At 38.1% G+C, this 240,641-nt stretch overlaps 4 protein-coding genes across 5 annotated transcripts; 2 read left to right on the forward strand and 2 right to left on the reverse strand.

Annotated features, from left to right (window-relative positions):
* Positions 1 to 1,518: 1,518 nt before the first annotated feature.
* Positions 1,519 to 25,564, reverse strand: nampt2 (nicotinamide phosphoribosyltransferase 2). Its single transcript, XM_079844201.1, has 11 exons — positions 25,294 to 25,564; positions 20,071 to 20,206; positions 18,449 to 18,552; positions 18,217 to 18,345; positions 14,740 to 14,898; positions 10,366 to 10,496; positions 7,388 to 7,613; positions 6,937 to 7,056; positions 5,334 to 5,474; positions 5,097 to 5,222; positions 1,519 to 3,385 (listed from the first exon to the last, which is right to left on the reverse strand). The coding sequence occupies exons 1-11, from the start codon at positions 25,342 to 25,344 to the stop codon at positions 3,212 to 3,214; spliced, it is 1,497 nt and encodes a 498-aa protein (XP_079700327.1). The 5' UTR covers positions 25,345 to 25,564; the 3' UTR covers positions 1,519 to 3,211.
* Positions 25,565 to 29,105: 3,541 nt separating this feature from the next.
* On the forward strand, positions 29,106 to 211,363 carry cadpsa (Ca2+-dependent activator protein for secretion a). Its single transcript, XM_079844227.1, has 31 exons — positions 29,106 to 29,366; positions 29,511 to 29,868; positions 57,099 to 57,212; positions 62,029 to 62,361; positions 102,302 to 102,382; positions 102,539 to 102,772; positions 107,199 to 107,320; positions 117,692 to 117,803; positions 119,735 to 119,871; positions 126,063 to 126,129; positions 132,238 to 132,346; positions 133,798 to 134,010; positions 142,550 to 142,686; positions 142,776 to 142,963; positions 145,243 to 145,410; positions 150,114 to 150,215; positions 151,223 to 151,286; positions 151,450 to 151,573; positions 158,001 to 158,033; positions 162,071 to 162,177; positions 164,683 to 164,839; positions 168,519 to 168,660; positions 172,072 to 172,224; positions 177,172 to 177,327; positions 179,249 to 179,396; positions 180,215 to 180,289; positions 181,358 to 181,441; positions 181,670 to 181,702; positions 185,460 to 185,567; positions 205,596 to 205,700; positions 210,204 to 211,363. Exons 2-31 carry the CDS (start codon positions 29,533 to 29,535, stop codon positions 210,369 to 210,371), a joined length of 4,110 nt encoding a protein of 1,369 aa, XP_079700353.1. The 5' UTR covers positions 29,106 to 29,366; positions 29,511 to 29,532; the 3' UTR covers positions 210,372 to 211,363.
* A 15,742-nt stretch (positions 211,364 to 227,105) lies between these two features.
* Positions 227,106 to 229,799, forward strand: fezf2 (FEZ family zinc finger 2). Of its 2 annotated transcripts, none has more exons than XM_079844485.1 (5): positions 227,106 to 227,308; positions 227,584 to 228,415; positions 228,515 to 228,649; positions 228,748 to 228,880; positions 229,237 to 229,799. In XM_079844485.1, the coding sequence occupies exons 2-5, from the start codon at positions 227,606 to 227,608 to the stop codon at positions 229,491 to 229,493; spliced, it is 1,335 nt and encodes a 444-aa protein (XP_079700611.1). In that variant the 5' UTR covers positions 227,106 to 227,308; positions 227,584 to 227,605; the 3' UTR covers positions 229,494 to 229,799. The 2 variants fall into 2 exon arrangements, with proteins under 2 accessions (XP_079700611.1, XP_079700612.1); XM_079844486.1 differs by having other exon boundaries at positions 227,137 to 227,334.
* A 6,636-nt stretch (positions 229,800 to 236,435) lies between these two features.
* On the reverse strand, positions 236,436 to 239,208 carry cep15 (centrosomal protein 15; the record flags this gene model as incomplete). Its single annotated transcript, XM_079845351.1, has 4 exons — positions 239,024 to 239,208; positions 238,788 to 238,911; positions 237,589 to 237,657; positions 236,436 to 236,627 (listed from the first exon to the last, which is right to left on the reverse strand). Exons 1-4 carry the CDS (start codon positions 239,074 to 239,076, stop codon positions 236,436 to 236,438), a joined length of 438 nt encoding a protein of 145 aa, XP_079701477.1. The 5' UTR covers positions 239,077 to 239,208.
* Positions 239,209 to 240,641: the final 1,433 nt, after the last annotated feature.

Below are 240,641 nucleotides of genomic sequence, written 5' to 3' on the forward strand. Positions count from 1 at the left end.
ATAATATTTCGCAATATTTTTTGATCAAATTAAAGGTGCAGTGTGTAGTATTTGTGAGGATCTATTGACAGAAATGCAATATAATATAGCCCATATATAAGAAGAAACTATGTTTTCAGTGGTTTTTTTTACCTTAGAATGAGCCATTTCTATCTACATACACCGCGGGTCCCCTTACAGTGCCGTCATGTTTCTACAGCCCTAAACGGACAAACTGCTCTACAAAGCGCTAGTCACTCTCTGCTCTCTCCGACGACAACATTTTTGTCCTGTGCCTGCCTCATAGACTGTAAAAAAATATGGATGTAGTGTCCGTGACGTCACCCGTAGGTTTCTGAGGAGAGTTTTTGAAGCCTCAAAGTTGGCCGTTGCCATCTTGACAGAGCGTCACTTTGCGCCACTTCCAGATAACACAAAATGGGCAAAGAGGCGGGACTTGGCTGGAGCTGAGGTGACGTGATGACTAACAGACAGCAGACAAACGTTTATCCACCTGTCACTCAAAGTGGCCACGCCCTTAATTATGCAGAACTTTAAGGCTTTATATAATTTAAACGAATAAGTGATTAAAAAATTCGCCCCCCTCACAGTTGTCATGAAGGTCAAAATTAGCTATATTGACCAAGACCACTATTTGCAGGCTGTCAACATGTTTTTTTACATGGGGCTCAATGAGATTCTTCTCCCTTCTGGAGCCTGTCTCTGGCGGCCAGTCGATGAATTGCAGGTTAAGTCACTTCCGAATTAACTTCAAGAGAACCTGGGGGAGGTTGCCGCTTGGTCGGCGCCGTAGCTTCGAGAGGGATGGGGTGAGCAGTGGGTGATTGCAATTCATAACCTCGCCGCTAGATGCCGCTAAAATTCACACACTGCACCTTTAAATGCAGCCTTGGTGAGCACTTCTTTTAAAAACATAAAATAAATAAAAATCCTACTGACCAAAATGTTTTTTTCTTCTTCTCGGTAATGTGAAATTCTAGAACAGTTATTGTTTGAAATAATGTCTCATACACACATATGCTTATTCACTTAGACAATTGAAACCTTGTCTAAATAGAAAGAGTGTGACTATTTTGGTCTGTGGACAAAATTGCATTATACAAATATGCTGCACGAAGTCAAATGAACAAACTCACCTAAACTCTGCTGTGCTAGAACTATGACTCTGACGTGCTGCTTAACAGACAAACTAAAAATCAATGCAATGACAGGAGCTTCAGGATGCCAGCTAGGATGTGTTTGAAAAGCAAATTTCACATATAATTGTGGATGACGAGGCAAAACAAATCCCTCTTCTGATGAATATAAACATGTCAAGATTCACTGGAATTTGTAAATATCTAGTTTTTCACAACTCAAAACAACATGCTGAGCAAATTAACGCATAACTGTTATCATTCTGGAAGTCACATTCCTTCCTTTGGCATTCCATTCCTTTTCTGCTATGACAGCTATGAAGGAAGATGGCTGTCCTAACGGGCACACTGTTTTTATCCAATTAAAAACTGGGACAGAATCCAGACATACTGGCACCATCATGGCCATCAGTGCTTTATGTAAATGTTTCCTTTTTTCCATTTACAAAACCTTTACTTTTTTATCTTCTCTTTCAAAGTTGCCAAAAACACACCCTAAAAAGAAAGGAAGAGGCATATTAAATGTTAAGATAAAGAAGTTCAATCTATATTTATTATATCTTTTTGTCATTCAAAATATCACTTTTGTAAAATAAAAAAAAAATGCAACAGGAACGCTAAAACTTCCAAGACAAGATGTATCATTCCAACTACCATTAAAGAGTATTTACACAACAGAATAGATGCTATTTAAGTGTAATGATCATCACTTCATATACAGTCTTATTGGTTAAAAAAAGAGGTAGGGTCAACAGCTTCATTTCAGATGATGACACAATAATCTTGTACACACTTTGATTAAACCCACTGCACATCTCATTCAGCATCAGCATACGTCAAACGTGATGGAAACTTGATGGCACAAAACATAAGGCAACAAAAAAAACAATCACTGAACATTCTTTTGCGAGTCACATAGAAGAGTTTTAGTTAGAGGTTTAATTCACCCAAAAATGTTATATTGTTCCAAACCTGTATGAATACAAAATAAGATATTTTGAAGAATGTGGGTAACCACAGGTTTGGATCAGCTTGAGAGTGAATAAATGATGACAGCATTTTCATTTTTGGGTGAACCATCCCTTTAAGTGTGAAAAATGATGGAAGGAAAAGCCAAAGCAATTGACCAGCATTGAGGTCCGAGTGGTTTTTAAGGCACCATCAGCAGCTTTACGAAGACAGAACACTGGGAAGTGTTCGTATGATGTATCCCGTGCATCTCAGATGGAAGTCTAAAACCAACTCCACATAAATCCCACTATAAGTATTATCAGGAAAACCTTTGATTGTTAGTTTTCTATGCAGCATTTACTCCATTAAGAGAGTATTCATAACATCAGGATCAATTTACCATCCTCTAAAACTCCAGAGAAGAAACTTGTCCATCTCTACAAACAAAAATACATTTTAGGAAGCAACTTTAAGGGAGTTATGCAACAGCCTAAGACGTAAAGCGGGTGGCTAATCTTCAAGTGTGTATTTATATGTCGAACACAACATGGAAATTGCTTAAAAACTTTTTTAAAGTAAAAAAATGCTTCATTGCTATCTTTGCATCATGGGCATCTTCAAAAATGAATTAAAACACCCCCGAATCCTTCAAAAGTTAAACAGATAGTGATTTTTAAATCTAATTTATGCATTTTCAGCATGCATCACATCAGAAAACAGGATCATGTGCTGGTACAGAAGCCCAGATACAATCATTAGATCACCTCAAATGAAGTTTCCTTCATTTATCAATATACTGCCAGGCGATGCTTTAACAACATTACAATCAACCGAATTCAAACCCTGCCGTCAGTATACCGCTAAAACATATTCATGCTAAAAGCACCAACAATGATATTTGGCATCTCTAAGTGTGGTCAATATAAAGGCGGAACTAATAAAAAAAATGTGGTAACCAGATCCAAAATTTAAGGGTTGCTTCAAAAGACTAAAAGTCAGATGTGAAATGTAGTTGTATAGTGTAGTGGCAGCACTGTGTTCTGCTATACTCGAGTACTGATGGAATAGGTCAGTAATTGGTCTGTGAGCGGGCAGTGTTGACAACAGTGTGCATATTGTGTTTATTAATGCACGCCATTCATTATGTGCTTCTGGTGGATGTCCAGAGTAGTGTTGTCCTCTTTGTTGTGCTGGGAAGGGCTCATGTCGTCCTCCCAAAGCTGAGCAGCTTTACGGATCTCGTCCAGAGTGTACTCCTTCAGGATGGTCCCGTTTTCAAACACAGTCACCAACATGTCCTACAAAAAGGAGACCATATTAATAAGGACCAGCAAATTAGGTGAATTTCACTATATAAGATATTGCTCCGAATTAAATTTTTTTAATAAATGCTTGCATTTATAATTTCACATACGCAACCATTCAAAAGTAGGTGGTCAGTGTTTATTTATTTATTAAGGGGGGGGGGGGGGGGGGGTGAAATGCTGTTTCATGCATACTGAGCTTTTTACACAGTTAACGACCTGGATTCTATCCATCCTAAACATGGACAAAGTTTTTTTTTTAAAAGTTGGACGTTTGATGGAGTATTTCTGTGCCAAAAATACTCCTTCCGGTTTCTCATAAGTTTCGGAAAGTTTTTTTCGAGTATGGGTATACCTGACGTCAGATAGGGCGGAATGTCATTGTACGGGCTCTTCTCCCGGAAGGGCGCGCGCGCGACTAGAGCGAGAGAGCGGCTGTGCTGTAGTCGCAAGACTTCACAAAATCAACAATGTCACCAAAGAAGTGTGTTTTTGGTTGTCAAGGCAAGACAACCCTGCACAGCTTCCCAAAGGACCCAGTGTTAATGGGACAGTGGATGGAGTTTGTTTTCCCAGTGTTTTTGTTTGTTCCCTGCATTTCGGCGACGATAGTTTTATAAACAAGCCCCAGTTCAACTCTGGATTTGTAGCTTGCCTAATGCTGAAAGATGGAGCGTTCCCAGCGATTAAGGTTCATGGTCGTGTGTTGGTAGCAGGCGGTGAGTAAAACTGCTTCAAATGTCTGTGTTGTAAGCTATTGATTCCATTGTTTTTCTATGTAAACATGCATAGCTCAACGCAATAGCTGCGTGCGCTCGTCATTCTTTAGCTCCGCCCACACGATATGCCCCCAGCCGCTCTGCTTTTTCCGGAAAGACTTGGTACAGCGTATCTTTCTTTTATAAATATAATAAAACTAAAGACTTTTCGGAGATATGAAAGATGCAATACTACTCTATAGGTACTCGAGATTGACTGAAAATTAGTGTTTCACCCCCCCCCCCCCCCATTTAAACGAATAAAGACATGTACCAGGTTACAAATAAAAATTCTAATTTCAAATTTTTAAAATAAAAGCATGGTTTCCACAAAAATATTAACTGTTTTGATCGTGTTAAATGTTTTATGGGCAGCAAATCAGCATATTAGAATGATTTCTGAAGGATCATGTGACACTGAAGAATGGAATAATGATGCTGAAAATTCAGCTTTGCCCTTACAGGAATAAATTACATTTTAAAATATATTTAAATGGGGAAAAAATATTTTGAATTTAATATTTGACAGTGTTTTTACTGTATTTTTCATCAAATAAAGCCATAAATTAAGCCTTTTCATAGAAGTAAATGCAATTTTCTTTATAAACTGTGTCCACCGTTTACCAAAGAAACCATATTTAAACCATTATATGTTTAGGAATGCAAAAACATGGCACAGTATGTTCATATGAAAAATATTTTTTTGAAACATCAGGGAATTAATGGGTTAAGATGTTGCAAAGAGCAGGTACACTGAAAACAATACTAACATTTAAATTAACTAGTTGTATTCAAGTCAAAATTTTTTTTTAACATCACTGCATCAACCTAAATGCATTATTCATTTTGTTTTTAAGTATTTTATATGGGTTAAATCAGGTAGAAATATATCTTTAAGCTAACAATTGGAGGTTGCCAGTTTTTACAGTGTATACAGCTGATCTAACCTCATCTGGTTTGCCTGCTCCTTTCTCCACCGTCTCAATGAAGCCATCGGAGTTTCTCCTCAGAGAGAGACGACCGCGCTTGGATCCTTTAGATGGGTCCGTCACTGGCTGCTTATAGACGTCCATCTATGCGAACACAAATGACATGATAGTAAAAGTTAATAATAATAATAAAACTCCAATTTATTGTGACATGATGTTTTGAAAGTGAAACCGATAAAAAAAAAAAAAACTCACGCCTTTGCCATTGTTCTCCACATAGCTGCACTTGAAAGCGCAGTTAAGCGTGTCTCTGTTGATTTTCTGCAGAAGTGCGCTTCCGCAACCGAAAAAGACATTTTCAGCACTCCAACCCTCATCGCTCAGTTTCTCCAGAATCTGCGCCAGTCAAAATAAACCGTAATGCTGATCAGAGAATCATCACTGAGTGTGTAATCAGTAATAATGTTTAGAATCTAACAGTTATAAATGGTTGATAAACAATCAAGACCAGTATCCTATTGTCCCTAGACACACTATTCCACACACTTAAAGGGATAGTTCACCCAAAAACGCCTTCCGTATTCAACTTACGGAAAAAGTGTAACTGGCACGACGATGGCAGTTTTGAACTGCGAGAGGCGTTACACTTTCTTTGTAAGTTGAATACGGAAGGCAGCCTGTCGGATGCTAGATATTTTACTTTATAAAGTTTTAAATATGGATATTTTTCTTACACAAACCCATCGATTCACTTCAGAAGGCCTTTATTAACCTCCCGGAGCCGTGTGGATTACTTTTATAATGATGGATGCACTTTTTTTTGGGCTTCAAATTTTGGACTGCCATTATAAAGCTTGGAAGAGTCAGGACATTTTTTAATATAACTCCGATTGTATTCGTCTAAAAAGAAGAATGTCATATACACCTAGGATGGCTCGAGGGTGAGTAAATCATGGGATAATTTTCATGTTTGGGTGAGCTATTCCTTTAATATACAACAGCACATGTGATAGTTAATATGCTACAGCTTGCTAATATGAGCACATCTAGCATGAGGTCAGAAATTGCATTTCTCTATAATACATTTATTTTAATTACTCATCAATTTGATTTGCTTTTAATTTGCACATGAAAACTGATTTGCTAATTGAAAACTGAACATTAATTTCAAAACAACTTAAGTGACTACTGTATGCGATTTGTCCTTTTGCTTTAATGGCAGCGGTGCTCAAGTTTGTTTTTGTATGAAACCTGAATGTTCTCCAGTATGATTCAATAAAAGCAAGAACATCTGACCATCTGTATGAGGGAGCTCACATGGATCAATTTCACAAATTTGATCATTTCATTAGGCACTTAAAAATACTCCAGAATCATCAAAATCATAAAACTCTGTTTACATCCAGTTTTAAATTCTGGATTTCAGACTTTTGGACACCACTGTAAATCACACTGGACACTACTGTTCAAAAGTTTGTTTAATAAAAAATACTGTAAAATACTGTAATAACATAAAATATTTTTACATTTTACAATAACTGTATTCTATTTTAATATATTTTAAATATAAATGTATTCCTTTGATGGCAAAGCTGAAATTTCAGCATCATTACTCCAGTCTTCAGTGTCACATGATCCTTCAGAAATCATTCTAATATGCTGATTTGGTTCAAAGTTGAAACAGTTGTGCTGCTTAATATTTTTTCAGGATCTTCCATAAATAGAAATTTCAAAAGAATATCATTTATTTCAAATAGAAATCTTTTTCTAAAAAAAAAAAAAAAAAGTCTAACTGACTCCAAACTTTTGAATGGCAGCATATGTTTTTTTTTTGCTCTTGGTCTGAGGTTTAGTTTACCTCATTAATCGAGTTCAGATCAATTCCATCCCCCTGGATAATGCGCAGGTATGGTGGGAGCACCTTGTAACCAACTGAGTTCAAAGAACATCCAAAACATTCCTCCAAAATCTTTATCACCTAAAAGCGAGATAGAAGAGAAAAATTAGAATGGACGAAAGCAAGAATTGAAGGATACAGCTAATCAATTTGAACTCAAGCAACAAACTAATCTCAAAGCAATGCTATGCCACAGTATATAAAAATATAATTGATATCTTAGGGCATTGCTTTCATAAAGGCATCAAATTTAAAGCTCCATCAGTCACAATGCAGCACAGTGCTAGAAAAGCTTCAAGCAAAGCTATTTGTTTGAGTCTTTACTTCACTAAAATAAAGTTCAATCACTGAAACAGCTGCCTTAAGGTGTGTAGCGAACACTTTTAACACACTTGGTACATGATACACACACCTCGATGAGGGTCTCAGAGGGGTCCCCGGAGTCTGGGCGAATAATGAGGGCTGAATCCTCACTCCTCTCCATCACTCTCTCTTTCAGCTTGTCCCCCCAGATATGCTTACAAGCCTTAAAAATGTCATAACTGTCGCTAACTACAGCTACAGGCCCAGAGGGAAACTGGTCCAGCAGACACTCATATGCGTCCTTCTCTCGGCTCTTGCCCCAGGAGATGATAGTACTACAGAGACAGGAATAAAAAGTGTGACAAACCTGTCAAATGATTTAAACACTAATAAATCAAGTGCTTTGTTCAGTTTGAAGGTGCACAAGGCTAAGACTAAAATAAACTTTATTAGACAAGGATTAGAAAGAATCACTTGCAGCCAATGAGTCATTTGTGTCTAATGATCCTTAGCCAGAGAGCTATAAAAATCCACGGAAGTGATTCACGGAATCTTCCGCTTGACTGATAAACGGAATGTTGTGATGGTTGAGAAACTTAAATTTGAACTTGGAACGACGTCACAGAAGAAGTCGTGTGATTTGAAAACAAAAAAACAGTGAGAGCTATACTGGGAAATGCAATCAACAACCCAGACAAAAGGCGCTACAGCTGTGAGATGGATGAATGCGTAGCTACTAATAGAACAAATTAGAATCAACGGAACAAATGCAAATTAACACGCAGGTGTTGAACGTCAGCGTTGAATTTCAAGACATTGGCTGTTTAAAACCAAAGGCAGCTGTCTAACTGACTTGCTGCCCAGTCGGTCTTAAAGGGATAGATCAGGCTAAAATGAAAATTCTGTTGTAATCATTTCATTTTCTTTCTTCGGTGGAACACAATTCTAAAAACCGGTCAAAATTTCCCATGCAGTCACAATGAATAGGGATCAAAGCTTTCAAGCTTCCAAAACGTATCATAAAAGTGATATAATAGTTTTGTGTTATAAACAGATCAAAACTTAAGCTGTTCTTAAGCTGTTAACATCTAGGTCGCACTTTAGTTTAGGGTCCAATTCTAACTATTAACTATGACTTTTTCCTCAAACTCTGAATTAATTAGTAAGATATTTGTTAAGTTTATGTATTGGGTAGGATTAAGGGTTGTAGAATATAGTCATGCAGAATAAGGCATTAATATGTGCTTTATAAGTACTAATAAACAGTCAATATCCTAGTAATATGCATGCTAATAATATGCAACTAGTTAATAGTGATAATTAAAGCCTAAACTAACATGTAACCAACATTTAAAATGAGAAAGAGCTGTGCAATTTACTTTACAAATACACTCAATCAGAAATCAGAGCTATCTTTTTACAGACTGCCGAAAGCTACAGAAAAGAGAAGCAAAGGGATTGTTGCAATTCACAGAAACAATTGGACTCCACGCAGCAAAACGTGGATATGCAGTTACCATTTTGTGTCAGATATGTTGAATTTGATGGTTAAATTATACCCTAGGTTATAGTGTATATATTGTAATGGTACCAGTTTTCCTTACAAAGCAAAAAATGAAATGATATGAATAATGTATTAGATATTGGACTAATATAAGGGTAAGTAAATGTTTTTAATACATTTTAAAATAGTTTAATTATAATATTTTAATTTTAAATTATTTAAATTGTAAATTATTTAAAAGGACAATTTTATGATAACATTTAATTTTAATTAAATTACAATTGGTTTCAGACAGGCTTTCAAGGCATCATTAAATGATGTTGTATTATTTTAGTATTATTAATACTATTATAGATTTATGAATATTTTGATTTAGCTTTTATATTTTCATTCATAGTTTTTGTAATTTTGTTATGTGCCTTTGTCATTTTATATTTTTCAGTTCTAGTGATTTTAGTACTTTTTTTGTCCTTTTTTTGGTCTGAGGCGCCTCAGGGCTCAGTGCTTGGACCACTTCTATTCTCCATCTACATGTCACCACTAGGATCTGTCATTCAGAAACATGGATTTTCCGATCACTGCTATGCTGATGACACACAACTCTACTTCTCATTCCAACCAGATGATCGCATTTATATATACAATTTCGAACTACAGGCAAAACAAGTGAAAAATTTAGTTCATTAAGCCCTCATCTAGTGATCCCAATGCTCCAAATAGCAATTAAACATCTAAAAGTATCTTTATTTGTACATTTTCTGAGAGGAGTAACTTTCCCTCGTCCATGAAAAACGATCTTACTCGCACAGATGACAGATCCAAAACGAGCACACAAAGATGCCTCAAATGCACAATCCTGATATACACAGAATTACAGTATTTCGAAATATCTGTCTTGGCGATTATTAAACGCAAACATTATTAGTTATGTCTTAAGTGAACGTTTGGTTAACTTTTGGAGAAAAACACCTGATGTGTAACATTATAGATCGGTGCGGTACAGTAGGTCTTAATATATAGACTGTCTGTTTCATTAATGTTAATCAAACAATTGTGGCATCATGGAAAAAAAGTTATTTTTTTAATTAAAAAATATATATATTTTTTCCCAATAGATTTTGGGTTTTGACTTGATGTGTGCCAAATTGGTGTTATTACCAGGGATTTTAAGGTATGGTTGCTAGGTGATTTTGTTTTGGAAGCTTCAGAAAACTCGATTAACTGGATTTTTCTCAGAATTGACTTTGCTGACTCCATCGACCTCAAACATGTGTAGCTCAAGTCATTTTTGTCCGATTCAAACAAATCATACATCCTTTTCATTTTTTTTTTTTAACAAAATAACTAAAATGTGCTAATTGCGACTCATTTTTCCAGCACAGGCCACATATTTATATACTATTTTATTTCAGCTTAACAATCATTTCAATGCTTATGTCTTAGTGGAAACTGAATCTTGTTATAACTCATCATAAAGTTTACTTCTTTCAGCTGTTCAGGTTTTAGGCAGCATTTTAATTTTTAAACAAATTTGAACAAGCTTTGACAAAATAACTGTCCAGTAAGTTCATAATGTGCATTACCTGTGCTCCGCAGCAGGGATGGAGAATCCGGCCATAGGACATCCATAGTATCGTTGTACCATCAGCAGACCTGCTACTGTGTCTGTGCTGCAGAAATTCACCAGATGAGCAGCTCCACCAAGCGCTGCCGACTAGTTCAGTAAAGAGTAACAGAACACAGCAGAAATAAGTCATTGTACCTGTTTAATGCCAAACCCATAGTCCCTGAAGTCTTTATTGTACATCGTACGATGTGTCTCCAGTGTAATTCAAAATATCAATGTTGTGACAGCATCAGCCAATTCACATGATTTCGATCCTGTTTTTGTAACGGAGTTATAGACAGTGGCTTTTAAGAAGCAAATCAGAGAGACATTGACCTTTGAAGTCAATTGTGTGAAGACATTTTCTATATTCCCCTGATTTAACGTTCAGGTTATTGACTGTGTCTCAGTTCATTCATCTCAGGGTCACAGTGATCAGGGGGGAGTTGCCTTTTAGTGATAGTCAAGAGAAGGTTGTTACTCTGAAAAGTGAACACATTTGATTCAAAGCAAAATGTTTTAGCCCCCTGAGGTGAGCATCAATATTTCTTGCTCTACTACAAGGTGTATTTATAGGGGAATATGAGCCTATTTCACTTTTTTCAATTTAAGAACTGATGAGATCTGGACTTTATTTGAACCCAGGGAAATTAGATCAGCAACAAGGCTTTAGTCTGCAGCATTTGATTGAAGAAAGGATTTAGGGAATTGTCATATATTTGTCAATGCATTAGAGGGGCAGAGCGCCGTACACTGTGATAGATCAATGACGAATTGCAGTATTTGCCATCATTATTTATATACTATTGTAGCTTTAATTTTTATATTTTTAGTTTCTGAGAATCTCATGTTAATCTTGAGTACCTATAGAGTAGCACTACATCCTTCATATCTCGGAAGAGTCTTTAGTTTTATTGGATTTATAAAAGACACATACGCTGTATTGATACACACACACACACACACACACACACACACACACACACACACACACACACACACACACACACACACACACACACACACACACACACACACACACACACACACACACACACACACACACACACACACACACACACACACACACACACACACACACACACTTCACTATACGTTCTTGTTGTTTACATTATATGCACTTACGCGCCGATTGCCAACAAAACACAGACATTTGATTCAGTTTCACTCAAAACAAAATGACAGCGCTGCCGATGGCTTCCGTAACCCGAACGAAGCACATTGATGGCCGTGCTCTTGCTCTGGTTGATGTGCACACGTCCTCATCTGGGAGAAGTGCCCATAAAAGGAATTCCTGCCTTTATGACGTCATAGAGGGACATACTCGACAAAAAAACATTCCAAAACTTGTTTAAATCCTGGAGGAGTGTATTTGCCACAGATATTTTATGAAATTATGGCCATGTTTAAGTCAGAATGCATGAAATAGCATTAGACCCCCCCCCTCTCTTTAATATCACTTTAAGTTTTAGCAAGTTTGTTTTCGTCATTTTTATTAGTTTTTTATATTATATTTAGCTTCTGTTTATTTTTATTTCAGTTTTAGCTCTAGTCATTTTAGTACCTACAAACAACTTAGGGCAACATTTCTCATTGAAGTTTTTTTAAATGCAAGTTTTTCATGTAATATTTATATTTTATTATATTTCAGCTTTATTTCAATTGCTGAAAATAGTTTTTAATAGTTTTAGTTAACAATAACAACACTGATCGCTACACTTGAAAGTTGTACTTTTATGGTACTTTTTTAGTACATTCTGCTAAACCTCCCTTTGGTTTTCCCCTGAAGAGTTACAGTCGGTTTAGAAAGATTTGAGGGCGAGTAAATTAAGACAGATCATTCACTGTGGGTGAACTACTACTTTAAAAGCATTAAAAATCTATCACTGCTTGTCCCCTGATCAGAAACGAGCGATGGAGAGTGAGCAGGAACCCTGAGTATCAGAGGCATTAAACTCTGTTTGGCATCATTAATCTCCTCTTGAAGCCATCATTAATCCAGTCAGCCGCAACCTAGAAAATACACTATCAATACCCCACTGTCCCTAATGAAGACTTGATAGTTTTACACAGCATGGTTTTGTCTGTTTTCAGCAGCTGAGGGAGAAACGCTTCAGGCTTTCTTAGATTTCACACTGATGTACTTTCCCCTCCCAATTCATCCTGTTCCTTAATTCTTTCTTAAAATCGCTTTTACACGTACTTTCCCTACAAAGCCTTGCAATGCATGAACGTGACATGGAAACGTCATAGTTCATATAATCGCCAGTAATCAAATAGACTTAAACACACACAATAGCATTAGTACACTGACAGTTGGCCGAGAAATATGCCATAAACCCAGATATAACATGACCCACGAATAAGATGACCAGATGTTTGTTTTTTCATGGGATAGTCATGAAATAGCCCAACACATGAAGACACTACTGATCATTAATAGTGTGGCTCAACATAAATGACAAGGTTTGGTAGGGAGATAATCAAATAAAATTAAACCATCAAATAATAATAATAATAATAATATTAATAATAATAATAAAAAAATAAATTAAATTAAAATAAAAGTTCAAATCTCTAACTCTGAGAAACCTTGATTATTTTTTTTTAACAATGTTAGAACATTTTATAAACCATAAATTCAAAATAAATCATATAAGGTTATAATGTTATAATTGCTATGGGGTTACAAAGGTTGCAAGTTCAAATCTCTGAGGAGCCTTGATTATTTTTGAAAAATTATTCAAAACGCAAGTTCAAAACGCACATTTTCTAATCGGTCACCATCTCCAGTTTTAGATCATGACGTACTGGTCTCAAAAGGGCACCACAGAGGGGTTATGTCACACCTCATTAGAATCTAGTGGTCTCCCTTTCATAAACAGACACACACAAAGGTCTCCTACACTCAGCACGCCCAGCCAGTCAGTAACAGACTCGCTGCTTATCACTAGTCACCCAACACCTGAACCTGCCACTGTGTGATATAGATGAAACCTGGCAGAGTTGACCTTTACACAGCAGACGGACCGATTCAAGAGCCAACCCGTCATCTTTACTCACAAAACTCTTCAAACAGCACCACCCAATGACCCAAAGCCCATCAGCGTGACAACCTCACTCAAACTCAGCCAAACAATCAGGGCTCCTACCTTTAAATTCCACAGAAATCGAGAGTGGTCTGCATCGTGTGTGTGTATCGAAAGGTCAGGCCTGATCTCTTTTTGATTAAATGGAATGGTCTTGTCTCATAATATAATTGATTTTCTATTTTCACCGAGTAATGTCTGATTTCATTTGCCCCAGAAAACCGGGCTCCTTAAAAAGCACAGAAGAGAGAGAGAGAGAGAGAGAGAGAGAGAGACCACATTCGGCTTAAGCTTTGATTTCAGGGCTAAAAAAAGAATAAAGGTAGAGATTTCAACACCAGAGGCACTTCCTGTTTGACTTTAAAGATATTTCAGTGCTTTGGAGCAGTATTCTTTAGAGTGTGTGAATGAGACCTTGAGGGCAAAATAATGTCATGTAATCGGTAATGGTCATTTTCTTGTTAACTACGTTAAAAAAATTACAATGAAAAATACTTCTAAAAAAAAACTAAGACCATTTGAAATATTAGCTTAGCAAGTAACTGAAACTAATGTTTCCTACGTAGGAATATAAAAAAATAAAAATGACAAAAGCACACATACATTACATTTTATATATGTATGTATGTATGTATGTATGTATGTATGTATGTATGTATGTATGTATGTATGTATGTATGTATGTATGTATGTATGTATGTATATATGTATATGTATATATATTACATTTATAAAATGTAAACAAAATTCAAATGAAAATATAGAATATAGAGAATATAGAAATAATAAGCTATAATAAAAAAAATAATAAAAAAAAAAATTATATATATATATGTATATGTATATGTATATGTATATATATTATAATAGTATATAAATAGTACTAACATAACAGTGAAAATAATCATTATCAATGTTGTGTGAGATATTTAAAACATTGCCCTATGTTTTGTTTTAATATGATGTCATGAAAGTAATTATGGATGTGCAAAACTTTGTGTTTTCATAATCAACCAGTGTTAATGTTGTGTGATTGATACTTCCAAAAACAAAATCTTTTATGTTTTATGACTACATAGAAAACTAATGTTAACAAACATAACCTTATTGTAAAGTGTTTCACAGTTTTGCATTTAATAGTCCAATTTTATTTGAATGATTTTAAATTGTTTTAGTTTTAGTTAACGATAACAACACTGTCCTAAAAAGGTAGTGGTATCCAGGTATCCACGCCCACGTACCTCTTGTGAGGACACCCCTCTGTAGCCAAAATCATGCAGCTTGAGGTCCAGACCCTCCAGGCTCCCTGACGTGGCCTTCAGGTGCTTAGCCAGAATCTTTTTGAACTCCCTGGAGATTGTTGCCACGGTGATGGGGTACCACATTTGAACCAGCATCGTCTGTAGACACAGAGTGTACACATGTGCGTCAGAGAACACCAAAGATGGCTCGTAATTGCACTCGCAATTTTTATGGCCCTGATACCATCATGACCATTACTCATGACTCATTGATCTTTGGCCCCTTAAGGACATGTCCATGCATGTCATGCAGATCATGTTTGGATTCACAGGTTTTCTCCTGCCTTGACATCAATACATAAACTGTCTTCATTGAAAAGCTGACAGAATGCCAATAGGCCTTTTTCATGTAAAGAAAAATCATCTTAACAGATCTAGGTGTATCAATCAGGTTTGACTTAAACCATTCATGACATCTTGAATAAAAGTAAAACATTTTATCAGGCTCTTTTTAAGCAGCTTACAGTTAATTACAGGGACAATCCAGCTGGAGCAACATAGGATGAAGTGCCTTGCTCAAGGACATATACTGTACATTACATTCCCTTAACAGACAGTTTAATATAAAGCGACTTACAAATGAGGGACATCACTGAAGATGTTGAATCAAGATTCAAGAGCACATTAAGTAAAAGTGCAGAAATGGATGACACTTTATTTCCATAGTCCACTTTAGACATTCTACTAGTACTAACTGTAAGTAACTTTGCTACTACATATCAACTAGACAGTAGTAGACTGTCTGCTTAATATCTGTTAACATATTATTTTGATTGACCCCGTCAGACATTATACTGACTATAAGTAATTTTTCAACTATGTCAACTTACTCTACTAACCCTAGAACCTGGACGATCTACTACTTCGGATTCTCAAGTGTGTATTTGATGGACACTTTATTATTCCATGAAGGTACGGGAGAGGACTTTGGCAGTGAAGCAATGCAACTGATATTGGTAGGTCACGTGACGGATGTAGTAGGTCCGAATTTCATTCATACTACCCATATTATTCATACAATATAGAACATACTTTTTTAACGATGGCTAAGTTCTTGGTAAAAAATAAATAACCCCACGCACTTTCAACCGCAGTTCATCTCAAATCTAACGATGCATACGCAACGCATCCATAAGATGGTTTGTTGAAAATAACAACTTGTAAAACCGACAGACAGAGGTTAGGGTTAGTACGTTTCTGTCAATGGATACATATTCTTCCTTTCCCTAAACTTTGTTCAATAGGAGTCTAATATGACCAGCCATTTATGCCCTGATCACCTGGGTGTTGCAAGCACAGATGAGACCTGAACAGTACATGGTGCTATCTGTGTTTAAACTAAACTCATTTAAGCCTTTTTTTATTATTCAATTTTAATTTAATTTAAACATTCAAGTAGCCTGGTCCTACCAGACTCTCATACATTTCATTTGTACAGAGAGTCTGGCCACTCTCCATTGACAAGCGTTAACTTCCTTGAAGGCGGGTACTCTGTTGAAGTTTAAAACTAGTGGATCTGCCCAGAGCCACTCTGGATCTGCCATAACCAATCGCTAACATTTGGTTGTGACGTATGTCATCTCAAACTAGCGCACAACATCAATGTCAGCGTTTTCAGCCACTCCCTCTGTTTGCTGATTGAACCGGTTAAAATTTGACCGGAGAATATACTGCAATCCCAGACGGAGTACTGAAGGAAAATGAAAATTGAGCGGAAGTATGTAGGAGGGCGGAGCCAGGAAAGAGAACTTGCGCATGTGATGTAAGATTTGTGTTTACAGTCACCCCAAAGCGCGCACACAGAAAGCCGCATCTCAGACAGCGCGCAAATATTGAGTTCTTATTGAGTCTTGCGCTTGAACGAACAAATTCACACGAAAATTGTCAACATGCCCGTCTTGGCGAGTATCCTAGCATACATAGTAGGTTATGTTTTAAGTGAACGTAAACAGTCGAGAAAGACAACGCACGTGTAACAGTATTAGTGTACACAGACAGCACGAATACTAGGCTGCTGTCACTTTAAGACATAACGCACTGTTTATTTTTATTTGTGCTGTTGCTTGTAGTTTGATTATTGGTTGTTATTTTCTTTATTTTTATTTCTCTTTTTCTCCTGAACATATTACATACTGAACCGTACAGAAACTGTGACCCTAAAGCCGAATTCAGACGCACCGATAGTGTTCCTGTAGCTCAAACAGTAGAGTATGGCATTTTCAACACCAAAGTGATGAGTTTAATTCCCAGGGAAAGCACAAACCAATAAAATGTATGGATAAACTGTTTGGATTAAAGCGTATGTCAAATGCAAGAATAAATATAAATTCCCAACCTTCATAGATTTAATTCTATATTAGGGAAATTAACTGATTAAAATAAGGTTCATCATGGATTATAGGCATGCATCTTCAGACCTGGTAGCTAGAAATATATGTGTCTACATAATGACAATAGAAACAGCTGTTGCGCAAGTTTAGGGCTGTAGGCCAGGTCAGTACCTAACAACCTCATGTCCTCACTGACCCCACCAGCCTGTCCAAACCTCCCTAGGTTATTCTGTCCAGGACTAGACTAGGAGCATGCTGGAAATCAAAGCCTGCTGTCATCCTGAACAACAGTACGGCAGAATCATCCAATATGAAGTAAAGTGCCACACCATCAGGTTTATGGACTATGCTGACAGTTTCACGGGGGCTTTGTGCTGCAGTTAAGATTGTTGTAGCAAAACAACCTTTTGCGTCAAATATGGCCTCTTTAAGCTGGTTTTAACTTGTGTGGTGTCTCAAACATGCAAACATGAACATTTGTAAGGATCATGTGACCATAAAGTTACTTCCTTGAGAGGATCCTTTACTAACAGCCTAAAGAAAGTGCCCTTTGTTAAGGGAATCAGTCACTCCCTTAAGTTTGGAACAACTACAATTAAAAGGTTTTTAAGAGCGAGAAAGATTTATTTTGTTATAAATAAAGGAATTTATTCCTTTGATGGTAAACTAGCTGAATTTTCAATAGCTATTTGGTGTCAAATGATCCTTCAAAAAACATTTCTCATCATTGAAATATATACATTTAACATATATAAACAAAACAACAAAAAAAAAATTTTTTTTTAAATAGCCAATTCAGGACAGTACTAAATAAAAAAATAACATGCATTTTTATTTGCTCTCTCTTATTTTTAATAAAATGATTCACTGATATTTTCACAGATTCTGCAAGGGGTGTGTAAACTTTTGAGACTGTATATTATGTAAAAGTCTTTACTGTCACTCTCTTTAATATGTACTTGCTGAATAAAAGTATTGATTTCTTTTTAAAAAAATGTATACACTTTGCATTTTCTGCATTGGCTACCTTATAAATAATATCAAAACGGTTTTATAAGAAATAAAGATGAAAGAAGACAAGTAATACCTCAATAAAATTGGTGAGCCAGAAGAAATCTGGATCCGTATTCTCCACGGTGAAAAGAACGTTCCCTCTGGGAATGATCTTCCCCTCGGGAACTGCTTTGATACGGATTGGAAGGCGGCCATCATATTTCTGACAACACAATAAGGAACCGGAAGAAGGCAGACTTCAAAGTCATGTAATGGTGAAATATCTAAAAAGAAACGTCGACTCTGATATGAATTTCTGTTCGTACCTCTAAAACTTTTCTCCATCCCTCTTCATCGAACACTGACTGCTTGAAGTGCATCTGATAAAATAGTTTTGCCTCCTGAATCTTCTCCTCTGTGACAACTTGACCTGCAAAGCATTTAGACAAATATATGAGTTCAGAGATGCTAGGAAGAAAAACAGAATTGTTTTAACAATATATTAACACTATAGCAATCAAGTGGCACTTTCTATGTAACAGGCCTATAGTTGTTAATGTAATAGTGAAGCACACTACTGTACTAAGGTTTGGGGTCATTTTTTGTTTGAAAGAAATTTACTTTTATTCAGCAAGCGGTCAAAAAGTGTCAGTTTATAGCGTTATAAAAGATTATTGCAAAGTTTATAACAACCTCTACTTCTTCCAAGGAGAATGCAATAAAGCACCAGAATAACAAATGAAATATTCATTATAAAAAAGCGAATACAAATAGCGTGCCCTGAAAGAAAAGAAAAATCAGTGGAAACTAAATAAAAAGCTGCCGTTCACACTGTCCATGGCTGTAGTCTGAAACACACACCACAAAAAAAAACAACAACAACAACAACAACAACAACAACAACAACAACAACAACACACTTTCTGGCTTGAAATACTGAAATGGGAAGCTTAAGGGGAATTACTAGCCTTATGTAACTGCAATGTTTGTTTGATGATATGGTAATATGCTAATTTTTACTTGCTCAAACAGGGCTGGTTAGTGTCAAAATGGCCAAAAATACACTTCTATTGAATGTACAAAGATGTGTTAAAGTGCCCCTATTATGCTTTTTCGAATATTACCTTTTATGCAGTGTGTAATAGATCTGTTTGTGAATGTAAAAGGTCTGCAAAGTTTTAAAGATCAAAGCACACTACAAAAAAAGTTCCAGTCTCCTAAAAGGAAGAATCGAATCTGAACTGCCAAAATGACTCAGCAATTCCAGTTTCACTTTCTCTTACATACCAATGCGACATTGCATAATTCTAGCCTATGGTTTTCATAGGCTGCCTGCAAACAACATCCAGTTTGACCCGCCCTCAAACACTGTAATTGTTAGCGGAGGCCTGGAAGACTTTGGTTCATGTTGTCAACATGTAGAGAAGGAACCTTTAAAATAGCATAATAGGGGCACTTTAAACCACAATGGGATGGTGACAGAATTTTCTCACCCTCATGTTATTCCAAAACCGGTACTTTCTTCTCTGGAACATCAAAGAAGATATTTTGAAAAAAAAAAACAATTATAATTTATGTGCTACATTGTACAGCAAAAACATTGTTCAAAATATCTTCTTTTGTGTTACACAAAAGAAAGAAAGTCGTACAGTTTTGGAATGACATGAGGGTAAAAGCATGGTTCACAATTGTCATTTTGGGGTAAATAACCCCTTAACCTTACATGTATAAACTTTTGCAGCTTGTTTTGACTGCATGACTGTCCTTTATAACTGTCCTTGAATGTGAGCTATTAGCGGTTCAGTTTTCCATTACCCAATCAGGTGAGTGACATTATGTGAAAAAACACTTTGTCCGTGCCAGTACATGAACACAAACAAACAGTGTGTCTAAGAGAGCCAACAAACGTTGTGTGATCACAGCAGGAGTTACGCAATGATGAAATTACCTGATAGGTATTTCTTCAGGAGATACTGGAGGCCAAAAAACACCACCTCACTGAACTGCCCTCCCTTTTTGTGCCGACACTCGAAATAGGAGTACACCTTACTGACATTGGGTGGGTATTGCTTGTAGTGGGTAATCTGAAAAAAGGAGAGAGAAGCCTTGAGTATCAGAATTGTTCACACCAGGGGTGTCCAAACTCGGTCCTGGAGGGCCACTCTCCTGCAGAGTTTAGCTCCAGCTCGCCTCAACACACCTGCTGGAAGTTTGTAGTATGCCTAGTAAGACCTTGATTAGCTTGTTCAGCTGTGTTTCATTTGGGTTGGAGCTAAACTCTGCAGGACGGTGGCACTCCAGGAGCAGGATTGGACACCCCTGGACTTTACCATAGACAGTAAAAGAAATGGACACAGTGACCCCATAGACTTCACGGAGAAAAAGTCAAGTAGAAGCACTCACTTTCTGATGGCTGAGCGTACCGCGCAGCCTCAGACTGAGCTTGACGACGTAGATGTGACGTGAGCAACCTGTCTGACAGTGGCAAGTCTTCTAGTAGTTGTGCAAAGTGAAATCTGAATCACGTTGTTGAAATATTTTGTCCCGTTGCTTTTGGCTCTCTATGGGCTTCTTCCCATGCTTCTCCCTTAACTTTCATCGGACTTTATGCCTCCACGTCCCCCCGATTGCCTCATAGACAGTAAAAGATTGCCTGCGAGCTTCTCCTTGGGTCTATACGGTAATTTCTCGCCTGCGCGCCGAGAGTCGCGCAATCGTTAGCCTATTTTTCACAAAAACGGCTTCTACAGGTCGATAGTGTAAGCTACAAGGTAATGGAGCCTTTTATACATTGTCGTGTTTCTTTAGAAATAAACAATGGACAAATGGAGTCTTTAAACGCCTCAGATGCAAAGTCATTCGCTGTCAAAGTGACACCAAAATGAATGGGAGTCAATGCCAAGTGCTAACAGCAGGTGATGGCTTGGTTAGCAATGGGCGCCCCTATGGAAGGTACACTTTCCGGGTGCTGGATTACCCCCTTGGACTTTACACACTCACAAATTTACCAGTACTCATTAAATATTCACTAATGTTCAGTAAGATTTTTTTTTTTTTTTTGAAAGACATTAAACATTTTTTATTTGATTAAAAATACAGTAAAACAGCTGAATTATTATTATTAATAACAGTTTTCTATTTGAATATATATTTTAAAATATAATTTATTCCGATGATGGAAAAACTGGATTTAGCGTCATTACTCCAGTCTTAAGTGTCACATGATCCTTCAGACAGAAATCATTCTAATATGCTGATTTGATGCTCTAGAAACATTATTACGAGTGTTGAAAACAGTTTAATATTTTTGTGGAACCGGTGATATATTTATTTCAGGATTCTTTGATGAATAGAAAGCTCAAAGTTTATTTAAAAATCATAATATTTTATAACGCTATAAACTGACACTTTTGAATAATTTAAAGGACAACTCCGGTGAAAAATGAACCTAGGGGTAATTAACACATGGTTACTGAGTAGATCGTTCTCTGGGATGCGTTTTCATGAAAATCGAATGTAAAGAGTTTTATCTCTAAAAACAGATTAGCTTATAACGCTTGTATATGGGGCATAGAATAAGTAAAATTAAATCGCTAGTTAATACCACTAAGAAGGCTCAAAATAGCCTCACACTAACACGGTAGCATAGTGAGGGTCCCTACATGCAAACCGAAGCATTGAGAACTTTGTACAAACAGTTTAATAAGAAGATACTTTATAAAGACAGTACATTACGCGTATACAGACAGGAGCCATCTTGGAAAACAGTCTCGACAAGTCGAGCCACGGTTGAATAATCCTCCATCTCTTTAGTGTGTATCCTTTGGAAGCACTAGTCTCTGTTGCGTTCAGTTTTTTTTTAAAATTATTTTTATTTATTTATTTTCTCTGTTGCGTTCAGTGCTTTCTTCCGGAAACAACGGACCATATGAGATTCCAAGTCACAGTTCATCACTTAGCACAGCGTTCGTGGCTCGACTTGTCGAGACTGTTTTCCAAGATGGCTCCTGTCTGTATATGCGTAATGTACTGTCTTTATAAAGTATCTTCTTATTAAACTGTTTGTACACTTACAAAGTTCTCAATGCTTCGGTTTGCATGTAGGGACCCTCAATATGCTACCGTGTTAGTGTAAGGCTATTTTGAGCCTTGTTAGTGGTATTAACTAGCGATTTAATTTTACTTATTCTATGCCCCATATACAAGCGTTATAAGCTAATCTGTTTTTAGAGATAAAACTCTTTACATTCGATTTTCATGAAAACACATCCCAGAGAATGATCTAATCGGTAACCATGTGTTAATTACCCCTAGGTTCCTTTTTCACCGGAGGTGTCCTTTAATGACTGCTTGCTGAATAAAAGCAAATTTCTTTCAAACAAAAAAATGACCCCAAACCTTTGAACAGTAGTGTGCTTCACTATCACATTAACAACTATAGGCCTGTTACATCTGAAATGCACACCTGCATCACTTTCACAGTCTTGTGATACTATCTTGTGATATCTCTGCATTCCATCAAAGTTTTGTTTACTGTACACTGATACTGTCAAGCTACAGCTGGGGTGAGTTGAAACAGTGTTTTGATTTATAGCAAAAACCTACCATTATATCCTGGACGCAAATGTAATACTTAAAAAGTGTCTGGCCTTCAGTGCCCTGTGGCATAATATGCACAAAAACATGTGGCTAGTACTTTCTTGATCCCCATAATGGAAGGTCTAGTTGTGTGTCCTGTCTCCTTCAAAGCAAAACATTTCTATCCGCTACTGAAGAAACAAATAAAGGTCCATGTTCTATTAGTTTAGTTGGCCAAATGTACCAATTCATCAGATCATCCCCTTAAAATCTAATCATTTCCATGTTATATGCAAGGAATGGAAAGACAATCTTTCAAAACAAAGCACATCAGCAGGCCCACACAATTAGTAAGATGTGTATAATTAAGCTGAATTGTACAGTATGTTAATCGAAAACATTTTATGAATGCTGGATGTTCCACTTCAGAGGAAATCTGTTGAGCTTTCAGTGGGAATCTGAGTGGACCTGAACATCAGCCCAAACCTGACTAATCAAGTTTAGATGTAGTCAGAATGGATTATGCCACTTGAGGAATGTTGAGTATGTGACGTAACAATGGGCGGGTATGACTCATTCAACAATTAATCACACTGTAAAATCAAATACAAATTTTGTTTATACATAATATTGTTTGGTGGGATGTCAACATGGATTCCAGATGGGATTTGTGGCTGGCTGTTATGCGAAAGGTCAAAGACTAATGTGAAGCACAAAGATTATTACACAGCCTTAGCCATTCAGCATTGGTCACAATGGAGAATTACAGAGGTGACATTTCTAAATCTACAACTGCTGCAAAACCATTAAAATCCGGCTTAAGGACATTTAATAATTAGCGTCACGCCTCCCAAGACGCTTTCAGCATTATATAATATATAACATGTATAGATTTTCTTTTTTCTAAACAGTATTTTTCATATAACCGTAAATAAAATAGGCAACACTTTACAACTTTACAGTCTTGTTTACATAAGTTAATGCATTAACTAAAATGAACTAATAATTAGCAATCTATTCTTACAGCATTTATTAACCTTTGATAATGTAAGTTAATGAAAAAATGTCATGTTAGTTCATAGTGCATTAACTAATGTTAACAGATACAACTTTTGATCTTAAAAATGTATTAGTAAATGTTGAGATTAGCATCATCAATGCTGTAGAAGTATTGTTCGTTGTTAGTTCATGTCAAACAATGAAACCTTATTGTAAAGGGCTACCATATAATCTAAACAGCTAAACCTCATCGACTAATCCAATCACATGGCAACAATGTGCATTAACCCATTTAATCCCACCAGAAATAAGATGGAAAGTTCCTTTCGAGTTTGAAGGATCTACTGAAAGTTGTTGATGAATTATAGTAATCAACTATAAATAAAAGTGCTGAGTGTATTGTTTTTACGTCAACTTTTTGCATGGCTGTTGTAAATAGCCCCATGACCAGAGCTGTTTAATTTAATTTTGTCCCTCTGTCAATTTGCATGGAATGTCCAGATAAGGAACCATGCAAATGATGGTTGTATATATGTATACAAAAAATACAACTACATATTTTATATATCAAATAGCTTGATTTGGCACGCTTCTTTCACTATAACAAAACATTTTGATAATCTTTTGGTAAACTACCAGTACTGTCACATAATAAGACATACATATAGCAAAGACTAAATAGCATGTTTACATGTTTAACTATGTTGTTTTCTAAAAAATATATATTTCTTATTTAATTTTTTTTTATTAATCCAGTGCTTTCAAAGAATTACATGTTTTCATTGCTTTTTTGTTTTTAGTTTGTTCCAAAAGATTTACATACAATTTAAAGTAATTTACAAAATGCGACCCTGGACCACAAAACCAGTCATAAGTGCAACCTCAGATTCCAGATTTTCAAATAGTTGTATCTCGGCCAAATATTGTCCTATCCTAACCATACATCAATGGAAAGCTTTATTCAGCTTTCAGATGATGTATAAATATCTCAATTTAAATAACTGCACCCTTATGACTGGTTTTGTGTATTCCAGGGTCACAAATGTGGAATAAATTGGTTTGCATTGAGCCCACTTCTTTTCATGTTGTCCTTTACATTCTAAATTATCGTTCTGAGTATAAAAATGCACACCAAATGTACAACTTTCTGTCATACATTTCAGTTTTCTATTAATAATAAAGGTTTCTAAATCTTTCAAAAAAAAAAAGAGTTTCGATTCTTATATTGCTACGTGACGTGACGTCACCCGCTGTGGCCTTTGGCGAAGCTAAGCTGCACGAGGTCATTCCGCAGAAGCCCCGCCCCCTACGCTCAGCGTTCATTGAGTGGGGCATTTAAAACGAACCTGAGCTAACACCAATACCCTTCAACAAAACAAGAAGAAAACGCAATAAACGCGATTTTGCCACATCTGTAGGTTATTCTGAACCATGTTTTCATTTAAACTTCATCGATTCACAAGGTCAAAGTTGGTGTTTACCGCACATATATGTGACGGCTACAGCACAAAAGGGCCACTGTCAGAATCGGGAAAGTACTGTCATGCGCTTTTGTGTTTCTGTTGTCGAACGACTGAAGCCAAGTGATTCTTACCTTATAAGAGTCCGTCGCAAGTAAAAAATTGAAATCCTGAGCTGCCATCATCGAGGACAAAGTAAAAGCGAAACGATGTCGCTTCGCTCCGGTATGTATGTGACTGTTAGTCCGAGTCGTGTGACACTGGTCTCAAAAACCTTCTATTCAATACCTTTCGGGTTGGCTCAGAGAAAATGTATTGAAATACGATCACCTCAGTATCTTGTATATGTGAGGGTGCGCACGGATAGGTCGCATAGTCCAGTATCAAACACAACGGGGCGGGAAGGGGGCGGGGTCAGGCTAGACGTATGGAAGCTACGCTGGAACACGTTCGGTGATGTAAAAGTGGGCGGCGACATAAAAGCGGAAAGCGCCAGTTCTCTGAAAGTCGACAAAGCTGTTGTGCTGCCTGTTGCATTCAAAGGCCAAAGTTTCGTTTTCTTGGAAAGGGTAATTAAACTATGGACTGAGCGTGGCACTTTCAGACACTTTCAGTTTTGCTATCGCTGCTGGAAGAAAAAAAACACAAAACAAAACTTAAACCAACATGGTCTCGGTTTCATTTTAGAGATGTTGTGGGCACTTTATAGTTGGGCACATGGGCAGGGATCAAACTCTAATAAAACAGTTAATTAATCTATTAAGACACGTTCACATTTTATGTAGTATACATAATATTGTTATAATATTGATTTGTGGCTGGCTGTTATGTGAAAAGTCAAAGACTAATGTGACCAAGAGAGTCAGCTTTTATGATTTCTGTATATATCATGATCATTTTAAGTGTAATTTGTAATGTAATCAACATGAATTGTTGGTAGTGTTAAGATGTGAATGCTTAACTTGTTAATCTGCATGAGATATACAATTTAATTCTGAAAAACCGCTTCAGGCTGTGAATCGAATACCATATCTCATCTCTTTTTATATCACAAAAGCTTTTAAAAACAACCCCACCTTTTAAAGCCAATAGTGATTAACATTCTAAAAGATGCAATTAAGATGAGAGTCACTCAGAGAATTTATTGACATTCAGAACAGAACCATATCAAATAAAATATAAAGATTTTAATATTTTAATCATATAAAGCCCTGAAATGACGTCAATTTTTAAGCCAACACAAGGCTCTGAAATGATTTTTAATATAAAGTGTGCAGTTAACATTACTACAATATAAATTACAGTCGTAGCCCCAGCATGCCTCTTTTTAAGCTGCTGTGGACTACACTAGGGCTACAATGGGTGCATGAATAATCAAGCAGGTAAACACACATCGTTGTGTTTGTTGTATTCTTTATTTAGCAAACATTTACTAACTTTAATTTAAGCTGTTCCAACACAGTTGTTCTTCCTACTTTAAGGTAAACACTGAAAAACTTAAAAATCAAAAAGTTGTGATGTGCAGTAATAAATGCACTGTTTTTAATTGAATGGGCCTATCTTTATACCCACATATGTGGTCATGAGAAGGCTAATATGTATTTTGTAAAAAGTTTTCATTTACAATTACTTTTTAGCTCCACAAGTATTAAATTGTCATCTTTTACATAGGGACTACTGAACAGATGTTTAGAAGTTTAGGTTATTTTAAAGTATAGAGTAGGGGAGAGCGGGGCACAACCTAATCCAGGGGTTTTCAAACTGGGGTCCGGGGACCCCCAGGGGTCCTCCAGAAGGTTCAAAGGGGTCCCCAGCAAATTTCAGAGAATAAAAAGACAAAGCAAAAATGAATAAATTCTACTGAATATTCTAACTGTTTCATTTCTAAATGTTTCTCTCCTTTCTTGTTCGTAAACAATATGTTGTATTTATAATGTCACCCTTACTATTTATCTAACAGTTTAAATGTTTTTTTGTACATAAAAATAGATGGATTTTAGGAAGGGGGTTCATCATATTTGGGGGTCCTTGGCATAATAAAGTTTGAAAACCCCTGACCTAATCAATCAATCAATCAATCAATCAATCAATCAATCAATCAATCAATCAATCAATCAATCAATCAATCAATCAATCAATCAATCAATCAATCAATCAATCAATCAATCAATCAATCAATCAATCAATCAATCAATCAATCATTTATTTATAGAGCACATTTAAACACAACCAAGGTTGACCAAAGTGCTTTACAAGGTATAAAAGAAAACAGCAGTGAAAAAAAGAGAGATAAAACATAAAAAATAAAATAGAACAGCAAAAACAAACATTCAAACAAGCAATCATCAGTAAACGAGAAAACCCAAGACCACGTACTAAGGAAAATAAATGTCTTGAGATAAGATTTAAAAGTAGTGAGTGATGGGGCATGCCTAATATAGGGAGGAAGGCTATTCCAGAGCTACAACCTAACGCTTTTTGACTTTCTCAGTTTGTGTAAATCCACTTGGGGTTCAGAGTACTTATTTTTTCCCACATTAATTTCCCACATGTCTAGTACAATTGTGGTTTTGTTTGATTAATACAGTGTATACGTTTTTTTTTCTTGAATTACCCCAAAAGAATGGAAGTGAACTGTGACAACATGCCCCATAGGTGGGGTACATTAACATGTGAGGGGCACATTGTAACATGACCAAATGACAGCTTAAAATGTTACCTGATATAATAATTAAAAAAAATCCAAACTAAAATATTGTGTCAATAAAATACAAATATTAACTTTTTAAAATAAAATTAATGGCATTTTTTTAAATCATTAAAAATATAAAAAATGTTGAGTTTGACAACAAACACATTGCTAAATACAGCTATAGATAGTTAAAAACCTTAGTTTATAATTTCTGAAATTGACTCTCAAGTCTTTATTCACCTTTTTCTCATGGTTTCTCAATAGAATTCATAAATGTATAGATTATAATAGCGTAGTTCTAATAGGGGCTCATTGTAACGCAGTGTTACAACACACCACCTGTGCAATTTAAACCCGGCTCATGTCTTCTGGTTAGATCAGCATTAAAGAACGAGCACAACTGTTAAATAACAGATATAAGATTCATATAATATCAGATTTGTTTTATTTTAAATAAACACAAAAATAAACTTAAGTAAGAAATGTACTTTTGCTATGATTAAATAAATGTTCAGTAATATCTTCCAAAGATTTAAAAATTTTGGTGCAATTTTTTTCTCTAAATAATATTGATATGGCAACTAGTAAATACACTAACTAAGTTTTGTCATCCTGGCATGTGTGGAAAGTCCTTAACCATGTGTGTTACAACTAACCAGCGTTAGGTTGTCCCCTGCTCTCCCCTATTGAAGATCAAAATCTGTAAAAACGTAACTTTTATTTTTCCACACACTTGTAGCCTTGAACACGGGCTAAATACCATAAACGTCATGTTAGTAGACAAGTGTTCAAGTTCAAAGACTGCAAGTGTGGGTATTGGGACAGGCAGTGACTCCCAAAACATACAGAACATAATAGCATAGGCTACATCTATAAGACAATATAGAAATGAGTGTTTAAGTTAATATGGAAATAATATGTTACTATACTGACATTTACAGCTCTTTTCATTACAAAAAAACAACAACAAAAAAACCGAATGAATAATTTAACCATTGGTTTCAAAGCCAAAACACACGCACACGCAACAACAACGCAGCTGGATTAAGTAAAATCAGTAAAAAGAAAGTCGTGGATTTTTTTTTTTTTTTTTTACTTCTATACCCTAATACTAGAAACATAAACACAAAGTTGATAGCGTCTAATTTTAGGAACTGCTGTAGTTGTTAACGGTCAATTAAATGCGAGAGAAACAGCGATAGTGGCTGTCGCGGAAATCACGTCAATGACCCCCTCCCCCTCCAGCTTCAGTTCAGAACCACGGTCAGCTCTCAGCGCGTGCCGCTCTCATTGTCAGTATATTGTCAGTTCCACTCGGTACTGAACTGAAAGACTGCCTGCAGAGGAAACCAGAAAACGGCTGCCGCGAATCGTTTTACGACCCTCCCCGTGTTATCTTCCATGAAACCCGTTATGGTAAACGGAGAGTTAAACGAAGAAAACACGCAAGCAGCAACAATTTAATTCGGTGGAAGACTACTGGCTGTTGGAGCAGCTTTTTCACTCGCGCTGAGGGTAAGTGACACTTTTCATGTCGCGTTCGGATTGTAGACTGTGGAAAATGAAGCGTCTTCCGTACTTTTTCGTCCTCTGAAGCGAGTTACAGATGGGGTTTGTTACTAAAAAAGACGCCGCTTGATCTCTCTCTGTTGATTTCAGGGAAGCGAGAACTTACATTGAAATGTTGGACCCATCATCCAGCGAGGAGGAGGCGGAGGAGGTTGTGGAAGAGGAGCGCAAAGTGGTGGCGGCGCCCAAGGCTGGTGGTCCTCGGGTGTCTCCAAGCAGGACCAGCGAAAGCTCCGGTGGGTTGCAGCCAAGCCGAAGCACCAATGCCCGCCCAACGAGCCCGTGCCCCTCAGTTGCGATCGATAAGGAAAAGGAGGATTTGGAAAAGATGCAAAGGGAGGAAGAGGAGAGAAAGAAGAGGCTCCAGCTGTACGTCTTTGTGATGCGCTGTGTTGCCTATCCGTTTAACGCGAAGCAGCCGACCGACATGGCGAGACGACAGCAAAAGGTAAGAGGGCAAAGGCGCATGCAACAGATTGCAGTTGTTGATATGAAGAATTGGTGAGCTGCACTGTTCTGTCTGTACAAAAAACATATAGCCATGGGAAGATGATCGATTCAGCCTTACGTTAAATCAACATAAAAATGCATCAGGAAATTAATTTATTCCTGTTCTTCAATGTATTAAGACTCAACATTATGCTTTATTTTGATTTATTTCTGTTTTATCGCTTTAAAAAAATCATGTAAAATATATCCACATTTACCTCAAGATCCTCCTCGCATCCTTCTCGATACTTCTGATAAAATTGTACAAAAATTGCAGGGGTTTTCAAGTGGGCTCCGGGGACCACCAGAGGGCTGCAAGAGAGTTCTAGGGGTCTGTGAAAAAAAAAAAAAAACCTGTCAAATAATTAAATAAATAGGCTAGTAATAATGCAACAATAGAAACTAAACATTTTCTAAATAATATTTTTACATTTATTAATAAGATTTTCTTTCACAGTGGGGGTCCCTCGAATTAGGATGATAATATTTGGGGGTCCTTGGCATCTAAAAGAAAGAAAATATACATTAGGTTGGATAACAATATAAAGACAGTAAAGCTGTACCCTGTGCGAAAGTGTTGTACAAGGGGCAATTTTTCACTTGAGCACTTGCAGAATCCCCATTTTCATTGTTTTTTTTTAAAATTTATTTAAGAAATTGAGTTTATTCACTATCTCCCCCAAGCATCTCAAATCAGGATATCAGAACCAAAAATAATGACTGTATATGTACAACACTGCAGGCTGTAAAATGAAACCGATTGAGAGCGACGTTCACAAAATGCTCTGAACTTTTCCCACAGAAACAAAATAGCTGGTCAGTAACTGCTAGTGCACTACCATGTTTTTCATGGTTGACACATTTTCCAATACTGCATATTGGCACAAGTTTCCAATCACTCACTGTCATGTTCTTCTGTCTAGTTTGCTTTAGCACATCTGTCGACGGAGTTTGCAGCATGTTAAAGAGAAAAGTGGATACAGCTAAAGTATGTGTTTTTGAGGTGGAACTGGTGTAGATTAAATGGTAGCGGCGATACTCGGATAACCTTTTAGTGGGACATAATCACATTATGCATACTTGTTTACTATTGCGCTTTGGGAAAAATGCTTTGTTCCTTGCTGACTAAGGATATAAAGATGCATAAATCTAGGTGGTTTTTGGAAGTTTAGGGCACTGACAAGTTGGTTTTGTGAACATAATGAATATCACAAACATGTCAGCAGTCTGTTGGCAACATACAAATCTTAAAACCACATATAAGCATTTAGTATGATAGAAAACACAATATATTTGATGCGATTTTGCATTCAGGGGTTTCTATCAACAAGGGTGAATGTATCCCTTGTGAAAATAGCAATACCGTTAGGCATTTCCTCAGGTCCTTTGAGAAAAAAAACCCTTGATTGTGATTCAGGAATGATGCAATCTGTTTTACTAGTTGTCATTATCTCTTCACGGCAGTGTAGAGTTGCATGCAAAACATGCTTTAGTTTATTGAAGGCATGTTGCTTATCAAATGTAAGTCAAAACCACATTTTTGAAAGCCACAAAGCTCTTTAATCCTGAAAACGAACAAAGAGGCAGCCGTGCCACATTAGCACAATGTTTGAGATCAAGACTTGGCGTTTGGGACATTTCTCCTGGCTTCGAATCAAAGGCAGAGCTCTGACAGAATGAAGTTGTCTTTTATGTCAGGATCTTGAATAATTTATGAGTGTTCATCATATCCATGAGTGCCTTATTAAGAAACGTTTATCATATATAGTAGCTTGGAGAGGTTATAATTGTGATGTGTATATTTGAGCGCCAATGCATTATGTATTGTTTGAATTTCAGACCTCATTTTAAGACTCACTGTGAGTTTGATTTCATACAATCTAAGGTCAAAAACAAGTCTATCTTATTTGGTTGTGTCGCCAGGGGCTTGTTTGCTTTCTGCTATTGTCTTCAGAGCCAGTGCCTTGGGACAATAAAAAGTGTCTCTGTGGGAAGTTATTCTCCAGCCGGTGATGTGTCCTCACAGATAACACTCTTGAGACAAAACACCAGGAACCATCAGGTTGCCTTGGATATACAATTGTGTTTTTGTTACACTGCTTTGTCGTTCTACATAGTTGTTCTTAGTCAAGAAGAATCTGATGGATGTTGATGGATTTGAATCTGCAGAATTAATGGATTTTTATTAATCAATAATCATCTCAAGATTTGGTTTTCTCAATAGAAGGTGCTCTGATCAGTCCTATCGTACATGTTGTGCTGATTTTCCTTTAGGAGTAGACGGAAATTCAATACAACTCAGTGCTCAGAGATAATAGTCCACACTATTAGTCAGACATCTTCATCCGTGGTCACACTGAGAAACCTAAAGGAGCAATCACATTTACCGTTATTTTTGCCTGAAGTGACCGCTCCTTAACATTTGACCAGACCTGTTTATATCAACCCTGGCTCACTGGAAAAACATACCTGTTGTGACATTTCTGCAAAATGATATTGCGTTGTTTCTGGCATGTTTCGCCACACTTTCTACATGAAATGTCCAGTGAGTGGCTAAAAAGCTTGCTAAATTTGATCCGAAACAGATGAACGTGACTCTGGCAACACTTTATTATGTTGGTTGTTGTACTTTGGCAGTTTGGAAATAAAATGTCCGGGGAGTGGCACTAAAAGGTAATGCTCTATCTTTGAAAATAAAGCACCTTTACCTATAAACCTATCCAATAGAGTTAAAGGGGTCAACGGATGCCCATTATCCACAAGTTGAGATGATTCTTTAGGGTCTTCATGTAAAGTCTGTAACATACTTGGGTTAAAATTCCTCAATGTTTGTGTAAAACTACACCCTTTTTACCTCCTCAAAAACAGCTCTGTTCACAGCGACCCGTTTCAGTGAATGTCTCTTTAAATGATAATGAGCTACTGCTCACCCCACGCTAGCCTGGTCCTACCAGACTGTACACATTTCATTTGTACAGAGAGTCTGACCACTCTCCATTGACAAGCCTTTACTTCCTTGAAGACGGGTACTCTGTTGAAGTTTAAAACTATTGGATCTGCCAAGAGCCACTCTAGATCTGCCATAACCAATCGCTAACGTTTGGTCGTGACGTATGTCATGCGCCGTTCGCCTTTATTTCTCACATGGAAATCCGAAATAATAAATGTGCACCAAAAATCACCTCAGTGATAAAACCTTGTGCATTCGGATTGGGATTTATTCACGGTGGAGGGGAGAGTTTTGTGATCGGAAACGCGCTTCTCACGTGGTCCATAACATGATTGTATGCTGTAAATAAAATATCATATGCTTGGTATGATAAGAATAAATGCAAAAAATTCAAATGTTTACATGCTTTTCTTCCTTTGATTTTTTGAGCGGTGATGAAATATATTGCTCTTGAAAATACTTGCCAATACTTGAGTCTAGAAATGCATACAAATTACAGCGAAGCGCAGCCGTACGTGCTCTGCAGTGGTCAAAAAGGATATAAACAGTGAATTTTGAAGTGATATATTCTTGAAAACTCAGAGATGCGGATTCGGACAGCAATTAAATTACCACACGACCTTGGTGTTTGTCTAAAACAGTAGGTAATTCGGCCGAGGATTTTTACGCGGGTGGTGGGAGACGGACGCGAATAAAATCACTGACTTGCCCCTGTAAATGATGACAATACCTTCCGACTGCACGAGAAACAATTACCGGGGCTTCAGCCAACTCCTTCACCACTAACGGAGCGAGCTGGAAAATCAAACTTTTCCCGGGACACAACATCATGGCCACCAACAAAACTCAGCAAAGATTGTTCTTGCTCCGGCTTTAACTTCTGGATATTCAGCAAGCGGTGCCACAACGGAATGAATGGCTTTGCTCGCATCTTTTCTCCGCCGCCATTACTGAACTACAACTCAAACTAGCGCACAACATCAACGTCATCGTTCTCAACCACTCCCTCTGCTCGCTGATTGGACCGGTAAAAATTTGTTCGGTGAAAACCTAAGACTATACCGCAGTCACAGACGGAGTACTGAAGGAAAGAGAAAAGGCGGAGCCAGGCTAACCCCCCACCTCTCTTCCATGGGGTGTGTAGACACCATAGACTGTAAAAAGAGACATCACCCATAGGATTCTGATGAGCAGTTTTTAAGTGTTAAGTAGGGACGAGATGGCTGTTGCCATCTTGGCAGCGCGTTATCGCGCGTCACTCCCGGATAACATAAAATGGGCAAAAAGGCGGGACGTGGGCGGAGCTGAAGTGACGCGATGACTAACAGACAGCAGATAAATGGCTATCCACCTGTCACTTGAAGTAGCCACGCCCTTAATTATGCAGAACTTTAAAGCTTTATATAATGTATATACAAATGAGTTATAAAAAAATTCACCCCCCTCACAGTCGTCATGAAGGGCAAAATTAGTCATATAGACCAAAACTACAATTTGTACCAGGCTGTAAACATGTGTTTTTCTGCTGTAAAGTTGGGCATTTTAACATGGGGCTCAATGAGATTCTGCTCCCTTCTGGAGCCGGTCCCTAGTGGCCAGTCAATGAATTGCCGTTTATGTCTCTTCCGTATTGGCTTCAAGAGAAACTGTGGGAGGTTGCCGCTTGGTAGACACGTAAAGTGCTGCCTTGATGGACAACTGGCTGAGGGTGGAAATATGCTAATATGCAGTCCGTCAGCTGCCGTGGGTGGAGCAAAATATAACGGCTTGATTATTGAGAGTGTTTAGGCTTTCTTGAGGATTAAAAAAAAGAGTGAATGGGTACGGAGTACGAATTTTTATCATTGTAGGATGGTTGTGTCCACACACTGCAAAGACACATTTATATGCAAACTCCATATAAAAGTGAATTTAGCATCTGATGACCCCTTCAAAGGTGTAGTTCACTTTTAAAATGAAAATAAGCCTGTGATTTAAGCCATCCTAGGTAATATTATATATTAATAAATATCCAGATGCTTCCAAGATTTAGTTTGAAGCTCAAAAAAGTGCATCCATCCATCATAAACATGCTCCACACGGCTTTGGGGGGTTAATAAAGGCCTTCTGAAGCAAATCAACGGGGTTCTGTAAGAAAAATCCATATTTAACACGTTATAAAGTGAAATATCTTGCTTCTGGTAGACAGCCTTCCGTATTCAACTTACGAAAAAGAGTAACTGGCACGACGTATCACTAGAACGTAGCGGAAGCGTTTTGAACCGCGAGAGGCGTTACACTTCCTGCGTAGTTGAATACGTATGGCGGTTATTTTCACCTTCGATATTTATTCAAAGGAATATTTATTACTATACCAGGATATTTATTAATATAACTCTGATTATGTTCATCAGAAAGAAGAAAGTCACATACACCTACGATGGCTTGAGGGTGAGTAAATCATGCGGTAATTTTCATTTTAAAGTGAATTACTCCTTTAACTGAAGCAAATAAATAAAAGATAAAACGCTTTGCTGAAGCAACCATGCCATTTTAGCTTCCGTTATTTTATCATGACGTTTCACAATGCTGCTAATGTTCATTTTAGCTGGAAACTTTTATAAATCCACATATTTTTACTTGGATTAGTACTGTGCATTGTTGTTGTTGTTGTTAAGTTCTGTGGAAATATCAAATTAACATTAGTGTTTGTTTACCCCCATCCCCCCATCTTTAATTATGATGCCGTGACATGCTAATTCACCCGTCTTACGATTCTAAGCAGCTCTGCTGTTTTTATTCACGCAGGACTTGCTCATGCTGGCAACTAAATGTCTTCATGGTGCTTTTTTGCTGTCTGCTTAAAAATGGTAGTTCAGTCAGTTTATTAGTCATGATGACAAGGTGCACGCTGTCACATACTTAATGATCAGTAGGACCATGTCAGATGTCTTACATTGCTGCTGCTCGCTGTCTCCGGCACACACCCACCCACACACTGAATGGAAAGCCTAATTAAGAAGGCTATTAACAATATCTCCTACAATGTCTCTCTCTCTCTCTCTCTCTCTCTCTCTCTCTCTCTCTCACTTTATTTCTCATACACACACACACACACACACACTCACACACTTAGATACAATCAAGCAGGCACAACAGAAATACTGTTCTGGAAAGGTAGTTACAATGAGCACACATGCACATCTAAAACCCAGTCAATTACACCACTAATGAGTTTTGCATAAAATAAAACAACAAAAAAGCCACAAATAGAGACATGTATTAGGGCAGAGCGCAACTACATGAGCTAGTGCAATATGGAGGGATTTTAAACTCCATTAACCTCAGTGCCAAATATGATGACCAACAACATACTGTATATGGTCGTATCTGTGTCTAGCTGTGTTGGATTACCTACCAGAGATATTATAAGGAGAAGAGATGGACCACTTGCGTATACACTATATTGCCAAAAGTATTGGGACACCTCTCCAAATCATTTAATTCTGGTGTTCCAATCACTTTCATGGCCACAGATGTGAAAAATCAAGCCCCTCATGTAGTCTACTTCTACAAACATTTGTGAAAGAATGGGTCGCTCTCAGGAGCTCAGTGAATTCAAGTGTGGTACCGGGACTACTAAATATTCCACGGTCAACTGTTATTATAACAAAGTGGAAGCAATTGGGAACAACAGCAGCTCAGCCACGAAGTGGTAGGCCAGGTAAAATCACAGAGCAGGGTCAGCGCATGCTGAGGCGCACAGTGCGTGCGCTGAAGTCGCCAGCTTTCCGCAGTCAATAGCTACAGACCTCCAAACTTTGTGTGGCCTTCAGATTAGCCAACTGTGTGTAGAGAGCTTCATGGAATGGGTTTCCATGATCGAGCAGCTACATCCAAGCCTTACATCACCAAGTGCAATGCAAAGCGTAGAATGCAGTGGTGTAAAGCACGCCACCACTGGACTCTAGAGCAGTGGCGACGTGTTCTCTGGAGTGACGAATCACACTTCTCTGTCTGGCAATCCGATGGACGAGTCTGGGTTTGGCGGTTGCCAGAGGAATGGGACTTGTCTGACTGCATTGTGCCGAGTGTAAAGTTTGGTGGAGGGGGGATTATGGTGTGAGGTTGTTTTTCATGGGTTGGGCTTAGCCCCTTAGTTCCAGTGAAAGGAACTCTTAATGCTTCAGCATACCAAAACATTTTGGACAATTTCAACAGTTTGTGGATGGCCCCTTCCTGATCCAACATGATTGCGCACCAGTGCACAAAGCAAGGTCCATAAAGACATGGATGAGCGAGTTTGGTGTGAAGGAACTTGACTGGCCTGTACAGAGGCCTCAACACCATAGAACACCTTTTTTTTAAATGGAGCGGCGACTGTGAGCCAGGCCTTCTCGTCCAACATCAGTGCCTGACCTCACAAATGCGCTTCTAGAAGAATGGTAAAAAATTCCCATAAACACACTCCTAAACCTTGTGGAAAGCCTTCCCAAAATAGTTGAAGCTGTTATATCAGGGTGGGCCAACTCCATATTAAACCCTACGGATTAAGAATGGGATATCATTAAAGTTCATGTGCATGTAAAGACAGGCGTCCCAAAACTTTTGGCAATATAGTGTATGTCTATGCATATGAACGGGAGACATTGTAATGATGGTGCCTTTACCTTAGTTGAAAGACTCAATAAGCTTTTTGATAGTGGTATCACAACGCTTAATGGAGTGCAACAGCAGCCACAAATACTTTATTTATTTATTTAGTTTTTACATGGGGATTATAAATAAATTGTTATAATACATGAACCAAAGCAACCAGCTACGAGGTGAATCACAACATTAAGAACTTTGATTTGAAGCAAACAAAATGTGAAAATAAGACAAAAAAACAAGTTTACAAGACTGTGTGCTAAAAAAGTATAATGAGGAAAAGAACTACAATCCCATGAAGCATTGTGAATGACATAATGAAATTAAAAGCGATGGAGAATTATAAAATGATTGATCTAAATATATTTATTATGTATTTACGACCTTATATACCTAATATATATATAGAATTTTTTTTTATGCAGTACTGTTCAAAAGTTTGGAAACATGACTATTTTTAATGTTTTTGAAAGAAGTCTCTTATGCTAATCATGCCAGGATTTATTTGATCAAAAATACAAAAAAGCAACTGTAATATTATTACAATTTAAAATAATGGTTTTCTATTTTAATATACTTTAAAATATAATGTATTTCTGTGTTGCAAATCTGAATTTATCAGCCATTACAACAACATTGTAGCTCACAGTAGGTCTGGTTTAACGGTTTATCAGTTAGAGTTGAAAATCAATATCCCTGTGGAGAAAAGGAATGGAATTTTTCTATATGTCAGACTGGAAGTCCCTAAATGGTATTTATGATACCATTAGTATACGTTTTGTTCTTGATTTGAGATCATTCAAACATTTGGGGTTATTTTGAACATAATCTTGACTAGCAGTTTTGGAAATTTCAGCCTTTCCCCATTTCCCATCCCATATGTGTGTGACTGCATAGCTGCCCGAGGGCGTTACCAAGATTACAGAGTGCAATGAATTGCCTTAAAGGGATTTTTGTATTACGTAGCTTGATCTGTTTATTCTCCATAGAATATTGTAACATTGGACAAGAAATGAGAATAATGGTACGCATGTAGTGAAGGGTGTCTCTCTCTGATGATCCTTCGGACATAAGCTGCTAACTGTGTAATCTGATGCCCTTACAAGAGTGTTGATTGAGTTATTGCATGACATCATTTACCACAGTCTACTTTACAGAGAGCATAATTTACAGAGAGCATAATAGCACTACAATATCACACAGCAGCATTTTCAGAGGTGATATGATGAAGCTGTTGCGTTTGTCTTGTCGATATGTTCAGATACAATTATTTGCTCAATTTAAATTACAGGGCTTATTCTTGAGATGCCGTAGATATGGAGCTAATTACAGCCCTCGTTTAAAACAATGACAGTATCGTTTCCACTCTTTGAGTCTTGTATTGTTATAACAAATACCTATTACTGCATTTAGCCTTTTTTTTTTTTTTTGAGGCAGAGAGAAGGGAAGAATATTCGAGAGGGCATATTGATATATCTCTCCAGAAATCCATTTTCTTTTCCACTCCCTCGCTGAGCAGAGAGGCGATGTTCAACGCCCGTCTTGTGCTTGGGAGGGCAAGAATCTGAAAGGCCATTGTGTTGGAGACAAACCATAACCCAGATAAGAGCTCTCTTTCTGTGAACGGTCTGCCGAGGTGCCTCTCACAGCTAATGTGTAGTGTAGACGGATGCACCAAAATGGCCTTAAGAGCCCTACTAGCTGAATAGGCCTGATCTGAGGTCAGTGGGCTTTCATTGTGCGCTGACGGCCTATTGTGATTGCCATGATGGATTCAGAATCAAGCGCTGACTGTTCTTGGGTCAGCTGCAAGTAAGAGAGGCACATAAACAGGCTGTTATTGAAAATCCATGCAAAAAGAATTCTGGAATTAGCTCCGATTGAAAAGGAAATCTTTGAAGTGAATGCGTATAGATGTTTTAAAGGGTTAGTTCACCCAAAAATGAAAATTCTGTCATTAATTACTTACCCTCATGTCGTTCGACACCCGTAAGACCTCTGTTCGTCTTCGGAACACAAATGAAGATATTTTAGTTGAAATCTGATGGCTCTGAAAGGCCTCCATTGGCACAATGCACGGTTCACTCTCAAGACCCTTAAAAGGAACTAAAGACGTCGTTACAAAGTCCATCTCACTACAGTGGTTCTAAAATAACTTTATGAATCGGCGAGAATAGTTTTTGTGCGCAAAAAAACCCTAAATAACGACTTATATAGTGATGACGATTTCAAAACACGGCCTCATGAAGCTTCGAAGCGTGATGAATCAATGAGTCGAATCATGATTCGGATCGCGTGTCAAACCGCCAAACTGCTGAAATTTGGCGATCCAAACTGCTCATTCGACTCACTGATTCAGAACGCTCCGAAGCTTCATGAGGCCGTGTTTTGAAATCGTCATCACTATATAAGTCGTTATTTAGGGTTTTTTTGCGCACAAAAACTATTCTCGCCGATTCATAAAGTTATTTTAGAACCACTGTAGTGAGATGGACTTTGTAACGACGTCTTTAGTACCTTTTAAGGGTCTTGAGAGTGAACCGTGCATTGTGGCAATGGAGGCCTTTCAGAGCCATCAGATTTCAACTAAAATATCTTTATTTGTGTTCCGAAGACGAACGGAGGTCTTACGGGTGTCGAACGACATGAGGGTGAGTAATTAATGACAGAATTTTCATTTTTGGGTGAACTAACCCTTTAAGTATGGAGTTGTTCTTGGTGTAAAAGATTAATGCCATTCATACTTTTATTAATTCGGGTTGTGCAAAATATTTTTAGCTTTGCTAATATGAAAGTACACAGTACACAGGCTCATAGCAAATGTAACACCCTTTTTATTTATTTTTTAATTTGTAAATGGTTTACTTTTTATAATTAAAATATATCGTATTTTTCATTAGATTCTTTTAATATCTAGATCAGTCATGAAAAGCGCAGGCAATTCAGTCACTAGAAAGTGCAGGCTGATGGGCCTTTACATGCAATCTTCAATAAATCATATAATTTCCACATATAACGCATTCTGATTGGCCTCTGATCCTGCAGCCACTGAGAATGCTTGCTCAACATTCAAATAGTCTGGTTCAGTGTTTGAAACCCTCCACATCCCCCCGCTCAACATGCCTAGCTGCTACTGGATTTATGTATGCATATTTATGCAGCAGCATATCTTACATGCTCACAGCAGCGTGTGTCTGTATCTATCAACAGCAGCAACGTATCAGATCTAGTCCGCAAGACCAAATACATTAACATTGTCATTCATTCACATGCTAAAAGTGACATGGACATTGGTTTTTAAATGATTTTAATGTGTTCCTTGAGGAATTCACTTATAAATGTTAGTAACGTTTTTGCACAAGAAAACAAAAAACAGCTCTGTAAAAAATTAAGAGACCACTTAACATTGATTTCACAATGTTTAGTGGTCTCTTAATTTTTTCCTGGGCTGGATTTCTCAAAACCTTTTTAACACTACGTCGTTCTTAAAATATATAACTTAAGGTGTATCTTAACGTTAATACGTGTTTCCCAAAACGATCTTAGTTAAGAATGCCTTCTGTAAGTCATTCTTTCGTAAGGTTGGTCTGGACCACTCTTAGCTATACCTTATCATTATTGACAGTTCATTCCAATAGTGGCCACCACTGTTTCTTTTCATCTCAGTCTATACGAATATAATTCTGCTAATTGATCTATTTAAAGGGAATGATTGTGGAGGGGAGATGGTCAAACTATGGCAGTGATACAGCAAATAGTTGTAAATCAAAGACCGCGCCGTCTGCAGAGCCATTTCTATGTGCACTATTTCATCCGTGAAAACTTTAGTCCCCTGTCTTCCATGTCAAAAGCTGCAATTCAAAATTAATTTAGCAAATTCAGCAGCTTTTAGATCTTGTTGGTCCGACTTTGTCAAGACAAACTTGACGGAGCTCAGCCCTGAAATTCAGCTGCTGACGCTCTCCTCTTTCTTTCTTTTTTCTCCGCTATAGGCCTAGCTGTTGATAATATTTTGCGTGTTGCGCCTTTTTCGAGTAGGTCATCCGATAACAGAAATGAGTGATTTACACCAATAATGTGATTTGGCCAATTATCCCTGCTTGTGGAGTAAATTATGACTTTGGCAAAATATATTATGATAATATAAATGGCATACTGCCAGTGTAGTGGGTTGATACGTTTGGGCATGAGAGGTTGCGGGTTCGCACAATCATTTCAAAATTATTTAAAATATCCACGGTTGGATTTAGTTTGCAATTTGGATTATATTTATACGATCTCACAAGTCCTGATAAATGCAATTTCAACTATTTATGAAGTGCTTCTATTAGGCTATAAAGAACACCGCTTTCTCACATAACGCAGTTAAACAGCCCTTTTCTTTCTAGAGCCATTGATAAACCACTTCAGCACCGCCGCCACGGACAGCACCTGCTAACGTTGCACTTAAGAAGGTATACCTTAAGCAACCTTCGTAATATATAGTATGGGGAACACACCTAGAAATGGCATACCTTTAGTTAAGTTATACCTTTAGAGTCTTCGTAGCACGCTAAGAGACAACGTTATCGGGAAATGCAGCCCTGATCTTTTGACCATATCCATTTAATTTTTTTGTCCTGCCTCTTTACATTCACTTTAGACACGACTGGTATCCGATATCTGTGTTTACATTAATCCCCGCTCAAAATTATTCTGTTGGGGTTCGCTTTACTGTGCGACATGGTTGACCCTTGGGTTTTGAATGGCCATACTAATATCGTACTAACCTGTGTTTAGACGTGTGCAACAAATTCCGATCGGTGTTAGATGTGAATAAAATAAAAAAATCATATTTTTTGTACCAGTTTAAATGCAGCCTAAAACCTCTTATACAGTATGTCAAAAGATCAAGGCAAATTGGATCTCTCATGTCATGACCCGTTTCAAGAGTTGTCATGATTGATAAAAAAAAAAAAAAATATATATATATATATATATATATATATATATATATATATATATATATATATATATATATATATATATTTTATATATATATATATATATATATATATATATATATATATATATATATATATATATATATATATATATATATATATATATATATATATATATATATATATTACATTACTTTTTTTGCTGATTTTTTTTGCTGATTGCAGAAATCAAACCTTTATCTCCCACATGAGAACCACTGCACATGCACCAAACGCTATCACTGCTCCTCAGACTTGAGTGTGTATTCATTCTGTTTTGCTTTTTTTTTTTTTTCTATTTATACGTTTTTGGAGTAGAAAAAAAGAAATGGCTATTTTCATGCACACTTGCCTGTGTGGATTTAGCAAACGCTTGTCTAACACTAGCTCTAATGAGCAAAGCACACATAGATGTACGTGAATCCATGATGAGTTTGTTTATTTGTAAGAACGGGTGTTTGTGAGCATGTGCTTGAATAAAGCAGCGTAAAGGCAGTGGGAGGATGACCCCTTTATTTGCTCTTTGTTGGTTGGTTGTAATCTGGGATTATGCATCCATTTGCCTTCTGTGATGTGTTACATAACAGTCTTTTATATTCACAAGAGTTTCTGTGTGAATTAAGATTGTTCAAGATACATTTACACATTAATGTGATGGACAGCAGTGTTCGTTCAGCGAACAAGATTTCAAATGATTAAGAAATATTGGATAAGGAACTATATCCTTTACAGATGGATTCAAATTAAAGGTGTCAAAGGAGTACTTTTATATTCAGAACAACTTGTTGATTATAAAGCTGTGGAAGCCCGTTTTTTTCTTCAGTAAAAAATTAATTGGTTAATTGTTCAAAATACGTATTTAAGTAGTGAGATATAAATAGTGAGATATATCTCAATGAGATACTGGGAAGCATGAAGTGACAGTTATGATACAGTGGGGAGAACAAGTTTTTGATACACTGCCGATTTTGCAGGTTTTCCTACTTACAAAGCATGTAGAGGTCTGTAAATTGTATCATAGGTACACTTCAACTGTGAGAGGCGGGATCTAAAACAAAAATCCAGAATAATTTAATAATTCATTTGCATTTTATTGCATGACATAAGTATTTGATCACCTACCAACCAGTAAGAATTCAGGCTCTCACAGACCTGTTCGTTTTTCTTTAAGAAGCCCTCCTGCTCTCCACTCATTACCTGTATAAAAGACACCTGTCCACACACTCAATCAAACCAACTCCAACCTCTCCACAATGGCCAAGACCAGAGATCTGCGTAAGGACATGAGGGATAAAATTGTAGACCTGCACAAGGGTGGGATGGGCTACAGGACAATAGGCAAGCAGCTTGGTGAGAAGGCAACAATTGTTGGCTCAATTATTACAAAATGGAAGAAGTTCAAGATGGCGGTCAATCTCCCTCGGTCTGGGGCACCATGCAAGATCTCACCTCGTGGGGCATCAATGATCATGAGGAAGGTGAGGGATCAGCCCAGAACTACACGGCAGGACCTGGTGAAGAGAGCTGGGACCACAGTCTCAAAGAAAACCATTAGTAACACACTACGCCGTCATGGATTAAAATCTTGCAGCGCATGCAAGGTCCCCCTGCTCAAGCCCGCGCATGTCCAGGCCAATGACCATCTGGATGATCCAGAAGAGGAATGGGAGAAAGTCATGTGGTCTGATGAGACAAAAATAGAGCTTTTTGGTCTAAACTCCACATGCCGTGTTTGGAGGAAGAAGACGGATGAGTACAATCCCAAGAATCCCAATCCCATCCCGACAGTGATGCATGGAGGTGGAAAGATCATTATTTGGGGATGCTTTTCTGCAAAGGGGATAGGACGACTGCACTGTAATTGCAAACAAAGGTTTCTGTACCAAACATTAAGTTCTGCTTTTCTGATGCAATTTAATTACTTAAAAATCATACAATGTGATTTTCTGGATTTTTGTTTTCGATTCCGTCACTCACAGTTGAAGAGTATAAAAATGACAGACTTCTACATGCTTTGTAAGTGGGCAAACCTGCAAAATCGGCAGTGTGTCAAATGCTCGTTCTCCCCACTGTTGCACTTCTGAGCAATAAAGTCTGTTATTTTGTTAGAGATAGTCATAATTGAGAGAAATAAAGTTGCAATTAGGAGAAAGATGCAAATGTGAAATATATGAAGTCGCAATTGTGAGACATTAAAGGGCAAATTAGCGTGAGAGCGCAGATGAGAGTGGAAGGTTCTGCACGTGATCTTCTGACAACGTGCAAATTAAAGAACACATACGCAGACGGATCATTTCCATAATGACCAACACAATCTACCAAGAGCAGTGAAAATCAGCATCTGGTTTAAGACATGTATTTTTGGGCTTTAAATAATGCCACAAATACCAGTAAATTGACTTAATACAAGCAAACCTTAATACACCACCTTGTATGATTCATTTAAATTCTCTCCTCCCATAAATATTGCATCTGAAAGGGAAACTCCTACAAATGCATATGCAATAAGGTCAGCCGCAAAAATAACTGTCCATGCCTTTTCACTGCCTGTCTTTAGTAAATCATGGTGGTAGTTTTTTAAATGGCAGAAGAGAGTGTTCGCTGACACAAGCTGTTAGTAAATATGGCCCTAAGTCATAATTGTGAGAAATAAAGTTGCAATTATGAGAAACAAAGATACAAATGTGAAATATGAAGATGCAATTATCTTATTTTTTACTCTAAAGGTGTAAACAGGCTCCCATATAAAACTGTCAAGTCATAAATGAAGAAGCAAAATGACAAATAGTTCAGTGTCTGTTTTGCATGCAGGGAATACAGTGTTTTAATGACTATACAATATTATACAGTTACCTTTCAGTGAACAGAGTTTGAAGTCTGGAGCTCTTGCTTTACTGTCAACCATCAATGCTGGAAGGAGGAAGCATCACTCATAAACCAAACATAACATCCAGAAGACATGAAAAGACCGCAAGAGAGAAAGACAGACAGGCTGAGACTCAAGGGACATGAAAGCAGTGGGTCTCTGTACCCCAGGCTCACTGATTACTAATGGGAATCTGTTCTCAGAGAGAAACTCCAGCCGCCATTCCCACGCAATCAGTTGCACCTGGGGAACACACACACACACGCGCGCACACACACAAATAGTCAAAAGGATGCGCTAACAATGACAGGCAACCTTATAAATGCCCAGAGCGTATAAATGACACTCAAAGTCAAACATTGCAGTACATTTAGACTAGAACACTGTTTTGGTATTATTAATAGCTACATGTAAGAAGATTTCCAGAGTTGTCTTATTGTACCTGACAGCTAAGATCTATGGAAGACTGCTGCTGAATTAAAAAAAGAAAAGAAAAAATGTACATGCACTAAAGTCTGGAGTTGGCAAGATGGTTAAAACAACTGGAGTTTACAAGATGGTTTGCTTTTATGCTCACCTGGGGTCCGTTCTTCGTACGTCGCTAAATCCGTTAGCTTGATTTGATTGTTGACAATTTGGCATTATCTTGGATTGTTTGGTTCTTCGAAGCTCATCCTGGACTTGCTGTCATAGCAACAGGTCCGTAAGATCAAACCTGCTCGGGAGCAGGCTTATTTCATTTGAACAGGATTAGATTGCATCTTGAGGTGAAACTTAAAATCTGTCCCAGCTACTGCTACTTTATTACAAGAGTTCATTACTGAACCAGGAGCAATACTAATTTTAAATTATAATAATATAAAAATGTATTTGAAAATAATATTATAATGTTGTGTATAATACTATAGACACAGCCACTTGTGATGGAATAATTACTTTATAATTTTATTGGAGGTTTACACACAGGCTGTACACTTAATCTGAGCCGTGCATTAATTTGAGTGATGACGGATATTATGGGAGTGGCTTGATGCAGAGCAGGAGATGCAGATAACTTGATCTTGACCCTTAAGAAACTTTAACTAATGCTGTCACATAACAAATCCTGCTTCAAATTTAATACATTTTTAAAAATGAATTGCTAATTACAACATTGAAATAAAAATGTAAAAAGTGTACAAATACTATAAAATCGTGACTATAAATAATAAAAAAAAAAGCCAGGTGGCTTTTTTAATTATATGATGTCATTACGTTGCTGTCTTGCTGCCAGCCAATCACTGCATTACTGATCGTGGTTTTGAGTATCGATGCATCTGCCCTCTTCAGTGAGCACAGGAACGCACAGTAATCTTAGACAACTTAAAGGGATAGTTCACCCAAAAATGAAAATTAGCCCATGATTTACTCACCCTCAAGTCATCCTAGGTGTATATGACATTCTTCTTTCAGACAAATAAGATTAAAAAGTCCTGGCTCTTCCAAGCTTTATAATGGCAGTGAATTGTTGTTTCGCTTTTGAAAATCCATAAAATTGCATCTATCCATCATATAACTGCTCCACACGGCTCTGGGGGGTTAATAAAGGCCTTCTGAAGCGAGGTGGCGCATTTGTGTAAGAAAAATATCCATATTTAAAGGTCCCATGGCATGAAATTTTCATTTTATGAGGTTTTTCAACATTAATATGAGTTCCCCTAGCCTGAATATTGTCCCCAAGTGGATAGAAATGTTGATCGGTGTAAACCCGAGTTCTGGCTGTCTTTCTCTGCCCTTGAGAAAATGACAGGCCAGACTAGCCAATCCTGAAGTCTCCTGTTTTGACGTCCAAGCAGGAACGGTTACCTCCCTTTCCTCCACCCAGAGAATCTGGCACGCCCATGCAAGCGCTCGAGAGATCATTGCATCATTGCTTGTGAACGAGTGAATGCTGGCAGTTTCTCAGTGTTTGGATGTACAAATGAAAACCGAAGTCTTTTTTCAGTTCCTTCTGATCTGTGATCAGTGATTTCTGATGTGTAGCTAATTATTTATTATTCGTGCACACGCAGCGCGGCTTCTCTCTCTCCAGACAGAACGGTGTTTTCTATCTTGTGAGTCAGTGTTTTTGTACGTCCTCGTCGCGTCTATCTGTTCTAAAATGTGCATACAGTCGTTTCTGCTCAACATCAGCAGAGCCACATCTTTAGAGATAAACCTCACACACGCCGAAGCTCGGGCTGCACTGGCCGGTCGGCCTTCAACATCCCCGACCCCCAGTACTGCATCTGGCCCACAGCGGAGGCGCCTTACGCGGCGCGAGATTAAGCAGAAGGAGGGTAAGCGTGAGCATATCCGGGCTAGGCAGCTTTCCCCACAATAAACTGGATTACATTCGATTACTGCTGTTGTGTCTTTGTTTGCGCTGTGTACTCAATGCGCGGCACTGACTCTTTTCATATGATAGAACATATCTAAAAATAATGCTATTATCAACACTTACTCGTAACTCGTTCATCTCGACAGCTGTAATCGTACTTTGCATGTGTTACAAAGTTGGTAATAATGATGAAGACGGACTCGGTGTGACTGAGACTCTTGTTTATTCAGAACTCTCAGATTAAAAACACAATAAACTCGCGCTGACTGACAGCGCTCTCATAACTCAGTAGTTACTATAAATAACTTTGTTAGCAATCGCTGAGCTCCGTCTCCGTGATGTCCGGTTCGCGAACAAATCATTCTTTTGAACCGGTTCTTTTTAGTGAACCGAATCAGTTCACCAAATCGGACTGAATCATTCTAAACGGTTCGCGTCTCCTGTCAGCGCTGATCCATAATTTACTAAAGTTACTAACTTTCTGACATGAGTGACAGTCCCTCCGACTAGAAATAGACTAATAACCTGAAGTATATGCTGTAATTACAACAGTTCACTGAAATGAGACTGACAGAACTGATGTGAAGTGAACTCCGGTCCATCTGTCTCTCTGGCAGCAGCTCGTGCCTGCTCGTGCCTCGTAGACCTCGTTAAACCACGCCCCCTCCGCTCATTTCAAATGCAAAGATGTCAGCCAATCACAACAGTGGGCGTTTTTACTGAAGTCTCACAGCAGACACGCCTCTTGAAACAGGGCATTCAGCCACAGGGCAAACATCAGTATTGAAAAAAATGCCTTTTATTTCTAAATTATGACATTTTATGATGTAAAAATCATACAAAAAATATAAGTACACCTCAGGAAACATTATAAAATAATAGAAAAATGCCATGCCATGGGACCTTTAAAACTTTATAGACTAAAATAACTAACTTCCGGCGGAAAGCCATATGCGATTCGACTTACGGCAAAAGAGTAAACCCTAATGAGTATAAGTATAGTAGCGTCACAAGCTTTGACGCCTCTTGTGGATAGGGCTGGGCAACAAACTCAAGCACCTCTTCTCTTAAATCGAAATCCTCCGCCATTTCTCTTTAAAAATTCTTGTTTTAGACTCTAATTCATGAACAGTGTTTTGTTTTGATCTATCCTTATAGTTTCTGCGTTCATCAATACGCATGCGTCAAGGGTCAGGGGTTACTTTTTTGTTGACTTTAAACAATTACAGACAGCATTTTAAGAAAATAATGAGTTTATTTGTTAAAGGAGGGGGGTCTAGTGCTATTTCATGCATTCTGACTTATTTACACTGTTAAGGAGTTGGATTCTCATGTTAAACATGGCCAACATTTCAAAAAATTAGTTGGACGTAAGACAGAGTATTTCTGTGCCAAATACACTCCTTCCAACAAATTTCGTAAACTTTTTTTTTTCCGAGTATGGCCCTGTATGACGTCATAAAGTGCGGAATTGCTTGTATGGGCACTTCTCCCGAAGCAAGAGCACGGCCATCAACAAGCTTTGTTCGGGTTACAGAAGCCGTCTGCATCGCTTTTTGGTTTTTAGACCACGAAATCAACAATGTCACTAAAGAAGTGTGTTTTTGGTTGTGAGGGAAAGATAACGCTGTTCAGCTTCCCAAATAACCTAACGTTAAGGGAACAGTGGATGCAGTTTGTTTTTCCGGAGCAGCAACGGAGTTCTGTGTGTTTGTTTGTTCCCGGTCATGAGTCTAAACTTCAAAAACTGACGGCACGTAAGTGCATATGATGTAGGGATAATGCCATGATGTATTTTGTGTGTGTGTGTGTGTGTGGGTGCTCATGACTCTAGCTCCGCCCACTGCACCCCTCCACGAGCTTGGCTGCTTTTGGAAAGAATCGGTACAGCGTATCTGTCTTTTATAAATATGTTAAAACTAAAGACTCTTCAGAGATATGAAGGATGCAATACTACTCTATAGGTACTCAAGATTAACATGAGATTGGCAGAAACTGTGTGTTATGTACCCTTTAAAGCATTATGAATGCACTAAAGTTGTGGTATATAAAGCACTAAGTGGTTTGCTTTCAAACCAGTAGCTGTTTCACACTTGCAGCTTGATCTTTATCCAATAGATTTTTAGATCATCATATTTGTTCTTTGAAACATATGCTAGAAATTGCATCATTATGAAGCCCCTAATTTTACAGTAAAGCTTATGAGTCAAACAATACAGTCTTGCTTTCTGACTGAGTGACATTTGAAAAGCTTTTCTTGTGTCCCACGAGCTCTCTCTCTCCCACTCATTATTGTCTCCGTCTCTCACACTGGTAAACAGAGGCAAAAAAAAAAGCCATGGACATGGTATGTTGACTCTCCTGTCGAACAAAACCAAATGTGACGCTCTGTTAAGCGTGAAGGGAAGCAGAGACTCTGCTCTGTGAAAAACAGCTCTCTGTGGAAGAGCTATTGGTGGAATTATGCGCTTTCAGCATCTGCACTAGGAAGGTCACACCGAGGACTGGCACTTTAATGGGAGGATGCACTATAAGGATCAACAATTTTTATAGACCGTGTTGAAAAACTCTCAAGTGCCCTCGCAGACGAGGAGTCAATTTAAATGTGTAAACCTCACTCTGATCTGAGCGCAGGGCTTAGGTTGGCTCTAATGAAGTTCACGGAGTCAATTTTAACCTCTAGCTTAGTGGTTTTTTACATCCTCAGAATATGGACTTTTTCTAGTCGTCTGTTCAATAAGCTTCCCTTCCCCCCATGCGTCCCCACCCCCACTCCGGTGGCGAAACACACTGTGGATGCCAGTAAGGTTTCAGCAGATTGATACCACCCAGGCTTTGCCATCATTATCTAGTATTCTAGTTAGCATGTGTGTCTGTGTTAGTAAATTACTACCCATGGATTCAATGACAAGGGTCTGCGTTTTGTCAGTTGCTATAGTAACCAGCAACAGGCAGGTGTGAGGTGGATATAAGGTTGAATGTGTGTAGCCTGTAGCCGTTTTACAGTTAGAACATAAAGAGACTGACATAACAAAACTGGACTCGACTGTACTTTATTTAGCTTCTGTGAATCAGAGTTTGGAACATAACAGTTTACGAACAGAGAAAGGGAGGGTCTGAATGGAGAGCGTGAGAGTCATTAGCTGTATTTATTGCAGCCTCTGCGCTCCAGCTGCACCAGCGTGTGCCAACAGCAATAAAATAGCCATAACCCCACGTTTAAAATGATAGTTTAATCTTTACAGGGAGGAAATTAGTAATTTCCTAAGAATTAAAGGAGAGGAAAGGACTGACGGGAGAGAATGAAGGATGGAGGGGCAGAAGAGGTGAACGATTCGTTAAAGATTTCCAATTATTTTCTGCTCCGTCATTAATTCCATGACCATTCATTTTGGAAAGTCACTGGTGACAGGTAGTTCATTCATTACACTGCACACCTTTGATATTACACAGAGATATGATTTTATTCAATACATCATGCTTGGGCTGCCAGCTTTGGTGTTGAAATCAAATTGCATTAGACCAACAGCTTAGGCTATTGTGTACGGTATATTTTATTTTATTTTATTATGTATGTTTTAGAAACATTTGGAAGATGCTGTTGACCATTGCACCAGATTCAAGGTATAGATTTGTATAGTGGTTGGTGTTGTGAAACTGCACTACACTGCACATTTAAAGCCTGAAATTTACTTTTTTTTGGTATTGTTTTAGTGTTCGAAATGTAAGAAATATAGCATAAGTGCATGATGCCATTCAGCGGTTTTTAAGGTTTCAGGATTTCTTATACTTCCATGGCTGAAAATAGCTGTGCATTACAAAGATGGCCGCCAAGCAGGGGTAGAAAAAGTACTGAAAAAATGTATTCAAGTAAAAGTACCATTACTTTCCAATAAAAATGTAGTGTGAGAAGAGTAAAAAGTACTTGTCCCACATAGACTGCAACATAATCACCACTTTCAAGGCCCAGAAAAATAGTAAAACCATCGTTAAAATAGTCCATGTGACTACAGGGCTGGACTGGGGCTAAATTTCGGCCCTGGCAAACCCAGCCCATCTGGCCCATGAGTTCCTCGTGAATGTTTTTGATGGGATTAGGGCCTTAAATTGGAGTAAATAAATAAATGATGGATATTATCGAATTTACTGCAAATGCAGATAACAAACTTAATATTGCACTTTTGTCACACAGAAATGCACTTGACAGTAAAGCACTGATTTTGAGCTAGGATGCAGTAAAGTAAATTTACTGCTTTTAAATTCTGTCTTCATTTACTCTCTCTCATGTCATTCCAAACCTGTATGACTCTCTCTTCCATGAAACACAAAAGAAGATATTTTGAAGAATGTTGGCAACCAAACCATAGGCTACCATTGAATATTGTATGGACAAAAAAACAGACTCAAATGATTTTCTTTTGCTACACAGAAAGAAATTCATTCAGGTTTGGGTTGAACAACCCTTTTAACCTTTAATTACCCTAATGACATTTTAACTGAGTTTAATTGTAGGCCAGTTTAATTTAACTGTAAGATCATGGTAGTCACAGGTAAAACCATGCTCCTCATTACCAGGGGTATATGGTTTCTAAAATAAACTATTGAATTTGTAATAACTTTTTTTTTGTTGAAAATACGAACAGCCTCGATAAAAGTGATTTATATTGCGCAATATTTAATGTAAGTAATATAGCAACATTTTTAATTAATACATTTCTGCCAAAGCACCATATTCCTTCAGTGTTAGTAGCTGCAAGGTAAATTGTGGTTGTGCTAGAGTGACAAGTTTGTAGTTGTGTGTATTGCCGTTTTCCAATTTACCTCTTCATATTTACATGATCGCGGCTGTTTTCAGCTGATTCACCACAGAACCTGTAATGTTCCCATATTACAGGATTGTATAAAACTAAATTCGGAGTCATAGTGACGGTTCATCACTTTATAGAGCAGCAGAAACGCAACGTACGTTCGTCAGCGGCAGCACTGTGCGGATATTCACCTTTTGAAGTTTCATGCGCCCAAATAAAAAAAACAGCGCCTAATATGGACACAGTCTATGAATATGGAGGAGGGAAGGTCTCTCTCGCTTTTGCCTGTCAATTCAGAAGACAAACCAATGGGCCGCTGTCCCTGCATGATGGGCCAGTCCCTGTAAATAAATAACCTTGTATTGGCCCCAAAGTGCGTCGGCCCACCGGGAAAATGCCCGGTATGCCTGATTACCAGTCCATCCCTGGTTTCAACCTTAATTTTATAAAGCGACGGGAATAACTTTTAACTCTTGAGCACCACGATGCATGCATGTGATGCTGACTAGAGGATGAATACCCGACCCGAGCCCGATGGGACCCATCTGTAACTGACAAGCCGGGCCGGGTTCGGACAGATATTTAGAAATGATGTTCGGGTCGGCCTCGGTCACGTCAGCGCGATAAGGCATTGAACATTTTACATTTAAAACAGCTTATTATGTAGGTAGCCAATGGGCCTGTTTAACTTGATGCAAAAGTTTGTTTTTGTGATTCAAATACATTTAAAATATTACCCTAACATCCGTCTTCCTGTGTGCGGAAATGTGTTTATGTAGCTGCGACAACCCGCAACACGTGCGTGCATATTGCATATTAGGCTACATGTGGCTGGCAGAGCAGAGGAGGACAGCCTTGAAGCCATCCACAGTTGATGCAATCCTTTTTCTGCATAAAAACCTGGATTAGCCTAAACTTTGATCGATGGATTGTGTAAACAGATCCCATGTTGCAGTTTAGTAGCCATACAGTTTTCGTGAAAAATGGTAAGAGTGATTTTCATTTCAATAAGCTGAATTTTGTTACGTTAATGTTTTGTTATGTTAGATGGGGTCATTTTTGGTAGACCTTTGTTCATTTAATTTCAATTGGCTATTTGATTGGGCCCTGTGTTAACGTGTGCTTTGTTGCCCCGTGTGCGCGCTGATGCGCTCATCTGTAAACATTTCAGAATGCCTTCCTACAGTTGCTTAATAAAAGCGGGCTTTCCACACAAACAAACGTACATGTGTCATTCGTATGAGGGAAAAAAAAAATATTTTAACTGTGTCAGGCTTGGTTACTGCTCTGTCGGACGCGGGCCAGGCTCGGACAGAAAAATTTGGCCCGATCCGTACTCTAATGCTGACGCACAAAGCGGCCAATAATGAACCGGCGTCCTGACATAGAACCCGGAAGCGCTGCACTGTGTTTACAACATGAACAGCGCTAGAGACTGACACGGAAGAGAAGAAATTGTGGAATAAAGACGTTATTTTATTTCTTTTGTGCACGAAAAATATTCTCACCGCTTCATAAGATTAAGGTTGATCCACTGTAGTCGCATGGACTATTTTAACAATGTCTTACTATCTTTCTGGGCCTTGAAAGTGGTGGTTACATTGCAGTCTATGTGGGGTCAGAAAGCTCTTGGATTTCATCAAAAATATATTAATTTGTGTTCCAAAGATGAATGACGGAATGACATTAGGGTAATTAATGGCAGAATTTTCCTTTTTGGGTGAACTAACCCTTTAAACTCATAAACAAACATTCTACTCTTGCTATTTCTGGCACATATGGAAGAAACGATAAGAGTAGTATGCCAGTATGCAATGACCCTTTTCACATTTCCAGGTTTCTCAGAAGCGGAAGACATCATAGTTGGTTAAACTTCTATAGCGGAAAATGAGAGACTACATTAAATTATTTTTTTTGTTTTCCCATTTTTCCAATAGCAAAAGAAAAACTCTGCAATAGTGTTTTCACAACTTTCAAAAAGAGGAGAAAAAAAATTGAGAGAAAATTGTGAAAATTTACCGTCACTCCCACAGCCGCTGTAGAAACACCGTGTAGCAGCGTTAAATAGGTTTTCATAATTTGATGCAAAGATAATATAATACAAAGTATAGTGGTATAAATGTACTTATATTTAAAAAAAATGCATCATCACAGTCTGTGAAAAGGGTCCATGTAGGATCCTCAACACTTGTGTGCATTGTCATGGTGACGTAGAGAGAACATTACGAAGATTGTTTAGAGGATACACTTTAATTGCTCTACATCAACAGGCTATCCACTATAATCACTCCTGCAGTTACCATGGGAGTAATAGAGCTAATGCAGCTGCCTCTCATAGTTATGAGGTCATACTGATAACCTGAGAGGGGATAATGGGGTAAAGGGTGTGTTCATGTGTACTCAGTGGCCATGGCAACATACTCGATGAGGAGGAACACCTGGGATTCTAAAAATATGTCCAACATTCAAATAAAGACACACACACACACACACACACACACACACACACACACACACACACACACACACACACACACACACACACACACACACACACACACACACACACACACACACACACACACACACACACACACACACACACACACACACACACACACACACACACACACACATACACATGCTGAAAACAGAGACCATATGGTTTGAGACCCTGGAGCTGGGCACACTAACATATCAAAGGCCTGCTGCTGTTTTCTGGTCAGGTGTGACAAACAAAAGAAAATTATCTAAATGCAGGATCTCTTTGAGATAAATCAATGGTGAAATGAAAAGGAAATCATGTTTACATTGATCCTCTGATTAACAATTCATAGTGTGTGCATGTTTGTATTGAATAGAGACAGACCAAGTGAACAAGAAACTGTAACCAGACCATTGCATAGCATCTTTTTAAAGTCGACATGAAATAAAAATGAACACCATTTACTTATTTTAATGCAATCCGGTCTTCCTATCTTGTAAATGATTTGTTGATGTATGTTATTACATTTTTTTTATATATATTCGTAGTTATCAAAATAACACATTTTCAGACTTAACCACACGTTTTTCTCACCCAATAACATGTTGCACTTTGGAAATACGTCCCATTTCAGTAGTAAAATGGGTTATGAGTGGATTAATTGTATTAAAATTACCCATAATACTTTAGAACAATGGTGTGAAGTACATACCCTTTCATTACACGTTCTTTTGAACATTTCAAGTTGTATGTCGTATCATACTACGACTACTGTGCTATCATTTCTATCTTTTTGTTTTGTACCACTTATATCAAGGTAACCTGGCCAACTGTGCAACTAACCTTTTGTGCATCACAAAGGACTAAGCAATGAGTCATATGGCTATTGTCAATGTTATTTTTTCTTTTGTTATGAATCATTTCATCCACAAGGTGGGTTCAAAAAGCCAGAACTTTCTCTTATACACTTACTGATCAAATCCATTTCTATTTCACTTAACTCCCAGTAAAACCCAAATTTGATATGGAATGGCTTATTTTACTTTTAAATTCTTATGGAAGGGAGAAAAAACACACAAGGGAGGAAAGGAACGCAGGATAAGCTCTATAATTATCAATTCCCTGACTCTGACCCTGAAGAGATTCAGTCTGCTTTCAGCCTCTTAATAATTTGTGTGTTGCGAATATGAGCGAAGTGGAGAACACCTTAGTGTCACAAATGGAACATGAATACCGGCTAAGCAGAACATGAAAAGAGCTCTGAAAATATTAAGGAAATAAGACAAGACTTAACTGTTAAAAGACACAAAGAGCATGGTTTGATATCCATATAATGAGCAAAACTCATTAGGAGTTGTAGTAGCACTGTGGGCAATCACTGTAATGTAGATGCATGTTTCATATTTCTTCCAAATGGAGTCTCTATCCAGATGGATAGAGATGTTTCGAGATGGGCAGTGTCTCTCATCTTCAGTCGTCTAGAGGTTTTACAGTATGTGGCCTCTTGGCTGAAATATGATCTGTTTTTGCAAAGTGAAATTGGCAAGAGGTCTAATACTTACTAGGGGAAAAAATCTGTTGCTGTTAAGTGAGGCTTTTTTTCTTTTTTCTTTGCAGATCGAGGGCCACATTCATCTCTTCATCAAACGCTAATTTTAACATTAAGTTAAAGTCAAACTGATCTCAGGTCAAATTAGAATGAAAACTTATTCCAACTTCCTCTGATGGATTCAAACGGAACATTTGCTGAGTAATTCTCTAAGGGCTGGATTCACAGAACATTCAGAATAAAATTCTTCTTAACTGCTATTTGAAATGAGATGTTCTTAAGACATTATTTGAGAAAATTTTTCGAAGAATTGCACTTTGGAACATTACAACCTTCTTAGGAATTTATCTTAAGACATTTCTTGACTTCGTTTTTAAGAAAATTTGTTTGTGAATTTGGGCCCTGGGCCATGAATAAAGATGTTCCAATTTATAACATATGCTATTAACATTTGGGTTCTTTTTACAGTTTTTTTTTATTTATTTTAAACAAAAATAATTTGATGTCACATATATGTTCATATATTTCAATTTGTGTCTTTCTGATGTGTTCTCATCTCAGATCAGCAAGCAGCACCTTCAGACAGTGAAAGAACGTTTCCAGGCCTTCCTGAATGGAGAGACTCAGATTGTAGCCGATGAAGCCTTCATCAACGCTGTCCAAAGCTACTATGAGGTTAGGCTCATTTTATTCATCAATGCAACAAGTCTGGAGTTACACTTCCAGTGGATCTCAACCTAGCTCATCTATCATTTGTTTTTCCCAGTTCATATACAGGTGCTGGTCATATAATTAGAATATCATCAAAAAGTTGATTTATTTCACTAATTCCATTCAAAAAGTGAAACTTGTATATTATATTAATTCATTACACACAGACTGATATATTTCAAATGTTTATTTATTTTAATTTTGATGATTATAACTGACAACTAAGGAAAATCCCAAATTCAGTATCTCAGAAAATTAGAATATTGTGAAAAGGTTCAATATTGAAGACACCTTGTGCCACACTCTAATCAGCGAATTAACTCAAAACACCTGCAAAGGCCTTTAAATGGTCTCTCAGTCTAGTTCTGTAGGCTACACAATCATGGGGAAGACTGCTGACTTGACAGTTGTCCAAAAGACGACCATTGACACCTTGCACAAGGAGGGCAAGACTCAAAGGGTCATTGCAAAAGAGGCTGGCTGTTCACAGAGCTCTGTGGTCAAGCACATTAATAGAGGTGAAGGGAAGGAAAATATGTGGTAGAAAAAAGTGTACAAGGGAGCAATAGGGATAACCTCACCCTGGAGAGGATTGTGAAACAAAACCCATTTAAAAATGTGGGGGAGATTCACAAAGAGTGGACTGCAGCTGGAATCAGTGCTTCAAGAACCACTACGCACAGACGTATGCAACACATGGGTTTCAGCTGTCGCATTCTTTATGTCAAGCCACTTTTGAACAACAGACAGCGTCAGAAGACAAAAAGGACTGGACTGCTGCTGAGTGGTCCAAAGTTATGTTTTCTGTTGAAAGTAAATTTTGCATTTCCTTTGGAAATCAGGGTCCCAGAGTCTGGAGGAAGAGAGGAGAGGCACACAATCCACATTGCTTGAGGTCCAGTGTAGAGTTTCCACAGTCAGTGATGGTTTGGGGTGCCATGTCATCTGCTGGTGTTGGTCCACTGTGTTTTCTGAGGTCCAAGGTCAACACAGCCGTATACCAGGAAGTTTTAGAGCACTTCATGCTTCCTGCTGCTGACCAACTTTATGGAGATGCAGATTTCATTTTCCAACAGGACTTGGCACCTACACACAGTGCCAAAGCAACCAGTACCTGGTTTAAGGACCATGGTATCCCTGTTCTTAATTGGCCAGCAAACTCGCCTGACCTTAACCCCATAGAAAATCTATGGGGTATTGTGGAGAGGAAGATGCGATATGCCAGACCCAACAATGCAGAAGAGCTGAAGGCCACTATCAGAGCAACCTGGGCTCTCATAACACCTGAGCAGTGCCACAGACTGATCGACTCCATGCCACGGCGCATTGCTGCAGTAATTCAGGCAAAAGGAGCCCCAACTAAGTATTGAGTGCCGTACATGCTCATACTTTTCATGTTCATACTTTTCAGGTGGCCAAGATTTCTAAAAATCCTTTCTTTGTATTGGTCTTAAGTAATATTCTAATTTTCTGAGATACTGAATTTGGGATTTTCCTTAGTTGTCAGTTAAGTTTTTAAATATTGGATAATTTAAAAACGTATGATGGCAAAGTGTCATTTTCTTTGCCATTTCATGTCTTTACTCCAGTCTTCAGTGTCACATGATCTTTCATAAATCATTCTATATTATGCTGATTCAATTTTAATTATTATCGTAGTTGAAAAATAATGCTGCCTAATATTTTTGTGGAAACCAGGATTCTTTGGTGAATAGAAAGTTCAAAAGAACAGAAAAAAAGAAATATTTTGTAACACTGTAAAATAATTTTTCTCACTTTTGATCAATTGAATGCATCCCTGTTGAATATAAGTATTAATTAATAAGTAATTAATAAATCTTATTTTTGAATGGTATAGTGTTCGTATCAGATCTCTCTTAAGAGTGCAGATTGAAAAACATACAATATATTTTGATGAATAATGTTGACACTGGATCAACTTTTTTATTTTTCTTAAAATGTCCTTTTTCTGTTTGATTTAAAAGGACAAGAACCTAATTTAATTTGATAAAACAGTGCTGGTGCAGACAAACAAGATTTCTACTTTTCACTCAATCTTGTAATTTTTAAAATTTTTGTGTAAAGTCACTTTAAAATATGTAACATTTATTTTAGATCTGTGCGTTACAGTAGGTCTTAATATATAGTCTCATTATTGTTTATCAAACAATTGTGGTGTCATGGAATATTTTTTGAATATATATATATTTTTTCCTATAAATATTTGGTGTTGACTTTGGTGTTAACTTGGTTTTGCTCAAAATTTACTTTGCTAACTCTATCGACATCAAACAGGTGTAGCTCAGTCCTTTTTGTCCGATTCAAATAAATCATACATCATTTTGAAGGTTTTTTTTAATAGAGAATGAATTGAGAAAATTGAGAAAATTGCTCTTTGCGACTCATTTTGCCAGCATGGGTCACAAATATTGTTCCAAAATGTTTCTCACGTGAGAACAAATTATACCAGGGACATAAAAGTGGTCTGTCATGTTTGTATTATGACATCATTACCAGCTGACTACTGCTTACTTTTATCTTTGTACCCCCCCCCCCCCCCATTAACTTTTAGTAGCATAATAAATGCATCCTAGATTAAAAAACAAATATGCCTGAAACACATTTTTACAATGGCATTAGCAACTAAAAATGCTTTTTCACGATGTTGCATACCAATAAGTCCAGGGTGATGATTGTGTCGGTTGTTTAAAGGCGAATGAAAGTTAGCAAAACACAAACCGCAAAGAAATGCCTGTTTAAGCCACATTATATTGTATGCAGGTAAAAGTGCTTTCAAATAATGGTGGTGTTGAAAGTCTTGGTTAGGTACCACTGGTTAACTTTTGAGGACATCTAAATGAATCCTTTGTATCTCCCATTACTATAATGCAGTTTAAAGGGGATTGTTTAGAAATGCTAAGCTGTTTGCTTTATGCTGATTTGATGAGCAGAGTAATCCATATATGTGCATATATTAAATTCTTAAGCAAACTGTTGCAATCATCCTGTTAAATGTTAGAAGTTACAAAATGAGAGGATAGAGGAAATAAATCTTGCAGAGTTTTATAAAACTTTGCCTTGCTGATAAATAAGTAATCTCCAAAGTGATATATACTTTCCTGGTATTTAAGGTGATATGTAATCTTTTATGACCTAGATAAGGTGAATTGGGAATAAATTGCAGCACAGGCTAGAGTACTGGGTGAAAAGGAGATTGCTCTCAGTATGGGTGGTAATTTAATGAGGTGAAACTAATGAGCGAAATGCCTTTTGTATTCTTTCACAGCCAAAGCCAGCGTTTTCAATTCAATTAAACCCTGATACTCTTATTGAATTTGTGCTGGATGTTCCCTCTCTGTCAACTCATCTCCCCTGCTTATCCAGGCACGTTAAGGGAATTGTGTCCACTGGAGAGAGGTAGACTGAGGTTAAAAATATGAGAGGTGAATGGTGAGAGAATACAAAAAAATGAAAATGGTGAAAGAATAGATGATGATTAAATAAATATAAGCTTAAACCCTTCTACACACTGTCAGCCGGGTTCTGTGCTGCCAGATTCACACCAATTTTGTCTTGTTATGAATCAGGACTCGACTCTGCACTGTATGACACAGGGAAAATCTTGTCTAATTTAAGACGAAGTACTTTTCAAGTGTCTTGATCACCATTTAACAAGGTTGCGCTGACCTGCAGACAATGATTTTACACTCTGTAAAATTGCTTTGGTTGGAATGGAGAGAAACTATCTTGGTCTCTGATTTTCTGAGCCCATCCACACTTTGGGGGTTGCTTGTTTTAATAAGCCTTATTCCAGACATATCTGAAATATACTTTTGTGCAGACAGTTATGTAATATACAATATCGATGTTGTTCTATAAGGGAATACAGAAGTTTTACATTCATTTTGATCAACAAAATCTAAAATAAAAATATATAAATATAAGTTTTCCATAGCTTAGAATGTTGCATTGTGCATAAAAATAAAAAAAAATTCTATTATTGTGGCACAATTTTGAGGTTAATTTTAGTACAACCCAAATTGAGAATATGTGAATCTAAATATGATGTGAATTATTTATAGTATATAAATCTATTAAACATGACAATGACAGTATATATCCAATAATGAGCCTCAAGCAGACTGCTGTTGCTATGGAAACTTCATCTGGCGAATATGTTATCTGTTTGCGACTATCTATTTTATATTTGCGAATGTCTCTTTAGCTTTTGTGTTTGCTGAAACCTTTAAAATCCTAGTTGGAATGTGTTCGTATACTTATAAACAATTAGAAGCGTATACTGTATATACACTACACGGTACTATTTTTGGTCAGTAAGATTTTTTTTTTAAAAGAAATTAATACTTTTATTCAGCAAGAATAAATTGATCAAAAGACAGTAAAGATTTCTATTTCAAATAAATGCTGTTATTTTGAACATTCTATTCATCAAATAATCCTCAAAAATGTATATAACATGTATTATGGTTTCCGCAAAAAAAAATATTAAGCAGGGCAACTGATTTCAGCATTGATAATAATAAGAAATGTTTTTGAGCACCAGTCAGCATATTATAATGATTTCTGAAGACATAACAAGACTGGAGCTTCTGAAAATACAGCTTTGCCATCAAAGGAATAAGTTACATTTTAAAATACACAAAAATATAAATCAGTTGTTTTACATTGTAATTTTATTTCACAATATTACTGTTTTTACTGCATTTTATATAAAATAAATGCCTGGTTTATTACTGTAACAAAATTTGTTTGATAACAGATTTTCCTTAAAAGCGACCGTGTTTCACGCATGGTCCAAAGCGGCGGTTGCTCGGCCAGTGACTCCCGTGAGGTCTTCAAGAAGCATATTGAGAAGCGTGTCCGCAGCCTGCCCGAGATCGATGGTTTGAGCAAGGAGACGGTCCTCAGCTCGTGGATGGCCAAGTTTGATACCATCTACAGGGGAGAGGAGGACCCACGCAAGCACCAGCAGCGCATGACAGCCAGCGCTGCCTCTGAGCTCATCCTCAGCAAGGACCAGCTGTATGAGATGTTCCAACAGATTCTTGGAATTAAGAAGTTTGAGCACCAGCTGCTGTATAATGCTTGTCAGGTAAGCAAGAGACATGTATGCAAGGCTGTTCAGTGTTAAGAAACTGCACCCTTGTATCTGCTACAGGATATGGGGAAAAAATAGAGATATATGTAATTATGGTAGTCTGTGTTTGGCTCTGTAATTAGATTTTTGCCATGCTTTTCTCTGTGTTTTTTTTTTTTGGTGAAGATGACTAAACCCGCGAGTTGGCTTGAAAGAAAGAGTAATTATGTGTCATTTCAAATTGCTTGAAACCAGTCTAGAAAGCATCTGCAGTAACCAGAAAAGCACCTGTCAAGCTTCCTGCAGCAGACTGAGGGAAAGTGATAGTGCCTTTGCTGAGAGGGTGTGAATTTGCAAATCATCCTTCAGTTAGAAGGGCTTTTTTTATTTTATTAGAATCGCCTCAGAGATGTGTACATTTTAAACACAAGTCAGATGGGTGCCCACATTGACATGAAATCTATGGAATCAAGTCCCCCGCAGTCCACACTGTAGATTAGGGGTGGGCAAGGGTGTAGTTTTGGTTTGAACATAAGGGGGGTTGAAGTGTGAACTGTTTAGCAGAGTCCCGGGGCATGCTTCCTCATGAGATTAATTTATTTGTTTGTTTAATTTAGCAAAATGGTATTTTGTGGTATCATCCACACATGCGTTGATAACATAACTGCAAAAAAGTAATAGCCTAGTTAACAGTTACTTGTTTACATATGAATGGTGTATTTATTTTATTTAAAGGGATAGTTCACCCAAAAATGAAAATTCTGTCATCATTTACTCACCCTCAAGTTGTTCCAAACCTGTATGAGTTTCTTTGTTCTACTGAACACAAAATAAGGTATTTTGAATTTTTTTTGCAACAAAGCAGATAGAGCAAACATTGACTACCATAGTATTTTTTCCCCTACTATGGTAGTCAATGGTTGCTCTATCTGCTTGGTCACAAACATTCTTCAGAATATCTTCTTTTGTGTTCAGCAGAACAAAGAAATTCATACAGTTTTGGAACAACTTGAGGGTGAGTAAATGATGACCCATTTTTGGGTGAACTAAGTACCTAAAAACTTATCAGTTTAACAGAATTTTCTAAATTAAAGTGCTATGATGGGTCAAACTAACTGTACTTGAAATGTTCTTATATTGAAAATGTTAATTTCCTGTCATCTTTTGGAATATCTGAAAGCCAGGTTTACCTAATATCTGTCATTATTAGCAGAACACATTTTTGCACATGGAGAAGACCAATTGTTTAGTCAATAATTCAAGAAGATCCTCTTGATTATAATGTACTTGGCCTTATGAAAAAGCAACATAGTTCTTGTAATTGTTTAACTATAGCATTTGTTACAGCAAGGAGGTTAGAACATTTGGTGACTCCTCAGTACAATGCTAAGGACAATTTTAACCTTTTTCTTTCTTTTTTTATCTATAGCATTTGTAATGAAAAATGGCAACATACACATTTAGAAAGTATAGCTACAACATGCCAAAGTTGGAATATAAGTCTTTAGTGAGAAATCTATTCCGTTAACAGATTATCTATTTTAAATTTAGTCAAGTTAGTCAAAACTTACCACAATAAATACAACAGAATGCAATTCAATTTTAGTATGGGTGGTCATGAGTAGTTTAAAAAGCTTTCTACTTTGTTCGTGCAGGATGATGTTTTCTCCTCTTTTCATCAGTCTTTATACAACCCCAAATCAGAAAAAAATGGGACAGTATGGAAAACGAAAAAAAAGAAGTGATTTTCTAAATTTACTTTGACTTGTATTTCATTGCAGACAATATGAACAAAAAATATTTCATGTTTTGTCTGGTCAACTTCATGTCATTTGTAAATATGCATCCTTTCCAGTCATTCAGACCTGAAACACATTTCAAAAAAAGTTGGGACAGCAAAGCATTTACCACTTTGTAATGTTGCCATTCCTTTTCACAACACTTAAAAGACGTTTAGGGACTGAAGACACCAAGTGATGAAGTGTTTCAGGTGTAATTTTGTCCCATTCTTCCTGCAAACAAGTCTTAAGGTGGGCAACAGTACGGGGTCTTCGTTGTCGCATTTTGCGCTTCAAAATGCGCCACACATTCTCTATTGGAGACAGGTCGGGACTGCAGGCAGGCCAGTCAAGTACCCGTACCCTCTTCCTCCGCAGCCAGGACTTTGTAATGTGTGCAGAATGTGGTTTTGCATTGTCTTGTTGAAATATGCATGGACGTCCCTGGAAAAGATGTCTTCTTGAAGGCAGCATATTATGCTCCAAAATCTCTATGTACTTTTCAGCATTAATGGTGCCTTCACAGAAGTGCCAGTTACACTGACACAACCCCATACCATGACAGACCCTGGCTTTTGGACTTGTTGCTGGTAACAGTCTGGATGATCCTTTTCTTCTTTGGTCCGGAGCACACGGCGTCCATTCCTCCCAAAAAATACCTCAAATACTGATTCATCTGACCACAGTACACATTTCCACTGTGTGATGGTCCATCCCAGATGCCTCCGAGCCCAGAGAAGTCGACGGCGCTTCTGGACACTGTTAACATAGGGCTTCCTTTTGGCACAGTACAGTTTTAACTGGCATTTGTGGATGTAACTACGTATTGTGGTACTTGACAAAGGTTTGCCAAAGTAGTCCTGAGCCCATGTGGGGATATCGCTTCTACATGAATGACGATTCTTGATGCAGTGCCGCCTGAGGGATCGGAGATCACGGTTGTTCAGCTTAGGCTTTCGCCCTTGTCCTTTACGCACTGAAATTCCTCCAGATTCCTTGAATCTTTTAATTATGTTTTGCACTGTTGAATGTGAAATATCCAAATATCTTCCTATCTTTCTTTGAGGAACATTGTTTTTAAACATTTCAATAATTTTCTCACGTATTTGTTGGCAAACTGGCGATCCTCGGCCCATCTTTGCTCCTAAAGGATTAGACCTTTCTTGGATGCTGCTTTTGTACCAAATCATAATTACAATCACCTGTTGACATCACCTGTTTCAAATCACATCATTATTTAACCATTTTACCTCATTACTAGCCCTAAATTGCTCCTGTCCCAACTTTTTTTGAAATGTGTTGCAGGTCTGAATGACAGGAAAGGATGCATATTTACAAATGACATGAAGTTGACCAGACAAAACATGAAATATTTTGTGTTCATATTGTCTGCAATGAAATACAAGTCAAAGTAAATTTAGAAATCACTTTTTTTTTTTTTTTGCGTTTTCCATACTGTCCCAACTTTTTCTGATTTGGGGTTGTAGTTTATGTGGCTGTTTTTAGTCACGTTTGACTTTGTCCATAGCGTTTTAAAGTGGTAAATTCATAAAGCGTCGAACATGCGAAATATACAATTAATTAACAGCCCGATTTCTATGTTTCCATTAACCATGGTAGGCTATAAATATTGGGGGGTTGTACTTGCTTGCTTTGGTTATTGTGGGGGTCACTACTGATATGACCAAAATCTTATATCATGATATGAGTAATTTTATTTCACGATAACGATATACACCAATCAGGCATAACATTACTATCCTAATATTGTGTTGGTTCCCCTTTTGCTGCCAAAACAGCCCTGACCCTTCGAGGCATGGACTCCACAAGACCCCTGAAGGTTTAATGTGGTATCTGGCACCAAGATGTTTGCAGCAGATCCTTTAAGGCCTATAATTTGCGAGATAGGGCCTCCATGGATCAGACTTGTTTGTTCAGCACATCCCATAGATGCTTGATTGGAATTGACATCTGGGGAATTTGGAGGTCAAGTCAACACCTCAAACTCGTGCTCAAACCATTCCTGAACCATTTTTGCTTTGTGGCAGGGCGCATTATCCTGCTGAAAGAGACCACAGCTACCAGGGATTACTGTTTCCATGAAAGGGTGTACATGGTCTGCAACAATGCTTAGGTAGCTGGTACATGTCAAAGTAACATCCACATGGATTGCAGGACCCAAGGTTCCCCAGCAGAACATTGTCCAAAGCGTCACACTGCCTCCGCTGACTTGCCTTCTTCCCATAGTGCATCCTGGTGCCATGTGTTCCCCACTGTTCCTTCCTTGGACCACTTTTGATAGATACTGACCACTGCAGACCGGGAACACCCCACAAGAGCTGCAATTTTAGAGATGCTCTGACCATGTCATCAAGCCATCACAATTTGGCCCTTGTCAAACTCACTCAAATCTTTATGCTTGCCCATTTTTCCTGCTTCTAACCTAACTGGTCATAATGTTATGCCTGATTGGTGTACATTTAGGTCTTTATGATATGATATGTGAAATCACAGTAAAAAAAAAAAAATCAAGCTCACTGAAGACTAGTAAACAGTCAGTGATAAAATAAGAACAAAGAAACGAATTACAAGCAATAGGACAACAAACTATACAATTCATGTTTTTATGTTTGTTCTATTGCAAAGTAATCAAATGTATAAATTGTGTGAATTAAATATACATTTATTATATTTAAGTTACAAAAGTGATTCCGTCAAGAGCAGTGACTGATTTTCTCTCTTTTGTTGTTTGATTAACATTAATGACAGACAGCAGCAGGAATATTAGGATGGACCGAACCCATGGATGCACATGTCCGCTACTCATGTGTTTTCTTTCTCAACTGTTTACGTTCACTTAAGACACGAATGACTGTGTTTACAAGGATACTTGCCAATACTTGCCATTTTGGCACATAAGTATGTGTATTTAACCGTTCCATAAAGCGACAAAAAGGACTCAGTTCTTAGAAACCATGTCTCAGACAGCACGCACGTAGCCTATGAAGGCAATATTGTAAGACCATTTCAAAAGGTTTGCAGCCAAATTTAGTAAAACATTTAATCCAAAATTACGGAAAAGATGAGAATTCTGTTCATTATCGGACTGTAAAGAACGATAGTTGAATATTATATTCCCCACCCCTACAATACACAACAGAATGAAACTAATTTATATGGTGCTGTCAGATTCATCCCATATTCCATGCATGGTCATTTCCTGTTCGACTTCAGATAAATGAAATGATTGGAAACCAGTAACGCGCGAGGTTTATGGAAAAGCTCTTTACGATGAGAATAGCATAGATAGTGAATCATTGACTTTTTTTCAGGCAGCAAGAAATGGTGTAGAATGAATGAAGAGAATAGTGGAGCACAGTAGTGGCTGTAGACGGAAGAAAGGCAATGAGTGGGTTCCAGAACAATACAGACAGAAAGAGAAAAACAAATAAAGGAAAGCAGAGGAGTGTTCAACTGTCACATTTCTAGAGGGTAATCAGAAGCTCTATTCCAAAAGTCAAGTGAAGTCAAGTCACCTTTATTTAGTATATAGTGCTTTATACAATATAGATTGATTGTTTCAAAGCAGCTTTACAGTGATAACAGGAAAACGATTGACTAAATGATGCAAACAAACAAGTTCAGTCGTACAGCAGCTGTAAAAGAAAGTCTCATTGTTCAGTGTGGATTCAGTTCCATTGTAAAGATCATCAATTATTATATTAGTTAATTTCATCTATAAAGCAGTTCTGCAGAAAACAGTGATAGACTGCCTATGAAGGCAGTATTTTAAGACTATTCCAAAATGTATGCAACCAAATGAGTAAAATAACTAAAATAAATCCAAAATACCGGAAAGGGTCAGAATTCTCTGTTCATTATCAGACTATAAAGAATGATACTCTAATATTTTTTCTTTTAGCTATTTCAACTTCGTTAAAAAACTGAAAGGGTCAATGAATATGCTGTTCTACTGAAATTCTGATAAGAAACAATGGGAATTCTGCAGATTTTGGGCAATTGTGGGATTTGTGACCAGTGGGAAAACAAAAGCACCGGATCCGGAGGAGGTGTCAATGTAGGAGTCTGCTATTCATCATCATGCCACTGTCTGCGTTCACACTGGAGCCAAGCAAGCCGATTTGAGCATGTGCCATTTTGATTATCTTTCTATTAGCCTCATGAATCCTACTTACTGTGTGCGGATGGTAATATCCCTGTAACCGTAGCAACGGCGGACACGCCGGCCGGATCTTACCTCAAATCATACCCTCAAATCAAACCCAAAGACATCACAGTCTTGTGGTTACAAACGCTGGCATATTTGTCTCTTTATTTAGCTTCGCTTCTCTGTCATTGTCACTGCTAGTTTATGCAGGATGCTTAAGTTTTTTTTTATTTCTCACAGCAGGTCGTTATTTCTTCCAAGCCCCTTCCTGCTTTTTAAATTAAATCTTGTTGATAGACAGAGTCTGTGTTAAACAGCTGTGTCGACTGTGTGTGCGTGTGTCTATGTGTTTAACAGCATTCAGTATCAGTGCATTGGCTGTCTCCTGGGTAGTAGGAGTTTAATCCAATCTATCGACTATTTCCTGAGGGCATTTCAAGATACCGGTTGCGGATGGCAAGTGACTGACAGGCAATTAAAATCGATAGAAAACGCTGGAACACAGATGAGTCAATCAGTGAAAATCAAGAACCTATTAATTTTGGGTCCTTAACTCACTCTAATGCCACTAAAGCAACTGTTGCATAGGTCAGTTATACATCATTTTTAGGGGTGTTTATTTAAATGTTAATTTATAATCAATTCTAAAAAAATCATAGAATTTATTTATTGGCTATTTTCTCGCATTTTTTTTCAGCATCTCACCTCCATGAGCTGTGCGTCTTAAAGGGTTAGTTCACCAAAAAATGAAAATGTTGTCATTAATTACTCACCCTCATGTTGTTCCAAACCTGTAAGACTTTAGAACTTCATCTTCGGAACACAAATTAAGATATTTTTTATGAAATCGGAGAGCTCTCTGACCCCTCGATAGGCAGCAACGTCCAGAAAGATAGTAAAGACATTGTTAAAGTTGTCCATGTGATAGTCAGTGGTTCAACCTCAATGTTATGAAGCGACGAGAATACTTTTTGTGCACAAAAAAACAAACTATTCAAACATTTCTTCTCGTCTGTGTCATTCTCCTACGCTGTTGACGTAGTTAGTAAACAGTTTCTACCATTGGCCGATGCTGTTCACGTGAGCACTACGAAGCATGTGTGTGATGATAGTAGTTGACCCAAAAATGTAAAATTCTGTCATCATTTTTAATTCACTTTTTTTCATTCAACTGGCGCTGGTTTTCACTGTTTTTCTATGTAAATACGCTCTAGACAGACGTGTTTCACCGTTGCGCTCGTGTATCTTGTGTCTTTTGCATTACACAGCATTCTAAAAATGTGGCTCTCAAGATAAAATAAGTTCAAAAATGCGTTTCTACACCTTGTTTTTTAATTTTTTTCATTCCACTGACCTGCATCTCGCATAAAACACGTGTTCTGTGTGAATGGCCGTCAAACAAAATGACAACGTAAGTTGACTTGTACCTCATGATTTTGGAATAAACTGTATTTGAATTAATTTATCATAGTTTATTATTGTGCAAAAAAAAAATCAGAAAGCAGAAGCTTATGTATCAGGTTATGTTGAAACACTAAAAACTGTTGAAGACAAGAAAATTGTAAAATTGCAAGAGGAAATCCACCCAACTGTCAAGAAGTTAGACAGCCAACATGTCCTAAACACTGACATTAACACACAGGAAAAAGATGTGAATGGGTAAATAACGTGTTGGCTGTGTGTCACATTATTACTTATCAGAGCACAGAGATGTTGAAACCGGAAATTCATGCCGGAATCCAATCAGCATGCTTGTTTTTTTGTTTGTTTTTTTATAATAAAACCAAATAATCCATGCATAAAATGAACACATGTATCATGGATGAAGCCCATTTTGCATTTAGTAAACAGAAGGCTGTAACTGTATATAGAGATTTACAGAGGAAATAAACCAAATATCCTCCTCATTATCTGACGATAAAACATTCTCCATCTTTTTATTCAATGGAGAACATCACAAAATCACAGAAGTCTAAACTGAATGAAGGTCAGTGTAATTTAAAAAAATTAATAAAAAAAAGTCTGATCCAATGCTGCATATTTCAAGATTACTGGCTTATTTCAGGAATGGAGTAACAACATTCCATTATAGCTGTACCTATCTGAATTAAAGCCCTGATATACTTCTCGCCAGTTTGTTGTCATTGCGAGAAAAAAAAAAGTCCGGCCAAAACAAAGTTTGTTTGGAGTCTGTTTCGGAACAGCTTGCCGAAAAGTTTTTTAAAAAGTTTGCTCCGGCTGGTAAACACCTTCTGTCAGGTCCCTGGGCTGATCTGTCAGTTTTTCCTTTTTATCGTGTGTGTTTGTGTTAGTGTTTGTTTGGAGCACGTGAGTTCGGTTTGACAGTTTGCCATGTGCTTCGCTGTCATTGTCTGATCCCACTCCCCTTGTTTTTCCATTCCTTACCTCGTTATTGTTTCACTCCCTTCACCTGTTCAGTATCAATTAAATCCTTACTCCCCTATTTAGTCCCCTCTTGTGTGCTGTCTTGTGCCAGATTGTTGTTTTGTGCTCCGTGTTGTGTTGGATTCTATGTCAGTTTTGTTTTCATCATAGTTTTTGTTGTGGTTGTTCACATGTGGTTCCCCATTGCATTCAGCCCTGGTCTCGCGCTCGATCTTCGGCCTCGCAGTGTTGCCATTCCCACTTATAATAAGCGTTATTGGGATTGTTGATACTTTAAAGTAATGTTAATGAAATTATATTTAATTAACATTACTATATGTATAATGTGTTAAATATAGATATTTCTTGTTTTACAAAAACCCATCGGTTCACTTCAGAAGGCCTTTATTAACCCCCCGGAACCATGTGGATTACTTTTATAATGGATGGATACACTTTTTTGGGCTTCAAATAAGCGGCCATTCACTGCCATTATAATGCTTGAATTAGCCAGGACATATTTAATATAACTCCGATTGTATTCGTCTGAAAGAAGAATGTCATATACAGCTAGGATGGCTTGAGGGTGAGTAAATCATGGGATCATTTTCATGGGGTAATTTTCACTTTCTAGGGCTTGAAAGTGGTAGTTGCGTAGGCCGTCAATGGATGGACTGAAAGCTCTCAATTTTCATTAAAAAGATCTTTAATTGTGTTGAATACGAAGATGAATGAAAGTCTTACTAGTTTGGAACGAGAAGATGTTGCGTAATTAATAGCCACGTTTCCACTGTCGGACCAGTGCGAGCCAGGGCTTTCAACGGGCCGGGCTGGGCTAATAGCCTCGGACCTGTAGCACTGAGCCCAAAACCATGCTGCGTTTCCACGGTCGGGCTAGAAGCTCCGCAGTTCTTCATTGAAACCCACCCTTAACACGCCTCTCTGGAACAACGTCACACAAACCCAATATCTGACCAACAAATGGAAGTTTCATCAGAAAACTAATCAGAAAGAAATCAATGGAAACTAGCGAGATCGCAAAACCAACATGATAAAAGCGGCTGTTTGTTGGCATTTTTGATGTGTACTTAAAGATTTGTAATGCGACACACACACTAGCACGCCCATTTTTGGTCTGACAGTGGAAACGCAGCTAATGACAGACTTTTCTTTTTCGGGTGAACTAACCCTTTAAAGCTTTTTTTTTAATTTTTTTTTTTTAATTTTATTTTTTTTTTTATTTTTTTTTATTGTAAACAAGAATGAAGTTACAAACAAACTACAACAATACAATAGACACGAGTACTAGACATAATATTAGAATATTATCTTGACATGAAATAACATTAACAACAGGTATAGAGGCTGAGTGTTATTGCATACAGGTTGACTATAGATATGAAATGACAGAAATTAAATGACGAGAATAAAATAAGTGACAGGAGTGAAGAAACAGAAGGGGGGGCGGGATTGTGGGGGGTTGGGAGTTGAGTACGGATGGTGGATCTGGGAATGTAGAAGTCGTGGCCTTGCGGGGTTGGGGGGGGGGGGGGGGGGGGGTTTAATGAGTATTTGGGAATGTCTGTGTGTTAGTGTGTGTGTGTGTGTGTGTGTGTGTGTGAGTGTGTATATAAGGAGTAATGCTGGCTTATTGTTGGGCCGGGGTGATGGAAGCTGGATCACATAGGATGGTTACAGAGGAGGAGAAAAAAAAAAAAAAAAAAAAAAAAAAAAAACCTAGTTATTTTCATTACATAGGATAAAAATAAGTGGAATAAAAAAATAAAAAAATAAATAAAAAAAATAATTGATTGACTGACTGATTAAGCAGACTGCCTGGGCACCCATACATAGCCACAGTGCCCCCGGCCCCCGCACAAGGTATACCATGGTGAGGCGGCAGAGGGAAGGCCCTGCGTGCCATCCGGCCCTTTAAAGCTTGACGAACAAAATGACAGATAGCTTCTCAGTGCTGCAGTTTGATCTGTTGTAAGATCAATTCAAATTAGACTAGACAGATATGTCATAATTTCTTTACAGTGAACACAAAGCAGTAGCTTGACAATAGTCTCCTCAAGCATATGTCATACAGGATCAGATCCATTAACGATGTCCACTGGTGAGGGTGCATTCATAGGATGATGCATCCACCTCACAGAAGGAACCTTTTTCAACTTCATGTCAGTCGTGACCCAAGTGTCACACTGTGCAGGAGGGGACCCTGGGAATCTCAACAAAAGAGCACCACTGCTAGCCTACAGTCTCTTTCCCTCTTTCCCGTCATAATTTCAATGGTATTGATTAACAAATGCATTTTACCCTGCAATGATGACTATAAATGCAACAAATTGGATTTCAGCCATTCACTCAGGATATGCGTTTTGGTGTGGGCGTCTTGATGTAGGAAGTATTATTCTGTTGAATGAGATTTGTCTTCCTGGCCCCGTCTTTGGTTAATGAAAGCCCAATCTGATGTAATTGGCATGAATAGGAGATACAACAGGAGCAGCAAGGTGACTTGACCATGATGTTCGCTCTTTGGTTGATTGCTGTTATAGTGAATATAAACTAGAGACCAATCAGCGGTGGTTCTGCACAAGCACACATGCACTTTAACAAATGGCATTCCTACTTGAATACATTCAGAGACACACTACGCATAACCAAAAGTCAACACAGAAATGGCTAAACAACTACAAAGCATTTTCAAAGGCTTTTCTTTAGACGGCTCTTAAATGAGCAGACGCTGGTGGCACGAGGACAGCTGTTGCCACTCATTTACTCTCATCAAACCTCATTGTACTATCTGTATTCTCTGAAATGCAGATAACACAATGAGCTTTGAAAGCTTTGAAAATAAATACCATGTACGTGTTTGCGTTTTGCTTTGCCGAATCCTTTCGCGGCCTTGATGTGTGTGTGTGTGTGTGTGCTTTGTGGTCCGTGTTTGATGTCTGCAGTTTGGCTATGCATTTCTGAAGTTCTGTGCGTGTAAAGCCGCTTGCTGTTTGACAGAAACCACCCCAGCACCCTTTGTGTGACCCGAGGTAGTTGTCATGGAGACCGTAAACACACAGGGATTTTAAACACTCTCTTGCCCATCAGCTGTTCTTCTCATGAATACATTACAGGCTGTAACCTTATAATTACCTTTCTCTGTCTCTTCCCCCACCCTCTCTTTTTCTTTGTTTCAATCACCTGAGCTGTCACTATGACAGCTCAGGTGTCATAGTGACACCCCCCCCCCCCCCAACATATTAAGCCTCCAAGCTTCTCAAAATAGAAAGTGACTGTAAGAAGATAGTTATAGCATTGAAAAATCCAACATCAGGGAAACAATTCGCCAGTGTTGGGAGTAACGCATTACAAAAGTAATGCATTACCGTAACGTATTACTTTTTGCTGTAACGCAGTAGTGTAAGGCATTACTAATACATTTTCAGCAATATTTTACTCGGTACATATTAAGTAACGCTTGCATTACAACACACTTTTAGCCCAAAATGTAATTGTTCCACAAAAAAAACCCAGCATGACCGCGAGGCATTAACGAATGATAAAAATGCAAGTAAGTTATTACCGGTTCGTGGTCAGTCAATTGCCGCGTGTGGTGTCTAAGTTTGTAAATAAAAAAAGTAATGTAATGCATTTCAATTCTGAGACAGTAATATTGTAAGGTAAAGAATAACTTTTAACTAACAGTAACAAGTAATCTATAATGTATTACAGTTTGGAAGTAACTTGCACAACACTGCAATTGACCTATCTATCGGTAAGCCCCGCTCCCCTTAGTTACTGTTGCTAACTCAGAAAAAGTTGTAACTGTCTTGCAATGACAGCTGTCAGTGTGAAAAATTTGTGCCAAGAAATTCTTGGACACAGAATGTAGTGGACCCCTTTCTGAATGATGTCCAAACTTTACTGATGGTTTATGAAGTGAGTCTTTTTTCACTCCAAAAAAAATCACCGTAAGTGCTGAACAAACAAAGCATAATAAGTGCGCATTAACGTCCATTCACAAATTCTCTCTCCGTTGCATTATCATTAACATACACTGCAAATTACATAAAAACATTCATACAACAAACAGTAAACAAACAAATACAGACCTTAAACATATTTAAACTCACAGAAATATCAAAAATTTATACAAAAACAAATTAGAAGAAACATCACAATAAAGTCTGTTACACAGAAGGACCCGAGGAGCATTCAACTGGGACTTAAAAATGCAATGGAGGGATATGTAAAAGATTTTAAAATAAATATGGTGGGAGATTAATTTGGAGGCTTACAAATCACAATGCCTCAAGTTATGGTTGTCTCGATCGCAGATGACAACATTCAGGATCAACACTGTTCATGTACCGTAGGGTAAAATTTAATTATTTTTACATTTAACCCGTTTAATATGGAGAGGCACTGAAATATAGACCTTCGTTTATGTGTTTTTGACCTAACGTTACACTGTTACATGACGTGAGCTATTAGCTATTGACGTTTGTACCTATCAGTAACTTTAATCGTAACTTAATGAGAGTATGACAACCAGAAAATCCTCTCAGGATACCTGGAATCAGTGTTACAGTACCCCAGGCACATCGTTTGACCATTTTTGTAGCATAAACAGCATCAAACCTATGACAGCTTCGGACCGTCCAATGTATCTCGATGGCACTGAAACCTAAAGATGTCTGAGTTCCGGTCGCTGTGCAACTGATACTCAACAGCCATTAACTCATCTGTGTTCGAGGGGAGGGGCTTACCGATAGGTCAATTATCTGGAGATGTTACATTAACACACAGATGTGCCTGTCTTGGGGTCAGAAAGCTTCAAAATATACATCAAACTCTACCTACATCACCACATGTTGCTTGGGATGGTTTCAAGGGAAAAAAATAATCTGCACTCATCCAAAAATAAATCCTGGAACAACATTCCAATCAACCAATCAGATTTGAGGGATAGGCTCACAGTTTATGTCAAGTTTAGGCTTAAAACAAGGGTTAGGGGCTTCTACATCAGTGTTATTCATCCATCATTTCCGTCTGATTTTAGGGATACGTTATGGGTAGGATTAGATTTAGAGGTAAAGATGTGGTCAGGACTATGTCTTTGTATTAAGTATGTTGTTCCTGGATCAACAGAACATGGCTTGCTTGGCAAAATCATGGCAAATACTGTCGTTTGTGGTCTGTTTGTGCCATAAGCATTTTTGTTTGTGCTGCTTCAGTTTTTTATGTCAATATGTATAGGTCATTCTGAGGTCACTCAATGTGCTGCCGTTGCGACAGGTCAAGCAAACGTGTTTGATATAATTGGGAATAATATCTATTAAAATACTGATATTCTGTCTATAACTCCTCCCTGAACATTCCTGCTGCCCTGTATCTTGCTCTTTCATTGGCTGTAGGTCATCGTTGCCGATGTAATTCTCAGTCAGGACACGTTTCACACAGCGGGATTTTGAATCGCTGACACATCCAGATATTTAGCATGCCAAATATCTCATGGGCGTCGACGACTCATCTGCGATTCTCTCAGATTGCATCTTTCAGTCCTTCCAGAAAAACGTGATTATGTGATCGCATGATTTAATGCATAATCAGCCAAAGTCCGCATATTTATGCAGGGCCACATTTTTTCAAATACGCCGCACTTTCACTGCGTAAATTGCCTATTTCCATGTGCAAAATATGCGGGGCTAGCATGATTTCATAATCCCTGCATTTTCGTTGCAAAAAAGTGATATATATTAGCAGAAAGTTGAAAAATGTTTGTTTACTTCACACTAGAGCCGCCATTTCCCCCTATTGCCATGGGAACGTTTTGAAGTGACGTAATTACCCGACGTGAAAGTCATCGAAAAGCTGCAAACCCCGTGGTGAAACCATAGATATCGCTGAAACTATGATGAAGCACGCAAATTCCCATTTGCCAACAAAAATAACAGCAAAACACCGCGCAAAGCAGTTTCCCGGTGTGTTGACCGATTTCAAAACACAGCATCATGAAGCTTCGAAGCGTTATGAATCAGTGAGTCGATTCAGTGGTTTGGAGCGTTATGAATCAGTGAGTCGATTCAGCGGTTTGGATCGCCAAAGTCACGTATTTCAGCAGTTTGACATGCGATCCGAATCATGAATCGACGCGCTGATTCATAACGCTTCGAAGCTTCATGATGCTGTGTTTTGAAATCGGTCATTACTATATAAGTCGTTATGTAGGTTTTTTTGCGCACAAAAACTATTCTCGCCACTTCATAAAGTTATTGTAGAACCACTGTAGTGAGATGGACTTTGTAACAACGTCTTTAGTCCCTTTTATGGGTCTTGTGAGTGGAAATGTCATTGCTTTCAATGGAGGCCTTTCTGAGCCATCGGATTTCGACTAAAATATCTTCATTCTTCTTACGGGTGTCCAACGACATGAGGGGAAGTCATTAATGACAGAATTTTCATTTTTGGGTGAACTAACCCTTTAAGAGTTTGCACTTTGTGCATTGGAAGCACTCAAATGTCTGTTTTGTATAGCTACCTCTGTAAAACAGGAAGTTATTCATTCATTTTTTCAGAAATTATAGCATATTCCTTTTGTAAAGCTACAGAACTTGTTTGACTCAATGTTTTGTAAATTTGAGCCATGTGTTTATTAAGGTCTTCTTCAATAAAACAAGATGAGAACTTAAATTTTCCCAGCACTATCTGTGATGATGTGCTTTTTTTCTCTTTTTCATCAAACCACAGTTTTTGCAAGTTCCCGCAATTTCATAGCATAAAATTGCATAAATTTCCCGCATTTTCCATCGCATTTTTTAAGAAAACGTGCTGCATAATCAAGGATTTTTGCCCGCAACAATCACAAAAAAAAGCCAAATTTTTCTGGAAGGACTGCTCTTTAATAATTCGCACCGTTTTGCCTCCAATTTCAGGCATTTGTCACAAAACCTGTTGGCGAGTGAAAATCGGGGCTAAAATCGTGTAAACTCTGCATTAGCTCCCCCACATGCTCCAAATTCACCCAAAATAGTCTTGTTTGTTTGTGCTTCGTTTGTGCCGTAAAAATGTTCGCTTGAGCTGCTTCTGTTTTTTGAGATATTAAAAGAATATTTATTGGTCATTCTGCGGTCACTCAGCCCCACCACATGCTCCAAATTCACCCCCTCATTGTTTGTGCCGGTAAAAGTTTTGTTTATGCTGCTTCGGTTTTTAAAATATTAGACATTGGATTATAAGTCATAACGTCACTCAGCAACCCCACATCAGACATTAAATTATAGGTGATGACATCAGTATGGTGGTTGACCTGCGTGAATTTGGCCCCCCACCCAACACAAAATGTCGACAGAATTGTTAATATTTCATCAGTGTCTGAAAAACGCTCTTAATAAACACATTTATATTCGTAAGTGTGGTATAAATACAGTATATCACTCTGGACTGTTGCATTATTAAACTTCAATGCCAACACAAGGTTTAACATCCTCTCAGAAACTTACACTGATACTGAGAGGAACCAAACGGTTAAATGGTTAGAGACCAATTTTGCAAAAGGCTCTTGTTGACCATGGAAGTCATTTGCTGTAGCCACAGGAAGACCAGTCACCAGCTTCTATTAGAGGAAATGTACAGTAATCACATAATTGAGCTGACATGAAAGCAGCACAGCCTTTGCTTTCTTGCACTCTGACACATTTGGTCATCTATATCACGACCTGCAAGTACATATTAGCTCCAGGCTGGATTATGGGATCATGTCTGAGTATAATGATTTTATTAATTGAACCACGAACCCTTGTGGCTCCCGTAGTTCATAAAAATAAATAATTTACAGATCTAGAAAATGAGTTGTCTTGACTATGGAGATGGACATGTTCTGTAAGTGTGCGTGTGTTTCTTCCACCCATGACTGTACATTCCCGCCGCTCATCTGCATAAAGACAGGTCTGTCTGCTCTCTGTCTCTCCTTCTGTATTTTAACAAGCTGCCACTCCTGTGCTGATTGCAATGGTGAAGAGTAATTAACTGAGGAGATAGAGAGAGATTGTTCAAAGTGTGTTATCTGCTCTCTCGCCAGCTGAAATCTGTGGCCAGATTAATGGGATTGAATTGGCTATTCACCATGGCAGGACTACAGTAAATACTTAGAATATTAAAAAGTGACAGGTAAGCTGCATAGCCGACAGGGATTACATGCAGATTTGTGGTGCCAAAGCCTCCATCAGGGTTGCACTCTCAACCACCATGCAAAAGTTTTGATCTTTGTAAGGGATTATATTTTCCCAACAGCATCACCGTTGTGGCATGAAACAAGGCTGAAACACAAATGTGCACTTCATATTCTACAGTTAACGTTTTGGCACTTATTGTTTTTGGCGAATAAACATTATTACTGTCATCCTATTGGCTTCTTGCGAACTAGGGCGGTTCAGTTTTATGAATTTGACTATTAATGCTACAAAAAACAAAACAAAAAACTATTAAGTTAAATTACATTACTCTTCAAAAGTTTGGGTCAGTAAGATTACATTTTTTTAAGAATTATTGCTTTTATTCAGCAAGGACACATTACATTGATCAAAAGCAACAGTAAAGGCATTTATAATGTTACAAAACTTTCCATTTCAAATAAATTCTGTTCTATTGATCAAAGTTATTAGCCTGACAAGCCAGACCCACATCAAGATGTTGGGTCTGGGAACTCACCATTGACAGGGCTCAATCCGAGGGGCGGGACAAACGGTTGTCTTTCAAATTCCCTCTACACGCAATTGGATAGCGCTACAACCAACCAGCTAGTTGATGGATTAAACTTTCGCCATATCCGGTCGGCAAAACTCCGAACACATCTTCCTTTTTTAAGAATGACTTCAGTGCCGTTCTTTTCTCAAAGAAACGCTTAACTCAAAGTCTTCCAGAGTCGCGGCCAAAGCCGATTCGAAAGACCACTGTTTGCCAGCTTCTTCGTTTACGAGTAGCATGCGGAACCGCCGTAACTCTGCTGTGACGTGCCGTCATTATGTTAAGCCCGCCCACCGACTCTATACACGATGTGATTGGCCTGAGCAGAGTTTGGTTTTTACAGCTCGCAGGTCTACCGAGAGTTGCTAGACTACACTCGTGGCAAATGAGATTTGCTGCCGCTAGGGTGCGTCTAGATTTCTAGGCTACAAAGTTATCACAGTTTCCACAAAAATATTTAGTAGCCAACCACAACTGTTTTCAACATTTGATAATGGTAAAAAATATTTCTTGAGCAGCAAATCATATTAAAATGATTCTGAAGGATCATGTGACACTGAAGACTGGAGTAATGATGCTGAACATTCAGCTTTAACATCAAATTAAAGTCGGTGTTGTGCCCCAACAAAAAGGATGACAAAGGATGACTTGAAGTGTTTTGAAAACGTAAATATGAATGAACCATTGTTTGTCGCACTATCATTCTTATAGGCTATTCATAGTTCATCCTTTTCGAGTGAAAAACGCATACATTGTCATTTGCAGTGTGGTGTTTTAAATCAAACGAAACATGTAATATCTTACTGATGAGAAAACAGAAGCTTTTATTCAGGATTACAACGAATGGCTTAGATCAAAACAATAACAGAAGCAACATTATTTTCATGCTTTCTTCCGTATCCCCTAATCCAACGCATTAACCCCATTGTAACTGATTTTCAGATATGTGTGTCGTTTTCATGGACTTTTAGTTAGTTTATGTTTTCCTTTGTTTAGTTTTCCTGCCACTCTTTAGCTGTCATGGTTTCTGATATGATTAGTTAGTTCAGTTCAGCTGTGTGTCGTTAATTAACCTTATTTGCCTTCGTTCTTAAGTTCCTGTGTTTTCAGTGTTCGTTGTCCGGTCTCATCTATGAATGTTGCGTGTGCTTGCTGCCTTCTGTTATATTACGTTCTGAAGTATTATTAAAGACTGTGTTTATGTTCTGTCTTAATCATCGTGTGTTCTTCTTGCAACCGTGCGTCACACCCATGAATGTCTAAGCAAAGGAAAGAATAGCAAATCACAACCATCACAACTATTCAGTGTGACTGCGGCGCTACAGTATAAATGCTCAGTACATATCAAACGATCTGTAACAGACAAAGCAATAGTGACACATGGTAAAAGCACTGTTACTCACACGACATTACTGTCGGATACAATGTAGTTGGCACTGCATCATCTTTTATTTTCAGTCTCTCTGTGTCTTGTTTAAAAAGAATTTGTAGTAAAATGAAGCAAACAAACAAACAAACAAACAAACAGTGTCTTACTGATGCAATCTGACTGAAACTTTGTTAAAAATAAAGTTTATCCACACTTTCTTAATGCTAGGATCACAAGGATGGCAATGCAAAGACTGTTTTTCCACAACTTGGCATTTCAAAATGCAATGATATTTTTTTCACCTGTAAATCCACGGACTTGTTATTTTGGAGGTCTTAGCTGAAATATTTAATATATATTGTATAGCTAGGGTATAGATCTCCCTGTTGGTTTTTATGTGCTGGATGCTGCATTTGTTTTATATTGCTTCTGGGATGTGGCCTTTCATTACACAGATTCTAAAGTATATTACTATCCCATATTTTCAGAAATATGCTCATAATTTATAGGGTTCAAATAAGAAACCTTGTCCCATGTATATATGATATATGCCTCATGTATTTATATGTATGTGTGTGTGTGTATATATATATATATATATATATATATATATATATATATATATATATATATATATATATATATATATATATATATATATATATATATATATATATATATATATATATATATATATATATATATATATATATATATATATATATATACACACAGTGGGGAGAACAAGTATTTGATACACTGCCAATTTTGCAGGTTTGTCCACTTGCAAAGCATGTAGAAGTCTGTAATTTTTATCATAGGTATGTACTCTTCAACATACAGGTACAGGTAACAAGTTCAAACAGGTGCAGTTAATACAGGTAATGAGTGGAGAACAGGAGGGCTTCTTAAAGAAAAACTAACAGGTCTGTGAGAGCCGGAATTCTTATGGGTTGGTTGGTGATCAAATACTTATGTCATGCAATAAAATGCAAGTTAATTATTTAAAAATCATACAATGTGATTTTCTGGATTTTGTTCCGTCACTCACAGTTGAAGTGTACCTATGATAAATATTGCAGACTTCTACATGCTTTGTAAGTGGGGCAAAATCAGCAGTGTATCAAATACTTGTTCTCCCCACTATAGCTCGCACACACAAAATGCATCATAAGCTAAATAAACAAAGATGCAGATTTAAAGGGAACAGAGTGCTTTTAAAAATCAATTAGATAGTGCTTTATTACAAGAGAATGTGTGCACCTCTGTGTATAATGTGCTTTCTTGCCCATAGCCGTGTTCCTCTTGCAATAACCCATGCTTCTATAATTGTCTTCATGCACGGATTCATCACATGCATTTTTGATATGAAGATGGCAGCCATTTTCCTCTCTTTCATCATAATAATAGAACAAGGCTCGTCAAGATCCACGTTCCCCTCACCTGTGCTCAGTACCAGCATAGATCACTTCTTATAACCCATCTCCTCCACTATTGATCAGAAGCAGCGCCTTGGGCAATAAGACCAGGGTTTTTATCCTATAGCTAGAATAATTTGCTCTGTCGTTAGATCTTGAGAGTGTTCTGTTCTCTGACTTTCTTCCTCTGGTGGTTTTTCTCAGTCTGTAATGGTGATTAAACCTGTGACCCCGTCTTAAACTATCTTCCTGCCCTCAAAAGCAGGATGACACCGGAATATTGATTCAATGAAATTTTCTATTGATTTGACTTTTTCTTATAGCGGTTCTGTCCATTTTCTTTATGTGAAACCGGTAAAGTCTAACTACATTTTTGCTGCCTAGTGGTTGGAGAAGCAGAGAGCTTAACATTTTTTCCTCCGTTTTAAGATTGCAGCTGCAGAGATGTTTACAATAAAACGCTGTATGACTTTGCTTTAATTTTACAGTTTTTGTTGTGGGTGTAACACTGTGCCTTGAAATCAGAAAAACATGAAATCAGATGTCTAGCAGTAAAGTTCACCCCCTGCTAGTTTTGTACGCCTCCATCATGCGGTGTTGGACGCTAACCACGTTACACCTACACTAATCAGCCCTCCACTGAGTTTCCTCCATCCCAGAAGAACTAACTTCACCAAACAGACTAAATATTTAACTAGCACAGTTTAAGAAGCACTCATGGACATTCTGAGTGCACAGAAGATCATTTTAGTTTTATCCATGGAGATATGGACTGTGTTGTCAGTGTGCTCTAATGTTAGATTGAAGCAAATGCTATAAAATGCAGTAATATGGTACACTGAACACAATGATAGCTTGACACTTTTAAGTATTAATCTTCTTTTTTTTTTTTTTTTGTAATTGTATGTTGGATCTTATAACCAAAACCAGAAGCTAGAAGTACTAATCATTCTAGTCTTTCAGGTATCTCACAAGCTAACCATTTTAGCCCCCAGCCCCAAACCAGTTAAGTCACTGGTCCAGAGTCAGAGTGCGGGATCAGGAATCAGGCAGGACCTAGGCAGCTGACTTGTTGCCTCGCTGCCTTATCAGACAATGACTTGTAAGGCAGTGTTTGTGCATGAAGGCACCTCAAGAAAATTTCGACTTCTGAGCAGAGGTGTCAAAAGTATTCGCATTCATTACTCAGGTAGAAGTATAGATACTGGGGCTTAAAAAGACTTCTGTAGAAGTTGAAGTATCAACTCAAGCTTTTTACTCAAGTAAAAGTGTAAAAGTAACTGGTTTCAAAACTACTTAAAGTATAAAAGTAAAAGTAATGTAAGGGGAAAAAATGCCATTAAAGGGGTAGCTCACCCAAAAATGAAAATTCTGTCATAATTTACTCAAATTGTTCCAAACCTGTATGAGTTTCTTTGTTCTGAAGATTGAAGAATTTTTGTAACCAAGCAGATTATATGCAACCATTGACTGCCATAGCATTTTCCCCCTACTATGGCAGTCAATGGTTGCTCTATCTGCTTGGTTACAAAAATTCTTCAAAATATCTTCAGAACAAAAACTCATACAGGTTTGGAACAACTTGAGGGTGAGTAAATGATGACAGAATTTTCATTTTTGGGTGAAGTATCCCTTTAAGGACAAAAGATTAGGCCACGCCACAGTGCATACCCCACCTCCTCAAAAAAAAATTTTTCTGAAGGCCATAATGACTATAATGTTATGTTAAAAAGTTAATGTTGAACATTTTTAGATGCACTTGGCTACGCGTTTCAGCCGCATATATTCCCATTGAAATGAACGCATTTTAGGACAATGCAAATACATTAAAGAACCATATTGTGTACTACTGAGCATTAATGTGTTTCATGGAGTGGAAGATTTGATGACTAGTTGCCTATAAATATTGTAAAGATTCAGAGGCATGTCATCAATAACCATTTTTTGAATGTGTGATCAGTGTGGCCAGATTGGGTCAACAATTTCCAGCCCAAAAACCTCACCAAATGTACATTTATATTTTTAAAAGAAAATGGTTATTGATAACATGCCTGGTTATTGATTTTGATATTTTGATATTGATTATTGAATTTTGCACCTCTTATGCTGCGTTCACACCAAACGCGAATTGAGCGTCAAAATCGCGTCTACCGCGTCTAGTTTCACGCGCGTACATTTTGAATGCATTCGCGCGTCAGCAGAGAATTGGACGCGCGTAGAAATCGAGCGTTTGAAGCGAAATTGACGCGCGTTCAAGGCACTCCAGGAGAAATATGTCATAAAACACCACTCTGCCTCTTTTCATTTTCATTAAACATATATATTAAGCATTAATAGCCACACAAATGTGGTCCAGGCAACTCCTACATCATCTTCAGTACATGTATATTTAAATATCCTTAAAATATAAAGTTATTAAACTTCTCTTTGCCCTCAGTCAAAACGATTTGGCAGACAACAAATTATAGATTCATGAGAGCAAAGCTCGGCCGTTAGATCTACACAAAACGAACCACTACAGGACATCAGAGCCAGCGGCAGACGCCAGAAGGACTGGCCGAGGAAAGGCTGCCTTCGCCGGGGTTATGAGCAGTGATTGCCCGGTGATCGCCTGGATCTCACAACTCCAAAAACACAAGATTATTTTTTTTAAAATAGGCGCTCTCTTTATAAATAAACCACAGATTTGAGCTTTAAACAACTACATTCCCACCTGAAAACGTCTTAAAGGGGTGGTAAACCACGATTTCACTATTCTAACTTTAGCTAACGTGTAATGTTGCTGCTTGAGCATAAACAACATCTGCAAAGTTACAACGTTCAAAGTTTAAAGCAAAGGGAGATATTTGCTTTTAAAGAAATCAGTTTCTAAGGACTACAGCAAACGGCCGCTAGGGACTACTACACATTCACCCAGGTTTTGCTGACATCACCAGGCCCAATATTTACATAAACCCCTCCTCCGGGGAATATGAAATAAGGGGGGCGAGGCAATTTTGTATCGCCGCGGGGAAGCGTTAGTAGGCTGGAGTGTTGTTGCCGCGATGCCAAGGAAACGCTGTTATATTCATCCGGATTGCAGGTCTGGGGTACTTGCTCTGTTCAGCCTTCATAGGGACGGGGGTGCGTTGCAGAGCGTTTAACATACAGCATGTTATATGCACGTGTGTTTGAGTCAGCGGGGAATCAGGCGCGCGCAGGGCTCCCTGCATCCACCGTCTTCGCGATTTCAATACCAGATTTGCACAACGTCAGCTGCGTGAAAAAAACACTGCCGGTGCGTGGATGCACGACGCGCGCGCTGCACATTTCACGGAGGACAACACAATCTTCCACAAACTTCGCGAGTTCAATACAGGATATGCACAACGGCTTGTCCTGAAAGCTGGATTTACAAACAGAAGCTGTTTACGGGCCACAACCTGTAAGTCTGATTTATTTTTCATCGATGTGTTTTCCTGTAATAGGTTGTAGCAAGGAAGTAAACAGATGACAACGCTGTTCTGCAAACCAGTCTGTTAAATGCTCATTCATACTTAACGTTATCCGACGAACACCTATCGTTACAAACACTAACGTTAAAATCTCAACAGCGAACCTGGCATTAGTGTAAATGATTCTTTGATTAGAGCTTTTATGTATTGTTTATCTACAGGCATGCTAAACATGGTTCTGTGTGTGATTTGGCTAACTTACTAGTTAAAGCCAGTGCTTAGTGTTTGTTTTGGGTTAGTTCTTGCGACAGATATTTGGCTATAATCGTTCTAAAAAGACAAAAGTTAAAGTGCCATTCAGTAGCGATCATTATAGATCCGCAGTCTTTACTCTCGAGGACTGAACAGGTTCTGCTCGATCATCTTCACTCAAATGTTCTGGGTCTGATTCGGGCGGTAAGGGGCGTGACGTTTCCGACGTGCACTGCGGTTAGCGAATCACAACACACTGGGCCAGCTAACCAATCTGAGCCCATCGCGTATTTTTGAGGGACTGGCTTCATAGAACCCGGAAAGCATCAGACCGTTTTACAAGGAGTGACAGAGCAGTGTAGAATAAAGGTCAAATATATGAAAAATAAGGCAATTTTTTTAAAAACGAAGCATGAACACATGTTACAGTGCACCCCACAAACACAATCAAGCCTTCAAAAGAATGTGTTTTACCACCCCTTTAAAACTACATTTTGTGACACAATAGTACTGTTTTTAATTTATGCAGGGTTTCTCATACACGTCACTTTACCACGTGACAGCAGCGAGCAGGCTCCTGATTGGTTAACGCGGCGCGAATTGACGCCAAAGTTCAAATTTTTCAACTCGGGCGTCAGACGCAAATTCGCTTCAAACGCGTGAATGCACAAAAGCACCATTCGCGTGTAACGCGCGTATCGCGCAAGACGCTCAATTCGCGTCCAATTCGCGCCATTCGCGCGAACTGGACGCGCGAATGAAGCGGATTCGCGTCCTTCGCGCCGCGCGTAACGCGCCTTCCGCGCCGCGGGACCTCCAGACGCGCGTCAACGCGCCTTTCCATTGACTTAACATTGAAATCACTCGCGCCAGACGCTCAATTCGCGTTTGGTGTGAACGCAGCATTACAATACTTATAGGCAACTAGTCACTCCAAGAAAAAACCGCCAAAACTTTAACTGCCAAAATAATTTGATATTATTTTATTGACATACCAATCAATGTTGATAAGTAAGTTACCATTTTATCTCCTTAAAGCATAACATTGATAATTAAAAAAAAAAATCCCAGTAAAACGGTTCAAATATGACTATATGTCAGGTAGAAACTGTCAAAACAGCAATCCCTTAGAAAAACACAAGATTTTCAATGTCAACAGTAAGAAGCCAATTTACGTGCAAAAAGTGCCCAATATAGAGATTGGAAAAAGCTATGTAATTAACAGGCATTTCACACGTTAATGCACACACCAATGTCAAAATGCGTAATTCATTTATACTGTACAATAATCCGTCAACAAATAAATAACAACAATGCGCTTACCTTTGTGTTGCACTTTGCTTTGACAAAACTACAGTATGTCTTTCGTGAAGTACATGGCACATGCACTTAGCACAGTCAAAACAGATTAATCGTTGATTTGAAACCTCTTTCAGCATCTGTCGGGGTTGCTAGTTGCAGATGTCCTAAGTGTGTATATGATGATGGACAGGAGTCACGGTTATATTTAAAGAGTCTTCGAGTCACAGGTGTAATTCACGTTTGAGAGTTGAGTCACTCTCCCACTCTTTACTGTAGATACAACTTACTGTGTATTTATGCCACTGGCATAGCGATCACTGGAATATACAGCTACGAGTCATCGCGCTAAAAACCCGGCTAAAGTCATGAATGAGGCTAAGCACGTCTGCCTGCTGATTGCTGATTGGCTGAAAGTGTGCTCGTCGGCGAGAACCCGCCCTATCTGGCAGCATGGTGTGTGATTTGTGCAGGTGCAGGCGTGATTGATCGCCTACAACCCAATAGGGTGTCGGAATGGTTTATGTTTATCCTTCTCATCCAACCACAATCAAATTCACTCTGTCCGGATGGCGCGATTTATCTGGATAGTTTTTTTTTTTTAATGACAAGCCGGAATGAAAACATGCCGAAATGGAATAGAAGTAACGAGGCTATTTTTAAAATGTAAGGAGTAGAAAGTACAGATAATTGCTTGAAAATGTAAGGAGTAGAAGTAAAAAGTAGGCTGAAAAATAATTACTCCAGTAAAGTATAGATACTCAAAATTTCTACTTAAGTAAGGTAACGAAGTATTTGTACTTCGTTACTTGACACCTCTGCTTCTGAGGCAGTGAAATGGTTTAATGATCTACAGGAAAATAACGCGAGCTTTGGGGAGAACTAAACAAATATTTAATTACTACATTAGTAATTTCTCGCTAGAAATGTTCAACTTTCAGACGCCAACTTTTAACTGTCACTGATATCCCACAATCCTGTGCGTTCCATTCTAAGGTAGCGATGGATACATTTATGCTGCCTTCAAAACTCAATCAGGTGAAAGTATCTCAGCAGACCGGAAGTGAAGTGTGGTGGAAAAAATTTAATTTATAAAAGAAAATTCATTATGAATGAGAATTTATTGAATACTATGCATGTTTTCATAGATATGTAAGAATGCATGAGGTCAATCAGAGGTCACTGTCCACCTAAAAGTGGGTCCCTGACCTTAGGGGGGTCAGGGTAGATCTAATTCTGAGGGTCCAGGTGTAAAACTGAAAGACAGCTGACAAAAAACAGAGAAACTGTTTTTGTTTAGTCTTTAGGCAACTCTCTGCAGACATTCAGGATGGCTGTACGACTGTTGACTCTTCTTTTGCAAAAGAATAAACCATTTTATATAATTATGAAAGATTTGTCTCTTATTCAGAATTTATAAAAAAAACTGCCGCAACATGAAGCTAACATTAGATTTGGACTTGCCTAAACATTTTGTTCCACATCATGTTTAGCGGCGTAAAAATGTAAGTCGACGTCCATGCAATAACAAGTTTACTGCAACAATGGAGCTGCGAACTTCACATACATTTGAAAATACAGCGTTTAGTCGATCCTTGTAAGCGCTCATGGTCACAGTTGTAAACACGACGGCGTTCTTCTTCCACGAGGGAGTTTGCCGTCAGGGCATTGGTTTCCAGGCGGACCATTATAGAACGCAACTCGCACGTCTCGTGGACATCCTGTAGAATTCAACAAATCAGATGAAGACTTCGGCTGAATCCGAAATCGCTCCCAAAAAACCTCAATCACTATTCCCTACGTTAGTCCACAAATACAGTTCACTTGAAGGAGTGAATGAAAACGAGTGCGTGAAGTTGGACAGCCGTTGTGTGTACACTCGTAATTGCGGTGCAATGTGGGATTGAATGAGTGCACTCGATAACGTCCACTATGCTTTCGGACACCACTACAAATGGCTGTCCCCCCAAATAATGCCCTATTTGAGGGTATGGGGGCGATTTCGGATTCAGCCTTCGAAACTCCTGAAGTGTTTCCAGATAAGTGTGCCATATGCATCAGACGTTCAGCCAACAGACGTCACGTCTGAGACTAGGAATCAATAGGCACCGGCGGACTGCAGGTCTAGCAGGCAGCTGCTTTCAAACGGTCCTGTGCATATTTGTGTTCACACTCTGAAGACTGTGAAGGGTTTCTATTTATGTTTTGCAGCCTTGAACATTATAGACAATCGCGCTGAATTAATTCAATTCAATTCAAGTGTATTTGTATAGCGCTTTTCACAATACACATTGTTTCAAAGCAGCTTTACAGAAAGTGCATTTCATAAACGTACATTGAAGAATGTTAGGAAGAGAATGTTAAAGAAAAATGTTAGAAAAAGTTAATCAATCATGTATTAATTTAGGCCATAACGACGCTGGCGTTGAGTCGTCTCTTCACAGGCGTCGGGTCGTCTCATCACAGGTGTTGGGGCATCTGAAGTCTCCATGAGAGGCTGGATACAAACTGGAGCTGACGAACTAGTTACCTCGGGACTAGTGTCCCGAGATAACAACAGAAAAGCAGATGGGAAATAATTAGCATAGCTGCTGTTCAGAATAATAATTATTTTGATCCGATTTAACTGTAGTATAAAAGGTAATTATAATGTGAATGCTTGGCTAAAGAGATGCGTCTTTAATCTATTTTTAAACTGGGACAGCGAGTCTGAACTTCGAACAATATCAGGAAGACTATTCCAGAGTTTAGGAGCTAAATGTGAAAATGCCCTCCCTCCTTTAGTGGACTTAGATATCCTAGGAATGACCAGAAGCCTCGAGTTTAGTGATCTTAAAGAGCGCGATGGATTGTAGGGCGATAGAAGATCCGTTAAATACACTGGAGCTAAACTATTTAGGGCTTTATAGGTCAGTAGCAATACTTTGTAATTGATACGGAACTTAATAGGTAACCAGTGTAGCGATGATAAAATTGGTGTTATATGATCATATTTTCTTGATCTAGTAAGAACTCTAGCAGCTGCGTTTTGGACTAACTGTAGCTTGTTTATTGATGATGCAGGACAACCAGCTAATAAAGCATTACAGTAATCTAGTCTCATAAATGCATGAACTAACTTTTCTGCATCCGAAATAGATAGCATGTTACGTAGCTTAGCAATGTTTCTAAGATGGAAAAATGCCGTTCTTGTAACATATGAAATATGATTTTCGAAAGACAAGTTGCGGTCTAATATAACACCCAGGTCTCTTACTGTAGTGGATAAAGCGACAGGACATCCTTCCAAGTTAAAGTTGTATTGTGAGAGGTTTTGTGGGCAGTTTTTTGGACCAATAAGTAATACCTCTGTTTTATCTGAATTTAATAGCAGAAAATTACACGTCATCCAGTATTTAATATCTTCAACACACGCTGTCAGTTTAGATAATTTAGCGTTTTCATCTGGTCGTGATGAAATATATAATTGAGTGTCATCAGCATAACAGTGGAAATGAATTCCATGTTTTCTTATAATATTACCATGTGGCAGCATATATATTGAGAATAGCAGAGGGCCTAACATGGATCCTTGCGGCACCCCATAGTGTACTGACGTTATCTTTGATTTTTCCCCATTTAGACAGACAAAATGGTAGCGGTCTGATAAGTAAGATCTAAACCAGTTTAATGCCTGTCCCTGAACACCAGTGTAATTTTGAAGTCGATCTAAGAGTATTTTATGATTTATAGTATCGAACGCAGCACTCAGATCGAGTAGAACTAGTATTGAGATACAGCCTTGGTCAGAAGCTAGAAGTAAATCATTTGTGATTTTAACGAGCGCAGTTTTTGTGCTATGATGCGGCCTGAATCCTGATTGAAATTTTTCATAGATATAATTTTCTTGCAAGAAAGAGCACAATTGAGCGGACACAACTTTTTCTAGTATTTTAGACATAAATGGAAGATTTGAAATTGGTCTGTAATTTGCTAGGTTATTATGATCTGATTGTGGCTTCTAAATGAGAGGTTTTATGACTGCCAACTTGAATATTCTTGGAACATGACCTAAAGATAAAGACGAGTTAACAATATTGAGAAGAGGCTCTTCCACTACAGGTAACAACTCTTTCAGTAGTTTAGTGGGTATTGGATCTAATAAACATGTTGTTGGTTTAGATGCAATGATAAGTTTATTTAGCTCTTCTTGTCCTATAGTTGTAAAGCAGTGTAGTAGTTCTTGAGGGGCGATAATTGCGGTTGAATCATAAGACATCATTAAAGATTGTACATTTACAATTTAGTTTCTGATGCTTTCTATTTTCTCAGTGAAGAAATTCATAAAATCATTACTACTAAACTGTAAAGGAATATTTTGCTCAAGCGATGCTTGTTTATTTGTTAGTCTAGCCACGGTGTTAAATACGGTTTAAAAACGGTTATTTTCTATTAGTTTGCGGAGATGCTCAGCCCTGGCTGCTTTTAGGGCCTTTTTATAACGTGACATACTATCTTTCCACGCGATTCTAAAGACCTCTAAATTAGTTTTTTTCCCTTTACCCTCTAAGTTACGAGTTTCTCTCTTGATAACATGTGTAGCACTATTGTACCATGGTGCTTTAGTTTTCTCTCTAACCTTTTTTAATCTAATTGGTGCAACAATTTCTAATGTACTAGAGAAAATGGTGCTCATACTGCTAGTCATTTTCTCTAGTTCATCTGTTTGTTTGGGTTCACTGAGCAGCTGAGACAGATCAGGTAAGCTATTTGAGAATCTATCTATAGTGGTTGGAAGGATTGTTCTGCCTGGTCGATAACGTGGCGCAACATGACAGATGTCAGCAGTACGCAGTATGCAAGTTACCATGTAATGGTCAGTGACATCATCACTTTGCGGTATAATATCTATATCAGTTAGGTTGGTTCCATGTGATATAATTAAATCTAGTGTGTGATTAAGACGATGAGTGGGACCAGAGACGTTTTGCTTGACCCCAAAGGAATTTAATAGATCTGTAAACGCAGCCCCTAACGCATCATTTGTGTTATCTACGTGTATGTTAAAATCTCCAACAATTAATGCTTTATCGACGTTGACCAATAGATCTGAGAGAAAGTCTGCAAACTCTTTTAGGAAATCAGCATAGGGCCCTGGAGGTCTATATACAGTAGCCAAGGCTAGAGATAATACGGATTTCTTTCTTACATCTAAGAGCGTAACATTTAGCACTAGTACTTCAAATGAATTAAACCTGTGACCTGTTTTCTGAGTAACATTAAGAATATCTCTATAGATTGTTGCAACACCGCCGCCACGACCAATCAGACAGGGCTCATGCTTATAACAGTATCCTGGTGGAGTAGACTCATTAAGACCGAAATAATCTTTTGGTTTAAGCCAGGTTTCAGTAAGGCAAAGTACATCGAAACTATTATCTGTGACCATTTCATTTACAATAACCGCCTTAGGTGTGAGCGATCTAATGTTTAGAAGACCTAGTTTTAGAAATTGTTTTTGTTCACTAATATTGAGATTTTATGGTTTAATCACAATTAGATTTTTCCTAGATCCTACAGTAGATTTAATGTTTGACCTCACTAAATTAGGAATAGACACAGTTTCTATATTATGTTCTACATTGGTACTTATGTCAATTAAGTTAGGACAAAATTGTTTTTGTTCACTAATATTGAGATTTTCTGGTTTAATCACAATTATATTTTTCCTAGATCCTACAGTATATTTAATGTTTGACCTCACTAAACGAGGAATAGACACAGTTTCTATATAATGTTCTACATTGGTACTTATGTCAATTAAGTTAGGACAGCAAAAACTGTGATTTGGATTTTGACTTACTAATCATATTGTGTTCAACGCCCTGGAGATGTCCGACAGAAGAGCCGCTCCGATTCTGCTGGGGTGAAGGCCATCAGGACGGAAGAGCCTAGGTCGCTCCCAGAACAGATTCCAATTATTTACAAAGAGCAGCTTCTGTTCATTACACCATGACATTAACCATTAATTTAGAGCAAATAATCTACTGAACTTTTCATGTCCTAGTCGGTACACAATTAAACTGATTGATCACCCTTTGCTCACTTTCTATAGTCTATAGCAGGGTTCCTCAAACTCGGTCCTGGAGTGCCACTGTTGTGCAGAGTTTAGCTCCAACCCTGATGAAACACACCTGAGCAAGCTAATCAAAGGCTGAATCCGAAATCGCCCCCCTATACCCTCAATAGGGCACTATTTGAGGGGACAGATATTTTTAGTGGTGTCTGAAAACATAGTTGACGTTATTGAGTGCACTCATTCTATCCCACAATGCACCGCAATAATGAGTGCACAGCCGATGTACACACAACGACTGTACGAATTCACTCACTCGTTTTCATTAACTCATTCACTTCAAGTGAACTGTATTAGTGGATTAACGTAGGGAATAGTGAATGAGGTTTTAGGGGGCGATTTCGGATTCAGCCAAAGTATTCAGGATCACTAGAAAATCACAGGTAGGGGAGTTTGATCAGGGTTGGAGCTAAACTCTGCAAGACAGTAGCCCTCCAGGACCGAGTTTGAGGCATACTGGTCTATAGTATAGTCTATTCACAATTTGAATAAAAGTTTTGAGAGAAATTTTTACTGCTGCTAGGAAGACCAACGGTCACGTCCGGAATAAAAATAGTATTAAGTGTTCTGTTGAGAACTACGGGTGTGGGGCGGTTACGGGTTTACCAAACCGGACCTGTGACTCTGCAGTGGTTAGGTCAATCACAGTGCTGATTGCATACACACTGCTTAACTTAATATGAACCCCTGATTTAACCCTTAACCTTAGTTTACTGTTTTTCAAGCTCATATTCATCCATGATTTTTCCAAAGTCTGAACTTTTATTGACAGATGACCACTTTTGTTATTGTTGAAATAAAACTAAAATGATAAAAAAAATCAAATCCATTGTATTATGGACGATCTGCTATATTTTAGTAATGAAGTTTAATAGCTGATAGATATACCTCTCACTGCTTTTACATCATCTCCGTCTGCCTGGCCCAACGTGACAATTAATAACTGTAATTACTTTTATTGTAAGTATTATAACTTATAAGTTTTATTATTTTTCTGTAATTTAATTAGTTATAATAAAACAATAGTGGATTTAATATAAAAATTTTACATCTAATGTTAAAATGTATATATTTTTTTATGTAACCTTCTCCCTTTGGTCAGTTCAAGAATAATTTATGAAATGTATATTATTTATTTGAAACAATTAAAAGCAGCTTCATGTCTATCCTTGTATTGTTCAGCTGGTCGAGGTTGATTTAGAAAGTCATTATTAATAAGTAATGCATTGATTTTTAGAGAGAGTAATTAGTGTAGTAATCTAATGGCGCTTTTCCATTACCAGTACCAGCTCGACTCGACTCAACTCGACTCGGCTCGGCTCGCTTTTCGCTCCGTTTTCCATTGCAGATAGAAACTTTTTCGTTCCTCGTTGCCCCATCAAGCTCTCACTGGATCCTCTCTTCGGCAACCAAACAAAGGAAACCTCCTCGTTTGACCACGGCGTATTCTTCCGAGTTGCCATAATGGGTATATCACGCAATCTCTGGCCAAACTATAAAAAAATGCCAGGGTTATTCCATAGACCGTAAAAAAATATTCAGGATACTCTGTCTGGTGCGTGCAATGATGACGCAGTGAATAGTGACGATTCTCTCTGACCAATCAGCAGTCTGCCGTGTTTTCACGTCACATTTTAGTATCGCCTCAGCTCGCTCAGAACCTCGCCGGAGGTGATACGAAAAAAAGTAACTGGAAGCAGGTACAGCAGTGGCGGCTGGTCAATAGAGGGCGCTGGGGTGCCGCCACCATCAAAATTCCAGAAATATACATGTATACAAAAATGATATAAAAGTGAAATAAAAGTAAAACAGTTTACTCATACGATGTGCTGGCTGTTAGTAAGAGCCTCAGCATTTAATAAAAACTGGCTTTGATCGGTTAACTATTTTATATGTTCTTCAATATGTTTCATGCGCAAGGGACGCCGGACAAATGGACGTCTATCTGAGTACAAAAATATACGGGCAGCATGTGACCTGAATGTGGTCTCTAATTGGTTCTTAAAGATCCTCCTCCGGACACAGGTCGCTGCGTCCCTGGCGAATCAGAATTGGATGCGTGTTATTTTATCCAATCTGATTGGTTCTCGTCACCTGTCATTCAACTTTCCGTTCTTGGCCACTAAAGCGTAAGTGCGCGGGCGACGTCACTCCGACTCCGCCAAAACCTTGCTAGGATGATCAGTTTCGTAGAGATGGCAGCAGTTAAACCAAATTCTTTCACAAGGCGTTCGTTGGAAGATCCCGAACCGGACCAACGCGATTTACAAATCCAGCAGCAGGCCAGCGACAGAGGACGCAGCTGCACTCGGAGTTTGTTATGAGAAATGTAGGTGGCTGGCTGGATGTGTTGTTAGCAATGCCCTTTATTGCTTTCCCTGTCTTTTATTTCAAAGTGTCGGTACTGAAGTTTTGTGGACAACAACGGGGGTAAGAGACCTCAAATATCTGACTGAACAATGCAAACGTCATGACACTACTGAGATGACTGACTTTAATCAGAGAGTCATTGAGAAATTTGCTGGCCAGAAAGAAAGGAGAGCAAAATGTATGTTCAAGTAGTCAACATGCTAGTCTGTTGTGGCTGTTTTCTTTTGTTTTTCATTTCCTCATTCAATTATAAGTGGGAAATGAATGTGTAAAAAGATAAAAGTGAAGACACTGTTTTCTCTTTAATGCTTGAATTTAGTCAACATGCATCTTGATACTGCCCCCCCCCCCCCCCCCCCCCAAAAAAAAATTAGCACCAGCCACCACTGGGGTACAGGTACAACTTTTACACAGTGGAAAACCAAACCAAGGTGAGTCGAGTCGAGGCGAGCTGGTACTGTGTAGTGGAAAAGCGCCATTATAATGACACTGCTGAAGATATAATTAGTAGCTAGTAATTAATTACTTTGTTTGAATAACTTTAAATAAACCCAACAGTGATGGCAAGAGCTGCAAAGTGATCCTCTTTATGGATCTTACTAGTTTGATTTATTTTTTACATTTGAGAAACCGTCGTTTCTCATAAAACTGTCTGGCTCTCAGTTGGTCTCACCTTTCACTCACATGATGACATTAACACAAACACAGGCCAATCAATCTCTCTGCCTTGACTGGCTTAGATTAGCCACATTAATTGAATTACACATGTCTTGTTTACACCAAATCTGATTATCATCAGGCAATGACATCACAGATTGCTCCCTTGCTTGTGCATGAAAATCTCAACAAAGTTATGATGTGTCATGGCACTCCTGATTAGTTGTTTATTTTCGCCTGAAGGCCTTGTTTGGCAGGAGTCTTTTATCAAGCTCCATTGCCTTGATAATAGCCTCTCTAAATCTGGTTCCAAGGTGGATCAAAGGTGTTACGATAGAGTGGTTGGTGGCTTAAAACAATGCCATACATCTAGTTTACATTCATTTTCACTTTAAGATCAGCCTAGGTCAAAACCAGAGCAGATAATTCAATTTAGACCTAATCAAAAGCCTCACAGAGAAGTTAAATGGCCGTGGTGGCAGTTTCTTTCTTGTTAGCTGGTTTGTCATTGCAGTGTCAACACAAAGAGAGGCAGCAGAGACATGAGGCATGTGTGAGAGAGACTGAACGCTGATTCATCTTTAGCATTGACAGGCTCAGTCTACCAGAGCAGCAGGAGGAGAACCATGCTGTTCTGCTCGGTCTCAGCTTGAAAAGCTAATATCACTGTTAGCATGTATGTGACCGGACTGTGCCGGAAAATGCCATTTAGGGGTAACAGTATCATTCCAAGCCAAGAAATGGCCAGTAGTCAGAGCAGTACACACTTGTAATGGAATATAACTTATAATATTTTTTTTATAATGAATGTTGTCATGTTACATTTAACAGGTGTAATTTTGAAGTAAATTTCGAAATATTTTTGGAGCTAAAACTAAAAAGTTTCCACTAACGTTCCCATAGATCAGAAGTTTTCATTTCAAAATGCAGTTGGTGAAAACACAATAACTTTCTTTTGAATTTCCATAGTCAGAAGCGCATTTTATACAGGTGTCACAATAGAATGGTTGGTTGTTATTGTCACATGTCTGTCTGTTTGTTCGGTCTTTCAGTTGTGTTTTGATTCTGTCACGTGTTCCTCCCATCTTTTTTTTTTTCCTCATTTCAAGAAATATCTGCGTACACAGGAGAGCACTGAAACCGACTCAAAACGCTGTAGTATACATGCCAGGCCAGTGTGTGGTGCTGTAATTCTGCCACAGAAATACACTAAAAACGGAGAAGAACAGTTGTGGCTAGAAGGGGTACAGCAATGGTAGGAAGTGAGGCAAAATCTCACAATAAAATAATAAATAAATTTGCTACTTAACAGAATGTGTTTTATTAACGCCTACACCTACCCTAAGGCTACCTGTAAGGCTACCCCAACCCTAAACCTACCCTTACAATAGGTGCGTTTACATGGAGCCCTGTAATCGGTTTAAAAGTCCAATCCGAATAAAAATACTCCATATAAACACCTCAATCGGAATAAAAATGGCCAAACCGAATGAAATTGTAATCGGTTTGAGAGGGGTGGGATAACCCTTTTCATGAACCGATCAAACGAAAAATTCCACCATGTAAACGATCTGATCCGATTACTTTGAGTGCACGTCTTTCTGTGACGTGATATACAGCGGGCGCCTCCTCAACTGAAGAGCACGCGCGGCGCGCTCACACCAGGCTAATGTTGACAAGAGAGGAAAGTTCATTTTTCTGAGGTATTAAACTTTTTATTTCGTAACATGTTATGAACATGATGTTTGAATAATGACACAGACATAGCCTGGCTACACCATCTCATCTTGACAGCGTTTGTCCTAGGCTTCAACTGCGCCTGACAGAATAATTTATTTTTCTGAGGTGATTCTTACACTTTACGACAAATAATAAATAGCTTTTATAAACTGTACAAGTCCTGGTGGCCGTTGAGAGCTGCCATTTCAACGGGGAACCTTCAAGCTGCTCTCTTCTCGTTAGTTAAGTTAGCTATAAAAAAAAATGCTTCAAATTGGTTAAGTAACATTACCCACAGTCTACTTTAATTACTTTTGTTAATATTTATACCTTTGTGATTATGGTATCTTTCCTTAATCATCTGAAATATATATAGTACTACTAGTAATGATGCTGAGCACGTCTTGAAATAGGTCATGTTTCACCGTATATCCTATTTTTTTATTAATAATTTGAGTGCATTTTATTGTTAATTTTGTGTTTTTTAAAATAAATGAATTGAATTCATTTGTGATTCCGCATTCATCATTCACAGCTATTGAAATAGCCATTGTATAGGACATAAATTAGGTTAAACTACTGCATGTCCGCCCACAGAAAAATAAATAAATATAAAAATTACCAACACAGAACTATTGATCCACGATACGTAACGAATCTGAGGCGGCAGACGAACTGTGTGCGCATGTCACAAAATGATTCCTACTGAAAGTCAGCACATGTAAACACCAGATCGGTTTAGATAATGTCTCATGTAAACAGTCAACCGAATCTTTCAATCGGAATGATTTTAATCGAAATGACAAAAAAGTGTGCATGTAAACGTGGCTAATAATGCAAATACAGTAATTAAATGACGCAATATTGATGTGCACATGCCAGTGCCCGTAATTGTATTCCTTTCTAGTCTTTCCTGTGGGGGACGTTGTGTGATGACATCACCGTTTCACAAAATATACGGATTGGCTGTACACACAAAAACGCAAGAGTGTCGTTTTCAGATTTATCTACTCTGGGACCCGGTTTGAAAAAATAACGGTTTTATGCTCCCGAAATGCCGGATCCGTGTGGACGAAACGCTGATAGGGTACAAAATTTTTACGCATACAGCTAAACGCATCTCCATGTGGACCGGGCCTTAGTTTCCCACCACTAGTTTGTTCCTATGGTTACCCTCATTAGTTAATTTGTCCCAGCTGTGTCTTGTTAATCATCTCGTTTCTGTTCTCTACTTAAGGCCCCATCCACACGGAGACGCATTATATAATAACAATAGTTCACAATATTACTGTTTTTTTGTTTTGTTTTTAATACATAAATGCTGCCTTGGTGAGCATAAAAAAAAATCTTACAGATCAAAACATTTTGAACTGCAGTGTATTTCTCTGTTGAAATGAGCTTTGTTGCATGAATAAACTACAATATGTGCCAGATTTTCTGTCAATGATCAAAACTTTATAGATTTATGGAGCAGACCGCAGTCCTGCATGATTTTATTCATGTCATTATTGGACATGAAAAATTCAATGTTGGACCCCATTGACTTTCAGAATATCTTCTTTTGTGAAGAAACAAACGATAGTCAATCAAACAGGTTTGGAACAGCATGACTCCATCATCTGATAAACCTGAAATTGGTGATCTAGTAACATAGGTGTGTTCTCTACGGAAAATATTTTTGATCTTGAATGAGTCTTGCACACACATCCTTTTGTTCTGCAGTAACATTAAGAATTTACTTATGAAAACACCCACTCATTGGCATCATGCATGTGAGTGTGTGTGTTTACATGCTGACAGAATGTGTACATGAATTTATGCATGTGTGATGTGAGCATGTGTTTGAATTGTGTGTGCCTGCACAATTATATGCACTCATTATTCTGTACGAGTGCATTGGTGTGTGTACACTCACTTGTGTGTGGGAATCCTCGTGCAAAGGTGTTGGTGTTTGTAGCTTTTTGAGTACTGAATTTAGCCCAGCTGGAGTCAGGAACGGGGACACCGTGGCCACAGTCTGTCCAGATGGCCCTCCACCCAACAACGCAACTGACTGGCCAATTCCTCCCCTGTAAGGCTCTGAACTCACCATTAGTTCAGAACACTTTAGCATGGAACATGCAGGGTATTTAAAGGGATTTCCTTTGGTCTTGAATCATAAACCGATAAATTTGTCAGATGAAAAGCTGGGCCTTGAATGATGGAAATACAAAACTTGCTCAAATACTTAGGTACATCCTATTCCTATTCTTAGCAAGGATGATTTTTCTGGCTTGGAGAGCTTAGTGTTAGCTTAACGGGATAGTTTACCCAAAAATTACAATTGCCCTCAAGTTGTTCCAAACCTGAATGAATTTCTTTCTTCGGCTGAACACAAAAGGTGATATATTGAAGAATGTAACCAAACAGTTGATGGGACCCCATTGACTTCCATAGTATATCATACCATGTCTGCTAGCTTTATGTGTATATGCCTACAAATGTATGCCGATATCTGTGTATAAATTTATAAGCATGCGTATTTTATCATTTTAAATATTACAAATAGCTTGTGACGTAAGCGTACTTTAATCTTGTTTTATATTAGTGTCAGGATCCGAAGTTCATGCTTCTATTTTTAACAGATTCGGAAGTCACCTTCTCCCAGTGACATGATGGATTTTGGTCTCTAATCTAATTACAGCCCTGCTAGAAAGGGCTAATGAAGGCTTTCAAATGGACAGAGCTGTGCATGCATGGGATGGAGGCTTGCAGAAAGCCACATTAAGATATTAAATAGTGTTTGCTTGAGGTTTATCTGGTATGGTACATCTAACAAAATGTAATGATTTATGCTTAATTTAATTCAAGATGCATTCTCTGCAAACAAGTCTTGGTATCTTATTTTCTCAGTTTTAAAGGGTTAGTTCACCCAAAAATGAAAATTCTGTCATTAAATACTTACCCTCATGTCGTTCGACACCCGTAAGACCTCTGTTCATCTTCGGAACACAAATGAAGATATTTTAGTTATATAGTTAGGCTCTGAAAGGCCTCCATTGGCACAATGCACGGTACACTCTCAATACCCTTAAAAGGTACTAAAGACGTTGTTACAAAGTCCATCTCACTACAGTGGTTCTACAATAACTTTATGGAGTGACGAGAATAGTTTTTGTGCACCAAAAAACCCTAAATAACGACTTATATAGTGATGACGATTTCAAAACACGGCATCATGAAGCTTCGAAGCGTTATGAATCAGTGAGTCGATTCAGCAGTTTGGATCGCCAAATTTCAGCAGTTTGGCGGTTTGACACGCGATCCGAATCATGATTCGACTCACTGATTCATAACGCTTCGAAGCTTCATGATGCCGTGTTTTGAAATCATCATCACTATATAAGTCTATATTTAGGGTTTTTTTGCGCACAAAAACTATTCTCGTCACTCCATAAAGTTATTGTAGAACCACTATAGTGAGATGGACTTTGTAGTACCTTTAGTAGTACCGTCTTTAGTACCTTTTAAGGGTCTTGAGAGTGTACCATGCATTGTGCCAATGGAGGCCTTTCAGAGCCATCAGATTTCAACTAAAATATCTTCATTTGTGTTCTGAAGATGAACGGAGGTCTTACGGGTGTCGAACGACATGAGGGTAAGTAATTAATGACAGAATTTTCATTTTTGGGTGAACTAACCCTTTAATTTATTGCATACACTACTGTTCATGAGATTTTTAGAAATGTTTTTTAAAGAATCTCTTGTGATCCCCAAGGCTGCCTTTACTAAAAAAATACAATAAAAGCTTTGACATTTTGTTAGACATTTGACATTCTGTTTTCTATTTGAATATATTTTAAAATGCAATTTATTCCTGTAATGTCAAGGCTGAATTTTCAGCATCATTACTCCAGTCTTCAGTGTCACATGATCCTTCAGAAATAATTTTTATACACTGATTTGGTGCTCAAGAAACATTTTTCACATTATTATCAATGTGGAAAACAATTGTGCTGCTTAATATTTTTGTGGAAACCGTGATCATTTTGTGTTTTTTTCTGGCTCTGATCTATATTGGCCTTTTGAGAATGTTTAATAAACTGTTCATGTATACACAGTAAATGTGAGCATTGGAAGATGTTGGCCTTTCAGTTGAACTGAGATTTGGCACTATTTATTGTAATGGTGAAAGTTGGATTTATCCTGTAACCGAGGAAAAGTGATTGGAATGTCAGTTTAAATACATTCAAATGTCTCTGTCCTACAGCTGGATAATCCTGATGAACAGGCTGCCCAGATTAGAAGAGAGCTGGATGGACGACTCCAAATGGCTGATCAATTCACAAAAGTATGTGTCCAATCTCATACAATTATGCATGAAGCTGACGGATACTGTTCTTTTCAGGCTTATAAACTAGCCTTTTCCAAGGCACAAAATATCCCATTGTCTTGTTTTATCCCTCTTGGCCAGAATTGTTTTCTCTCTCTTTAACACCTTGAATAGGCTGGCAGGTTCCCTAAGTTTGTGTCCAGGGACATGGAGGCCATGTACATTGAGGAGCTGAAGTCATCAGTGAACCTGCTGATGGCCAATCTGGAGAGCATGCCAGTGTCTAAAGGTGGAGAGTTCAAACTGCAGAAGCTCAAGAGAGGCCACAACACCTCCATCATTGATATGGGCCAAGAGGACGAGAATCAGCTCTCCAAGTCTGACGTAGTTTTGTCTTTCACTCTGGAGGTACTTGTTCCTGCTTAACTTTTCGGCCTGAATCAGAATGTAGCATGTTCAAATAATGTTGAGGTCGAAACATGATCTTTTGAAAATCCAAAACACTATTTGGATGGGCTTAGTTTCTTTTCAATGACTTTAAGGGCCATTCAGTTTCTGGCATCAAACTCTCGTGGTTGATTTATTTTTTTCTTTATGCCTCCATTAAATTCAGCTGTAGTTAATGTAAATCACAAAGGACTAAATAACATTAAAAAAAGTGTTAAAAATAATATACTTTCACATATTTAGATATTCCTATTGAGGTGTAATTAGATTTCTCAAAGGACCCCTGAGAAAAACAAATTTAGGTAATGAGGTAATTTCCCCCTGTTTTTTTCTCTTAAACCAAAGTCGTGTTTGAAAAACAGATGTTTCATTCAAGTAAAATCACGACGTGCACCTGTGAAATGCAAAATACACGTTCGAATAGGGTTTGTATACACTATATTGCCAAAAGTATTGGGACACCCTTCTAAATCATTGAAATAAGGTGTTCCAATCACTTCCATGGCCTCATGTGTGTAAAATCAAGCACTTAAACATGCAGACGCTTCTACAAACATTTGTGAAAGCATATGTCGCTCTCAGGAGCTCAGTGAATGCAAGCATGGTACCGTGATAGGTTGCCAACTGTGAAATAAGTCCATTTGTGAAATTTCCTCACTACTAAATACTCCACGGTCAACTGTTAGTGGTATTATAACAAAGTCGAAGCAATTGGGAACAACAGAAACTCAGCCACGAAGTGGTAGGCCATGTAAAATCACAGAGTGGGGGCAGCGCATGCTGAGGCGCACAGTGTGCAGAAGTCGCCAGCTTTCTGCAGAGTTAGTTACAGACCTCCAAACTTCGTGTGGCCTTCAGATTAGCTCAAGAACGGTGCGTAGAGAGCTTCATGGAATGGGTTTCCATGGCCGAGTAGCTGCATCCAAGCCTTACATCACCAAGTGCAATGCAAAGCATCGGATGCAGTGGTGTAAAGACTTGAAACCTTATTGTAATGTGTTACCTTTTTGTTTTCCTTCATTTTGGCTAGTAGAAGTTATGAATGGCCGGTAACTTAAACATCAAGTAGCCAAATTGGCCAGTGAGTGAAAAAGTTAATTTCAAACCCTTTTATACACACACACACACACACAAACACACATGTTGGGTTTTCATGTTTTATGGGGACTTTCCATAGGCGTAATGGTTTTTATACTGTATAAACTGTATATTCTATCCCCCTACACTGCCCCTACCCCTAAACCTACCCATCACAGGAGACATTCTGCATTTTTACATTTTCAAAAAACATCACTTAGTCTGATTTATAAGATGTTTTCCTCATGGGGACCAGCAAATGTCCCCACAAGGACGAGGATTTCGGATATTGCCATCTTTGTGGTGACATTTTGTCCCCATAACGGAGAGATTACCAGTCCACACACACACACACACACACACACACACACACGTACGCACGCACGCACGCACGCACGCACGCACGCACACACGCACACACACACACACACACACACACACACACACACACACACACACACACACACACGCGTTTGTTTTTGTGAAATGTGAGGACATTCCATAGGCGTAATGGTTTTTATACCGTACAAACCGTATTTTCTATCCCCTTACACTGCCCCTGCCCCTAAACCTACCCATCACAGGAGACTGTGCAGTTCACTTTCTGTGAAAAAACCTTGTTCTGTCTGATTTATAAGCATTTTGAAAAGTGAGGACATGGGTAACGTCCTCATATTTCACCCTCTTTTTATAATACCTATGTCATACCCATGTCATTATACACATTTGTGTCCTGATATTTCACAAAAACATGCCCACACACGCACACAGGTTTGAAATGAACTTTTCACTCACTGGCCAATTTGTCTACTAAATGTTTAAGTTCATTGGTTAACATTAGTTAACATGAACTAATAATGAACTGCACTTCTACAACATTTATTAATCTTTGTTAATTTCAACATGTACCAATACATTATTTAAATCAAAAGTTGTATTTGTCAGCATTAGTTAATGCACTGTTGAGTAAAATGAACAAACAATGAACAGCTGTATTTGTATTAACTAACATTAACAAAGATGAACAAATTCAGTAACAAATGTATTGCTCATGATTAGTTCATGGTAGTAAATACTATATAGTTATTATAAAATTTAAATTTCATACATTCATTTCTTATTCAAACAAAATCCTATCATCCTGCCATCTCCTCCCTTCCTCTTTCATCCTCATCCTTTTCACCAAAAATATATTTTAAGGTGGACATATCAATACAGTACAAAGAACAACAAACACCACGCGAAACAAAACAAACCTGTGGTTTTCCCCGGATAAACCAGGGTCTGCTTCGTTGCTTGGATTTTTTCACTGGGGTTAATTACCCCGGGATTCGCCACATTATTACATAAATTTTTTAAATCTTTGCTATTGTTTCAATGCAAATGAACAAGTGCGTGTTATTTGTTGCATAGTGACGTGTATCTTCAAGTAATCCAGAAATGTGCAGATTCTGCGCAATGCGCTGCATGATGACTCACGAGTTGAATATTTGCGCTAAATCTGCGCTGATTTGGCTTACACAAACTTCCCCAGCAAAGTGAGTCAACAAAATAAGTAACCTATATATAAAGTATTATACCATATATATATATATATATATATATATATATATAATTTTGTAAGCGAATGCATAGTTTTTTTTTTGTGGGAATGCATTGGATTTGTAAGGGAATGCAATGTTTTTCGGGGGAACGCAAAAAGTATTGACTGTATTATTTTTCCTCCCATCTCAAATGTCTTGCCCATTATTTTTGGCCTTGTTTCAGATCTTTTTATAACACCGAACTTTCAAGAAAACCACATCTCTTTGCCCACACTTAATAAAGGCGAATGTGTATGAGCACAGCATCAACTCTTTCCTATTCACCACCATCTTGTTGTAGCTTGTGATTTGATAGAAATTGATTGGATCATCAGTCCACAACAATGTCCTGATGAAATAATTGAATCTGTGATGGTCTTGACATTCATCACTGACTTGACATAGGATTTCCGTGTTCCCTTTTTATCGGGTGATAATGTAATTTGCACAGCTATTGCTTTGAATATGTCATTACAACATGTTGCATATTGCTGTCAAATATAACAGACTATGTTGGTGCATTAGTGACATACTGGTCTTTTGATTTGCAGAGAGCGACAAATTGAAAATGTCATCTTCTATTCATTGCGCAGGTTTAAAAGAGGACAAGATAATTTTGTCTGTGTGTATGTGTGTATAGACAAACCTTACTTGGCACAAGCCACAGAGAAAATCCTGAGTGGCATTGACAGCCTGTTATAAAGCTAGCTTTAATCAAGTGACAGTATCTGAGAGGAGATATTCCCTGAAGAAGAGGGCAATAAAACCATGTGATGTATGTCATGTGTTAACAGCTCGTTCCCCTTTCACTGATACCTTTGTGATGACTGCTTTATCTGACACATCTCCCATCCTCTCTCCTCATGCACAGCTGCTGTGTGTGTGTGCTGTGTGGCTTTGGATGAAGGTTGAACTTATCTCAAACGTCAAAGGATTAGTTAACCCCCGAAATTACAATTCTGTGATAATTTTTTCACCCTCACATGTTCCAAACCCAAATTACTTCCTTTCTACCAGGGAATTTTTTTTTAGAAATTCTGAATAATGCGTTTTCCCCATGCAATTACAATGATTGGGCACTGGAGCTTTTAAACTTAAAAAAAAAAAGATGCAAAAGCATCATAAAAGTATCACAAAAATATTGAAATGTTCACTGATAATCCAGTCGGCTTTTAACCCGATCAGTATGATTCATGAATGAACCATTAATTATGTTGAACTTGATGAACTCATTCATTAAGCAGCACTTTCTCAAAAGATCAGTTTGCTCATAATTCGAATCTCACTTCATTCCCCTCATTTGGAAGTGATCGAAAGTGTACAAGCATTATATCAGAAAATTATTGAATTGACAGTAATGAGTCAATCATATCGCGATGAAGGCAACAGACTCTTCTTAGGTCCCTTTTTCCACCTTTTTATCACTGTTACCCACTCTTACTCACCACAATTTAAGATTCCTATGAGAAATTAGGAAAAATTTGGATTGTAAAAAATATTTGGTGAACTTTAATACAGTATTTCGTAATATAATTGTATTTTTTATACTTCAAATTATTTGTAAATCCCTTTATTTTTAGAAAATACATTGCTTGCTTTGGCAAAAACAAAAATGCCATGGACAATGTGTTTAGGTAACATCCACTAAAAAGTTTAACTATTATCATTTTTAGCAGCTAGTGCTCTTAGCAGTCGTCTCTATAGCTCTCCTCTTGTTTTCCCCACAGGTGGTAATTATGGAGGTACAGGGTCTGAAGTCTTTAGCTCCAAACCGGATTGTTTACTGCACCATGGAGGTGGAAGGTGGACAGAAACTTCAGACCGACCAGGCGGAAGCTTCCAAACCAACGTAAGTCAAATCTTGTCAAGCATTTTATTTTTGTATGTTCTCTGCATCAATATTATATCGAATCCAGCTTCCCTTCTCAGCAGATGTTCATGCTCTGAGGAAGTTTTGAAGAGTCATAACCTGTTACACTCATTTATTAGAGCCTCCTGGCCTTGAAAGTTTCTGACTGGAGTAAATGATTCTCTTGACTAATTTAATCAGTCCATGTACACTAACATACGCAAATCAGTTGAGGTTTGATTGCTTGGCTTCATGCATTCAAGCACATAAAGCTGGAGGAACTTAATCTCAAATCCAATCAAATGCTGTTTGCTGAAGCTGTGTGTGTGTACCTGGTATTCCCTACGTTTTGGGGACATTATCAAGTTATCAAGGATAGTAATACCAGTAAATTTTGACCTTTTGAATTTTTTATTTTTATATAAAAACCATTACATCTATGGGAAGTCCCCATAAAGCATGGAGATCTGTGTATGTGTGTGATTTAGCTCATTACATGATCAGTTGATCTTATTATTGTGTACACATAGGCTCATTCTGTTTGTGGTGGGATGTAACGCTTAATGATGAAGTAACAATTCTGGGCATGTAATCAACACTTACGAAAACCGTACGCTGATCACATTACTCAACTACACATCACATTTGCTTCTGTGTGAGGAGACTAATACAAGGGTAAGAAAGAGAGGAAACACACACACACACACACACACACACACACACACACACACACACACACACACACACACACACACACACACACACACACACACACACACACACACACACACACACACACACACACACACACACACACACACACACACACACAGAAAAACAAATTCTCACATCTTTTACTGAACATGCACCCACTCATTTGGTCAGCTTAAACTCCTAATCAGTGTGCATGCTGTATGATTTTTGCCACATTTCTTTTGTCATAGAACAAAGTCTTTTGATAATGAACACTCCCTTTAAGTTAGGATCTTACTATCAAAATTCCCTCTGAAACAAGCAGTCAACTACGAAAGCCTATTTCTACCTCAGAATATATGTAACTATATATCTCACAATTGCAACTTTATTTCTAATAGCTGAGCTTATTTTGCAATGTGACTTTTTATCTCACAGCATGACTTTTCATCTCTCTTGCAACTGTGACTTTGTTTCTCACAATTGACTTTACAGTTTGTCAGAATGTGACCCAATCATTTACATTTGTAACAATCTTGCAGTTGCGACTATTTCTCATTATTGACTTTATATTACACAATGTGACGTTATATCTTGCAATTTGACTGTCTCAGACTCTCAGAACTGCGACTGCAGTCACAATGCGACCCTATATCACGCATTGGATCTCACAGTTATGACTTTGTTAATTGTTATTGTGACTTTATATCTCACAATGTAGTGCAAATTGTGTTAAAAGCTATTTGCACTAATTGACAATCGCAGTATTTTCATACATATTTAGCACTTTTCATACACAATGCTAATTCAAAGTGCTTTACACAAAAAGGAATTAAAATAATCATAAAAAAATCATAACAGATGCATAAGAAATAAAAATATCATGCATAAGAAATAAAAATAACAATAAAAGCAGAGAATAAAAATGATTAAAATGATAAATTATTAAACCTAACCTTAAATCTAACCATATTGAACCTGCTGAACAGTAATAGTGTCCTCGATGGTCCAGGAAGTGGCAATGCACCTTTGAGCCAAAACATTATGACCAATATGATGTAGGTCCTTCGAGCGTCGACAAAACAGAGCAGACCGTGGGAAGGGGTCATTCTGACCCGTCTGCAGCTACACAGCCCCCTACGCAGCAGGGCGCAATGTACTGTGTGTTGTGACACTTCATTAACCATCCTTAAAATCGGTTCAGGCCAGTCAGGATAGCTTTTGTTGCTCTCATGCTTCAAAGAATCTTGGATGCTCAACACCCTGTCGCCTGTTTGTGGTTTGTCCCTCCTTGGACCACTGTTAGGGCCCTATCATACACCCGGCGCAATGCAAGTGTTTTTTGCTAGTTTCAGCCAGACACCGTTATCATTGTCATGTCCAGCGCCACGTTGTTTAAATGGCAAATGCACTCGCGCCGATCTGTTCGCCCACAGGCATGCTGGTCTGAAAATTAGGTGTGTTCAGGCGCATTGTTGGCACGTTGCTATTTTGAGGCAACTGAAACAATGACTGCGCCATTGACCAACAAAAACCTGGTCTAAAGTCAATGGTGTAGTATTTATAGGGCGCGTTGTACGGGTGTATTACACACACAGGGACGTGCAGCAGCACACAAACATTTTTAAATATTAAAAATAAAAGGATTCCTCTCTGGAGAAGCGTTCTGTCTTTCCGCTCGCCATATAAATGGCGAATCTGCCATGGTGCAAGTACAACTGGCTTTTAAAGGGAATGGGAGATGAGACTCTGATTAGTTTATTGCACATTAGGCCCAAAACACACCCATGACTCATTAAGAGATTAGGTACAACACTTTTAGCCCATGTGCCTGCCGGCACCCCGTTGTTAAACTAGCAAAAGTGGATTCGGACACACCCTAAGTGCACCTGCACCATGCACTTCAGACCATGCGCTCAGATCATTAGGGCCCATTAGGTTCTTACCACTGCCGGCCATAACAATTTGGCCCTTGTCAAAGTATCTCAGGTTACTCCTGCACATTTCTCCTGCATCCAACACGTTGCTTACGAGAACTGATTGTTTGCTTACCATATAATCAACCCAGACCGTGACATGTTAAATTATGTGTAAATGGGAATGTCAGAATGTGACGGTGAGAGATTGATGATGAAAAATGCCTAGTCAACGCTGTCAATCGTGACCACTGTCTGCAAAGATGTATACTGCACAGCCTGACACACAAGACAGTTGATGGGCCTTGACTTTTGCCCACGATTTTACTAAGGTCACATCATATAGGCTGACAAGCAACAATTGTAAAATACAGAAGAAAAAAAAATTACAGCCGGCTTGACACATACACAAACAAAAATGCTCATATCCACTCTCTTTCAACTGAAAATACACAGTTGCTCAGATCAACAAGCTCTCACATTCACACACACATGGCTCACATTTCTCCAGGGCTTGATGTAGTGCTAAAAGCCTGCTGGGTCTCTGGGGTAGAGTCGTGGAGGATGGATGAGAAGGAGTCTGGGAAAGCAAAAGAATGATGGAAAACTGCTGGGAGACATGCGTTGTGCACCTGTTTGATCAGACACCTTAAGATTGTGGGGATTGATCCCAACAGATCTCTTTGATTAAAGCACATATGCACATTTGTGAGTGTTTGAGTGGGAGAAATAAGGTAGTAGATAAAAACAGGGAAAGAAAGGCTGCTTCATAGGCCTTTGAGTCTGCTTGGGGGTTAGAAGGGTGATACAAAGACCTGCACTTTTATGAAAGGGGAGTGGATATGATGAAGGAAAAAAGCAATTTTTCGAATCATATTTCACTCTGATAAAGTCTGCCAGATTGGTTCTGTGTTTGGATTTAAGGGCTCAGATTGTGCTTTTCAGGCAGCAGTTTTTAGTGATTGAATGCTACCATGACCCCCTGTTGAACCAGCTTTATAAAAATATAAGAAAAATAAAGGGTTGTTGACAGTAGGTCATGTATCAAACTCTGCATTTGTTTGAGGGAAGCAGAATCTTTGATTTTTGTGAGCCTCGACTGGCATTTAGACAATTTTAAATTATGCTAACCATATAATTGAGCGTAGTTAGGATAAGCAAAATAAGTGTGCTTAATAAGGGAACAGATTCCGATTCTGTCACTTGGTATATAACCAAATTATGCATAAGGACAAGTTGTTCGACATGTATGACCCAATCAATTACATGCAAGTTCACCACAATGTGTTTAACTGGGAAATGAGTTTTCTTCATTAATAACTTTCCATTTAGTAAAATTGCAATATAAAATGTAAACGTATACGCTTCAAACACAAACCTCTTGTGATTTGAAAAGAAGGCAGTGGTCTTATATGTGACGGGTCCTGTTTCTGCTCTCTTGTGTTACAGTATTGTTGCTCTAGGCGCTGTGGATTACATAACTCGGAGAGCTTGGCTGAGGAGTGTTTTGTTGTGTGTGTGTGTGTGTGTCTGTGTGTGTGCACGTATACTTTGCATGTTTTTTATTGTGTGTTGTGATATAGATCAGTATAGATTAGTGGGCTTTTAATGCAATGAACCTCTGACCACATTTTTCAAATTTTGTGGGTCAGTGTTTATTTGTATGTTTGTTCAGGCAATCATTTGGCAATCACACATGTGACTCACTCACAGCTACATTGACACTTTATACAAAGACTAAACCATTCTTAGGAAATTAAATGTTTGTTTACATTGTATTTTGATTTCTTTTAATTCTTCCAGTGGACAGCTTAGAATAAAGATCTACAAATGTATGATGCTCAAGAATGTGCATCTTTCTATTTGTTTTTGTTTATTGCACAACAATTAGACTAAAAAGAATGTCGTAGGATCCAGGGGCACATAGACATGGTCAGTTTTTGGTGTGTACTGTTTGACTGAAGCTCAAAAGTGAGAAGTGAGTCATTCCCATTAGGCGTCATAAAATATTGATGTGGTGTATATGGAAATGTAAGCTCTTCTGCTGCCACCTTAAGGCTTTATTAGTACTAGCAGCTCTGTGCACTGTGATACAGTGCATTTCATTTACATGCAAATGAATTCAAACATATGGCTCAATCTCTGGCAACACTGATATGACAACTTCTTTATTTAAAAGAAAGAAGCATTTGTTAAAATTTTTAGATTACGCAGAAAATGTTACATTGCCGGCTAAATGTGTCCAAAAATATCATAAAATACTTTTTTTTTTTGTAAAAGTTTGGAAATATACTCTGATATGGCTAATCTGAGATACCAGAACGTTTCAAATGAGACTGCCAAACATACAGTTCAGTGACTTCCACTCCTCCTATTTGTTAATTTCTGAAAGAAACATATAATTTATGGTAAAACGCAGAGATAAAACTTCAGTAATATCTGCCTACTGAGTTTTTATTTGGTCAGGGGAAGAAAAAAAAAAACATATTAAAAGAATTGGACATTAAAAATGAACATTACTGCTTTTTCTGCTTGAAGTCCCGTTAAAGTAAATTTAAACAGAACGGGCATTAATAGGACAGTACATTCATCTGTCTTGCGGTCAGGATTTACCCATGTTCCTCTGGGACCTGTTGTTAAAATTAAAATGGTGATCCAATAATAGTGAGATTTTATAATTATTAAATGAACATGTCAGGCCTTGAGCAATTTAACCTGCTCAAAATATGTGCAAGACATGGAGATGAGCCTGACTGTCTCTGATGTGAGTGCAGTGATGTTCTTTTGTGTGCAAATGGTCACATAGTGATGACTCATTGTGTGTGTGTGTGTGTGTGTGTGTGTGTGTGTGTGAGAGAGAGAGAGAGAGAGAGAGAGAGAATGAGAGAATGAGAGAATGTTTGTGTGTGTGAGAGAGAGTGTGTGTGTGTACCTAAATTTTGGGGACAAATTTGTACCTAGAAGTAAGCTAAACCTCACAAAAACTTATATATAAAGGTGTCGGTGTGGGAGAGAGAGAGAGAGAGAGAGAGAGAGAGAGTCAAAGACATTTACCTTAATAACAGGTTTAATAGCATTCTGAAAGACTCCTCAGTGAGTGGCAGAGCAAGATTTGTTGTCACACACATGCACACAGACATTAACAGCTTGTGGCCATATCAATGTCATCAAACAGCTGCTCTGTACTGATGCCAGATTGTTATGTGGACATTCACATTCATGTTTTACCAAATAGACTAACTGAAACCAACACTCCCTGACATCCCAAAAGAGAGGTTCTGTCAACTTCTGGCAAAGACTATGTGTTGATTTGTATCAGTGATTTTGTGTGTGTGTGTGTGTGTGTGTGCGTGTGTGCGTGCGTGCGTGCGTGCGTGCGTGCGTGTCTGTGTGTATGTGCAATATGTGTTTGATATTTTCTAGCATATTAGATATTTTTATTGTTGTTGTTTGAAAGAAATGAACACTTTTATTAAGCAAGGATGCATTAAATTGATCAAAAGTGACAGTCAAGATTCTCACATTGTTAAAAAAGGTTTCTATTTCAAATAAATACTGTTCTTTTGAACGTTTTTATCATAGTTTCCACAAAAAATATTAAGCAGCAGAATGATTTCTGAAGGATCATGTGACACTGAAGACTGCAGTAATGGCTGCTGAAAATTCAGCGTTGCGTCACAGAAATAAATTAAATTTCGAAATATTCCAAAACTAAAAACAGTTATTTTAAATTGTAATAATATTTCACAATATTTGTGTTTTTACTGTATTTTAATCAAACAAATGCAGCCCTGATGAGCATAGGAGGCTTAAAAAATCCTACCCGTGTGTACAGAGATAGATGGACGGACGGACGGACGGACAGATAGACAGATAGATAGATAGATAGATAGATAGATAGATAGATAGATAGATAGATAGATAGATAGATAGATAGATAGATAGATAGATAGATAGATAGATAGATAGATAGATAGATAGATAGATAGATAGATAGATAGATAGATAGATAGATAGATAGATAGATAGATAGATAGATAGATAGATAGATAGATAGATAGATAGATAGATAGATCGATAGATAGATAGATAGATAGATAGATAGATAGATAGATAGATAGATAGTCTTGAAAAGTGAAATTGATTTGGAAAAATATATCATCTACTGTGCCACAGGCGGCTGCTGATACTAAACAGCAGTTCACAGTACACATGCTGTGCCCAGTGGCTGTAGCCTTCAAGCACACAGCAAGTTCTAGTTTAAAAAAAATAAATAAAAACCTTTTTCATGATCTTGTATTGATGGCATGCTTGCTAACAGCATTTATTATTTCTTCCAAAGAGTTTGTTTCAATGCCATGAGCAAAATATGCATCAGACATCTCTCCTGAGATGCTGATGCGAAGGAAGGTTGAATGGCACTATACACAGACACAGCAAAGAAACATACACAAACATACATAAAGACACAGCGTTTGTGTACCCTCAGCTTCACCCCAGGCATTCTAGAGGGAGCCAGGCTCAGAAGGGGGTTGCCATGGAGACCCGTTTACTGCTCTCTGTTCCCCCAGTGCACTGTGGCCAGATGATTGCCCCCCTCATCTCAAGGGATCACCACACACACACACACACACACACACACACACACACACACACACACACACCCCCCAGCAGACTCACATGCTCACACATACACGCATGCATCACAAATACTTTCATGTGCAAACAGACACATGATCAAAACACACACATACACTGTGTATTGCCACACAAACCAACAAAGCCATAATACTTGTCCTGTATACTTTCTGCACAAAATAAAAGGGAGTGGGCGATCCATTTAGAGTTATTTATGAGAGTAGACACGCGTAGCTCAGATTTACCTCAGACTAGTATTTTTTTTAGCTTCTTATTGTATTTTTGTTTTTTTATTAATAGGCACAGTAGATTCAGGCCAGATTCAATCCTCTCTCTCACATAGGTACCACTTCTTAATGTGTGCTCTCCACAATAGTAATGTAATAATCAATTGTAATGACTATAATAATAATTAATTATTATGTTAGACACTCTCAGATTACACACAGACAAACACCGCACACTTACGTGTATCTTCATTCCTTCTTTATATTAAATGTTTTTTAACTACTAACGTTTTGATTAATAATTTGATATAATGAACTTTGTGTGTTGCGGGTCTTTTACTTGCATGTATTTAAAGCTGTAAATAATTTCTGCAATTACATCTATAATTACACTGTTGTCCCTTCACTTACACCTTAACCCACCCTTAAACCTAACCGTACCACCAAACTTGTCACTAACCTTACTCGTGATCTACCTCATTAGCAGCAAAAGTATTTTGGATTACACTTTATTTTTAAGTATCTTTGTCATAGTGTAAATATACATTTAAGTACTGAGTAATATTAAGTAACTACATAATCTTGATTAGGGTTTGGTTTGTATGTGATTATGCATAATTTATAGTTATTACTATAGTAACTGCATGTAACAATGACACTGTAAAATAAAGTGTTGCAGTATTTTGCAATACAACATGAACTAAATAAGTACTTTTTTATTATTGATGGAAGTACATAGTAGGTAAAGCCACCTAACATAAAGTGTATTGTTTAGTTCTTATTAATACAATAATACACTTTAAATGATTGAATCAAAAACTCATTAGAGAGTGTTGATGAAAAGTATTATTTGGTCAGCATATTTTTTTTAACAAAATTTTCTTTAAGTTTGCAGTCAGTAACATTCAACAAGGAATACAATACATACACTAAATTGCCAGAAGTATTAGGACACCCCTCCAAATCATTGAATTCAGGTGTTCCAATCACTTCCATCGCCACATGGGTATAAAATCAAGCACCTAGGAATGCAGACTGCTTCTTCAAACATGTGGTTTTTTTTTTTTTTAATTTTAAAGAATGGGTTGCTCTCAGGAGCTCTGTGAATTCAAGCGTGGTAACGTGAAGGGTTGCCACCTGTGCAACTCCACGGTCAACAGCTGAGATCCATCTTTTCACATTGAGGACAATTGACGGACTCAAACACAACTATTAAAAAAGGTTCAAACATTCACTGATGCTCCAGAAGGAAACATGATGCATTAAGAGCCGGGGGTGAAAACTTATTGAATTTGAAGATCAAGGTAAGTTGTACTCAATTTGTCTTCTGGGAAACATGCAAGTATCTTCTGTTGCTTCTGAAGGGCAGTACTAAATGAAAAAATATATATATTTATACAAAATAAGAAACATTTGGACATTTTTATCCTGCTCAAAAGTTTCCACCCCCAAAAGAGTTCCACCCCCAACTCTTAATGCATCGTGTTTCCTTCTGGAGCATCAGTGAATGTTTCAACCTTTTTTAGTAGTTGTGTTTGAGTCCCTTAATTGTCGTCAGTGTGAAAAGATGGATCTCAAAATCATACAGTCCCTGCTGGAGAGGCTTCAAATATGCAAAAGATGCTGGAAAACTGAAGAATGTGCAGGACCTGGAGGATTTTTCTGAAGAACGTTGGTCAGTTTAACTGCTCAGGACAAACAAAAGACTTAAGAACAACCATCACAAAACAAAAAAACAGCCGTGGATCATCCAGGGAACGACACAGTATTGAGAATTAATGGTTCATAAACTTTTGAACGGGATTATTTTAATAAATTCAATTGTCTTGTGGACTATATGTAAACATTTTTTATGTAAAATATCTTATTCAGGACAGTACTAAATAAAAAATAACATGCATTTTGTATGATCTCTTTTATTTAGTTAAAACTATTCACATTTTCACAGATTCTGCAAGTGGTTCACATACTTTTTCTTGCCACTGTATAAAAAGTGGAAGCAGTTGGGAACAGCAGCAACTGTAGGCCATATAAAATCACAGAGTGGGGTGAGAACACGCTGAGGCGTACAGTGTGCAGAAGTCCCCTACTTTCTTCAGTCAATAGCTACAGACCTCCAAACTTCCTGTGGCTTTCAGATTAGCTCAAGAACAGTGCGTAGAGAGCTTCATGGAATGGGTTTCCATGGCCGAGCAGCTGCATCCAAGCCTTACATCACCAAGTGCAATGCAAAGTGTCGGATGCTGTGGTGTAAAGCACGCCACCACTGGACTCAAGAGAAGTGGCGACATGTTCTCTGGAGTGAGGAATCACGCTAGTGTGGGGTTGTTTTTCAGGGGTGGGGCTTGGTATGCTGAAGCATTAAGAGTTCCTTTAACTGGAACTAACGGACCAATACATTTTGGACAATTTCTTGCTTCCTGTTCCAACATGACTGCGCACCAGTGCACAAAGCAAGGTCCATAAAGACATGGATGAGCGAGTTTGATGTGGATGAACTTGACTGGCCTGACCTCAACCTGATAGAACACCTTTGGGATGAATTATAGCGGCGACTGCGAGCCAGGCCTTCTCGTCCAACATCATTGCCTGACCTCACAAATGCGCGTCTAGAAGAATGGTCAAAAATTCCCATAAACACACTCCTAAACCTTGTGAAAAGCCTTCCCAGAAGAGAAGAAGCTGTTATAGCTGCAAAGTGTGCAAACTTCATATTAAACCCTAAGGATTAAGAATGGGATGTCATTAAAGTTCATGTGCATGTAAAGGCAGGCGTCCCAAAACTTTTGGCAAAATAGTATATATCAAAAGTGATAGTAAAGACATTTACATGGTTTCCAAAACTGTGTGTCTCTCTCTCTCTCTCTCTCGCTCTGTCTTTCTCTCTCTGTGTTTAGTTGGGGTACTCAAGGAGACTTCACCACCACCCATCCACTTCCAGCAGTAAAGGTGAAACTCTTCACGGAGAGTACAGGGGTGCTGGCACTGGAGGACAAAGAGCTAGGACGGGTCAGACACACACACACACACACACACACACACACACACACACACACACACACACACACACACTGAACCCATCACAGCTCATATTCACACAGCTCTTTAAACAGTCAACACTGATCTGAGCTCAGTTCTGCCATCAGGAGGTGATCGGCACTAAAATGATTTTGCTAAGCTCTCCAACATGAGCAGCCCCCCTGCGTGTCTGTGGCTGTTCTAATGGATTTGATCCAATGCTGAGTCAATGAGGCTTAGAGTCTCTCTTTTCCTCTTTATAACTAATTCTCTCTAAACAATAAGCCTGCACTGATATAAAAACAGAAAGATAAGGTGCTGATGTCGGCTCTTATGCAAATGAGAGATGACATCAAAGTGAAGTGGGAGATAGAGAAAACAATAGGATCCGATGTTTGATGAATCAGAGCACTGGTGGGGAATGGACAGGGCCGGCCCGTGGCATAGGCGGAATAGGCAAATGCTAGGGGCGCCACTCATCCATAGGGGCGCCAAAATGTATTACTGATACTATTTTATTCATATTAATTTGAAATATGCTTAAAACAAGCTAAATCATCTGCCAATGGGGTGAGAAAAATAATCTTGTTTCTGATTAAAATCTTATTTCTGTCCCAAACAGAAATAAGATAATTCTTCTCACCCCATTTGGCAGATAATTGTTCTGGGTTCTCCAGTGGCCACAGATAGAGTATTTTGTCAACAAAAAAAATCATATCTGATTTTTAAACGCATGTAATATCACTTTTTTTAATAGCCTAATGTTTTTATTCTACAGTTGTGCAGTTGACATTTTAAAAAGTATTTGCCGAAATTAGTAATGATATTTATATACAGGTTTATTTAAAATAGCAACATTTTATGTAAATTTCACATGAAATATCTAAATTTCTCAGTTTAATTCATGGTGAAAACATGAATGTGCATATTAGTGGAAGTTTGCTGCCATCTACTGGAAAACAAACACTTTTGCTAGTTCTCAATAGTTTGTGCATGAATGCTAGATGCAATTACTTGTTATTTGTGTTTAGGCTGTAATGTGGCCTAGGTGCTATTTTTGTATAGTTTAACTATCATCAGCCTTTTAAAAAAATTAAATAATAATAATATCATGAACATAATGACGGGGTAGAATGGACTGGACATCATATAAAACAACAACAATAAAAATAAAAAAAACATCAATGCATTAAAAAAATAAAATAGTACCAGTGTTTCCGCAACTTAGACTGAAAACATGAAGTGCTAAACCTTGATACAAGGGGCACCAAGTAAAATCTTGCCTAGGGCAGCAAATTGGTCAGGGCTGGCCCTGGGAATGGATATTACTGGAAAGCTGCTGTGTCCCACTTTATTTAATTTACCATATTTGAGCTAGATGTGTAATACATTCAGTAAGACCAAAAATGAAAATGCTTCTATTTATCACTATTCTAATTATATAAAGGTAACACTTTATTTCGATGGTCCACTTTATACATTCTACTAACTAACTTTGTCTACTAACTAACTACATGTCAACTACCAACCATTAGAGTATTAGCAGACTGTCTGCAAACACTAATATCTGCAAACACTTTATTTTGATGGACCCCATCAGACATTATACTGACTATAAATAACTTTTCAACTACATGTCAACTTATTCTACTAACCCGGACCCTGACACCTAACCCTAACAGTCTATTACAGTCTACTAATACTCTAATGGGAGTTAGTTGACATGTAGTTGACAAGATACTTATCGGAAGTAGAATGTCTAAAGTGGACCATCAAAATAAAATGTATCATAACCTAGAGTGAGAAGTTGCGTTAGCATGAATTGCATGTCTTAGTATTTGGTATGTCCCCTTTTCCTTTAATGACAGCCAGTGCAGTGATTGTGTCAGTGATCGTTGTTATCTGTCATAATGTGATTTCAGGTTGTGTTACATCCAACACCCAACAGTCCTAAACAATGTGAGCTCCATAAAATGACTGTTGCCAAAGGTTGCCCAGACGACCTAAAGATCAAATTGGCTGTCCGTATGGACAAACCACAGAACATGAAGCACTGTGGGTAAGTGGCATCTGCATGTTCATTTTTCTTTTTGCTCGTGTGTACTGTAATTCGTTTTTTGTAGGAATTTGAAAAGGATTCAATGTACACAGGACAACCCATTCCACTAACACTTTCTTCTGTCATGGCAGGCAACATTAAATGATTTACTCTTGCTGCATCCCAATTCCCATACTGTCCATCCTACATTGTATCCGAAATTAGAATGAGTGTCCCAAATCGTAGTATATTGAAATGAGTATTCAAAAGACACTCGGATGGTCTTCTAGAATTCGACCGATCCGTGCAAACTCTGTGTTGGACGAGGATTCGATTAGATCTACAAACACAAATTAAAAGTGTTAAGAAACTACAAATATGGCAGACGTGCGAGACTGACAGTTAAGGGCTTTTAGTGATTAATGATCGGTAAAACTGCATAAATATTTTTTGAATAAACATTTATCAATGTTATCCACATTATTGTTCTTCTCTAACAACATTGTGAACTTTTATAGAGATACGTTTGGTCATAAACTTTTACATGCATCCTTATGCGACTGGCAGATTTGAACAGTGGCAAGATGATTGACAGGGCAGTTTAAACAGTGACAGAATGCACATAACTATAGCGACAGTATGGTCCGTTAAAGACGCAATTATGATGAAGTAGTATGTCTCAAAGCTTGCTACACACTCAAAGGTGTACTTTTTCTTCACAAAAACAGTGCATGTTTTTAGGGCATAGGATAAGTAGGCGAATTGGGATAATGCATCTGTGTTTGGTCCAATGAGCATGTGACCTCACCTCTATTCTGATCTTATGGCTCCATCTAGTGGACAAAGTAACACATTATCATTATTATTATTAATAATTCCATGAAGGATGTGATGAACTTTGAGATCTATGCAGTATATCGTGTACAATATTTGTTTCTTTTTCTATTGTACAATATTAATATATTAAGATATATTATCTGTATTATAAGAATAATCTCTGTATTTTGCATTTTTATAGATAAAATATACAAACATTTTTTAAAACAATAGCGTTACTTAACTTAAATTTATTTCAGTGTATTATTCATTTATTAAATAAAATGTTCTTGTTTTGAGCTTGAACTTAAAAAATAAACCAAACAAACAATTTGTCATTTGGGTGAAACATTAAATTAAATATATTCTTATATAGGGCCAGACACGCAATGTAAAATTTGTGCTGAAAATGCGTGGACAGGGTTATTTTTGCGGTTGACCTCATTGCATATGCATTTGTAGAAGTTCAGACACTCTCTCACATCCTGATAGGAATCAATCATAGAAGTGGTTTAAATATTTAAGCTAGCTTGCTATTGTTAGCCTCTCCGAAATTGCCTACCCTGCCATTAATCATATTTATCATCAGTCATTGTGGCTCTCCCATAAGCTATATATTTTAATAACATGAGCTGAAAATTGTATGCTGTTTCCAGACAGAAGCAGAACAGTTCAGATGTTCTTACCAAGACTATCTTGTGGTCTTTGAGGAGTGGTTTTGGTTCAGTGGCTGTTTTCTGATTGGCTCATACTTGCCCATGTGTGTTCTGCATGGCTCTCTGTGCATCAGGCAGCTTGAAGCACTTGTTGCTCCGCAGACACTGCCAAACTATACCTACAGTATGTCTCCCAGAAACTTTATGCATAGCTACTGTTCTGCATTGCTGTATTGGTTTATTCACACCTCTATTTATTCTTTATAAGACATTAATAAGACATATGGGACAGCGATAGAAGATAGAAGCGATAGAAGCTCAAGCCCCTGCCCCTTTTGTCTCAAAATGTAATGTGCCCCTCCCTGGTAATAGTAAATAATATGTATTACTATTATTATAAATATTTTAATGAATAACAACAAGGGCGAAATTGTCAATCACACATTGGGGGGGACAGCTGTGGGACTTGTTGTGGTGGCGCACGCACACATTTTTTTAATCAAAATAAAATAAAAGTCAGAGTTTGAATGTTTGTAATTGTGTAACACAACAAGGAATTTTCTAACATCTGATCGTCAAACCAACGTATACTCACCCTGTAATGAATACAGCATCGGCTGTAACATACAACATCGGCTGTAATCGGCAATACAAAATATTTTTTTGTGTGTGTGTTGTAAATAACATTTATTCTGAAGCAATATTCTCACCAGTGTTCAATCAGCTTTGACATATGCATATTTGTGATATTTTTACCTTTTATAAAGGGCATTTTCCCCTAATCTTATTAAATATAGGCTATGATTCAGATTTCCTTTTATATTCTTAAATTGTATCAATAAATTAAATTAGAAGATGACACTGGCTGTTACCAGTAAAATTAAATAATTTACACTGAAAAATTACAACTGCATTAAATAATGTTATGAGATTGTTTTAAATATTTTTTGAATATACAAATAAGAAATGTTGTAAAGATGAAACTAAAGCACCAGTAGGTGGCAGCAGTCTTAATGAGCGAGTCATTGAGTCGATTTGTTCAAACACTGATTCATTCAAGAATGAGGCGGTCGTTTACGAATAGTTCATTGAATCTTTGATTCTATAGATTCATTCAAAACGCTGAATCATTCACTAACGCTGTTGCGGTGACACTCGTTCTGCTGTGATCTTTTGGAACTATTTTCGCTGCTGAAATAGAACAAAAACACTCAAAATTGCATCAAAATGTAAGTGACGTAATGTTAATAATTGTTTATGGAGCTGTCATTTGAAATCAGCGTGACGTTTTCAGTCGTGATGTTATTCAGGAAAACAGCACTCTTGGTAATGTGACATTGCAACTGTATCATGTAATAAATATAAAATCCACATTTCTACATATTTACGGCAGTGTGTTACTGAGTTTCTCTGTGTGAGCGGTGCATATGTTTCGATTTCTCCTCGAGAGGCTGCGCGAGCGTCAACAGTGCAACGTTAGTTACCGTCAGTTCATTATACATTATCATTCACTGTCAATCGCCACTTACAGTAATGAATGCAGAATCATTCTTGCATTTTGGTGATTCCCTAGTTATTTTTACGTTTTATCAGGCTACTTGTCCGTCGAGCTACTAAAGGTATAGGGAAAATATGACATGGATTTCAGGAGAAATAGGTTTTGTTAGTGTATAGTGTAAGGCCAGTCGAATGGATTTGGGAAATGGATCTGCCGGGATTTTATATTTTCGGAGCTGGAAAGAAAGACGTATTTGCAATCACATCGATATTGCCCGCATAATCATACAGTATGATCAAATATTGGGGGGGGGGACAAATTGTCCTTCTTTGAATATTGGGGGGGACGTGTCCCCCTGTCCCCCCATAGAATTACGCCTATGAATAACAATATGCTTATATATCATTTTACCACTAACAATATTACAAAAAGTATTTTTTTAATTATTATTTTTTTTGGCGGAGGTGGATCGGTAGGCGGAGTTACATTTTCATCTCTATACACGCAGCCTGCGCACAGCACAGCAATTAGCCGCGCAAGTTTTCAAACTATACGATCAGCAGATAAGCTAATAGCCTACAGAAAATGTATATTTATCCTACCACCACGCTACTGTAAAGGTTGCGGGAGCGTGCAAGTTATGCTTAATTATAATAAAAGCATAACTCCAGTCTTGAGTTCAGCAGCAGCATTCTGAGTCTGACAACAATGTCATTCAATTTGTTTTTATCCAAGACCATAGCATAGCACATCCTCTTGTTATTAGTTCGGGGAAATAAATCTAGTCAAATGAAATGAAAAAGTCCATGTCAAACTCTAAATTGTATGGAATTTATATATTTGATATCATGGTAACACTTGCATGAAGGTCTCATTTGTAAAGTCAATGTATTAACCAACATGAACTAACGTTAACCATGAGCAATACATTTGTTATTGTATATTATTTTAATCTTTGTCAATGTTAGTTAATAAAAATACAGCTGTTCATTGTTTGTTCATGTTACTTGACACAGTGCATTAACTAATATAACATATACAACTTTTAATTTTAATAATGTATTAGTAAATGCTGAAATTAATATCAACTAAGATTAATAAATGCTGTAGAAGGGCAGTTTATTATTAGTTCATGTTAACAAATGTAGTTAACTAATGAAATCTTATTGTAAAATGTTACCTATTTCATGATAGCAAATACTTTCATACTTATAATACAGGTTTACAACATATACAACACAATTCCTCATAATTACCTGCTTGATTCTCACTGTTTTGTTTAGCAAAGTATATATATATATATATATATATATATATATATATATATATATATATATATATATATATATATATATATATATATATATATAGTAATATTCTCATAATTTCCCTGTTTTTGTTTGATGTGTTATGCATTCTATTTGTATCAATGTCTTTTCATAGAATGCCAAGGAAATATGGAATATTTTTAAGAATGGTTTTAACCATATATTGAAAGCCAGTGGAGAACAAAATTGCCCCCCCCCCCCTTTTTTTTGTTAAAATATTTAAAAACACAACAGACAGACGCATACTGCTTTAAATACAGGTGATTTATGTCATAAATAAATGAATTTAAATTATGTAAAAAATACATTTGATTCTTGTTATTTTTTTTGTGCCCTTTTTGGTCCTTCTGCCCCTGAGGAGGTCTGTGCACGCCACTGCTCAGACTGCTGTGACACATGGCTCTACGGTTCTGCAGTTGGTCATTATTGCACCCAGAGCAGATCAGTGCAATATACTGTTTTGGCCATTAGGGGACACTAAACCTTCATCTAAAAATCCATGTCTGTTTCTTTTCTTGTCTTAACTCAATCTACTATTAGCTGAAGGAAGAATATGTCATCCTCTATAAATTAGCATTATGTAGAAGGTGTTCTTTTACATTTTTAAATGTTAATATTTGTGTTCACTCACATAAAGTGAAATATGATTTTTTTGTCTGAATTTTTTAAATAAAAAATATATTCAATTCAATTCAAATCTTTTTTTAAAGCGCTTTTCACAATACATATCATTACAAAGCAGCTTTACATTACAATTTAGATTTATCCGTTATCGGAGTTGACTGTGTCCAAGTTGATTAATTTATTAATTTAAACAATGTATTAATTACATTATTGTAAAGCCAATATACACATATACACTCTCCGAATTTTTTTCACAAAAGCTGTCACCGGGATGATACCCTTTAAAAAGGTTCTAATATGTAAAATTTCGGTACTAACATGTTCACTTTTGGTACCAATATGAGGTTCTGAGAGTGTACGGTGCTCATGTTGGGCAATAGCATATCTCCACTACTTCTAAAACGATATTATCTAACCTTCTAAATGCAACTATAAGGCATGCCGATATTAAGATATTATAAACATTAACGGTAACACTTTACAATATGGTTTCATTAGTTAACATTAGTTAATGTATTAACTAACATGAACTAACCATGAGCAATACATGTGTTGCTGTATTTGTTGATCGTTGTTAATGTTAGTTAATACAAATACAGCTGTTCATAGTTTGTTCATGTTACTCAACAGTGCATTAACTAATGTTAACAAGATTTGAATAAATTATTAGTAAATATTGAAATTAACATTAACAAAGATAAATAAATGCTTTAGTGCAGTTCATTATTAGTTCATGTTTACTAATGTAGTTAACTAATGAACCTCATTGTAAAGTGTTACCACATGAACAGCATGCTTTTTTTTTAAAGCTGCTTTGAAAACTTTTCTATTATGAAAATCTGAAAAACTCGAACTTAAGGAAATAATGTCAAACATTTATTTTATTTTGGGGACTGATTATTTAACACACATTTTTGTGACAGTTGTAGCATTTGTCTGAATGAAATGATTTTATTTTATTTTATTTGAAAAATCCTTATCCTCAAATAATCAGACACTTCTCATGAGTTTATAAAATATGAATGTCTTCTCAATGCAATTTTTGTTGATGTTCACTTTTTTGTGAACTTAAATAATGCGTTTAAACATATTTTTAAGTATGTATTTTTAACATACTTGTAATCTAAAAAAAAACATCTATGATGTAATTTACTAAATTCAAATAATTCTGTGAAGGAAAATCAGAGAGAAAAGCAACAGTAGCCCATTATCACCCAAAATAAGAACAACACATCCAGCATGCTATATCTTGACACTATGATGCAACACCTGCTCTGCGTCTCTTCACAGATACCTTTGGGCAATTGGGAAAAACCTGTGGAAAAGATGGAAGAAGAGATTCTTTGTCTTGGTGCAGGTATGTGCTTTTTCACCTCTTTTGTCACTTCTAATGGAGACTCTTTCCTCCCCGTCTGATTCAGAGTTTTTTTTATCAAGTGCTGTGCATTTCCATTTCCATATACTGTATGTGTCAGAATTGCATCAGTGAAGTAGACTAGATTCCCAGCTCTTTCTGATCAAGCACTGTGTCAGGTATTTGGATGAAGCCTTTTTTTATTTCTGTCCCCATTGTTTGCGGTTCAGTCAGCTCCTCTGTGGTGGGTTGTAACATGTCTGAGAGCTAAAAGTTGACAGGCGGCTTGACAGAGTAAAGGACCAGCACTCGCAGCTAAAAGAGCCCACATCACACACCCACCAGTCGCTCGCAGCTACGGCTACAGCAAGTGACAAACAACAGTCAATACACTGACATTATTTATTTACCTTAGTGTTTGCGTGCATGTGTGTCTGTGTGCTTGTGTGCATGCAAGCGAAAAACATAACACGATGCCCCGTTTGTGTTTTCGAATGTCAGTCTGGGTAAGAAAATATGCCAGAATGCGCTTTTTGTGTCCGTGTTTTGTTTCCTTTTTTGATTTCACACTTTTTATTTGTTTGTTTCCTTTCTGCTTTTTGTTGTTTTTTTGCTGTTATTCTCGTTCTAAATCCTGTGCAAGTATTCACACAAACGTCAACACATCCATCTGTCTAGTCCTCGTCTTGTAAATGTGAATGTCAACATAAACACACACGTAAACTCCAGAATATATGGCATCTTGCATGTTTTATTTAGATCTTAGAAATAAATATGTTTATGCCACATACACAGAGCAAAATCAATATATTTTTTAAAATTCTTCCACCCACCTTTTTCACCTGCAAAACAAAATGTATACTCGCATAAACCAATGCAATATCCAAAATAAACCAACATCCCTAGACCTAGATATTGTGACTACACTGTAAACTATATTTTGTCAACATAAAAAGGTGCGTCATTCGATAAGTATCTGAATGAACATTCCCCCCCAAAAAATGTATTAATTTTTTTTTTTTACCTGAATAAATCAACCTAATTAAATTTCTAAGGGTCAGATCATGATCATCATATTTTAAAATGTAATTTATCCTAAAGCTTAATTTTCAGCTTTATTGCTCCAGTCTTGGGTGTCACATGATCCTTCAGAAATCATTGTAATATGCTGATTTTGGTGCTCAAGAAACATTTCTTAAAATTATTAATGATAAAAACTGTTTGGTTAATATAATGATATATTTTCTCAGGATTAGAAATGTCAATATGACATAGGAATTTGACAATAGAAATGTCAAAAGAACAGCATTTTTATTTGAAATAGATTATTTTGTAACAAAATAAAAGTAGTTAATGCAACTTTTCTTCCATTTAATGCATCCTTGCTAAATACATTTATTAATTTATTTAAAAAAAATAACCTTTGTTCAATTTAATGTGTTCTTGCTGAATTAAAATATTAATTTCTTTAAAAATATATATTTTTTAAAATATATTTTGTGTGTATATATATATATATATATATATATATATATATTGTAACAAAATAAGTTGTTACAGTAACACTTTGTTCAATTTAATGCATCCTTGCTGAATAAAAGTATTAATTTCTTTAGAAAATTAGTTTTCTACCAAAATGTTATGCCCCAAGTCCTTTCTATGCTGAGTGACCAGTGTTTGATTGACAGGACCTAAATGGCCCTGCATTTAATGTGGGGTTTCTGTTACAGGGTGGGTGCGAGTTCACTGTTGCATTATTCATAAATAATTACCACACCATGTAGACCATTTAGGGCTTCTGTTTGACACAGGCTGGCTTTGAAACAAGGTGTCACAAAAAGGTGGTGACAGAGTTCCCTGTGGCTCCGCCGTGCCATTAACTCTACATAAATACGGAAGTGTTTTATCAATCATCTCCTTTCCTTCACAGAACATAAATCTTTTATAGCCACCAAATCGTCTTCCTTTGTGCCTCCTAAGAGCTCGTGTTGCCCTCTCAGTAAGTTGACAGCATAGCATTATGATTCAAACTGAAGTCTAATTATTTTACGGTTGGTAGGCGACGTGACAAAACATGGTGCAGACTCTCTGTGCTCGCTTCCTCTTTCCCCTCATCTCTTCTCCGATGCTCTGGCTCAGGCATGCAGCCTTCCGCATCTGAATATGGTAATGTGTTCGAGTGACCCGGAGGGTTCTCGGGTTGTGTGTGTGGCGGGGGAATCAGGCTTTATATTTCCACTGCTGCATCTCGCGATCGATTGGCGCTAGCGTTTTTCTCCTGCTCTCTCCATCCACAATGCAGTTTGCAGAGCATCGACAATAACAAAGTTATGTAAAAGAGCAAAAGCATGCAGGGGTAATGAAAGCAAAGTCATTTAAAATCCTTTAACTGTCGGTTTGACAGCGGGTCAATGGCCCCACTAGCGACCGCTCCGGCTTCTGACAGGCCCGAACTTCAGTGGATTGATGGGAGATTGTGTGTGTATGTGTGTGCGAGCGCGTGCCCCGGCGGTGTCCCGAAGGCACCTGGGTGCCACCAAGCCAGATTGGGGCCCTGAAGCCAGCCCAAGTGCCCGTCACACACATGACATTGAATTTATCATGTCACTCGGAGTCGGAGTGAGAGAGGGCTGCCACTTTCAGCAGAGGTGATGGAGGCGCCGGATTGGTGTAATGCTGCGGATGGGGCCGGAGAACGTCTTGACAGCAGCGCGTCTGTGTGTGTAGAACGTGCGAGAACGTGTGTATGACTGGCACCTAACTGCACGACTCACATCCAGAGTGACAGCGTGTCATCCCACACTCTTCTGTCAGTCCTGTTTGATTGGCAGGACAAAACCCAAGTCCAACTCCACCCCGTCAGTGACCAAGACGGTCTCCCTCTGAGATGCCACCCTCCGTTTGAACCCTATCACTAGCCTGCAGTAGATGCTTCGGTTAGGTGTCTTTAACTACTATGCACTAACATTTTTAAGGGTTAGTTCACCCAAAAATGAAAATTCTGTCATTAAACACTCACCCTCATGTCGTTCATCTTCGGAACACAAAAGAAGATATTTTTGATGAAATCCAAGAGCTCTCTGACCCCTCCATAGGCAGCTATTTAATGAACACTCTCAGGGCCCAGAAAGGTAGTAAAGACATCGTTAAAATCGTCCATGTGACTACAGTGGTTTAACCTTAATTTTATGAAGCAACGAGAATACTTTTTGCACAAACTAACAAAATAACGACTTTATTCAACAATTTCTTCTAGACTCTTATGCTGTTGACGCAGTGTAAAAAGTGCAGCGCTTCCAAAACGCCGGCTTACCATTGGCTGACGCTGATCACGTGAGCACCACTACGCATATGCGCACGAGTCGTTCTGCCGCAGAACGCTGCTCAGTTTACACTGTCAGCAGCATAAGAGTCTAAAACAGGCTAGAAGAAATTGTTGAATAAAGTCGTTATTTTGTTTGAACTAACCCTTTAAGTTAATCATTTGATACAATGCATTTCTTGGGCGCATAAAAAGTATAAGCATACCACCTCTAACCTTACACTCTCTAAAAAATGCGGGGTTCAAAACAAACATATGAAAATGGACTAACCCAGCGATTGGGTTGTTTTAACCCAGCGATTGGGTTGTTTTAGGGTGCTTTCACACCTGCCTCATTTAGTTCGGTTGAATCGTACTAGAGTTCGTTTTCCCCTTTGGTGCGGTTTGTTTGGTCAGGTGTGAAAGCAGCAATCGCACTCGGGTGCGCACCAAAAGCGGACCAAACAAGCGTACCGAGACCTCGTTGAAGAGTTTGTTTGTGGTGAGAACGTGATCCGACCTCGAAACAGACCCAACTGCAAAAAGTACTGACTATTTTTGGACTAAAGCAGCTGCCTAGCATTATGTGATGAGGAAGCGTTTGTTGACAGTTTGCACTTTTGCATGACAAACTTGGAGTAGTGAGGAGGTGCAGAGCCTCATAGAAATTTGGTCTGATGACCCAACTTTTGAAAATTCACAAGAACAGCGTGATCTTCGCTTGAAGTGACGAGCGATGCACGCTCGCCGTTTGCAGTGCATTAGAACGTTGTTTTCAAGCCGCATCCGCGCTTCATTATAGAAATGTATTGTTTGCATATTGTGGTGTATATAAACGTAATAGATTAGGGGTTTTCAAACTTTATGATGCCAAGGACCCCCAAATATGATGAACCTTTATGAGGGACCCCCTTCCTAAAATCCATCTACTTTTATGTACGAAAAATGTATCTAAAAAAAACTGTTAGATAAATAGTAAGTGTGACATTATTAATACAACATATTGTTTCCCAACTTAAATTGGCTATTAATGTTGGATGTATAACCCAGAAGAAGAATATTTTCAATTAAAAATTGGACCCACTTTATATTAGGTGGCCTTAACTACTATGTACTAACATTTGAATTAATCATTTGATACAATGCACTTATTGTGTACATACATGTTTATGTACTTACATTTAAAAAAATACCTACATGTAATTACATCTGTAATTAATTTCTGTAGTTACATGTGTAATTAAACTGCTGACCATTCCCTTACACCTAACCCTACCCTTAAACTTACCCATACCACCACACCTGTCCCTAACTCTACCCGTATCCCACCTCAATATCAGCAAAGGTGTTTTGCAATACAATTTGAACACAGTAAGTACATTGTACTTATTTTTTGATGTAAATACATAGTAGTTAAGGCCACCTAATATAAAGTGGGGCCAAATTATTTGTATTAGCAACTTTCACAATAAATGTATGTAAGCAGCGTACTGCCTTACAACCCTAGTGAGCGAGATAAAGGGCACTATAGTGAGAAAAACTCACAAGAAAGATACAAAGCAAACATATACAATTCTGGAATGTATACGGCAAGAAATTAGAGAAACATTTAGAAATGAAACTGTTAGAATATTCGCTAGACTTTATCCATTTTTGCTTTGTCTTTTTATCCTCTGAAATTTTCTGGGGACCCCTTTGAACCTTCTGGAGGACCCCTGTTATAGATTATGGCCAGGGACAAAACCAGCCCGCACAGTCGCAGTTTAGGAAATACGCCATGGTCAATGAGTGATGTGGATGTTGTCATGTGACTGCGATAACGTGAGACTCTTATCTGGCGATTAAAAAAGTATCGCCGTTTAATCTATTCACAAAGTTGGGTTGAGAGCTGGGTCTACACTACGCAAGGTATGATGACTTTCACCTTGATATTTTAGCGCGGCCAAATTGCACTGTAGGGGGCGAGAGAACGAGTCTTCGAACCTGTGTGTATGTCTACTAGTGTTGTCAAAAATATCTATATTTCGCTATGTATCGATACTGAAATATCTGAAACGATACACTCATTTTCTACAGTATCGATATCAGCTGCGCTCTCCTCTCCTCTCCGACCGACAGGGAGTTGACACGCACCCGCCTCCTCTCATTCAGTCCGTTTAATCCTCTGAACATGGCGGACGTGTGTTCGGCTGGACTTTTGTTAGTTTTGGTGTGACCGGTCTGAATTTCGCGCGGAGTTGCACATACCGTTTATTCTACTAATTCCTGCAGATTTCGCGCTCGCATCTAAAGCGCACACACACATACCGTAATAAAGCCACCTCTGACATACAAGTGCAAAAATGAGCTCCTTTTTCCAGTTTATTAATGGTCAAATACACTCAAAAATGTCTCAATGCCCATCTTGGTGAGTTTTAACGTAAACACAGTCGTAACCAGCTCACAGGAACAGTGTTTGGGATCCACGCGTGCGTCAGGTCTTAAAGGGACATAAGTTATTTATTATTCAAACTACAAAAAGACAAACGATCACTTACGAGCACACATATTCTGAATGCTTTCGGCAGAATTCAAATGAGCCATTTTAATCTAGATTAATCTTGGAATTAATCTAGATTAAAAAAAAATGAATCTATGCCCACCACTAATTTTTTTTTACAGTCTATGGTTAAAACAACCCAATTGCTGGGTTAGTCCATTTTCAACCCAACTTGGGTTGTTTTTAACCCAGCATTTTTTACCCATTTATCACCTCAATAGCAAAAAAAAATCCATAGTAATTGAAATGATGTGTTTAATATCCTTTCCAGGTGAGCCAGTACACATTTGCCATGTGTAGCTACAGGGAGAAGAAAGCAGAACCTGTTGAACTTCTCCAACTGGACGGATACACTGTGGATTACACCGACCCTCAGCCAGGTCACCGCAGCCAATCAGATTGCCACAACCAATGACATCCCAGTAAAAAATAAAATCCGGAATATAGTCCTGTTCTATCCACCTTATTTTAAACGTATGAGCAGTGCGGCCATTAGTAACTTGAATGTGGAAGGCTTCCAGTTATTTTAGCTGTGCAAAAACTGCTGCTTGATCTTGTAAATTGGTTTATTATAATCAATAACACGCTGAAAATAGAAAATCACTTATTTTCGCATTGCAAAATAGGGTGGATAGTAGTACCTGTTAGACCAGCAGGTGGCATGTGTTTCTAGGATCTATACACATTTATTCCTAAGGAAACGATGACTCGTTTTATTACGTAAACACAGGTAATGAATTGGTTAAGATCAATTATCTTTCATTGAAACCTTCTGTATCTTTGCATAAAACATAATGCACAGTGTGCACTGGTTATGAAAAGCTGAATCTAATATTGATCAGTCTTGTGTAGTGTCTGTGCAATTAATTGTGCAATTTTATCATGTTTATGCTGTCTGATAGTTTAACTAATAAATCAGTGATAGTTTAGGCATAATCAGGCACTGTGTCCTAAATACTGTCACACAATATGGCATAAATTATAACAATTATATCAATATTGAACAATATCTGTTCATTTAAATCAATTACGCTGTAAAGCATGCTTTGTGAGGGAACCAAAAATGTGATTCAGGTGGCCACATCTATAGCAAATGATTATTCAATTCAAATATTATTTATTATATTTATATATATATTTTTTTTATATATAAGTTAAAGTATTGGCTGTCGTGCAATTAATAATTAACAATATTTTGCCAATATAATAGCATGTATTTATCTTGATTTAATACTAATAATTAATAGTATTATATCTTGATTTAATAATAATAATTAATAGTATTATAATCGTGATGAATATTTATTAATCTTGATTAATAAATATATAACCTTAATTAATTTTATCTTATAAATATAAAATTTTTCACTGTTAAATTTGAATGATTGAATCATCCTCACTACATTAATACATTCAAATGTATTAATACCTATGTTAATATTAGCTAATGTATGGGGAATCAAACAATTAGCAATATTTGATTTACAGCATTTAGTAATAAAATTAGTTAATATAATTTATTATTATTATTGAAAATAACTAATATAATGAATTACTAATATATATTAATCTTGATTAATAATTATATAATCTTGATTAATATCTGTTTATAAATATGCTATTATTCTCTGTTAGTTAATCTCAGTGCATAATGCAATAATATTAATTTAAAATATTCACATGCATTATATGTGTTGCTTCCAAATCAGGTTCAAATTTGGCCAGTAAATGTAGAATGAAACTTTAGCCAAAATGAATAAACGCTGTGAAATTATTATTTAAGTATTGCATAACCTGTATAAGTGTGACTAATAAACACTGTTGAATCCAGGTCTGGATGGTGGCCGGACGTTCTTCAATGCTGTGAAGGAGGGAGACACTGTGATCTTCGCCAGCGATGATGAGCAAGATCGAATCCTGTGGGTTCAGGCGATGTATCGTGCCACGGGCCAGTCCCACAAACCCATCCCCCCGACCCAGGTGCAGAAACTCAACGCCAAAGGAGGGACAGCACCACAGCTTGATGCTCCTATCTCTCAGTTCTGTAAGTATGAATATGCAGACTGTACGGATCCACACATGCTGACTGCAGACACACACACACACACAGGGCCAGAGCTGCATGCACGATGATGACACTGTTCACACACACACACACACACGACATGGGTTCAATCCGCTCCTGTTGTAAACAGTGTTTCACTGTCCTGCTCATTAATGTCCTGAGCGGAGTCACTACTGACTGCACTGCTGTTTCTGTCTCACTCTCTGTTTTCATCTGCACCGCTTGATTCTGCCACAAACCAATTTCATATTCTTTGTTTTGCTTCATCCATCTTATTTTTATTGCTCTTTTTATTTATTTATTTATTTTTATCAAATGTATTTATTTATTTATTGAATTACTTTCTTTCGTTCTTTATTTTCTTTTGTTCTTTCTTTCTTTCGCTCTTTCTTTCTTTTGCTCTTTCTTTCACTCTTTCTTTCTTTCGCTCTTTTGCTCTTTCATTCTCATTTTTTTTTCTTTCACTCGTTCTTTCTTTCACTCGTTCTTTCTTTTCGCTCTTTCTTTTGCTCTTTCTTTGACTTTTTTATTTTGCTCTTTCTTTTGCTTTTTATTTTTTTATTTTGTGTATTTGCCCTCTTTCGCTTGTTCTTTCTTTCTTTCTTTCTTTCTTTCTTTCTTTCTTTCTTTCTTTCTTTCTTTCTTTCTTTCTTTCACTCGTTCTTTCGTTCTCTCTTTCTTTCACTTTTTTCTTTCACTCGTTCTTTCGTTCTCTCTTTCTTTCTTTCTTTCACTCGTTCTTTCTTTCTTTCTTTCTTTCTTTCTTTCTTTCTTTCTTTCTTTCTTTCTTTCTTTCTTTCTTTCTTTCTTTTGTGTATCTGCCCTCTTTCTTTCTTTCTTTCTTTCTTTCTTTCTTTCTTTCTTTCTTTCTTTCGCTCTTTCTTTCGCTCTTTCTTTCGCTCTTTCGCTCTTTCTTTCGCTCTTTCTTTCTTTCACTCTTTCTTTCTTTCACTCTTTTGCTCTTTCATTCTCATTTTTCTTTCTTTCACTCGTTCTTTCTTTCTTTCATTCATTCACTCATTCTTTCTTTTCGTTCTTTCTTTCACTTATTTCTTTCACTTGTTCGTTCGTTCTTTCTTTCTTTCTTTCTTTCCTTTTGCTTTTTCTTCCTTTTGTTTATCTGCCCTCTTTCGCTTGTTCTTTCTTTCTTTCTTTCTTTCTTTCTTTCTTTCTTTCTTCCGTTCTTTTGCTCTTTCTTTCTTTCGCTCTTTTGCTCTTTCATTCTCATTTTCTTTCACTTCTTTGTTCTTTCTTTCTTTCTTTCTTTCTTTCTTTCTTTCTTTCTTTCTTTCTTTCTTTCTTTCTTTCTTTCTTTCTTTCTTTCTTTCTTTCTTTCTTTCTTTCTTTTCACTTTTCACTTTTCGTTTTTGCAACCCACCCTGCATCATCTCATGCTTTTTCTCCCCTTTTCAGATAATCATTTGCATCATGAATAAGTGTATCAGATCTTCCTTCTCTCATGCTTTGCTCACTCTGTACCCTGCGTATAGGGAATATTCTCTCTCTCTCTCATTCCCTCTTTCTGCTGCTCCATGCGAGTCTATACTGTATGTCACTCTGTTCTGTTCCCTCTTACCCTGCTCTCTGGTAGCCGGACTGAAGGGTAAGTGCATCGCTGTAGCAGGCACAGATCAGATAAACCGCTCCGGATTATCTGACACAAGCAATGTGCTGTTCGCTATTCCTCTTCAAAAACTCACATTACCGCTCCTCATCCCGTTTCCTTCCGCAAATCTCCCTCTGTTTTACTTCCTTAGGTCTGAAATACAAACGCACTTTTATTTAGAAGACTAGTCTGCATGCAAAATTTTATTTCTGAATGTTTTGCTCTGATTAGTAGTTACATATTTGCCTTTTCTCAACATGGCTTGAGTCAACGGCTTCTCAAATCAAAGCAAAGTTTCACAGATAAAAGCATGTGCAAAATCAAATCCATATGTTCATTGTAAGCTAGTTTATTGCTGGATGACATCCACAGCAGTTGCCTTTATTTAACAAAGATTTCCGACCAAATGGAGAATTTGGTAAATGATATAATTATAGTGATTTTCTCTATTGTAGTTGTTGATTTATTGCGCTAAATGAATTCTGTGAAACCACTGGCGTGCTCTGCACCCCTCAGCAGCTGGTAATTACCATGTTAAGAGTGACATGCTATGAATAAAACATTGTATCTTCACCCTGATTATTTCTGGAAGCTATCAGTGGAATGTTACCAAATAACTACTTGCTAGTTCACACCAGTTTCTCTCATCTGTAGAAAGTCGAGCCGCCAGTGTTTTCGTTTTTTTTCCTCTTAACCTTATGACAGCGTCAAATTAAATTGTTGTGTTTGCAGTTTTAAATGTGGGGATTAGGATGCAATCGGAAACTGTTTGTTCTCAACCGTTCTCTAAAAGATTTAGCGTTGTCCTTGAAGCAGTGGACTCATTCTGTGATTTTTGAGAACTTATTTTTATAGAAATGAGAGTTGGCAAATATGTAGCTGGAATAGAGAAATGATCAGCGGATGATTTTATTGAGTGATAGTTGAACTCTAGACGCAACTTGTGTCACAACTGCTACATCTAGACCTAGTCCTGTTTCCACACACATATACTGACACATTTAACAAGTATGTCTTAGTAGTGTTTCTGTTTTATTTGCCTATAGAACTACTAACAGTTTCAGACTAACAGTTTCTTTCCTCACCTGGAAAAATGCTATAACTCCTTCTCTTGTCTGCTGTTTATTAAAGCCATATACCTGCAAAGAAAGGGAGATTATGTCTTTTGAGATACAAAGGTCTTTTTTTATTTTATCCATGGCTTCAAAGTATATCATTTAACAACAACATCAACAATAATAATAATACCAAACAAAGAAAACACTGATTGATGTTGGATGTCAGCCAGTGTCCATGCTTTTCTAATCCAGTGTGATAAGGACTGAAATAGCGTCAGGCTCAGAGAGAGGCTCGCGTGTGGACTTGTCTGCAGGCCTGATGAGAGTGGCCATATTGTTGGAAATCGAGTTCAGGAGCCGATTAAATTAGAAACCACCTAATAAAGTATGTCTCTGCTGTCACCCCTTTCTCCATCCCCTCTTTTCTTTTTCTCCCTCTGTCCATTCCTCACTCACAGAGAAGTGCCCGTCCTGTCATTTGGCCCCTTCAGCTCTTGTCAGCCCTGGGCCGAATCTCTGACTCCCAATCCGTCCATTGTGTGTGCTTGTACAGGCACACGTACAGAACCGGAAAAAAAAAAGCAAGCGCTAAATAGCCCCAAATGCTCTGCTCTTCGGACCCTCCAAGAGAGAGGATCTATAAATGAAAAGAATCCATCAATCAGTGTCATTTCTCCTGTGCCCCGCTCGGACAGAGCCGACTAATGTCATTGTGTGTTACTGTCCAGAGACCTTCCCCTCAATTCCAGTGTCAAAGAGATATGACAAGCTCATATTAAGACATAGGAGGATGACACAATGTCACCTTTTTGACCTGTGGCTAATTTCAGTGGATCTTTTGGCTTCAACTTATGTGTTTGGATATCTTATAACGCCATTGACAGACAAAAACGCAACACAGATGGCAGGGCTGGATTTTCCTCATATTGTGACAGAGGCAAAATTAATTTTTGGGCCCCCCCAAAACCCTGCCGCGGTCGGTCAGAAACCTTGCATGACCAAAACTGCTATTTTTCAGGAAATGGAAAAAACAATAATTAAAACCTGTGTTGTAAAAGTTGATATTATGGCTTTATATATAGTCACATTCTTGCAAGTGTCATTATATTATTAACATTTTACCAAAATCAACCAGGTCTTTATTTACCTCTGCATCGCAAACAAGCATAGACGGTCAGACTGAATGCGGCAGTCAATGGAGTTACAAGGTTTAGGCACAAGCCCTTTTTAATACTTTTTATTGGTTAAATATTTGCAAAACCCACAGCCAGACATAAAGGGTGACCAATAGTATTGATTTATTTAAAAATATATATTATGATAAGATACGAGGTTCCTACCCAGCAGCGACAATATTTAAAATTGTATTTTAATTTATAAGATAATTGTCTTGTATAGTTTTAGAATTAGACGTGTGATCATAGGCACATGCCTAGAATGTCTAGGCATAAATGCGTCCCTGACAGATGGAGATAAGTTGTGAAAGAATATGAATCATAATACATATTAAATAAATGCCATAAAATATGTCTGCAGCATTTTATAGTAACGTTCATTAGTCTTTAATATTAAATATTATATAATATTCAACAGATCAGTAGTTCATAAACATTCAAATGTGAATAAAATTGGGTCTAAACATTTGACACCATTGAATTTCTTTTTATTGTAAATTTTTCATTACATAATTGTTTTATTATATTTAGTATTTATATAATATATTTAATTTATGATGTACAAAATTTACATTTATCTTACAATTAAAACGTTATTTATTTTTTAAACAAATTTTTTAAATAAAAAGGATTTTCAGTATGATCTCAGACTCTTGTGCCCCATTTTATGCATTAAAATATGAATCAAAATGTTGTGAAATTTCACTATACTGATCTGTTAAGCATTATATTGTATGATAATGTTTGTTAAAGGAATAGCCCACCCAAAAGGAAAATTCATCATTTACTCACCCTCAAGTTGTTCCAAACCTGTATGCACTGTAAAATAAAGGGTTACACTTTATTTAAGGTGTCATTGTTACAGTGTAATTATATATTTAAGTACTTATTATTTATAATTAACTACATGTAATTACTATAGGGTTATGGTAGGATTAGGGTTTGGTTGAGGGTTAGTTGCATGTAATTATGCATCATTTACTGTTATTACTATGGTAAGTACATGTAACATATGTAACAAGGATGTTACTATATTAATAACTATAAAGTATGCTTAATTACATGCAACTAACCCTAAACCATACCATAATCATAACCCTAACCCTACAGTTTAACGTGTAGTTAATGAATATTAAGCAATTTTTGGGCGGAATATCCATTTAAGGTTATTACTGAAAGATATTGTAAGGCCTACCAAAATTATTCTACTGTATGTAAAACAATAATTTAAGCCAAATTTAAAAAGCTATGTGTGAATATTGTGCAAGGAAAAATACAACTTCTATTATACAGCTAAGCAATTTAGGTCTTGTTCCTGATTTAACATGTAAACCAGCGACGCTCTGGAGGAGGTGTCTATTGAATGGCTCAATCATACAGTGTAGCTCTAAAGCCTCTGGCAGAAATGGGGTATTAGAATAAGAATAGCCCCTGACCTGTGGCAGGATTAAGAAACGGCCCTACTTATTTGTGCAGGCCCAGATGTAATACCTAAGCTTACCGACTGCAGAGGAAAGTGAAAATGTGTTGTTGAATTTATTTAGTCTCTTTAATGGACAATAGATGGTGAGGGTAGGGGGGCTCCACAGCCAGCTCTCTCCCAGTCCAGGGTTTAGAGGCACTGGGCTTCTTTAATTAGGGCTGCCCTGAGGGGGGGCAGAGGCCTGCGGACAGAGCAGTGAATGGGGAGGGAGGAGAAAAGCGTGAACCTAGAGTTCTTGTTTGCTTAGGAGGGTCAGACAGGAACACTGGCTCAGACGGGTCCTGCAGGATTACCAAGCCAAATACGAAAAAAAAAAATACAAGCAAATAATATAATGATGCTGGCATACAATTTAATTGTTTATAAGAAGTGAGATTTAGCAGATTAATTGATCATGTATTGATTAAAAAGGCTAATTAAGCCATCCTATTAGCTTGCTCTTTTAATGCGTTCCGTATGCATTCATATAGAATGAAAGCATAGGTATTATACGCATGTGAAAACAAATGGATTTTACAAATATATTGCATATAATCAATGCTTGAAATCAACAAGCAGCAATTCTGCCCTGTTGCTTTTAATTAGATCAAAGTCCATTCGACAAACATGCAGGAAAAAATAAATAAATAAATAAATAAATAAATATATATATATATATATATATATATATATATATATATATATATATATATATATATATATATATATATATATATATATATATATATATATATATATATATATATATATATATATATATATATATATATTTATTTATATATATATTTATATTCTAAGCCAAAACGTATTAAATTGCTTAAAAAGTAACTCTTTATCATAATTTCTTATTGTAGTTACACAAAAATGAAAATATGTTGCTGTTGTTGTTATAGAGTTCAAATTATGATTTTTGTTGTTGAAATGTGGATCTAAATATACATTTTTATTTTAATATACAGTGGTGGCCAACATTATTAGAACACCTGACAGATCTGAAAATATTGACCCTTTTTTGCCTCCAAAACATGATTTCATTTCACAATGTTCATGAAACATGCAGATGGTTGCTCTGACCATTGAATATCAGATGAAGTGAGTCGTACTCTTTTTATCCACTTTTAACTTTAATATTTGGGATGTCCACCTTTTGCAGCAATTAGTACAGCAGCACATCTCTCTGGCATAGTGTCAATATATTTCCTCCGAGAACTTCAACACTGAATGTACAATAGATCTGTCCAGTTTATTTTCCAACTCGCCCCAAATGTGCTCAATGGGATCAGGCCCGGTTCCAGAATCAAATCACAGAGGGTGCTTCTGAAATTACTGAGGGTGCTCTAGTAAAGTGCAGATAGGCTAAGCAACGGCTCCACCATAGCAGTGTACAGTGAGAAATTTATGATAATTTATTTACAAGGCACCTCACATTTTTTACAAGTTACATTTACCAATAATTGGAATTTCAAAAATATTTTGCTACAAATTGTCTATTAACCTATTAGTCTGCCTTTACATTGCTTTAATGTGTTACTAGTATTTTAACATATCTTCATGATTATTTTGTGAATTTCGATTTTTTTTCCCCCCCGGAGCATTCCATTCCATTATTGTTTGGAGCATAACATTTTTTTTTTTAATTCCTGCTATGTTATATGCTATATCCTCTGCTCTGTAGAGGACACCAGAACACCTTTATTGAGAAAATTAAAAGACATGAATAGACAAACAATGGGATTTTTGTTTTTATTCACCAATCAATTTTTATGCTTTTTATCCAAACTTTGTATAAAGATGACTCTCAATGTTATGAAAGATACAGAATCATTGGATATTTAACTTTACTTTATGCAATATGTGTGTAAACATGGCCATAAATGCCATTCCCATTCTAGGCAATACATCTATATTTGCATATGAATGTGTTTTGGGACAATATGTAAATGTAAAAAAGACGTGTAATAATATTTTCATAAGAATGTCTTTTATTTCATAAGGATATCCAGACTTAAAACTGTGTTGTCAGAGAAATTTGCTAAATAATGTCCTCTACAGAGGCAAAACCTCTATTCTGGGTCTCAGGAGGATATTTCTGTCTCATGCAGAGTGGCATTTATATTTAGATGTCACTTCCGAAACTTTGCTGCATGCAATCGGTCCTCTTAGCAATAATAGTTTTATTCAATGAATGACTGTTGCCTCGAAAGTGAGCCAAGATCGTTACGATCACTAAAATGCTGTTGCTTTGTCAGTTCATCGCGATCTCACAAAGTTCCGTTATAAAAATGAAGTCGTCAACAATAAATCTCTTACTTACATCTCTTGACTTTGTTTGTTAATAAGAGGTGTCGCGAGCCTCCATTAACTCAGCACTGAACAAAAAATCTGCCGTTTTGAGGGGTGAGATTCTGATCGCGTTCGAGAAATCAACAACTATATCTGTGATTGGCTACATTACTCACCGCTGCAAAAACTTGCTGTAAATAGATGCATTTGGCATTCTCCAGAACTCGGATACAAATCTGCCAAATCTGTTTCGCCAATATTATTACAGTATCAACTGAGGGTGCTTTTGCTTGGGTTTGAGGGGTGCTTAGCACCCCCGTAGAACCGGGCCTGGATGGGGTTGAGGTCCAGACTTTGAGAGGGCCAGTCCATCATTTTCAATGTTCCATTGCAGGTAGTTCCAGCAATAGTTAAAAGAATGGTTCGGGTCATTGTCCTCTTGGAAAATAAATCCAGGCCCAATAAGACGACTCCCAGATGCCAAGTGTTCTAATAATTTTGCCCCCACTGTTGTAAATGATTTAAAAAAACAAATGTACTTAAAATAGCTTTTTATCACATTTGCTCAGTATAGCAAGCAAATATGCATATATGGCTGTCAAAAGATTAAAATAATTGTGATATACTGTTGTCGTTGTTTTAGAATTAAACCAAATATCACATTTTCTTTGTGTTGAAAGATGCCTCTAAACATGAGAACCTGCTCTGATTTTGATTTTGCACTTCTAGCATTGCTTGTAACGCACCTTGGATTGACTTTACACTGTAAATCAAGTAGACAATGACACTTTTTAGGCTGACATCTGGCTCAGGTTAGAGATCTTTCTCTAAGGAGTGTGTGCTCCTACGCCATTCAGATGCTTTGTAAAGCCTGTCTCTGTCTCCATACTTTAACATGCACACATACACACAGATGCAGACCGAGCACAGAAACATGGAATGGACGAGTTCATCTCGGCTAACCCCTGCAATTTTGACCACTCTTCGCTGTTTGAGATGGTTCAGCGGTTGACACTGGACCACAGACTCAACGACTCATACTCCTGCTTGGTAACTGCTTTCAATTCAGTTTTATTCAGTTAGGGCTACAGCTGTATTATCCTATTCACACTACTTAACCCACCTTTTGTGCGCCTCAGGGTTGGTTCAGTCCAGGCCAGGTGTTTGTATTAGATGAGTACTGCGCCAGATACGGAGTGAGGGGGTGTCACAGGCACCTGTGTTACCTGAATGACCTGCTGGAGAGGGCAGAGAAAGGCTCCATGATCGACCCCACACTTCTCCACTACAGCTTTGCCTTCTGCGCCTCTCACGTGCACGGCAACAGGTACCGCCTATCTCACACTCTTTATATATTTCTCACTCCGTCTCTTTCTTAACACCCACTTCATTTCATTCTCATTTGTGACCACATTAATTCTCAAACCATTTATCTCTCATGTTCTCTCTCTGTCATTCATCCTACTTTCACCTGAAGTTCTGTCTATTATCTTCCTGCTAAAATCACTCCATCCCTCTTCACCGTTCTGCCCTTTTATCTGTCTGTACATCCACTTTGCACACATGGGCAGAAACGGAGGTAAAGTAAGACCAAAAGCACAAACTCTTTTTTTTTGGCTGCCAAAGTGTTTCATAGAAACCCCATCCTTTCTCGTCAAAGCTTTGTGGTTGGTCACAGGTAATAATGATTCTCTCCCAGAATCCCACAGTAGTTTCAATGTTTTTACAAGAAGCTCAAGTTGCCTCATTACCTGGTTCACAGGAGTCCTCAAAGTCTGTAACTACCCTTCTAACAAGTTTTCATTTTGTTTTTTAGCGTTATTTCAAGTATTTTTATTTGAGATACAAATACTGTATATTTACAATGTATAAAACAAATACATAGAAATATATAATTTTGTTGAAAAATATTTATTATGCATAATAGTTAAATATTTAATAATGATTTTATTTACAATAATTACACATGTATATAATGCATCCACAATATTTTATATAATTTAATTACAAATATATAATTTATTTACAATAATTATAAATAACTACAAATCAGAGTATTTTATTTACAGTAATTATACAAAAATATGTATGTATTTATTTAGCGTTAGTTTTTTTTTTTTAACACTCGCCAGGACCCATTTCTCAAAAATACCTTTTTTTTATTCTTCACACAGTTCTCCTTACCAACTTTCAGCTTGACACAGCTGTAAATGTCACATTGAAAATGCACGAAAACTAATACTTCATACATGTCTCAAATCATTCTTCCATAAAACTAGCAAAGGTTATCACCCTTATAACACTAATGACCTAAAAAAACAAAAAACACTTACATGTAGCATTACACAATGATTTTTGTAAAATGTCTTTACAAAAGAATAACAATCTCTACTGCTTTTAATTTACTGCAGTAGATCGTACATAGTCCATTGTTTACTCTTTACATTACAGTACAAAAATGATTCCCCTCTTTTGTATAGATAGTGAAATTGAAACACTAATTTTCAATTTCAGATTTACCAGATTTACTAAACAGGGCAAATTAGTGTGAGAGCGCAATTCCAAAAAAGAGCAGATGGGAGTGAAAAGTTCTGCGACGAAGCGCAAATTAAAGAACACAGACGGATAATTTCCATATTTACCAACACAATTTGTTTTTTTTGCTAGTAAATAATACCGCAAATACCAGTAAACTGACGAGCACAAACCTTAGTAAATCACCTTGAATGATTCATTTAAATACTCTCCTCCCATAAATTTTGCGCCCAACAAATGCATATGTCGACCACAAAAATAACCCTGTCCATGCCTTTTCAGCGCAAATTTTTCACTGCGTGTGAATCCTGATAGTAGATATTAATGCCAAAAGAAGATTTGCGCTGGCACAAAATATTAGTTAATCTGGCCCTAACACCTGTGCAAGTGTTCAGCTACATCTAATTGCTTTGATAGTATTTGATTTTTTGGATTCAGAATATATTTCAATATGGTATTGCTGTAGAAATGTAGCTATCTTTTTTGTATTATGCTAGGTTTTGAACTTAAGTTTAACAGTTTTGAAATGACTATGTGAGAAAAATGAGAAAAGAATTGATGTAGTCATTAATGCATTAATGCATTTTGTGCCAAAGCAGTGATAAATAATCAACAGTTTTGCCCACATAGACTGCTGTTCACTATGTTAAGAGATTTGAAAAAATGACCTATTGAGAAATGGGTCCTAGCAATTGTTTTTTGAACATTATATATTTAGACATTTTAAATGGTAAGTCTTTTTGACCTGTAAGAGAGAAACAGTGTGCGATTCATTGGCTTACTTCTAAACAGTAAACTACTGACCCCATTCACCTCTTTCTCATCCTTTACTTTTATTGTATTCTTGTCTATTATTTCTGAAGGTTTTTGCCTTTTCTGTTTTAGTCTAATATTTGTTTGAAACTATATTTTTAATCTCATGGTATTTTTATTCCTATTTGCATGCTTGATTCATATTATTTCTCTTCTTCTTTTATTTCTCACGTACCCTCACACCATCTTCTGATAACCTTTGTGAATGTGCGTCTTTGTCAATGTCTGCATGTGTGTGTGTGTCTGTGGGATATGAAGCCAAAGAGTGAATGAGCTACTAAAATGGCCCATGTCAGAGACCGAGCTGCTTAGTTCTCTGTTTCCCTCCCCCCCTGAGCCCTTGACCCCCTCTAAGAAAGAGAACAAAATCATGGAGGCCTGGAGAAAAAGGGAGTCTAAGTCGCAGGTGCTCACAGGCCCCAGAAGGTGAGAATGTAAATGCAACCCACTCTTTCGGGTGTGGATTAGCATTAAGCCCCACCCTCTACATATGAAACTGGGGGATGGAAGTGAGGGAAGGCGGTAATTAAGTTATTTCTTCTATGTGTGAGATTACTTGTTCTATTGTGTGTGATTTTATTCATATTCCTTATTTGTGAAAGTACAAAGTAGCAGCTTTATATACAGTCTAAAAGTCTGAGACCACTAGTGAAAAGTTTCAAAAACTATATGTATATATATATATATATATATATATATATATATATATATATATATATATATATATATATATATATATAAATATATATATCCAGCTTTGCATCACAGAAATAAATGATATTTAAAAATACATTTGTGTAATTATTATGATGAGCGTAAGACTTAAAAAAAAAAAGTTATATAAATGTAGTATTTAAAAAAACAAAAAAACACTGGATTTTCATCAGCCATTACTCCAGTCTTCAGTGTCACATGATCCTTCAGAAATCATTCTAATATGCTGATTTATTATCAATGTTGGAAACAGTTGTGCCGCTTATTATTTTTGGATAACCTGTGAATACAGGATTCGTTTGAAAACGTTTTAAAAATACTTTTTTTTGAAAGAAATTAATACTTTTATTCAGCAAGGATGTGTTAAATTGATAAAACGTGATAGTAAAGATTTATAGAAAAGATTTCTATTTTGAATAAATGCTGTTCTTTTTAACTTTATATTCATCAGTGAATTCTGAAAAAAGTATCACAGGTTTAAAAAGAGATATTAAGTAGCACAACTGTTTCCAACATTGACAATAACGTATCAAATCAGCATATTAGAATGATTTCTGTAGGATCATGTGACACTGAAGATTGGTGTAATGATGCTGACAATTCAGCTTTGCATCACAGAAAACCATTATTTTAAATTGTAATAATATTTCATCATATTATTTTGAAATAATAAACAGTCTTTTCTGTATTTTTGATCAAATAAATGCAGGATTGATGAGCATAAGAGACATTATTAAAAATAATAATGTTTCCAAACCTTTGACCGATATTATTTTATTTTATATATAATATTTTATCAAATTTCTAAATTGTTTTAGTATTTATTGACTCTCTAAGAAAAAAATAATAATAAGAAAGACTGCTCTCAGACTTTTGGACACCACCTTATGTGTGAATGTGTAACTGTCCGAGGGAGAGAGAGAGAAAAGTGAGGGTGAGGCAGGGAAACAGAATGTGATAGACATGTGTCGAACCAGTGAGATACATGCAGGGTAAAGAGAGAGAGATGAGGGACACTATGGATGCTGCCTTAAGGTCATGACTGACAGGATGACAGGTCATCTCTCTGTCTCTCCATCTCTTTTTCCAAACTGTCCAAGGCCTCACTCCAGCCTGTCTGCTTGTGCCAAAACCTCACGTCCAGCCAACCACGATCTTTATAACTGACATGGCCCACAACCTGATACTCTTGGCATTGGATTCCTATTCTGATATATATTTAAAGCCAAAAAATCTACAAGTGTTACAGATAGTGCCTACGGATCTCTAATGTTGTTTGACAAGATACTACTGCACCGTTATTATATCTGGATAACCATATTAGTTTCATAACACACTATTATGAATATGCATGATGTCATGAAATGGATATGAAATGGCGTAACTGCTCTTGTTCAATGGCTTGACACCTTCACAACACTAGTACCATAGTACAGTGATTGTAATAACATGGCATTTTTGGAATTTTTGACATCTTGATATTGAACGATTGACATATTCATCTATCACAGTGCCTAAAAGAATATCAGGGTATTGCCATGCAATAATAATAATAATTTTACCATGGTCCAATGTCCAAAAAACATGGTTATACTGGTTATATTTGTTTTTTGTGTGTGTTTGTAGTTTTGTTTTGTATTTTGTTTGTTTTTCTGACAGAGAGAAGGGATTTTTTTTTTTTTTCTGCAGGTCCTTTTTTGTATCAATCAGTTTTATTGTGACACACAGCTAGAACAGAAACACACTCACAGCTGACGTATGTCACCTGCACGCAATTTAACACACACACACACACACACGCTCATGCAGAATGTTACCAAAGAGCCCGGCTCCTTATCGTTTGTGACATGGTAGACGGAAGGAGGGCTGTGAGCAGAGTGTATGTGACAGTGGAGGCGCGGGTCGCCGTGACAGCGGTTTGAGGAGCAGGAGACATGACACGCTCCTCATCAGTCCACTCCCCATGTCAGCCCAGCGCACGCTGAAGGACAGCGGAGAAAAAGCAAAGGGGGTGGGGGGCAGGGATTTCAGAGGGGACCACCACGGCTGTCACACCAGACGGGGTCCATCGCTCTGTGGGTTTTCTTTTGTGGGGGGGTTGGTGACCGGGTCGCTTCTTCTTGTTCTCAAAAAATACCTTAAAAGCTTCCATTTGTTGTATACGTCAGCTAAATGTGAGAGACAGCGAGAGGTGTACATGTCTCGGATGATTCTCAAATCGAATAGGTTAAGTTAGCGTACAGAGGTCAATTGCATGGACATCAGCTTGGTAAAATAAGTGTTTTCAAGTGTTTTAGAAAACAGGAAGTGATGATGGGCTTCATGGTAATTTGGCTAATAAGCTTAGGAGTGGCACTGACGCATCAGGTGAACTGTTTCCCACAGCCTCTCTCTCTGTTATAGAGTCACAATAAGAAACCTGTGAGTGTGTATGTGGTGAGAGGTTGAAGACCTGAGTGCTGGTAGCAGGGGGCTGTGGTAATCCTCGCCAATGTCTTTGTATTGCGGAAGACTCTTTATTTGACCGTGGAAAGACAGGGAGGGGGACTGAGTTTAGGCCCTTCCAAAAAGCCTTGCCTGAGGAGGGGATGACACACACAGATACACATTCAGGCATACACACTAGGAATTGCACCCACTGACAGCATTGTTTATTTGCAGACTCTACGTTGTTTAACCCTCTGGTGCTCTTCGTTTTGGGGTTGCATTGGTTGTCTTCCCGGTCATAAGTGACCGGACACCTAAAAATTAAAAAAAAACTTCCTCCGCACCAGTAAAACCAATGCAATGTATTTTTCTTCAATAATATTTTTTCTTTTAAATTTTGTATTTTGAGATGATTTGATGGTCTATTTTTGCCAGTGAAAATTATACAACAATTTTTTTGTAATTAATTTTTTTTATTATTGCAGTATTTCAGGTTAAAATAGAGGCAGATTAGCGCCCTCTTTTGGAATTATTTAAGAAATCATGCGACCATGGGTGTAATCACTAAATGTCTCTATGGAGAGGCTTGAGAATTCCCTAGTTCTCTTTTGAACACATTTAATGATTTTTTTGATGGATTTGAATATATATAAAAAAAAATCTCAAAGACTATTTATTATAAAGGTTTAGATTTTTTAGTTTTGTTAGAAATATAGATTTTTTTTCTGTGAATTTGTGTTTTTGCAGATTTCCCATTCTTTTCCTATGGTGGTCATTTTTGACCGAAGAGCACAAGTGGGAGTATTTTTTTTACGACCACAATTTTTTTGTGTGTTTACATACCTAATGTTAGAAAAGTCATCAAGTTTCATATCATTCTGATGAAGCTGTGATTTTTTAAAATTCCAAATGTGGTTCATAGGTTCAGTTTTTCATAGGTGTGTGTGTGTGTGTGTGTGTGTGTGTGTGTGTGTGTGTGTGTGTGTGTGTGTGTGTGTGTGTGTGTGTGTGTGTGTGTGTGTGTGTGTGTGTGTGTGTGTGTGTGTGTGTGTGTGTGTGTGTGTGTGTGTGTGTGTGTGTGTGTGTGTGTGTGTGTGTGTGTATAAGTGTGCGTGTGTGTGTGTGTGTGTGAGTGGATGTGTCAATATCACACTCTTGATGTTTTAGAGTGTCACCCCTTTACTGCTGTGTACTTTTTTTAGCATTGTGGCCGATTTGTAGATTGTACACACAAATTCAGTGAATTTTTGTGTTTTTGCAGATTTTCCATTCGTTTCCTATGGGAAGACAATGAATGCTATGATGAATGAATGTTTTTTCATGACCAATTAGCATGCTCGAATCATGACCCCAATTTTTTTGTGTGTACCTAATGCAAGAAAAGTCACCAAGTTTCATATCATTCCAATGAAGCAGTGATTTTTAACATTTCAAAACAGATAATTTTCCGGTCAGAAATGGCCGAAGAGCACCAGAGGGTTAAGCATCTGGTTTACAATGCATGGTGGTGTTTTTTTTTTTTTCCTGTCGCCGATAATAACACCATGTTAACTGCACCAGGCAAAGTACTATGACTTAATTTACATAACTAAATTGTTGGTGGTTGGTGAATTTGTTGGTGAAATTGCTCTCAGATTCAAATGAATTACCTCCAAAGTATTTACACAAATGAACACGTATGCACACTGCAAATACACCCAACTAAAACGTTTCAGAAGTTAAAAATAGTCACTGTTGTTTTCCCCTCTGCGTGTTTAATCAAAGAGTTGAGCAGTTTGTTTGAATCTCTCAGTAACACTTACCTTTTGAACAGTGCAGTTAATCATGGCAGCCATAAATGGAAAATGATTTATTGTGCTAGTACAATATTCATGTGTCTGGTCTGTTCGTGATCCCTTCATGAGACCCAGTGTTTGTTTCTGTGACCCTTGTTACCCTAATGAGAGGAGCAGTGGCATTCATTTCTGCTCTTGTGTGTGTCGCCTCAGGCCTGATGGAATCGGTACTGTCTCAGTAGAAGAGAAGGAACATTTCGAGGAGATCAAAGAACGACTGCGCGTGCTGCTCGAAAACCAGATCACACACTTCAGGTACATCACTATCAGTCAACACAGCATCACATATGCCACCTTATTAACAGCTAGAGATAATAATGGAAAATGTGGTATGTGTGTATGTATATACTGTATGTATATATAGACCTATATATGTTTAATTTTCACAGTAGTGTGAAACTGCTAAATACATAAATGTTCATGTATGTAAATGTGAAACTGGCTGTGTGAGGATATCTTGATTGTAAGGGTTTTATCACAACTTTTCAGGAGTCATTCGTAGAGCGATCAAAATCTTTTTGTATTGACTGCAAAATTAATTTTAATATGACAGTCACAAAATGATGCAGAATCAAACCATTTTATAATAAAAGGGACACAATCTCAATTCAAACTTTGCATCATACATAGAGAAAATGCACACACACACACACACACACTCTATAAAACAACTACTTATAAAAACTATAAACATATGAAATCACATTCACCATAAGTCAATGATGAAGATAAACTTACACGCACAATAATATATTTTATACACAACATATTCAATTTCTTACATTTCCCATAATTCCTGGAAAAATATATAAAGGACAACAGGAAATGTTGTGCTCTTTTAATAACAGGCCTCTGACCCATGATGCAGTCATGAATCCCAGCAGAACCACTGGTAAAATACACAATGATTGAAAACAATATAAAATATAAAAAATTGTAGACCCATATTTCTGTCTAATTGTTGTTTCATTCAATTACTATTGTGCTCTCTAGTAACACATTATTGCCGCTATCGCTCTTCATCTTTAATACATGCATAAAGAGCCGGGGGGGGGTTATAATAATATTAAAGAAACAAAATAAATAGAAATGTATAAACAACCAGAGAGACAAAAAAACATTAACCTCTCAAAGCAAACAAACGATCAATTTCTCCTAAAAAAATATTTGTGTGGCTTAATATTTATTAAATTCAAAATGGGAATGTGTAATGTTTAATTTCTCAATGTTTCAAAGCTGTCTGTTCATTTTTCTCTCTGAAGGTATTGCTTTCCATTTGGACGCCCAGAAGGAGCCTTGAAAGCCACGTTGTCTCTGCTTGAGAGGGTGTGGTGCCATTTTTTATCTTCCGCTCCATTTCAAACAAAATAAATGAGAAATTTTGTCATTTTTAATCATGTGTATGTATTGTAAAATCGTTCAACACTAAGTAAAAACAGACCTAGAAGCAAAAGCATATATGCAATTGATTCCTAATTTGGTTTTGCAGGTCTTAATGAAGGACATTGTGACACCTGTACCTCAGGACGAGGTGAAGGCAGTGATCCGTAAATGTCTGGAGCAGGCAGCTTTAATCAACTACCAGCGTCTCTCAGAATATGCCAAGGTGGAAGGTAGGAAGCACATATTCCTGTTTAGCAGAGTTTTTTCTCAACTCTTCAAAACCACATTTTCTTCTCTTAGTAGCAGTGATGCTCAACTAACCAGTATTCCATGGAGTCAGTGATGAAATGCCACTTCTTTTAGTAATAGGAATGCTTACAATTGAGCACTAGTTAACTGTTGGTGTGTGTAATGGCTTTTTATATTGTCTTATCTCTACTAGTTCGGTGTATTGTTGACAGAATGCTGGCGATACCACAACACAGATATGCTTTAATTCTTCTGAGAAACATGAGATAATTCAATGCTATTTCACGACCAACTCGCTACGAATGGCTAATTCGTACAAATTCATACGATTTGTCTAAACCGCTGTGACGGGTAGGTTTAGGGGCAGGGTTAGGGGTAGGTCATCATTCGTATGAAATCATACGCATTGGGCAACTCGTCAAATACGTACGAATTAGCAAAATTGGAGTGAGGACGTAGAAATTCATATGAATTTGCCACCTCGTAAAATACGTACGAATTGCTGTGAGATCGGGTTGGATAACTTTCCTGTATGTGGTTTGTTTGAGTACCCAGATAATGGTAATGTTGTTGTTTTGGGTTCTATTTCAGTGTTTTTATTACTATATATATATATATATATATATATATATATATATATATATAAAAAAAATAGTGAATTCTTTGAGAAATAGATGGAGAGTAAATTACAGTTTCTGATGATTTTCAAATATAATAATAATAGTGTTTTTTTTAACAAATGTATTTTATAAAAATAAATTGTATTAATAATAATCATTATTATTATCAATTAGTGCTGGGCAATCGAGTAATCGCGATTAATCGCATCCAAAATAAAAGTTTGTTTTGCATAATATATGTGTGTGTACTGTGTATAATTATTATGTATATATAAATACACACTCCTTCATGTATATATTTAATACATATTTGCATGTGTGTGTATATATATATATATATATATATATATATATATATATATATATATATATATATATATATATATATATATATATATATATATATATATATAATCTTATAAATAAATATTTTATATATAAATGTAAAAATTGTCTTAAATATATATATATATATATATATATATATATATATATATATATATATATATATATATATATATATATATATATATATATATATATATGCATATACATGCATGTGTGTGTATTTATATATAAATAATAATTATACACAGTACACACACATATAATATGTAAACAAACTTTTATTTTGGATGTGATTAATCGCGATTAATCGATTGCCCAGCATTCTTATCAATGTTTATTTTATTTTATGTTTATTGAATTACTCTTTTTTTATTGTAATTAAATGCTTATATGATGACATCCTTTCCTTTAGGCCCATCCCTTGCTTTTTGAATCGTTTTTGTTGGAGCAGGTTTGTTTTAGTTGTTTCTAGAATTATGTAAAAATGCATTCAATTCCCTCTCTCAAACCCTGGCCTCAGTTCCATATTGCTCCGCTCGATGGTTTCCGCTGCCCTCTGTGGATGTTTGCCTCTATCCTGTGGTTTAACTTTTAGGTCTAAAACTATGGCAACAAATATACTTTTCCTTTCCAGCTCTTCATCACCTTTCCAGCTCCCCTGCTTCATATGTTTATTGCAGAATCACTGCCTTTTTACTAGCTGTCTTTGTCTTTTTTCTCTTTCTCTCTTTCTGCTCCCTCCCTCTCCGCTTTCCTCTTGTTTATTGGCTTTTCTTCTTATTTGGAGCCCTCTCTTGTTGAGCCAGTTTGAGAAGCCAATATACAGTGCAAAGCTGGGATTGCCCACTCAAGCAACATTGTGTGTTGCAAGTAAGACGGTTTCTTTCATGGACGTGGACCGCAAATCTATGGCTCACACAGGTGGTCTTTGATGTCCAATAATAGCCATGTTGATTGGACAAATGCTTATTTTTTTTTCTGAAAAAGAATTGGAGAAAAGTACATTTCAGTGAGCGTCCATGTCCATGAAGAAATTTGACTGGGCACTGCAGATACTGAAGGAGAAGCCCTTAGTATCTGTTAGTATCTTGTTCCCTATTGACCTTTTGATTGCTGAACACTAAACTGAATGTGACTTTTGTACTAACCCGAACCGACCAATAGTTTGCAACACATCCCCAAAATAAAGTCTTTCCAGATACCAAAACTTTCATCTTGAGTAAATGCAAGACTAATAGAAATCAACAGAAGTGACCAAACCAAACAGATTTTTTCTTATTTGCTAAAAAGTTTCATTACAAAAATAGTTCATACCGGTCAAAAAATATATTTTTGAAAGAAGTCTCTTATGCTCACCAATGATGCATTCATTTGATTACAGAAAGTAAAAAGTAATATTGTGAAATATTAATAAAACTGTTTTCTATTTAAATAAAGTAATTTTTCCTGTGATGGTAAAGCTGAATTTTCTGCAGCCATTACTCAATACTCATTACTAAATTAATCAAAAGTGACAGTAAAGTCATTTACAATGTTACAAAAGACTCCTGTAAAAATGTATCACAGTTTCCTCAAAAATATTAAGCAGCAAAAATGGTTCTCATTGATAATAATAAGAACCATTATAAATAAATGACCACCAAATCAGCATATTATAATGATTTCTGAAGGATTATGCAACACTGAAGACTTTGGGTAATGATGCTGAAAATACATCACAGGAATACATTTCATTTCATAAAATGTATTAAAAATATAAAATATATTTGAATAGAAAAGAGTTATATATTGTTTGAGTTGTAAGAGTTTCAATTGTAATAATATTTCACAATATTACTGTTTTACTGTTCAAAAAATGCTGATCATAAGAGACTTCTTTAAAAAAAAAGAAATCTGGACTCAATGTGAAGAAGTTTATAGAGATGCATTTTATCATTTTAAGTTGTTTTGCATACAATGAGTTAAAATTCAGGCTTGGTGTAGCATTCTAGTACCAAAGGATAAAAGAACTGCCTAGGAAAGAGACATGTTTTGGCTTGTTTTAGCTGCGCTGAGACCATGTTCTTCAAGCCTCATGCATACTGGTCTAGATCATATTAGGACTGACTGATTTTAATAGTTGCTAGGCTTTTTATCAACCTTGCCAGGCAACTTTGCATGCAACTAGATTTGGTCAAAAGCCCCTTAGTGCACATGCAGCCGTTGTGCTTCTTTCTCTCTCTTTCTCCTCTGACCCCTTGCTCTTGCATGCCCTCATCCTCTTTTATAGGGAAAAAGAGAGAAATGTATGAGCATCCTGTCTTCTGTTTGGCGTCACAAGTGATGGATTTAACCATTCGTGAGTACCCTGCTTATCTGGAGCCACTCCATCACTTCCGCCACCCGTACTTTTTTCTTTTCTCGTTTTTTTTTTTTTTTTTGGTTCTCGAGCACTTTCACAAACAGTTGTTCCCTCAAGCCCTGACCGGCTCCATCCTCTTTTCTTGCTTGCAGTCTGCTTGCCTTTTCCTTTAAGTGTTTCGCTTGAATCTTAGGTTGAGTGATTCAGCCACAGGTCTTCCTGTCGCTTTGATCAGACCATCCTGTCCAGCTGAGTCAGTGTGGCAGCTGTTCTTTCTGTTTTCTGCTTATTCTTTCTGTTTGTGACTTGAATGCATTTTTACTTTGCTTTTGTGTAAGTCACTCCTCCCCACCTTTGTCCTTTTATCAACGTGTGCCAGGTTTACAGTACTGGTCAGGTACAAGGTGAAGATTCAAATCATCTCCAATCCAGGAACAAAACAGGGATTATGACGCGGCTTTGGGAGTCATAGTGTTTCTAATCATGTTTTCAACCACGAGTGCTGTATGTTTTTGTCTGTTATCCACTCCAGCAGCTTATCACTGTGGGTCTTCACTGTTTTTCTGTTATTATTTCAGTCTCGGGTCAAACTAATGTTTCTGTTGCAAGATTGTAAAAGCAGGGGTGTAAAGTGCTTGAATAATTGTACTTTATTACTACAGGAATTTCCATTTTACTGAACTACTAATACAACTGAATGTACTGAATTTTCCATGGGGAAAAATACTTGAATGTCTGAATGAAATGGTAAAAAAGAGAAAAGTACTTTTACAGGTCATGGTTTAAAAATTTAGAATACATCACCTTTCAAAAGTTTGCCACCTTTATTATTTGATCAATAGAAATAATAATACTTAACGGTTTTCTATTTTATATAAAATGCAATTTATTCTTGTGAGTTTTCAGCAGCCATTACTCCAGTTTTCAGGGTCGCACGATCCTTCAGAAATCATTTTAATATGTTGATTTGCTGCTCAAGAAATATCTCTTATTATTATCAATGTTGAAAACTGTTGTGCTGCTTATTTTTTGTGGAAATCCTTACACATTTTTTTCATGAATCTTTGAATAGAAGTTTCAATAGAACAGCATTTATTTGAAAAATAATATTGTAACACTGTAAAAGTTGTTACTGTTACTTTTGAATATTTAATGCATCCTTACCCTAAACTTTTAAATTGCAGTTTACATTTCTTGTCCATCATACCAAGCTAACAAACTTTGTTATTGGTTATTCTTGTTTTTGAAAACAAGAAGCCTACTAACTAAAGCCTAATGCTAAGTTTAGTATAAGTTTATACTAAAGTTAAAGGTAGGGTAGGTAGGATTTGGTTAAAAAACTTTTTTTCCAAATTTGTTTAAACTTTCTTTATATATCAATTCATTATTAAAATGTAAGTACTCAGAAAAAGAAAGTATAAAAATTGAGTGTCTGTAGACCTCTCACGACTGTTTTAAAGACAGCTCATTATTTCCATTCACTCCACCTTCTCCCTTCTGGGCTCTTTCCAAAGCCACGCCCCCAAAACACATGAACGCGCTACGCCGACCACGATCAGCTGAAAGACGCATTATTTACCTGAGGCGAGCGGAGAAGAAGTGCATGTAGTGACATCATGTCAGAATCACATGTAATAAAAAATCTAACTTCATTATGAATATAAACAAATAAGATGTCTTTTAGTACTCACTATCAAGCTAGAATAATGATACTGGTAAAGTTTAAAATACACACACAACACAGTGTCTACGACACACAGATACGAGATAAAAACATCAACATAAACATTGGTAGAGTATATAAAAAAAAAACAAGGGCCGAAATAAACGTGCAGGTTAAGTTCCCGGTGAACATGGTAAAAGAGTTTAGACAGAGGGTAGTAGCTAAAGCTAACTTAGTTCTAAAAAAAGTTCCTGGATGCGGTGTACTAGCTTTTACACATGCATTTTGTTATCTAAAGTTGCATTTTGCGAAATTCAACACGACAGCGATCAACTTGAGCTAGGCATATTGAGTATTTATCATCTCTACTAATGGTTCGCTAAGTGTATAACATTTTAACTTTATGCTAAGTAATGTTATGTTAGCTATATTAGGCAGCTAACGTTACGTGTGCTAGTGAGACATGCTTCATGAAAACATAAACCAAAAAAATGTATAATCAAAATGAAAGATTACCCTTCCAGCAGAAATACAGCCTCTTGAACTCAAATCAAACGGGTGCGCCAGGGTTGCCAGGTTTTCACAACAAAATCCGCCCAATTGCTACTCAAAACTAGCCCAACACGCCCAATCGTGTTTCTCCGGTAAAAAACGCGTTTGGGGGGTAAAATATGTTTTTTTGGTAGGGCTGGCTGCTAAAATTTGCAAATCCCGGGGCAAAATATCACATAATTGGGGTCGCTTCAACCCGCGGACATGAAAAACAGCCCGCGGCAACAGTGTTTGAAGTAGCCTGACTTGGCAACACTGGGGCGCGCGCATGTGGGCAGATCCTGGAGCAAAAGCGGCGGTAGCCATGGTAGCGAGAGAGAGTGACAGGCGCCCAAGCCAATCACTTGTTTCGGCCCGAACGAAAATAATGAGCGGTGTTTATGGCAGATTAAAAAGTCTAGTCACTCGATTTTTATACTCTCTTTTTCAGAGTACTTAAATTTTAATTATGTATTGACATATAAAGAAAGTTTAAACAAATTTGGACAAAAGTGTTTTAGATCATTCTTACCTACCCCACCTTTACATGTGGAAACCTTTCTTTATGTTCTCTCAAGTGTGTTTTACATTTTACACTACTGATTTTTGAACTCCAATATAGTTTCTCTGTACTTTTACACCCCTGTTGAAATGGTTTGTTTTTCCAGCGTGATACGACCACTCTTGTAGAATTTCTTTCATGCAATCCCGCGTGGAATGACCGGTCTATCGGGGTTAGACAGTCCTGTCCTTAAATGCCTCTTTCTTTCTTCCACTTTACTTCTCCCTCTACATTCCCATCAGATCTCACATCTGAAACTAAATGAAAGCTGACCCCTTCTTCCTTTTCTCTTCCCCTTTCTTCCTCCTTTCTCCTTCCCTCTTCTTTTCTTCTTTCTTTTTAGTAGATAAATCTCAGAAGGATCAGAAGGATCCAGGTGACATCTTTTGTCTGACTTACTATTAAACTCATTTTAAAACAGCCCCCTCCCCATCCCCCAGTTCAAAACATAACCAACTTACAGCATTCACATGGCACATTTTGCAAACATTAAGATAACCATGTGAATCTTGTGACAAGGTTATGCCAATGTCTCCTTAAGTCTATATATTGCATCCAATTCAAGATGCATTTTCCATGAGCTGGTAAAAGCTGTATGTATGCATTACCAGTCTATGGAACATGCAGAGTGAGTATTCCTTTAATTCTTACTTAAACTTACAACAAATAATATAAAGCAGATTATTTGCCTGTATTATTTATGATTAAAGTGATACTCTCTCTGCACAAAATGTGTGATTAAGAAAAAACTGTAACACTTTTACTGTAAGATTCAATCATTTAACATTAGTTAATGCATTAGATAGCATATTAATATTTTTACAGCATTTGTTAGATTAATAAACGCAACACTTTTGTTTTTGCCTCCATTTTTCATGAGCTGAAATCAAAGATCTAAGACTTTTTCTATGTACACAAAAGGCCTATTTCTCTCAAAGAGTGTTCACAAATCGGTCTAAATCTGTGTTAGTTATTTGCACAGGTGTGCCTTAGGCTGGCCACAATAAAAGGCCACTCTAAAATATGAATATTGGCTGGAACTGGAACACACTTTCGGATACGCCGATCCAGAGCATCCCAAACATGCTCAATGGTGACATGTGCGTATGCTGGCCATGCAAGAATTGTGTACAGATCCTTGCAACATGGGGCCGTGCATTATCATGCTGCAACATGAGGTGATGGTCGTGGATGAATGGCACAACAATGGGCCTCTGGATCTCGTCACAGTATCTCTGTGCATTCAAAATGTTTTCAATAAAATGCACCTGTGTTCCTTGTCCATGACATACGCCTGCCCATACCATAACCCGAAACGCCACCATGGGCCACTCGATCCACAACGTTGACATCAGCAAACCGCTCATCCACACGACACATACACGCTGTCTGCCATCTGCCATGTACAGTGAAAACTGGGATTCATCCGTGAAGATGGATGTACTGCCAAATTCTCTGAAACGCCTTTGGAGACGGCTTATGGTAGAGAAATGAACATTCAATTCACGGTCAACAGCTCTGGTGGACATTCCTGCAGTCAGCATGCCAATTGCACGCTCCCTCAAAACTTGCGACATCTGTGGCATTGTGCTGTGTGATAAAACTGCACATTTTAGAGTGGCCTTTTATTGTGGACAGCCTAAGGCACACCTGTGCAATAATCATGCTGTCTAATCAGCATCTTGATATGCCACACCTGTGAGGTGGATGGATTATCTCGGTAAAGGAGAAGTGCTCACTAACACAGATTTGCGAACAATATTTGAGAGAAATAAGCCTTTTGTGTACATAGAAAAAGTCTTAGATCTTTGAGTTCAGCTCATGAAATAGGGGGGCAAAAACAAAAGTGTTGCGTTTATAATTTTGTTCAGTGTGTGTATATCAGGCATAACATTATGACCACTGAAAGGTGAAGTGAAAAACACTGATTATCTCTTCATCACGGCACCTGTTAGTGGGTTCACTTGTTAGGCAGCAAGTGAACATTTTGTCCTCAAAGTTGATGTGTTAGAAGCAGGAAAAATTGGCAAGCGTAAGGATTTGAGTGAGTTTGACAAGGGCCAAATAGTGATGGCTAGACCAGTGGTTTCCTGAGGCACTCCAGCCCTGTACATTTTGTATATCCCCCATATCAGACACACACAATTTAGTTTTTGCAGTTTCTACTAACAAGCTGATGAGTTGAATCATGTGTGATAAATGAGGGAGACACACAAAATGTGTAGGGCTGGGTTGCCTCCAGGACAGGTTTGAAAACCACTGGGCTAGACGACTGGGTCAGAGCATCTTCAAAACTGCAGCTCTTGTGGGGTGTTCCCGGTCTGCAGTGGTCAGTATCTATCAAAAGTGGTCTAAGGAAGTAACAGTGGTGAACCAGCAACAGGGTCATGGGCGGCCAAGGCTCATTGATGCACGTGAGGAGCGAAGGCAGTATATATATATATACTGTTAAAAAAAATCAGTAAAAAGACGGATAATGTACTGGCAGAAAATTACCAGGACATTAATCCAGTAATTTTACGGACACATCTGAAAAACACAACGCAATGAAGTTCAAAATTCGAAATACATGTAAAACACCTGTAACTATAGAGAAATTGTGCCCTATTTTTATGGATTAAGTCATGTTCATTGCTTTATTAATAATACTACAATTGCATTAACTAATATTAAAAAAATACTTTAGTGTAAAGTGTTACAGAAAAACCTCTAATGTGTCAAATAGCAATACTGATGCACTGTTAATCATTTTTCAGTTCACATCATATTGCTGATTTTTCATTGGAGTGAATATATGGTGACAACATTGTGTGTTGGTTTCCGAAACCTTTACAAAAATATCAGAAAAACAAGTATATTTAATCTACAAACTACAGTATATCATGTATTGGTTTAGAAACCCTTCCTTTCTAAAAAAAAATGTCTTGAATTAGTAAAATCAGGTATTTCAAATAATCTAAACCAAGATTATTCGTTGGATGTTTTTCAAGCATAATAATCCAAATGTCAAAATGCTAATGCATTCTGTCCATTGCTATTGAAATACCTGATGTCGCACTACTGCATGACATTTCGTCCTTGCATGGACAGTAACCCTTTAGAAGGTCACAAATATTACTTTAAGTCTTCAGTCTTTTTGAGGGAGCTAAAGATGATTGAGATACAATTAGAAGAAAGTTCAGAGGGTTAATTCACAATCGGGGGTGTGCGCTTTGTGTTTAGTGATGAAAGCACTTTTGACTGAGAGGGGGGTGTGACTCTTCAAAATGATGTTAATTGTTTTGACATTCGTCACACAGCAAATGACTTTGCTTCCTAGTTCATCCGTCTTTGTGTCCCTCCATCAAAGTGCCACATTTATCACAGTCAAATAATAACATGCTCAAAGATCTCAAAAATTGACAGAGCACAAACAAATCTTTGTTCGAAACCAACAGCAGACAAACAAAAATCACTTTGGTTGTCTAAAAAAATGTCTAAACACCCTCTCAGCCAATATTGAAGCCTTTAGGGTTATAAAAATATGTCCATAGTCTCATAAATGTCTCTTTAGTTTGCAATCCCATCCTTAACAAACAGTAATTGTGCATATTCATCATGTTAAAGACCCCTAAACGTGTCCATTTTCACAAGTCTGCTGTAAACTATATGATTATTTTAATGTCATACTGTTATTTAAAATGAATGTTTTAACTACTCCTGTCATTCTCCATTCTTCATCAACTGGCAGATGAAATCTTTGAAATAAACAATGAAGGTCACATTTAAGTATGACATGTTTAAGAGAGAGGTAGGAAGTAAGACGACATAAATTCCTGCATGTGCTGAACATTATGCATGATGACTATAACATATTTGTTGTTGTTTTTATCCTTTCTTTTTCCTCAGTTCCTTGGTTTGACTCATTATATTTGCATTGCTCTTTATTGACTCATTATGGTTCATGTCTACAGAGCTGAGTGTTGACAGAGTGTCAAGATTATGCTAAGTCGTTAAGTAAGACAGCGGAGTTGATATATGCAGCAGCTAATTTGTGGTTCATTAAGTCAGTTTTTTTTTTATTCCCAGAGAGAACATTTATGAAATTCAAATTAAATTATAGATGTAACCCAGAACTCTTACCTCTTACCTTTTAATTGTCATCTAAAGTTTTTGCTTTCATAGCAAATATGCGTATGACCTGACATTCTTTAAAGAAGGATTTCAATTAAATACTTTTAAATTACCACCAGCATTGTTAAAACACAACATCTTTTTTTTGTTGCATTGCCAACAGTACATATTAAGTTTAAAAATCACATTGCTGTGAAATGCGATTTACTTTAGGCATGAGACAGGTTGAGGAAAGTCCAGTGTTTTCCATGTGTGGTTTGCCTGTATGTCCTTATTAACTGCTGTACCTTTGTGCCTCAGAAAATGTAGGACGCTTAGTCACCCCTGCCAAAAAGCTTGAGGATACACTCCGTCTGGCCGAGCTGGTCATAGAGGTGCTCCAGCAGAATGAGGAACACCATGCAGAGGTGAGTGAGACACAATACATGCTTAAATACACACATGCATGAAAAGAAATACATCAGGCACACTTTTATATGGGAAAACAAACAACGCTGAAAAAAAATTTCACTCTCAAAAAAACCTTCCTCAATGGCTGCTCGCACTGTTTAGGTAGCATTTCACACTAGAGCAGCCGTCGTCCTCTTACATAGAAAAGCAGAATATATGTGTTTTGTGTTTTTAAATTATGTGCTCCGCAGGCTACACGCACAAGTACGGGAGGTCAGGCGGTACAGTATTTTTTATTTTTATTTTATTTTAATTTTTTTTGCTGCCATCAGTGCCGTACCCTGCTTTTGCATGCCAGCCTCATGATCTGGCCTACCCTGGAAGAGGCATTAGGCATAGCAAATCAGGACTTCTTTAATTTCAGTTCAGTTAATTTAAATTGTATTCTTAATTATAGATAGATAGATAGATGATGGATAGATAGATCAGTTTTTTCTGAACTGAAATTATTGTCACATTGACTGAACACATTACAGTTTGAAGGCATCAAAGTCAATGGACAAAACTAATACAGTTGTTCTTTTTTATGTGAAATACATTCATGTTCATTTAAATTTATTTCCAGTCTGTTATTCTAACAGGCTTTTTTTTTTTTTTTTTGCTTCTGGTGCCAGTTTCATTAAGCCATTAAAAGGAGTAGTTCACCTGAAAGTGACTAAGAACTTTTTTCTTAAGAGAAAAGAAAACGTTTTTCCATACAATGAAAGTCATTGGGGTCTGATGTTGGTTGGGACCACTGACTGTAATTGTATGGACTTAAAACATTATTCAGTTAAACATTATTCAAAATATCTGCCTACAGAAATGGCTACAGGTTTGGAACAGCATAGTCATGATTTACTCATCAGAATTATTCATTTTTGGGTGAACTATCCCTTTAAGCACATAAAAACATTTTTTAATAAACATGTCCACTAAAATGCATGGAATTGTTTATGGTATTTTACATAGTCCAGTCATTTATCATGCCACTGAAATTGCATGTTTAAGTATACACATGTGCAAAGTAATACATGTGCAAAATAATTGAATAAGTCTGGTAAATTGAATGGACACACATGTGTGTGTATATATATATATCATTTTTAAAGCACCAGTGACACCTAGAATCTTTATGTACCAAACAGTCTTTTTTTTATTAAACATTATTTTTTATTATTTATTTGCTTCCTTTTGATCAAGATTCACCCTTAATCATTCTTAACTGTTTTCTTGTGATCATATTGTTTTCCAATTGCATTTTAAAGCCCTTTAATGCTGAAGCATTTATGATAATGAAGTACACAAATACAGATAAAAAATAAAAAAAACCTCACATAACTCTCACTGTTTTTCATTACTTGTTTGTTGGCTGGGAAACGTTGGACAGGGTAAAGAGGTATGTAGACCCTAGAGCCCCCCTCCATGTGCATGTCGCAGCCCCTGCACCATGGATGGAGGGATTTTCACCTTCTCCTCCCCATCTCTGCCTGGACACCCCATCCTTCCCCTGGTCAACTGTCCCTGTGGAGCGTTGAGCAAGTGGCTTGTGTTTCCACAAGAACAAGGGGGACAGTGCTTCACCTGTGGAAGCAGACCCCCCCCCCCCAAAAAAAAACCCCTCAATGAAAATGAGACTGGTCTCATTTTCACCCTTGCACAACCCCAATTATCTTCAAACTCTCCTCTGTCCTGTGTCTTTCAGCTTGGTTTGGTCTGCTAGCTTCACTTACCAGCTCTAACTACAAACATTCAACTGTATTGCAAATGGACTTCTCTGTGTTTTTTGGGAGAGGTGTTGCAATAAAGCAAAACTGATATACTGGTGCCAAGCACACTGGTATGAAATGTTTGTTTGAGTGGTCAGTGACAACAGCATGCTTTTTTTAAAGGAGAGGAAGCCATGATTTACATTAACCTTTCATTTGTCTAACACGCTTGGTGCATATCTGCAGGCCAGATGTGTTACACACCGCAGCACAGCTGGATCAGCAGCATAATTAAACATATTTGAACAGATACACGTAAATAATGCCAACTACTGAGATTGTGCTGCTAATCGCTGCTGCTGCATGCTGGGAATTTTTCTGTTACAAGGGCATAAGTTACTGTGCATGGACTTGTGGGAACATTCACATCTGCAAAATGTGAAGTAAATAAGGATGTACTTGAAAAATATTTTGTATGTGAATTAGACATTAACTATTAGCTGTGAGAGTTTCAATGCATGAGATAAGCTCATGACACTCCACAGACATACAGGTGGAACAAATTACATTTCTGGACAGTCCGGCATAAAGCTCAATTATTTGGGTTTTTTAAAGACCAGTGTGGATTTAATAACTTTTTTTTACGTCTGTGGACTGTCATGCCCTTAAGAATAAGATAAAAGGCTGATCTTCAAATTATGTTTTTATATTACATGACTGCTTTTATGTTATCTTTCATTTCCTCTTTTTTTCTGCCTCTTTCTCTCATTGCAGGCATTTGCATGGTGGTCAGATCTGATGGTTGAGCACGCCGAGACATTTCTGTCTCTATATGCTGTGGACATGGATGCAGCACTGGAGGTTCAACCCCCAGACAGCTGGGACAGCTTCCCTCTCTTTCAGCTGCTCAATGACTTTCTGCGCATTGACTGTAAGTATTTAAGGCAATCTTTTCTGTACAGGTCTTTATTATTTGTTTGCCTTATTATTATACGGCTCTGTGGAATACTTGATTCTGATTGGTCAATTGCACCATCCAGCTATATGTTATTTCCTGATAACAACGGGTAAAAACTGATAACACAGGCTCATCCGGGTAACTGAAGTCAGCGCTATATGCCGTCTAGGAACGGCATATAGCACATATATAATTAGTGGAAGTTTTGTGTTTAGTGTGCTAATAAAATATTAAAACCCAAATCAATATTTTGGGCCCTATCATATACCCGGTGCAATGTGATGGCAGGCAAGTGTTTTTTGCTAGTTTCAGCCCAACATTTTCACGTCCCATGCCACATTGTTTAAATAGTAAATGCACTCGCCCTGTTCGCCCATTTCGCTGGTTTCAGGCGCATTATTGGCGTGTTGCTATTTTGAGGCAACTGAAAACACAGTATTTTTTGTGTTATTTAAAGGGAGCCTTAGTAATGTGCACCTATAGGCGGGTGCACAACGCGTGTACACTCTGCTTATTACACACACAGGGACGCACAGCAGTTTACTGCAGATCACAATTCCTCTATGGAGAAGCGTTCAGTCTTTCCGCTCGCAAATTCCCCCATGTAAATAGCCATGGTGCAAGCTTACCTGGCTTTTAAAGGGAATGGGAGATGATTGGTTTATTGCACGTTATGCCCAAAACACACCCATGACTCATTGAGAGTGTAGTGAATTAGCTCAGAGGGGAAATATTAATAATTATTCATAACTCATTATGATTATTCATTATGATTAATTATGAATATTTGAATCAGTTAATTCGATTAACTTGATGTAGCTACATTAACATTACAATCAATCAATCAGTTCATCCTGTGAACACACAGTATTTATTATTAATTAATTCTAAGAAAAGGGTATTTTTCATGGCCACAGAAAAATTATTCTTCCTTTACATTTATGTTGTATTTAGACACAACATATATGAGGTTACATCAACTAGTAGTTTGCTCATAAGATATGCATAAAACGAAATACCATACAAGAGACGCTTTACAAGACAGTTATACTGTATTTGTACACACAATGTCCTGGGGTGCATTTATAGAACGGTTTGTACGTATATAACTTGAGGCAAAAGAGTGTGTTTTTACAGGCTTTGTCTTAAATGTGGCCTTTTCCTTTTCCATGTGGCTACATTTTTTTAGAGCAATTAACCGTCTTATCAGTTGGTATCCATGGTAACTGAGGCCCTTCTTAGTGGTATGTGTGTGTGTGTGGGGGGGGGGGTTATTTGTTTCTTTGTTTCAAAGATTATTTGTTAAATATAAAAAATTATTGTGTCTGATTTGTTCCAGTCATTACAATAGACTAGGCACAATCCTTTTGGACCATGCGCCTGGCACGCCAACCGTTTTTTCCCATCGTTAAACTAGGGATTGTTAAATGTGGATTCGGACACTAAGCGAATTCTAAGTGCACCAGTCTCATAGACTGTCAGAAACATTCTTTTCAGACTGAAATAATGTAAAGTGCATCAATCTTAAATGTTTAACTAAAATATTTTTTTTAAACAAACAAAAAACCTATTTAAAATTGTTGCGATAGAAGCAGATAACACATTGTGATTTTTGTAAGCAGGAGGGAAGCAGAAGTCATAATCATAGTTTTCATAAACGTACGGAACTGGAAATTGTCATATCCACGGTCCATAATTGCATAATTGTGATATTGCAGTCCTAAAATATTGCATGCCTACAATAGTTTACAAATTGCATCAAAGCAGAGCTTTAAGAGACAATATAGAAGAATTAAAGGCCAAATAGTGAAACCCGCAGGGAGTCAAACCAACGCTTTGATTGTAAAGAGTTTGCTCAAGGCCTTATCACGTCTCTAATGAACTGAAGTCAATAGGGCGCTGTCCATGGTGCTAAAGCCATGCTGCCATGGGCTGCAGTTGACTAATTATCCTAGTGGCATTCTTTGCACAGCTTGACAGTCTGTTGTCTAGTAACCTATTCTTGATATTGGATTGCTTTTTTCTGCTTGCAGAGATGGAGCTTGTGAAAGCAAGAGTGTGTGTGCATATGTAAATAAATAAATACACAAACACACACACACATGCACACAGTAGTGGCCAAATGTGATATCTTTTGTTTTTAGTTACTTTAAAAAAAAAAAAAAACATTTTGTTTATAATTAAATTGTAATTTCTTTGTCCACACAATTTGGCATGTTTATTTTGTTATCAGAAATAAAACAATTGATTCTAAACACAACTACGCAATATGATTACAAAATCTTTAACAAACTTTTAATAATAATTGAATAAAGGATAAAAGATGTCAATTTTCCCAGGCCAGACATCTCTTTTGGCAACTACCAAAAATGCATGTGTTTATTCGTCTTTGTTTGTTTGTTGTTTTATTTATGTTTTCATTTATTCATTATTTTATTTAGTTTTATTTAGTTTTTTTTGCTTGTTTTTATTTATTTTTCTTTAATACATGTACATGAATAATAAACTTCTCATAACTTCTCATTTGTATACTTCTATGAGAGATTGTGTCTTATTATTTATATAATAACACCTTAAAATAACACAGATGTGGAATTATTTTTAATTACCACATTTAAAGAAGAGAACAAAGATAGCCTTATACAGATGTTCTGTTATTCAGCATTCCAGCAGAAAACTTTTTTCATTAGAGAGCTCTTCTCAAACACAAAACTAAAACACTGATGCACCAGTTTCACATCTAGGTTCCCACAAACACACACACATATTACTCCTCACTGCAACACAGAGACGCACATCATCTCCCCCTGGTCTCCTCAAACACTCGCATAAACACAAACACAAGCAAACACCATCAAGTGACAGCCTACAGCGTGCACTACATCTGTGGAACAGGACATTCAGCATGGAAGGTCACTATCGTCCTGTGCCTGTAGCACTGAGCTAGGCATGAAATAGCCTTAACACCAGACAGGCGCTAAAGCAGAAGCTATTCATGCTGCTAATGAGGTCTAAAACAGAGGAGCCTGGTAGACCCCACTGCCCCGGCCACTCGCTCGCGGACAAACACAGCCAAGTGTACAACCACCACCGCTCAAGTGGCTAATTGGAACAGAGCAATCAGGGAAGCAAACAAACATGGCACCTACTGTGAATGATCGACCTTGAGAGAGACCAGAGTGAGAGAAATAGACACGCTATGACTACTGCTTAGTCATCACACTAAAACATAAGGCACTTTCCACTTAAACAAACAAAAAGCACGAGAGGTACAAGTCCAAGTTGTTTTGGTTTTTTTTGTAATGCGCCATTAGATATTTTTGATAAACTTTCATCTAATACAAAATTAACCTAGAAGGAAAGGTAGCTACTTTTAAATATCTGAACAATTTGTGCCCCATGGATGGGAAGATTTTTTTTTACATTTTTGCATAAACTTAATTTATGAGAGTTACAGTCAGCGTGAAATGTAAATTGCAATAATCTTAATATAATCTTAATATAATAATCTTTTATATCCAAGTGAAACCGCTTTTCATACAAGAAAAATTGTAGGGTGGCACTTGATATTATCCATCGCGAATTGATTGGATCTTTGTAGCTCACTCATTCATTCTATTTTTCATTTCCCACTTTCATCTTGCTTTTTCAGATAATCTATGTAATGGGAAGTTTCATAAGCACCTGCAAGACCTGTTTGCCCCTCTGGTGGTGAGGTATGTGGACCTAATGGAGTCCTCCATAGCTCAGTCCATACACAGAGGATTTGAACGAGAGTCTTGGGAACCTGTCAAGTAAGTGAAACACTTTATCACTTTAAGCGTTAGTTCTAGGGATGATAATTCAATTAGTACAATTATAAAAAATGTATGCAATTAATCATCCCCCTTGGACTTTCGCAGTCTTGTGTTCAGAGAGCAAGATGGATTCCAGCAGAATGAAACAGACCTTGATTTTTAACAGCTTAACAGGGTCCTATTATACTTTTTTACATTTCAACTGTCTTCAGTGTGTAATTTTGCTGTTTGAGCATGAAAAAGGTCTGCAAAGATACAAAGCACAAAGTCCACCGCAAAGAGAGTTGTTCTCTATATCAGCAAGTACTGTTTTTGAACTCCTTGATTGTTGTCATGAGTTTTACTTCCGGAAACGTACATGTCACAATATGTATACACACACACACATAAAAAGGGGGGCGTGGCCTGGTTGAGTTGCATTAATGTTGAATCTCGCGGTTATGGTAAGTGATCCAGTCAGAGCACATTGTGCTTTTTGGAAGAAGGTGGCTTCACAGACACAGAAACAAAACAGAGTGTGATGCTGCCTTCACGTGCAATCGAAATGATCATAAATAAGATTTTCCTAGTTAAAAATTGGACATGAACACCCTCTTAAGTTGTATTTACCACAGGGAAGTTCAGGGGTTAATTTTGATACCAAAGTTCCAGAGTTGGGCTGGCCATAAACTCTAAACATGGTGAGGGGAGAACGGTGGCTGCTGTGACTGGTGTTCTTTATTAGTTTTCCCACAACAGCTACATCGACTGTCTACTTGTTAAAGTAGTGCATATTTACATATATGAAAAATCATTTGAAATGTGTGTATTATACACAGCAAAAATAGCCTGTATTTGACCGAAATTCCAGAATCTTCAGCAAGCTAGCTATATAGTGCAGTGAATGTACACTCACCTAAAGGATTATTAGGAACACCATACTAATACCCTGTTTGACCCCTTTCACCTTCAGAACAGCCTTAATTCTATGTGGCATTGATTCAACAAGGTGCTGAAAGCATTCTTTAGAAATGTTGGCCCATATTGATAGGATAGCATCTTGCAGTTGATGGAGATTTGTGGGCCACGAAGCTCCTGTTCCACCACATCCCAAAGATGCTCTATTGGGTTGAGATCTGGTGACTGTGGGGGCCATTTTAGTACAGTGAACTCATTGTCATGTTCAAGAAACCAATTTGAAATGATTCGAGCTTTGTGACATGGTGCATTATCCTGCTGGAAGTAGCCATCAGAGGATGGGTACATGGTGGTCATAAAGGGATGGACATGGTCAGAAACAATGCTTAGGTAGGCCTGGGCATTTAAACGATGCCCAATTGGCACTAAGGGGCCTAAAGTGTGCCAAGAAAACATCCCCCACACCATTACACCACCACCACCAGCCTGCACAGTGGTAACAAGGCATGATGTTCTCATTCTGTTTTTAAGCCAAATTCTGACTCTACCATCTGAATGTCTCAACAGAAATTGAGACTCATCAGACCAGGCAACATTTTTCCAGTCTTCAACTGTCCAATTTTGGTGAGCTCGTGCAAATTGTAGCCTCTTTTTCCTATTTGTAGTGGAGATGAGTGGTACCCGGTGGGGTCTTCTGCTGTTGTAGCCCATCAGCCTCAAGGTTGTGCGTGTTGTGGCTTCACAAATGCTTTGCTGCATACCTCGGTTGTAACGAGTGGTTATTTCAGTCAGAGTTGCTCTTCTATCAGCTTGAATCAGTCGGCCCATTCTCCTCTGACCTCTAGCATCAACAAGGCATTTTCGCCCACAGGACTGCCGCATACTGGATGTTTTTCCCTTTTCATACCATTCTTTGTAAACCCTAGAAATGGTTGTGCGTGAAAATCCCAGTAACTGAGCAGATTGTGAAATACTCAGTGCGGCCCGTCTGGCACCAACAACCATGCCACGCTCAAAATTGCTTAAATCACCTTTCTTTCCCATTCTGACATTCAGTTTGGAGTTCAGGAGATTGTCTTGACCAGGACCACACCCCTAAATGCATTGAAGCAACTGCCATGTGATTGGTTGATTAGATAATTGCAATAATGAGAAATTGAACAGGTGTTCCTAATAATCCTTTAGGTGAGTGTATATACTGTATAGTTATCAATGAATGGGACACTAAATATCATTTTAGCTTTAATAAGATTTTCCAAATTAATAGGCAAGAATAAACCTGGTGTCCTCCATGGGTCCTATTCTTTCTGACAACAAAGCACTTGAATGTGACGATCTCATAATCACGACTTCAGAAGTGGAAAATAGGAAATTTCCGATAGTACAGGAAGGCAGCATTACTTACAGACCAGGTAGAGGTGCTGCAACAATGTTAAAGGTAGGAGTGGCTAGCAATAGCAAGCTAGCTTTGAAAGCATGAGACCCCACCCTCCCTTCAGAGCGTCTCTAAAGCCACACCTCCTTCAAAACACATGCACAGTCTGCAAAGCGTCAAATTACCTCATGTCTCAACGCACATAACATTAAAATAATAACACAGTTCCAGGCAGAACGTCACGGGTTGCCATCTCGTAATTATGGTTAAGTATTTTTGTGGCGCTCGGTGTCTGACGTCTGTCTACAACTTTGCATAGCCACATGGAACGTGTCGACAACGTGTGATGTCTGCGCGAGCAGGGTGCGTGGAGGTATGCAAATACATATGTTGGCAGGCAGGTAGGACATTTTGTATCATCATATTGCACCAAATGCAATGATTGGATACATTTGTTTTGGTCCTGAGACTTCCACAGAAGATATATGTACATGTTTTAATATTTGGACCACTTATATTATTGATTGCTATCAGGATGTAAAGAGATTTTTTTTTTATATATAAAAGAAATTGCCTACCCTACTTTTAAATGCATTCAATCACGAAAACCTATTCCAGACCCCAAAAACAAAATCAAAACTTTGAAAAAGGGCACAATAGGTCCCCTATAAAATTAATTATGGGTGTATTTTCGAGATCCAGGTTTCGTTTTCTTTAACTAGCCCTAATTTTCTTACGGTCCTAACCAGCTCTGCTTGTTGAACGTTTATAAAATAAATAAAAAATCATGATTCCTAAATATACAAGTCACCAGAATAACTTTGAATCACTCAACAAAGCAACATAAGACAAATTGTGTGACTGTACGAATGTTAATGCTAATTGAATCAACAATCTGCATTTCAGCAGAAACATATGTGTTTTCTCATAAAACCAGAGCCCAAGTGGTGATAATGTGATTCACTCTGTCTCGTGTGCACTTCCCATCTCTGCAACACCATCTTATCTCTAAATGAATTCTTCATCTTGTGTTCTAAACATACTGTACGTAATGCTGTTTCTTTATCACCCATGCTTTCTTCCGTGCATCTACATCATTGCATTCTTTTTTCTGTTCTTTTTTTCTTTTTCCACAGGAGTTTAACAAGTAATCTGCCCAGTGTCAACCTACCAAATGTGAATCTACAAATGCCTAAAGTACCAAATCTACCAGTGTCAGTTAATCTGCGACCAATGCAAATGCCTAGCTTTTCCACCCCCAACTGGATGCCGGGTTTATCTGATACTGAGTGTGTACTGAGTCTGTACTGGATTCTAATACATGCATGTGTGGCCTTAGCATCAACATATCATCTTTAGTTCGTATCTAATTCCAATTCGGATTCACCCCTAATTATTTGTAGACAGGTTTCATTGAAATATTTGAATTAGGAAAGTGGACAATTTGTTGAGCCAAATGCTTGAAACTATAGATTGCACTAGAACATTTCTATATGTTTGCAATCAGAATTCCGCAACTAAATTACATGTTTTTCCAGTTTAATGCAATCTGTTGTTGATTTACTATGTTTGGGATCACTTTCATGTGTCATACTGCACATAAGGGACAATAAACACAAACAGATGCTTTGACGTTATGTTATACAAAAACAGATGCTGTGCAAAAGGCCATTATCTCACTAATTGAGATTTATTCTGTGGGTAAATACAGTTTATTTTTTAAATCATCGTTTTATTTTATTATGTGATAGTGTATTATATACACTACCAGTCAAAAGTTCGGAAACATTAAGGGTTTTTAATGTTTTTGAAAGTAGTCTCATAATCTCACAAAGGCTGCATTTATTTGATTACAAATACAGCAAAAACAGTATTATTGTGAAATATTTTTTACAATTTAGAATAAAATAACTTTATGTTAAAATGCTATTTATTTCTGTGATTCAAAGCTGAATTTTCAGCATCATTACTCCAGTCTTTAGAGTCACATGGTCCTTCAGAAATCATTCTAATATGCAGATTTTCTGCTCAAGAAACATTATTTATAAATATTATTATCAATGTTGAAAACAGTTGTGTACATTTTTTTTTTCAGGATTATTTAATGAATAGAAATTTCAAAAGAACAGTATTTATCTGAAATATAAAGCTGGAATATAATGGCAAAGTACAATTTTTGAAGTAGATATATAAAGTATAATAATTTGACTCACATTAAGGCAACATTATGGTAGTAATATGTAATCAGGTAATTCTAGATAGTTCTCAAACTTTTTCTTAAAACTGTATATGTGGAATCAAGTACTTTATTTACATGTTTGGACATTTTCCACATACTTGTGCCTATGAATTAAAAAATTGCGATTCAGGAGTTGACAGAGGTGAGACAAGGGATTTTTAGTTTATATTTAGACATGATAATTAAAAAACAATTCTCCAAAACGTAGCATTTTACCACTTTCCATACGAGAGTGAAATACCTTCAGCGCTGCATGTATTGGAAAAAAAATTATGCATGCACTTACAGACATAATTACGCATGCTGAGTAACACTCCATCTCTAAGGTGTAATGATGAGTAAACACCAAAGGTTGCCAAAAGTAGTTGAAGCCACCACACGTTAGTCACAAATATTAGTACCTGTCTTGACATATCAAACTCAAGCTTAAAATACTTTCTATTTAGAATTTGGTTAGCACTCTATTTTACAGGCCTGTTCCGCATGCACACACAATGTACTTATTATAATAATTACAAAAACTGGGTAATAACTAGGTAACCTTCTCCTAAACCTAACCTTAACCCATGCAGTTGTCTTATATTATCTAGTACTTTCTTAGGTAAGTACAATGGATGCACAGTGCACTGTAAAATAAAATACAACCAGAATTTGTGTTTACAATAAACTTGAATAGTTTAAGTAATATATGTTCTGTTATGCTAAGGCCGCAGCATGAAAAAAGCCCATGGGCAACTTGAACCCAAATAGCCCTTAGCATGTTGAAGGGTTGGAAGATACAATTACAGTATCACACTATAGAAACAAGCTCATGTTTTGGCAGCGGAATATTAAAGCTGAAGTGTGTAATTTCTTGCACTAGCTGCACCAAACAAAATTGCAACAACAAAACAAAAACAAAAACTAGAAAAGGAATGTTTTTTAAGACAAATGTTGAATGTTGCCTGAAGAGGCCTTGTACAGCTGCTAAACCATTTCTTATGTTTTCTTTGTGGATTCATTAATATCAAGCCAACATATAATGACTGATTTCATTCGAAATCAGACAGTTTGCCCAGCCCTAAACCTAAACCTAAACAAACAGATTGCAATTTTGTTTGGTTCTGCTAGTGACGCAGAAATCACACACTTCACCTTCAACAAAATTATTCACAATATCATGGTCATATGATTATATGCTCATCATTGATATCTGGTCATGAATAAGTGATGCTACTTTAACATCTTGTATCTTTCCAACATCTTCCTCCTTCCCCTTTTTCTATTAGTATAGAAAAGGATACAGGTGTTTTTCCTCTTTCTTCTTGCTGTATTTGCTGGGTATGGGGTCTCAGAATAGTAGCTCTCCTTCTGTGGGCTGTCTTGAGATATAGGGTTTTGGGGATAAGAATACTGAGGGAGATCTCCCCATCCCCCCTTTGGTCCTGTCCTGTTTCCTTCATAGTGCTCTGAAGAGATGTACAAGCTTCAGAGCAACAGGCATCTGCTTTCAGTAGAAACCAAATACAAGACTCTTTACTGGCTGTGTGAGTAACCCAAACTTTAAACTGCATTGTTTCTCACAACAGTCATTTGTGGTGTTTTTCACACAATGGATCAATAGCTGCGTTTCCATTACTCTTCAAATTGAAAATATGTCAAATGGAAACTTGCCAATTTGGCAAAAACTCCCATTTACTGTATCATACAAAAGTTAATTTTTAAATTTTTTTTATTGACAAAAAATAGCAAAATACAAAACTCTCGTAGGGGAAAGAGAGTATACACATACATGTAATTACAAATGTAGTCAAAATACAAAAGTTAATAACTAAACAGAAAACAACAACAGAACAAAAATTATTTAAAAAAAAATAAAATAAAAAAAAATAAGAAAGGGGCTATTTATAAACAAGTCAATGTCAAAAAGGCTATTTTTTCCTCTTTTTCCCCCTTCTTTTCCTTTTTTTCTATTTTTTTGACTTTATACACACAATTCTGACTTTATACACATAATTCTGACTTTATACACACAATTCTGACTATATCACACAATTCAAATCTGACTATCACACAATTCTGACTTTATACACACAATTCTGACTTTATACACACAATTCTGGCTTTATATCACACAATTAAAATCGGACTATCACACAATTCTGACTTTATACGCAATTCTGACTTAATACACGCAATTCTGACACGCAATTCTGACTTAATACACGCAATTCTGACTTTATACACACAATTCTGACTTTATATCGCACAATTCAATTCTGACTTTATACACACAATTCTGACTTTATATCGCAAAATATACAAAATCTTTTTATATTTATATCTTTATATATAAAAGTATTTATGCTCGCATGAGGTGGTTTTTCAGGCAAAAAGGAAATATTTCGCAAAACTGCAATGGAAACAGTTTTTCTGCATTTACAGGTCACCTGTCGGTAAAAGTCGAGATTCTTTGTTTATTACCCTTTTGCATTGCACAACTCAAAAAAGGTTGATCTTTTAATTCGTAAATTCTGAATCTACAGTTCCTCTGTGAAATCGCATATAACCTCCCAGAACCAGCTCATACACCTCATAAGTAAGCGGCTTTCCTTGCCATTAATGCTTGGATAACACGCCTACATTTCCTTCGATTAAAAATAATGGCCCTCCGTCGCCATCATTTTTGGAATGACTCATCGCAAGAGGAGAAAATTATATTGTCGCATTACATCGGTTAATGGAAAAGCTGTCATTTCGCAATAGTTTTTTTTGGACACAAACGTTTTGCGTAAATCTGTAATGGAAACCAGACTACTGTTTTGTTTGATATCTAATTTGGCCAGTTTTACAAGAGTATACAGTTTCATCTATTTTTTAAGAATTCAATTTCAAACTTTTGCGTATACAGTGTTATTTAAAAGTCCAATTTTCTAATGTATCTTTAATATAAAAATTTTCATTACAAATGACTGTATATTATCAGCATTATCAGCACAACATGAATATTTGAATTGGATTTTATGTATATAATTTTTGACTATTTGTAACTTTTCTTAGTAATTTTTTATTTATTTATTTTTAACCCTAAAAGTTTTTCTTTTTATTTTAGGAAAAATGAAAGAAAGATTATTTATAGATTATTATATATTTATAGATTATAAGGTTTATATATGTCAGTAAGCCTATCAAACACATTTTTATTTTATTTAATATACTGGCATAAGTAAATAAATAAGCTCATCATTAATCAATCTGTAAATATTTCTACACATCCTTCTGCTGCTGTACGAGTGTCTGTTGAGTACAGTACAAATGAACCAGGTGTGAAAGCACCCTTAGAGTCTTCCATCTAAATCTGTCTTCAGTGTGAAGCTCTCATTGCTTCAGTCAATCCTAAAATATGTTTCCACTGAAGATGCCTTGGCCTGCTGGCTGTTTGAGGACTCTGTACTCAGGCTGTGAGGAATGGTGTGAGAGTCAGTCTCTGTCAATTTTCTTTCTATGATCTATTCTTCATTCAGTTCGGACCCTGTGGAGCTGAAATTGGTTCCATTCAAACAGATCTATAGCTTTATCAGTTGAAAGTCTGGGACTGTAGCTCCTCCTGCCACACATACAGCCTTTACTCGTGATCCCGCAGTTCTCCTTTGACATCATTGTGCATGTTTACCTTACCTGTACTCAAACAACCAAGTAAGGCCTGATTGTTTATCATTTTGCTTTAGGATTAACCATTTATTTTTTCCATGGAACGATCGCCAATGAGGTTGAGCTGAAGCCAACAGGGCAACTCTGCAACGATCGGGAAGTGGTCAAAAAATAAGTAAACCAAATGTGCCACCCTGGTGTGTAGACTTGAAACAGGCTTTGTCTTCTTTAACAACCCCCTGCCCTCTGACCTTCCTATTTCCTGACCTTTTCCGGAGCATTCCATTCCTGATATACAGCTTTATTTAAAATAACTTACTGTATCTCTCTCTAACTGTCTCTTCTGCATGTGTCCTGGTGTTGGCAGTAATGGTTCTGGGACTTCAGAAGACTTGTTTTGGAAGCTGGATGCACTGCAGACATTCATTAAAGACCTGCACTGGCCAGAAGAAGAGTTTGCCAAACACCTGGAGAGCCGACTTAAACTAATGTCCAGTGATATGATTGAGTCCTGTGTAAAAAGGTGAGGCTGGAAAACATTAACAATGTTACAACAACAGTGTCTCCTCTCCACCAATAAGCTGGTGTGTGGTGGGTGTTCTGGCACAATATGGCTGCCGTCGCATCATCCAGGTGGATGATGCACATTTGCTGGTGGTTGAGGAGATTCCCCCTTCTATATGTAAAAGCGCTTTGAGTACCCAGAAAAGCGCTATATATGTAATGAATTATTATTAACAACTACAGATATCTGACACAAAATGGCCTTTTTCTTTCTTTCTTTCTTTCTTTTTTTTTTTTTTTAAATTTAGGCACACTGGTATTTTGACAGTTGACACTTTAATTGCTTTTACTGCAGTGTGACATGCTAAACTCAATTTAAAACAACATTTAGCTATTTTTAATTATTATGTATGTAGCTTTTACGACACAATATTAATTGAGAGATGACATTAAATATTCGTACTTTTAATTCACACCATAGGACCGTTTAAAAAGGCAAAACATTAAAATAATAATACAATTATAAAAGTTATCTTATTCATTCATGTACATTTTGTTTCTTATAAAGAACATAGTTATCTTATTTGAATTTCTACAAACTAGAATAATGGCTTATGGATGCACCTATTCAAATATTATTTATGATTAGAATATTAATTATGTATTCCACAAGAGATGCCTTCAAAATTTAACACGTCTGGGATGTTTTTGCATAAAAGAGTGGGAAAATTTTCAAATACTAACTGTAATGAAATTCTGTAATACAGTTAAATCAGTTCAGGGATGTACCCACTTATGCATTTAGTTATCCGCGTTTTTTTTATAATTTTTATTTTTATTTTCTCTGAAATGTCCCTTTTGGTTTTCAGTGGCATTGCATAGGTTGTAATTTTCACATTAAATATGCAAACGTTTTGATATGATTTATCTTTGTTTCTTTTTTACATCACAAAAAAAAAAAAAAAACGAAAATAAAAGAAGGATAACAAGCTGTTTTAACAGGAGTTTGTACACTTTTTGTGTCCACTGTACGTTATGGCCAACATTGAATTTGTGTTCCATTTTGTCTTAATAATTTAAAAACAACACACCAGATATTAAAATTGATCATTTTAAATTCTACAAGTGAATTGAGGCATCACAACATTACAATGTAAAATTATGAAATGTGGATATTCATTTTGAGAAAAAAAAGATGTTTTATATATAAATTGTAAAATCATACTGAAAATATTGATGATGATTAAAAAAACTGCACATTATGCATTACCTAAGAAACTAACCAAATATCTAGTAATCTTAAAAGTTATCTAGCACTACATTTTTATTCTTCATGTGTGACTTTGCAGCCAGCGTAAACCTTCATCAGCAGTCATTTGAGTTAAGTGCACTTTAGTAAACCGTACATACAAGCAGAAAAAAAATAAAATTTGAGAAATCTCTTGGCCTGTCCATTTGAATAACAGAAAAAGGCTAGCTGATTTTCAGTGTGCATGTCCACATCTGTAATCCTTCTTGAGGAGAAACAGGATGTCTTGTATAGCAGCATTCTCGGTCGCTCTTTGTCGCACTTGCTGTGAGTGAAGACATGATTTAAAGTGCTTTAAGAAACTTGTAAGTATTATCATGGTAATTTGCTGAGTCAGAAGATGATTTGGCTTAACTAAAAGAAAATCTACTCTTTTCCCATTCCAATCCACACAGAGTTTTTAGTAAGCTAAAAAATACTAATCTGCGTTTTTTATTTTATTTTTATTATTATTTATCTTCATTCCTTTCTCTTTTTTTGCAATCCTTTATTGGATCTCTGTCATCAAAAGTTAAAAATCTATTTTGGCCACACCCACTAAGAACGCCAGTTACACTTTAATGCAGAAACTCTCAACTGGCATTGTTTCCTCACTTAATTTTTGACATCCTACTCCTCTGTGTTGTTTCAGAACCAGAGCAGCCTTTGAGGTGAAGTTGCAGAAGAGTCCCCGCACCACAGACTTCCGTGTTCCTCAGTCCATATGCACCATGTTCAATGTCATGGTGGACGCCAAGGCCCAATCCGCCAAACTGTGTGCCATGGAGCTCAGCCAAGAGGTAGACAACACAAACAAAATGGATCTTTTTGTTCTTACTGAAATCTTTCCACATCTTGCTCGTCATTGCAAACATACACTTTCGCTCCCACAATTTCCAGTAAAACGCCCTCATAATGTGCTGACCTGCATCTTAGCAGTTTATATTGTTAAATCCTTTATTCTTTTTTGAAATGCATGAGTTCATCATATGCACCAGACTATGATATATACAGTAGGTATATATGAATTATATATTTAAATGTATATACACCTATTCTTTACGATTGCAAGTAAATGCATTTACAGATCTGAATGACTCACCAGCATGGCACTTTTCCATTGGTTTCTTAATTTTAATTTAGTTTGACTCTGCTGGAATGAGATGTTTTCTTTTTCTCTCTGTTGCTTTCTAATTGTCACTGTCACCTTGTCTGCTGTATCTTTCTTTTCATCCCTTTTCTCAATCTTGTGAAAGTTTGTTAGAGAATGGGTAAGTGTGGCTAACAATTCAATTGAATTCTCACCTTTATGTCCCTAAGGTATAATTAGCAATCCTAGCAGTTTCCCCCAGTCCTCTGACACTTAAATTGTTTTGATTATATTACCATATGTGATAGCTGCTTCTGAATATACATGTGCTAGAAGTGAGACATCTCATATCCGTAGCATCTTGAGACAGGTAATGATCTGAACTGAATTAATTACGCAAGCGTCCTTTATATGAGGTAATTGGAGAGAAAGGGATTGAGTTTGCACAGATTATCCCAGGTGAAATCCACCAAACAGCTCAAAGAAACCTTTTTTGCAATACATACTCATTATGTCTTTCTTTTCCAGCGACAGTACCACTCGCAAATTGACAATCTCATCGAGGAGACGGTGAAAGAAATGATTACTTTACTCGTGGCAAAGGTAGCATTTCAGGAAAACAGTATTCCTCGTTTGTGTTTTTACATATACAGTTGCAAGAAAAAGTATGTGAACTGCTTGCAAAATCTGTGAAAATGTGAATAATTTTAACAACATAAGAGGGATCATACAGAACTAAATAAAAACGAACGCATTTTATAGGATATTTAACATAAACATTTTTTTACATATAGTCCACAAGACAGAAAAATTGCTGAATTTATTAAAATGACCCCATTCAAAAGTTTATGAACTTTTGTGTTGTTTTGTGATGGTTGTTTCATGAGTCCCTTATTTGTCCTGAGCAGTTAAACTGACCAACGTTCTTCAGAAAAATCCTCCAGGTCCTGCACATTCTTCAGTTTTCCAGCATCTTTTGCATATTTGAACCCTCTCCAGCAGGGACTGTATGATTTTGAGATCCATCTTTTCACATTGAGGACAATTGAGGGACTCAAACACAACTATTAAAAAAGGTTCAAACATTCACTGATGCTCCAGAATGAAACACGATACATTAAGAGCCGGGGGGTGAAAACCTTTGAACAAGATGAAGAGGTCCAAATTTTTCTTATTTTGTTTAAATGTAAACGGCTCTTAATGCATCGTGTTTCCTTCTGGAGCATCAGTGAATGTTTGAACCTTTTTTAATAGCTGTGCCAACTTTTGAATGGGGTAATTTTAATAAATTCAGCTATTTTTTGACTTGTGGACTATATGTAAAAAAAAAAAAAGTAAAGTATCTTATTCAGGACAGTACTAAATAAAAAACAACATGCATTTTGTATGATCTCTCTTATTTAGTTAAAATTATTCACATTTTCACAGATTCTGCAAGCGATTCACATACTTTTTCTTGCAACTATATAATTGCTTATATGAAGAAAAGTAATAAAAAAAAGTAAAAACGGACTTTCATTTTATAGTAATATTTATTAATTTTTTTACAGATTTTAATTAAAATTGTATGTTTGTGGGTTAAGTTTCTATTAATTATTAAATATCATTTCACAATTTTAAAGGGGAATACTATTTAAATGTTTTATTTGTGTGTTTTTGTGTGTTTTACAGTTTGTTGTAATCCTAGAGAGTGTTCTAGCAAAGTTGTCACGTTACGACGAGGGCACACTTTTTTCCTCCTTCCTGTCATTTACAGTAAGAACAAATTGTGTTTTTCTAATACATTTTTAAAAATGTTTTTACTATTGTAACAAGATACTTTGACTCCAATATGCATTATTACAACAAACATAAATATTGTTTAATCTTATATTAGAAACTGTTAAATAAACTGCCTTTGTTGACTTTCACATTGCAATATTATATAGACAAAATATTCATTCAATTTTCATTATTTGATTATTAAATCTCTTTTATTTGTAGGTAAAAGCTGCTTCGAAATATGTGGATGTACCTGTAAGTGACAACAGGATGTTTCTAATACTCATTGGTTTATTAATCAAACAGTTCATTGTTTATAATTGAACTTATTATTTATGTTTATACAGTTTTTTCCCCTCTAGACTTAAAAAAACTCAGCATATTAGTTTAGATAATTCATTAATAGCATGTTACGCTTTGTTTTCAAAAGCCCTGTAATAGCTTTAGGATACGACTAATAATTGCCATGGCCTGCTGTGCAGATGGCCATCTCTTAGCCCCAAATGGCCATTCATATGTATGTGGGAGAGCGTCGTCTCTGTGAAGCTCTACCCTCTGCAGCAGACAGTGTGATGTGTGTGTTGTGCAACAAAAGCGCGTCGTGAGGATGCCGCTGGGTCCAACTCATTGCACTCAGCATCACATCACTGAGTTTCCTTCAACTGCCAACACATTTGGTCACAACGCGAGGCTTTTTAAATTAAAACCCTGTCAATGAATGCCGGAAGCGTCCTGTCGCTCTCTTTCTCTCTCTGTTTGTCATTCTCCTGATGGTCTAAGGGTCAGATAATCTTATGTTTCCATGGTAATTGTTTGCTTAATACACAAAATAAAATTATGTCTGACAAACTTGCTCATTTGCACCCTCTGAAAGGACCCATAGATGTGTGAAGTAAGTTCAATTTACAGCGTCTGACAATTACCAATTCTGATGACCTTCATATGCCCGCTGGCAAAGGAAGTGTTTAATTCTCCGCTGAGGCCGAGCAGGGGGCAAAACACCCCAGATGATTCACTCTGGTTTGATTTTTTTCACTTGCAATTTGGTTGAATAGAATCGTACTTAATCAGATAGCATTGTTCTTCTGCCGGTATGCTCAGACTTCACACAATGACAGCTCATTTTTACACACCTCAGGTTTTGACTCTTAGACATCTAGGAAAATGAGAAAATAAACACTTTTCATCTGCTTGTCAGGTGACAACATCCTTTGTTAATATGACAGTAGATTGCTACTTTACAATGCAAAAAGCTTAAAAAGAACCATGAGCTTCAGATTAGCATGACAATACAGGTTTAAAACATTTAAAGTGTGGTCACATTAGTGAATTTTCTGCCAAAATTTGGGGGGCAAAAAGGTCCATTGTTGAGAGTAGTGATGTATGAAGCACAGCTCACACAAGAGTCACTTGTGCCATCCTGATGCGAAATATTCTGCCTTCAAGCTAAATTCCTGATAGCATAGATTCCTATTGAAATTACTGTATTTCGATGATGACAATTCATTGAACAATGGTAAATGTTACTGCATCTTTATTCTGTTACAAAACCTGCCTACATTTAGTGTATCAGATTCAGTATCAGATGTCACACCCACGGACTGTTGGATGAGCACCTGATGTATAAAGGCCTGTTCACACCAAGGACGATAACTATAAAGATAACAATAAAGTTCTAAAAATTATATTTCTCAATATTAAAGAATAGCACAGTTCACATCACAGCTATAACGATAACGGCACAGAGAAACAATATAATTGGAATCACTTTCAGAATGATATTTTCCAGCTGATGAATGATAAAAACATAAGAGCAGAATCCATCTTGCGGTAACAAGCTTGAGCATTTAAAGAGACAGACAAACACACGCTTAGAATAAACAGAACGATATTGTTCGCTGCTGTGGATGCCAAGATAGTTATCTTTATAGTTGTCATTCTTGGTGTGAACGGGCCTTAAAGGGGTCATCGGATGCCCATTTTCGGTATGATTCTTTAGGGTCTTCATGTAAAATCTGTAACATACTTTGTTAAAATTCCTCAATGTTTGTCTAAAACTACACCCTTTTTACCTCCTCAAAAACAGCTCTGTTCACAATGACCCGTTTCAGTGCATGTCTCTTTAAATGATAATGCGCTACTGCTCACCCCACGCCTCTTTTCCGTGGGGCGTGTAGACACGTAAAGTGCTGCCTTGGTGGACAACTGGCTGAGGGTGGAAATATGCTAATATAGGACAGTCCGACAGTCCGTCATCATATTGCTCAGAAATTTAAAGCGGCTTGATTTTTGAGAGTGTTTAGGCTTTTTTAGTATTAAATAAAAGGAGTGAATAGATTTTTACCATTGTAGGGTGGTTGTATCCACACACTGCAAAGCCCTTATATGCAAACACCATTTAAAAGGGAATTTTGCATCCAATGACCCCTTTAGGGCACACAAAATTACACTTCAGGAGCTTTCAAAGTCGCCCTCTAATTGGTTGAATTCTACCGGATTTCCAGGAGACGTGTGTAGCGTTCTTTAAAGGGTTAGTTCACCCAAAAATGAAAATTCTGTCATTAATTACTTACCCTCATGTCGTTCGACGCCCGTAAGACCTCCGTTCATCTTCAGAACACAAATGAAGGTATTTTAGTTGAAATCCGATGGCTCAGAAAGGCCTCCATTGGCAAAATGCACTGTACACTCTCAAGACCCATAAAAGGTACTAAAGACGTCGTTACAAAGTCCATCTCACTACAGTGGTTCTACAGTAACTTTATGAAGCGACGAGAATAGTTTTTGTGCTAAAAATAAAACTAAATAACGACTTGTATACTAATGACCGATTTCCAAACACCGCATCATGAAGCTTCAAAGCGTTATGAATCAGCGAGTCGATTCAGCGGTTTGGATCGCCAAAGTCACGTGATTTCAGCAGTTTGGCGGTTTGACACGCGATCCGAATCATGAATCGACTCGCTGATTCATAACGCTTTGAAGCTTCATGATGCGGTGTTTGGAAATTGGTTATCACTATATAAGTCGTTATTTAGGCTTTTTTGTCCACAAAAACTATTATCGTTGCTTTATAAAGTTATTGTTGAACCACTGTAGTGAGATGGACTTTGTAACGACGTCTTTAGTAACTTTTATGGGTCTTGAGAGTGTAAAGTGCATTGTGCCAATGGAGGCCTTTCTGAGCCATCGGATTTAAACTAAAAATATCTTAATGTGTGTTGCGAAGATGAACGGAGGTCTTACGGGTGTCGAACGAGATGAGGGTAAGTAATTAATGACAAATTTTATTTTTGGGTGAACTAACCCTTTAAGATCTGTCTGGATACAAAACTGTCGTGAAGCCAAACCCCCTCACGGAAGAAGAAAGCTGTCGTGTTTACAACTGTGAAAATAAGCGCTTATCAGGATATCTGTCAAAAGTATGTGAAGTTCATGGTATAGACTCGCTCAAGAGTTATTGTAGGGACATCAAATGTACATTTCCACTCCCCTAAACATGGTGCCGAACAAATCGAACTGTTATTAGTTGATTTACATGTCAGTCAGACAGGCGGTCCTTGACCATTTAAAGCTGCAATGGAGACCAGACCTTCTACCGTCAGTCTGAAGGTCTGGCTACGCGAGACTAGCCTATACATTTAAAGTATTTTAAGGATAAAAAGTTTTTTCAAAAGTTAGGTAGCATTGTCTTCATGGAAAAGCCAATCATAGAAAGCATTGTGACACACTCCAAGTTGGCGGGAGAGAGTTCATTATAAAAACGTCATTACTGAAAAATATACTGTAATAGTGTAATTAAAAAGGTATTGTTTTTGTGAGTCGAGTATATTTGTGTGGTGCTGCCTATGTAGATTGTTCCAAATCAGTCACTTATGAGGTTTCCTGATGGTTAGGACGCTACCTATGTAGGAAGCTCACTAGACTTTGGAACAGAGCTGTTGTATACTAATATTTAAATGACGCCAAGCACTAACACATCTTTCACTGTCTCTCTTTCCGTCATCTGCAGAAACCTGGGATGGATGTTGCCGACAGCTATGTGACATTCCTCCGCCACTCTCAGGATATCTTGCGGGATAAGGTCAATGAGGAGATGTATATAGAAAGGTTATTTGATGTAAGTAATGGCTGTCTTCTCCCTCTGTGAAGGGGGAGGCCCTTCAAAATGTGACACAACAGCCAGCTAGGAGGGATAAGTCACATTTTGAGACCTGCTTCTCTTTCTTTCTCAGTTAGTTTCTTTTTACTCTTTGACTCTCTGACTTGACTCTAACTTTCTCTCTTGCACTGCTTCTCTGGCTTGACCTTTCCTCTCTGGTTTGCAGTGCTGTGTGTGTTCTGGCTGTAATATTCCCTTCGCTCTGCTCGTTATTCCTGGTGCAAAATTCTGGAGGAGGATTATCTTAAGATGTGTTCTCATGCAGATGTGAGATTAAGCAGTTCAAGCCACCTTTCAACACACATGCAAACAATGATAGAAACTGAGGATCCACAGATGATTGTACAGAGGTATAAATATATTACAGGCCTTTGATTAAAGTTTCTGCTTGTGGTTCGATTAAGAGAACAGTAGAACAGAACTGTACGGAAGTCCTAAGAAGCTTTATTTTTCTCTTATTTTGTAATAAGGATTTGTAATTTTCCCGTAAACTTGGTAGAACTCGTTTTTTTTTTCTCGAGATCTTGACTTTCTTGGAATTTTAGTGTACACTTCTGTTCAAAAGTTTTTAAAAAATATATAATAAAAAACTTTTATTAAAAAATACTTTTATTCAGTAAGGATGCATAAATTGATAAAAGTGACAGTAAAGACTTTTATAATAAATCCTGAAAAAAATGTATCAAGGTTTCCATAAAAAATATTAAGCAGCACAACTGTTTTCAACATTGATGATAATAATAAATGTTTCTTGAGCACCAATTCGGCATATTAGAATGATTTCTGAAAGATCATGTGAATTTTCAATAATGCTGAAAATTCAGCTTTGCCATCACAGAAATAAATTACATTTTAAAACAGTTATTTTAAATTGAAATATTGTCACACTATTACTGTATTTTGGTCAAATAAATGCAGCATTGATGACCAAAAGAGACATCTTTCAAATACATTCAAAAAATCGTACATACCTTGCAATTTGGAATGCTATAGTGTAATTGTAATGTTTTCTCAATATCTTTATTAAATATTATTTTCTCGTTTTCAACAAAAGCCTTTTCTAAGTGGAATACACATATTAGCGTTTCATGGATGAGCATATTAGTTTTTAATGTTATAGACTCACTCGTGTTAAAATATCTCTGTCCGTCATTGATAGACACTTCCAAATACATGTCTGACAACTTTTTGTTGTTGTTGACATTCATATAGTGATACCGAACATGTGGTCTATGTTATTGCCATTATGTCTGTATATAGTACTGTTTGACATATGTTTTGTTGATGGCAACTAACCAAATACTTTTTCTTTGTGAGAAAACATGAAAAATCATGAAAAAGTGAGAAAAAAATGATGCGCGTCCTCTTAGGGCTTCCGTAGAAAGAGACAAAATAGATATACAAAAAAAAAATCAGAGTGTGAAGGATATTGTTTTGTTCATTTTAGCTGATATAGTTGGGGCGGGGGTGTCACAAAGGCAACTGCCCTATTTCCGGAGTAAATCTCCCGCTAAGGAGATCCAAATAGAGAGAAGCCCTCCAAACCTTGGGCTTATTGTGATAAAGGCTTAAAGAAAAGGAAAGAATGAGGGAAAACACTGAGGGTAAGAAAGAGGAGTTGAATAAGAAACACTGAAGGGGAGGGCACACAATGGAGAACACGGTCTTAAGGGATGGCCAGGGCCATCATGTTGGTTATAATCCTTTTGTGCTGTCTGTAGACCAGTTTGTTAAGTGTGTGTTGTTGGTAAGGTGTGTTTGCATTGTGTGGCTAAAGACTTGTGTTTATATTCAGAAAGAAAGCCAGAGCGGGAGCGTTGATGTGAGATCGGTTTTCTTGTCCATTTGCTCGACGAGACAACCTGATCTGAAAACAGCGCTCCCAGTCTGAAACGCTTTGCGAATATGGCTCCTCGTGTCATGTGTGAACAATTCCAGTAAGAATCCTGATCGTGGTTCATTGTTGACTTTCATTTCACGGTGAAAGCTGACCCGGGATCAGTAGTCTTACTCCGAGATGTTTTAAACATGTGAGCTCTGGTTTGTGAGTTTTCTGAGTGTCCTACAAAAAGGCTGCTTGAATCTGCTGCATTGTGTACTGGTTTTACCTCTATTTTGCAATGCCTTAACTATCTTTCTCCCCTCCTGGAGGGTGTCTGAAAAGATTCTGTGTTCTTTTCTTTCTTCGTCCGCTTGGAATGAGATGGTGTCGCTTATTTTCCAGACGCATCGTGCATTTGCTTTCACTTCCTCGAATGCAAACAAGAAAAAAATCCCATCTGCCCTGTTTTTTCTACCCTCTCATTCCATTTCTCCATTTTGCTTTCTCGTTTTTTCCACCTCCTTTCTTGCTCTCTCTCTCTCTCTCTCTCTCTCTTTCTCTATCTGTGCCTGAACCGAAATGAAACTTATCCTTCCTGTCAAGTTGTTTTTGTCACATTATGCCAAGTGGCGTTATTCAGAGTCAAATAATCTTCCTTTGTACATCTACTAGCATGGCCCGTGTCCTCAGAGACTCAGCTCCTACATGCACTTACACACATCCATCCACACAATCAGCCAACCGGCCCACCCTCCCCAACCTCCCGCCCCACCGCCCTCAACCCCAGATGGGCACGCATGGCACACATCTCCCCTTCTCTACCCGCTGAAGTGGTCGGGCCTCCGTAGGCAGTTGAAAAAGACAACATGTGTGCATGCATACACACATGCACGCTCGCTCCATCTCGCACACACGCTAACACGCACACGCTGGTCCTCACTGTTATGCTAAACAGCCATTGAAATAGCTCCGCTCTTTATCAGGGGCTCCAGGCAACCTGCTCAAATGTTTTCTTCTTACTTTGTCATTTCACTTGTTAAAGATGTCATAACATCCTCCACAATGAGCCATAACACCATGTGCTGTTGTTTTAAACCCGCTACACGCACCCTATTTAAAAATCGGCACTCGGTTCATTATAAAAATGACATAGAGGATATTATAGTATCGGTATCACTAATTAAATGGGTTTAAAAGAACAGCAGCCCCCTTTTTGCACTTTTTTGTTTTTTAAATTTTATCCATATTGCTGATTTGAAAAAGCACAGGTAACACTACAAAAATGTCTCATTTGTTAACATTAGTTGAATGCATTACCTAACATGAACTAACAATGAGCAATCTATTTTTACAGCATTCATGTAAACAGATACAGCGTTTGAGTAAATGTTGAGATTAACATGAACTAAGATTAATAAATGCTGTACAAGTATTGTTCATTGTAGTTCATGTTAACTAATGAAGTTAACTTGTGTTAACTATTAACATTAACTAAGATGTGTGTTTGTGTGTGTGTGTGTGTGTGTGTGTGTGTGTGTGTGTGTGTGTGTGTGTGTGTGTGTGTGTGTGTGTGTGTGTGTGTGTGTGTGTGTGTGTGTGTGTGTGTGTGTGTGTGTGTATATATATATATATATATATATATATATATATATATATATATATGACCCTGGACCACAAAACCAGCCATATGTGGCACGGGTATATTTGTGGCAATAGCCAACAATACATTGTATGGGTCAAAATTATAACATTTTCTTTTATGCCAAAAATCATTTGGATATTAAGTAAAGATCATGTTCCATGAAGATATTTCCTAAGTATTTCCTACAGTAAATATATAAAACATTTATTATTAGTAGTAATATGCATTGCTAAGTACTTCATTTGGACAACTTTAAAGGTGATTTTCTCAATATTTTTATGTTTTATTTTTTTTTGCAACCTCAGATTCCAGATTTTCAAATAGTTGTATCTCGGCCAAATATTGTCCTGTGCTAACAAACCATACATATTTATTCAGCTTTCAGTGGATGTACAGTATACATCTCAATTTCCAAAAATGTACCCTTATGACTGGTTTGTGTGTGTGTGTGTGTGTGTGTGTGTGTGTGTGTGTGTGTGTGTGTGTGTGTGTGTGTGTGTGTGTGTGTGTGTGTGTGTGTGTGTGTGTGTGTGTGTGTGTGTGTGTGTGTGTGTGTGTGTGTGTGTGTATATATACTATAATGAACTCTGCTATATACTTGGACAGCTTTCTAATCACTACAATGGCTTTTTTCTTCATAATTCATGCTAAATTTCTGTTTTTTTGTGTTTGAATTAGCCAAAATGTGCTTTCATTTGTTATTTTGGCTCCAGTAGTCAGAATATTCCTGATGGCCTCCTTCCCTTTTACATTTTTTCATTTTTTGATTGTTTTAAGTAATCCGCTTTGAAATGATCTGTTAGGTGGGTGTAGTATAATTGCTTAGTGGTTCTTGGCTGGTTGTCATATTGAAGTATATGTGGCCAACGCTAAGCTTGGGTTAATTGGGGTCAAGGATGCTGATTTCTCACAGACAGAGATGGCACATTGGCCAGAGTAAGAAGATTATACTTGCTGTTTGACTAATTCAAAATATGTCTGCTTTCATAACGCCGTTTCATAATGCAGAAAAAGCGACCATATGGGAAAAGGTATTAAAAATGAAAACAAAGAAAAATGGATACAATTCAGTGCAGTGATATGCATAAAAAGGATGAAGAGTAAAACAATACTAGTAATTATTAGGAATCATAAGGAGGCTTATTGATAATTTTTCCATTTATTGTTGTTATTATTATTATTGTTATTTATTTGATATAAGAACGGACTCAATTTGAAAGTATTTCTAAGTTTGAAATTGTGTTAATTTAAGATACTTTGAAGTAAATATGAATTAAAATACATCAGTTATTTAATCTATCCAGACAACATTATCTTACAATTTCTTAATTTGGAAACATATTTCAGTAGTGAAATTTACTTCACAAGTGGTTTGTTGCGATAAAAAACGTCTCCTATAATATTCATGAGTTTTGAGAAGATGGTGATTTTTACGAAGGTCATATTCCAGATACAAGCTGCCTAAGAGGCAAATCGTTTGCCAGTGGACGGATGAAGTTTAAGTTCAGGATAGAGGACCAGAGAGAGGAATAGAAAGGGAGAGGGACGGGGGACGGGGGGAGAGAAAATTAATTTATTTCACTCTGCCAGCCTGCCAGTTCTTGAAAGAACAGCTGAGGAGAGCAGGATTAAGGCAGCTGTGCTTAACGTGAGGGCTCATCTGTCAGATTGGGGCGGAGCGCATAGATCATTGATTAAAAAAAGCCATCTCCAAATCCAGCGCTTCACTGATACCGCCGTCCTGCCCCGGCTCTTCAGTGTGTGCGTGCGTATGCATGCGTGTCTGAGTGCCAGAAGAGAGACTCAGATACACAGCAGATTACACACGTCAATTATACACTTAATCTGCTTCTGGAGGAGATTGTGGCCTACCCTCATTGATTAATTTGAAGTATTCCCGTTGACCTTGGCAGTTATCAGATCGACAAGATTGCACTTTACAGTGACGGTTAATGCGGTTTAATCGTTCCACTGCTGGATGCTGTGAGGAACAAGTAGGGTTAGAGATACTGGAAAGCCAGGCGGGTTTGGACTGAGCTGCTGCTTGTGTTGCATTTCACAGACCTGCAATACCACTTCACTGTCTGGGACACTTAACCGCTTTGCAGGTCCGGCTGACCCAAGTGAACAGTTTAATCAACTTTAGCTAGCGCGCAAACTCAATGCTGTGCATTCTATGGCCTAAGAAAAACGGAAACAAATTAGTCAAGAGGAAACTAGACAGTTTAAAAAAAAAAAAAAAAATATATATATATATATATATATATATATATATATATACACATTTCTTATTTTTTATTGTCCTTGTGTATTTTTTGTGTTTTTGCATTTGTGACAGAACAAAAAGTGTTCACAAATGCAAAAATATTAAATTAAAAATACACAAGGACCATAATAATAAAAAAAAGTATTTATTTTTTAATCTGTCTAGTTTCCTCGACTAATTTGTTTCTGTTTTTTCTTAGGCAAATAACAAATTCCAAAGAAAAAACAAAACATTGTTTTTTGTTTTGTTTTGATTGTTTTGTTTTGTTTCCTTTTGTTTTGTTTTGTTTCGTTTTGTTTTGTTTTGTTTTGAATGTTTTGTTTCCTTTTGTTTTGATTGTTTTGCTTTGTTTCCATTGTTTTGCTTTTTTGTTTTGTTTTGACCTACAAACAAGCAGAGAATGTTTAGAATGCTATACATGTTTTCTTAGACAATTTTAAACATTTTTATCCAATTTTACCCCTTCACAACCTATGTTTTTATTCTCGATTATGATATCCAGAACAACAACAATCAAAAATTTGTTTTTATTTTATGTATTTCATACTAGCCTCTGATTGCATTTAGAAAAGCATGCGATATGGGAGGCGGATGTACGCTTTTTGTTTTTCTCCCCAGTTAATCCTTTTATTTTAGAGGTAAACCAATTGAAAAAGGAGCTTTAGATGAATAATCTGAACGCTAGTAGGTCAGTATGAAAAAAAAAAAGACTAAAAGGGACCCAACAGGTCCTTTCACGGTTACTGTTCAAAACACATTAAAGGGGTTTGGCTCTTTCAGAATGCAGGGCAGATGTTAGCGGTTCAGGTTTCTGATAATTACGGAGGCCGAGGTGCTTTCTTTGTTGCTTACTGTGAACCGAGGCTAATTTAAATAAACCCGCAGCAACAACACTAACGGTTAGAGATTTTAGCAAAGTAAACGTACTGCAGCAGAAGTTTATTCGAGCGCTGTGGCTCTCAACTGGCTCTATTAGCCGTCTATTGGCTCTCTCTCTCCGTCTCTCGCTCTCCCCGTGACATATAAGTGAGGTATGGTGGCATTTGTTTGATTAACTTGTCTGACAAAAGTGACATCTGCTAGCGGGTTCATGTATACGAGAGGCTCAGCGCGGGTCCGCCTTTGTACATCTGTCAGCACAGAGGCAGGGGAAAAGGGTGAAAAGAAACAAATTGGTCCCAAAAAGCAGCCCATTCACCTTCTGCGCTCCCCCCTCCGCCCCCCTGCCACCCCTTGGCCATTCAGGTGCACCGCGGGGCTCTCAAGTGCTCGCTGGTTTATTCCATTTCGTTCCCCCCATTGAGGCTGAACCCCACAAGTGTTATGCTCCTCATTCCTGCTCGGCTCAATCCTCCCCTAAGCGTTCCTTTGTGAGCAGAATGGCTCACTTTGCCCTGGGACCAAACTCTCTCTCTCTCTCTCCCGTTCCTTTTTTTTTTATCCCTTACCCCTTTTTCTTCATTGTGTGTTTACTCAATGACACGATCACAGGCTGTAATTCCCGCCGTTTAGTTCATTTTGACGAGCTCCTTCTTTCAGAGCCAGTTTTTCTAAAGAAGGGCCCTGTTTGGACACTGTTGTGCACAAGCGGCGGTTTCAATGCATTCTCTGCAATTATACTTTTTTTGATCGGCTGATTCGCTTTGCACCCGCCCCCAAAAAATTGCTCAACACACCGTTCCGTTTGGTAGGGTACTCCTCCGTTCGCAAAAACAAAACAAAAATGCATTAGAGACACTTAAAAGTGTAGCAGAGCTTGCACAGAAACAGTAAGGGCTTGTTCCACTTAAGGATCCGGTGAGGCGTGCAAATCCAGAGCAGGGTTCTCTTTGTATCCACAACACAATCGTGAGCAGTTTGAAGCCCTTTTGCTTGCTGAGCCTGAAACTTTATTTTCAATCCCACCATTCAGAAGCACCTATTTCTGGAGAGAAAGAGCGAGAGAAAGAGAGAGAGAGAGCGCACTAACGCAGCAGTGTGTCGGAGGACCGTGTTTAGGGTCGCGTATTTCCTACACAACATTTTTTCCATGAGGTCGTGGGGTCCTACGGCGGAGAGATAGTGAGCGCCGGGAGGCGTGGGGTCACCGGTGTGAGTTACCATGGTAATTGAGTTCAGTCATCAATGGACCTCCTCTCAGGAGGGATGAGGCGAACAATAACGGGCCGGTGGTGGCCGTGAACAGCAAGCAGGTAGGATTACCCCAGGCTTTTGTCCTAAGTGCATAATGTCTTGTAGTCAGATTTAAAGACTCCTCTGTCCCCAGGGCCTCCCTCTCTGGCCTGGCAAGGTGCCCGATTCTCTTGCCTGGCCAGCAAGAAGGACGAGTGCCCTACGACCTGCTGGCCTGAGAAAGAGAGCGACGGCTCTATTAAGCGCAGACAAAGACGCAAAGAGTACCGGGAGAAAGGTTGGAGGTTCGATTTTTGTGTGTTTTTTTGTTTGGGGCATTCTCTCGCTTTTTGATTCGCAAGAAACCGAGAGGACAGGGAGCACAGGGAGGCACCGCGGAGTCGCTCTCGTTCTGTTTTCATCTCCACCGGCCTGTCGCTTTGAATTAACATCAGCGCTAGAAACCATCATCATTCCATCCCTACTGCTAATTGCAGACACAGCTGGGTCCCAGCAGGAGCGCTTCTCAAACAGCCTAGGCCTCCGAGAGCAGGCTGAGTGGCGCACACACATATTTGCAGAGCCACTAGCACCAGCAAGGGCAGAAAGAGGCAGAGTCACAGGTTGCTTGTAATCCCCCATTACCCCCCACCGAGCCCCCGCCCCCTCCTCGGCATTCCTGCTTTTGTAAGAGTGTGTTTTTTTTCTAATCCAAACTCAGCCCTTACCAGCTCTTTCTTCCTCCTGGTCCTTACGTAGGAGCCGCTAGCCTTCAGGTGCTTCAGGATTCGATAAAAGCGAGTCATGGGTGTGTGTGTCTGCGACGGGGGTGGATGGATGTGCAACCTTACACTGAATTCTGTTTGTTGCCCCCCTGCTAGGCGCTATGGCTTCCTGTAACATGTCAAAGACGAGAGTGTGAACGCAAGCTTAGGAGCACGGCTTGTGCATGTGCGTGGTGTGGCAGGGGCAGGAGGTCGCTCAGCCTTTCAGCGCTCCCCGCTAGAGGTGTGGGGGCCCTGCAGATGTTCATGTGTGTTGTATCGGTAACCATAACGCGCGTGTCCAACACACACATGCGTGTACACGCAGCCCTCACGCTTTCCAATATCAGATGGAACTCGTTAGATAATCACAGATTTTTTTTTCTCTCTCCCATATCCGCTTCTTTCATTATGCATTCAGAGTCATGATACTCCTGTTTTGGCTAGCAGCTATTGCCAGCTTCCCGCTGCTCAATATCCAAAAAGTGCCACAGTACATAATACGCTCTCGGAGAGTCTTCTGTTTCTCTGCTGACAGCAGAACAATGTCCCACTGCCAGCACTGTTCATTTCACAACCAAGACCATAGAGGACACGGTCTTACTGGCCGAGTCTCTCGCTATTTCCAAATGTCGCTATCAAAATAATACAGTACATCCATGTCGGCCTTGTGTGTGACTTGATGTGGCGCTCTGAGCGGGGACTATAAAGTGGAACGCAACCAACATGGCGTTTTTTACATGTTGATTTATGATATTAAGTATCTGGGGATAGTAAATGAAAATGCTGTCATCATTTACATGTTATTCCAAACATGTATGACTAACTTTCTTCTGTGGAACACAAAAGAAAATGTTTTGTCCAGACAATGTTGTTTTGGACCCCATTGACTTTAACTGTATTGACAAACCCAGTTTTCGGACTTATTTTATGCTCCAGAGAAGAAATAAAGTCATACAGGTATGGGAATGGTGAGTAAATGATGACAGAATTCATGTGTGGGTGAAATTAAATGGTAAAGGACGGAGGGGTCGCACTATTATAGGAACAAATGTAGGAGATACAGAGTGAGCATGAGAGAAAGACTGAGTGTGAGAGAGAGCAGTTGCTCCAGGTCTGGCCTCCCTGTGGGGGTCCATCGCGGCCAGGCTGCCCGATCTTTCACAGGCACAGAGCACCAGCCCTCACAGAGCAACACCAAGCTCTGATTCACGAGGACGAGCCGCTAACCTCAGCCGCTTAGTTTGAATCCTAAAACGCCCATTTGATTCATTTGTACACCCCTTAGCAGCATAATTTTACCTCTTAAAGGATTAGTTCACTTTTAAATAAACTTTTGCTGATAATTTACTCACCCCCATATCATCCAAGATGTCCATATCTTTCTTTCTGAAGTCGAAAAGAAATTAAGGTTTTGGATGAAAACAGTCCAGGGTTTTTCACCATATAATGGACTTCAGTGGGACCCAAACGGTTCAAGGTCCAAATGACAGTTTCAGTGCAGCTTCAAAGGGCTTTAAACGATACCAGACGATGAATAAGGGTCTTATCTAGCGAAACGATCAGTTTCTGCGAGAAACCGAGCAGTATTTATGCTATTATTTTACCTCTTAACAGACGAACGCGATGACGTCTGAGCTCCGCCATAACTTCCGGCAAGTAAGGTCAAATTAGATCGTGGTCATAGATATATTGATAGTAGATGCCTCATTCTACTGATCTGTGCAGTCGCTAATGAGGCCTCTACGTATACATCTATGACCACAATCTAATTTGACCTTACTTGCCGGAAGTTATGGCGGAGCTCAGAGACGATTGCTTTCGTCTGTTAAGAGGTAAAATAATAGCATAAATACTGCTCGGTTTCTCGCAGAAACTGATCGTTTCGAGTTTGGAGCCCACTGAAGTCCATTATATGGAGAAAAACCCTGGACTGTTTTCATCCAAAACCTTAATTTCTTTTCGACTTGCAGAAAGAAAGACATGGACATCTTGGATGACATGGGGGTGAGTAAATTATCAGCAAAAGTTTATTTAAAAGTGAACTAATCCTTTAAACACCAATGAAATGCGTTCTAGTACCTTTCAACGCGTGTTAAACTGGTGGAACCAATGGTGTAGCGAATTGTGTAATATTTACTACTTGAGGCTTTTGACAAAGCATAATACTTTTTCAAACTGAGGGTGCCAAGTGGATTCAATGTAACTTCCAAAAAATGTATTTGTGTTTTTGATAGTTAAGCTGCACTTTCATTGTAGGTTAACAAAAACTATAGCAGAAATGCTTTGGTTCATCCAGTGGAGTCACGTAATTTTCTCAAAAAAAAAATTATAATTTATCCACCCTAATGCTGTCAAGTGTGCTGCAGTTACCCAAGACACGTCTCTTGTGTCTCCGGCTCGATTTGCTCAGCTTCTAAACCGTTGAGACTCAGTCAGTTCAGATTACCATCAGACCAGCTCGATCATAACCAATCAATTAGACTTCAAACGAGATCCTCCCCACGGTCCAACATCTGCAGCCCAAAAGCTAAGTGCAATGGCTATTTAGGAGGTGCTTTGAGTTCAGTGAGTAGAAATGGAGAGCAAAGCGCCGAGACTAAGAAAGAGGAAGACTTGTAAATATAAGACCCTGAGCCACAGTTACATTAGCGAGCTCATTGTGACTGCGGTAAAGACAACATGACCGCTGGTAATGATGGATATTTCTTCCTCAATGTGACAGAAAGTGCCACAGATTGAAGTGCAGGCTAAGGGCAGGATTGTGGCTGGCTTAACATGGGCAACATCTCTCATGATCAGTGTCCAAAAGCAGAACAGGAGACAGCTGATGGGATCCAAAACTGTCAATTAGGAGTTCCTGGGTGGAGCTGTGGAGACAGGGAGAGGTCTGGGTGAGGATCATGACTGTGACAGAAGGACTTCCTCTAAGGCAGAGCTTATTGGGTTCTCTTTTTTTGTCCACCATTTTCCTCTCAGTGCCTCTTAAAGTCATTTTTCTCCATATCCATCTACAAGTGGAAGTAGTATACTTGACGCTAAATTTAGCAGAAGAAAACTATCCTATTTATACCGATCAAAAGTCTGGACTAATAACGATTTTTTAAAATGTTTTTGAAAGAAGCCTCTTATGCTCACCAAGGCTGCATTTATTTGATCAAAATACAGTAAAACTCTAATATTGTCAAATATTTTACTAATTTAATATACACTCACCTAAAGGATTGTTAGGAACACCATACTAATACTGTGTTTGACCCCCTTTCGCCTTCAGAACTGCCTTAATTCTACGTGGCATTGATTCAACAAGGTGCTGAAAGCATTCTTTAGAAATGTTGGCCCATATTGATAGGATAGCATCTTGCACTTGATGGAGATTTGTGGGATGCACATCCAGGGCACGAAGCTCCCGTTCCAGCACATCCCAAAGATGCTCTATTGGGTTGAGATCTGGTGACTGTGGGGGCCATTTTAGTACAGTGAACTCATTGTCATGTTCAAGAAACCAATTTGAAATGATTCGAGCTTTGTGACATGGTGCATTATCCTGCTGGAAGTAGCCATCAGAGGATGGGTACATGGTGGTCATAAAGGGATGGACATGGTCAGAAACAATGCTCAGGTAGGCCGTGGCATTTAAACGATGCCCAATTGGCACTAAGGGGCCTAAAGTGTGCCAAGAAAACATCCCCCACACCATTACCCCACCACCACCAGCCTGCACAGTGGTAACAAGGCATGATGGATCCATGTTCTCATTCTGTTTACGCCAAATTCTGACTCTACCATCTGAATGTCTCAACACAAATCGAGACTCATCAGACCAGGCAACATTTTTCCAGTCTTCAACTGTCCAATTTTGGTGAGCTTGTGCAAATTGTAGCCTCTTTTTCCTATTTGTAGTGGAGATGAGTGGTACCCGGTGGGGTCTTCTGCTGTTGTAGCCCATCCACCTCAAGGTTGTGCGTGTTGTGGCTTCACAAATGCTTTACTCAGTCAAAGTTGCTCTTCTATCAGCTTGAATCAGTCGACCCATTCTCCTCTGACCTCTAGCATCAACAAGGCATTTTCGTCCACAGGACTGCCGCATACGTCCGGTTACGTATGTAACCCTCGTTCCCTGAGGAGGGAACGGAGACGTACGTTAGTGACTAACGAATGGGGGGTTTCGCTTAGAAGCCAATCATCTTCATCGTATTCAACAGCGCCCAATGGCAGTGCCAATGCCATGGGCATGCGGAATTTGCATGCGTAACTCCGCCCCACCTCGTGGGTATATAAGGAAGTACGCTGCGAACATCGCATTATGTTACTGCTGCAGGAGCCAAGACTGAACTCCGCGTTCCAGGCAGCACAGCTGACGTGGCTAAGGAAACGTACGTCTCCGTTCCCTCCTCAGGGAACGAGGGTTACATACGTAACCGGACGTTCCCTTTCGTTCAGTCACTACGACGTACGTTAGTGACTAACGAATGGGGGAACCTGTAAAACAGCGCCACTCAGCTGTCATCCAGTGCCCTGCGTAAGTGTGAGATCCCGCCACTTAAGGCCCTAGGACTCCCACTTATCACAGGATTACCAAGGTACACTGGGAAGCATATCCCAGTGAGGGAATGCCAAGGTGCCTACCGTAGGGAGGACTTAGAGAATACACATATGACCCGCTGAGGGTTGCATATGGAAGATCTCTAGGGTACCAGCCGAAGGTGGATTTTTAACCCTAGGGGTGGCAGGGACTTGCCAAGGGAAAGACACCTGCTCACTGAGGAGGCTTACGGTGGGAATACTCGTGTGGGGGTCGCCGGAGGGGAACCATGCACACGGAGCACCTGGCCGGACATGAGGGTCTGGGCTCGAAAGGGCAGACTGAACTGATGTCGGCGTAAGCAGTGCTGGAGGAGCTCAGGGCTCTCGGGGAGCTCACCTGAGGAAAATATCGCACGTATCCAGTCCTTGGAGTGGAATGGCGAGCAAGCGAAGACACCTGAGCCTGGCCCATTACCGGCCACCCGTAGGGGCGAGTACATAGTCGGACACTGGCTCCACTCGGAGATTGTAGAATCTGGCGAATGTGTTGGGTGTCGCCCAGCCTGCAGCTCTGCAGATGTCTGTTAGCGAGGCGCCATGCGCTAGAGCCCAAGAGGAGGCCACACTCCGGGTGGAGTGTGCCCTCACACCAAGGGGACACGGTCGGCCTTGCTGCTGGTATGCCAAAACAATGGTGTCCACTATCCAGTGAGACAACCTCTGCTTAGAGAGAGCACTTCCCTTCCGCTCTCCACCATAACAGACAAAGAGCTGGTCTGAGGTCCTGAAACACTGCGTCATGTCTACGTAGGCGCGGAGAGCGCGTACTGGACAGAGCAATGCCAAGGCTGGGTCTGCCTCCTCCAAAGGCAGCGCTTGCAGGTTCACCACCTGATCTCTGGAACGGAGTGGTGGGAACCTTGGGCACATATCCGGGCCGGGGTCTCAGGATCACGTGAGAGTTAGCCGGCCCGAACTCAAGGCACGCTTCGTCAACCGAAAATGCTTGCAGGTCCCCGACCCTCTAAGCGAGGCCAATGCGGTCAGCAGAGCCGTCTTCATAGACAAGAGCTTAATCTCGGCCGACCGCAAAGGCTCAAGGGAGGCCTCTACAGAGCACTTAAGACTACTGAGAGGTCCCAAGAGGGAACGAGAGGAGAGCGAGGAAGATTCAGTCTCCTCGCCCCCCTCAGGAACCTGATGATCAGGTCGTGCTGCTACTTACCTTATTGTCTCCCAGGAGATCGTGGTAGGCAGATATTGCGGCCACGTACACTTAAGGGTGGAAGGAGACAGCCTTCGTCCCACCCCCTCCTGGAGAAACGAAGCACAGACCCGATCGGGCATTTCCAGGGGTCTTCCTGGCGGGAAGAGCACCATGTGACGAAGAGGTCCCACTTCAACGCATAGAGGTGTCGTGTAGACTCTGCCCTAGCGGAAGTGATGGTAGCGACCACCGCAGGTGGAGGGCTACTCAAACCAGCCGCGTCCCGTCCAGAAGCCACACGTGGAGCTTCCAGAACGCTGGATGCGGGTGCCAAAAGGTGCCCCGTCTCTGAGGAGTCTCAGAGGAATAGGCCAGGGAGGGGCTGTCGCAAGGAGTAGCAGTTCTGAGAACCAGGTCCGGCCGTGCCAACGGGGCGACCAACATGACCTGCTCCTTGTCCTCCCTGATCTTGCACAGTACCTGTGCGAGAAGGCTCACTGGGGGAAACGCATAATAGCGTAGCCCCGACGACCAGCTGTGCGCCAGTGCATCCGTGCCGACCATAGGTCAGGGAATAATACAGGGAGCAATGGGAAGAGTCCTGGGAGGCAACAGGACTACCTGTGCGTCACCGAACCGTTCCCATATCAGCTGGGCCGTCTGGGGATGGAGTCTCCATTCTCCAGGAAGTGGCTGAAGCCGTGAGAGCTCGAGGCTGCACGGTTCAGGACTCCCAGGATGTGGACAGCATGAAGGGACCTCAGATGCTTCTGACTCCATAAAACGAGATGGCGGGCGAGTTGAGACATACGGCGGGAGCGTAGACCGCCCGGCCGTGTCGTCTGTCCTGACTAGTACATGTTGACCCTTCAGCAACGCTCGGAAGCGGTGCAGGGCGAACCGTACTGCCAGCAACTCGAGGCAATTGACATGCAGAAGGCACTGGGGTCCTATCCAGGAGCCCGTGGCTGCTTGTCCATTGCACATGGCACCCCAGCCCGTGGATGATGCATCTGTTGATACAACAAGATGCCTGGAAACTCGTTCTAAGGACACTCGGGTCCGTAGAAAGCTGAGGTTCGACCACGGGGAGAGAGTCTGTAAGCAGGCCCGAGTCACTTGTACCCGGAGCGTGCCAGACCGCCATGCCCATCTCGGGACTCGATCGCGTAGCCCGTGCTGAAGCGGTCTCATATGAAGCAATCCGAGCGGCGTTACCGCGGCTGCAGATGCCATATGCCCCAGGAGCCTCTGAAACAGTTTCAGTGGAACCGCACTCTTGCCCTCGACTTGTCGAAGGGAAGTCAGCAGAGACTGCGCGCGCTCGCTCGAAAGCAGCGCGCACATGGCGACCGAGTCGATCCATACCGAGAAAAGAGATCCTCTGCGCGGGGCAAAGTTTGCTCTTCTCCCAGTTGACCCGAAGGCCCAGACGGGCTAGGTGATGGAGCACCAAATCTCTGTGTCCGCAAACCTGCTCTCGAGAGTGACCCAGTAAGCCAGTCGTCGAGGAAATTCAGGATGCGAACCCCGTGCTGCCGAAGGGGCGCAAGGGCTGCCTCGGCAATCTTCGTAAAGACGCGAGGGGACAGAGATAGCCCGAATGGTAGAACTGCGTACTGATATGCCCGCCCCTCGAAAGCAAACCGTAGGAACGGTCTGTGTCAAGGTAGAATGGAGACATGGAAGTAGGCGTCCTTCAGGTCGATCGCTGCAACCAATCGACTGGACGAACGCTTTCGAAAAGGCGTTTCGCTGTCAACATCTTGAACGGAAACCGGTGGAGGTAACGGTTCAAGACGCGCAGGTCCAGGATCGGTCAAGCCCACCGGTCTTTATGGGTACAATGAAGTACGGGCTGTAGCACCCGGAATTCACCTCGGCTGGAGGGACAGGTTCGATCGCACCCTTCGCCAGTAGGGTGGCAACCTCCGCTCGCATGACGGGGGCATTAGCCCCGATCATAGTGGAACGGACTCCCCGAAAGCGGGGAGGAACCTGCGCGAACTGAATCGCGTAGCCGCACCTGACTGTCTTCGCGACCCAGCGGGACAGCCCTGGAATCTGAAGCCAGGCTCCCAGGAACTGCACCAGCGGGGTCAAACGGACTACAGGTGTACCCGGAGTGGGGCAGCGATGCAGCGTTACCGACCCGGACAAGGGAGGCTGTTGGGCGTCCCGGTGTGGGGGTGCGGTTAACGGCTGCGTCCTGACAGAGGAGACCAGGGAAGGACGCGCGTTCCACTGGGGTCTGCTCTGCCAGGAGGCTGGCGACAGAGAGGGATGCGAGTGGCGGGACCCGTGGGTGGCGCGCACTGTCATCACCGGTCTCTGGGCTCTCAGAGACAGGAACATGGGTTCTTCCCAAGCGCTGCTAGCCCGGGGGCCAGCAGCGGAAGGATTTTCCCCCGGCCCTCCACCGGGGGAAGGAGAGGCCCTGCTACCATCCCCTGGGAAGAACTGGAACCCATCTCTGAGTTGTCCACTTCCAGCGTGGCGTTTAACCAGGCTGGGGAGCGGACTGGGCGTCATCCTCAACCACCTCCACGGCGCGGCCCGGGTGAAGGCTGCTGCTGGGGCCGGGCGGGAGGAGGGAGGGCGCCCTCGGCGGCGAGCGGACTGAGGCGACTGAGCCGGCGGCTGGTGCAGCAGCTGGCCGCCGGGGCAGTACGTGTTACAGCCTCAGTCTGCTCTGGGGCGGCCGAGAACTGTTGGGCGCAGTTCCCAGCCGCGCCGCCGAAGAGGCCAGCCTGGGATATGGGTGAGTTGAGGGGGCGGGCCCACTCAACGTCCTCCAAATCACCAGGTAAGGCCAGGTGTTCTCCCGGACCACAGCTGTGGACATCTCCCGACCCAGGGAGCGTGTGGCCACCTTCACCGCCCGGGGGCGGGATCAGTCGCGGCACGCAGCTCAATGAAGAGCCCTGGGTCGGCTCCACCCTTGTGCATGTGCAACGGGGCGGCGGCCTGCCCGTAGCTCTGCAGGACCACGCCACCGAAGTAGACGAGCCCACAGGCTTTGGGAGGGTGCTTAGGACAGCCACACCACGCCACGTCAAGCCCTCTGTGGACACCGTAGTGCGCAACAGAGAGTTCAACAGTGGGGGTGAGGGGGCCCCAGTGTACCCTAGGCCGCGGCCCCATCAAGGGCAGAGAAGGTGGAGGAGGCCACCAAACGATCGCGGGAAGCACGGGGACTTCCAGGACCGCGTGATCTCCTCATGCACCTCGGGAGCGAAAGGCATTGGGGGCGGGGCCCCACAGCTGTCGGGTGCCGTCCCCAAAAACCAATCGCGCAACCACGAGCACTCGCGACTGGGCGGAGTTCCACACCAGCGCGAGACTCGCGGCTGCCCGAGATAACATGGCTGTCAACCTTAGGTCGGATCAGGCAGCGCTGACACACCCGGAGGCGGAGCACAACTCCTAATCGTCATCCCCAAAGGACTCCAGCCCACCTTGGGATGCGGCGATCGACATCTCACTGCTATCTGGAGCGTGAACGAAACGAACGAGGCGTCAGAGACGGGCCGCTGTTTCAGTCCAACACTCGCGGGTTTAAGCAATGTGCAAGAGGGGGCGTGGCCCGAGGAATGATCGTCGGGGTTCTTAATACCACGGCACCGCACTCAGGTCACCCTGGCCACCAGCCAAAGTACCGCCTCACTCGGAGACGGTAGATTGGGGTGTGGCAGAGGGGACTCTCTCTCCTCACGGAGATCACTGAGTCTCGACCGCAACATCGCGATGGTCACGTTCCCGCAGTGGGAACATGACGCATCCACAAACACTGCCCGAACGTGCTGAAGCCCAAACACATCGAGCAGTGAATGTGCCCATAGACAGCAACGGAGATCGATCGCACCCGGAAGTGCACGGGCGAACCGTCTTGAAAAAGACGTGCCACGCGCAAGCTCTTTTTGTGAGAGGAAAGCTCTGCAGAGTGCCGAAGCGCCCAGGGAAACACACACACAGCTGTTGCAGATCACTGCACAGATCAGCAGGCAGGCAGCATGAGATCGCTGGAACGCGCCGTAACACCAACACCCTGGAGAACCGCTGGTCTCTCGAAGACTGAAGAGAAGACTTCAGAATTCAGGCTTGTAGGAGTGAAGAGATCCTCTTGGCTCCAAAGCAGAAACATAATGCGATGTTCGCAGCGTACTTCCTTATATACCCACGAGGTGGGGCGGAGTTACGCATGCAAATTCCGCATGCCCATGGCATTGGCACTGCCATTGGGCGCTGTTGAATACGATGAAGATGATTGGCTTCTAAGCGAAACCCCCCATTCGTTAGTCACTAACGTACGTCGTAGTGACTGAACGAAAGGGAACTGGGTGTTTTTCCCTTTTCACACCATTCTTTGTAAACCCTAGAAATGGTTGTGTGTGAAAATCCCAGAAACTGAGCAGATTGTGAAATACTCAGACCGCCCCGTCTGGCACCATCAACCATGCCACGCTCAAAATTGCTTAAATCACCTTTCTTTCCCATTCTGACATTCAGTTTGGAGTTCAGGAGATTGTCTTGACCAGGACCACACCCCTAAATGCATTGAAGCAACTGCCATGTGATTGGTTGATTAGATAATTGCATTAATGAGAAATTGAACAGGTGTTCCTAATAATCCTTTAGGTGAGTATTTTAAAATGTAATTTATTCCTGTAATGTTCCTTGATCCTGTGAATTTTCAGCATCATTACTCCAGCCTTCAGTGTCACATGATCCTTCAGAAAAAAAATGTAATATGCTGATTCGGTGCTCAGTAAACATTATTAGTATTATTATTAATGTTGTAAACAGTTGTGCTGCTTAATATTTTAATGGAAACTTATTTTACATTTTTTCCAGGTTTATTTGATGAATAGAAATTTCAAAAGAACTGCATTTATTTGAAATCGAAATGTTTTGTAACATTATAAATGTATTTACTGTCACTTTTGATATTTAATGCATCCTTGCTGAATTAAGTTTTGTAAAGGCTTACCAAACTTTTTAATATGCAGTGTATATAAGCAGCATAAACTGTTTTCAGCATTGATGATAATAATAGAAAATGTTTCTTAAGCCCCAAATTAACATATTAGAATGATTTCTGAAGGATCATGTAACACTGAAGAGTATATGATGCTGAAAAATCAGCTTTGCCTTCACAGGAATAAATGACATTTTACAATATATAGAAAATAGTTTGTTATTTTAAATTGAATTAACAATTATATTCACACAATCACATTTTTATTGTGTATTTGATCAAATAAATGCAGCCTTTGTTAGCGTAAGAGACTTCTTTCAAAAACATAATTTTTTTGATTAATTATTCACTGATTATTCATTATATCCAGGTATTTTGACCTGTTGTGTATATATAAAGCATTCAGCTTTATATGTTGTCAGTCTGATTGGTGAAAAAGTTGTTCTAGATGAGGTTGGTGAGTATTTATTTTATCTTAACTAAAAGGATCTTTTATCTTGTACTAAAAGGATTTTCATTCACATAATCTTTCTCTCTTGATACAAATCTACTGCCTACACTTCGGCTTTGTGTTGTGTTTTTGTAGATGTGTATTCATATATGTTTGTGTGTGGCAGCATTTATATGTGTGTCTGTCTTTGCTGGAGAACAATGTATTTGTATTTCAGCAATGGTACACCAGCACAATGAATCTCCTGGGCACCTGGCTGACAGACCGGATGGACCTGCAGTTGCATGTATATCAGCTGAAAATCCTCATCAGAATTGTAAAGGTAAAAACTACAGCATCACTGACCACTAAAGTGTGTATAGATGGACATGTGAATTAAATGCAGAACAGTTATAGATTCAAAACTGCCCAAATATGTTCAGGAAGTAATCAAAGCGGAGTATTTGTAACAAATCCACCAATCAGAGTCAGACTACAGAGGTGGATCAGCCAAGTGAAGGCGGTCTTCCTCTTCAGCCTCCGCTTGTGCTTGATTCTTCAGCAAAATCAACAAGATTTTGTATTATGGCAATACACATTTATTTCTGTGCGTTTATATGGTGTGTGTGTGTACGTGCATGCGTGTGTTTCTCACAGACAGGATTTTCTTGTTTGACTAAGGAGGAACTAGATCATTTATTTTGTATCCTGCACAGATTAGATACTGGGTGAAGACTTCATTGTTATGGTTTTCCTCATTTACATCAACTTTCCACAAATAGGGTATTTTTAATAATTTTAAATAAAATAATAAATAACAAATATTAATAAAATGTATCAAATTAAATAAAAAATTTTAAATGTTATGTGCTATTTATTATTAGTCTTTTTGATTGGACCACATGGGCCAGCCTTCGCTCCCCACGTGCATCAATGAGCCTTGGCCGCCAATGAACCTGTCGCCAGTTCACCACTGTTCCTTCCTTGGACCATTTTTGATACTGACCACTGCAGACTGGGAACACCCCACAAGACCTGCAGTTTTGGAGATGCTCTGACCCAGTCGTCTAGCCATCACAATTTGGCCCTTGTCAAACTCGCTCAAATCCTTACGCGTGCCCATTTTCCTGCTTCTAACACATCAACTTTGAGGACAAAATGTTCCCTTGCTGCTTAATATATCCCACCCACTAACAGGTGCTGTCATGAAGAGATAATCAGTGTTATTCACTTCACCTGTTATTCACTTCACATGCCTGATCGGTGTATATTGAAAATAGCAGAGGGCCTAAAACAGAACCTTGAGGCTCTCCATGATTTACTGATGTTAACATGGATGATTCCTCATTTAAATAAACAAAATGGTAATGGTTAGATATGATCTAAACCACCCTAATGCTTTTCCCTGTACCGGTTTAATTTTGTAATGATTTAAGAATATGTAATGATCTACAGGTGCTGGTCATATAATTAGAACATCATCAAAAAGTGAAACCTGTATATTATATTAATTCATTACACACAGGCTGATATATTTCAGATGTTTATTTCTTTTAATTTTGGTGATTATAACTGACAACTAAGGAAAATCCCAAATTCAGTATCTCAGAAAATTTGAATATTACTTAAGACCAATACAAAGAAATGATTTTTAGAACTTGGCCAACTGAAAAGTATGAACATGAAAAGTATGAGCATGTACGGCACTCAATACTTAGTTGGGGCTCCTTTTGCCTGAATTACTGCAGCAATGCGCCGTGGCATGGAGTCGATCAGTCTGTGGCACTTCTCAGGTGTTATGAGAGCCCAGGTTGCTCTGATAGTGGCCTTCAGCTCTTCTGCATTGTTGGGTCTGGCATATCGCATCTTCCTCTCCACAATACCCCATAGATTTTCTATGGGGTTAAGGTCAGGCGAGTTTGCTGGCCAATTAAGAACAGGGATACCATGGTCCTTAAACCAGGTACTGGTTGCTTTGGCACTGTGTGCAGGTGCCAAGTCCTGTTGGAAAATGAAATCTGCATCTCCATAAAGTTGGTCAGCAGCAGGAAGCATGAAGTGCTCTAAAACTTCCTGGTATACGGCTGCATTGACCTTGGACCTCAGAAAACACAGTGGACCAACACCAGCAGATGACATGGCACCCCAAACCATCACTGACTGTGGAAACTTTACAATGGACCTCAAGCAACGTGGATTGTGTGCCTCTCCTCTCTTCCTCCAGACTCTGGGACCCTGATTTCCAAAGGAAATGCAAAATTTACTTTCATCAGAGAACATAACTCCAGTCCAGTCCTTTTTCTCTTTAGCCCAGGCGAGATGCTTCTGATGCTGTCTGTTGTTCAAGAGTGGCTTGAAACAAGGAATGCGACAGCTGAAACCCATGTGTTCCACACGTCTGTGCGTAGTGGTTCTTGAAGCACTGACTCCAGCTGCAGTCCACTCTTTGTGAATCTCCCCCACATTTTTGAATGGGTTTTGTTTCACAATCCTCTCCAGGGTGCAGTTATCCCTATTGCTTGCACACTTTTTTCTACCACATCTTTTCCTTCCCTTTGCCTCTCTGTTAATGTGCTTGGACACAGAGCTCTGTGAACAGCCAGCCTCTTTTGCAATGACCCTTTGAGTCTTGCCCTCCTTGTGCAAGGTGTCAATGGTCGTCTTTTGGACAACTGTCAAGTCAGCAGTCTTCCCCATGATTGTGTTGCCTACAGCACTAGACTGAGAGACCATTTAAAGGCCTTTGCAGGTGTTTTGAGTTAATTCGCTGATTAGAGTGTGTCACCAGGTGTCTTCAATATTGAACCTTTTCACAATATTCTAATTTTCTGAGATACTGAATTTGGGATTTTCCTTAGTTGTCAGTTATAATCATCAAAATTCAAAGAAATAAACATTTGAAATATATCAGTCTATGTGTAATGAATGAATATAATATACAAGTTTCACCTTTTTGAATGGAATTAGTGAAATAAATTATATGACCAGCACCTGTATATTGTCAAACGCAGCCCTGAGATCAAGTAAAACTAGTATTGAGATGCAACCTTGGTCAGAAGCTAGAAGTAAGTCATTTGTAATTTTAACGAGTGCAGTTTCTGTGTTATGATGGGGCCTGAATCCTGACTGAAATTTTTCATAGATATTATTTTTTGCAGGAAGGAGCACAATTGACCGGACTCAACATTTTCTAGTATTTAGCCATAAATGGAAAATTTGAAATTGGTCTGTAATTTGCCAATTAATTTGGACCTAGTTGTGGTTGCTTAATGAGAGGCTTAATAACTGCCAGCTTGAAGGGTCTTGGGACATGACCTAGAGATAGAGGAGTTAATAATATTGAGAAGAGGCTCTTCTGTTACAGGTAACCGCTCTTTCAGTAATTTAGTGGGTATTGAATCTAATAAACATGTTGTTGGTTTAGATGCAATGATAAGTTTATTTAGCTCTTCCTGTCCTATCATTGTAAAGCACTGCAATTGTTCTTGAGGGACAATGTCTGAATAATACAATTCTGTCAATGATTGTACATTTACAAATGTATTTCTGATGCTTTCGAATTTTTTTTTCCGAAGACATTCATTACTACTAAACTGTAGAGGAATATTCAGTTTAGGTGACATCTGTTAATCTAGACACTTGTTTTGGTTATTTTCTATGAGTTTGCCCTGCCAGCTTTTAGAGCCTTTTTATAGCGGGACATACTTTCCACACGATTCTAAAGACCTCTAAATGAGTTATTTTCCGTTTGCGCTCTAGTTTGTGAGTTTCTGTATTGAGAGCACGAGCAATACTGTTGTACCATGTTGCAGTATTTTCTCTCTAACCTTTTTTAATGTACTAGAGAAGATAGTGTTACTGTTTTACTGTATTTATGATCAAATAAATTTAGACTTGGGAAGCAAAAAACAGTTCTTTCAAAATCATCAAAAAATTATATTGACCCAAAACCTTTGAACGGTACTGTACATTTCACAAAAAAATGAAAGAATATATCTGCTTGATAATTTTTTTCCCCTTCCATTAACCATAATAAGGTTGAAAGTTACACTTGATAAAGGCAGCCAACACTACAATTTAGTTTTATGTTAGATAATAGTTTAATAGTTCTGCATATTATACCAAAAGAAAAACATGATTTACACTCTAAAAAAATGGTGCTATATGGCACTAAAAGTGGTTATTTGGCTCGTAATCATAGGGGAACCACTTTAAGTGCTATATAGCATCAAATCTTGGTGCTTCAGTGGTTCTTCAGCGGTTCTTCACCGGTTCTTTGGGATGACTGAGGTGCTATATAGCACCGCTATACATATACAGAACCTGTTAAGATATGTTGCTATATAGCACCAAAAGTGGTTCCCCTATGATTACGAGCCAAGAACCACTTTTAGTGCCATAGAGCACCATTTTTGCTTCTAATGCTCAAAAAGTGTTATACCATATTCATTAAATGGGACAAAAATAAAATGTATCCCACATTTCTGTTCGTGTTCATATAAGGGCTCGTTCACACAGAATTTGCTTTGAAAAACGTGAGACGTGGAATATGGAAAAAACACAAGGTCTCGAGACGCGTTCTTTAAAAGTCGAACTGATTTTAACTTTAGCACTGCGTTTTTAGAACGCTGTCTTGTGCGAGACGCTGCAAAAGACACAATTGCGACGGTTATACACGTCCATCTAGCGCTTGTTTACATAGAAAGACAATGGAAAAGTAGCGCATTGAAATGAAAAAAAAAACCTTCTGTGTGAACGGCCCCTAACAATGTAATGAAAGAAAAAGCAAGCTAGATCCACTTGGTTTCCCGACAACTATTCCCTCAATCCTCTCTGTTTTTTACAGAAAAAGTATCGTGATTTCCGACTACAAGGTGTATTGGACTCTACTCTGAACAGCAAGATGTACGAGACGGTGAGAAACAGGCTGATTCTAGAAGAGGCAACAGCATCTGTAAGAGAGGGAGGGATGCAAGGCATATCCATGAAGGACAGCGATGAGGAAGATGACTAGATCCTACTGGAGACAATTAGGTGTGGACAATTCGGCCTATAATGATGCATGTACACCACTGTCCATCACTCGTACATGTCTGGATGTTGTTAACGTCATGGTCTATGACAGACAAGGGACCATTTTCAATCAAAAGTAAACAAATCTCTATTCAGATCACAAAAAATAAACGCGTATATTAACCTAAACATAAAATTAATTGATGTTTTTTGGGGAAGAAAAAGATAAGCAGAAATGTCTGAAATTCATACCTAAATGTTTCTAAGCAATATGGAGTACCATTTGTAAACAATGTTGTGTGAGATGGTAAGGAATAATGCTCGTCGTGTCCCCGTTCAATGCAAATCCATATGGCGCTTCTTCAACGTATTGTAAATACATTAATGTTACATAACTGTGCATAGACCTCTTGTTTCTTTTGGAGTGTAGGCCAACTGACATGATTGTATTAACTTGTTCAGATGTTTATATATTCAGCTCACTTCAACAACCACCGTGTGTTTTACACCCAAAATGTTTTGAGACCTTTTTTATCGAGTTGGGTAAGGTGATATGTTTGTAGCTGTATTTTAGAGACGCAATATATTCCCATAGCTTTGTGATATACTTAAACCGATGTCAATAATTTTTTTATGGCTTTACGCCATGCATAGTTTCAAAAAAATATATTTATTCTGTATTTGGGGGTGGGGACTGACACGGAAGCTTTTTGTTTGTATCATTTTTGTTTTTTTGCAACAAAGCATTTCTGATCCTTTTATTTGGAGAGCCTCTAAACGCTTGCAGGTTTTCATCATTGCCACTGTTGTTTTGCGTATATAGCGCTTTATATTCCCCTCTGTGCAGTAGCTGCATGTTCCAATTGTCAGAAATCTTATCCGAAAGCTTTTGTGGAAAGTAACTGATGGATTCATCTTGCTTCGGCCTTATGTATACCCACAGTTGGAATGTGAGAATCTGAGATTACAAAAATAAAAGAATTCAAACTCCTGACTTTTTTGTTGTTGTTGCTTTTAAAGGTACACTGTCAATATATCAACAATCCTTCTTCCAAAAAATGTCTTGCTCTGATTCACTATGGTAAGCCTATTATAAATGTTCATATTTTAAATGGAGAAAGGTTGCTCTGGCTACTTTGACGGATGTATGGCGTGGGCAGTGTTGGGGTAGTTACTCAAAAAAAGTAATTAGTTGCTAGTTACTTCTGTAAATTGTAATGAGATTACTTTACTAGTTACTGCTTTACTTTCCCGTTTCTTAATTTACTGTGTAGACACATGGACAAACATCATGGCCCTATCATCACTGTATACAAAATGGCATGTAAAACCATATGAAAGAACAATGTCCCTGTCTGCACAAAGAAATGCACTCTAAAAAAATGGTGCTATATGGCACTAAAAGTGTTTCTTGGCTCGTAATCATAGGGGAACCACTTTAAGTGCTGTATAGCACCAAATCTTGGTGCTTCAGTGGTTCTTCAGCGGTTCTTCAGCAGTTCTTTGGGATGACTAGGTGCTATATAGCACCGCTACCATATACAGAACATGTTAAGATATGGTGCTACATAGCACCAAAGTGGTTCCCCTATGATTACGAGCCAAGAACCACTTTTAGTGCCATACAGCACCATTTTTTAGAGTGTATGCATCACTGTAAAATGCACAAACAACAGGATAAAGGAGGCTATGGAGGGGTCATTTTAAAATGTGGTCAACATACAAGTTTCAAAACACAGGCTTTGGGAAACATGAGAACAAAACCAGCTTTTTATTAGATTCATGGCAATAACAAAAAAATGAAGTGGTCAATGAAAAAATATAAACATATATTTTTTATCCCAAAAAATTTAAACCGAAATGCACTTAAAGGTGCACTATGTCATTTTTTGGGGAGTAAAATATCCAAAAACCACTAGGCCAGTGTTATATATTTTGTTCACTTGAGTACTTACAATATCCCAAATGTTTACAACTATTTGTAAATCTTGAGAAATTGCTATTTTAACCAAGGAACCGGGACGTGTGAGGAAGTCGCCTGTCGATTGGGTCATATCTGTGTTCCCTCGGTTTCCGGTTTTATTCTGCAGAAACGCTTTACTCTCACTGCAGTGTGCAACAAGCGTCATAGCAGCCGCTGAGCGAACGCACAGAGTAATGTCATAACATCATTTTCAACACACTCAGATGGATCTAATATGATAAACAGAGCTGAGTTACCTCATACTCACGACCGGAAAACCGGAAGTGGCGCCGGTGACTGTGTCATAATAAAAGTTCCTCCAGAGACCGTGTCATAATAAAAGTCCCGCCGCTCTTCTAATTAACAATCGCTCCAGCGGCCTTGCTCAGCTCCACAACACTCGGTCCTGCTCTGCTTCATACTACAGTAACGTGAATAAACGCATCCATGGACATGATTTCTGCCCGAGTCGTATCCCGATTCTTTTACACCGGCTGTGAGGTGAAGACTACATGTCCCAAGATTCTGCGCTCAAACGTTGCGTCATCAAACTACGCCTTTGTGTTGAACAGGCTACCCCTAGTCGACAGAAAAGTTACATAGTGCATCTTTATGTCCATAAAAAGGAAACAGAAAATGCAATTAATTAAATAAATAGAAAATTCACGTCATCCTAATGTCGGACGTTGGCTTGCGAGTCGCGGGGATTTTTCTAAATTCAATGGTCGACAGGGGAAGCATGTCTTCTACAGTGACCCTGCAACTAGCCTGTTAATTTCTGTTCGTGTTACCTGCTCCGCTCCAAGACTTGAGAAAAGCTTAGCTTGTTTAGACGGGGTCGGCTGCTCGAGTGACTCAGCGATCAGGATCTTTCGCCACAAGTTTTGTATTGCCATGCTGGGCTGACAAATGCTTAGACAGGTTGCTTATTGTGTTGGCAGCAGTTGAAAGACACTTGTCGCCTGAGCATAGAGTGCATTTCACACGAATATTTTTGTCCTTTCGAGCAATAAACTGAAAGTAATGTGAATATCGCCACTGGCCGAAACCCCGTGTCTCTGTCTCTGTCTCCATTCCCTCTCTCCTTTGCAGGCAGCAGCTACGTCACTCAAACACACACAGGCAGCACTTAAACAGATCAGAACTTTACACACAGGCAAACACGGCTTGGGTAACGTAGGAAAGCGCTCCTATTGTCTAGTAAAGTAGTGTAGTTACCGATGTTTTTAGTGTAATGCGTTACTTTACTTTGTTACCCAAAAAAGTAGTATCATTACTGTAATCCATTATTTTGTACCTCATTACCCCCAACACTTGGTGTGGGCATACGTTAACAACGATCAAGAAAGGTTGACATGGAGCATGCTAAATCTTGAACCTCTGGGAAGTCACCCGTTTAAAAAAAAATCCAGAACAGAGGACAGTCTGATGGCAAAAAGAAAACACGACAGCTTGTAATAAAACAAGAATCAACATAGGGTAGGCTATGTTTACACGACAACAATGTACTAAAAACATATGACAGCCTTGTCAAAATGAACCCGTTCACATAAATCTGCGAAAATTACTAAAAAGCAAGGATGTATGTCTTTGACATTATTAATTAAATTATAAAAGGATTAAAATTGATTTAAGGAAATAAAGAAATAAGAATGATAAAAGTTCCAGTTCTATTGTAGTTACGAAGTAATATAAGCAAATAAAAATATACACTCACCTAAAGGATTGTTAGGAACACCATACTAATGCTGTGTTTGACCCCCTTTCGCCTTCAGAACTGCCTTAATTCTACGTGGCATTGATTCAACAAGGTGCTGAAAGCATTCTTTAGAAATGTTGGCCCATATTGATAGGATAGCATCTTGCAGTTGATGGAGATTTGTGGGATGCACATCCAGGGCACGAAGCTCCCGTTCCAGCACATCCCAAAGATGCTCTATTGGGTTGAGATCTGGTGACTGTGGGGGCCATTTTAGTACAGTTAACTCATTGTCATGTTCAAGAAACCAATTTGAAATGATTCGAGCTTTGTGACATGGTGCATTATCCTGCTGGAAGTAGCCATCAGAGGATGGGTACATGGTGGTCATAAAGGGATGGACATGGTCAGAAACAATGCTCAGGTAGGCCGTGGCATTTAAACTATGCCCAATTGGCACTAAGGGGCCTAAAGTGTGCCAAGAAAACATCCCCCACACCATTACACCACCACCACCAGCCTGCACAGTGGTAACAAGGCATGATGTTCTAATTCTGTTTAAGTCAAATTCTGACTCTACCATCTGAATGTCTCAACAGAAATTGAGACTCATCAGACCAGGCAACATTTTTCCAGTCTTCAACTGTCCAATTTTGGTGAGCTCGTGCAAATTGTAGCCTCTTTTTCCTATTTGTAGTGGAGATGAGTGGTACCCGGTGGGGTCTTCTGCTGTTGTAGCCCATCCGCCTCAAGGTTGTGCGTGTTGTGGCTTCACAAATGCTTTGCTGCATACCTCGGTTGTAATGAGTGGTTATTTCAGTCAGAGTTGCTCTTCTATCAGCTTGAATCAGTCGACCCATTCTCCTCTGACCTCTAGCATCAACAAGGCGTTTTCGCCCACAGGACTGCCGCATACTGGATGTTTTTCCCTTTTCATACCATTCTTTGTAAACCCTAGAAATGGTTGCGGCCCGTCTGGCACCAACAACCATGCCACGCTCAAAATTGCTTAAATCACCTTTCTTTCCCATTCTGACATTCAGTTTGGAGTTCAGGAGATTGTCTTGACCAGGGCCACACCCCTAAATGCATTGAAGCAACTGCCATGTGATTGGTTGATTAGATAATTGCATTAATGAGAAATTGAACAGGTGTTCCTAATAATCCTTTAGGTGAGTGTATATTTTTTTTTAAATATGCACGCATTCACTCTTATTTTTCGTCTGCCTATATGTACAAATGCAAAACATTTCTTGTCACGTCAAATTCAGTTATGATTTACATTATATTCAAAATGGTGAAATTAGTTTGTATTCAAGTAGTTTGCATCACTTGATATTACTGTTGGTCGCTGAACATTTTTATCGTAAAACAATTGACAAATATTAAATGTTTAGCTACTATGATAAAAGTGTCGCTTTGGAATTCGCAGTAACAATAATCCCTGCCTTCTTTGATTTGATTGGCCATCTCACTCATTCTGACTGCTGAGGCAGACCAACCTAAACCATTTTACTTTTGTCATCCTAGCAACAAACAGAGTGGTGTGTAATGGAGTACAACAGAGCAGCAATATTAAATATTGGGGGGGGGGGGACAATTTAGCAAATTCTAATTATTCAGGGAGACTTGTTCCCCTCAATGTGGTGGTTATGGCCCTGCTAAAAAGGCTGTATAATGCATGCCAGGCCAGTAGTTGGTGATGTCCCTAATACGCATGCGTGGACATGTACTGTAATACATGACATTTTCACATATTCACGTTTTTATTGTTTACATGAAGGCGGTAAAGATATATCATTTTCAAAACCTTGTACTTTGAAACCTGTTTTTAAAAGCTTACGTTTTCAGGCCCCCAAAACGCATAAAAGTTTTACGTTTTCAGTTGAAAACGATGTTGTGTAAACATACCCATAGGCTTTTCGGACAACAACTGAGAGATTTGAAATGTTAAAAGCGATGTGGAGATGGCGTTTTGCAGTGTTGGGGGTAACGCATTACAAGTCACTTGAGTTAAGTAATCAGATTGCTTTTTCAAGTAACTAGTAAAGTAACGCATTATTTTTCAAATTTACAACAAAATATCTGAGTTACTTTTTCACATTTATTTGACTGACAGCTCAAATGCAAAATCAGAGTACTATGCAAACCTCCAATAGTTAATGTTGAATTTACAAATATTTTTATGCATTTAATCTATCTTTATTGACCAATGTCTTGCTGCTGACCTTTGATGATTCAGTTAAACCATGAGCAAAAATTCATATATTCTTTGTTTTTATTGGTAAAACTTTTTCTCCTGCGTCCTATTTTTCTATTATCCAGAATGGCAGCACAGCAGAGCTGCGCCCTCTACTGTTCATGCATGAATTTGCATTTTATTATTTTAATTTTGGTATATATATATATATATATATATATATATATATATATATATATATATATATATATATATATATATATATATATATATATATATATAACAAGCCCAGGTCAGAAAAAGTAGCGCAAAAGTAACGTAACGCATTACTTTTCTTAAAAAGTAACTAAGTAACTCAATTAGTTACTTTTTAAGGGAGTAGCGCAATATTGTAATGCATTACTTTTCAAAGTAACTTTCCCCAACACTGTCAATAGGTGAGTATGGTAGTTTATTGAACAGATAAATTGCCATATGTAGCTCTCTAACAGAGATCATTGTAAAGCATTAACTATTGTGAAGGGTCATATTCATCAGAGAAGTTTTTTAACTGCTAAAGGGCCAAACGTGTAAATCAATAAAAATAAAAGTCACAATGTTTTATTCATTGCTCTGACCACCTTAAAAGTCTCAAAATCTTAATAAATGAAGCCACGCCAAAGGATTCAAACTCATCACATGCAGCACCTGCCATACAGCACAGGCTTCATTCAGGACTTACAGTATATAGGCTTACTGAAGCACACAACTTCAACCGTGACTTAACCTCTCCCCACACCCACCCACTTCCACCAAGAAGAAGAGAAAAAGAAAAAAAGTCTGAGATTAACATTTTGGGATTAAGTCATAGCTCATCTTCAGTACCTATATTGCAGAACAGAAGGAGATTGACTGACCAAAGATGACACAGACCAGTCCCAAGGCAGATCTTCTCAACCAGATTAAACATTTTCATGTAAGATTTTCAAAACAAATCAGTCTGATCTCCAAGACAATAAGTATAAATGCAAGGGATTAGATAATAATACCGTGACATATTAAATGAAGGATGAATATCTTAATTATAACATTGATTGCTCGAAAACAAGTCCTTGAGAATGAGGAAAACAAACAAGACAAGATTTGAAATGATCACTGGTTTTAGAAGAAAAACATAATTTGAAAGCGTAAATATAACTTCCAAACTTGAATTAGCATATTTAAACATCACTAACCATAAATTCCAACATTCTAAATATGTATATACATTTAAATTAAAAAAAAATATTTTGGATTGACAGCCCAAATGATTTGTATTTAATTGAATTTAATTACATTGTATATATTTATAGAGCAGATTGACTGGTCAAAGATTACCATTTTTATTAATTTTAATTTTTAATTTTGAAAGAAGTCTCGTATGCTCACCAAGGCTGCATTTATTATTAGAACAGTTATTGTAAAATAAAATTACAATTTAAAATAAAGTTTTATTTTTTTTATATATATTTAAAATGTAGTTTGGGACAGTTGTGCTACTTAATATGTTTGTGGATACTTTTTCATTATTCTTTTATATGAATTTAAGAGTAGATCATGAATGTATCATTCAACATTTACATGCCATCTGGTAAAATAACATTGTCCATTGGCACATTGTTAAGTATAACTGAGGTGAAGTGTTTCATTTAACCCCCTGGAGCACAGACTATAGGTAATAATGCAGCACTCAGAGCTGGAGAAAGGAATGGATGGGCTTTAACTAGCAGATGGAAATTGCCTTTTCATCTCTTTACTCTTTCCGATCAAAACCCACGGATACAATTTGGTGTGTTGCTCGGCGCGGGGGCACAGGGCAGGGAAAGACAAATGAGAGAGGCCCACCGCTAGAATATGTTCCCGTGGCCCGCCGCTGTGACCTAATTGTGGGAATGTACGCTTCCTCCGAGGCGCCGCTCTCGCGCTGATTTCACTGTAATCAACAGAGGAGGACAGCAATGCTCTGTCGCCGGGCACGGAGCGCTGGAAGAGGAGCCTCGGATATCATACATTTAATTTCCTCATAAATCCTGCCGCAATGCAACAATTTTGAGAGGGAGAGGACCCGGCGACAGATTAATAGGCAAGGAGATTTATTCTGGCACGATCTGAGCTGCTTTGGCTTTTAAGCCTCAATCAGGTTAGGAAATAGGAATGATAAGTGTATCCAAATAAAAGATTCTCCAATTGACCGGCGCAACAAGAACTGGCCCCAGGTTCACACTCGCATCTGTGCGGGAGAGAGGCTTCCGAGACGCGAGGCCCGTCCTCGAGCGCAGCGTGTGACCTCGAGAACGAAGGCGGTGGGCAAATGAAAAACAGAAATTGCAGACACAAATACACAGGGAAAGTAGCACAAGATTACGTTTGTGTGCCAACCTTGGGTTAGACTTAAACGTTTCAATTCGAGGCCCACAGCGTGCGTAGTTTCACCCTGCCTGCTCGAACAGATGTCATTGTGCGATGACGAGCACGACTCTCACCTGGACTACAACCGACTGTTCAGAGGCGCGCGCGCGCGCGCTCGTGTGGAAGGATTGGATGCCAGCGCGCGTCTCTAAGTAAACCCTCTAAGTAAACAGGTAGATGTCAGATCCCTTCAACAAGGACAATTCAAAGCCTCTTATGTTTTTTTTAAAGCCAACCCGCCGCAACCATCTTATCTCCGCATTAGGACGGGGTACAACGGGCCTGGTTATTATTATTTTTTTTATCTTTTCCATGAAATGAATAGCTTAATGTTTAAAGTAATCTCACATTATGTTTAGCTCATGGGAGCGCCGTCAGGTTGAGTGAGAGACAAAGAGAGATGAAGATGATGATCATCATCATCATCCAGCTTTAATCAGAAATGGCTCAGAGGATAAAGTGTGTCATATCTGGCCCTGTGAATGGGCTTATGTTGAGATCTCACTCACCTTCCCGCTACACCGCGTAATATCCGCACTTCAAGCAAGATACGGTAAATCAAGACCCCAGCATGTTAATTTTAGGATTTAAACCTTTGACTTTCTTTTACTTTTCCACATATTTGCCTGTAAATAAAGATTTTCAATTCATCTGTATTATAGGCTATGCAGGCGGTGCAATAGGCCTGTTGAAAATATAGTCATCATGGCTGAATGGTTAGAAAAGGGTTTTCACAATACAGCACAAACTTAAGTGCATTATTGCTTTGACAAAAAAGCTACAGCATAATATAAATATTCACCTATATTATTATTATTATTCTTATATAAATATTGTGATCAATTCAAAATTGAAAATATATACTAATTTATCATATAATGTTTTTGGAGTCGGTGAGTTATATGAATGCATTAAAAATGCATATCTTAAACATTTTTATAAATTTTACACGTGTGTGTGTGTGTGTGTGTGGGGGGGGGGGGATAAGGTGTTTTGTTAGTTTTTGAAAGAAATATTCTGCAAAATGCATTTTATTTGATTAAATTGCAGTAAAACATTACATTTTTCATTATTTTTAAATTTAAAATGACTGTTTTATGTATTAACATATCTTAAAACGTCATCCTGTGATTGCAAAGCTGAATTTTCAGCATCATTACTGCAGTCTCAGTCACACGATCCTTCAGAAATCATTCTAATAGGCTGGTTTGGTGCTCAAGAAACATTTCTTCTTATTATCAATGTTGAAAACAGTTGCTGCTGTTTTGTGTGGAAATTGTGATACATTTTTTTCAGGATTCTTTAATGATGATAAAGTTCAAAACAACATAATTTATTTTAAATAGACAATGTATAACATAAAAACGTCTTAATTTCTTTTTTTTAATCTTACACTCTAAAATATGCTGGGTTGAAAATGGACTAACCCAGCAATTGGGTTGTTTATTTCCAGTTGTTTTTAAGCAAACATTTAAGCCAACCGCTGGGTTTAAACAACCCAATTGCTGGATTAGTCCATTTTCAACCCAGTTTTTTGTAGAGTGTACAGACTCCAAAACACAGTGTTGTGTTTGTAGTGTTTATATAAATGAATATTTCAATAAGGTGACTCGTTTCATTATATAAAGTAGCTAATTATATAAATGGTAATAAACAGCATTATTAACGAATTGCAGGTCCACAGTATTGTGCTACTACACACCCTCTCAACGGTGATGTCATGTGAGAGTCTGATAACTTCAGACATCTCCTCAAAGAAACACAAATATGCTTGAAATAAGTTTAAAGTGGATAATCAGGCCCTTGAGAGCAATGAGCTCACATCCTCTGCAGCCAATCAAACGGCTGGAATCACATCCTTCTCTCATTCTCATTCCCATTCTTCCCTCATCCACCTGTTCTGAAGCCTGAAGTGAATATGTTAATGCCCGGCCTTACTCACAAGGCGCATCGTCTGCATCCCGCAGTCTCCTCCATCCCCATAACACCGGAGGGGACATTCCCTTGTCCATTTTGCGGACCATATTTAATTTAGTGGACAGATGAGGGACGTGAATAGTGAATAGCAAGGTGAAGTAGGGTTACTCAGGTTGCGCTGCACCCGCGGCTTTGTACGGCTTCCTCGCCATTGTTCTGGAAAAAGCATTCAAACCTTTTGCTCGGAGCATCAAAGGTGCGGTTGAGTCCCCCCCCGCGCTTTGGAGACCACTGTGCCATTCAGAGCTGACATTATGGAGAACCTACTGCACACGGACAAGGGTCAGACAAATAGAAGCAGGAGCAAAAGTGGTTCACTCAGCACTTGAAAGAACGTTAGGACTTGAAAAGGAAAATAGAGAAGAAAGGTGCACTGAAAGACAATTTCAAACGGAAAAGAGCTGGCTAAGAGAGCATGCACTAGATAGGGAGCCGTGTATGGCTATGACAAGACCGCACAATCGCAAAACGTACTGTGACCATGCAAATCTTTGCCCTGTGTGCCCATCTGAGTGATCCTCGCATGCGTGTGTCCCGGGATGCTGAAGAGAGGAGAACGGACAGGCAGTGAGGCGCAGGTGAGAAACTCCGATGGGCTGCCGGAATGTCCTGGCTGACAAAAGGACTCACTCAAGTCTGCATTAAAACAGCCATTTTTTTGCAGTCCACAGCAACTGCCTGACAACACAGCTTTTCTCCTTGGTCACCGTTTTCTTTACAACTTCGACAGCTACTTTCTTTTTCTCTTACTATTGCTATGCTATGAGAGTTTTTTTTTAGTCTCCGTTTTTTTTTTTTTTTAGGTAAGCCTTTTTGTAGGAATCAGATAAACTATTTGCAGAGATGTGAAGGGTTATGCAACAATGTTTAGCTATAGAGCTTCAGATTTTAAAGAAATGCACAAATATGTAATACATTAGTTTATAAGCACTTAATTCATGTGCCCTCATAATTTTTAATCAAACTAACTTCCCCTCCCTCTTGCAGCGACATCTCTTTTCTTTTCTGATGATGTGTTTCCTGGCGTGAGGGCGGGACAACCTCTAACTCACATAAGATTGACCAATAGAGAGGCGCAGGTATGATGTCAAATTTTATAGGCAGTTAGCAATGCACTGGTTCCCTCAACAAAAACCCAATAGGATTTTCTCATTGGCTTTTGGATTATCGCAAAAATTATCGCTGTTTTGTCCATAAAGATTATTACCACAGATTAACACAACTTTTATTAAGCCTAAATGCAGTCGCCAGAAGTAAAAGGCTAACGGTTGGCTATAAACGGACTACACCACGGTCCCACAAATTCAACATCACCATCGCTAAGCTTCCGAACAACTCTTTCAGTTTTATTCTCAAACACTTTTACCTCATTATAAGCATAACAAGGCTGTAAAAGTGGACTGAGCTTTCCTGACTGATGATGTCTAATCTCCTCGACAGCCTTTGAAGTCCCATTTACCCACTTGTTAGCAATCGCCTTTTGGTGGTATAATACTGATGTATTTTATATCGTATAATAAAACGTGAACGTGTCTTGAGCTCGTGTTCACCACAGACCTTATTTCAGGAGTGTCTATTTACACCAAGTGCAAATAGCGTGCCTTGTTGGCAAGTGCTATTCGCACTAGCTCCGCCTAACAATGCCTGTTTGGGAAAAACAGGATTAAAAACATAACTGGCATATTTCAATGTTTTCAGTGGCGTAGTCAGTAAAGCATAAGGCTTAAATATCTAGGTTTTGACCAAGCCGCAACCTCCCGAAGTATCTCTTGAAGCCAATACGGAAGTGACATATACTGCAATTCATCAACTGGCCACTAGGGACCGGCTCCAGAAGGGAGCAGAATCTCATTGAGCCCCATGTTAAAATGCCCAACTTTACAGCAGTATAAAACATGTTTACAGCCTGGTACAATTTGTAGTGTTGGTCTATACGGCTAATTTTGCCCTTCATGACGACTGTGAGGGGGTGAATTTTTTTATAACTCATTCGTTGCCATTATATAAAGCATTAAAGTTCTGCATAATTAAGGGCGTGGCCACTTCGAGTGACAGGTGGATAGGCATTTATCTACTGTCTGTTAGTCATCGCGTCACTTCAGCTCCGCCCACGTCCTGCCTTTTTGCCCATTGTCTGTTATCCGGGAGTGACGGGAGATGACGCGCTGCCAAGATGGCAACGGCCAGCTCATCCCTACTTTACGCTTCAAAACTGCTCTTCAGAATCCTATGGGTGACGTCACGGACACTACATCCATATTTTTTTTTCAGTCTATGGTTTTGATGCGATCGACGTTTAATCCCTGACATCTGATCTGTTTATGTTAAACATCACACTAGCACTTTTTCATTTCCTAATCCAACAGTAACTATGAGGAACCACTTTAAAAAAAAAAAGCAAAATAGGGCATAGGACAGTGTTTCATACCTAGTTCATTAATCATGCAAATATCTTATACATTGGCTGTGTACAGTTTGTAATCTATTATAGATTTTTGAACTCATTAATCATAACACTTGAATGACAAAACAAACCTGAGAACATTCATTGACGCAAACAGAAAAAATTCACTCAAATCAACATGAAAAGTGAACTAATCAACAGTTTTCTTCTTCTATAGAAGCTACCAAGGCTAAATATAAATCTGTACTTTTCATCAAGACTGATCTGAGAACAGATGGATTGGAAGCGTTGCATTGAATCGGTCTCTAAATGCACCTATGGGTGGGATCCCTGCCACAAAGTGTGGCACAATGTGTCTCTGGAGGTGTGCTTGAGTCTCGCTCCACTTCTGTTTGTCTCTCATGTCCTGCAATTCTTACAGTTAAAGTGTTACATCACTTTCTTCCTTACCTGGAATTAAAAGCTGCTGAATTCACAGGTGTCTTCATTATCAGTAGTAAGTACCACACACATTTCAGTTCTTCCCTTTTGTAACCTGTTAATGTGATTCACAAGCTGTCATTGCTGTTGCAAAGATTAACTCATTTATTAAACACCCAAACTTATTTTAATTAAACAAGTTGGTAGCCCTTCTGAGCATTCAAAAATTAGACAGTGATTAGATTGACCACTTCTGAAAAACGTATGTCTATTTATGCATCAAATCTTATTATAGATTCTACCCTGGTCTACTGTACAGTATAATGTGTGCAACATTAAATAATATACTCTACACACACACACACACACGGTTCACTATCTTTGTGGGGACTCTCCATAGACGTAAAGGTTTTTACTGTACAACTGGTATATTCTATCCTTTACACTAACCCTACCCCTAAACCTACCATTTTTACATTTTCAAAAAAACTAATTCTGTATGATTTATAAGCTTGTTTCCTCACGGGGACCTCAATGTAGGTCCCCCGGTGACACGAGTCCCCATGCATTCAGGTTGAACATTTTCATACACAAACTGTATATTCTATCCACTGACCACTAAACCTACCCATCACAGAAAACGTTAAGCCTTTTTACATTTTCAAAAACATAATTCCTAATGGGGACCAAAAAATGTCCCTACAAGGACAAGGATTTCAGATTTTGCCATCTTTGTGGGGACATTTGGTCCTCATAATGAATAGGGGTTGCCAGGCCACACACACCCTTTCAGAAAGAGCACCTTTGTACTACCTAAAAAGTGCATATGTGACCCTGGTCCACAAAACCAGTAAGTCAAAGAAGTATATTTATGTCAATAGCCAACAATACATTGGATGGGTCAAAATGATCAATTTTTCTTCTATGCAAAAAATCATTAGGATATTAAGTAAAGATCATGTTCCAGGAAGATATTTTGTAAATTTCCTATATAAATATATTTTTAAAATTATTATTTTTATAATATGCCTAGCTAAGGACTTCATTTGGACAACTTTAAAGGGGATTTTCTCAAATTCCAGATTTTCAAATAGTTGTATCTCGGCCAATATTGTTCTATCCTAACAAACTATACATCAATAGGAAGCTTATTTTTTCAGACAGATAGATAGATAGATAGATAGATAGATAGATAGATAGATAGATAGATAGATAGATAGATAGATAGATAGATAGATAGATAGATAGATAGATAGATAGATAGATAGATAGATAGATAGATAGATAGATAGATAGATAGATAGATAGATAGATAGATAGATAGATAGATAATATTAAGATGTTTCGATTTAGTTTCAAAATAATTCAAACAGTAGCAGACAGGACGTTTTCTTTAGTTGCCTGTATGCCAACACGCCAATTTCCTAATATAGGTTGTGAACTAACGGCTATTGTGCTGAAAATCTATGTAAAGTTCTCAGGTTTGTATACGACAATTAAACGCGCCATAATACACAAGCAATTTGTCATGTAAATCGTGCTCCGTCTTTTGCCTCCTGCTTTCTGAAGAGGAGCGCGTCCGTTGAATGGGAGTTTGAGCTAATTTCACAACGTGTTCGCGGACTGAGAGTGAAGTTACAGAGATTAATGTTTATTGTGTCGACAAGCCGCTAATTGTCCCTGAATAAACTCAAATTAGAGTTAGATCATTTACATATGAGTAGAATTAGTGGAACCTCTGCTGGTGTGGGGAAAGGGTTTCTCCAACGTTTCTCAGCTATGTTTTTCTTGTTTTATTTGGTTGAAATAGTAAAGACTGAAATAACCACTTCAGAAATTTAGCTAGGCAAGGGTAAACTATTCCAACACCAGATAGGCTATAGTTAATTTAAGTGAGGATAGCAAAATAGTGTATTTTTATACCCAAACATTCTTCCTATAGGCCTAGTGGACTACACTCTAAAAAAAAGGTTCTATATGGCACCAAAAATGGTTCTTGGCTCGTAATCATAGGGGAACCTTTTTTTAGTGCTATATAGCACCAATTGTGGTGCTTCAGTGGTTCTTCAGCGGTTCTTCAGATGTGCTATATAGCACCTTAGTCAACGAACCGGTGAAGAACCACTGAAGCACCAAAATTGGTGCTATATAGCACTAAAAAAAGGTTCCCCTATGATTACGAGCCAAGAACCATTTTTGGTTCCATTTAGAACCTTTTTTTTTTTTAGATTGATAAGAATGTGGGACCAAAATGATTAAGACATTTGACCTGACCACGTTTTGCTTAAGTGTTTTTTCTTTCATTGCTAATGTGACCTTTTACACCACAGTCTAAACAAAATGAAGCATTGCTTGGTCATTGGTTGACCTAAATTGGTATTATCTAATTGTGATTGGTTGATTGTAATTCATTACATAGCCTACCTTTCTATCAAAGTTATCTGACATTATTTGTTCTTGTCGTATTTTATTATCATTTTCTAAACTATATCGAATAAACTTCGTGTCTGAATACATTTAGCTTTGACTGCATTTTAAAATGATTCCAAGAGAGTTCATCCACAGTGTTACAGTCAAAGCCTAACAAGCTAATGACTGTATAGTCGTGTTGGAAGACGTCTTCAGGCTTCACTCAGAAGAATGTAAAGTCAACATCATCTCCAGGCGTCGCTGCACGAGCAACTTCCTCCATATTCTCCTCCTCAGAGTAAAGATAATCACTCGCTGTGTTTGAACTTGAAAAGCTCCGTCGCGGCCTTTTTGTAATACTTTGTGTAATACTTTGAAATCGTCTGCAAACAAATGATTTCAAGCTGGACCTCTTAAAAAGACGAGAGGGCGACTGGTCATTGTAGCAAGCACACAAAACTCGGGATTCCAGCAAACTTTTTATACAGCTTTAAAAGGGTCTCTCTCTCTTTTTTCATTTCGTGCTATACCTCTGGCCAGGCTAAGTCTTTTCTTCCATGCTTTAATCCTTCCCTTTATTTCAGACAAACACAAAACCAGGTTCCACGCAGTGCTTTAGTGGCTAAAAGTGAAAGAGCTGCTTCTTTCGGGGCTGAACTCTGAATCGCGCTGGAAAATTGGTTCCTCTGAATAGGTGAAGGAGGAAAAACGTTTAATAGGATCCGAGGGAGGTTCTGCTCTCGCAATCTGCTCTCTAAACAGGTGGAAATGGGACCTTCTCAATTGTACAAATAGTAAGTATAAACCAGCATGGAAAAGCAATTTCCAGCGACAAGGATTAGCAACTTGCAATGAAAATTGAAACTGAAAATCCTTCTTATTAAACCGACCTGAACTGCACATTTCCTGTGAAACTGAGCGCATAAATAAATAAATAAATAAATAAATAGAGTGACGTATAAATATGTTGAATATATTTGTATCATCAAATACAGCAATTATGATCAAAGTGCAAAATATTTCATTAAATATTTTTGAATTCATTGAAAAACAAAATGTCACTATACAATAATGCAAATTAAATAATTGTTTATACCTATGTGTTTTAATGCACTCCACCTGCACCTCGCGGATCATAAATGTAAACTGCGCTGTGGATGCGCGACAGGCGAATTGGGGCAAGAAACTTAAATAATAATCTGTAGTATCTGTCATGCATACCACCCCCGTGGCCGTGTATAAATGAGCGGTAAGAGAGGGGACAGTTGTGGTGATGGCGCTCCTTGTCACCCTGATAAGAGCAAGAGCAAGTGATGTCAGCTAAGTGCTCCAGACAGTGATCTCGCGCTGATGAGGACGTCTGCGAGTAAAATGTGACAGTGCAGTCACGCCGTTATCGTTGAATAGCCCACATCTGCTGCGCGCTTTGGAGGAAAAAGGTAAACTACAACATCGACTCTCTGGCGTAAGTTTGCTGTAAGATTTTCGCAAGTGCTGAATGAGAATCGACTCGGGGAGGGGTTTTGTCTTATTCTCTGCTTAACGAGCTCTGTAATGTCCTGTTAATTTTGTGTGTACTAGTTAATGAGCATTAATCGGGTACCCCTGGTTGCTATTGTTCGGGGGATGGCCATTTGAATGCAAATGGGTGACAGTGTAAAAGCAAGGTGCTTATTAAACTGGTGCGTGTCCTGGCTTCTCTGGAATTCAACAGGAGAGGACGGGGCGGCTGGTCGATGCTCACACCAAGTTGTGTAGAAATGGCGAGCTCTCTCCCTCTGGAAACAGTGATGTCCTGCCCGAGACTTGACGACAGGAGCGGGGCCACGGCTGCACCCAAGTCCCTGGCCTTTTCAATCGAACGAATTATGTCCAAGACGTCGGAACCGAAAGCCGCAGCGGAGGAGCGCCGTGGAGGTCTTGAGGGATCCGAGGGGAAGAAGACGGTCGGCTTGTGTACACCCATTCCCTGCATGATCCCGATCCAGCCGTTCAGCTACGACCTGCAGGCCAAGGCTTTAATGAATTATTCCGAGTTCTGGAAAGTTAATTTCAGGGGAGCACTATGCACTTCAGCGGCCATGTGTAAAGCCAACTGCGGCGTCTGCAGCAAAGCGGACGCGGGCATCAAGCACTCGGTGCTGCCGGGGAGCAGGGTCATCAAACCGCAGGTGATACACCAAGCGCTGGCCATGCCCACCAACGGATCGTTGTGTTATTTCAATTACTTGGACTCTGCTTATCATCAGCCCGACCTGCTGAGCGGACACTTATTTTCCTCAGCAATCGCGAACTCTCAAGCACAAGCCATAAGCGCGCACCAGAAGCTCCTCTTGTTGGAGAACGCGAAACTCGCGTGTGTTTCACCAGAGAAATTCCCCACACCTCAGTACCCACATAAAGAGCATCTTCCAGGGCAGCTGGACCAGATTGTCCGGGAGAACAACAATCTGACGGAGAAGAACGGAGTGAAAGCGCACAGCAAAACGAATAACTGCTCTTCTGACGGGAAACCCAAGAACTTCACGTGCGAAGTTTGTGGAAAGGTAAATAACGGAATTCAAGTTGTTTTGACGGGAGGTGGGAAATGAAAATAACGCACACATAAAATGCTTTATTAAGCTCTTTCTTTTTTTCTTTTAAAGGTGTTCAACGCGCACTATAACCTGACGCGTCACATGCCGGTACACACAGGCGCAAGGCCGTTCGTGTGTAAAGTATGCGGGAAAGGTTTCCGCCAGGCCAGCACATTATGTAGACACAAAATCATTCACACACAGGTGAGTAAAAAAATGCAATTTATGTCCCATATATATTTTTTTATATAGGCTATATGCTCCCGCGAGATATAATTTACTTACAATGACTTTATTCACAGGAGAAACCTCATAAATGTAACCAGTGTGGAAAAGCTTTCAACAGAAGCTCGACTTTAAACACACACATCCGAATTCACGCGGGATACAAACCATTCGTCTGCGAATTTTGTGGAAAGGGCTTTCATCAAAAAGGTAACAATTCTCGAACATATTTTTGCATAAAATCCGATTGATGTTTTTTATTTTTTTTTATTTTTTATAAATCTATTTTAAATGAGATCAGTTTGTCACTCAACTAACTACTTGCCATTACAAGATTTGTACATTTCATATGGGTCAAAACACAGACCTTTAACTCCTTTGTAGTACGTCGACAGCTCTCGACGTGATATTAACTAAGTTTGACAACTTCTTGACTTCAACATGCAAAGTGCTGATTAGGGAAGGCTTGAAAACGAAACTCTTCTGCTAAATGTAACTTAATTGAGAACTGTTGACCTGTTGAGGAAAAAAACTGACATAATTCTTTTTTTTTATATTTTTTTCAGGGAATTACAAGAATCACAAACTGACCCACAGCGGCGAAAAACAGTACAAGTGTTCAATCTGTAGCAAAGCCTTCCATCAGATCTATAACCTCACGTTTCACATGCACACGCACAACGACAAGAAGCCCTTCACCTGCGGGACCTGCGGGAAAGGCTTCTGCAGGAACTTTGACTTGAAAAAGCACATACGGAAATTGCACGATAACAGCAGTTGTTTATCAAGCGGAAATGATTCTTCCAGAGGACACCAAAACTAAGACGCGACCAGTTTTTGACTGAACCTGGACAATTTGTTTTTTCCTTCTGGTGGTGCTTTAACATCTTCCACCGACATGAACGAAGATGGACGGGACGGGAGAAAAATCATCATCGAGGAATTGTACATAAAAACAGAATAAAATATTATTTAATGAAACCACTGCCATACGGGGCTGTCAAGCAATTATTTGTAGACTAGATGAAACAAAGGGGTTTTATAAATAAATACAACCATATGTGTAAAAAGAAATGTTTGATAAATTTGTAAATTGGTTGAAAATTGTTGACGCAGTAAAGCAAAGGCTAAAATAAAATCATAAATACAATAATGTCGGATTTATTTTTATATAGCCTAGAAAAATTACATGCATTCACCAGTTTGTTCAACATCAATTTTTGGGGGGGGTTCTCCCACATTGTTATGATTTTTTTTAAGCACATATTTTATTTTAAAGTCATTTGAAAATGTAGGCTTAATTTAGACTTGGGTTTTGCCATTTTAAAAGAATTACAAAAAAACTGTGACTAAAGATTTGCTTTTACATAAAATTCGCTTATAAGTAAAAATAAATACATTGGGAAAAATTAACTGTAGACTATAAATTAAAAGTACTAAAATATACTACACTAGCCTATATAGAAAAGTAGACCAAAAGTGACTAAATATAATAGAATATATAGACTAAATTAAGACTATAGCAGACTATATAGAAAAATAGACTAAATTAAAGGTAGATTATATTAGACTAAATATAGTAGACAGTACAGTAAATGAGTTGTATAAATTGTGCAGTTAAATACAAATCAAGGCACAAACAAGACTCCTTCATCTCTCAAATATAATAACAATCGATCTATTGCCTGCAGCCATTCAGTGCACAGTTAAATTTAAAGCTCATAATGACATGTCTGGTGGAGTTCAAAGCCTGTGGTTTCACTCAGACATTTGATACACGGCTCTGCCTCTGTGACCATACACTTGACTTCAGTTTAATGGCTCGAATTATCAGATAAAACATGGACTCTTGAAAGCCTATTACGTTAATCAACTAAAGAGCCTCGGGGGAAGCTTCAACGCATCAAGTCGTGTTCATCAGTAGGTGGAAAATGGACTACCTTTTCCCCACTTCTCCTCATCACCGCAGCTTTAATAAACAATAATGTATTCCGCGCACGGATCCTGGAACAATATTATCCTTACACGCCAACAGAAATTCTGATGAGAGACAAGCGCGTGATCCCAAATCTCGCTCTCCCAATTACAGCCCAATTAGCAATTATGCCCACGTCTTGGGACCACGAGGAAGACTAATATTACTAGTTGAATGGCCTATTCACCTCCTCAAAGTCACGGTTCTAAAATGTGTTTGAACAGAAGTGTCTTCATGTCATTCAACTGCATTTCGAATGTCGTCCCATGTGAAATAACTGCGTGATTTGTTTCAAGAGGAATGACCGGGTCTCGAGAGCTTTACAATTAACCTGCCATACATTGGATGTATAGCCTAGTCAGATGTTATAGTGCGCATTTACTAAATAATCATTTTTTTTTTTTTTTTTGGACAAATCAAAGAGAGAAAAGGCATATAAACCGTCTATTTAGATAATTATTAAGAAGAACAAGAATGAACTGGTATGGAAACTATCCGTATGGAAACTATTTCTATAATTTCTACCAGTTTTTAGTATCAGCTCGATTTTATTCACCAGCAATTGCATTCAAATTGGCCTTAAAAAAAGAGCAGTAAACCTATCACTGTAGCTTGCTACTTTGATTTAAAAAAAAATAAAAAATAAAATAAGGCAGCAGTTAAACTTTTAATTTTTAATGCGTAGCTGCATGCGCTGTGAGGGTGGATTGTTTAAACACAATATATAACATCCGCGGGAAAAAAAAATGATGAATTAAAACATCAGAGCATTTTCTGCTTGTGAAGAGGTCTGGGAAAATACCAGTGTGGGCGGGTCTCACCAAAAGACATGTTTGTGTGAGGTATAAAAAAAATCCCTTTTGTGCAAAGCTGCCTATCTTGCCTAGTGCCTAAAAAAAGAAAACAACCTAAAGGCAGTCTCGTTGGCCTTTTTCTGCACTTACCTCTCAAACATCTGAGCAACCAGCTTTGCTTCTAGAAACATGTTAATTGACAACGGAGCTCATTACTGCGTGCACATGTAACGCGGCGAGAGGGATTATAGGGACAAGAGCGCATTAATGAACTGTCAACAGCGCAGAGCATGTACACGACACAGATCAGCCGAAATTGAGGCATTTACAAGCGACAAAAGCTCGGCTGAGACAGGAAGAAAAAAAAGACCCAGACTTTTGTTTGGTCAACTCAATTGATTGTAAATGGAAGATTAACGGGGGTAGCATCAGCATTTTTAAGGGGGCGAGGAAGAAAAGGTCCCAATTAAGTCCACCAAATGTTAACTACATCGTTTCTCTCAGTTTAGCCCAAATGAAATTCTAATTAAACCGTCCTCCTTCTATCGTTTTGGAAAGCAATTTCTCTCCCAGTTGGAGAAGAGCGGGCTAGTTGTAGTACTTGTTAAGAGAAGCATTGCTTCTTGGCACAAAGCGCTCGCGAGGCGCATTGAAGCGCGCCAAGGGGAAAGTTAATGAGCGTCAGGCGCGCGCTCTTTGGATCCGTTCCTGCAGAACGGTGTTGAAAAGATGGACGCAGCCAAGCGACCGCATGGTGTTCTGTACACGTATTTACGTCCAAGAAGATGATGATAAAGAAGGTCAACCTGACAATATGCTGTTAATCCAGTTTCACGGGCTGTGAACATTCATTCAACGAATAACTGAGATGAAATGTAATAAAAAGGGGAAAAAAAGTATTCACATATTCACAAATAAAAGTAGGACTACCTCCCTCACAGTTGTGCAGTGTGTTGCGCAATCAAACAATTATTATAGCTACAGTTTATACAAAAAAGACTTGAATACACACATTCTATGATAAACGAGTTTTCAAATACTAAAAAAAAAAAAATATTTAGGGGGACTTAACGTCAAAAATGTCTCAGGTGTAGCTGAGTCCAGAGACTGTAAACAAATACAAATTTAAAATTCAAGGGAAAATCTTTTCTTTATCCTATATGGATATCCAATTTGAAAATGTTTTATAAGCCAAACAGAAGTGGTGTAACCGACATGCAGAAAGGCATTTTGAAAAACATAAAAAATAGTTCTGACTTCTAAAAATAGTTAGAAGTCAGAAAAAAAGATCAGACCATTTTATGAAAATTCATGCACTGTAAAATAAATAAATAAGTGTAGGCTAGTGTTTTTTTTTTTTTTTCTTTTTTGATATTTCCAAATTGACTACAATGTCAAATTTAAGGCAGCTCCAACCTTTTAAGTTGAAACAACTCATTATTAGCTATTTTAATGTTGAATTTTAAGTTGTGGTAAATAATTGCAGCAGTATTTTTTACAGTTCAGGTCAAATTGCAGTAACATCACGTTTTTCGCGATTTAATTTTTTTTTGTATAATATATTTGCCTTGAAAATTGTTTTAAAAACTTAATAAAAATTAGTACTCTCACACATAAACAAGGCACTTTTTAATTGGTTACGCCACACATTTTTGTTATTAAAAAAGACTTGTCAATCAACTCTTAAATATAAAGAATTTGACACACAGATTTTATAGATTTCTCTAATGTAATCATTTGTTTACAAAATAGCGCTGTGCAAATTGTGAACGAAATAAGCTTCGTGTGTTCACATTCCCTAAACGAGTGGGATCAGACATTACCAACGCAGGGCCTTGAGTGGCAGGCAGCGGTGCCCCTTCGCTGCGCTCGGCCTGCTCGTCAAGGGCACGCTCAGAGAAGGAGCTTTATTGCTTTAAGGTGTCGAGGCAGCCGCATGGTATAGCGGAGCGCCGGGACTCTGCCTCGCCGGAATTACATCAATGTCAGTCTCGGGTATGACCTCCATTCAGAAGCAGTCTTGAGGGCTTCAGGCCACGCAGCTGAAGGGGACCTTCTGTCCCCTCGTCCAACTCTTTACCCACAGTGTCTTAAAAGAGACGAAGGTCTGACCTCGAAACAATCTGTTCCACATTCAACAATCTCGATGCCTCGTTATATAAATATGAATGCAAGTGATGAATTGTGTTAGGAAATAAAGGATAGGAGTCTAAAGCCAAATCTAAAGCTTATCTCCAATAGTTATCAGTTTAAATTGCTGTATTGCTTCTATAGAGGAGTGACCTGAAATCGGTCTCATTGTTTGGCAGGATCAGCAAATCTGGGATGTCCGGTGTTAATCTTTTGACCCAGGATGCCCTTTCAGGACAATCTCCACTCCCTGTTTCCCAATAGATGGGTCCTAATTAACTCAGACCAAAAACCCTGCTGTTAAGCTGGTACTCTCTTCAATACACCAAGTTAGAATGCAGGGGATTTGACATATAAAGCGATGTGTCACTGACTGATCCTTTAGGCTGTGATTTTATGCCTAACCTGCGTGGATTTCTGATCAGAATATACTCCAATGAATCAAACTATTTAGCATTAAATACGTGACAACACACAATGAATCCATATAAAACTAAATACATTTAGGACTGAATACATGACAACACACAAACAAGCACATGCACTCATAAACTGCTACAACAAATGTTGGGATGGAGTGGATGTTTTGAGTACTCGGATTAAAGGGTTCCATTGAGGTAAGGGGGGAAATAGCAATACCGAAACTCAAAATCAATACAAAACAGAATGACGTATAAGTTAGCCCGAACAAAAACACAACAGGAGTCCCCTTATGACCAGCACTAGTGCTGGAATAATAGTTTCAAGAAAGGAGAAAATTCCCCAACAGGCTCCCGAGCAAAAGCTATTCGTTTTTAAGTGCACTACATTGACAAAGATCTTTAGTTGTGAAAAGCTCCTTTGGGAGCAATGGGTGGTATGTTTCTGATGGAAGACGAACTTGTTTTGCTATAGGCGATTTTAAAATATTTATACTGTTTCAAAGATCTCATTGTCAAAAATGTCATTACATTTTTATTATCAGTTTATTTTTCAATGACTTAGAAAATTCACACAATCTAATTATGCTTTCTTGATAGAAAGCTAACTGATACGATCGCTACTGCAACTACAGCAATTTTTTTTAAGACAAGATTTTTAATAAGAAACAACTTTGTTCTACCATCTTACGTTAATGTTCTGGAGATCTGGCTGATGGCCAGGTGTCTGAAGCCCGGAGCTGATCTACAACATTTGGCCTTGGCCTGCGCCTGAGCTCTGACAGCCTCAGTTGGCAGGGGTGTCCGTAGCCAAAGCACCTCAGGGCATTCCCCATTAGAATACATAATGCAGAACTAGTCATTTGGAAGGGCTCCAGATCGTGCTCTTCAAAACCCTTTTAGATAATTTGCTGTCTTGCCCTCCACCCACACCCAGAATTCTCCACCCCACCCCAGCCAACTGAACCCCCCCGCCAATTTGGATGCCTCGACTGGTGCCCTGACCTCAGGGGCAGGAGTCCCAGCTGAGGAGGAAGGGCAGCTGCCAACCACCACCACTTCAACCCTGACCATCCAGATGATCGCGTTTGTCAAGCCGCCACTCCGTGTCACCCTGAACTGGTTTGATCATCCAATTAGGCTAGGTCACGGTCTGCAATCTCTCCCGATAGACGAGACAGTGAAAGAGTATGAAAAAAAAAAAAAGTGATCGTTAAAGCACTCAAAGTATCACCCATATATATTTATATCACCCATACGCTGTCTCGTCTATATATATATATATATACTATATATATCCATTCAGATTCATAGGGAATTGTTCAATATTTAGGCACATTTGGAGCTAGTTTTAGGCCTGGATTCACAAAACCACCAGCTGAATATGTTAAACCACAGTACAAACAAGCCTATAGTCAACCTTAAGTGGCTAACCTTTCAAAAGACAGACAGACAGACAATAAAATAGCAATTACGTGTGGACAGTCGAAGTGCTCAGAGAGGCTTTGTGTAATGCCAGTCATGACCTCATTGTTGCTGAGGGTTCAGGTAGGAGGCTATGGGGTGTAGGGCAACATTCAAAAGCACCCCACACAAATGTGCAAATGTGCGTCTTGAGACAAGTGCAGCAATGCTTGCAAGAGTTTTGGTTTAAGCTGGACTTCAGAAAATGTTCTCAAGGACACTAGTAATGCTCACCAATGCCTAATCCAACTTAAATACAGCTTCCATTATATACATTTGGAGGGAAACGGCGAGCATGGATGATGAATTTTTTTTTTTTTACTTGTAAAGGAAAAAGCTAAAACTCACTTCAATAATACCATTTAATTTAACAGCTAACTACTATAATAATACAAATAATAATAGAGTAAAATGCGTGGCAAAAATATATAATAATAATAGGTAAAAGATGCATAGTTTTATGAGTTAATTGCATAGTTTTATTACAAATCACAGCTAATTTTTACAACTGATTCATTACATTACACAGTGGCATTGTTACAGGAAGTGTGGACAGTATTGCCCCCATGTGGCTGTACACTGAATTTAAAAAATCTTAATAGGCTACAGCAGGGGTGTCCAAACTTGGTCCTGGAGGGCCACTGTCCTGCAGAGTTTAACTCTTACTTGCTTCAACGCCTGTCTGGAAGTTTCTAGTATGCCTAATAAGACCTTGATTAGCTGGTTCGGTGTGTTTAATTGGAGTTGGAGCTAAACTTTGCAGGACAGTGGCCCTCCAGGATCAGGATTGGACACACACACACACAATATATATATATATATATATATATATATATATATATATATATATATATATATATATATATATATATATATATATATATATATATATATATATATATATATATATATATATATATATATATATACACAAAATTATCACTTTCTAATCTATAATGATTTATATGGACATGCTCCACATTTTAGACAGCCGATTTAGGTTTGGGTCGAGGGGGTTTACCCCTGCATTGTGAAGGTGAGGCATCTTGTTTCCTAGTTTTCAGTTTCTGTTGCCTAAGCAATCTCCCAGTCTCACTCACCGGCGGTTGTCCTTTCCCAAGCAAATACTGCTCCCATTCCGGCAGTTTCCTTTCAACTGAGGCCCAATAACGGGTCTATGACAAGACAACAAAAAAGCAACATAGTTAAAGGAGCAGAAAACTCATAAATATTTGCTTTTGTATTACATTCTTATATCTTGTGTAGGTAAAATACACTGATCAGGCATAACAATATGACCTGTGAAGTGAATAACACTGATTATCTCTTCATCACAGCACCTGTTAGTGGGTGGGATATATTAGATATTAGGCAGCAAGTGAACATTTTGTTCTCAAAGTTAATGTGTTTGAAGCAGGAAAAATGGGCAAGTGTAAGGATTTGAGCGAGTTTGACAAGGGCCAAATTGGGATGGCTAGACGATTGGGTCAGAGCATCTCCAAAACTGCAGCTCTTATGGGATGTTCCCGGTCTGCAGTGTTCAGTATCTATCAAAAATGGTCCAAGGAAGGAACAGTGGTGAACCGGCGTCAGCAAAGGCTGGCCTGTGTGGTCCGATCAAACAGACAAGCTCAAGAGGTTAATGCTGGTTCTGATAGAAAGGTGTCAGAATACACAGTGCATCGCAGTTTGTTGTGTATGGGGCTGCATAGCCGCAGAACCGTCAGGGTGTCCATGCTGACCCCTGTCCACTGCTGAAAGCACCAACAGTGGGCACATGAGCATTATAAAGAATTGGACCACAAAGTGGCTGTTCTGGCAGCAAACAGGGTCCAACACAATATTAGGATCATAATGTTATGCCTGATCGGTGTATTTCATAATGGCATCTGCATTTAAAAACTAGAGCAGCTGTCTTTTTGTATTAAAAAAATTACATATTCTATTTACTCTATAACTCTATAGTCTCTTTTCAATTCATTATGACGACCCTGATGGGCACACAGTTGCTTTGGGAAAGACATCATCTAGACATGTAAAAAAGTACTTCAAACTGAACATTTACTATAACCTGCTTAAACACTATGCAACAATTGTATTTTATGAGACAGAAAGTAAGGATGTAAGGTCAAATACCTCAAGGTTAATAATATCCGGATGAAGGAGCTGTCTGGTTTGAAGATTTGTTTCAGCATTCTGTAAATCCTATTACAGAAACACACACACAAATACAAACAAATTTCAAATATGTTTTAAACATCCAGAATCAATTTAAGAATTTAATCTCACTGGGCTAAGAAGTTAGGAGGGTCATTCATGTTGTGTAATAATGTCTGAATTCTGGAACTTTAAAAAACGATTATGCATGTGCTGCAATTGAAGTATTTCTAAGCAAGTGGTATATCCAACTGAAAATTAATCTACCATTATTTGTATCGAATTCTAAAGCTGGCAAAATACATAAATAAATATGCCTCAAAGCTTGTTTGAGGTAAAACATGCCCTCCTAATTAGCATACAGACTGTGATGGCAGACAAAGAAATGTATAAATAAATAAATGTGAAAATAAAATAAAAGTGGAAATAAATAAATGTATAAATAAATAAATTAAAAAAGAAAACTAAATGTGGGGGGATAATTATACATAAATAAGTAAATAAAAGCATAAACTCTCTTTTTTCATATCTTTGTATATGTATTAATGTATTTAATTATGCATTTTAGTTGTTGTTGTTGTTTTTTTACATTTCATATATTTATTTATTTATTTATTATTTTGGTAGCTTTGGAATTCCGTAGATTTGCTGTTGCTGATAATATCATACAGATTTCCATATTTTTTCATGTAATTTTTACAGATGTCATGTTTTAGAGCAAGACAGCCAACTAATACAACAAAACATCAATCGATGATAACAATAATTGATAATACTTTTGTTTTGTTATTTTCTCAGAAAAAGTTATATTTTACAAAAGATGAGCAAGATAGAAAGTGGAAAATAATGTTATTGTATTGTCTACATTTATACAAATTGTGAGTTTAATATTGTATGCAATATATATTAAGATACTTACAGTGGATACATACATTGAATATCCACTGTATGATGGAGCATGAAAATGTAATCCATAACAGAAATGACTCAGGAGTTGCAACCATAACCATTCCATACAGTATCTTCATACCATCAGTAACGTTATATCATGATATCAGAGTAATTAGTTGAAAATAAATCTTTGACTGTACTTTAATAAAGCTTTAAGGTTGTGAGGCAGCTTGTTTGGAATACATTATCATATAAAAGACACAGTACAGTAGATTAATACAGACAACCTTAAGGATCTGAGCATTCCTCTCCTTCGCTGCTTGAGACATCAGACACTGCTGTTTCTTCTTAGTCTTCTGCTGTTCATAGTGTGCTTCCATCTGCTGCAGCAGTAATGCTCTTTTTCCCAGTCTACATGAGAACAATGACATTCATTAAGCCGCACAGTTTCATAAAAAGAAATGAATGATGAGAAATTATGACTGGGAGAGACTTTTGAACCGAACAAACTGAAAGGACTCACATATCTTCATGTTTCTGGCTGAGTTCTGACTCTTCGTGTGCAAAAGAGGCCATTCATGTAACTTAGTTTCACAGTCATAAAAAAAGAAACCCAAACTCATCTGACAGAAACTTTATATAAAGAAATGTCGCTACTATATGGAGTTAAAACCCTCACATTGTCATTACAAACATCTGAGAACAAAAAGCTTAGCGTGCGTAACCATACCAACTACCATGTGTGCGGAAATGACTGCTCGTGAGAAAAGATTAACACAAGGGCGCCGTCTAGTGTTGGGAAGAGTTTGTTGACATTTGTTTGAATGAACATAACATTAATTTTGGTTACCATAACATGTTGGTTATTTTAAAATGATTAAATTATAAAAATTAAAAAAATTTGGGTCAGTTTAAATTACCATTTTCCTTTTATTTTGTTGCTTTCTCGGTCTTAACTTGAATGTGAACTAAAAGCAAATACTTCCAGCAATTTTACAGTTTTACAATTCAGCAATTTTACAGTTCACAGTTGCTGTGTACATAAAATCACATTAAGTTAATGCACTGAAAATAGATCTAAGCCACCTCATAATGTAGCCTAATAACTGCACATAATGTAAGAACTGCACGTAATGTAATAAGTATTGCATTATTTTTGTAACAAAATGTTCCTAATGTAATAATTTTCTCTAAACGTAATAAAATCTTGAGCTCATAAGGTAATAACAATTTTGACATTATGAGAAAATTATTACATTCTGGACTGACCAAAATCGTGTAATATTTTCATTATCGTAATAGCTTTTAAAAAAATAAAAAATATTAGTATTCCATTACAGTACATTTTTAAAAATCTAAATCCAGTCTTAAACTCCCTGCAAAATGCGACAGATTTAAATATTTATGCTATTATTTATTATTAATAATAATAAACAAAGCATTGTTATTCCTTTACATAATATAGCATGCATATTTAAATCTGGGTTTGGAACATGTTTGGATCCATTCGACCATCCATCTATATTGCTGTTGAGTTAATATTCTCTCAGATTATCAGGGATTCATAGCTGTCATTATACCAGATTGTTATCAGAGACTGCAAATTCCTTCTCACTTACCAGACCTCTCATATGAAAACGAAAATGAAATTGTAAAGAAATAACCTCAAGTTAACTCAGACGTTGCCAAGTATTGCTCATAATGACAGGAAAAGTTCTCTGACAATTACAGGAAATGATGACTTCCAGTTTATTCCCCATTGAAACATGAGTGTACACAGTTTACAAAACTCAAATGTATGTGTACCGTAGTATGTGGCTTGCTTGGTGAATTTGTAGATCCAACATTTTAATCCCACTAGACAGAAATTTTCTAAAAAAGTGAAAGGTAAAAAGTTAAGTTTAATACTTATGAAGACAGTTTACCTTTGTGATGTGTAGTGTAGTAGCCTATATTCCACTCTGATTACCTGACAGAGATGAAACCCTCTCATTTAGGAGAAATGTCAGGTTTTTATTTTATTTTTTATATTCATTTGACATTTATTCAGTCTAGGCTCTAGTAAAATAAACCTTTTATCATTGGAAAGAAATTAGTTTGCTTCAGAAATAGAAACCTTATAAACCAAAACATAGCCTATT

The sequence above is a fragment of the Gobio gobio genome (genome assembly GCF_949357685.1).
Source record: "Gobio gobio genome assembly, chromosome: 19".
NCBI lineage: Eukaryota > Metazoa > Chordata > Actinopteri > Cypriniformes > Gobionidae > Gobio > Gobio gobio.

Coding starts and splice junctions, on each gene's coding strand:
- fezf2 (XM_079844485.1), top strand. CDS start 227,606: ATGCTCACACCAAGTTGTGTAGAAATGGCGAGCTCTCTCCCTCTGGAA. Junction 228,416..228,514: donor CGTGCGAAGTTTGTGGAAAG/GTAAATAACGGA, acceptor TTTCTTTTAAAG/GTGTTCAACGCGCACTATAA. Junction 228,650..228,747: donor ACAAAATCATTCACACACAG/GTGAGTAAAAAA, acceptor CTTTATTCACAG/GAGAAACCTCATAAATGTAA.
- cadpsa (XM_079844227.1), top strand. CDS start 29,533: ATGTTGGACCCATCATCCAGCGAGGAGGAGGCGGAGGAGGTTGTGGAA. Junction 62,362..102,301: donor TGCTGTATAATGCTTGTCAG/GTAAGCAAGAGA, acceptor TCTGTCCTACAG/CTGGATAATCCTGATGAACA. Junction 150,216..151,222: donor AACCAGATCACACACTTCAG/GTACATCACTAT, acceptor TTCTCTCTGAAG/GTATTGCTTTCCATTTGGAC.
- nampt2 (XM_079844201.1), bottom strand. CDS start 25,344: ATGATGGCAGCTCAGGATTTCAATTTTTTACTTGCGACGGACTCTTAT. Junction 7,614..10,365: donor ATCCCTGCTGCGGAGCACAG/GTAATGCACATT, acceptor CTGTCTCTGTAG/TACTATCATCTCCTGGGGCA. Junction 3,386..5,096: donor GAGCAGGCAAACCAGATGAG/GTTAGATCAGCT, acceptor TCCTTTTTGTAG/GACATGTTGGTGACTGTGTT.